This window comes from Miniopterus natalensis, chromosome 3, assembly GCF_054644295.1.
Source record: "Miniopterus natalensis isolate mMinNat1 chromosome 3, mMinNat1.hap1, whole genome shotgun sequence".
In the NCBI taxonomy this organism is placed as follows: domain Eukaryota; kingdom Metazoa; phylum Chordata; class Mammalia; order Chiroptera; family Miniopteridae; genus Miniopterus; species Miniopterus natalensis.
Genome location: NC_142083.1, coordinates 81,106,085 through 81,344,235, shown reverse-complemented (window position 1 = coordinate 81,344,235; position 238,151 = coordinate 81,106,085). Strand labels below are relative to the sequence as shown.

At 40.8% G+C, this 238,151-nt stretch overlaps 8 protein-coding genes across 19 annotated transcripts; 5 read left to right on the top strand and 3 right to left on the bottom strand.

The window, feature by feature from the left end:
• Positions 1 to 33,193: 33,193 nt before the first annotated feature.
• TMC5 (transmembrane channel like 5) lies at positions 33,194 to 70,923 on the top strand. Of its 2 annotated transcripts, XM_087815105.1 has the most exons (22): positions 33,194 to 33,367; positions 33,584 to 33,690; positions 33,778 to 34,243; positions 36,168 to 36,325; positions 38,678 to 38,764; positions 43,499 to 43,598; positions 44,574 to 44,661; positions 45,077 to 45,325; positions 47,732 to 47,883; positions 49,782 to 49,926; positions 51,022 to 51,177; positions 53,644 to 53,795; positions 57,454 to 57,532; positions 58,372 to 58,469; positions 60,038 to 60,133; positions 61,648 to 61,723; positions 61,897 to 62,030; positions 64,105 to 64,278; positions 65,344 to 65,422; positions 68,950 to 69,054; positions 70,196 to 70,238; positions 70,877 to 70,923. In XM_087815105.1, the coding sequence occupies exons 1-22, from the start codon at positions 33,240 to 33,242 to the stop codon at positions 70,921 to 70,923; spliced, it is 2,919 nt and encodes a 972-aa protein (XP_087671231.1). In that variant the 5' UTR covers positions 33,194 to 33,239. The 2 variants fall into 2 exon arrangements, with proteins under 2 accessions (XP_087671231.1, XP_087671230.1); XM_087815104.1 differs by having other exon boundaries at positions 33,194 to 34,243.
• A 5,132-nt stretch (positions 70,924 to 76,055) lies between these two features.
• Positions 76,056 to 88,416, bottom strand: GDE1 (glycerophosphodiester phosphodiesterase 1). Its single transcript, XM_016196274.2, has 6 exons — positions 88,038 to 88,416; positions 86,077 to 86,252; positions 83,737 to 83,842; positions 81,413 to 81,505; positions 78,641 to 78,852; positions 76,056 to 77,393 (listed from the first exon to the last, which is right to left on the bottom strand). Exons 1-6 carry the CDS (start codon positions 88,296 to 88,298, stop codon positions 77,246 to 77,248), a joined length of 996 nt encoding a protein of 331 aa, XP_016051760.1. The 5' UTR covers positions 88,299 to 88,416; the 3' UTR covers positions 76,056 to 77,245.
• A 1,528-nt stretch (positions 88,417 to 89,944) lies between these two features.
• Positions 89,945 to 113,332, top strand: CCP110 (centriolar coiled-coil protein 110). 4 transcript variants are annotated; one of them, XM_016196275.2, is made up of 16 exons: positions 89,945 to 90,032; positions 91,605 to 91,747; positions 93,678 to 93,833; positions 96,598 to 96,726; positions 99,171 to 100,812; positions 102,690 to 102,820; positions 103,330 to 103,507; positions 104,085 to 104,224; positions 104,498 to 104,614; positions 104,946 to 105,047; positions 105,234 to 105,350; positions 107,045 to 107,118; positions 107,684 to 107,746; positions 108,424 to 108,483; positions 108,979 to 109,064; positions 111,427 to 113,332. In XM_016196275.2, exons 3-16 carry the CDS (start codon positions 93,693 to 93,695, stop codon positions 111,477 to 111,479), a joined length of 3,033 nt encoding a protein of 1,010 aa, XP_016051761.2. In that variant the 5' UTR covers positions 89,945 to 90,032; positions 91,605 to 91,747; positions 93,678 to 93,692; the 3' UTR covers positions 111,480 to 113,332. The 4 variants fall into 4 exon arrangements, with proteins under 4 accessions (XP_016051761.2, XP_016051764.2, XP_016051763.2 ...); XM_016196277.2 differs by having other exon boundaries at positions 89,969 to 89,990; XM_016196276.2 differs by lacking the exon at positions 89,945 to 90,032 and adding an exon at positions 90,048 to 90,070.
• A 3,392-nt stretch (positions 113,333 to 116,724) lies between these two features.
• SEPTIN14 (septin 14) lies at positions 116,725 to 156,634 on the bottom strand. Its single transcript, XM_016196279.2, has 11 exons — positions 156,524 to 156,634; positions 151,476 to 151,569; positions 150,749 to 150,817; positions 135,805 to 135,925; positions 135,271 to 135,466; positions 130,294 to 130,480; positions 127,445 to 127,606; positions 124,596 to 124,692; positions 123,044 to 123,212; positions 122,693 to 122,825; positions 116,725 to 118,916 (listed from the first exon to the last, which is right to left on the bottom strand). The coding sequence occupies exons 3-11, from the start codon at positions 150,800 to 150,802 to the stop codon at positions 118,737 to 118,739; spliced, it is 1,299 nt and encodes a 432-aa protein (XP_016051765.2). The 5' UTR covers positions 150,803 to 150,817; positions 151,476 to 151,569; positions 156,524 to 156,634; the 3' UTR covers positions 116,725 to 118,736.
• A 415-nt stretch (positions 156,635 to 157,049) lies between these two features.
• ZNF713 (zinc finger protein 713) lies at positions 157,050 to 177,310 on the top strand. 3 transcript variants are annotated; one of them, XM_087815633.1, is made up of 5 exons: positions 157,050 to 157,174; positions 168,403 to 168,491; positions 170,847 to 170,973; positions 172,708 to 172,800; positions 175,865 to 177,310. In XM_087815633.1, the coding sequence occupies exons 2-5, from the start codon at positions 168,405 to 168,407 to the stop codon at positions 176,920 to 176,922; spliced, it is 1,365 nt and encodes a 454-aa protein (XP_087671759.1). In that variant the 5' UTR covers positions 157,050 to 157,174; positions 168,403 to 168,404; the 3' UTR covers positions 176,923 to 177,310. The 3 variants fall into 3 exon arrangements, with proteins under 3 accessions (XP_087671759.1, XP_087671760.1, XP_016051766.2); XM_016196280.2 differs by lacking the exon at positions 157,050 to 157,174 and adding an exon at positions 165,277 to 165,628; XM_087815634.1 differs by lacking the exon at positions 172,708 to 172,800.
• A 6,003-nt stretch (positions 177,311 to 183,313) lies between these two features.
• On the top strand, positions 183,314 to 186,112 carry MRPS17 (mitochondrial ribosomal protein S17). Its single transcript, XM_016196305.2, has 3 exons — positions 183,314 to 183,383; positions 183,959 to 184,101; positions 185,578 to 186,112. Exons 2-3 carry the CDS (start codon positions 183,979 to 183,981, stop codon positions 185,845 to 185,847), a joined length of 393 nt encoding a protein of 130 aa, XP_016051791.1. The 5' UTR covers positions 183,314 to 183,383; positions 183,959 to 183,978; the 3' UTR covers positions 185,848 to 186,112.
• A 2,198-nt stretch (positions 186,113 to 188,310) lies between these two features.
• Positions 188,311 to 211,641, top strand: NIPSNAP2 (nipsnap homolog 2). Of its 2 annotated transcripts, XM_087815631.1 has the most exons (10): positions 188,311 to 188,402; positions 195,240 to 195,379; positions 195,462 to 195,507; positions 198,397 to 198,491; positions 198,812 to 198,882; positions 199,878 to 200,018; positions 201,021 to 201,052; positions 207,614 to 207,708; positions 209,162 to 209,245; positions 210,558 to 211,641. In XM_087815631.1, exons 1-10 carry the CDS (start codon positions 188,311 to 188,313, stop codon positions 210,620 to 210,622), a joined length of 861 nt encoding a protein of 286 aa, XP_087671757.1. In that variant the 3' UTR covers positions 210,623 to 211,641. The 2 variants fall into 2 exon arrangements, with proteins under 2 accessions (XP_087671757.1, XP_087671758.1); XM_087815632.1 differs by lacking the exons at positions 195,462 to 195,507; positions 198,812 to 198,882.
• Positions 211,642 to 215,914: 4,273 nt separating this feature from the next.
• On the bottom strand, positions 215,915 to 237,534 carry PSPH (phosphoserine phosphatase). 5 transcript variants are annotated; one of them, XM_016196286.2, is made up of 7 exons: positions 237,514 to 237,534; positions 224,501 to 224,640; positions 221,835 to 221,993; positions 220,999 to 221,133; positions 220,188 to 220,333; positions 219,100 to 219,248; positions 215,915 to 216,624 (listed from the first exon to the last, which is right to left on the bottom strand). In XM_016196286.2, the coding sequence occupies exons 3-7, from the start codon at positions 221,972 to 221,974 to the stop codon at positions 216,517 to 216,519; spliced, it is 678 nt and encodes a 225-aa protein (XP_016051772.1). In that variant the 5' UTR covers positions 221,975 to 221,993; positions 224,501 to 224,640; positions 237,514 to 237,534; the 3' UTR covers positions 215,915 to 216,516. The 5 variants fall into 5 exon arrangements, with proteins under 5 accessions (XP_016051772.1, XP_016051773.1, XP_016051771.1 ...); XM_016196287.2 differs by lacking the exon at positions 237,514 to 237,534 and adding an exon at positions 236,959 to 236,981; XM_016196285.2 differs by lacking the exon at positions 237,514 to 237,534 and adding an exon at positions 232,123 to 232,321.
• Between the last annotated feature and the right edge of the window lie 617 nt (positions 237,535 to 238,151).

Sequence of the window (238,151 nt, the reverse complement as noted above, 5' to 3'; positions counted from 1 at the left end):
CTTCGAGAGAGAGCAAAAGGCGGCCGCAGCCGTGTCTTTATGGCCTAGCCCTGGAGCTCACATACTGCCAGTGGGGATTTCCTCAGTATCCCCCTTGATTACACAGATGAGCCCTACTCAGTTTGTGAGGACAATACACAGGGGTCTGAACACCGTGGGGTGAGAATAGCTGATGACCATCTTGGAGGCTGGCTACACATACCTACCCCACAGGGATGCTGGGAGAATTAAATGCATTTACAGTTAAGTGCTCATAAATGTTAGCTTTTGTTATTTATAAGGTAATAATATTTCAATCTTTAATCTAGGATGCCCCTCAAAACCACCTGTGCAGTTTTCAGTTTAATATTACCTTCTAAAGCTTTTTTAAAATTGGTTTTGTTGTTGTTGTTGTTTTTAGAGAGAGTGGAAGGAAGAGGGAGAGAGAGAAACGTCAATCGGCTGCCTCCTGTATACCCCTTACCAGGGATCCAGCCTGCAACCCTGGCATGTGCCCTGACCAGGAATCTAACAGGAGACCTTTTGGTGCACAAGACAATGCCCAGCTGAGCCACACCGACCAGGGCTTAAAACTATTTTAAACGGTTTTTGGATTTATGAAAATAATAGTGCTTGTTCAACGTTACAGGAATGTGTGTAACATATGCCTGTTTGCAATGACACAGAAAAAATTAAAAGTAACATCCTGCCCTAGCCGGTGTTGCTCAGTGGTTAGAGTGTCTGTCCACAGACTGGAGGGTATCCAGTTTGATTCCAGTCAAGGGCACCTACCTCAGTTGCAGGCTTGATCCCTGGCCCCTGGTCAGGGGGCATTCAGGAGGCAATCTCTCTCTCTCTCCCTCTCTCTCTCTCTCTCTCTCTCTCTCTCTCTCTTCCACTCTCTCTGAAAAGCAATGGTAAAAAATATCTTCAGGTGAAGATTTAAAAAAATTAAAAAGTTACATCCTTAGGCTCCTAGCCTAAGGTACTTAGCCTGGGTGAGCTCCCTTTCCTGCAACTGCACCTTCTGGAATGACTTCGGGACTTCCCACAAGGGGGCGCAGGTGAGCGGGTGTGAGGAGAGTGCAGCCCTTGGACCTGGCACAGACCTGACTAGCAGAGGCTCAGAGGCTACCTCTGCACTCATCGCAAGCATCCCTGCAGTGTGCAAACACCATCCTCTCAGGGGATGGCAGAATAAAACTGTGTCTTGGACATAATGAGTGCTCCAGGGGGTGGCAACAGCTCTGCTCTGCCTCTGGGGAACCTCCCTTCTGGTTGCTATGGAAGCTTCACAGCCACTTGGTTCCCAAAAGCACTGATTAAAACTCTTTTGTGACCAAAGCCTTAGTTTCGGCACCTTTAAAACAGATGACCTCATACTTTCCAACCCCTCCCCTTCAGGTTAGCTGAAAAAATTTGGGCAGAGTTAGGGACCACTCAAACAAGAGTAATCACAAACTGAATACATTTAAAATGTTTTAAAACAACTAATCGTGATATTCCATGTCTCATCTCATTCAGCCCTCAGAACTTACCCTATGAGGTAAGTACTAATATTTTCCGTTTGATGATTGAAGAAATGGAAACACAGAGAGGCCTAACAACTTTCCCAATGTCACACAGCCAGGGAGTGGCAGAGGCAAGTTTCAAAGTCTTGTCTGTCCAAACAGCTTGCTTGCCTAACCATTGCACACATAGCCTATCTGCTTGAGATAAAGATGCCTGGACTGGAACCAGAAGACACTGTTGAATCACAGTTCTTTAAAGCTGAAATAATTGGTCCTGCTCAAATCCTCTGCTTTTGTCTGTTTCTCCATCAAAAATTGCAATCCGAGACAGTGTGACTCTTGACTACACTAATACCCCTCTCTCGGGGGCTGTGTAGGTGTCACAGGTGATAACAGGTGTGAAAATGCCTTGTAAACTGTAAAGAGATGTACACAGCTGGGGGCAAGATGCAGGTGTAACTAGAGTGATGAGGAAGATGGCTATGGCTATGTAAGCCTGACATAAAAGAGATGAGGGATTATGTAGATTTCTGAGGGAACATTGCTCCAGGCAGAGAGAACAGCAAGTGCAACAGCCCTGAGGCAGGACTGTGCTGGGCTGTGCTGGAGTGCTCTAGAACAAGAAAGGCCAGTGTGGGGGAGCTGAGTGAGCAGGGTGGGAAATTGTGTGGGATGAAGTCAGAAGGGTGATGGAGCAGAGCACTGGACTTCACAAGCCATTGTAGGGACTTTGGCTTTTACTCTGTGTCAGGTGGGAGCCACTGAAGAGATTTGAACAGAAGAGGGGCAGGATCTGATTGTGCCTTAGCAGGATCTGACTGCTGGCTTAAGAATAAAATGCGGAGGCCCTGGCCAGTGTGGCTCAGTTAGTTGGGCTTCGTCCCGTCACCAAAAGGTTGCAGGTTTGATTCCCAGTCAGGGCACATTCCTGGGTTACAGGCTGGATCCCCAGTAGGGGGCATGCAGGAGGCAGCCTGTTGATGTTTCACTCTCACATCCATGTTTCTATCTCCCTCTCCCTTTCCCTTCCTCTCTCTCTAAAAATCATAAAAAATATTTTAAAAAATAAATATAAACTGTGGAGGAACAAGGATGGAGACTGTGAAGAGGTCAGTCAGTGAACTAATCAAGAGATGATGGTGGCCTGGACCAAGGAGGTCTCAGTGGACACAGTAAGAAGTGGTCAGATTCTGGACATAACTTAAAGGTTAGATCACCAGGATTTGCTGACAGAGCTGACGTGAGGAGTAACAATAGAAGAGACATTGATGATTTCTCCAAGGTTTCTGAACTGAGCAGCCGTCAGGAAGGATGGAGCTGCCATTACCTGAGAAGGGAGATTGTGGAAGGAACAGGGTAGAGGGGGGACCCTCAGGGATCAATATGAGCCTTTCTTGTTTGGGATGGACCCTACTTTTACCTGAGAAGATAGATTCTGGTTCTGCAAGATTGTGCTTGCAAAAGGGTATGCTTACAGGGATGGGGGAATTTGTTACCATTTTGCAATATATCATAGCATGTAAAGTGGTTAGCACAGTTGGTGGCATACAACTACATTTCATTTTCTTTAACAAGCATTTACATAGCCCTTACAGTGTGGCAGGCACTGTATATATACTATAGCTCATGGTACATGCTACCTCATTAGAGCCTTGAAACAGCCCTGCATGGTAGCTTTTGTTATTGTCCCCATTTTATAGATGAGGAAACTGAGGCCTAGAGACTCAGTAGTTTGCCCAAGATTATGAAACTAGTAAGGAGCATAGCAGAGCTGGAATTTGAACTCAAGTTGTCTGGTTCAGAATCTCTGCACTTACCATTGTGTTAATTAAGTACTTAACTATGTGGATTAATTTCAGTAAATGCTGGCTGTTGTCATCATCATCAATCTGATTTACGAAGCAAACAAGTTAGAGAGAACTGCGCAATATAAAATCAGTTCAGACTCACCATGTGCCTCGTTCCCCTGGGGTCTTTGCGCGGGCCGCTCCCTCTGCGTGTGCTGCCTGCCACCCCCCGTGTCTAACTCTGACTCTGAGCTTACCCGAAGCAGCGCTTCCTTATGGAAGCCTCCCTTGACATCCACTAAACGCCCCCAATTTTAAAACTTTACAGCACCACATACCCCTCCTTGGTTGCAATAATCACAATTCCACTTATGTCATGGTACAGTTTTTTAGGTTGTGGCAAAAAAACACATAACGTCAAATTTACCATCTGAACCATTTTTAAGTATACGGGTTAGTAGGGTTAAATATATTCACATTGTTGGGCAAGAGATCTCTGGAATGTTTTCATCTTGCAAAATTGAAACTCTACACCCACTCAGTACTAATCCCCCCGCCCCTTCCTCCCAGCCCTTTCTATTTTCTGTATCTATGATTTTGACTACTTTCCCTACTTCATATGAGTGGAATGATACATTATTTGCCTTTTTTGTGATTGGCTTATTTTGCTTAGCATAATGTCCTGGAGGTTCATCCATATTGTAACATATATCAGAGTTTCTTTCTTTTCAAAGGTTGCATAGTATTCCATTGTATGTAAACACCACATTTCCTTTATCCATTCATCTGTTGATGGACATTTAGGTTGTTTCTACCTCTTGGCTATTGTGAATGATACTGCAATAAACCTGGATGTGTGAATATCTCTTTGAGATACTGCTTTGAATTCTTTTGGGTGTATATCCAGAAGTGAGATTGCTATTTTTAATTTTTCAAGGAACTTCCATACTGTTTTCCACAATGGTTGCGCCACTTTACATGCTCACCAGCAGTACACAAGGGTTTCAATTTCTCCACATCCTCACCAACCCTTGTTATTTTCTGTTTGTTTTTTTATAGGGGCTGTCCTAATGGATATGAGGTGATATCTCATAGCGGTTTTGCTTTGCATTTCTCTTATGATTAGTGATGTTGAGCATCTTTTCATGTGTTGGCCATTTGTATATCTTCTTTAGGGAAATGTCTATTCAAGTCCTTTGACCATTTTTAAATCTGGTTGTTTGTTGTTGAGTTATAGGGGTTTTTGAATATATATTCTAGATATTAACAGCAAATATTTTCCCCATTCCTTAGATTGCCATTTCTAGTGTGGACCTGGAGAAGGAATATATCTGCCAAGAAGGACTCCTCATGGTTAACGGGGCACAGATTTATGAAACAGAGCCTAGCAGTCATTGCTGACAGAAGGCCCTCATACGCACTGCACTCCAGGGAAAAGCCACAGGCTGAGCTGCTGTGCTCCTGCCGGCGGAATGAACCCTGATGAGAAAGTTCCTGGCATCATCTTCCAAACAATGGACTGAGACCGGCTCCATCCAAGCATTTGCATCTATACTGATCAATCAGAACGACTCTTCAACAACCAATCAGAATTCAAGAATCTGGCCAGTCAGACTGCAAATTTGGATTCCTTATTTGCATAAAAATCGACCAATCTGGAACCAAGGCAGAAGCCCTCTCTATAAAAAGCAGCTTCCCACTTTTGATTTCTACCAGAAAGTACAGTTCTGTTGGCATCAGGTTGGTGGCAGTGATCTTTTGTTGACACTACTCATTACGCACTTTATTTAATAGTGCTTTCTTATCTGACATGTGTAAACCAATGGTCTCTGGTGTGAATTCAACATTAACAGGAATCCCCAATTTGGGGTGCAGCGAGGAAGAAAGCTTTATTCAGTGCAAAAAGTCCAATCATGCTATGGCCTGACTGTGAAAACAGCAGGGCTGTAGTAACACCACCCAACAGCACCACCGTTAGGAGGCCCTATGCTGGCCTGCTGTGCGCTCTGCTCTAACCTTCCATGTTTCATCTTTGGTGTTTCAGCTCCAGCCAGGGAAGCAGTTCTCAATCTTTCTGGAAAGGGAAAAGGCCCTTCCAAAGCAAGCAGGAAAGTGACTTATGTAGACAAAAGTCCCCACCTCTCCACCCAGATTGGTTTGTTCTCATGCAAATGAGGACTCCAAATCCGTGAAGTTTGATTGTTCCAAAAGGCACTGTCCTGATTGGTCAGAATGGAGCCATTCTGACTGGTCAGTGAGAAGCTGGGGGAGATAGCCCTGCAGTTCCTATTGGATGGGGAAAGCCTCAGTTCTATTGGTTGAAATAGGATTCCAGGAACTGGGTTATAAGGGGGGGGGGGGGGCGCTCAGATGCTAGGAACTCAGCCCAGGCAAGCAGGTCAGTGCAAAGGAAGGTGGTTTAGTGCAGGCTTCTCCTTGAAGTGCAGTTTGCATAAGAGACCCCTGTGTAGAGATGGCTGCTAGGCTCTGTTTTTTAAATTTGAGGGTGGTTAGTGACCAGGAGCATTTAGTGGGTATCTTCTTTCTCAGGGTCCACACTTGACAGCAATATAAGGCCATGGGCAGAATCTCTGTTTCCCCTGTGTCTAGCTGTTGGGAGAAGGAATGGAGAGGAGGTGACCTCCAGTTGACCAGAGAGCTGGACCAGGGCAATTGGAGGATCCTCACCCCCACCCCCTCCTTGGAATGTAAGTCCTGCCCACTCTTTCCATTCCAGGAGCCATTTCAAGAATGCAGCCTTGAGAGAGTAAGGTGGTGTTGAGACTGTATGGACTGTACAAGTGACTGAACCCCGTTTAGGCCTCTGTAGAAACTTCAAGGTTCTGGCCTGTGGGTTTTCACATCTACTGCTCTTATGGTGCCCAAGGCAAACCTCTAGGTAACTTCCTTGATTGTTAACACTGCCACCTACCCATCTGGAGCAGTCTGCCTCTTTTTTCCCTGTTCTCACCCTCCATGGGGGGGGGGGGGGGGGGACGGGGCAGTTTCAGATGTCACCCAGAAGCTCGAGTTTTCCAACCAACATTAGCCCCATAACTGGTGCATATTAGGTCTTCCCCAAATATTTGCTGAAGGAAGGAAGAGCCGAATAAATTCTAGAAGAACAAAGAACCAGAAAAGGAATTTGGGAACACCCTATGGGTTCCTGCCCAAGACCAACATTATCCAGTAGAAGTATAATAGATAGCACTTTAAATTGTCTAGAACTGAGAAACAGGTGAAATTTATGTTTATATTTTATTTAATAAACTATATCCAGAATATTATCATTTTAATAGGCAATCCATTTAGAACTTGCAAATGCGTTTTTTAAAATTATTTTATGGCTCTACGCCTTAAAAAAACAGTTCAGTTCATTGGAGCCACAGTTTCAAGCGCTTCACAACCACGAGTGGCTAGTGACCAACGCCTGGGCGAGCGCAGCGCCGGTCCTCGCACCCTCCGGGAGGCTGCAGCGCCGAGCCTGCGCCCCGGCCTCCGGTGGGCGCTCGGTAAGGTTTTCTGGGTAGCAGGAAAGAGTCAGTGCAGGCCCGGGGCGGGAAGATGCCAGCAGGCGTGCACGCCCAGCACGCGCAGGAGCTGGGCGCCTGTCCAAGGAGAACGCAGTCAGCCCCGCGGGCAGGAAGTCTGGCGGCGGCGCCGGGACCGCAGCCTGCGGGCGGCCCGGGCGGGGGTCGCCGACGCGCGCGGCGGGGGAGCCCACGGGAGGTGCGGCGCGTCGCCGGGGCCGGGGCCGGCGCTAGGTCAGTCTTCCCGGGTCCCCGCCGAGACGGGCTTTCGGAGCCCCCTCCCTGGCTCCGAGAGGGAGTCGAAGGAAAGCACGGGGCGCCTCGGTGGAGGGGTCCCTAACGCGTGGCTGCAGCGGGGCGGCCAGGGGTGGCAGACACGGCCCGGGAGCCGGAGCGACGGGGGGTGGGTGCGCGCCAGGGGGAGAACCCTCCCGGGGCGGGAACCGGGAGTGAGGGGTGCTCCCCGGAGGCGGCTGCAGCTCCGTCCCCAGCTCTGCAGGCGACCGCGGCAGATGCAAAACGTCGCCCCCGTCCGGCTCGCGGGGCAGCTGCGGGGGTGGGGGGTGGGGAATAATCGCACCCGTTTATCTGGGCGTTTGCCCGACGGTGCCTGACCGGGGGAGCTTCTCTCCGCGCGGTGACTTGGTTCAGAGAGCGCGCGCTGGAATCGCACGGTGTGTGTGTGTGTGTGTGTGTGTGTGTGTGTGTGTGTGTGTGTGTGTGTGTGTGTGTGTGTGTGTGTGTGTGTGTGTGTGTGTGTGTGTGTGTGTGTGTGTGTGTGTGTGTGTGTGTGTGTGTGTGTGTGTGTGTGTGTGTGTGTGTGTGTGTGTGTGTGTGTGTGTGTGTGTGTGTGTGTGTGTGTGTTTTTAAAGGCTAAGTATAGGACGTCCCTGGTAGGATTTCTGTGAGCCTTCGGTGTGCTGGGGACCCAGGAAGCACCTCCTCGAAGTTAGATGTTATTTCCCCTGGGATAATCGGGGGTGGGGTCTCCTGGGCCCATTTTACTCATGCGGAGATGAGGGCTCAGACAGGTCAAGTCACTTGACCATATCAATTAGATGGAAACAGCAGGATTCAAACCCAGGAAGTGGAACTCCAGAGCCAGTATTAACTAGTCCAGGTCCCACTATTTCCTAGGAGGATGGCAGGAGGGGACAGTAAACTGCTTCTGAGACTCCTTGTCTCTATCTGTGAAATGGGTACAAAAACAGTGCCTAGCCCCACTGGCCTCAACCTATGATGCAGGAGATCAACCTGTGACCCAGGAGATGGAGGTTCAGTCCCTGGTCAGGGCACAAGGTCTGGTTGCCTGCTCGATCCCCAGCGGTCGGGCATGTGGGAGGCAGAGGATCAATGACTCTCTCTCATCACTGATGTTTCTCTCTCTCTCCTCCTTTCCTCTCTGTGAAATTAATAAAATATATATATATTTTAAAAACAGTGCCTAACCTATGGGTTAGTGTAAGGATTAACTGAGCTAACACATAAATGCCTCCCTCCTAGAGTGTGCATGCCACAGGGGTAGGAATTTTTTTCTGTTTTGTTTGCAGATACATCCCCAGTGCCTGGCACATAATAAATGCTCAATAAGTACTTGCTGAATGAATAAGGAACACGTATTATTCTTTACCCTTTACCCTTTTCCCTTACAATAATCCCTATTGGTTCCATACTACTGATGGGGAGACTGAGGCTCAGATAGGTTAGGTAACTTGCAGGATGTTACACAGGTGGTCAGTGGAGGAATCAACATTTGAATCCAGGTCTGTTTGACTGTAAAGTCTGTGTGGTCTTGACATCCAGTCCAGGTTCCTCACATCCTGGTAGGGTGAATGTGGCAAGTTTCCTTATCTGTGTTTCAGTTTCCTTATCTGTCAAATGGGGACAATAGTGGGTTGGTTTGTTTTTTCGGTATTAAATTAAGGTGAAGACAGAGCACTCAGCACCGTGCCTGCACTTAGCAGGTACTCAATAAACACTGGTTACAAAGAGCTTTCTTACTTTCTGTAATTCACAGAACCAGGCCCTGTTTGCTCTCTAGAACATTCCTGAGAAGCTCCCCCACCCCACTCAGTGCGAAGGGAGGGGTGTCCTGCTCTCTATCTAATGTACAAGGAAGCTGTCTTGAGGACCTGCTAACCTTTTGTTGTGCAAACAGGGCACAAAGTCCTCTCCGCTTCAGTTGATTCTCTGTTGGCAGATGAGGCTTTTGGGAGGAGGATTTCGGGCGGCAGTGACAGTTATGCAGTGGTTATTCTCGCTAAACCTGGGTTCAAATATCACCTCTAAGGAATTCCCAACTCTGGGACTTTGGCAAGTTGCTTTCAGAGCCTCAGTCCCCTCATCTTTTGAATGGGCACAGGGTTGTTGGAAGGCCAATCTGAACTCACGTTTAGACAGCACTTAGCACAGTGTACGGACCATGAGCTACTTTGCTGGTGTTATTGGATGTTAGATGCTTCTTTCTTTCTATTCCTGGCTTAGGCTCTGCTGCTGTGTAGGTAAAACTCTCCAAGGAGAGAGAGGGAGAGAGAGAAGGGGGGCAGAGAGAGAAACATCAATTTGGTGTTCCACTTATTTATGCATTCATTGGTTGATTTTTTTTTAAATATATCTTTATTGATTTCAAAGAGAGGAAAGGAGAGGGAGAGAGAGAGGGAGAGAGAGAGAGGGAGAGAGAGAGAGAAACATCCATGATGAGAGAGTCATTGATCAGCCACCTCCTGCATGTCCTCGACTGGGAATCCAGCCCACAACCCAGGCATGTGCCCTGACCCGGATTCGAACCCCGGTCGCCTGGATACTAAGTCAACACTCAATTGCTGAGCCACGCCCAGCCAGGCGGTTGATTTTTTTAAATAATTTTTTTTATTTAGTATTTTACTTTATTGATTCCAGAAAGAGGAAGGGAGGGAGGGAGGTGAGGGGGGAGGGAGAGAGAGAGAGAGAGAGAGAGGCATCTATGTGAGAGAAACATTGATCTGCTGCCTCCTGCACACACCCAGACTAGGGATCGAACCCGAAACCTGGAACCTGGGCATGTGCCCTGACCAGGATGAAACCCAAAACCTTGGCGTATCACTCTAACCAACTGAGTCACCAGGTCAGGGCTCTTTCTCTCTTCATCACTTTAAAAACTTTAGGACTTCCCCAGTGACCTTGGAACTAGTTCTTCATCTTTTTTTCTTTCCTCTTCAGCTAAAACAGAAGAGATGATTTACTGTACACACTACATTCAACCACAACTGAGAGCAGAGCCAGTCCAGGGCAAAGGACCAAAAGGGACTGTTTTTTATGAGCAAGCTGGGTCTCTCAAAAGGTGGTCGTGGAGATCAGATGGCGATATATGCCCCTTATCCATTGAGAAGTTCTAGACAGCAGGCATGCAATCCAACAATTTGCACCAAGGTCCCTGGCCTCTGGCTTCCCTCATTTCTGCTCCTGTGACTTCCACGGGTGCACAGGCCAGCGGCCCACTTGGACCTCTGCCTGCGCATTCACCGCTCGCTCCACTTGGCTCTCCTGGTGCCGAGGTTTCTAAGAAAATGGTGCTAAGGCAGAGAAAGACTAGTTCTTTCCTTTAACTCTTCCTATTGTTTTATCTGATTAAAAATATAATGCATGTACAAGTTACTTTAAAAACATATGCCTTATGAAAATATTTGCATAGGATGTGAGAAACTCTGCAACTTCATCCTCTGGTGATAAACACTGTTTTGAGTTTCATGTATGTTCCTTTAGGTTTCTCTTTCTCCCCACAGATATACTAATATACATTTTTTTAAGTTGTCTTTAACAAAAATGAGATCATGTTATCCAAACTGTGTGCAATTCACAGCAGAAATTTTTCAAAATTTCATTTATTTTTTTAATGTAACACTTCAGCATGCTATAAAATCCAAAAGATGGCCAAGCAAATATTGAAAGCTCTCTGCCTCGGTGTGTGTCCCCAGCTGCCCAGTTTGTCACTCCAGAAGCTACCTCACTGGCCAATTTACACTCCACGTGCAGACAAAGGAAGAAACACATAATTACATTTCTGGAGACATTTTTGATTGTGACAACTTGTGGTAGTGATGATGGGGAGTGTCCTACTAGCATCCAATAAATAAAAGCCAGAGATGCTGCTGAACATCTAACAATATTCAGGACCGCTCCACACAACAGAGAAATGTCTGACCCAAAAGGTCAACAGTGCTGAGCTCGAGAAACCCTGACTTATACCTAGAAAAGAATTACTGATTTGTCCTTTTGCCTTGGATTCCAGTTTGACTCAGCTCCAGGCTGGTTGGCAGGCAGGACTCAAAATCCAGGTGTTTGTGAATCTCACTTCCAAGGATCATCATCTCACCCCAGGAATGAGTTCTTGTGGCAAATGAAACCATCTTCTTGGAGAACTCTCATTTTAAGATCTTTCCTTTGATTGTACGATTTATAAAACAAGTCTCTGTCTCTACCACTGGATAGAATTTCACTTTTCCTTTCCTAAGTTTGCCTTTACTGGGGGTGCTAATACAGGAAAGGTTGAGAACAGTAACTATGAGCCCCCAGTTCTTCTCAGAATTATAGAAATGGAACTTTTTTCTCTTCTGTGAAATGATACCCCCCCAGATTAAATGCCATAGAACATGAAGTTGTTTGTTCTGGCACTTGTAAAAATACGGAGCTCTTACCCAGACCTGGATCATCTACTTCCATCTTTCTTTCCAACGGAATAAAAGTCTGCTTCCCAGAGATAACCGTGCATGGAGAATTATCCATTGGCTGGTATTCTCTCTAGGAACTTGAGTTTTAGGTGGCTGTTACGAACCTGAGCTTTAGTGCAACCTTTCTCAAAGGTCAACCAATTTCACTCTTACCAACACTCCGAGGAGGTAGAGTATATTGTCTCCATTTTTCAGATGGGGGGAGTTGAAGTTCAGAAGGGTAGGTAGAGTCATCTCAGAGCCTCAGGGTGGTACAGTAGTAAGGTGCTAATCAGGATGTGATTAAGGTCAGCCTGCCTTGAAATGTGGCTGGTTCCAGGTGCCTGTCCTTTTGTTCCTGGAAGGGATGCCATCATAACTGTGAAGTTAAACAAGTAAGGTCTGAATGTTGCCCCAAGGGCTGAATCTGCAGAACAAAGTGTCCAGTGCCCGGGGGTGTCTCCTGGAGCATCGAGTTCTAGAAAAATGCTTTACTGCGTAAACGGAAGAATAGTCTCTTTCCACTCTACCTCACTCTCTGGGGCATAAAAAACAACCAGTGCCACTTCTTTATGGTATCCAAGAAATAAAATACCTTCTAAAAAGGACTTTGTTCTTTTTACTGCACTGATACCAGTGCAACATTAATGAGAGGGAGGAGCTGAGAGGTTCAGGAAGAAAGAAATGCACAATTTGGTCCCTGAGCTAGGGTTTCTTTTCCTCAAACCCAGGACACAGAGGCCATGGAACAGCCATGATGTTGGGGGTTGAGGACTGATCTGCATTTAATGGGTGAGACCCAGTTATTAATTGACTGGTAAAGGGAAACATGATAATCAGGGTGGCATAAAATGGTCAGGAGCTGGTAAACATCCCTTCCCAGGGAGCCCAGCAGTGTGACTAAGATCATACAGAGCTGTGTTTAAGGCAGAAAAAGATGAATCAGTAAAAAAAGAGGACCCACTATCTCTGCAGAGTGGAGAGGAAATGCCTGCATGGTCTCCCAGGTAAGAGAAGGTGCTTCGAAGGGGGGAGCACAGAAATGATGAGGAACCCTTGAAAATGTGTCATGGGAGGAAAACAGAAATGGGGGCTGTCCTGTAGCTAATCACCAGATGCCAGGCATAGAAAAATGCATAATAAATATTTGTTAGAGGAAAAGAATGACCATGGGGAAGTGGGAGGCAAGGGAGCGTGTGTTGGCTGTAAGAGAAAGCTCTAGAACTGCCTGCCTGAATTGGAATCTGGGCTTCCCCGAATCCTAACTGTGACACTCTGGGTGAGTTACTGTATTTTTCTGGCCTCAGTTTACTTGTCTATAGAATGGGTAGTATGCTAAGAGCACCTACCTCCACTGGTGGATATTAGGGCTAGTACTAAAATATGGTGCACTGTAAGCACTCAATATTTTCCCTTCAATTCCTTCTCATATTTCTCTTTTTCCTCTGATGATCAAAGCTTAGAGAGGCAGGGGTTTGAATCCCATTCTGCCTCTGTTTAGCTGTGTGACTTTGGACAAATTACTTAACCTCTCTGGGCCTCACTGTAATCATCATAAAGTGGGGATAGTAAATCCTCTCCATAAGGTTGCTTGAGGTTTCAATTGCTAGTGCGTGGGAAGAGCACAGCACAGTGCCTGGTGCTCAAGTAAGTTCTGGGTAAATAGTCCCGTCTTTTGCTTCTTATTACTCTGCCAGGATGCAGAGTCATCCAGTTCAAGGTTGAACACCTTTTACAAAGTTCAGTGAATCACTTGATGTTTGCCATGAGTTCCCGGAATGGAGTGGTGGGAGATAGGACTAGTTTACAGCTCAGGTTATTTCCAGCCACCTAAGGGACAATGTTAAACCAAATGCTACTCATTAGATAGGGTCATTTCTGGGAAGGACACTCCTTAATCATAGGGAAAGAAAGAAAGGACTGGGTGAGATTTCTGCATTTTTTCCAAATACCAAAACAAACAAGCTCCATTTCCTATGGCATTTGAATCTGGGTGGGTATCACTTAAGAGAAGAGGAAAAAGTCCTAGTTCTGTAATCCGTAAGAAGAACGGGAGGCCCATCGTTACTGTTCCCAACCTTTCCTGTATTAGTGTCCCCCATAAATGCAAACTAGTGGCTTTCCAAAGGGGAGGCAGAATTTTCCCCTGTGGGAGAGCAGAGACTTGTTTTGTGAATGGTACAATCAAAGGGAAGGTCCTAAAGTGAGAGGCAGTAGGCAGTGGTCTCCAGGAAGATGGTTTTATTGGCCACAAGAGCTGTCATTCCCAAGGTGGGATGACGGTACCTGGCAGCGTGAGACTCGCAGAACACCGGGATTGCGGGAGCCTGCCTGCCAGCCAGCATGGAGCTAAGCCAAACTGGAACAAAAGGACAAATCAGTAATCTTGATCAGGTCTTTATTGAAAATGTTGCTATTTGGTTCATCATGGATCTCTGCATTATTTTCTACTTCTAAAAATATTGCTTCGCCCAGGTGGCATGGCTCAGTGGTTGAGCACTGACCCGTGAACCAGGAGGTCAAGGTTTGATTCCCGGTCAGGGCAGATACCTGCGTTTCAGGCTCGATCCCCAGTGGACGCGTGCAGGAGGCAGCTGATCAGTGACTCTCTCTTATCATCGACGTTTCTCTCTCCCTCTCCCTTCCTCTCTCTGAAACCAATAAAAACATAGTTTAAAAAATATTTCTTTGAAATATTATTTATCTTGATTACTGGGATTTTTGGTATCCCTACTATTGGCCCTGATGCAAATGGCACTGAATCTAGAAACTTCCCAAGTTTAACATCATACTTACCCATCATGAGCCAAAAGATGACCAACATCAAGATGTGAATGTGAACAAATGAGTTGAAGAAGAGAGAATTCGTTTCCCTGAGAGGAAGGGGTATTTATGATACCGTATTTCAAACTCAACACCAGTGTGCTGCTTCAAAACCACTGCTCCCAGGCTGTCACTAGGGACCATGATTGCCCCAAATGCCACCAGACATTTATTTGCATGTTTAAGTCCCTATTTAACTTTTGTATTTTTTATTTGGATTTTTGGTCATCATATATTTTACTTTCAAAAAGTCATAAGATATGTATACATGTCAAAAAGTATTTCAAATGATACAAAAGGGTATCATAAGGGCTTCCTGTTCCTGTCACCTATCCCGAATCTCACACTGGTTTCGGTCCTTTCACTGGTCACCACCAGAAATCTGAATGAGTTCTTGCTTTGTCATTTGTCCACAGCGTGCGTTGACTGTGTTTCATGGAAGCTACGGAAGTTCGCTCACTTACACTTTCCTTCTGCTTTCTCTTATTCTCCTGTGCCGTCCCTTCTCTCCCAGTTTTGTCTCTTATTTATAGTTTTAAATTTGTTTCTTTCTTTGCACTATGGATATATTAGGTGGGACAATTCTTTGCCTTGGGAGCTGCCCTGGCCCTGTAGGATATTTAGCAGCATCCCTGGTCTCCACCCACTAGATGCCGGTAGCATGTACATACATATACACATCCCAGTCGTGACCACCAAAAGATTGCCTGACTTTGCCAAATGTCCCCAGGAAGCAAAATTACCCCCAGGTGCGAGCCACTGCGGGTGATGATGTACTTTGTCCATGAACTTTGGACACTATTTCCCGCTTACGATGAGGACATTAGCTTGACATTCGTTTCTAATCATTCTTCCCCCATCTATTTACCTGCTCCTAGAAAGTATGCACATGTTTACTTTTTGTGGTTTATAAACATGTATATTCTGTCTTATAAACTGCCATGATATGTTTCTTGCATTGTCTCCGAAGGGGTTGTAAAAATTAAAAATTAATACACATGGCTACAAGGTTGTAGTCATGTGCCTATTAGGGAAGGTGGATCATGGAAAAGGGCATGTAAGACTAGTCTTTTACATAAACCAGAAACATCCTCGCATATAAAGTTAAGGCAATGTATGGGTTCCTCACAGTATGACCTGCTTGAAAAAAAAATCACTACTCTGGTGCTCTCCGGGGCGCCACGGTGACCACTGCTCTATTACTACAAGCCTAAAATAACGACTGACGTATGGTACTCAAAAATATTTATGAAATAAAAAAGAGACGTGTCACTGTTACTAAATCTGAGCCCCCCAAAGAAACTGATTTTAAAATCCCGGTGCTTTGGGATTTCTTTTCATGAACTTCCTTAATTACTCGGGCAGGTCGGAGTTTAGTTAGTTCATACTCAGATCACGACTTTCTTATTCAGCTTTAGGGATATGGCTTCGCGTTTCTATGCACCTTTTATTTTTTGTCTTGTTGGCAGAAAACACATGCGACTTTGACGGTGTCTCTGCAGTCACACAGGTGTTTGAGCCCCCTGCTTTTCAGGACAGTGGCGATTTCTTTCCAATGCCTTCTTTGTCTTGCACCAGCTTAATCTCAAGCAACTTTTAAACAGAGAAGCGCGCGCGATCAACTTCCTTGCTCTTCACCCACCTGTACGTGGCTCTATTTTCGTCCTCAAACTTGCTTTTGTCGTTCGGCTGGCACAGGACCCTAGATTAAGAGTCATTTCTCCTCTGCACTCGGCGGGCTTGCAGCTGATCCCAGGAGCTGAGGGTGAGGCCCAGGGCTCTCTTTAGATGGGGTTAAGTTCTTTACTGCACCGTGTCCCTCCTAAAATCAAAGGGCGCCCTGGGGCTACGGGCAGGGAAGCAGCCTGCTTGCTGTCTGGAGATTAGATGCGCTGATTGCCGCTCAGCCCGTGCAGGCCATCGTGACACCCGGGGCCCTGAGCCGGGGACGTCCGGCCTCTGCCGGTCCTGTCCCCGTCCCCTTCCCCGTCCCCCCCCCCCCCCCCCCCGTCCCGTTCCCACCTGCGGCTCCTCCACCCACCCGGCTGCCCCATCCCCGCTCCCGCTCACATTGTGCATCTTGGAAATTCCTTATCATCTCCAGTGCAATTCCTGCCTCCCTCTCCTCTGGTTCTTCACATTATTAGGGATTTATTCCCATTTATACACCTTTTCTGTAACTTCATGGAGACTTGGGAGGGAGGAAAGGTCTGCCGGGCAGGATCAGTTTGCCATCTTGAACTAGATTGCAGTTTCTTTTGTCAGGTTCTGAATATAAGATGACATTTAGCCTTTTGTTCCTTCCCCTGAACCACTTCAAGAAGTTTGTCGTGTGATCAATCAAGGACAAGTCAAATTTGTCGTGTGGCTCAGTGAAGGCATGCAGGACGGGGGGTCCCGTGGACCTAGGTTCTGGCCCTGGGCATGGACAAGCCACCTAACTTCCTGCGAGTTACTTTATGTTTTTGGAAAGTATAAAGCACAATTATGCCAATTCTGGAATCAGTTTACCTGGTTTTATAACCAAGCTCTACTTCTTACTGGCTGTGTTTCCTGGCCAAGTTACTTAGCCTCTCTGGGCCTCAGTGTCCTTCTCAGCAAAACAAGGGTAATAATAGCACCTATTGTAAGGATCTAATGGGTTAACACCTGTCAGGTTCTTTCAACAGTGGCTGGCACATACACATTAGTTGTTCTGTGATCATTGGTTTCTGCTTTAGTTTTTCTGTCTGTAAATCACAACCGATAATACTTAGGTTGTGTTGTATAATGTTATATAAAATAAGCAGTAGAAGGACTATTATATTATGGGGATCTGAATTAGTCTGATTAAGAATTAAGCTTCTACAGACTAATGGTTGCCAGAAGTGAGGGAGGTTGGGGGGCTGGGTGGAAAAGGTGAAGAGATTAAGAAATACAAATAGGTAGTTACGGAATAGTCACAGATTTAAATTACAGCATAGGGAATATAGTCAATAATATTGCAATAACTATGTATTGGGAGACCACTCTGTAAAGCACATGATTGTCTAACCACTATGCTGTACATCTGAAACTAATACAGAATAATATTGAATGTAAACTATAATTGAAATATTTTTAAAAAATAGAACAAAATAAAATAAAATAAGCTTTTAAGCTTAAAAAAAAAAAAGAAAAAAGAATTAAGCTTCTAGTCCTAGAGATGGATCCAGAAGGAGGGAGGTCCTTTGTCTTCTAACAGAGGGAGGCCGGACATAGGCCCAGAACCACAGGGTAAGGCTCAACTTGGCTTTATTGCCTCCTGCCTTTCAGAGATCCAATGGTAAAGAAAGGTGGGAATGCCCAGCCACAGAGGGTGTTAAGGTTTATCATTTTTCCATAGCCTGCAGGTCTCCAGGAAGTGGAGTCCTTCCTTGGGTAGCAGAGGAGCCCCTCCTTCTAGCAGGTCTCAGTGGGTGCACGAGCTGTGATGTGCACCTCATGTCTCCACCTGTCCCAGAGACAGGTCCTCCTTCCCCTGGGGTGGGCTGGGACATTCCAGCCAGGCAAGAAGGCAGAGAGCTGCCAAGGCACAGGCAATCCACGAATCCGCTTTCCCCCTCCCACCTCTCCGCCTGCTCCTCGCAGCCTCCATTAACCTGCAGATCTGCAGCGCTTCTCAAACCTTGGTGCAAGGAAGAATCACCAGCAGATCCTATAAAAAGGCAAATTCCCAGGCCCAACCCCAGAGCCACTGAATCAAAACTTCTGGGAATAGGACCTGAGGTAGGGTGGTTCCCCCAGGTTCCGAGGACGTGGAACTCCCAGTGCTACAACTCAGAAAGTTCTGGCCAAACTGGCGTGTGGCTTTCGCTTGTTTTGATGCGTCACCTGATGATCCACACTGCGCACCCTGGCCCTGCCATCTCCAGCAAGCTCCCAGGTGAGTGTCACGGGCACCCAGCGTGATGCTCTCGGATGCACACCAATCAGCAAAGTTTTTTAAAATTTTTATTTGCTGATCTTATATATATGGGAGGGGGGAGAGAGAGAGGGAGAGAGAAGGAGAGAAGAGATTGAGACAAACATCAATGTGTTGTCCCATTTATTTATGCATTCAATGGTTGCTTCTTGTATGTGCCCTGACCAGGGATCGAACCCGAAACCTTGCTGACCAACAAAGTTTAAATGTTGCAGTTCCTTTGGGCTCTCTTCTTCCCTAGACTTGCCCTGTATAATATGGTAGCCCCATAGGCCACTTGTGGCTATTTGCATTAAAATCAATTAAAATGAAATAAAATTTAAAGCACCATTCCTGAGTTGCCCTAGCCACATTTTAGGTACTCAATGGGTACATATGCCTAGTGGCTGCTGTGTTGGACAGCCCGATATAGAATGATTCCATCATCAGAGACTTCTCTTGGACAGTACTGCCCTTGATGATCTCTCCTGTAGGTTAGGGTTTCTCAGCTTTGCCACTATTGGCACTTTGGGCCAGATAATTCTCTTTTGTGAGGGGCTGACCCGGGCACTGTAGGATGTTTAGCAGCGTCCCTCTACTTAATAGAAGCCAATATCACACCCCTTGCTTCAAGTTGGGACAACCAAATATGCCTCCAGACATTGTGAAATCCGCTGTCAAGAGGCAAAATTGCACTGACTGCAAGTCACTGCTCTAGACGCGTGTCTGCCACCAATCTCTTTGTAAAATAGAATGAAAGCCAACCACATGCCCTGCATTTCTAACAGGCACCAGAATGCAAACGCTGTCTTGCAATTCAGATGCATCATCTGCTTTTCCATCTAAGGCCCATGGCTTTCACCTGTTTTGATGGCAGTCTTACATACAAGAAAATAGTCCTGTTACAAGATGTCATTTGCATGGAGTGGGGTTAGGGTTATAGTAAGAGTGAGACCCCTGGGAAGAGTTTGGTCCAGGAAATTCCCATTGAGAAAGGTTACAGTAAAAGAGGAGGCACCTTAGCTAGTGTAACGAGATTTGAGGGGCTTCAAACATCCCTCTGAATAAAAGAGTCATCCCATTCTAGCTTTTTCTTGAATTTTCCTTGTGGAGATTAATTGGTAACATTTGCCAACCCTATCATCCCAAGCTTCCCAATTCTTATTTAAAAACTATATTTAGAACTCATGTAGCACGTTAGATCCTTCTCTGAATGTATTTCTGTCATGGCTGGGTGGTACCCTTCACGAGATTCAAGTTTATGTTTATTTTTCAGCCTCTGACGCTTTCTCGTGTGCTTAACAAGCTAAAATCTTATATTCCCTTTGCATTCATAAAATATGATTCCCTTTCCTTGTGAATTAAGTAAATATCTTGAAAACTTAGTAAATTCCTCGGTGAAGGGAAAACATAAAGAGAACAAGAAGACATACCCATTTTATTTTATTTTATTTAGATTTTTCTGCTCCTATTCGTAGCTTTGATGTTGGTTCTTGAACACACAGATTTTCTGAAGGGTCCAAACCTCCGGCTACGAATGTGCCTGGGCCAGAGGTAGAAACACGCTCTGGAAATCCTGTGGGCTGCGCATTGACAAGTGTTCAGTTAAGGGAGGGTTTTGTTAAATGGGTGAGTAGAGGTTATGCCCTCACATGCTTTTAAGAAACTGTTTACACTGCCTTTATTTCCTTGTTCTAAATATTATGTGTGGAAGGTAAGGGATTTAAGGCGTTTGTTTGTAGTGACATGGGAGATAAAAGTAGAGTAATCGTTAAGCTAACACGACAAACCCAAGGAGGACAACGAAGTCTTTGCCAACCAAAGCCGTGTCTCTGCTGAAGCGTGGATGTGTTTGAGTGCTGGATGGCCTGCTGCCTGGGCAACCTCTCGGGGACATGTAATGGCCTTCACCCTTTCTGTTGGAAACGTCTTTCCAAGATCAGGAGAAAGCCATAGAAGCTTCCAGAACTGTGATTATGAAAGTGTTGAAAGCGATGCCTGGGCTGAGCCATTTCTTTTGGCTCAAAAGAAAAAAATTCTTTTTCCTTCCTTTTCAGGAATTCTTAGAACCACAGATTGGTCGTGTGTGTATATGTGTGTGTATGTGTGTGTGTGTATTGGGAGAGGTGGTGAGTATGCAATTATATTATTGTATAATGCCCATTGTTTCCCCAAATTTAGTAACTTGTATTCCACCTTCATAATTTTGCCCCTCCCCACCCTTTTTTTTACCATGCATAGTAATATTTATCTATTATTTTTTTACCTAATAGATTTATTGTAAAAGGAAACTGGTGTCCTGACTGTAAATGGGAAATTTGCGCCACTTGCTTATAAATATAGTTGACTGTATATTTGTATGCATACATGCAGATAGGGAAAACCAAACCGTGTTAGTTGTAGCTAGATTATGTTGAGTGAGAGAAGCAACATTCTGTGCAATTCCATTCGTGTGACATTTTGGAAATGGCAAAACTAAAGAATGAGTGCTGAGCAAAGGGTAGGAAGAGGGGTTGGTTGTAAAGGGGTGACCCGAAGGAGTTTGGGGGAACAGAACTGCTCTGGAATCTGATTGTGGTGATAGTTACACATGTGTTCAAACTCTTAGAACTATGCATCAAAAATATTTTATTGTATGTTAATTTAAAAATGAAATAGTTAAATTCTAGTCCTAAGTTGTGGCCTCATGAAGGTTCTGAGCTTGGGGCTTTGCTCTGTCTTTGTGGATAAAGAGACTATGGCAAATCCAGAGACCTGTGCAAGATTAATTGTACCAATGGAGACTTTTACCTAGTTGTTTACTTCAAATACTGAATGGGAATTAAAAAGGAAGGAACTACCCCTGGGAGATTCTTTGTTATTTTCCACCAAGGAAATGATCCTTTCAAGAATCCCTGAACTTATCTGAAACCTTCAGTTTATAAATGGGATGGATTTATGCCAAATGTGGACCCAGGCGCGAGGAGCACAGGCCTGAGTGAACTCGCCCTTCCTCTCTCCCTCCCCCAGGTAGTCCAGCTGGTGCAACTGTAGGTTTCTTTCCCTTCCCACTGGCCGACGGTGGCCGCCAGCAAGATGCACTCCAGGTGATGGATGAGATGAATGAGAACTTTGTGGGACAACATTCATTCATTCAGTCATTCAGTCATTCATTCAACAATATTGAGTGCCTTCTACAAGTCAGGCATGGTGTTAGGTGCTGGGGATAAAGCGGGCAACATAGAGCAGCCCCTGCCCTCATAGAGCTTTTGTCTGGCAGAGGACAAGTCCTGAACAGAACATCCGCAAAGCTAGCGTATCATCGCAAACCCCAAGTCCTACGGGAAAAGGGCGGATGCTGCCCGAGGAACTTGCAAGGGGAACTACTTGAATGTGGAAGGAAAGAGGAGTCAGCCATGCCAAGAGTGGAGGGCAAAGCATTTTAGGCAGAGGGAACAGCATGTGCAAAGGCCATGACCCAGGAAAACAGCCCAGTGTGTTTAGTGCAGGGGTTGGCAAACTCTACCATGCAGTTCAAATGTGGCCTGTGAGCTGAGAATGGTGTGGTGTGGTTTATTTTTTTACTTTTTTATTGTTGACAAAAGAATAGTAATTCATGACACATGAAAATTATGACATTTACATTTTGGTGCCCATAAACTTGGAACACAGAGACGCCCATTCAATTATGTGTTCTCTCGGGCTGTCAGCTGTCTTTGTCAAGTGCAGGTGGGGTTGGAAAAGTGTTCAAGGCTGTTGGGCTTTTCATCTCCTTTTACTGCTGTGATGAATGTTATGTTTAACGTTTCAACGATGGTTTTACTGTACTTGTTTTGACGATTTAAGTAAATTGTTCAGTTCAAAAACTCAGTACGTTTTGATCACAGCAAGTTTTGAGTTATTTTAAAGCCTCCATAGCTTATTTGGGGATTGGGCTAAAAGCATTCACACAGTCAGCTTATTCTAGTTTTTTTTCTCCCCTACTTTCCCCCACGGTGCTTCAGTGTTTTACTGTTTTAAAAAACTGGTTTTTATTTTTAAGTGACTGTGAATTGGAAAACTTTTTGCCTCCTTTTTTTTTTTTTTTTTTGGTCTTTACTAACTATTCTTTTTTAAAAAATTGTGGCAAAATACACATAACATTACATTTATTACCTCAACCATTTTTTGAGTGTACTGTTCAGTAGAGTTAAGTACATTCACATTGCTATGCGACCAATCTCTAGAACTTTTTCAGCTTGCAAAACTGAAACTCTATACCCATTAAACAACTAACAACTCCTGCTTTTTATTTCTGTGAGTTTGACTGCTCTATAAAACTCATACAACTGGAGTCATACAGTATATGTCTTTATCTAACTGGCTTATTTCATTTAGCATAATGTCCTTAAGGTTTATCCATGTTGTAACCTGTGTCAGAATTTCATTCTTTTAAAAAATTTAATTTAATTTTTCCCATCACCATTTATCCCACTATACCCTCTTCCACCTCTACCCACCCCCTTCCCCCGAGAAGAATTTCATTCCTTTTTAAGATTGAATACTATTCCATTGTTGCTATGCCAGTGCTGTTCATCTATTCATCCATGGGTGAACACTTGAGTTTCTTCCACTTTTTTGGTTTTTGTAATAATGTTGCTATGGATGTGGGTGCACATATATCTCTTTGAGGCCATGCTTTTGATTCTTTTGGATATATACCCAGCAGTGAGATTACTGGATCATGTGGTAATTCTATTTTTAATTATTTGAGGAACCACCATATCGTTTCCCATTGTGGCTGCACCATTTTACACCCCCACCAACACTACACAAGGGTTGCCGTTTGTCCACATGTTTACCAACACTTGTTATTTTCTGTGTGTTTTTTAAATAGTGACCATCCTAGTGGATATGCGGTGATATCTCATTGTGGCTTAGATTTGTATTTCTTAATAAGTAGTGATGTTGAGCATCATTTCATATGCTTGTTGGTCATTTGACTGTCTTCTTTGGAGAGTGGCTATTCAAGTCCTTTGCCCTTTTTAAAATCTGATTATTTGTGGTTTTCGGTGGCTGAGTTGCAGGAGTTCTTTGTGTCTTCCGGATATTAACGCGCGGTCAGATGCAGTGACTTGCAGCTATCTTCTCCCATTCCACGTGTTGTCGTCTCACTCCTTTGATGGTGTCCTTTGATGCACAGAAGTTTCCAATTTTGATATAGTCCAATTTGTCCACTTTTACTTTTGCTGCCTGCACTTTTTTCACATCTAAGAAATCATTGCCAAATCCAATGTCATGCATGAATCTTTTCCCCTGTTTTCTTCTAAGAGTTTTATAGTTTTAGGTCTTACTTTTTTAGGTCTTTGATCCATGTTGAGTTGATTTTTGTATATAGTGTAAGGCAAGAGATCAGCTCCATCCTTCTGCATGTGCATGTGCAGTTTTCCCAGCGCCGGCTGTTGAAAAGACTGTTCTTTCTCCATTGAATGGTTTTGGCAGCCTTGTAGAACCATTTGACCCTATAGAAGAGGGTTTATTTCTGCGCCCTCTGTTCTCTCCCGTTGGTCTAGGTGTCTGTCTTTAGGCCAATTCTTTCTTCTTTTTACTCAGCCGTGTTCATTGTTTTTCTTTCTACAAAGAAGCCCAGTTTTTCTCCTGGATCAAAATTGTGTTGTTTCTAGCCCTGGCCAGCGTCGCTCAGTGGTTAGAGCGACAGCTTGCGCACTGGAGGGTCACAGGTTCTATTCCCGGGCAGGGATACGTACCTGGGGTGCAGATTTGATCCCCCGCCGCAGTTGGGGTGCGTACTGGAGGCAACCAATCGATGTGTCTCTCTCACACCACCATTTCTCTCTCTCTCTCTCTCTCTCTGTCTCTCTCCCCCTCCTAGTCTCTCTAAAAAATCAGTGGAAAAAATATCCTCTGGTGAGGATTAACCAAAAAAAATTGTGCTGTTTCTATTATCTGTCTTTAATAGGGGGGAAAAACTCAGCCCCTATTTCCCCTTCTGCTTGAGCAGCCTTCACTGATTATTCAAAAGATGCAAGTAATTAAATAAATTAATTAAAAAGTGAGGAAGTCAGTCTGTGTGGGAGATGGTCAAGTGTAGTTAAGAAACTGACATTAAAACTCTTGCCCCCCCTTACTATCTGTGAGAACTCGGAGAAGTTACCAAGTCCTTCTCAGCCTCAGTTTCCTCATCCATCTAATGGGAGCATGAAGAGTGCCTCACGCTGAATCGAGTGCAGGTTCTGGGAGATTGTGTGTGTACATTGCTCTGTTCCATGCCTGGCTCAGAGTAAGCAGTAGGATGTAAGCCTCAGAAGTACAGTTTCTTACTTTGTCCATTTCACTTCTTAACTTAGATTTCCCTTTCATCCGAAGTGTCCACCTCTTTCTCTTTAATGAGAAACTGTCCCCTCTGCTTCCCTTCCTTAGAGAGCTGGAAAAGCCCTCTTAGATCTGCCACGTTAATGTCAGTTTAACTTGGTCATTCTCAAACTCAGACGGGGGTGGGAGGAGTGGAGACTTTGTTCCCCTGATGACATTTGGTGGTGTCTGGACATATCTGGTTGTCACAACTTTAGGAAGATGCTACTGGCACCTGTAGGCAGAAGCCAGGGCTGCTGTTGAACATGCTGCGATGCACAGGAAGCCCCACAACAAAGGATTGTCTGGCCCCGAACGTCAGTAGTGCTGAGAAGGAGAAAACCTAGTTTCACCGTCTCGTTTTTCTATATTAGCATCTTGCACTTGCCTTTTTGCAAGCTGCACTCGGTACTGGGTGTAGTCCAGAGAAAAGGGGAAAATATCAATTTGGGAAATATTTCCAGTTGTCCTGGAGTTACAGTGTGAAAATGAAGAAGCTACTTACCTGTAGCTGTTAGGAATCAGTACAACTACTTGGGGCCCATCTCCAGTAGGAACTGAAAACACTGAAATTGCGAACACTGAAACCAAACAACCTGGCACAGTCACTTCCAGGTCTCTTCCTTGGGGAAGTTTTTGCATGAGCACAAGGAGGCACAGATGGGATGCACACTGATCATTTTAATAGTGAAAAAATGGGAAGTAATACTTTAAAAAGTAAAAATTAATTAAAGAAAGAAAAAATGGGAAGCAGCCTAAATGTCCATCAGTAAGAGAAAGAATAAATACTATGGTCATATAATGGAACAGTGTCCAGCCATTAAGATGAACAAACTTCTAGACTGATGTGTAAACTACTAGCTGTAGTTACTAGAACTACCAATATGGATAGATCTCAAAATCAATTTTGTGTTAAAAAGGCAAGTTGCAGAGCATATGTAGGGTATGAGATAGCCAGCCATAGATACAACTTTTATGCATGAAGCTATAGTATTATCACCTGTTGACACATATGTGTGGCTTCACTAGTTTCCTAGGGCTGCTGTAACGAGGCGCCACATGCTTGTGACTTAAACAACTGAAATTTATTGCCTCACAATTCTGGAGGCTGTAAGTCCAAACGCAAGGAGTTGACAGGGTAATGGGCCCTTTGACACCTTTAGGGGAAGGAACCTCACCTGCCTCTTCCCACTCCTGGTAGCCCCAGACTTCCCTTGTCCTCACAGGGTGTTCTCCCAGTCGGGGTCTGTTCACATATTCCTCCCTCTGTGCACATCTGTGTCCACATTTCCCTTTTCAATAAGCACATCAGTCATGTAGGATTAGGTTAAAACGACCTCCTTTTAACCTGTGTCAAGACTCAAATAAGGTCACGTTCTGAGATGCCAGGGGTTAGGACTTCAATGTATCTTTTTCTGGGGACACAACTCAGCCCCGGACAGTGGTCCAAGTACAAACAGCATGACCTGGAAAGTCTCACACCAAGTGCACGATACGTGGTGGTTCCTGGACAAGAGAAGAAAGTGGGAAGCCGAGGGGCAGAGAGAATGCCAGCTTTACCAGTAATGTTTTATTTCCTTGGTAAAATAAACACAAATCTTGAATTAGTATTTGCTAATACCTGTTCTTTTACTCTTTGTACTTTACTGTACTTTGATTTTTTTTAAGTTATTAAGAGAAATGAAAACAAAAGGGCATGTGAGCCAGCATCTCTCACTTTCGTATGCACCTGACTTCGCTGTACAGCATGAAATGAACTTTTATAGACGTCAAAGTCCTCTGTTTTTCAGGATATGTGGCTCTGCCTGCAGTCAGCAACTGGGAAAATTCAGACTTCAGACCAGTGTCAGAGATTATAACCTTTCATAAATCATCTGCCATCCAGCTCCTATCAAAAGCCAGCCCAGGAGAAGCCCCAGGCGCATCTGACACTGTGGGTGCTCACAACGTCTGCAGGCCAAGCTGGTTTGTGCAGCCTGGATCGGCTTGGAACAAAGTGAGAAAACTAAGGATAGAGGAGTAAGTTTTTATGAAGCTAAATCTATTCCATCAAATGACCTCCTTTCCTTTTGAGTTTGGAACCCTCTCCTTTTTTAAAAAATGTCCATAAAATGTTTTATGAAATAATACTGATCATTAATAATAGAAGATTGTTACCTGTCATTGCTTTTAATGTCCTTACCTAGCACAATAAAATGTTTCTTGCCTGGCTGGGTGTGGCTCAGCGGTTGAGCATCGACCTAGGATCCAGGAGATCGGGGTTCAATTCCTGGTCAGGGCCCATGTCCGAGTTGTAGGCTCGATCCCCAGTCAGGGGCGTGCAGGAGGCAGCCGATCAATGACTCTCTCATCATTGATGTTTCTGTCTCTCTCTCTCCCTCTCTCTTTCTCTCTCTGAAATCAATAAAGATATATATATATATATATATATATATTTTTTTTTTTTTTTTTTTTTTTTAAATGATTCTTACCCTCAAAAAATTTTTAAAAATTTGGTCGATCTTTTAAATCAAATGGGTGGTGGCTCATTAGAACTAGTTAAGAATTTCTATAAAATTACTGTGATCGTTTTGACTATGGATCTTAAATATGCCTGTATCTTATATCCATTTATAGGATTGGAGCTGGCATAAGCAATGATTTCATCTAGGTTGAAAGGTTTAGCTTGCCACTTGCTGACATGACAAAGTTCACCCCTTTAGAAAAAAAATTAAAAGTACACCTGAAGTTAGAATTCATGGCTCTACTTTGCCTCTTACAGGGTGTGGTGTAGCATTTGGTGATCAGGTTTGTTGTTTTATAAGCTACTGGTTTCTCTTTCCTTGTCTTTCAGGTAATAAGTGACCTCAGCAAAATTAACCTTTGCCCAGTTCACAACTGCATGGGCCTGGGGCAGGAGATGGAAAAAGGAGATTAGAGAGAACCATGGCCAGCCATCCTCTGCTGGGACATGTCCACCTAAACCATTCTTTTTTGATAATAGCATGATATTCCATTATGCATATGTGCTGACAGATTTGGCCCATCCCCTGTGGATGGGTTTTTGGGTTGGTTCCAGTTTTTTGTTATTATACACAAAGCTTGGCCTGACACCCCTCAATGACTTCATGGCCCAGTATTTCGTTAGGTCACTTTTGTAGCTTTAGAAAAGAGTTTGTGGGCGGCTTGCCTTGGCTTATGTTGGCTTAAAATTAGCAAAAGTAAGAGGCAGCAGAGATCCAGATAAATAGCCCAAATGTGACCTCATCACCATTATAAAATGTACAGTCAGTCTTCATTTAATATCATCGATAGGTTCTGTGACTTCACATGAAATTATGTGTAACAAAACCAATTTTGCCATAGGCTAATTGACAGAAACAAGAGTTAAGTTCCTACAGTATCTTATTAATGTTATAATCAAATAACATTGAACAAAACAATGTCATTTGAAGACCTGCTATAATTTAATCTTGAATATTCCTGGACTGGCTGAATGACAAATGCGAGGTTGTTATGATCACCCATTCAGACCAGGAGCCCTGCAAGATCAAACAGGGCGTCCACAGCTAACAGCCTTAGAAAGCATATGACTGCGAACCACGGAAACAGCGAAGTGGGGAGCACTAAAGGGGCCCTCCAAAGGAGCGCTCAGAATAGATGGTTCCATGACCCTCTTTAGGAAGGTGCCAGAGCAGTAAAATTTGGAGGAAAAATAAGTATAGTATCCTCTCTGTGCTTTTTCCAGGGCACAAAGCAAAATTATTGCTTTGAAAGGGCAGGATATTTGTTCTTCTAACAGTGAATAGGAAACTCTGAGGAAGGTTCTTAGAAGACCACACCCGCTGTATTTGACTGTTAACACAAGATTATTTCCTTATAGTTATTTCCTCCTCTCTCTCTTTTTAAAATCCTCACCTAAGGGTATTTTTTCCATTGCTTTTTCAGAGAGAGTGGAAGTGGGGGAGAGAGAGAGAGAGAGAAACATCGATGTGAGGGAGACACATGGGTCGGTTGCCTCCCGCACGCTGACGGGCTGGGAATCGGGCCTGCAACCGAGGTATGTGCCGTTGGCCAGAATCGAACCCGGGACCCTTCAGTCTGAGGGCTGACGCTCTAACCACTGGCCAGGGCCCTCCTCCCTCTTCTTTCCCAATTTTTTTCTGTGGGCTTAGCTTTTCGTTTGTTTAGAAATTTGTCCCAGTGCGGGTGATAGTGGTTAAAGCACCATTTGTGCTTGAACTGTGCACAGCAAAAGACTACACAAGCTCCTGTCTAATGACATTAGTAGAACAGAGAACTATGTCAATAAACTTGAAACTAATTGTTGGCTGATCACGTATAACGTCTAGCTACCCATCTATCTCCTTTCTGCTTATCTATCATCTATCTTTGTATCTATGTGTGTGCACTACATGAATATATATGTGAATAAATATATATGAATTGCCCTGCTAGCATGGCCCAGAGGTTGAGCATCAACCTAGGATCCAGGAGATTGAGGTTGGATTCCCGGTCAGGGCACATGCCCAGGTTTCGGGCTCAATCCTCAGCAGGGGGCATAAAGGAGGCAGCCGATCAATGACTCTCTTATCATTGATGTTTCTATCTCCCTCTCCCTCTCCCTCCCTCTGACTCTGAAATCAATAAATATATATATACATACATACATACATATATATATATATGAATGAATAGATTTGTGAAAGATTCTAAACAGATGATGATCTTGTGTCTGTCAAGCTAGGCTAAGCTCTGGCACATCAAGAAACAAGCTCAAAATCTCAATGGGCTTCACACATAAAAGTTTATTTTTTGCTCATAAAAGCTACTTTGGGTTCATGGAGTCGGAGGTGGGCTGTGCTCCATGTAGTCATGCAGGAACCCAGGCTGATGAGTGGGACCCTGTCTGAAATGTCACTGGTTGCCTTGGCAGGGAAAAAAGAAGGCAAAGGGTTGTGTTTTGGCTCTTAAATGCTTTGGTTTGGAAGTGTCACAGTCACTTATGCTCACAGCCCATTGGCCTGAAATAGCCATATACCAGTGCCTTACTGCAGGGTGGCTGCTTGTCTCCTCACAGTGACCTGGAGGGGACTCCAGAGCCTCCTCCCCACTCTACTCCTGCTGCTTGTCCTGAAATTGCTAGAGCTTCTGAGCTCTTTGCTGGCGACACTGAGCCCTGGCTTTGTTATGTGGTTACCTGATCCCTTTGGAAGGGTTCTTGTGATATATTCTTCTCAGAAATGTATCCTGGGAAGAGGTGTGGCCCTCTCGAAAAACTGGTATACTTCCTCTTTTACACAAGTAGTGAGTATTAGATAACCTGTCATGATTACTTTCAATTTGGGTTAATAAGCTCACAGCAAAATTTAGTTAGAACCCTCCATCAACCTAGGAATTTTGTAGAACTGCTTCTTCCTTTGCCTGATTTTAAAACATTTCCTTATGGCTTTAATCATGACCTGGTTGAGTGCATGATTTCATTGTCTACCAACCCTCTATCTCTTTTGGAAGTTTCCAGATTTACATTACACATAAATTAAAATATTGGTAAAAAAAATATCTTCCATTCAGGGAATGCTTCCTTGGTGCCAACTGCTTTATGTGCCTTTTCTCATTCATTCCTTACAACAACCCTCTGAGGTATAATTGTCAGCATTGGGTGAGTGAGGAAACAGACTCAGTGAGGCCAAGTGTCTCATCCAAGTCCACACAGCCAGCAGATGGAAATTAAACCCAGTTCTACCCAGTGCCGAGGGCTGGGTTCCTAACCGCTTTTATTTTATAGTATCACATAGACAGATGATTTAATTCAGGTGATGGGTCCTGTCCTCACCTAGCTTTTGTTTTTATTGTTCAGATTTTCTGTGATATATATATATATATATGAAAATTGGAAATGTTTGTGAGCCAAAAATCTTTCATTTTTTAAAACTGGTATAGTGGCCTCTTAGGGAAATAGAAGATTTTATATTATAGCTTTTGGTTTAGGTCTTTAAAAAAATTTTTTTAAATTAAGAAGTAATATATTTACAGAGATATACACAACTCTTAAGTGTACTTGATGAGTTTACACACACACACACACACACACACACACGCACACACATACCCCCAGGTAACAGCACCTAGATCAAAATATAGAACATTTCCAGCACCCTAGAGTCTTCCTCACATCATTTTCCATCTCCTCCCTTCCCCAAGCTAATTGCTATTCTGGCTTATATCACCATTTACTAGTTTGCCTGTTCTTGAACTTTGTGTAAACATTACACAATGTTTACTCTTTTGTGTCTGACTCTCACTTGTCATTACCTCTGTGAGATGCATCCACGTTGTTGCATGTAGCAGGAGTTCAGTCTTGGTTCCTGCTGTGTAGTATTTCGTTTTAGGATTAGCCACAATTTATTTACTAATTCTGCTGTTGAGTGACATTTGGGTTGTTTTCAATTTCTGGCACTTATGAAAAAAAGTTAACATTCTTGTTACCTTTTGGTGGATATACTAATTTCCTTTGGGCTGGTATTGTTCCACCTGTTTTTATTTTTTTTCATTTAGTAGGTATCATTTGGCTTGTTAGATTTACTAGCTCAGGGTTTTGTAGGCCGTGGAAGTACTAGACTATAAATATGTTAATATCTAGTCTTATAATAAGGAAATGAATGGGTTCAATTTCCATCTTATGAAAAATAATTAGCAACAAAGCATAGTATTTAATCTCCAGAGCACTCACAGTTTGTGTAGAAGTTTGTTTGCAAAACTTGGCATATTAGTCAGAATTCTCTTTCATTTGCAAATTACAGAAACCCAACTTAAAATAACTTAAGCCAAAAAGGGAATGTAATGAATCAAGTATTCAGTGGTCATCTGCTTTCAGGCATGGCTGAATTCAGGTGCTTAAATAATGTCATCAGCATTTGATTTCTATTTCTATATATCTCTTGGCTCTGCTCTCTTCTCTGTTGTCACCGGAGAGCTTCTCTCTTCCCAACGTGTCTGACCAAACTCCCAGAATTGAATCTTTTTGGTTATGACCCTGGCCCAGTCACTGTGGCCAGAAAGAAAATCATTCTGACTGGTTCATATGTCCACACCTGGACTGAGAGTAGGGATGTTACTCAAGGAAAAATGTTTCCATAAAAGAGAGAAATGGAAGCTGGGCAGAAACAAAATAAAGAAAAATGGACTTCCACTGTGCTGAGAAATAGGGAATTGGAAAATGAACATTCTAGGACTATAGGTGATGTCAGAAGGTTAATTGTTTTTAGCTCTGATTACTCAACAGAAAGTCTAATCATCTTCGTTTGCATAGAGATAAACTTGTAAACATCAGCTGAACTTTGAAAATGGTCTACTTCCATTTTTCAAAGGCATCACCATTCTAATGCTTGCTTGCCTGGAGATATTTTTGTCTTTTATTTTTCTTGCTTTTCACCGTTCCCATTTCGGTTCAGTCCACAGATCTTATTGATTCTTCCTTTAGATTTTCTCCCCTACTTTTTTTTTTTTTACTGTCCCTACTGACACCACATCAACAGTTCCAGGCTTACAATCTATCCCTGGAGCAACCCTAGTGACAAAAACACATCTTTCCCTGTTACTCTAGTCAAAGTCTTAGAAGACTGAATTGGGTTATGTGCCTATTCCTGAACACCATGGGGCCAAGGGCATGGGGGACACTGATGGGCCACACCTGGCTCATGTGACCATCCTGGGTATCAGGAATGCCATCAGCTCTTCCTGTATCACCTGGACCAAGAGTGGAGGAGGGGCATTTTCCCAGAAGAAAATAATGGCATTGGTGCCAAAAGCAGGGGAAATGGGTAATAGGCAAGTATTAGCAACAGATACCCAGCACACTTATAAATTAAAACTTCAACACTTCTGATTTCAAAGTATGCTGTGCCTATAGATTAGAGCTCATGGAACTCCTAAAATCATATTTTCAAACTGGAAGGGATGGTACCAATTGTCTCCTTACCCAAATCCTCTAGTTGCCATTAACCATTCTTCCTTTGGGCACTCATACTAATTTATGCTGTGTACCCTAGAACTGCTAGTGCAGTCAGAGTGCTCAAAAAGTCCCTGTTCCTTCCAATCTTTTGGTTCATTGCACCCCACCCTCCCAACCGAGAGATTACATTGGTCAAGATATAAGTTTGGCCACATGCATTGGAAACAAAAAAAACAGTGGCTTGTATAAGATAAATGTTTCTTTTTTCTTTACATAAAAGCCCAGCTGATATGTCAGCACTGATCTGTGACATCATCAATAACCCAGGCTTCTTCCTCTGTTGTGCTGCTGTCCCCGGGGGGGGGGGGCTGCCTCTGTGTCATTTCCACATTCCAGCCCACAGGAAGCAAGGACTGAGAAGGGAGGAGTGCCGCTCCCCTGCAGCAGCACAGCCTGGCAGTTGTATATGTGTCTTCTGCTCACATCCCACTGACCACACTAATGGACACACCTAGGTGCACAGGAGGCTGGGAAACACAGGCTTTACTCTGGGCAGCTGTGCACCCAACTATGAAAGACAGGAAGACAAATACTGGAATATAACCAGCAACCTCTGTAGGTAAGAAGGGAAAACATCTGACCTTTTCCTTCCTTTTTGTTTTTCAGATTTAAAAAAAGATCCCTGAGTAACACAAATGCAGGAACAGTTGAACCTCTAGGGTAAAGGATCTGTAGCAGCATGTCTGCCTACTACAGGAACAGCGGATATGAAGAAGATCCAGATTACCCGGACTACTCAAGGTCTCAGAGCTACACACGGGGGGATTTGAAAACTCAGGGCTATCCAGATTCTCTAGGTCCTCTGAACAACTCCGATGACTCCAGAACCAGGAGGAACCTATACTCTTCAGACTCCAGAACAAGTCCAGACTACCCCCGGTCTCTTGCAGAACCAGATTACCCTGGATCTTTGAGTAATCCAGATTATCCTGGCACCAGAAACAGTCTGTACTCTGCAGGCTCCAGAAGAAATCCAGACTATCCCCGGTCTCTTGCAGAACCTGATTATCCTGGGCCTCGAAGTAATTCAGACTACCCTGCCACCAGGAGCAATCCATACTCTTCAGGCTCCAGAAGAAGTTCAGGCTATCCCACGTCTCTGGCAGAGCCAGATTATCCTGGATCTCAGAGTAATCCAGACTATCGTAGCACCAGGAGCAACCCATACTCTGCAGGCTCCAGAAGGTCAGACTATTCCACACCTCTGGCAGAGCCAGATTTTATCGGATCTTGGAGCAATCCATACCATCCAGGCTCATTCAAAGAGCCAGACTACCCTGAATCTCAGCGAAACTCTGACTTTGCAGGTTCCAGAAGCAGTAGAAACTATGTGGCCTCCAGAACAAATCCTGATTACCTTGGCTCCTTGGGAGAACCAGACTACCCTGGAGCTCAGGGAAACGCTAACCATCCTAGCCCCAGAGTCAATTCCAACCATCCAGGCTCTAGAAGGAATCGAGAATATGCTGGCTCTAGAATCAAACCATACATCGACACCTTTGGAGAACCTGATTATCCAGGTGCTGAGAATCAACTTTACTCTCCAAACTTTTTAGGGAAACCAGACTATCTTGGTGCTGAAGACTATCAGAACTCTCCAAATTTTGGGGGGGAGCCTGATTACCCAAATGCTGAGGATAGTCGTGATTATGGTTCTTCTGAGACGCCGGGAATGACCAGGGGGTAAGTGCAGGCATCTCTTTCTACTGGGGGTTCGGAGGGGCTGAGTCAATGAAGCTTGGTTGCCATTGTTTGGGTAAGGGACGCATATGGTGGTTTTTGTGACCTGAAGTTGTGGTGATACTTTCATACCTACCTGTAGACCTCACCTGGGCCATGGACTCTCAGACTGAGCCTTTAAGCTTTTACCTGAACATAATCTTTCATCACCTTTTGCTTGGGTCACATCCTCCCCAGTCTCCACTTGGTATCCAATCCCTGCAAAACATTTAGATCCCCACTGTTTTGAACTGCTACTTTGCAGGTCAACGACTTGGTAGGATTAAGACTTGATAGTTATGAACCCAAATATTTTAACCAGAAGTATATCAACAGGAATACATAGCAATAAAGAAAATTTTTTGAAGATCTAACTCCATGAACTCAATTCTTCAATTGCTTACCTTTATAGCTGAGCTATAAAAAAAAGCTTTAATCTTCCATCAATTTTTGGTCATTAAATTTTACTAGGTGAAGTTCTGGGCCTTACAATGCTAGTTTGGGTGACTTAGTTCTACCAATTCTAATTTTTCCTGGGTCAAAATGTTTAATGTCCATGTTGCCAACAAGATGTGACTCTTTAGTAAGGTTTTTTAAAAAAAATCAATAACAAGCCCTAGCCGGTGTGGCTCAGTTGGTTGGAGTGTCATCCCCTACACCAAAAAGGTTGCGGTTCAGTTCTGGTCAGGACACATACCTAGGTTGCGGGTTCGAGCCTCAGTTGGGGCATGTACAGGAGGCCATTGATTGATGTTTTTCTCTCACCTCAATGTTTTTCTCTTTCTTCCTCTCTCTCTAAAAAATTAATAAAAACATATCCTCTGGTGAAAATTTTTAAAAATCAATAACAAATTTTAACCATGTGAAAGTCTAACCAGTATGAGTCTCATTTTGCATATACTGTTTCTACTAAGTAATATTTATGAAATCAACAAAAACTAATAGCTTGTATTTATCTCAGGGAACAAGGATATGGGATTTGGGTGTGTAGCAGGGTCAAAATGTCTTCAGGTTCTGAATAGTCGGGTTAACACGACCAGGTCAAAATGTCCTCCATGTCTTGCCCCGCTGCCTGATTCATCATTCCAAAATACACTTCTGACCCTGTCATTCCTTTGCTTCTTAACTTCCACAAGTCTCTACAACCTTTGGGGGAAAGCCCAAGCCTGGGGAAACATTTCAAAATGAGAATGCACTGGGCTAATTATAAGATGCCAGCCAAAGACCAGCCTAACTTGACCTCCTTTCTCTCCTATCCCTTCTGTACCTTAACCTTACAATCGAGGTCAGTGGTTCTTGAACTTGGCTGAGCCTTAGAATTACCTGATCACCTGGGGAGCTTTAAAAACAATACAGCTGACTGGGCCCAACTTTCAGAGCTTCTGATTTCATTGTCTCGGTGGGACTTGGAAATTGATAGATACATAAAAGTGAGAACCATTGTTAATTGATTTAAATGACCCAGGTTAATTGATTTTCATGCCATTCCCTTTCAGCACTTTCTGGTCTCACGCCTTTATTTCTGCTGGTCTTCATCCTAGGAATGTCCTCCTCATAACTTTTTATGTATGAATTAATCCTTCCAATACAGCTTAGATGTAGATTTTCCCCCAAACTCCTGGCCAGAATTCTTCTCTTGTTCCTCCGAACTACTCGGGCCTATAATACAAGTTGCTACTTGTATTATAATTGTTTATGGTGGTTTCTAAGACACTCTACCAGACTGTATTACAAATTCCTTGAGGGTAGACATCTCCCAGCCCATGCCTAACACATGGATGGCATTCAGTTGGCATTTGTGGAATAAATGGATGGACAGATAGATGGATTGATGACTGTCCTTACCATGCTACTGGATGGATATTAATCCATAATTTTGGAATTTCAGGGTGCTCGGCAGAACATCTTCAATCCAGCCCTCATTTCGTCATGGGGGTGTCAGTCCCTTGGGCTTGACTGCAAGGGCGAATGAAGATTACCCTGAAAACATTGAAATGAAATCCATGGAGATGGCAAGTCCATATGGCCACCCTCGCGATGGCTATGGTAAGCATTTATTAAGATGAGGATCACATCCTGGGGAGAAAGTAAAATTCAGTGGACTTAGAGCAGCAATCGCTAAAGATCTACTGTAATAGAAGAATTGGTTTATCCCTCCCCACTCAAGCCCGCACCTTACAGGGACTGAGAACTCGATGTCTAGAGAATAAGCAGTCTCATCAGCCATCAGAGCAGGCCAGGGAGGGGCTGTGCTCACCTGGGTGGCCGGCGTTCGGGTCCGATGCCTTGCAGTTACGTGGGAATGTGGGTAAAGTGTGGCCAGATCCTCAGATTTTTCTAAAGAAGTAAGAAATCTTTGTTTTTACATGAAACCCCTGATTTTTACATACTCTGAAATAATAATAGAAAAGTAAAAACACTGAGCTGGGCAAACCAAATCACTGGTGGGCTGAATTCAGTTTGTGTGCTGCCGGTGGCCAGCTTTAGTCCAGCGCATCCTAAAGGTGTCAGCCAGTCAGCACCTGCGTATTCAAAACCTGCTGGGAGGCGAGGGGAGGAAGGGGCAGCTCTGTCCTCAAGTTACTTAAAGCCTAAGTGGGTAGGTGACACAGGCACAGTAAGACTAAAGAAAATTAGCGAGCAGACTATTAATATGTGAAAAATCACATCATCTTCAGAATCTGCTGTGTGTAAAGGTTTGGCTCTGGGAGGCAAAGGAAATTCTACCCGTTTCTTATCTTGTCGGAGGAAAAAGGGACTTGTTACTGACAGAGGAAGCCAGTTTATTACACGTAAGTCAATGTTCTAGGTATTTAGAGCCCCCAGGGCCAAGAAAAGGGAGGGAGCGTTCAGCCAAGAACAGAATGAGGGACCCAAGTGCTGGTTGGAGCAGATGGAGGATTGCTCAGCCCTGAAGGGCAGATGGGGAAAGCTGGAAGCAGGCAGAGAGGAGGGGATGGGAGGCATTGCCGTGCACTAATGAACACCACCAACTGTTACACATTTGCACGGAAAACATTCATTTGGGCTATTCCCAACCTTATGCCATGCATTATCAGTGGGGCAAAATCAATCCCAAGGGATGAGATTTTATTTTTAAAGGCCAGAAAAAACTTCCTCTTTTTTATATATAAAGCACAGATACACATGCTGTCTATGAACAGATATACAGTCTAATATATAGTCTCTCCGTGGTATTAACATTTCATGGGGGAGGGCAATGGGGAAGAAATGTCTAAAAAGACACCTTATGGGTCAATAGTGAAAAAAGATATTATCTCTGTTTTGAGACTAAGATATTGAAGCTCATAGAGCTTAAGTAACTTGCCCAAGGGCACGGCACACAGCCAATAAGTAGCAAAACTGGGAACTGATCCTTGGTGAGAAGTTTCAGAGCCTCTTACAATGTAATTTTGTGCAAGTCACCAACAAAACATGCTCCATTTCCTCTGTTGAGAAGTTGAGCCTTTAATGTTTACCATGGGTTGAATAAAAAGATATTGAAATGTGACTCTGCCCGTAAGAAAAACATGTCATGTTTGAAATTCATTTATGCATTTACACATCTGAGGATCTGGCCACACATAAAATGCTAAGAAGGAACCTCTAGAAACATCTAGACTTTTTGGGGTTTTTTTGCTTAACTTTTAAAAAAACTAAGACTATTTTTTAAGTTTTAGGTTCACAGTAAAACTGAGGGGAAGGTAACAGAAATGTCCCATATATCCCCAGTCCCCACATATATAGCCTCCCCCATGATCAAGATCCCCCCCGGACTGGTACATTTGTTACAATCAATGGACCTACATTGACACACCGTTATCACCCAAAGTCCATAGTTTATATCAGCGTCCCCTCTTGGTGTTGCACATTCTATGGATTGGAACAAATGAATAATGAATGACATGTATCCACCATCATGGTATCATACAGAATATTTTCCCTAGCCTAAAACCCCTTGGGGCTCCACCTATTCATCCCTCCCTCCTAGACAAGTATTTTTCAAACTCTGGGCTGTAACCCATTAACAAGTCGTGAAATCAATTTTCAGAAATGGAATAGAAAAGAATAAGAATATATCGAGTGCTATTTATGTAGTCAAGCTAAATATAGTTTTGTGAAACTTGTTTTTTTAGTTATGCATCTGTAGGCATATCCTGGATCTCAGTGTAACAATTATTTTTAACTGTGGCTTATGGTCAAATGAAAACCATCAATCAAGGCTGTTTGTATTTAACAGCATTGTTTTTGTATTTTTGTCCTATTTTTCACCCAAGTGCTTAATCATTAGTCTGTTAGAACCCTGAGGTCAAGGTCTCAGTCTTACTGACCACTGTGTGCTCAGTAATATCTAGTGTGGTGGGATTAATGGTGATGTCTCCTGCCTCTTTGTTCCAGTGAACCCTGCTTATGTGGGTGAAAGTAGCCCGGGCCCAGCTTTTGGAAACTCACCATCTGGAAGTGATTGGCACAAGTCACCCCAAGGTAAGGTTTAAGTGAACAGTGACCAAAAATTCAACACTGGAGAAGGAACGTTCAAGCAATGCAGACATAGCCATTTCCTCTTAGCCTCTGGTGTGATACGAAGAGTACTTTCTAAATTTACCATAAAGAGGTTTTCTTTTAGACATGCAGAATTTTTTCTCTTCTGGATATCAAGGTGGCTTCATTAGGACTCTTCTGGTTGCAAGTGACAGAAACCTAAGCCACACTGGCCCAAAGTGAATTTATTGGCATGTGCGTGGGGAAGGATATGGGGGAAACAAAGAATTAAAGGTAGAATTACCTTCCAGCACCTGTACAGTGCCTGGCACATAGCCGGTGCTCAGATATTTGTTGAATTAATTTGTTGAATGAGTTACAGGAACCAGGGCCTCTGCGTCTGAAGCCACGGGTTTAGTGCCACCTGGACTCTCTTTTTCTCCATCTGTTTCTCACCTGTGCCTGACTCAGCTTCTCTTTAAGCTTCGCCTCATAGTCACACCTTCTCCACAGGCCAGAGAGCATGACCAGTGGCAGGCTTAGATACATACCCTCAGCTCAGCAACCTCATTAGAAAGTCTTCCTTCCTCCCTGGGCCTGTTAGTCAATGATGAGGAACGACTCTGCCCAGCACTCTTTGGGGCCACGTGCACACACACGGACTAATTATTTTTAGCATAGAAAAGAAGATTGGGTCCCATGTTCATCCTGTGGTGAATACGTCTGGTGGTGAGGTGGCAGTGCCTTGATCAACTTTTTTCTGAATCATCATACAGTTATTAATGATAGTGGACTGTAGAAGCAGTTGCACTGGGGAAAGACAGAAGGCTTTGAAATCAGTCAGGAAGCTTTGTAATGACCACTGTGTGTCACAATGAAAGTCTGATCAGAGGCAGAGACCAAAAAATAAAAAGGGAGCAACAGAGGAGAGAGGCCAGGGAATCCTGGAACCTAGAGGCAAATCTGTGAATAAGAACCCAACCCATGGCCTCCTCCATATAACACCGCAAACTGAGGGGCCCTATGACTCAAAGCTACAGTATCTCCCACCTTCAGGCCATCTAGCCTGTACGATAAAATTTAGCCACATTTTTGAGAACCTTCTCAAGGAGTTGTATCTTCCACGGGGTTAGCTGTTGCCACTTACGAGGGAAAGCCATGGGGACATAAATGATCTCCATTCGGTTCCCACTGGAGCAGAGAATGGCCTTAAGTATTGGGGAAAAGAAATGTCTTTAAACTTCATCAGACTGCTCTATCTTGCCAGCCTGAGGTTTGGGGCTTCTGGTAAAAGAGGCGCCCCCAGAAAACAGAGAGAAGTAAAGAAATGGAGGACTCAAAGATGAACCTGGCTTTCTCTACCATTTTGCTTTGAGTTGTTTCTGATTCTCAAATCATGTACAATTAATTGGAGAACAGCCTCCAGATAAAGGGTCATTTGATGGATTATGCTATGTACCCAAGGAAGTACCTGGCACCTAGTAGGTACACATAAATATTCACTCTTATAGATGAATGAGTGATACATCAACATCTTGTAACAGGAAGGGGCCAGGGGGACGTGATTAGAGGCCCTGCTTTGGGGACAGACAGACCTAGGTTTGCCCTGCTGCTTACTGCTTTTGTGACCTTAGTTTTCTTAGCTATAAAATGAGGTTCATTGTTGTGTCTACTTCATAGGGTGCTGAGGAAAATTAAATGATATACTCTCTTTAAAGTGCTTGTCCTGCTGTAATGGCAGGTGTTGTTACTGTCAGTTATCGTTGGCGGGCAGACTAGAGTTCTAGTCCAGTCCTGCCATTAATCAGTGTGAGGAGGAGGAGGGTCAGTTCATTTCTCTGCACCTCAGTTTCTCCGATTATTAAATAAACAGCTTGGCTGAGGCGATTTCCAAATCAGGTCAGCGAGATAGGAATTGTGTTCGGGTGCCTGGCACTGAAATTGGCCCGTGGCTTAGCAACACAGATTTATTTTCTCATGTAACAGGAAGTGAGGAAGGGAGTCCGAGTCTGCACAGCAGCTCTGCCCATATGCTCTCAAGGACTGAGGCTCCTTCTATAGGTTTTTCTCCACCATCCTTAGCCGGTGAATGTTTGTCCTCTTGTTTTCAATATGGTGGCCCCTGGTCAGGTGAAACCAGGCAAACTGTCACCTTTTAGAGGGCATTCCTGGACGCCACATGCCTCATTGGCCAATATGGGGTCACAGGTCCACCCTTGGCCACAACTGAGACGGTTGTAACCGAGCACAGACCCTGTGCAGGAAAGGAGACCCCTGCTGGCAGAATAAAAATAGAGAACAGATATTGGGAGGCAGACAAACATCAGGGTGGCCCCCAAGGCAATCAGGAGATACTAATGGTTTCACTATAAACCCACCTGGATTTATATAGGCATATAAAATTATGAAGATAAAATATAAGTTTTAGGCCAGAGACACCAAATTAAAAAGAAAACCCGGCCCTTTGATGGTGAGTCATTTAGAAGAATCTCTGCCTTCTGTTTCTAGAACCCCATTGTCTTGGATGAAGGGTTCTGTTTCCTCTTTCTTGCCCAGCTATGGAGACAGAGCTCTCTGCAGGGAAACACACCTCCTCCTAGGAGACGCAGCTAGTGTAGATGTGAGGAGTTAGTTACCTTGTGATTTGTGTGGGGCTGGCTTTGACAGTCTCATCCTGGCGTTTTAAAAAATGTGAATGGAGCATCCCTCTGTGATGTTGTCACTTTGGTGGTTCTCGCCATCGCCTCTGTGACAGCTGCGTAAGGTCTGTGGAAGCCCGTCCCAGGGCAGGATTAGGCTTGGAGGGGGCGAAAGATGCTGTCTGGTGACCAAGTGAATGAAATCATCATTGATGTTGAGAATGTTCCATCGGGGGCCCAAAGCCACCTATCCTCAAATCTGAATGTCCCGGCAAAGTTGCTGGTGAACTCGAGCTTCGGCACGGTCTCATCCAGATCCGACATCGATGTGACAGGCTCTCAGATTTTCAGCCTCCAGAATGACAAAAAGGCCAAGCAGTTGCTACACTTTGCATCGCCTTTGAATGAAGCGTTTTCTCAGACCCGTCGTAGCCCAGACAGTGTGGACATGGACACGCCTTGTGCTTCACATGAAGACATTCAAGGTAGTAAGACCCTGGGGCAAAGGAGCAAAGGCAGCCTCCAAGGGGTCCCCAGAGTTCTTTAGTTTTAAGGCATCAAGTAGGCTGAAGGTTTGTTAGATGACCTGGGGATATTAGGGACCAAGGAAGGGGTCACTTTGAGAGTATTTATCACCTAAGAAGGAGGTGACATAGAGCAGGCTGATTTCGTGTGCCTGGCTCTCGCCTTCTCATTTCCATCTGCTTGATGAGGAAACTGAGGCTCAGGCAAATGAAGTGATCTGGCAGACCTGGGGCCCAAATGCAGGTCTGTCTGATTCCCAAGCCTGATCCCTTAGCCACCCTCCGGTTCTGCTTCGGCCCGATTCCTTCCCGCCTTGGATTCGGCCGCACAGGATGCCTGTTGCTGCCAAGTGCGCCATGAGACCAGGTCCTACTGAGCTGCGACCTCCCTGCCTCTCTGCTCCAGAGGTCAAACACTGTTTGATCTTTTAGATGCTGTTTCTGTTTCAGTCCATAATACCCCAGGCATAAAGTCCAGCCTCTCTCCATGATTTCTAAGGGGGGGGAAATCCACTCACACCAAAGCATCTTGTGGCTTTAGCCCCTTAAATGAAAATTGGGGTGTCTCCTGTCAGGCTGCTGTCCCCTCAAGCCTGTTTATGTTCTCGCCCCTCCTTCTCTTCTCTTTATGTCTGAGAAAGAGACACGAATTCCTCATCCCAGTGATTGGTGACCCTCCCCTGGGAACTCACTCCACCTCGATTGCAGGAATGTCATTAAAGTGAGAGGTTCTGGCGCAAGAGCTTGACCAGGGAGCCAGCCTGCTCCCCAGGTTGTGGCCCCAGCTGGCTTCCTCGCTGTTAGGAGATGGTAACAGCACTTCCAGGCGTCATATGTGGACACAACAACATTCAGGAAAAGAAGGATGTCTTTCCTTGTGCTTTGAGTTTTGCTTTTTTGGGAAGGAAGAAACCTTTGCCAAGAAGCTCCTCCACAGGCCACCCCTCACAGGACATTGGTCAACATCTTGTCACAAGCCTGTGTCTAAATCGGTCACCTGCAAGGGGACAGGACCTTCAGGATTGGCTTGGACTCATCAGGACCTGTCCCCTGTGCCTAGAGATGGGTCCCACCCTGCAGAAGCTCAGGGCCATGGGAGAAACAAAAATCTGGATTCTATTGAAAAGGAGAGATGACTTTGGGGTAGGCCACCAACATTATCTGCCACACTGACCCAAAATGTGATCACCAGTTGTTAGGAGAAGAGATGGGGAAGTCATTTTGGGTAGGAGAGCATCTGGCGTCAGTCAGGCACTGCAAGATGCTTGGGCTTGGAATCCAGGGGGCAAGAGAAGTGATGTGGGATATTAAAGTGAGGGATATTAATGTGCAAGGTGTTGTCGTGGAAAAGGAAAGCATGGAATTGCGTGCACACTATAGTTTTCTTTGGCTTTGAGGTTTAACACAGAAGCATACGCTGTCTTGTTTTTATTTGTGTGACCTTTGGGATCCCTGAGTCCATACATTCTTTCCTTGTGCCCTTGTAAAAGCATGCTCTAACTGCAGCCCCATATTTTAATGTGCCATTATTCGGTTAGGGGGAAAAATTAAACTCCGTTTATTTTCTTCCACAGAACAAAAGTTAATTGCATCTCTGATACCTATGACATCTAGAGAGAGAATTAAAGCCATCAGGAATCAGCCAAGGACCATGGAAGAGAAAAGGAACCTTAAGTATGGAGCAAAAGCTTTTCTTCTTCTTTCCCAGATTTTACACCAATCTCAATCTTCTACTTTTGCTGCATCTCAGAAAGATAAGAGATGAACAAATGCAAGAGAAGATGGTCTCTTTGGGCTGTGTGTGCTGAGTGACCAGGAACTAGAGAGTAGAGTGTGGAAAGGGGGGGAGGTAACACTTCTTCAGCCAGAGATCAAGGTTGACATCCTCAGAGATAAGTCATGCGATCAGAAGGACATATCCCCTCTGTGGCACTCTCTCTTAAATCCTGTAACCCTAATCTAACCGGAGAAAAAAGTCAGGCAAACCCCAACTGAGGGACATTCTACAAAATACCCAACCAGTAGTGCTCAAAACTTTAAGGTCATCACAAATGAGGAAAGTCTGAGAAACTGTTACAGACTTGAGGATTCTAAAGAGACATGACAACTAACTGCAGTGTGGGTGGGGTCCTGGAATAGAAAAGTCCAGCCACCTCGGCCTCCTTGGGGTTTTGAGTGTCCCTATGCGTTGGACAGTCCCTTATCCATACTACGTCCCTCCCTCCCCTCTTTCAAGACTTAACTCAAATGTCTCGCTATTTCAAATTGTAACACAGTCCACGCCCCAGCATTCCCAATCTTTTCCCCCTGTTCCGTTGTCCTTTCTCTTCCCCATAGGACAAATTACCTTCTAATGTGCCATATAATTTACCCATTTTATCATTATATTTATTGTTTACTGTCTTTCTCTTCCAACTAGGAAGTCAGCTCCGTGAGGCAGGGAAACTTGTCTCTCTCCCCCCTTTTTTTTTTACTTGTTTTGGGATTTAATGTAGTAGTAATCGATTTTATTTTATTTTATTTTTGAAATTGATCTCTTTATCTGCACCTGGGACTGTGCCTGGCGTGTAGTAGGTGCTCAGTAAATATTTTGGGAATGAATGTATTACAGCATTTGCATCTCTCACTTTCTTCTGCCGCTTCCCATAGGAAAATGGTTGACAAAGAGAAAAGTAAGCAGCCTCGTCGTATCTTTGAGTTCAACTGCTGCACTCAGTGCTTGAACTCCATTTCACTGGTAAGCCCGCCTCTGCTGCAGTCAGAAAAATGAGCACAGGAGGCTGGGAACAGGGAGGTGGGAGAGTGGGGATGAAAGGGGGTCCGTGGGAGGAGGAACCAATTTCAGGGTATTTCACTGAAAGCCATAAAAACTGGGTGATTGTAGGTATGGGGAAACCAGGTGGGTGTGCAAAGGTCCGAGTTATCTGGGCAGTTTAGCCACTGTGAGTGTTGCCTTCAGCAGCAAACCTGGGGAAATAATAATGCACCCACTCCAGGGGCGGCCCCGCGGATTAAAGGAGATGACATTTGCAAATGCCTAGGGAGGTGCTTGGCACATTGTAATGCTCCAGAAACGGTGGCCGGTTTTGCTATTGCGGGGCCTGCTCAGGAGATACTTGCCGAGGGAATGTCAGGCCTTGTCCTAACCCCAGGAGTACCGGAGGTCCAAGAACATGCTGTCGGAGGTGCTCAGCTCCGTCAGCCTGTGGCAGAAGAGGCTCAAGGTCATCGGAGGCAAGTTCGGCACCAGCGTCCTGTCTTACTTCAACTTCCTGAGGTGGCTTTTGAAGTTCAACATTTTCTCGTTCATCGTGACCTTCAGCTTCATCATAATCCCTCAGTTTACCATGGCCGCAGCCAACACGCTGCAGTTCACCGGGCTGGAATTTTTCACTGGGGCGGTAAGTTCTTCGCTCCCCGCCTGGGCCAGCGCCTCGGGAGCCCAGGGACGCCCCTTGCTGGTCCCCGCTGCAGACCTCTCACTGTCCCTGGGAGTCAACGGATGGGGAAAGTGGGTGCTTAATGCTTCTCTTCTGCCCCCGAAAATAACATATACACATAACAACATAGTAGACTTGCTGCCTCCAGAGGTAACTGTGTTGTTGAGACTCCCCTTCTCTGCGCACACAGTAGGCATGTACATGTGCCCCCTTTTCTCTTTTTTAACAAAGGATGAATCACTCACACGCACTGCCTCTGACTTGCTTTCTTCTAATATGTGGCGAATATCTCACGTTGGTGTTCATGGATCTACCTTTTCTTTTTTTTTTTTTACAAAATATAATGCTCCTTTTGAAAAATTCCTACTACAGAGGAGAGCAAACTAAGAGAAGGGCATTGACCCTTCTTCCCTGTCTAACCCCCCAGTTCAGAGCGTATCTTTGTCCACTGTTTTTCTTCCCATACCTGCATAAAGACATACATGCATAGGTAGGTAAGTAGGCAGATAGATATACTTTTAAAAAATAAAAAAGGGATAGGGGCACTGGCCGGTGTGGCTCAGTTGGTTGGAGCAACATGCCATGCACCCAAGGGTCACAGGTTCAATTCTGGTCAGGGCCCAGACCCAGGTTTCAGGTTCAATCCCCAGTCAGGGGCATGTACAGGAGGCAACCAATTGATGTTTCTCTGTCACATCTTTCTCTCTCTCTTTCTCTCTCTCTAAAATTAATTTTTTTTTTAAATCTCAAAAAAAAGAGGATACTCCAAGTCTCGTTTTGCAACATTTTTGCTTTATTATGTATCTTGGATAGCTATATAGGTCCACATTATTCTATTTAATAGCAACCGTAATTTATTTACCCAGCTCTTCATTGAGGCACTTAGCCCCTACCTTGTGAGTTCACCTTCTAGGAGGTTGCCATAGACCATAGAGATTCTGTAGACCAGGGATCAGCAAACTACATCCTGAGAGCCAAATCTGGCCGGCCATCTGTTTTTGTACAGCCTGCAAAGTAGAGTTGGTGTCTACATTTTTAAATGCTTGAAAAAATCAAAAGGAAAGTAACATTTTGAAAAGCATGAAAATTATATGAAATTCCTATTTCAGTGCCCATAAATAAAGTTCTTTCGGAACACAGCCACACTCATTTGTTTGCGTGTCTGTGATGCTTTTCTGCTGTGTCAGTAGAGTTGAGATATTGCTGTGGATGTCATATTGGCCTGTCATTTACTATCTAGCTCTTTACAGAAAAAGTTTGCTGCCTTGGCCCAGTATGGTTCATTTGGTTGGAGCATAATCCTGTGCACCAAAAGGTTGTGGGTTGGGTTCCAATCAGGGCACATACCTAGGTTGCGGGTTTGATCCCCTGTCGGGGTGTGTGTGAGAGGCAACCGATCAATGTTTCACTCTCGCATCAATGGTTTTCTCTCTCTTTCTCTCTCTTTCTCTCCCTCTCCCTTCCTCCCTCTCTAAAATCAATAAAAGGCATGTCCTCAGGTGAGGATTTTAAAAAAAAAAGTTTGCTGATTCTTGCAGTAGAATGCTCAAAGTCATGTCCTGTCATTTGTCTTTTTTTTTTTTCCTTTTTCTGTTAAAAAAATTTTCCTGGGGTAGATGCATTTAAATGGAACTATTGTGTAATTTTAAAAAAATTTTTTAATTGATCTCGAGAGGAATGGTGAGGGAGAGAGAGATAGAAACATCAATGATGAGAGAGTCATTGATCGGCTGCCTCCTGCGCGACCCCAGACTGGGGATCAAGCTCGAAACCTGGGCCTGTGCCCTGATCAGGAATCTAACCGTGACCTCCTGGATCCTAAGTCAGCACTCAACCACTGAGCCTTGCTGGCCAGGCTGTGTATATTTTTTCTCATTACTATGTATATTTTGTGTATTTGCTTATATGAAACATTTTATTATGAAAAATTTCAAACATACAGAAAAATAAAAGGTAGTGTGATAAACACCCACAAACACACTATGTAGATTTAAATTTGTTAACATTTTGCCATATTTGCTTTGTCCTATTGTTTTGGGAGGCATTTTACAGTAGATTTCAGACATCAGGACGTTTCACTATGAACTTCTTCAACGTGCTTTCAGTTGTGCTTCGCTTGGTCGCTGGGTCCTGGTGGGAAGAACTGGGTCCCTCTATGCTGGTTTGGGATCCCTTTCCAACTCTGAAAGCTTAGTGATAAAATGTCTAGGTTCTCAGTGGCCTTGGACACTCCTCTCTTTGCAAACAAAACATCAAAGTTGACTGGTCCAAGCTTCTAGAAGACAAAAGAGGTCAAGTGTGATGACCATAGTCATTCATCGTTTTCTCAAGATACGCACCTGACCTAGGGCTTATTGTCCCTTTCAGGGTTATTTTAGTGACACAGTGATGTACTATGGCTTTTACACCAATTCCACGATCCAAAATGGGAGCGGTGGGGCGTCCTACAACATGCAGCTGGCCTACATCTTCACCATCGCGGCCTGTTTGATCACCTGCTTTTTCAGTTTGCTGTTCAGGTATGAAGTGTCTGCATTTCCTGATTCTAAGCTCTTTCTAGATTTAGGCAAAATTCAAGAGACTCAGCAGTTACCCCAGAAACAGTTTCTCTGTAATCTGCCTGATCATTACTTGTCCTGCAACATAAAATAGGAATTCAGACAGAGGAGAGAGGTTTTCATGTGCTTAAAAAAAAATTGGTCAGTGTGAACATAAGGATGCAATGACTCAAGGACATGAATGGACAACTGTCAAATGATAAATGTCAGGGAGGAAGTACAGATGTTCAACCTCTGAATTAGTTTGCTAGGTCTGGGTGGCTTAAGCAACAGGAGTTTATTTCCTCAAGTTCTGGAGGCTGGAAGTCCAGGATCAAGGTGTTGGCAGCATTGGTTTCTTCCAACACAGGACAGCCATCTGTCCTTGGTTTGCAGATGTCCGTCTTCTTTCCGTGTCCTCACACGGTCTTTCCTCTGTCCATGTCTGAGCCCTAATTTTCTCTTCTTGTAAGGATTGGGGCCCACCCTTAATTACCTCATTTTAACTTAATTACATCTGGAAGGGTCCCATTTCCAAATATAGTTGTTATCTGAGGCAGTGGGTGTTGGAACCTCAACATATGAAATTTGGGGTGGACACAAGTCAGCCCATAACAACCTCATTGCCAGCATGATAATTGAAAGCAAAATGAGATTTTTTCCTATCAAACTAAAAAAATGCTTCCTAAGCTGCTGTAACTCAGTGGTGGCACATTTTGTAAAAGGAGTATCCAGTTTACTCAGCACTTACTTATCCTGAGCCTGATGTCACTGAGTCCTCCTAACATCTCCATGACAATAGCAGCAGCCTTTATTGAGTGCTTATTGCTCTAAGCACTACATTGACCCTTGTGATTGGCTGAATAATGCCCCTCACCTCCCAAAGATGTCCACATTCTAATCCCCAGAGCCTATGAATAAACTACCTTACCTGACAAAAGGAACTTTGCAGGTGTGATTATGTTAAGGATCTTAAAATGGGAAGATTACCCTGGATTATCCAGGTGAGACCGCTGTAATCACAAGAGTTCCCAGAAGATGGAAAAAGGAAGTAGGAGAGTCAGAGAGAGAGAGAGAGGACTGGAGGATGCTATGCTGATAGATTTAAAGATGAAGGAAGGGGCCGCAGGCCAAGGAATGCAGGCAGTCTCTAGAAGCTGGAAATGGCAAGAAAACAGATTCTTCACTAGAGCCTCCAGAAGGAATATAGCCCTGCCAACATCTTGATTTTATATCCCATTTCTTTTCTTTCCTTTTTCCTTTTCAAGATTTTTTTTTATGGGTTTTTAGAGAGGGAGAAGGGGAGAGAGAAACATCGATGTGAGTGGGTAACATTGATCGCTGCCTCCTGCACGCCCGCTACTGGGGATCAAGCCTGCAACCTGGACATGTGCACTGACTAGGATTCGAACCTGCAACCCTTCAGTGCATGGGATGACACCCAACCAACTGAGCCACACTGGCCAGGACTAGGTTCATTTTGATTTTTGACTTCCAGTAAGAGAATAAATTTGTGTTGTTTTAAGCCACTAAGTTTGGGGCAATTTGTTACAGCAGCAATAGGAAACTAACACACCTCTCTCATAGTAGCTCTGTGAGGTGAGTACTATTATTATGCCCATTATATAGGTGGGGAAACAGACTTAGAGCAATTAAAATGACTAAGATCCCCGAGCTGACAATTTAGGATTGTAAGTCAGGCCTGTCAGATCCCAAAGCCAGAGCATTTAACCATTGTTTATGATCACACTGTTCCTGAAGAACTTAGAGCTAATTTTTCCATGTTACCTTTCACTATTTAAAGATAGGACTTTCTTTTGTTTTAATCCCCAATGCTTGTCCTAATAATCCTTGGGTATTTTTATTTCTGCTTTCCCTAGTATGGCCAGGTATTTCCGGAACAACTTCATTAACCCCCACATTTACTCCAGAGGGATCACTAAACTTATTTTTTGCTGGGACTTCACAATCACTCACGAAAAAGCTGTGAAGCTGAAACAGAAGAATCTTAGCACTGAGATAAGGGTAAGGCAAGTTCCCTGGCCAGTCTCCTCTCTTTCAGTATGTCTATAACTTTTTTTTTTTAATATAGCTTTATTGACTTCAGAGAGAGGAAGGGAGAGGAAGAGAGAGAGTTGAAACATCAATGATGAGAAAGTCATTGATCAGCTGCCTCCTGCACACCCCAGATTGGGGATCGAGCCCACAACCTGGGCATGTGCCCTAACCGGGAATCAAACCGTGATCTCCAGGATTCCAGGTCGATGCTCAATGGCTGAGCCATGTCCTGCCGGGCTATAACTTTTCTTAAAGTAATAGTGAATTATTTTGTATTGCTCATGAGATTGGCAAACAAGAAAACACCCCAAAATCCCAGAAAAATATTCATAATGCCCAGTGCTTGTCATGGTGTAAGGAAATGGACATTTTCACATGACACAATGGCTTTGTCATTGGTACAAACTTACTGGAGGACAGTTTAGCAATTTACAAAATGTTAAATGTAAATGCTTCTTGACCTCATAGTGCCAGGTTTAAAATTTTATCCAGTGGTTTTCAACCCTGGACAGTTTTGCCCCTCAGGGTTTTATGGCACTGTCTGGAGACTTTTTTAGTTGTTACCCAATTGGGGAGGGGGTGCTATTGGCATCTGTTGGGTAGATGCAGCTAAACATCTTGCAATGCACAGAACAGCTGCCACAACACAGAACTATCTGGCCCCAAATGTCAGTAATGCTGAGGCTGCAAAACCCTGTTCTATAAAAAAGTATTAAAAAGAGAGAGTGAGCAGAATGTATAAACAAAGGGGCTTTGTCAAGAGGGTTGCAGATGTTAACTTCTAGTTCTTCAAGTTTCATGACCTCAGTGTGCTTTCCTCAGGAGCATGGGCCCCGATCTGCTGGTCCCATCTGTCCCTCTAAGATGAAACAGGCATTTGGTGCAGTGCTGGGGGGTTTCGCCCATTTGAAATTTTTCCTCAGGGCCTCCCATGTTCACCATGAACTTTCCCTGTCTCTCACCTGGGGATAGGGGTGGATTTGTGTCTCTGGGAGTGAAGAGTATTCACCTGCCGGGGACGGGGGTTGTCTGCGGGCCAATGTGACTTCCTTGTCTTTACAGGAGAACCTGTCAGAAATCCGTCAGGAGAATATCAAGTTAACGCTCAATCAGCAGCTGACCCGCTTGTCTGTCCACCTGGCAGCCTGGGTTGTGTCTACGGGAGTGGCCGTCGCCTGCTGTGTAGCCGTTTATTACCTGGCTGAGAACAACTCCGAGGTAACTGGAGTGCCCGAAGTACCAGGGGCCAGAGCGCAGGGAGCCAGGTGCAGGGGTGCGAGGCTGGAGGGGAGAGTGGAGTCGACCCTGCTACTCAAACTGGGCCCAACGGCATCAGCTAGAAACTTGTTAAAAAATGCAGGCTCCCAGGTACCTCCTGTAGCCCATGGACTCGGAATCACATCTTAACAATGTCCCCAGATGATGTGTGTGCATGACTTAGAGTGAGACACTCTGGGCTGCAGACCTGGGATCAAGTTCTGGTTTCTTCCTTTATTATTGTATCCCTGATGCTTCCCACAGCCCCTGGCACAGTGTAGACGCTCACTAAGCATTGTGATATGATGGACTCTGGCAAGTGATTTAATCTTTCTGAGCCCCAGACTCCTCACCTGTAAAATAGGAATGATCATACCTGGCTTTGTAGGTGTGTGGTCAGGACTAGAGAAAAGTTATGTGGAGAGTCTGCCCAGTGCCTGGTACTGGGGGTGATAAAGGAATGTTAGTTTTGTTTTGTTTTTAAATGATAGGGACTCTGAGATCAATTAGCTGTGTGGCCTGGGTAAAGTACTGTCTTTCTGTAGGTTTCAGCTTTCTCCTCTGGGGCTAAATGTAGCCAGTTTGCTGACCTCTAGAATTGTGGTGCAGGTTGGTCACTTTTTTTAATGGCTTCCCATTACCCTCAATACAAAATCTGTCCTCTGTTGCATGGTTGATAGATCCTTTATGATCTGACCCCTGCCCACATCTCTAGCCTCAACATCCCACAACCACCCATATCCCACACCAGCAACATTAAATAGTGTGTCCATAGTTCCCTAACCACACCACACTTTCCCTCATCTCTAGATGAGAAACGTGAAGTCCATTCTACATCCCCCCTCACTTCCCTTCATCTTATAAACTCCTCCTTTCCCTCCTCTAGACCTCAGCATGGATATCACTTCCTCCAGGAAGCCTTCTCTCACCACCACCACCCTCACAAGGCTGAGTTAGGTGCTGCTTAACCTGCAGGCTTTCCCTGTGCACTTGTCACATGCAGCATTGAAAATACCTTTTTATGCATCTGTTTCTTTGAAAGACTGTAGCCAGAAACCTGGCCTAATACCTGGTACATAGTAGGTGCTCAACAAATGGGTGAACAAGTGAAGGAGAAGCCAGCAAGGGTACGGGTGCGGGATTACACAACCCTATGGGCTTGCCATTAACTATATTAAGGTGTGCCCTGAAAGAGGGGAAGCTGAGTCCCAGTCCTCGGAGCCTGGCGTTGCCTAGCTAGGGTGGAAGCTGCGACAGGGCAGCTGTAAATATAAAGAAGGCTTCTGAGTTTCTTCCTCACTGGGAGGATTTTCCACGCCCACCTGAAGCGAGGGAGGCAGCAGAGGAGAGGAGGCAGAAGTGGGATCATTCCCATTGTTTGAACATCTGTCCTATGCCAGGCAGGATCAGCCCCTTTCACAACTCCAGGGGGCTCATTTATTGGAAACTACAATTCATGTGAATGGTGCCCGAGCTGTGTCATTTAGGGGCCAGGCCTTGCCTTACTGGTCTCATTTAGTTCTTGCAATGTTACCTGACAATCTCCCCATTACACAGATGGGGGGAAAGAGGCTCAGACAAGCTATTTATCTGGCCCTGGCCCTTGCAGTTTATAAATATGGGGAGGGAGATGGAATTTGTTACACTGGCTCCCAAGATCCTGCCCAAAATTTGAGTGGTATTTTCAAAACCATCCAGAGGTAAATGGAGGCAGTGTCAAGCCTTGGGGTGAGGAAGGGGCATTGTGAGACATCGGATAAATCCACTGGAATCCTTTATTCCAAGGATATCCGTCAGAGAGGCAGCCCAGGCTCCACTCGGAGCCAAATGCCAGGGTATTGTGTCCATGCAAAGGAAGGGGTCGCCTCTCCCGACCTCACACAGAGGTGTGGCATGGGCTAACAGAGGCTCCCCTTCCCCCTAACTCAGCACCCAAGGCCGGGCGAAGCCTGGTGAAAATGAACCAGGCCACGCAGGAGCGGGGAGGAGATATTCCACAGGGATGGAAACCCTTGTGCTGTAGCTCAGTAGCTCAAGCTTTGGCTCCAACAGCCAGGGAGCAATTCTCATTGCAGGAAAGTCTCAGAATGACTTCTTGAGGTCAGGCTCCTAAGTCAGATAGATCCGGGCTCAAATCTGTCCCTTCCTCGCTGGGTGACACTGGGCAAGCATCTTCGCCTGTCTGCGTCTCAATTTGCCCATCAGTTAAGTCAGACGTAACCTGCTGGACTGCAGCGAGGATCAGTCAGTGCAATCATGTGGGTAATGGATGCTTGGCACAGGGCAAGTGCTCACTAACCAGTAACTTCATAGCTAACCCCAGAGGAACCACTTATGGGGGTTTTCCAGGGTGGGGGGCTCCCGAGCGAGGCAGAGAGGGGCCCAGTGCGCAGCTGGCGTGGGGATTCTCTCCCTCGTCCCCTGCAGTTCCTGCAGAGCCACAAGGACCCCGGGGCCGTGCTGCTGCTGCCCTTCGCCGTGTCCTGCGTCAACCTGGCCGTGCCTCGCCTCTACTCGGGGTTCAGGCTGGTGGAGCGCTACGAGACGCCGCGGCAGGAAGTCTACGTCCTCTTGATCCGGTGGGTGTGTTGGTCACCGCCAGCACCAGCCTCCGTTTCCACGGAGGGAGTGGAGTGGGGGCGAGAAGGGCCATGCTCAAGCGTTTTCCAGAAGGAATTTCAAACGTAGTGCGTTTGTATGGTGTGGGTTAATAGCCGTAAAATCCAAAGGGTCCAGAGAAAATACAGGCTTTTAGTTACATCTGCCTGTTGTGCAAAATAATGACATTTTCCCAGTTGCTACAGGCCTAAGGGTTAACATTGTTCTCAGTTATATGGCAGGTTGTACACTGCACAGAGGTTCCTGGCTGAGGCGTGGTCTGGGGACCGAAATCATCCAGTGTGTCCATGAGTGAAATTGTGAGCCCCGGTACCACTGCATCAGCCAGGAGGAAGAGGCTCACTTTTATAATCCGACCACCCAAATGGCAGCGGAGGGCGTGCTTGTGGCAGTTCATTGGCTTGAGGCGGGGAGCTTATTTTGACTCCCACAAAAACACTGTATGTGCTAGAGGTAACCCCAGTTTCATTGTTTGGTAAACAATAAAACTACCCAAGTTTGTTCTTGTTGCTTCTTCTTGGCCAGCTCTTGGTGTTTATGACAACAGGCCTGTACAATGCAGAGGAGGTTTCTTTCCTGATCGGTTCCAGAGCCCTTGCCTTACCATGGCTCTGAGGTCTGGCTCCCCAACCTCATTTCCTACACTTCTCCCCCTTCCTCAGCGCACCCCCAGCCTCAGTGGCAACCTATGGATTCACAAACATGCCAAACTGTGTACCCGCATCTGGACCTTTGTCCTGGCCTTTCCTTCTTCCTGGAACGCTTCTTCCTCAGAGAGCAAATCTATACTTACATAAGTGTTTATAGTTTCTTCCTACAGAACTTACACATTTTTGTTAACCTCACATTTGTAACTAGGATACTTAAACACACACACACACACACACACACACACACACACACACACACACACACATATATGTCTATGTTTTAGATCAGGAGTTAGCAAACTGCAGCGTGCAGGCCAGCCTCCTGTTTATAAATAAAGTTTTATTGGAACTCAACCACCTCCATTTGTTGACATTTTCTGCAGCTGCTTTCTTGCTACAATGGCAGAAATGAGTAGTTGCGACACAGACTATTTGGCCACAAAGCCAAAAATATGTACTATCTGGGTCTTCACAGAAAAAGTTTGTTGACCCCTTATTTAGGTCCGTGTTTAAAATTAATCTATATTTGTCTTACTTTCTTGAAGAAAGATCTTAGCAAGCCCTCACTTCTAGCCATCTCTCCGTGGTTAGAGACAATTGGGATTCTTTTATTGTGGTATATATGATGAAATTTGCCATCTTAACCATTTTTTGGTGTACAGTTCAGTGGCATTAAGTAATTTGTTTTTTTGGCGTATACATTAATAATAAGTTTCACTGGCTTCTTTGCTCACCAGTGTTTATTTAATGTATCCTACTTACAACCTCCTCTTTATATTGTAAGAAGAGAAATGATTTAGAGTAGGCCTGGGGATGGTCAATTTTCTAAATACTTCCATGTTCTAACATATCTTTATTTTGCCTTTCTACTTGCACATGGGTTTAGATGGGCCAAAGACTGTATTCTAACTAACCCCTTTGGGAGTCTACAGACATTGCTCTGAGGTTTTCTGACATCTAGTGTAGTCAAATACTCACCCAGCTGCTCTCTCCAGATCCTTTGTGTTGGCCGCCTCAAAGCTCCAGGCATCCCCAGAGCTACAGCCACCTCTGAGGCAACCCTCTGCCAAATTTGTTTTAAGCTGGGGTTTTCTCTATCTTATTTCTCCATCAACCCCTTTCATCTTTTAATCTTTCTACCCTTCATTTCTGCTTTCTATATTCCATACATTCCTCTATATTTCTACTTTTCTTGTTCTGCATTGCTTTATGAATCTTTGAGCTTCTAACTTTCTATCATTTCAATAAAACTAGGTTGAGGGTATGGTAGACATATATACTCAGTATGCCACTTTGATCTAATGCCTTTACTATTTAATTTGCATTTTTTCTGATCACTAGAGAGGTTAATTGTCTCATAATTGTATTGCTTCACAAAACATTTGACATCCCTTCTACATAAAGAGAACATGGGATAGCTCAGAAACACACTTTTTCTATGATAAGCTTTTCTTTGCTAAAAGAATATCTCTCAGGAACGGCCAGATGGAAGAGATGCATGGGGCAGGGAGTGCCCATGCCCTCTCCAGGCACATCATTCTCCCGGCAACTCCACATGTTCACCAGCCCAGAAGCTCTCCAAACCCTGTCTTTTGGGGGTTTATGGAGCTTCATTACATAGGCATGATTGATTAGGTCATTGGCCCTTGGCCATTGATCCAACTTCCAGCTCTTCTCCCTCCGCAGAAGCCAGGGTGGTGGGGCTGAAAGTTCCAACCTTCTGGGTACTTCCAAAAGTCCCTCCTTAGCAGAACAAAAGACACTTTTATTGCCCTCCTCACTGAAAAAATTCCAAGGGTTTTTAGCAGTTCTGTGCCAAAAGGGGAGCCAAAGACCAAATATGTATTTCTTATAATTCACAATATCACAGAATACTAAAGTAGATATTGAGGGTCATAGTAGGGTTTGGCAATGGGCAAGAGGTTGGGGATCTGGCATTAAGAAAGACAGATTCTGTTCCTTTCTTTCACAGTGGAGTCTAACACAATGGTTCTCAACCTTCAGTGTGCACCAGAATTACCTGGAGGGATTGCTAGGCCCCACTCCCTGAGTTTCTGATTCCATAGGTCTGGGGTGGGGCCTAAACATGTGTCCTTCTAACAAGTTTACAGATGCTGCTGATGATGCTGGTCTGAGGACCACACTTTGAAAACTACTAGTCTAGTGACACATAATTCTTGGCACACCAATCCTGAAGCCCTATTAAAACCAGCAGGTATTGATTTAAACAGCTGGGTTTAAGAACTGAGGCTATGGAATCAGATGGTCCTCAGTTTGAATCTTTGCCATGCCCCTAACAAATTGTGTGACCTTGGGCAAGTTATTTCATCTCTCTGAGCTCCAGTTCCCTCTTGGTAAGATAGACATGAAATGCCATCTACTTGATAGTAGAGATGTAAAGATTAAGAGGGATGATTTAATAAAGTGCCTAACATAGCGTACTATCTATGGTAGCAACCAATGAATAATAGGTCACTATTATTATAATGAAAAGTGAAATCAGATAATTTTGAGATGCAACAAAAGAGGCTGTGTCAGTCAGAATAAATTAGATTATGCTACAGTAACAAGCATTTCCCCTCACCCAAATCTCAGTGGCTTAAAACACAAAGGTTTATTTCTTTTTTATGCTCTGTGTCCATTGTGGATTGGCAGGGTTTTTTTGCTCATGTTACTCATGCAGATGTGCAGGCTGTCAGAGCAGCAATCATCTCAAATATTGCTGATGGCCATTCCAGAAGGAAGACAGTAAGTTCTAGGGTGGGAAGGTGTCTCACTGGCTTTTAAATGCTTCAGCCTAGAAGTGACACACATCATTTTTGCTCATTTTCCAGAACTATATGGCCCCACTCAACCACAGTGGGGCAGGAATTTCCATCCTATTTTGTGCTCAAAAGGAAATATTGGAAAATAGCACTAATATCTGCCACAAACAGTAATAATAGTTGTTTTCTCTTCTGTTATTCAGAAACTTCTTTCTGAAAATATCAATCATTGGAATTCTTTGTTACTATTGGCTCAACATCGTGGCCCTGGCTGGTGAAAAGGTGAGCTTTCCATTCTGTTCAGCCTTAACTTTTGTTTCTTAGCCTTTGACCACCAGAGAGGAAGTGAGCTTCTCAAGTTTCTCAAGAGTTTCTACTCATGATATTAGAACAAATATCATGTTATTCTTCTATCTGTCCATTCATTTATCCATTTCTCCATTTCTCCATGCATCCATCCATCCATCCATCCATCCATGAATCTATCCATTTATCCATCCATCCATCCTTCCACCCACCCACCCATCCTTGGGCTGTGCATCCAAAACTTTCCTCTCCTCATTCACCCAAATCTAAATCCATCAGCTCATAGTATTAACTTCCTGCAGAGGTACCTGGCTGCCAGTTTCATAAACTGACCAATTCAACCTTCTAGTTTGTGCTAGCTTGCTACACCTTTAGGCTACCTTCTTAAACAAGCAGATATTAATTGATTTTTCATAAGGTTAATAAACAAAAGGAGTGGAGGGATTATTAGCTATTTATGCCTCCTGCTCTCCTGAAGAAACTGATTAGCCCTGGCTGAGAAATGGGATCCAGAGGGCATAGGACAGAAATGACAAGTGTTTAAGAGAGCATGAGAAGGAAAAGTTTGGGTACATGTGGAGAGCAAGCATTAATGAAGGAAGAAGCATCACAGAAAAAGAATAAACACCCTAAAAGCAAACTTGGTTGAAAGGTGCTTTTCTGCCAAGGGTAGGTCTATTTTCTGGGCTCCCGAGGACTCCATCAGACTGAACCACCTGCCATGCCCTCATGATTCTATAGGGTGCCAGGAGTAGATAGAAATTGAGCAGAGGCAACAGCCCCTTCCCACAGCCTGACTCTTGTTTGCCTTCCAGTGTTGGGAAACCCTCATTGGCCAGGAAATCTATCGGCTCCTCCTGATGGACTTTGTGTTCTCTTTAGCTGATTCCTTCCTGGGGGAGTTCCTGAGGAGGTAAGTGTCTGTCTGCCTTGAGTGATTAGTACCTAGGGTTGTAACTGGAGCCATTGTCTTGCCTGAGTAGGAAGTATGGGTCCCTCATGCTCCCAGGAGTGCATTGTTCTAAATCTGCTATTGTCGTTTGGGATATTGTTTTCTTCTGAATGACCTGAAGTTTCACTTTGACCTAACTGTCCTGCTTTCAAAGTTCTTTTGGGTTCAGTTGGCCCTTTCAAACCTTCTTTTTAAAAAATAAAATGTTCTGGAATAAAACACAAAAGCTGAGAGCCACTTGAGATCTTACCCACCATAGATAATTTTAATATGCTAGTGTATATCCTTCCAGATTTTTCTATGCACATACTGCTTTGTATGTGTATGTGCTGTATAACTATCAAAGACAAAAATGGGGTCACACTGCACAGTTGTTGTGGAGTGTACTCTTACTAACTAATCCCAAGGCTTTGGCACCTTCCGATGCCAGTACATATAGACTTATCTCATGATTCATTTCATTGAATTTAGTTAATGCACCAATTTTTATTTTAGAACCCAGCTGTACAGAATTGAGGCAGTGTCATCATTAGCCCATGTGTAGTCCTTATTTATTTACTACTAATATGATGAACAGCTCATTCTTTATAGATATTTACATATTTCTGCAAGCTGCCGCAGTAATAAGATGGCATGACACAGTGCTGATTCTTTCTTCAGTGGGCAGGTTAAATGACAAAATTTCTCACTCAGTCTGCCCAAACTTACTTGTACTCTAACCTCTGTTTGGGGCGTAGATATAAAGGTGAGAAGTTTTGAGAGGTTTTTTTGTTTGTTTGACAGCAATTTTTATTGGCAACTCTTCTGTATGAAGAAATAAAAGTGGTCTCAAGTTTCCTCAGAATAAGTGGGGACCTTGGTTTCTTCCTTGTTGATTTGGAAGTAGGGAAACACCATTAATTCAACAGCAGTAACAAAAAATTTCAATTTATTTGGGTTGGAAGGGGCTGGTTTATTTGGTCATAAAAAAAGGCTTAATAAGTCAACAGTTTACCCGGCTGGTGTGGCTCAGTGGTTGAGCATAGACCTATGAACCAAGGGGTCATGGTTCGATTCCCGGTCAGGGCACATGCCCAGGTTGCGGGCTTGATCCCCAGTAGGGGGTGTGCAGGAGGCAGCCGATCAGTGTTTCTCTCTCACTGCTGTTTCTATCTCTCTCCCTTCTTCTTCTCTCTAAAAATCAGTAAAAACATATTTTTTAAAAATAGTCAACAGTTGTATAAACAAACAAGACAATAGGTAGGATAATTTAAATAATAAGGTAACAAAATGTAATGTTCTCTAGATTTTTTAAACCACTTTAGCTGTACCTCCCCCCACCCCCATTTGAATGCATTGCCAATTCCATTTTCCCTTAATTCCCTCAATTATTTCTTCAAAAACATGCTTATACTTGGAACTTTTCAAAAATTTGTAAGGGGAGTTATGACTTTATTCCAAATTGGTGAGGGTCTCCTTTGTTGATTGTGGGAAATCTTTTGAAGGAGGGAGTTAATGGTTTGAGTGCTAAACTCAGTATGTTTTCACAGAATCATTGGGATGCAGTTTATGACAAGTCTTGGCTTACAGGAGTTTGACATTGCCAGGAACGTCCTAGAACTGATCTACGCACAAACGCTGGTGTGGTGAGTTTTGAGAATCTTCAGTGTGCTCAGTGGTTCCTGCCGGACTGTAGACTCCCAGAATCTGTCGTTTTTTAAAGCTGCATGGGGTGGGGGTACCAAATTCAGCCTATTTGAGAACCAGGAACTTATGTACCTTTTCCTTTATGAGGACTTCAGGCAAGAATCAAAGTAGAGCAGGAATCCCAACCTGGAGGCCCCCAGGCCGTATCTAGCCTGCAGGTGTGTGTTGCTTGTCTCACACAGTGCTTTTCCTAAAAATTTGAAATAAACATCAATATTTAAAAATCAGGAGATTTCACATAAAATTTAAAATTTCTGGCTTCTTCCAAAAAAGGGAAGATGTAGCCTATCTCCCGTTATGGTAATAATTGGTTGGGTCTTGAGCTGGTCTGAGCACCTCCAGTTTGCCATGGTCCCCACGTCGCTGCTCTCTTCCCAGCATAGATTTGCCATTTCCTCCTGTTGCCCTTATGGTATTTATTTTCTTAAGGTAGAAATGTTTACTTTGCATTGATGTTTCAACAGAAGTGGGAATATAAAGAGAGGCAGGAGGGCTTCACTCACTGATGTAGTAACACCCGATGGGGCCTTTGTAGCCTTTGGGTTTTGAGACCTGTTTTAGCAACTGTGCAGGTGCATGTGTGTGTGCATATGTGCCTGTGAGTGCTCATGTGTGCTTCTAGACTAGCCAGCTAGTTGCATCAGATTTTTGACAAGCTCACCTAGAAACTCAAACCAGTAGCCAGTGACTATATTTATTTAATTTAACTTGATGTAATTAAGGCCAGAATTCTTATGGTGTATACATTCCCAGATTCCATCTATTGGAGCATTGCTAATTTGAAAGTAGGGGCTTTGGAGTTAGAAGCAGGCTCCCTCTGTATTAGTTTTTTAGGCCGCTATAACAAAGAAACTTGGATTCTGGGGCTGGCTCTGCTCCTCACTGAGGTCACTGTGCTTCTGAGCTTCAGTGTCCGCATCTGTAAAATGCACATAATAATGGTTGCCTTTGAAGTGTGTTGAGGATTAAGTCAGATGATAAATGGAAACTGCCTTGCAGTCTTCAATATGCCATACAACTGCAAAGTGTTTTATTTTCCAACTCTTTAGCCTCATACAAGCCCTGGGTGATTTAGCCATCTGCAAATAACTCAGGAATGCCAATGAATTTCTTTTTAGAGGTAGTGATGCATTTGCACACTGCCAGGTCACCCCTTGGCCACTGGGCAGCTTATAAAAGCCTTTCACCTGCATTATGTCAACTAACAGGATGCCTTTGGGCAAGTCACTTAAACTCTCTCTAAACAGCTTTCTCATTCTGTCAATGGGAGAGAAAATGTTCCTAATATTACCGGAAATTGGAGCTCGGTTCAGCACCCTTGGTACTATACTTGAGTTCTGGCTAAGAAAGAATTCAGAGCTAAGACATAACACCCCCTTTCCTCCACACCCCTATATCTGCCCCCACTCCATGTCGCCCCTGATTTCTGACACTCAGCCTTTCTCCCTCGCAGGATTGGAACCTTCTTCTGTCCTCTGCTGCCCTTTATCCAAATGATTACTCTTTTCATCATGTTTTATGCGAAAAATGTGAGTCAGTCTGAAGCTGGAGCCAGTCAGCTTGTCTCAGCCCCATGTGACCCAGTGGTGGTTGGAATTGGGAGTGGGGGTGCGGGTGGGGGAAGGGTGTTAGGGAGCCAGTGTCCTGCCAGGGGCCCCCTGGCCTGCTCGCAGCTCATAGGTGGCCGCTTCTCTCTCCTCAGTTCAGCCTGATGATGAACTTCCAGCCCCCGAGCAAAGCCTGGCGGGCCTCGCAGATGATGACCTTCTTCATCTTCTTGCTCTTTTTCCCGTCTTTCACGGGAGTCCTGTGCGCCCTGGCCGTCACCATCTGGAGGTGGGCACGGCGGCCTCAGCATGGGGTCCTAGGGCGGGGGGGGGTGTTCTAAAATGTAGGTTTCGTTAGTATTCAGGTGTGGGGAGGCCAACAGATCAGGGGTGGTTGCCACTGAAAAGATAATTTGTTATACTCACAGATCCTAGGAAGGGGGCACACCCCACCACAAAGTGCAGAGGGACACACAGGGAGGCACCAGTGTCGTTCAGGAGGCAGAAGGAGCAATGGGGAAAGGTGTGCAAGATGCCCAGCTGGTGTGGCTCAGTGGTTGAGCGGTTACAGGCCTGATCCCCAGTAGGGGGCGTGCCGGAGGAGGCCGATCGATGTTTCTCTCTTATCATTGATGTTTCTATCTCTCTCTCTCTCCCTTCCTCTCTCTGAAACCAATTATATATGTGTGTGTGTGTGTGTGTGTGTGCGTGTGTGTATATGTATATGTATATGTATATGTATATGTATATGTATATGTATATGTATATGTATATGTATATATAATTTTTTAAAAAAAAGAAAAGGTGGGCAAGAGCCTTTGTTGTGATTTCCAAAGGAAGCACGAGGCAACACAGGGTTAGGACTGGCTAGTTTGAATAATTGCAGCAGGCTCTGGGGCACCGGGGCTGTCTGGAGTTGCTGGATGCCTGGCCCTGGGATGATTAGGGCAGGAGAACAGTGACCAAGGTGTGAAAGCTTGATAGAGGAAATGGGGTGAAGGGGGATGTGAGCTCTGGATTGGTTGGTTTGCACATGAAAGACTTGCTTTGTAGGCTAGTCCTGGGAATGGCAGTCTCTCCAGGGTTAGTGAGGCCCCAGAGGCCAAGACATCAGAGTAAAGAGAAATGTATAATGCGGTGTTTAACCCCAAGTTCCCTTGCTAACCAACAGACACTACATCCAAGGGAGGGAATAAGTCTGAGTTAGGTGCCCACCGTCATGACTTGCACAGCTCCCCCGCTTTCCCCAGAATAGCCCAGTTTCTTCTTCTGCAGAACAGACGGCATCTAAATGAACTGAAAGGTCCTGTCTGATCAGGCTCCCTCCTGCTTCACCAGCCTCACCCGCATTGGCTCCATCTTCCTCTGGGCCCACAGTCCTCCCTCCATTCCTGGGACTCTGAGAGCCCCTCTCCACATGGGCAGGGTCCTCTATTGGAAGAGCTCTCCCCACTCTCTTTGCTTGAGGGCCTTCTTTCACCCTCTGGTTCTTGTCTCAAACGTCATCTCCAGGATCTGACCTTCACAACCATCTTTGTCTGCTGTCAGTCCCACCTCTACTTTTCTCCCAGGCCGGTTTCTTTTTTTCATTCCATAGTTCACAATCAGAAATGCCTTGGCTTGAATCTCTGTTTAGTTGTTTGCTCCTTGGTTGCCCAACTTTCCCACTAGAACATAAATCTGAGAGGGCAGGTACCATGTCTGTCTTGTTTACTACGGATTCTCCAGGGCTTAGTATCTAGCACAGTGCCTGGTACAAGTGCAATAAACCTAGAATGAATGAATGCAGGAATGAAGAAATGAACAAAGAAGTTGATTTTTAGGATACATGTGGAACTGGAATCATTGACAATTCTAGTGGCATCAGAGCAGGCTAGTCTGTTTCATGATGTCCTTGCTACTATTCTCTTTTGTGTCTCTCTTTAACCAGTTCCTTTTTGCCCTCTAGTTTCTGCCTGCTCATAAACTGACTGCACGTGGCCATCGCTGCCACAACTTCAGATTCCATAGATTACAGGGTCCCCTCTTCATATTTCTTAGTTCAAGTTCCCAAGAAGGAGAATCTGGTTGCCCCAGTTCATTTCTTTGAGCCAGGGTACCACAAAGGCTACTGTCTTGTCTCTGGATTGACTACCTTTGGATCAGGTGATACTCCTGTCTGAGAGCTGGTCCTCAGAGTGTGGGTCATGAGTATAAAATATTCCAGCTGAGGCTGGGAGAAGGAAGTTTCCTTTGGAAGGGGAGGTGTGGGTGGAGCAGGCAAGGACTGCTGGCTCCAGAGCCCAGAAAGGACGCCCTGACTGTAGTTCAGACTAGACTAGAGTCTCATGCTAGAGATGTTTTTCTGTCCCTTATTTTACCAGATTGAAACCGTCAGCTGACTGTGGCCCGTTTCGAGGACTGCCCATCTTCATTCACTCCATTTATAGCTGGATTGACACCCTTAGTAAAAGCCCCAGCTACCTGTGGGTGGTTTGGATCTACCAGAACCTCATCGGGAGTGTGCACTTCTTTTTCACCCTCACCCTTATTGTGTTGTAAGTGGGGCACCTTGGCCAACATTTTATTAACACAGCACGTGGACAGCCAGCCATGGGGACGTTCGACGGGAAAGCAAAGGGCTACGTCACAGCTCAGTGTTCTGGATGATCCTGATTATGCCCTTAAGTTTTTAAAAAATATATATTTAATACTATCTTAGGGTGGTTGTTTTGCCTGTTTTATGAAGAAGGCAATACCTGCTCTGCCCCTCTTAGAGGATAACATGAAAAAATAGGGGGAAAAATGGATTTGAGAATGCTTAGGACAATTATATGTGTGATTCTTTCTGAGATTGTGACATATTAAAATGGGTTGGGCATTATTGATATATAGGATAGTGTATTTTCATTTTCAAATAGGAAAAGATCAATTTCTGACTTCTTGTGAAAAAGCAGATCTGCCAAGACTGGGCCCGCATGCACACTTGGTTGGCTGACTCATGCCCCGCCCTCTTTGGAAGTGCAGCTCTGATGTGTTTGAGATCGCAGGTCCTTGTGTAGAGAGACGCCCATGTGGCTCTCAGGCCCGCCCTCCCCAACATGGGGCTGCTTGCCATTGGCCTCTTTAAAATGGAGAGTTCTCCTAGTGTCTTGATCCTTCAAGCTTCTAATTCACTGGGAAGCTTGTTGGAAAAGTGGAATCTCAGGCCCTACCCCAGTCCTATAGAATCAGCACCTGCATTTTAACAAATTCCCAGGAAATTTGTATCATGCTGAAGTTTGAATAGCACTGTCCAGATTCATAAATTCTGCCTGCACATTAGACTCATGTACATTTTCATTTCTGGCCCCACACCCAGAGAAGCTCAATTCATTGATCTGAAGAGGGGCCATGGCATGAGTCTTTCTACCAACTCTCAGGTGGTTCCATGTGCAGCGTGAGGACACCCATTAAGATAAATGTATTTAACCTGGAACTCCACCAGACACAATTTTTCAGGAACACGGTTGGGCCAAAATCCATTTTCAAGCAAATGTTCCAGTTCCTTTGCACCCAATTGTTATTCAGAGCCTGCAAAACACTGGCAAGTGCCTGCCATGCTTTCTGTTCTTCTCTTCTAGAATCATCACCTATCTTTACTGGCAGATCACAGAGGGAAGGAAGATTATGATCAGGTTGCTCCACGAACAGATCATCAATGTAAGTTCTGTTGAGCCCATCTGTTATCCACCCCCTTTGACATTTTATAATGGAAATTTTCAAACATATTCCCAAACAGAATAGTACAGTGAACCTCCGCCTGCCCACCACTCACCCCAACAATCATCAACAACTGTGTATTCTTATTTCATCTAGCCACTATCCCTTCACTGCAAATCTCTGGGTTATTTTAAAGAAAATCCTAGACTTTATACCATTTTATCTGTAAAAACTTTTATATGCCTAAGATATACAGACTTTTAAAGAAACATAACCACAATACCAATCATCACACCTAAAAGAAAACTTAATTCCTTATTATCATCCAGTACCCAGGCAATGGTCAGATTTCCCCGATGGTCCCATTGAGTATCTTTTTACAGTAGGGTTGTTCAAATCAGGATCTGAGAAAGCGCCACATGTTGCATTTGGTTGGTATGTCTTTAATGTGTCTTTCAACCTATTACAGTTCACTCTTCCTCTCTTCTGCCATTTATTGGTGAAGAAACCAAGTCATTGTCTTGTAATAGTCCCCACATTCTGGGTATATATGATTTTCAACCTGTGGTGGTATTTGGCACATTCCTTTTTACTTTTTATTTCCCATAAACTGGTGGTGGATGCTTTGTCCAGCATGCTTCACTGATGATGCTATGTCCTTCTTATGGCATTTGAGATATGAAATGTGCTTGTCTTTATTTTGTGTGATGTTAAGAGTGATCAGTGAACCCAAGCTTTGTTAGCTTGACCCATCCATCCTAAAGCTCCTATCAGCCACCTCTCTAATGGATTTAGCAGCCTTTGATGAGTATTGCCTAGAAGATCCATTTATTTCGTTAGGGATTACAAAAGAATGTTATTCTAATTTTAGAATTTCTTCTGCACTTGTTAGCTGGAATTCTATAAAAGACGAATTTTTACTCATCTTTGATTTGAATTTTTTTCACCATTTCCTTGAAATACACCTGACACAGGAAAGGCAAAGTAAATGCAAGATTCTTCCCCTTTATTCCCCAGTTTTCAAAATGCCTACTGTATTAGTTTCCTAGGGTGCCATAAATTTACCACAAACTTGATGACTTAAAAATACAGAAATTTATTGTCTCACATTTCCGGAGGCCAGAAATCCAAAATGAAGGTGTCAGCAGAATTGGTTCCTTCTGAAGCCCTGAGGGAGAATCCAGGCCTCTTCCTAGCTTCTGATGGCAGCTGGCTAATCTTGGTGTTTCTTGGTTCAGAGCTTCATAACTCCAATCCCTACCTCTGTCTTCACAAGGCCTTTCTCTCTGTATGTCTGCTTCTCCTTCTCTTCCATGGACTTGTCATTGGATTTAGGGTTCACCTTCATCCAGAATGATCTCACCTCCAAATCCTTAATTTAATTACATCTTCAAAGACCCTTTTCCAAACAAAGCCATGTTCACAAATATTGGGGTTAGGATAACTTGGACATATCTATTCAACCCACTATACCTAGTAACCTTCCAAATGTGGCCAGTGAGGATTTTTAAATTATCATTATGAATTCATGGCTTTAAGTCTATTTTGGCATTTATCAATTACAGTCATTTGTTTATACTTAAATAGCCTCCCTTTTTGCTAGTGGAAATCCTTTTGAATTAGCTCCTGGGTTCTTTTGACATGACTTCAGAGGTGGTTGGTAGCTTCCTTGCTCTCTGGTAGTTTCCAGATTCATCTTGCTCATTTCCTGTCCCAGAACAAGAATCAGCCATTTTTTTCAATTTATTCAAGGAGTCCCGGTGAAATGGTATTTAGAGTCCACAGTCTAGGCACAGGGATGCTCATTGCTACTGGGAAGGTTTCCTTCTAAATATCAGCATAACCATGACATGAGTAGTATGCCTAAGAACATGGGAAAGAAGCAGGACTACCCAGGGTTCTCCCTGCTTGAACCATTGGGGTTTCAGATCTTTTGAGTTGGTCCTTTTGGAGTGTAAAGAAAGGGCATGGGTTAGTTATGCTCTCTTCCCTGCTTGTCCCCAGAAGCATCACACATATTTTTCTGATGGAGGACTCTGAATGGTTTGGGCAAGTCCTGCGAAGATCTGAACATGGGAGGGATTTGATTCTAAAACCTCCAGTTGTAAAGGCCGTGTCGGGGTGGTGTCTCGATGGCATCATTTCAGGGAGGCGCCATAAGCATCGCCACAGGCCTGCCTGCTTGGGAGTCTAGCCCAGAGGATGGATCCCAAAGACCGGGACATTGTCTCCAAAAGAATCCAGACAAAGAAGCTAGGAACAGGCATGGCAACAACCCTTCCCAATATGATCACCTGCATCAGAACCCCTGAGTGCTTGTTAAGATGCAAACGCCTGTTACCCTTTCCTCTTCCACCCAATAATGGCAGCAGATAACATTTGTTGAGCACTTACGTGATGCCTGGCATTGTGCTAAGTGATAAACAAAAATTTGTATTAAATTTTCATTCCTTGTTCTGGGCACATACATTTCTTGAAACCGCTATTTTAAAATTAAGGAAACAGACTTACAGAGTGAAGTGATTTGCCCCCAGTCACAGGGATAGTTAAATGGTAGGATTTGAGCCAGGCAACTCCAAAATTTGTGCTCTTAACTGCAGTACAGTTTTGCCTCCCCGAGTCAAAATCTGTTGGAGAAAGCCAAAGAGTTTGCACTTTGCGAGCTCTCCAGGTAATTCTAATTCACTCTAGAATAAGGAAATGGCTGCTATATGTGAGAGATTTCAAAAAAAAAAAAAAAGTCTGCTACATCCAAGACTGCTGGGGAGCTTGTTAAAAATAAGAATTCCCAAGTTCAGCTCTTCCTTAGAGAAGAATTCCAATTAGTAACTGCAGAAAGAATGAGGGGTACAGACAATTATCACAAAGCAAATAGCACAGTAATTAGTGTTGCAAGTGAGATCCACTCGTGGGTACTAAAATTAACGGGTGAAAGTTTAAAGAAAAATTCCTGTCACCTGCAACAGATTCGCAGGAAAGCAACTCGCCCTCCCTTTGCTTTCTATATGCCTTCTTCCTTTCTTCCCCTCCCCAACTAGGGAATTATTTAGCTGAGTCTATTCCATCCGCACAGATAGCTTCGACAGATGAAATACAGTTGATGTCCTTAGACGCAGAGCTGTAAGCTTTGACATCGTCGGGGGGAGGACAGGGCAGGCCCAGGCAATGCTGGGTGCCCACGCAGGGTTCTGGGACAGAGGGAAGGCCCAAGGGGGATACAGGAAACCATTTGCCCCGGGCCTTCAGACAGTGGCATGTAAGTTGCTTCTAGCAACCAGGCTGGAGAAGACAGCTACTCAAGCCTGCTCGGGGAATTGCTTTAGAGGAGAATATTCTAATTCAGGAAGGCTTTGGGGGATAATTTGGCTTTGCTATGAAATGTTTCTTTTCTTTGATCAAGAGAAAACGTGGCAGCAGCCATCCAATGGACCCCACCCGCCTAAAAATAAACTTTTCCTTCATTTACTTCTCAACCCCACACCCTCATTAACCCCCCATGTCTTTGTTTTTATTTTTCTCCTTGGCAGGAGGGCAAGGATAAAGTGTTCCTGATAGAAAAGTTGGCTAAGCTGCAGGAGACAGAGAAGAGAGCAAACCCCAGCTCAGTCACACCGGGGAGGAGAGACTTGGAGGTGAGGCTGGAGGCTGCCTTGGGATCCCTGCGACACCTGCTTGCCTCCCTGTGAAAAGGGCATCAGGGAGCTAGAATCATATGAGGATACTTCACTTTCTATATTTAGACATTTCTGTATTTTTTATTTAAAAAATAGTACTCATTCATCCGATCCTTTCCATGCCTGGGCGTGTTCTAGGTGCTGGGTTATTGCAGTGAACACAGCAAAGGCGCTGCCCTCGTGAAGCTTGCATCCATCTTTTCTGTAACCCAATCATACAAAAGTATATCCCACCGAGATGAAAAGCGCCCTGAAATCTCACCCCACTGTATTAATGCTCCAGTGTACATTCTTCCAGATCTTTCCCCCTGGGTATCTGCAAACATACATGCATCTAACATTTTTGTTTATTTTTTACACTATACACATGTATCATAACCCTCCCCCCTTAATATCTTGGACATTGTTTCAGTCTCTACATATTTGGACATCTGAGTTGTTTCCATGTTTTTTAAGATTAAAAACAGCGTGTAATGAAACATTTTTGTTATAATTATTTTTTATGCAAGTATTTCAGCCACAGGACGCCCACATGATAATGTTAATAGATATTGCCATAGCACTCTCTTAAAAAGATGTTACCAATTTCATTCTTACCAGGAGGGTGTAAGAGATGTCTGGAACCATGATTCCAGGGCCCATGCTGGCTTCCTTGGTAGCCTGGAAAATACAGATAAACAGTCAGTCCACCTTAATTCAGATGCCACTGGTTTTGGAAGTTATGATCTTGTCAAAAGACTGCTGTGTCATCTACTATCTGTGAGATTAATACTGTCAGCACCATCAGGGGATCAAGAGGCTCAACTCTAGGTCCTATGAAGGCCGGGAGCATGTCTACAGCCTTGCAGCCCCAGGTCCCAACCTGCTACCTAGCATATTATAAATGCTCTGTGAAATGAATGGGGAAAAAATCAATGGAGTCAAGTCCCTAAAAAACACAACAAAACATGTTCGATGTTTCTGTGGTTGAGCCTTGTTCTTAATCTGTCACCGCTCGGTTTCACAATGGTGGAGGCTCACACGTCTTCCCAGCTGTGCAGCAGGACTGGGGTCTGCGTTATTTTCTGGTGGTGAGGCTGCCTGTTGTCTTCTTTTTCAGGAGCCAGGCCCTTTGCACGCCAGGGAACATGACGCTGCTCATGGTGAGTAACCGAGTTGGCACTGAAGAAGATCTAGTTTATCTAGGTGACATATCCCAGGGAGAGGATCAGAATTGCTCATGAATCAATTACTCGTTCAGTTGCAAGAACCGGCCCAAAGTGGCTTTAGCAAAAACCCAAGAATAATTCTTGCTTCAACAGCTGGAGCTCCCCATATGTCACAAGAACCCGGTTTCTTTCTGTTTAGTTTTTTTCCGTGTTAGCTCCTTTGTCAAGTAGGCTCTTCCTAATCACTGCAAGACACCTTTTTCCGCTTCTTCTGTCAATTGGCCAGATCTGAGTCACAGGCCTCATCTGTAGATACAAGTGGGACAATTATACAGACCACGGGGGCTGAGGTTGGGGAAGGGTGGCTTCCCAAAGAAAACCTGTGGCTGATGCCAGAAGGGGAATGAATGCTGGGGAGGAAACACACAAACCAATCAATTCATCTTTTGGGGAATAGCAGTTACTGACGGCATCTGGTGCCAGGCGTTCAAGGGGGAGAACTGAAGGAACTTAAAAGGAGGAGGCAAGGAGGCACTAGAAGCTGAGCGCTCTCGGAGGCCAATGTGGCCTTCCCCTTGGAGGGTGGGGCAGTGTGTGTCTGTGCTAACAACTCTTCCCTGTGTCAAACCCAGACCTGCGATTCAGGCGATCAGTTCAAGGAAATAATCCAAAGGCCTGAGGATTATTGTGGTAGCCAGACACCAATCAAATAAGGAAAGAAGATAAAGACAGAACAACTTCTTCCATGACGCCTTTCGGAGTTTCTCAGAAGAGAATTCAAGCTATTTGCCAGGAGTGGGAACTGACCACAGTGTAAATACTGGAGTAAAATTGGCCATTCCCTGCTGCTATTTTACACTTGAATTGCTGATTTTTTAAGATAAAATATTTGGGATTTTCTAATAAAGACTGTTGTAATATTTTAACTAGTTCACAGAAACCTGGGAAGAGGTAACCTGGGAATGATGTATTTTATCTTTAAGAGATGAGCATATGAATTATTGATCCTTAGAAAGCTCTCCCCTCAGACCTGGCAAAGGTTTAGAAAGTAGTGCTAAGACAAGTGGTCCAGCCTGAATAAAAATGTGATTCTCTGTCGTGAATGTGATACTTCTGAATTGTGGGACCTGCATTTGTTCATGACTTTGTGCTGAAAATGTCCCCATGTTACCCAAAGGTGAAGTAAAACCAGAAGTCTCACCTATGAACTTTATTACATGTCAAGTACATGAGTTTTTGGGGTTGGACTGGGGTGGGGAGGTGTGGACTAGGACTCTGCTCTGTGAGATTTTATACATGACCATTAAACATAAAAACAGTGGTATGTGTGGAATATGTGTGTGTAATGAATAGATATGTGTGTATATATATACATATGCATACACATATATATAGCATTCTTCTGCGGATTTGTCAAGTGATTCACAAGGCCGGGACTGTACTTAAAACTGAAGGGTCCAACAGGAAGGTACAATTACCAGACTACTCAAGGTGGGGGGAGTCTCCTCATGAGTAATCACTGTCATGGAATCTAATTGGAACTGAATTTAGGAAACATTTAAGATACACTTGGAACTCAAACACCTAATCAGTGTTCAGTCATGGATTCACTTTTTCATTCACTTATTTATTCGTTAACTCATTTCATCAACTGAATTAATTTCTTTTGGTATCATCTTTGCTAGTGGTTGCCAATACTGTTCATTCATTCATTCATTCATTCATTTCACAAATAGGTGCCAAGTGGTGACCAAGATAGTGAACAATTCGAGACACAGCCTCTGCCCTCATATGCTTACTGTCTAGCAGATTCATTTAGACAGGAACTTAATAATTAAACAACAATTATCATTGTGATAGGTCTTACGAAGGAGAAGCCGAGGGGACAATTGGGACACAACTTGTCTATGGGGTTAGTGAAGGCAGCCCGTGGAATTGATGTTTGAAGTGATTTCTTTCCCCTCTGTGACATCTTAATGCTGCTTGTGTTTCTCTGGCTTCTACATCGAAATGTGAGTTCCCTCTGAAAGCGTCATTTCTGCTGACTTGCCATATGCTAAGGGTTTATATTTCCTATTCACCACCATCCTTTCCTCCACTTCCATAAAACCCCTGCTTCTCCTGGAGGTTTAGACACAATAGAAAGATCTAGTCTGCAGGCCTCACACACACATTTGGATGTGAGGATGCTTTTAACACTTGGTCTTGAGATAGGGGATGTATTAGTTTCCTGGGGCTGTCATAACCAAATACCACAGACTGGGTTGCTTAAACAACACAAATATATTTTCTCACAGTTCTGGAGGCTAGAAGTCCAAGATCAAAGTGTTGGTCTCCATAGTCTTGGTTTCATCTGAGGCCTCTCTCCTTGGCTTGCGGATGGCCACATTCTTGCTGTACCCCCACACAGTGTTTTTCCTCTGTGTGTGCACATTCTGGTGTAACTTTGTGTGTCCAGATTTGCTCTTCTTAGAAGGATGCCAGGCAGATTGGATACGACTCACCTTAATGGCTTCCTTTTCATTTATTCACCTAAAGGCGGTATCTCCAGAAAAGGTTACATTCTGAGGTACTGGGGGTTCAGATTTCAGCATATGATTTGGGGTCAACACCGTTTGGCCCGTAACAGGGGCCAGCTGTCCCCCAGTCCCTTCATAACCTCCCTTTGGGCTTCAGGGTTCTCAGTGCTGGCTGCCCTAAGAATCACATGGCAAGCAGGCCAACAACAGCCAGCCCCAGCCCCTGCTCTAGATGAACTAAATTGGGCATACATGCTTTTTCTTTAAAGCTCCCCAAATGGCTTCAGTAGGAAGCCAGGGCTGAGAACTACTGAGCTAGGATTTAGAGCAGTCCTTCCCAAACTCACCTGACCATAAAAGCCACTGAGGCACTTAACATGCAAATGGTGAGCTCATAATATTGTATCAAAATCTTCAGAGGACATTCCCCATTCTCCTCTTTCAACCTTTATTTTAATTAGTTCACAATTATAAAAGTAACATAGGCTTTTCAACCCTCACTTGCAAGCTGATAACCCCTGGAATTTTAAGTATAGAAAAGGGATAGGCTCTTTTGAATTTCTGCAGGATCTGATCCTTCAAGTGGCCTCAGTGAATGGCCCAGTTCATTTCTTAGGAGGCTATGAGATGCTTTTGTGTGAAGTTCAATTACAAAAGGAGTGACTAAAATAGCGTAGACTGGCACGTGTTTTTCTAATCTTTGAATTGAGGCCAAGTGGTAAGAATTCAGGCCTCAATTCTAATCTTTGAATTGAGGCCAAGTGGTAAGAATTCATTAACAGGCACTGTCTCTCCGTATGTAGCACCTCACAGAACCCACCTAACTTCTCCAAGTTGAAACTTTTTCATAGCATTTCCATGTCTGATCAGCAGCGAGACAGACCATTGAGAGGAGCTCAAGTGTGGCGCGGAGGGCCCCTGCTTTGCTCCTGGCTGTACCTGCCTGATGACAGCAGTGCGGCACACCTATGTGGCGTTACTCTCCGCTCAGTGCCTCTCCACTTTAATCACCAGGCTCTTGTCACAGAGCAGATCCTAATTTGTGAGATCAGGGAGGGGGCCTGAGAGTCTGACTTTCCATCTAGTACCATGGGTCTGAGGCGCATGCCCTGAGTAGTATGGTTTTAGAGCATCCCCACATTTTTTTTCTTATTTTATCTTTATAACAATATTATTGCACTGTTAACACATTTTTCAAAAACACTTCCACTTTTATCATTGGACCCTTATAACATTATTGCTATAAGACAGTTAGTGCAAATACGATCTCCATTTGACAGATGACAACTTAGACACACACAGGTTAAGTGATTTGGCTGAGGCCTCATAGTGAGTTAGTGGCAGGATGGAGGACTTCAAGTTTTCTCTAGCTCAGTGGTTCTCAGAGTTGTGCACGTGTTAGAACTGCCTGGAGGGCTCGCTAAAACATCCTGAGCCCCACCCAGAGTTTCAGTAGTTCTGGGATGGGTTCTGAGAATTTGCATTTTTAATAAGTTCCCCCATAGCTGATGTTGAGTGTCTCAAAGGACAGCATCCGCTGTGCCTAGCTGATATCCAGCCTCTTCTTAGTACCTGGAGTTCTACAGGGACTTTGAGCACAACAGAACATACAAAGTTATTAATCCTCAGTATTTTTGATCAAATAAATCAAATAACCTTACCGTACAGTAACTTTCACTCCATGCTAAAGAAGGTATGAGTGGATGTTTGGAGCACTTCATTAACTCACACCCTTTCTTGTCCTCAAAGCTGTGGTTTACTGTCCTATGGACGCACCATATCCATGTTAGAAATGGTGGCAATTTCATTTAGAAATTTGCATCTAATACAACTAGATTACTTGTCTTGGTGAAATTCTTGTCAAAACAGGATTGTAGACACCAGTCTCCAAAGAAAAAATGAGTATTGTTTAATTTAGTGGAGTTTTTAAGCCTTTTGAGGTAGGCTTTTCGATGTTACGTCTCCAGCACCCTGAGAGCAGAGGTTCAGGCCACTAAACAGATGTGATTTTTATCTGTATTAATGTTCTTAGAAAGAATGCTGTTAGGATTTTGGATGGCCCCTTGATGCAGCTGAATCCTGAATCATTTACCTAAACTCCCAAATTTTCGTCTCACTGTATCTGCATCTCTAGCTTCCTCAAGGACGTTTCCACTGATATCCCGTAATTCATTCCTTCAACATTTATTGAACACCTATGGGACAGGCATCGTCACAGGTATGAACCAGACACAGTAAGCAAGGGTTTAGGGTGTGGGCTCTGGAATTATATCACCTGGGCCTGAATCCGTATCTTATTACTGTTGTGTGACTTTAGACAAGCTACTTAACTTCTCTGTGCTTTGGTTTCCTTCAGTATTTAATGGTACCAACCTCAGGGTGTTGTTACAGAGTAAACACATGGGAAGCATTTGAAACAGTGTCTAGTACATGGTAGACAGTAAATGTTATTAACAAGCCTTTTTCAGGCATTTTCATTTAATCACAACCACCCTCTGAGGTGCTATGAACACTGTCCTTATTTTACGGATGAATTAAGTAACTTGCCCAAAGTCATACACCTGGTAAGTTGCTGATCAGGAAATCAGATTTACTTTTCTCTGATCCCAAATCCTGTCTTTAACCCCTATACCAAGTCTTTCAAGTAAGTACTTAATGGTAGTACTTATTAACATCATCTTTCTTCATCCAAATTCTCTATTGTTCAAGGCCCAAACCATTTAGCATAGGCTCTAAATCCTTAATTGGGTATGGCAGAGCCAAGAGCAAATGGACTTGAGACAAAAGTCAAGAGACAGCGAACACAACAGAAGTGACCTTGTTAACTATACTGTCCCAAAGAGCAGTTCCCTGTCGGTTGTGCAGTCTCCGAAGGTGCAGTCTCCGAAGGTAAGTCACAGGAGGAATTCAGGCCACAGAATTTCTGGGTGGTTCTCTTTGTCACTCTAGTCATAACGTGACATGGAATTATATGCAGTTCCCTGGTATCTGTTGCATTTATTGAATTAATCTTTATCCTGATAATTTTTAAAGAAAATTTTTTGTAAATTGAAAATTGTCTCAAACCCCATCTACACGTCCCTGTCCCTGCCAACACCAACTATAGCAAGGGTTTGCTTCTCACTGCCATCTAGCTGTGTGGACTGGTGGCCTGCCTGATGCAAGTGTGAGGCTGGTGACCCACTAGGACTCAGGAGGGAAGTCATGACTAAGTTGTGGGGCCTGTGATCAAGGCTATGGGTGGGCTGTAAGAGGGGGGGGTGGGGGCAGCTAGAGAAAGACAGCTTTGCAATTTTTTAAAGACTCAACTTTATTTTAAATATTGCTATTTAAGTTCACAATAAGACCCTCCAGAAGCTCACATGGGAAGAAGCTGGGAATCAAGGGCTTTATAGACAGGCAGAGGTTGGGGGGGGGGGGAGGGGAGGGGAGGGGAGAGGAGGCGTGGTGAAGAGCAGGGGCTCTGTCAGGCCAAACTGGATTTGAATCCCAATTGCACCAAAGAAATTTGAGACCTTGAGTGACTGACTTTAACTTGGCACTGCCTGTTTCCTCATCAGTAAAAAGCAAGTACCTCTAAGATTTTTTAAGATTTAATTAAGATAATGTGTTAAACCACTAAAGTTCCTGGCAAATAGTAAAAAACAAATTTTATCTATCATAAGATCAGGCTCTGCTATGTCACCAGCAGTGTCCTTTCTGGGGAAGACCTTTCCCTTCCACAGGTTTTAGTTTTCTTTTGTAAACTGAGGATAAGCCTAGATGTCCTCGAATTGTCTCGGATCTGGTGCAGAGTAGACTGAGAGTGCAGCTCTGCCCCCTAGTGGTCTGTAGTTCTTATTTCAAGGTACCATAAACAATCCCTCAGGCAGGTGGCAAGACTTCCCTGACATTTGCGCCACACTGAAGCTGTTGCCCCTGGTCACTGGACTGCTGACAGCAGCTTCCCTAAATTCCTTATGTCCTAGGATTTGATGCTTGATACGCAGTTTTCCCTTAGTGCTCCTTTTAATGATTTTATTAGTATAGTCACAAGTTTGACGTCTACAGTACATTGATAATGTAGCGGAATAAAAATACTTTAAATAAATTATATAAGTGTGTCGGGTTTTAAAATGTCAACTTTGAGTGATCATGCATTTCCCATGCATCTGCATTTGCACCCCCACATTGCACAACTCAATCTGTGCTTATCCTCAGTGGGTCTTGGTATATGCCTCAGCGAGGTCTGGGCAGGAGCTGTTGTACCTTTTTGCAGACCCAGATTTTCAAGAGCAACGGTGTTGAACTCAGGCATTCCATGGAGCACTGTGGCAACACTGGGTTTTGCTTTGGTTCAGGTAACAATGCAACTACCCATTATTGCTTCTGTGGGCCACCTGATCCCCCATGGCTTGGGCTAGCACAAAGGGTTTTTCAATATCCCTGCATGAGGCCAGCAGGCAATCTCTGTACCCGTGGTTTCCTCCCTGGGGGAAAAGTCTAGAAGTGAGGTGTGCAGTCTTCCAACATGCTGTCGGTGATATAGCTGGAACCAAGATGGGATTCGTAGTAACTTTTTTCATCAAAGGTATTAACAGTCCAACCAACAACCTGAATGCCTTTAGCTGACCACTTCTTTAAATAGTCCCTGGAGAAAGACAAAAAAACAAATCTGTTAAGACAATGACCAGATGGCCCAGGAATATACTGATCACTGAGTATGGTACTCACTGAGTACTTACAGTGCTCAGAAAAAGCCTCTTAACTGAGACCACAAAGAGTGTTGCAAAACCCAGCGTGAGAACCTCCTCCACATTGTTCCAGCTGAAAACATTTCAGTGGCTAGCTAAAGAACACTCCCCACCCCCCACAAAAAAAAAAAATCATATTGGAGGCCGTGACTGACTTAGACCCACCTGTCTCTTTGGCCTCATCTTAAACCACACTCCCCCTTTCTTTTCTGTGCTGCAGAATATTGATTTTCTTTCAGTTCCTTGAAAGAACCAGGCTCTTTCCTGCCACGACACTTTTGTTTCTCCTTCTGACTTGCTCTCCACACCCGCCCCCCCCCACCAATTGCTACTCACCCTTTAGACCTCAGCTTAGTTGTCACTTCCTTGGGGATGTTTTCCCTATTCCCCCAGCAAGGTAAAATTATATATGCACACTGTTCTCTCCTACAAAGCATTTGTCTTAGCTGTACTTCACTGAATTTTTAGTTGATCAGCATCTCTCTCTTCCACTTGACTATCAACTCCATGAGGACCATGGCTTTTTTTACCATGAGGACCATGGCTTTTTTTTAGTTATCTTCAGATTCTTAATATAATACCTTGCAACACTGTGGACATATTTACCAAATATTTACTGAATGAAATGCATACATGCCTGAAGTAATATGAAACTTAAATTATAATCAGCTGAAACACATAGCTATAAAATTGCTAAAAGACAGATTCAGAGATTGCCAGCATGTTAGGAAACAAGAAGTTTCTTGCAAAGATGGAGCAGAGCCTGTAGTGAACGGGAGCAAGAGGAAAGATGGGAGAGGTCAATTAGGCACCCACGGGATATCTTCACTGTGGTCTGACTTGGTTCCTATGTTGGTTTCCAAAGGAAGCCAATCACAGGGAAACATAATCTCTTATCAGTTGGGCAAATTTATTTTTTCTTTAAAATGCACTTAAAACCAAAAATATTTGATCAACTTGTTTTGGAAATAATAAAACATGCCTGAACCCTTCCCACCTAAGAAGCTAGTGACACTCCCACTTAGTAAGGCACGGTGGGATCTGCAGGTAGGAACCAATCCAGTCTGTCCACCATCAACCCTTCCTTTCCAAGAAGTACATTCAGGAAATGTGTCAGGAGGAAATAAAACACCATCCAACTTACGGGGATACAAAATCCTTTTGCATGAAGAAAGCAGAAATTCCACACAGGTACCACAAGATATTATGCATGCTCCAATCGAGCAAAATGTCCAGGACTATAAATGTGGACTGTTTCCAGAACGTATCATAGCGTGGTTTCCCATCTCCCGTATAGCTAAGGCTCCAAGGTCTGTGAGTTAAAGCTGTTACCACATTCCGATCTGTTCGTCTCATCTGAAAAAGAATTTTGGAAAATGAAATAATTATTGTAAATCCAATACCTCTCACTTCTTATAAATAAGTACTCTACCATAAACACTTAGAGAAAATAATGTGATGGATGTAAAGCACTTAAGTATAAATTAGAACACTTCCTTCACAATCCTAAACGAACTGCAATCCTATCTTTAAAATGAGAAAATCGGCCCTAGCTGTTTTGGCTCAGTGGTTAGAGCGTTGGCCCACAGCCTGAAGGGTCCCTGGTTCAATTCATGCCAAGGGTTGTACCGCAGTTGCAGGCTCAATCTCAGGCCAGGCCCCAGTCAGGGCACATGCAGGAGGCAACCAATCGATGTGTCTCGCTTTCTCTCCCCCGCCATTTGCTCTTGTTCTCTCCCTTCCACTCTCTCTGAAAAGCAATGGAAAAAATATCCTCAGGTGAGGATTTAAAAAAAAAAAAGAGGAAATCATAATCTCAGGCTCAAGTTTTAATAATATTACAAGAAAAACTTTCAACTGGATATCAATTTAAATTCTGGCCAGAGATAATTAGAACTCAATGAGGATGGAACTAAGATCATTTCAAGAGGGGCTGGTTAGCTTTTGATCCTTTCTGGAGAAAATGGCTGAACAGACTGGTGGAGGTGGGGAAGTGGGATGAGAAATATGTGAGAAGAGAAAGGAAGAATGTGGGGGCAGGGGATAGGAAGAAGGCAAAGGGGAAATGGGGCGATGAGGGGAAATGGGGCAATGGGGAAATGGGGATTCTGCCAGCCTGTGCACCATGCTCCCCTGCAGACTATATCCTACATTTTAAAGGCCTCTGTGGCCAAGTAAGTTTGGGAAACACTGATCCAAATATCTGAAAGCTCTACGACCCTATTCATCTCAATGACAGCTTATGTGTCAACAGGCTACACTCCTACTGTAAAATTTTAAATGTATGCTCCGTTGGCCACTGTTGAAGAATGCTACTGGACCAATTCATTATTTTGGAAACTGGTAAATTAAGGAAAAGATTAAGCATTTTTTTGCCTATTGGGTAACTAAATAGATGAGAGTTTCTTTTTATAGAACTATTCCAGGTAATACATGGAAGAAATTTTAGAATTAAAATATTAACATTTTGCAACCCCTAGTAAATTGAGAAAGCTAGCCACTGGCATCAATAGCAGCTGCTAACAAGAGTCAGCCAGACGTTACATGCCTTCTGATGGAAAAGTACCCTGACCTGTGAAATTATCTTGCCAAGAACAACTGAACCTCATTCGATCAAGCCTTTAGCTTTCCCTGCCAATTCAAAGGAAATACACAGAGGAGAAGGATGTGCTGAACTGTGTCATGTAGCAAAATCCAGACTTGGGCAACTTCTACAGAACAACCTGGTTTTAATAAATACATCACAAAGGGGAATAAAAAGAAAGGGATCTGACAGGTTTAAGATTTAAAATTATAACAGGTAGTCTTTACTTGGGTCCTGATTCACATTAACAATCTGTAAAAAACAAAAACCATTTGTGCTATTTCTGAGACAAATGAAATGTATACATTGACTGCATATTTGATATTATAGACTTACTGTTAATGATATAAGATGAAATGATGTTATTGTGGCTATGTTTTTAAAGGAATCACGTTTTAAAGATACTTAATATGTTTGGCCAGGTGGTTCAGTTGGTTGGAGTGTTGTCTTGTACACCAAAAGGTTGCAGGTTCAATTCCCTGTCAGGGCACATACCTAGGTGGTGGGTTCAATCCCGGGTCAGGGCATGCACAAGAGGCAACAGACTGATGTTTCTCTCTCTCTTTGCCCCTTCCTCTCTCTAAACATATCCTAGGGTGACAATTTTAAAATACTTAATGCAATTTTTATGGATGAAATGATACGATGTCTGGGATTTGCTTCAAAGTAACACTGGGGAAGATAAGGGGGGTATTGATGAAACAAGCTGGATCATGGTTAGAGGGGCTCACTGGACTACTATCTACTTTTATGCATATTTTAAATTCTTGGAAATTTAGGGTTTTTTTTAAAAGCTGTATTTTCCTGTTACTCAGTGAGACATACAGCTACATAATTCTTTCTGTTCTGAGAACACTTACCAAAGTAATCCAAATGAGCCTATAAACATAAAAAAAGGAGCTAAAAAGGAATTATGGTATTTTAAAATGAAGTGTGAGTACATTCCCTTTCCTGAATTTCTCATTAATGTAAAAGAGTAATTTCCTGACTGGCCGGTGTAGCTCACTGGCTGAACATCGATCTATGAACCAGGAGGTCACAGTTTGATTCCTGGTCAGGGCACATGCCGGAGGTTGCAGGCTCGATCCCCAGTAGGGGGCGTGCAGAAGGCAGCCAATCAACAACTCTGTCATCATGGATGTTTCTGTCTCTCTCTCCCTCTCCCTTCCTCTCTCTCTGAAATCAATAAAAACATATATTTCTAATAAATAAGGAGTTTCTTAACTGATTCAGTTCAATTTAACAGGCATCTGTCTTATGCTTACTTTGCCCATTGCTATTATCACCACCAACTAATATAATATTATATACAACAAAAATACTGTATTTTACCTTATAGATAACTTCTGGCAAGAAAGAGCAGACCATACTATTATTGTATAGTTGAGGAAACTCCATATACATTTTCTTTAGAGCATCAGTAGCCTGTAAAACAAAAGACATTCAGGTATTTAAAGTCTATTAAAATGTAATAGCCTTAGGCAATAGCTATTAAATATTAATTACAACCCTATCAAATAAATGAGATGTTTACTTATATATAGGGATGTTAAAAGGAGTATTAGTAGATCCCACTACCCACTGGGGTATATTTTAAACTCACATCTGCAGTAGACAAAGAAGTTGGGATACTACTGCTTTACTGTCTTACTAACAGGCTCACCCATTTTGTCATATTTTTGGAAAGTATGGCAGACTGTAGGCCAGTGGAGGCTGGAAACAAAATTTTAAAATCTTTTCCCTATACCTTAGTTTAACCACTAGGAAAAATCCTTTTATACCCGCAACTCTATCACCCTCTGCTTTTCCTAGCTGAAGCATGAGTCACCAGCCTGGGAACTACAGAGGGTAGATGTTCTGAGTCCAAGGGATTGAGAGGAAACATCATCCACCATGAACATGAAGACAGAAGCAATGGGACAAGAGAGAAATTAGGAAGAGTTGGAAGTCTTCCAACCCTTCCCAAGGCGAGCAGAAATTTCTTTTTGTAGTCCAGCTAATAAATAAAGAAGAAATGATAGAATTAAAACATTGACGTTTTGTATCCTCTAGCGAATTAATAGATCTGGCCATTGAATATAGTGCTGCTACATCACAATTCTTGAAATACTGCTAATTTTTGGAAAGTGACATATACCTATCACCAAATATTAACAACAAAATGGATTCCAAAAAGGAAAAAAGAACGTAGAAATGCTTCCCTTTCACTAATGTGACTGAGTGTGCGCTACAGACTCATGAGGAAACTGAAGCTTATCAAGGTTAAGATTACACTGCAGTAAATCCATAATCTTGGCTCCTGTGCTCTACTATTTGCTGCCAACACTTGTTCCTTTATACAAACATTTTGGTGAACTGGATCACTATGTTCTACCCAGTCTTGCCCAAACCATCTGTTGAGCACCCAAAGAGAAAGTTTAAATAGCTGGATTAAAGATATGTTTTTTCTTCTCCCCCAACCCTCCTCACCCCCTTCATGAAGGTCACTACACCATGGGTAAAATGTAGGACCTATCAGGGTTCCCAAACATAGGCCTTATTATCAACAAAACCTGAAGTGCTCATTACAAATACATGTTCTTAGATCCCTAGATATTTTCAGAATTTCTTCTCTAGGTGGTATGGCCCAAAAATCCATATTTTTATAGGCATTCCTGGTGATTCTGATGCAGACCAACTGGAAAACCTAGAACTATCAATTTAGTAGAAAAATAAATGAACCAGAGCACCATTCTCTTTTTTCCTCAAAAACAGGAGTTTACTACAACTGGTTTATATATCCTGAGGCTTATATTTCAGATTTTAACAACTGGTTTCAACTGAATCCTGGAATTAATTTTAATAATTGACATCATCAGAATTCTAAACCAGTAGATGGCCATTACTGATTATAACTATTGCTAACTAGGGGTAAATTTAACACAAGTTGTCCAAATGCTGAAAAAAGTATTTGTACTTGAAAAGCTGGTTATAAGACAACAAATGTAATCTGAACTACATTTTCCCAATGCTTTCATTGCAATATATTTTTATGAGTAAAAGTGTATGTTCTAAGATGTAAGCAAAATTTTATTTAGGAGTCATACAGGTTTGAAAAAAATTATAGTAATTTTCTGATACAAGTATAACTACTCAAATCATAGAATAACAAAAATACACATAAGAGATAGAAATCATACAGAAGGGACAAATCTGTGTGAAGGAAAAATATCCTATTAGCTATCGGAAGCTTTAAATTTCACCCACAGCTGTCCATCTAAGATCTTTAATAGCCAGATGAAACTGGTCGTGTCCGACTCCTGAATTCCTTTTATAAGGCTGCTTGAAGTCTGTTCAAGAAGTGCCTCCTTATTGTTTATTTAATATCTTTGGCAAATGCTTTGTGCAAATAAGAGAAACCTGACTCTTCTATTTTGTGCTAGTTCTAGAATATCAGGAGTTGTTAAAAGGTTCCATCAAAGGTTAAAAAGTTTAAAAGATTCTATAATTTATGGTTTTCCTTACAGACGGGGATTTTTGTATTGTATACTTCAATTGAGCAAATATAACCTATAAAAATAATTTAAGAATAATAATAACAAACTATTTAGTTTTGGAAATGATTAACAATTAAAGATGTCTTTCTTAAAAAGTGAAGTCTATGGTATAAATTGTACCTTATTTGCATGGCCCTTGACATCAAAGAAGATTGTGAGGTTATGGTTTAGGGACTCTGTAACTGCTTCTCTCAGGGTAGGGATTTTTTCATCAGGGAAATCATTCCTGTCGGAGAGGGAAAAGGCATAGTACATTGTAGGAAAAAGAAAAAAATACAAGTTTAGTGGAACAGATATTTAACAAATGTCTCCCAAACAAAAGAAAAGATTGTTTTCCCCAACTTTCTTTCTTAACCACACTAAAGTCCAAGGACAATTTACTGTATGAACTTAACCAAAGTACAGATATTCTTGACGAAAGAACAGCAACAACAAAAAAAATCATTTAATTTTTAGGACATCACTGGATTTCCACTGGATTAGTAATATAATTAGTAATTCTACTCACTAAAGGGCAGAGTATACGCCACCTTCAGAAACTCAGAGACTTAATTTTAAGACTGTAATTGCCCTAAGAGAACCTTGCAGGAAAAATTCCTAGGAATACATAAATCTGTTGACTGTATTTTGTTGTTCATTTAAGTGCAAGTGGTTAAAATAAATAATGTTCTAATACATAATTTCCTGATTAAAAAAAGGGAAGTGCCTAATATATTAAGAAATTGGCTTTTCTCACATAATAAAATTTCACTGTATATGACTTAACTTATGCTAATTTAACTGTATTATTTCCATTAGAAGATCTTGGCTTTAAAAAAGATAAAGAGCATGGAAATAGTACAAGCAATTCTGCCAGCCATTCTATCCAATGCCTAGGCCCTGGAGTGAGAGATTAGATATATAAATTTGCTATTCCCTTGGCCAGTCTTAGCTTCCATGCCCCCTCACAGGATGACCATCTCACCACATTGTGTAATTCTAGAGAAAATAAGTATTTTTCCTACAACATGGTACCTAAACACAAGCCAATTACTTCACTTGGTGTTCAAGAAAAAAAAAAAGAAAAAAAACGCAACCTGTTCCAATTATGGAATAAAGACTAGTCATGTTAAAGACATAAAGATGGTACATTGATATCATGCCTTTTTCCCCCAAGATTTTTCAAATTCATTTTGAGAGAGAGGAAGAGAGAGGGAGAGAAATACATCAATGTGAGAGCAAAACATTGATTGATGGGCTGCCTCCTGCACGCCCCCTACTGGGCATCGAGCCTGCAATCCAGGCATATGCCCAGGCCAGGAATTGAACCAACCACCAACTGAGCCACACCCACCACCGCTGGTATCATGTTTTCATAAAGGATTTTAAGAGTGATGCTGACACTAAGCATTTTTTTCATTTTACGTGTTGACTCTGAGCCTGACATCTTATGTGTACTGTCACTGTCACATTAAAACCAGCCTTTCCCTTGCATGCAGCAGAGCTATGAAATACCTGATTACTATAGTAAAGAGTAATCCCAGCAGCCTGGACTCAGAATTTTCAAGTTATCAATATTCTTTCTAAACTAAAGCATAATTTCCTTTGGCTGATTTTTAATTTTTTTCAGATCCTAGGAAAATTAAGTCTGAATTATCTTTTAGGGAGAACTATAACTTAATCACTGGGTGCAATACTCAGTGCTCAAGGAGTATTCATCACTGTCCAGAGAAATGATACGACATGAACAACAATAAGCACACATTTTTCAGTATTACAAAGAAAACAAGAGGAGAGGGATTTAAATAACCACATTCCAAAGTATATTATTGCCCAGTATACCAATTCTAAGGTGTTTATAGCTGTTAATGGTAGGAAGGGTGTGGGTTCTATGGTTATATATATTTGAGAAACACTAAATTAAAGGTAAAAATTGACTGACATGGGCTATTTCCCAGGAGGAACATCAAGAGTACAGTGTTTGATCTTATTTGATCACAGAACCCTTTTCTTGGGGAACATCGTATAGGACTAGCACTGATATACATATATATACAGTGTCCCAAAAAAATGTATACACACACTTTGAATAATTATAAAGGGGGTGTTTATTAAAATACATTTCATTTTCAAAATTGAGCTATATCAGCTGTTAAAGTATATATACATTTTTTGGGACACCCCGTATATATATATCATTTATATGACAATACAATGTAATTGTCATGTTAGTGACTAGAAAGAGTATTGTCTTGGGAATAATTCTAAGGCCAAATTTGGCCTCAGTGGGAAAAGATGAAAAACATCCTTTTCTGTTGTTCCTGGCACCTGCTTATTACTTGGGAAACCTGTAGACAGTTCAAAATAAAACACAACAAAACAACTCTCCTGGAGCAGAAGATGTGACTTGAAGGTACCAGTGTCTGTCTATAATCTCCAACAACAAAAAAAGATATGTTTAAGTGACAATCAACAATTTACCTTAATCTGTGATTTGCTGCAGGATTAAGCTTCCTAATTTGTTCAAATGTCAAATCACACAATCGACCAGTGCCATCTGTCGTCCTATCTACTGTGTTATCGTGCATCAAGACAGGAATCCCGTCAGCCGTAAACTCAAGGTCCAACTCCACGCCTGTTGCTCCATTCTTAGCTGCCTTAACAAAAACATCAACAATATTAATGTGAAGTGTCATTTTGCAACATAAACACTCAAGGCAATCAACAGGGCTGGGTAAGTAGACAGCTACTCTTACTGATTCCTTTCACATTTAATGTATCCATTCCTCAGCTGATTGACATTTTTGTTTCTACTTTTTTTTTCATACTCACCTGAGGATATTTTTTCCATTGCTTTTCAGAGGGAGTGGAAGGGAGAGAGGGAGAGAGAGAGGAAGGGAGGGAGGGAGGCAGGGAGGGAGGGAGGGAGGGGGAGAGGGAGAGAGGGAGAGAGAGAGAGAGAGAGGGAGAGGGAGAGAGAGGGAGAGGGAGAGAGAGGGAGAGAGAGAGGGGGGAACACTGATGTGAGAGACACACCGACTGGTTGCCTCCCAAACGCACCCCAACCAGGGTCAGGGATCAAGCCTGCAACCGAGGTATGTGTCCTTGGACAAAATCGAACCCGGGACCCTTCAGTCAGCAGGCTCATGCTCTAGCCACTGAGCCAAACTAGATAGGGTACCACTTTTTTTTTTTTTAATCCTCACCCAAGGACATGCTTAGAGGAAGGGAGGGAGGAAGGGAGGATATGAGAGAGAAACACTGATCAGTTGCCCCCCATCCATGCCCTAACCAAGGATGGAACCTGCAACCCAGGTACATGCCCTGACTGGTAATCGAACCAGCAACCTTGCAGTGCTCAGCAATGTTCAACCAGTTGAGCCACTCGGCAGGGCATTGTTTCCATTTTTTGGCTATGAATAACACTATGAACATTTGTATACAATTTTTTATGTTTCAATTCTTTTGGGTATATACCCAGGAATGGGATTGCTGGATCATACAGCACTCTCTGTTTCACCTTTTGAGGAACTGCCAGGCTGTTTTCCCACCAGTAGTATATGAAAGTTCCAATTTCTCCATATCTTCACCAACACTTGTTTTTTATTATAGCCATCCTAATGGGTATGAAGCAGTATTTCATTGTGATTTTGATTTGCATTTTCCAGATAACAAATACTTATTAAGTGCATACTATGTATCAGCAGTGAGGAGAGAGTGGTGAGCAAGAAAGAATAGGATCATAGATCTTATATTTTAGTGGGGAGAAACAGACTACAATCATGTTACATACAAATAAATTATGACAGTGACAACTGTTTTGAAAAAGAAAATAGAAGGTAATGTCCTAAAGCAGCTAGGGAAGGCCTCTCTAAGAATATTGACATTTGAGCTGAGACCATAATGACAAAAGGGAGTCAACCATACAGAGATCCAGAAGAAGAGTTTTCCAAGCAGAACAAATGGCAAGTATAATACAAAGGCCACAAGGTAAGAGGGAGCCACAAAGTGACCTAATCTATAGATTCTTGGCCCAAAGCGCTTACATTTGTGGTTTTATCAGGCATTCCTTATCCCATTACCCTACTTCTTCATTGCGTTTCTCGCTCTCTTCAAGTGTCTCATTTATGTATTTACTTGCTTAAGGCCTGTCTCCTTGACTCCAATGCAAGTTTTGCGAAAGCAGGGACCCTTTTTGCCCTGTTCGTGACTGCATGCTCAGTGTCCGGCACAAAGCAAGAACGTAAGGACTTGCTGTGTTCTATAAATATTTGAAGTTGGGAGGCTTTCCAGGCTTCAAAGGGATCGAGGGCCACTTCCATGTCTTCCTGGCAGACGCACGGGGTAGAGGGAGGGCTATCGTGAGATGACTGGGGAACCTTCGGGAAGATAAGCAGAAGTCCAAGCTCCCAGGCGGCGAGCGAGGAGTCGGGGGCGCTCACCTGCCGAATGGCCGCCAGCGTGTTCTCGGGGGCGTCGTGGCCGCCGCCGCGGTGGGCGATGGCAGAAACACGGTCCCGGGGCTTGAGTACCTGCAGGGCCCTGCGGGAGGGCAAAGGCTCAAAGCTGAAGAGGCGCAGCAGGAGGTAGAGGCTGCCAGTGAGGAGGCAGGCATTGAAGGGGCTGCGTGTCACCAGCAGTAACAGCAGCAGCAGGAAGGAGAAGGGGCCCAGGAGGCCCCCCTGTTCCTCCCACAACCACATGCCAGCGCCCGCACCGGCACGGACCGGAGTCCCGAACCCGCCGGGCTCCCGGGACAGGAGAGCCAGAAGCAAGGGCAAGAGCCCAAGGCACTCACCGCACGAGCACCCTGCGAGGGGTACCGCGCCGCACAATGGCGGCCGCGGCGGCAGTCGGAGCCGGAGGGAGAGCCAGCAGCCCAGCCAATCAGGGCCGGGGATCTCCAGAGGTCGGGGGCGGAGCTATTGGGTAGCAACGGAGGCGGGCCCAAGTCCCAGGCCCGCCCAAGTTCCAGAAGTGGCTTCTGGGTCATTGCGGGTCAGGACATCAGCCCGGCTTTCGTACTCGGGAATGGGAGGGATGCAAGAGCTGTCGTACGGTTGTACGACTGCAAGGGATCTTAATGATTCCTTCATTCTGCCCTCGAGGACACTGTCCAGGGACCCTTGAAAGGGGCAGGACGCCTCTGACTATTCAATTCAATTCAAGGTGTGCCAGGCACCACCCTGGGTGCTCAGGACACAGCAGTGAACAGGACTTACGAGGTCCTTGCTGTCCCGGGGCTTACATTCTCCTGGGGGAAATAAGAGTGTTAGAGAGTACAGCTAACATTTATAGAGCACCTAGCATGTTCCAGGTTCTGTGAGAGCAAATGCTTCATGCATTATCTCATATATTCTCACAATAGCCTCAGTGGGTAGGTATTATCTCATGAGACTGAAGCCAGTCGACTTTAGAAGGATTTTTCAGATTTGGAGGGAATGAAAGAGCATAGCACAAGGAGGCATAATCAGATTATAAAGCTGGAAGGGATTTTAATGATTCCCTCATTTTATAGATGAGGAAACCGAGGCCAGGAGAGGTGAAGTGAATAGGGCAGTTAACGGCAGAATCTGGACTGATATCAAGCCACCCTAGTTTTAGGCCGGTGGCTTTTCTACCGCTGTTCTTCCTGCTAACCTTGCTTCTCCACCTGCTAAGGGCCAATATTGGGACTTATGTACCAGGCACTATGAAAGAATTATGTTGTTCCTCATAACTACCCTTGTGATAGTCACTTTTAAAACTCCTTTTACATATGTAATAATATGCACTGGAAGGAGGCAGGAGGTAAAACCGAGTTAGGAAATGAAAGAGGCCACTACATCATATTTCGGAAAGCCGGTAACACGTTTTGATAGAGAACTCTGGCAAAACATTCTGGGCTTTTCCTGCCATCATGAACCTGTTACTTTCTCAGACATTATTTTCCCACTGATTTGCAAAATGGTAAGGGATGTCTTAAATTTTAGAGTTGGCATCAAGGATTCTGCAATTTTTTTTTATTTACAGGAAAAAAAAAATTGGTGCATGTCGTATGTTTCCCAACGAGTACACATAAAAAGGGACCGTTCCCATTCTAATAAATTATAATGGTAGAGGCGCTAGCTTGCAGTGAAGACTACATTTCCCATCGTGCACCACGCTCTCATAAGTACTACGTCCTCCATCACTGGACCAGAACGCTTACCCAGGCGTGCAATGCACCTCGGGGATTGTAGTTTTCTGGTGGACCAACCGTTTCAACTGCCCTGGAAGCAACCACCGGAAGTGCCCGCCCGGAGAGGTGGAGTCGGGGCGGCGGCGGCCGTTGCCAGGAGCCCGCGCTGCTCTCTGAGACCGGTAATATGGCCGGGAGGAGGAGGAGAAGGCGGCGGCGGACCGAGTTGCTCTCTGTCAGTACCAATTGAGCCGTTTGCTTCTTGACAAAGCCAGTGGTGAGGGAACGAACGGTGACTGGGCCGTGGGAAATCGGGTGTGTACGTGCCGAGGGTGCTTGACTCGGAGCGTCCCTGCTGCGAGGCCACCGGGAGAGGCGGAATTGGCGCCCTGGGGAGCTGAGGGCGGGCTCTGTACGGAACCGGTGCGCCGGTGCTAGGCTCCGGGGCCTCGAGCCCCTGGAAAGGCGCTGGTGTGGGGAGGCGGGGGCCCGGGGCCCGGGGGCGCGGAGGAGATGTTCGGATGCTGACAGTGCCTGATGGGCCCTCGGGATGGAGCCTCATCAGAAGAGCCCAGGGAGATGGGGTGGGGCGCTGGGGTGAGAGCAGAGGGTCAGAGTAAATAAACTGTCCCGAGCCGGAGAACCACCTCCTATTGATAAAACTGTTTGGGCCTTTTTTCTTCTCTTACGGTGCTGGCGAGGGAGGAGTCCCCAAGGGTGTGCGCTGGCCATTTCTGAACGCCGGTTACCACAACCAGACGCCCTGGGAGCGCTGTTTACTCCGCCTTTGCGACTTTCTGGGGCACGAGCATGAGGATAATAAAGCAAATTCTCTTGATTGCCCCTGGTGCTGCCAGGTGGTTCCCACTCTTTGCTTCTATCTGGTTTTAATCTCACTTCCCTACCCCTAATTTAGGCAAATGGTAGGTGCTAGAGATTGATTTAATGGGGAAGGATCTGGAAACAGCGAAATGAGGAAGCCTTTTTCGCCCTTTCCATGTGTTTAAGTTAGGTTTGAATCTTACCAGGAACCAAGCACTGTCACTGCCCTCCAGGAGTTCATAATGTAGTGATAAAAATCAGCAGCAGCAGCAGGATCATATCACCTGCATAATAAAAGCAGTCCCCATTTATTGATGCTTTCTCCATGTCCTGCAGTATACTAATTGCCAGACATGTATTAGTGCATTACATCCTCACAGAATCTCTTTGAGACAAATGAGATTATCCCTATTTTACGGTTGAGGAGACCCAGGTATATAGATGGTCAGTGAATTGCCAAGAACTTAAAGCCAGCATGTTCCTGACTAAGAAACCTTTCCCTTCATTGCCTCTATAAGAAGTTTATGTCTTTGGAAGGATTGATGGGTAAACAACCAGCTAGAATCTGAAAACAAAGCAAGATCTGTTCTGTGTTACTTTTACCATTCCCTTCCGCCACATTTCTGGTAGAGCCCTGGTGAGGAGCAGTAAGCCTGGCCATGAGTCTATGGGGTTTGCGAAGAGGCTTATTTGAAGAAGGGTCATGGTATAAGTGGCATGTCTGAACTTGATGGAGCTGACAAATTACTAGTTCAAGTAGGCCAGTAATGCCTGATGGCAAAGTATGGGGCAGTAGATTTGTGGTTGGAGTGGCCTTGTAGTCAAGGCTCCCTTAAAATAAAACTCTGCTGACAGTGGTAATTGTGTTGTGAGAAAGGAAGTGCCCTCTTGCTTAATCATATAGGATATGGATGCTTTACATGGTTGCCTTTGCAGTTTAGAGGTGCCAGTTTCTTTGAAAATAGGGTCGTCCATGAAACTACCATAATAATTACCCTAATTTATTTATTCAATACTTTTTATCAAGTGCTACTGTGTGCTGACGCTGTTCTATGTAATGGGGATTCAGTGGTGAGCAAGACTGAAAGTACCTGTGCTTATGGAGCTTACGTTTTGGTGGAGGAAGACAGACAAAAACCAAGGAAATAAACAAGATAATTTCAGATAGTGGTAAGTGCTATGAAACTTGGGAAGCAGCAGTGTAATGTGGTAGTGACTGACACGGGGTTAATTTAAAGGGGCAGCCTTTCAAAGGCAGGGACAAACTGAGACTGAAGGATAAGAAGGATCCAGTCGTGCTCTTCTGGGATCATTTGGTGATTTCCATAATCATATGAGCACTTGTATTGGGACATTGAATGCATTATCATATGCCATAATTTATACTGTAATAATGTTACTGTACACCTGCAATATGTATAACATACATGTACTGTTTATGGGATGTGAATTTAACTTTCTGAAACAATGAGGCATATCTGTGTGATGTTGAAAGAAATATAAAACTATTGCCATAAAGCTATTTTATTTCCTTAAATTTCCCAAACCTTTAAAATAGAATTTCATGCTTTGCATGTGTATTCATAGGAAATATATTACATTAATTATACGAGTAATCTATTTGCATTCCCTGTAATTCTGGAAGCATGGGTTGTGTTCAAAAATATTTTGAAGTACTTTAGTAGAAATGGGGTCATTTGAATTTCTCTTACATCTTAGCTTCTGCATATTTTGTGGTTAAGACATCATAATATGGGTTGAAATCTAGACTAAAAATTGAGGTCTAACTATGGTTTTCATGCAGTAAGGTGTCAGTTTTGTTTTTTACTTTTGCTTGTTTTATGAGTATAAGTTTGGAAAATAATCTCATTCACACTCTAGAGAAACATTTCTCTGAAATCAAACTTCATTTTGCATAAGTTGAATATAGAAATAATTGGAATTGATGGGATGGTAGGAAGAAGTTATTAAGATTACCAGTTAGTCACAAGTAGTAACATATCTTTTTTTTTTCATAACCTGATCATAATTTTGAATATGCTTTTTCTTCATTTCTAATTGTGCTATATTTTGTCCCTGACACTTGAGTGTAGTGAATTTTTAAGTACCTTGTAGCTTAAGACAGTATCATAGTCTATCTTATTTCATCTTTGCATATCCTACATCATGAGTTGAATTTCCCTACCCTCTTTCTTTTTTTGTTAATTGGTGAATTGTTTTAAAACGAACACTTAAAGGATCATTATCGTATTAGTTTTTCTGTTTTCACAGCTCATTCCCTTGTTGGTTATAGACCTAATGATGTCTCCCTTTTTATTTTTCCTGTTTAAAGAAAACAATGTTGGACATAATGCTATGGAAACAGATAATCAAATATTTAACACTTGCTTGATGAATGGATATGGTGGCTAATCCTTCCTGGTTACCTTGTATTTTCATAGCCACCATCACAATTTCCAGAAATTGTGACGTTACTGGGCTGATTAAGTAGTTTGGCAATGGATCCAATTTTCAGTAGTAAAATAGAATTATTACGGGAGTCAATAGATTTTGTTTTCTACTGCTGATTGATTGGGCTAAAGATATGCAAGTAATAGACTTTGATTCCATGGTAGAAAAAGAATTTTTAAAAGTAGGCATCTTCTTTTATTTAAGTAGCCCTTATGTCTTTTTTTTTTTTTTTTTTTTTTTTTTTTGGCTAACTATAAAACTTAGTCTTCCTTGGGCTTTGTTCCTAAGTCCTGCTAAAGAAAATATATTCTATTTTATAATCTAAGTTAATAAAGTGGTAGAGAACTTTGTGTTCTTCAAGTAGGTTTCACTAGTAAAGTTCTTAATACTTTTATTAATTACTTTTAAAGATTGATTTGCATACAAATGTTAAGAAATATTTACTATATGAAGCAAGCCTTAACTGGGTAGGATCTTTACTCACTTAACTTGTACTCAAGAATTAGCTCCTGATCAGTGAAAAAATTTTGGGAAGGCCAGTTCTAGGAATAGTGAATTCTAGGAATATTTTAGTGCTCTATAAAATTTGCCAAATAATTAAGATCATTTTTTCTCAGTACATTAAAAATGACATTTTTCTCTTTTGTAGTGTGGTTGTGGGAAGATGGAGGAATATGAGAAGTTCTGTGAGGAAAGTCTTGCCAGAATCCAAAAGGCATCAATATCCACAGAGAGCTTTCTACCTGTCCAGTCTGAAAGCATTTCACTTATTCGCTTCCATGGAGTGGCTGTGCTTTCTCCACTGGTAAATGTTCTTTGATTTTAAATAACTTTTTCTATAGTGAACCACTAAGGCAGTTCATAGGAAAAATTTTAAAAAGGCTTATAAACATGGAAAAAATGTCTAACTTACTTATAATCAAAGAAATACAAATGAGTTAGCTTTTTTTTTTTTACCTACTAGATTTGCAATGATCTGAAAGGACCTAGTGTTCCTTAGGTTGTGGTGAAAAGGCACTTTTGCTGGGAGAATCAGTTGATTTTATTTTTTGGTAAATGCCCAAAGAAGCATTCATAAGGTTATAGTAGCATTGTTTAAAATAGAAAAAGACTGATGAACAACTTAAATGCCCATCAGTATTAGACTAGTTTAACTGTGGTCAGTCAGAATCTCATACATGCCATTAAAATGAGTATAGTACAGTAGACCTAAATGTGTGGGCATGGAAGGATCTCCGTGAGCTACCATAAATCACTGCACACAGCATACCCTTGGAGGCCGTGTAGAGTAGTCATTACAAAGCCCAACTCTGGTGCCTTCTGGCCTCAGTTCAAATCCATTACTCTGCCACTTAACCTGCTGTGTGAACTTGCAGGTCCATTTTCATAGGGCTGTTTTGAGGATGAAATGAACTAATACATTTAAAATGCTTAGAACACTACTCACACCATAGGAGGTACTTAATATATGTTAACTGTTTGGATTTTTAAATAAAGATATTGTATTCTTTCTCTGGAGACAGGTAAGGAAATATAGGATGAGAGGGAAGACACATTTTTCATCATAAACCCTTTAAAGTATGTGATTTTATTTCAAATCAGAAAATTAATATAATTGAAAGACAGTGAGTTTAATTTTTTTTTTGTCTAATAGGAGCTAAAAGTTCAGTATTTTCTGCCAACTTTTTGTAATAAAATTTTCAAACATACAGAAAAGTTGGAAGGATAGTACAACTATCCATATATCTATGAGTTAGAGTCAACAATTTTTAACATTTTTGCCATCTTTGCTTTATCATGTGTGATTTTGTGTGTGTGTGTGTGTGTGTGTGTATTTACCTACTCTTTTTGTCTTATTGCTGAGCCATTTGAAAATTGCAGATGTATGACACTTCTACCCCAAATAAGGGTGGGGCAAAAGTAGGTTTACAGTTTATATGGAAAATAATACAATAAATAAATAATAACACAAGAATAAACTCTGCTTCACGTACTCATAACTATAAACCCGCTTTTGCCCCACCCTGTATTTTAGTATACATATTCTAAGAATAAGGATATTCTCTTATATAAAACCTTAATACCATTATCACATCTTAAAACAATTAATAATAATTTTAATAGCATCTAATATTCTGTTCATATTCAAATTTCCCAATTTGTGCTCAAAATGTCTTTTATAACTGGTTTGTTTTTTCTAATCTGGATCCAGTCAAAATCACAAATAGCATTTGCTTATTAGGATTTTTTAGTCTTTTTTGATCTAGAATAGTTCTCTACCTCTTTAAAAAACATTTTATGATAGTGAATTTTTAAAGAGACCATTTCAGTTATCTTGTAGAATGCCTTACATTTTGGATTTGTCTAATTGTTTCCTTCATGGTGATGTTTAACTTATCCTCTAGTCCCTGTAGTTCCTATAAACTGGAAATTAAGTCTAAAAGTTTGATTAGAGTCAACTTAAACATTTTGGACAAGAGTTGTTTGGAGATGATGCCATGTACTTCATAATAAATTAAATCAGAAGTTACATAATGTTTAGATGTTTAGTTTGAATACTTGCTTTTACAGTGGTGGCTATCAGATCACTCTTTAACGGTATACATTTTCTTCCCCCTTTTTTATCAGCAAGTAAACTGTGAAATGGTTCTTTGATACCATGCAAATAAGAAAAAAATTTATAACATTTTTATCAGCTACTTGATGACATATTGCTTGATTAATTTAATATGGACCAAAATATCTGCACCTTATACCTTAAGATCTATGACTCCATCAGTTAGTTATTTATAAGCAAAATCTGATGTTTATGGACATTAATCCATGATTTTGTTATATTTGATGGATGAATATTGCAACTTTGGAATAATTTTTTATGACATGTTTTCTATTTGCATAAGTCTAAAATAAATCTTGACTCCTTAACACAGTAACTAAATTTCCCAGGACTTAATGATTAAGTTTTAAATCCACTGAAAAAGATATGTGTAGAAGCCTTCAGTCTTTTAGGTACATTATATTTTTAGTGGAGGTTACAATGAAGTGGAACCAAATATGTATTCTGGTTTTGTAGGCAAATAAAATATCATCTGTTTCTTTTATTATTAAACCTTTGGGTATTTCCTTGAGGTAGCAAACAGGTAAAATGTACTTTTATTAGATGATTAGAAATTGAAGAATCTAACTGACCTAATGAAGTAAGATATTGCCAAGTGAAAAGCTCAGCAGTGGCCCAAAGGGCTGATTTTATATCTCATTTTAGAGCACTGGATAAGTTTATTTCCTTTTAACTTTTTTTTTTTAGTTGAGAATAATTTACAGACAGTGAAATACACAGATCTTAAGCATAAAAGTTCCATGAATTTTGATATGTGACATATACTTGTATAACTCACACTCACACAGAATATTTTCATCAACACTGAAAGATCTGTCGTGCCCAATCCCAGTCGTTACCCAGGACCACTTCAGATTTCTTTCACAATAGTTTTAATCACTCTGATTCAAAACTTCCTGATTTTATTCTATTTTTACATTTATGAGAAATAATTATTTATTATGTTTTGCAGCTTAACATTGAGAAAAGAAAGGAAATGCAACAAGAAAAGCAAAAAGCACTTGATGTAGAAGCAAGAAAGCAGATTAATAGGAAGAAAGCTTTACTGACTCGTGTCCAGGAGATTCTTGAAAATGTTCAGGTGTGTAATTTAAACTCTTTTCAATTATAATTAAGAAATCATGAAGTAAGCCGTGAAGATAATTTTTCAGAAATATACTTGCACATAATAGTTAATTACCGATATACTTCACTGTTCTGTTCTGAGAAGCTTCATAATTTGTGATGTTCCATTTCAGTTACTCCAGGGAAACTTCACTTGCTTGTTAGTGACGCCCAGTGCTTGAGTCAGAGGGTCCGTACACAACGGAGCCATACACGGAATATAATCACTGCTTGTATGTGTCTTATGACTAAAAACATTGAATTCTCAGTGACAAGATGATAGAATTGGCCATTGTAGTTTGCCTCCGAACTAATCAGACTATTGACTCAATGATCTTATTCTCATTTTTCATTAAAGTAAATAACTGCCCCCCCCCCCCGTTTTTTGGGTGAAAATTCTACTCTTAGATACACAAATGCAATTTAGATTAAATAAATAGAATTGCCTAGGTGTGTCTTAGATCCAGATTAAACCATTTAAACAACACATCCATACATACCTTTTGTGATTATTTTTATTTAGCTTAATATAAATTTGTTTAAATAATTTGTTTTAAAGTCTGGATCATTTTATACTAAAAAGAAAACAAATTAGATTGAACAGATAATTTCTGAGACATGTACAATGAACCTTAGAATATTTCCCATTAACAGCTAACTACCTTCATTTCTTTGTGGGTAGTAGATTTTAATATGCAGATTATAATTGCTTCTTATATTAAGTTTAAAAAATATGTGTAGCACAATAAGGGTGAGTTTTTTAATTACTAGATATTTTTTATTATTGAAACAAAAATGGTATATTATTCTTGTTCCACTGAGGAAATATATCAGATATATTACTAAAGAGATTATTGTTGAGTCTGAAAACTTTCTCTGTTTAAGAAAGCATGTACAATGTTGAACTGTAATGAATTATGCAGGTAGAAACATTTTATATATTAAAAATAGATTTCTGCCTGGCCAGGCGTGGCTCAGTGGTTGAGCATCGACCTAGGATCCAGGCGATCAGGGTTCGATTCCAGGTCGGGGCGCATGCCTGGGTTGCGGGTTTGATCCCCGGCCGGGGGTGTGCAGGAGGTGGCCAATCGGTGACTCTCTCATCATTGATGTTTCTCTCTCTCTCCCCCCCTTTCCTCTCTCTGAAATCAATAAAGATATATTTTTTTTAAAATAATAATAGATTTCTAAGGTCTTTTGCATCTGTAAAACCTATGGTTCTATGATAAATTTTTTGTTATTTAAATCATGTAACCAAAGGCTCAAGTTAGTGGTATACAAAAACTATTAAACCTATGAATGTGTTCATGGATTTCATGAATATGTATTTCTTTTGTTTTATTTTGGTCCTGAGGTGAATGAGTACACTTGTTGTACTGTTTATTTCATAGTACCTGGAAACCATTACATGTCTTGGGATTTATAAGGTCAGACAGGTGTGCCATATGGTCTAGGAAAAAACACGTGCAAAACAACCTGAAAACCTTCCAGTAATGAGGATTCTGGAGTCTGTATTCACATAATAATATAATAATGATTTCTCCAGTTTAGTACATGCTTGTATAATCTTTAGAAACCATCCTAGTTCACTTTTAATTTTTTTGCAAAGTTGAATTATTTAAATACAAAATGTAATTTTATTTTTTCTGTTGTATCTTTTGTGTATATAATTGCTCTCATCTTAATTTATCAGATTTTTTACTTATTTCACTTGTTCTAAAACTCATTAACAGGTTCCTGTTTTAAATAACCATCAGTTAATCAAATTGAAATTTTCTTCAGTGAATGGGTTTAAAGTTGGATTTTTCCTATTTTCAAGTAATTTAAACTACATGGCTGAGCTATCATTTACTACAAATTTATCTCATCATTTAGACGGATTTTAGTTAAAATTTGGAGTAAGTATTTGGGAGGCAGGAGTTTTATCACTGAATTATTTTTTCTTAATATCCAGGGCAAGTTAGTCTTTGTAAAGGAGGGAATCAATTATGTAAAAAATTTAACTACTTGCTGTTTATCTTATATGTCATCCTTAAGTGATAGCTCTTATAGGTTGGTGACATTAATAACATAAAACCAGAAGAAAGTTAAGAAAAACGCTTCTATTCCAAGATTAAATTGCATGTGGATATATGAATATGTGTGTGTATACATATGCATATATGTTCATATTTGTATCAGAATAATTTCCTCTTTTAAAAAAAATCTTAATAAATAGACGGGGATGACAACAGATGTTATTTATAGTAATTTGACCATGTGACATAGGATACCATAGACAAGGGTAATCTTAGTTTTTGTTATTTGTGTTTTCAAATGTTAGAACTCTGAATCTTTAATTTCAGTTCTATTTTAGAAAACAATGAAATCCAAGGTTTTTGTGCAATGAGAAAATAATACTTTTTAAATTTCCTTTTTCAGGTTAGAAAAGCACCTGATGCCAGTGATTTTGATCAATGGGAGACTGAAACAGTTTACTCTAATTCAGAAGTCAGAAACTTGAATGTTCCTGCTGCCTTTCCAAATACCTTGCCAAGCTCTCCTGAACACTCTACTTTAGCAGAGTTTGAAAAGATAACTGGAATTTTGCCGTTGACTAATGAGGACCAATTTCAATCTAATGGGATAGACTTAGCTAGGGATTCAGAAGAATTTAATTCTCTGAAGCAATGTGGTAGTTTAAATATTAGCCACACAGAAAATGAAGCTTCTCTAAAGACCTCAGCAACCACACGGGAGACACTTATTTCTGACAGTCTCTTCCCAAAAAATGAGGAAGAGGACCCATCACTTTTGGAAGAAGTTACTCCAGATCCCTATGTAATGAGTCTTCAGAACCTGATGAAAAAGTCAAAGGAATATATAGAAAGAGAACAATCTAGACGCAGTCTGAGAAGTAGTGCAAAGAGAAGTGTTCATGAGAGTCATTCAGACAAAGAAAATGATGCTCTTAAACTGACTGACTGTGTAAAGGAGAAGGCCCAGTTGATGGGAAAACATTGTGGTTCAGTGATTCCTGACAAACCAAGCCTTAATAAATCAAATGTTCTTCTCCAAGGTGCTTCCGCTCAAGCAAGCAACATGAATACATCAGTTTTGGGTAGCTTTTCTAAAGCGGACATACCTATGGGGACTGGCCACCCCACTGTCTCAGATCCTGATTCTGATTTTAAAGTCATTCCCACTTTTGTTACTGAAAATAATGTTATCAAAAGTCTTACTAGTTCATATGCCAAATTACCTAGTCCAGAGCCAAGCCTGAGTCCTAAAATGCATCGAAGGCGTTCCAGACCATCATCGGCATGTAATATACTTATAAATAACCCAGTAAATGCCTGTGAATTAAGTCCTAAAGGCAAAGAACAGGCAGTAGACATAGTTGTTCAAGATACTGATGAAAAAATAAATGTACCTGAAACTGTGCCAAAGTTACCAACTGATTTAACAGGTGTTTGTTCTAGCAAGGTTTATGTCAGCAAAAATACATCTGAAGCCATACAGGAAATGGTTTTAGGTAAGTCAAATCAGTTATGTCAGTCTTCAGGAAATCAACTGGAAAAGAAAGTTATTTATGGACTCGGTATCGTGGAAGATCAGTTAACATCTGATGGGAGAGGACCGCACAAAATGGACAGTACCTGTATCACAATGCCAAGATTGCATGAGCCATATGCCACCAGTGTGTGTATAGCAAGTCAAAACTTTGGAAGCATGAGTGGACTCAAGTCAGCCAGTGCATTAGAGAAAAGTTGCAATTTACAAATGGAACTGAATAAGTCTTATGATGTAAAAAACCCATCTCCTTTACTGATGCAAAACCAGAATACCAGACAGCAGATGGACACCCCTACAGTGTCCTGTGGAAATGAACAATTTTTGGATAACAGTTTTGAGAAAGTTAAACGGAGACTTGATTTAGATATGGATAGTTTGCAAAAAGAAAACTGCCCCTGTGTCATAACTGGAATAGCTGAACAAGAAAGGCAACATTTGCCAGAAAAAAGATACCCTAAGGGATCTGTCTACATCAACAAGAATAAAATGTTAGAAAGTATTTCCAAAGGTAAGAAACTTGGAAGTATTTGATACCTGCCAAGCAGAGGACACCTTTATTTAGTACTGTTAATTGACATTTTGTAAAATAATAATCATCTTTTTCTGTTCATTAGGGTACTTAATTTCATTTATCTTAGCAGAGAGCATATAATTAGCTACAGTTTATTGCCATTTGATAGGTTTTTCTTACAGGATTTTAAAATTTAAAATATGAATTTTTCATAATCCACTTGGTATTATAGAGAATATTGTTAATGACTGGAGGAAAAAGCTCTTGCATGAAACATCACTCATAGTTGTAACCCAGTGTATTGCCATGGTGTCTTCTTTTTGGGCTGTGGTTTCTCATATTTTCATCAGTTTGTCCTTTCATTTGTGATGAGATCTTCATATAGTTGGCCCTTCAGTAAACACTTTAACATCAAATTATTAGAGAAAAATAGCACAAATAAGGCTCTGTGAGTAGTATTTAAAAATAGTATCCTTATTGATAAAAATTATTTCAAATTTATATTGCATCTGTTGTATTAACAGCTTGTTAAAACATGTCTTCTTCATTACTCCTTTGTTGTCACGGTTCATAATTCTTCATTGCTAATGTGGGAGACATATAAATCAAGTAAAGTAAGTTCTTAGACATAGACATTTCAACTCTAATGTGATATATGTCTTCCTGAAAATAACTTCATGCTCTGTAAAATTGCACTCTAAAAATAATAAGGTTTATAGGAAAAATGGGGTTAGATCAGGCCATTTAAAACCTGTGCAACTTTATAAAAATGCTAATAAAAACAACAGTTGATAACCTGGGAAGCTTACCTGGATACTCCATGTAAACCACATACCATGACTAGAAGCTGTCTCAGTGAATCCCAAAAGTACACAAAACCAACAAGTGGCCATTCTGGCAGCGGAGGCAGCCAGGTTGCTATCAAAGTGGGCAAGGAAGGCAGTTGCCCCTCTCTAGTGAGGGAGCCCCTTGTCTTGAAGCACTGGACAGAACCTCCCACGTTATTATTATTATTATTTGCAATACTTCTATTTAAAGCCTTTGTCAAAAATACAACCTTTCATGGAGTACTTTGAGAAGGGAAAAGCAAAAAGGAGAAGGGCCATGGAAATAAAGCTTACTTGTCTGCTCCACTAGGCCATGTCCAGCAGGACCTTTTTTCACATTCAATTAATTGATATATTTGAAGCTGAAAGTGCTGTCACAGGATAGGCGTTTGCTTTTGCATCTCCCACACAAATCTTGATGACAGTGGGCACAAAGCAGTCCTTCTTAATAAAGTTGACAATCAGCTTAACTCAGAACATTTTTAATAATGCACATTAAAAAAGTATTCTTACAAAGTGTTCTGCAATCCAAATATACAAAAGCTTGGAAAACCTTTAGAAAACAAAAGCCAATGTAAAAAGACAGATTAAAGTAACTAGAACAGTACAGGTTTTATATGACTCTGATTGTACAGTTTCTACTGCATCATCAATGTCAGAAATCTGTTCCTTCGGCTGGCTTCATTGCTCGGGTTTAAAGAAACACCTTTTCTTCCTGGTTTTATTTCACCTTCCAGATCCATCCAGTATTCTCTAGTATCAATTAGGAGCCAGAGGGAGCCCCTTTCTGAAGGGGAGCTCCCTCTCTAGGGATCTGTTGAATGAGCCGGTGAGGGTTGTGAGATGTGAACCTTTATTCGATAGCATGAAATAAGAGGAGCAAAAGAGAACGTGGGTCAAAGTGAGCACCTGGAATATCTTGATTATTGTATCATGTCAGATCCAGGAATACTCTCTTGTCAGAAGCATAATTTAAGTTGATAATATAAAACACCAGATACTAGATTTGTAAATTTTCTAAATCTGAGGGGATGTGTTTCTTTTCAGAAGGTGAAGAGATATTAAAAAGCAAGATGTTAGCTTTTGAAGAAGTGCGGAAGAGACTAGAAGAACAGCACGCTCAGCAATTATCACTACTCATAGCTGAGCAGGAGAGGGAACAGGAAAGACTGCAAAAGGTGAGAAATTAAAACATAGGGTGTAGGACTGGTGAGTGGAATTTAGCTGGGGATACCTAAGAATTTTAGTGATGGATAGGATACTTGTAATTGCCCTCCCCTCCCCAATATCTTAATCTAAGGGGGTCATTGATTTTGATACATGGATAATATTTTTATTACCAGAATGTGAGGTTTAATGTTTAGATTCTTATCTAAAAATAATGTAGAATTTATCAAAAGGATACTTTATTGAATCCTTGATTCAAAACTTAATATTTTTAAAGGTATTTTATAAGTAGATGCTTAAATTCTGCAAGAGCAGATTGTAAGAGGAGGACACTTGTTTTAAGATTATTATTGTTACTATATCACATTTTAAAACCAAATAAATTTGAGGGAGGAACACTTGAAATAGATAACAATTTGCTTACAAGTATACATACTTTTAGCTAGGCCTAAAATGATACTATTTTGGGATACAATTTAACAAAATATCTAGCATGTTATAATGAACTCTTAATCTATAGGAAATAGAAGAACAGGAGAAAATGTTCAAAGAGAAGAAAGTGATTACAGCAGAAGCTTCTGAATTGGATACTAACAGTGCAGTGGACTTAGAATGGAGAAAACTAAGTGACTCCGTTCTGTTAGAAACAATGCTGTCTCAAGTGGACTCACTCCATACTTCAAATTCTAATAGTTCTGGTAAATATTTAAAAATCCTTTTCCATTTGAAGAAATTATCCTATAGTAAGACATTTTATTTGGCACACTTTAAGATTATAGCTTTTTTCCTCAAGTAATTTCATACCCACCCCACTGCTGTTTGCCAGCTGCTCAGTAACTAGTGAAAAATTAAATGATAGCAGCAGATCAAAGACCAATGAGCAGGTGTTCATGAGAAAAGCCATTTTAGCAAGGAAAATATCAGGAAATTTGACGCAGAGTCCAGTCTTTGTTCATTCATGCAGCAGGTGATACGCTTCAAGTGAAAATGCTGTTTGCTATCTCCAGAGTGATCTTGAATTACTGCATCTAATTCCTGCCCCCAGTGAGTTTATCTTCACATCTTCAATTATCCTGAGATGCTGTTTGTGTCGAAAAGATCCATCTGGTACATAAGCTTAAAGTCTATAAATACTTTAAGTGGATCAGTTTCAGAAGCAGTTGTCATTCTTTTTTGTTGGTAGTGCTGTTCTTAATGAATGTCATATTTATGTGGGTGTTTTGCATATTTTTATTATCTGACATCAAGTATTATACTATTTATATATTTCTCTAGGTTTCACAAATTCTGCCCTACAACATAGCTTTGGTTCTGTAAATGAAGCACCATTCTACCTCTGGGGGTCATCAACTAGTGGCTTGTCCAAACTCTCCGTAACAAGGCCTTTTGGAAGGGCCACAACTAAATTGTCACAGGTGAGCAAACTTATGATACATGTATGTCCATCTACCTTCTATCTACTTATCTATTTTTCTTTCTGTATTTTTAAACATCTACATTATCTTAGGTTATACAAATGAGCATGGATATTTTTGTCATACATCTAATAGTTTAGCTTTTATTAGAGCTGAAACTACACAGAGCATACATATATAGAAGAATTTAGTTCATTGTAATAGATTAAGAAAAACAATCTTTAGTGTAATGCTCAAATTATTAAAACACTGTGTCTATCTTATTTCCTCTAGGTTTTCAGTCCAGAAGTACAAGCAAAATTCAGTAGAATAACTGCTGTGGCAAAAGGATTTCTTACTCGTAGGCTTATGCAGACAGATAAATTGAAGCAACTTCGACAAACTGTAAAAGTAAGATTGTTGTAAATAATTTGTATTTCACTTCTGTATCAGTTTGTGTCAGTCTTGTTACAGCTGAATTGACAAATTAGTTCATAACTTAGGCAGATCAAACCTTTTTTTAGTTACTGTAATATAGGCGATTTTAGAAATCTGATTATTAATCTCATTAGTTTACATATTTTCATCTCACTTTAAAGTGAGTGGTGTTTTGACTTCTGATAAGTAATAGTTTTGTATTCTTAAAAATTTTGGATTGACTGAGGAAAAAAACAAAAGGAAACTCCAGTGATCATGAATCTTTCTAGAAAAATAGTTTTTGAAGGAGCATTTCTTCTTTCAGGACACTATGGAATTCATAAGAAGTTTTCAGTCAGAAGCACCATTAAAGAGAGGAGTTGTTTCAGCACAGGATGCTTCTCTTCAGGAAAGGGTGCTGGCTCAGGTAAATGTACAGGTCCTGAAGGCTTTGGGAAGTAGAAATGCTTTATTTCTCTCCCTTCACTTAACCACTGAAAATGTGTTGAAATTAAAACTTAAACTTTTTCTCTAAATAAAAATTTACGTAATATTACTGAATCCTGACCTCATCTTTTTAAATGGGTACAATATTTTCTTCTTTTGAAATTAGTTGCGAGCTGCCCTGTATGGTATTCATGATATATTCTTTGTAATGGATGCAGCTGAAAGGATGTCTATTCTGCATCATGACCGAGAAGCTCGCAAAGAGAAAATGCTCAGGCAAATGGTATGTTACCTGATTTTGTAATGAATGAGTGAAAAAGAAAAACTCTTATTTCTTCTACAGTCACAAAATACTTCTGACACTAGGTGTGGGGGGATTTTTCGCTTGCACTGACCAGTTCTTTGACACCCTGGGTGTCGTACCACACAATTAAGTTCTGATAGTATCTACCTGGAGTTATCAGATACTACAAGTTAAGGAGGCAGTTGAAACTGTCCCCCCTTCTGACACCAATTGCGATACCCAAGTTGTCATTTGAGCTTCTGACTGATGGCTATAAATTGGGGCTCCCATTGCTCCCTCCTTCAGGTCAGTAATGTTCTAGAATGGCTCACAGAACTTGGGGAAACACTTAACTTACACTTACTGTTTTATTATATAATAAAGGATATAATAAATGATATAGATGAATAGCCAGATGAAGAGATGCATAGGGCAAGGTCCAGAAGGATCCTGAGAGCAGTCTGTTTCTGTAGAGTTGGGACCATCTTTCCAGCACATGTATGTGTTCACTAGCCTGGAAGCTCTCTGTACTTTAGGGATTTTTATGGAGGCTTCATCATGTAGACATGATCAGTTATTAACTCAATCTCTAGCTCCTCTCCTGTTTCCAGAGAATAAGAGATGAGGCTGAAAGCTCCAAACTTCGAATCATGCTTGGTCTTTCTGATGACTAGCCTCCTTCTAGGAGTCCACCCAGAGTCTCACCTTGTTAGAACAAAAAAATGCTCCTATCACTCAGAAAACTCCAATGAGTTTAAGAGATCTGTGTCAGGATCTGAGGTCAAAGATCAAATATTAGGCCCTGGCCAATGTGGCTCAATTGGTTGGAGCGTCATCCAATATACCAAAAGGTGGTGGGTGCGCTTCCTGGTCAGGGCACCTGGGGAGGCAACTGATCAATGTTTCTCATATTGTTCTTTCTCTCTTTCTCTCCCTCTCTCTAAAATCAGTAAAAGAAAAATATATTTATTTACTTATTAAAAAAGACCAAATATTAGAACAGAAGATGTTTCTACCACCCTTATCAGTCAGATTACAAAGGTTTTAGGAGCTTAGCTCTGTTAGGAACTTGGGTCAAAGACCAAATAGCTTGAACCAGGAGCAGAAACTATATATATATATTCTTCTGGGTTTGGAATAATTGATACTAAATATTCTCTGTTGACTTCAGCACCCTTCCTACAATTCTTAAGCACAAGTAATTCCCAGAATTACCAGCAACATTTAAATCTGTAGACAGATTTAAAAGAAACGGTGAAAGAATTGCATATTGTTTTGTGATTAGATTTTAGAGCTGAAGTTTTGAATGTTGTTTGTATGCCTGATAAACTATCACCTGCTCTTGATGGAATTTCCTTGAAACTGTCATGTGGCTTTTGCCTTTTTTGGAAATCAGAATTAAAAAACAGGCTCCAAGTTAATTTGAAATATATCAGAGTGTTGGAGATCTGTGGTTTGAATCAGTTATCTTAGTGTGGTTGGCAAAAGAAAAACAAGCAAGTTTTATATTATTTCATTGGGAAAAAATAATTTTAATTATTTTTTTTTAATTTGGACTGCTTCAATTATGAAGACTAAGTTAAAGTTCAAAATGCTAGTAAGAGACACCTGTCCGTGCCATTGAGATCACCCTGTACTATAGCATAGGGGTATCGCTGGTACCGCCAGAGCTTTGTTACTTCTATATTTTAAAGGATAAAATGAAGAGTTCACGAGTGTCTCTTTCTGCTGCAACACAGAAGTCTCTGGATAGGAAGAAGTACATGAAGTAAGTTTTTTTCATGTCACATTAATTTAATTATCAAACCAATTAGTTTTGGTTGGTCTGTTGGTGTAGTCATATTAGAAATAAAGAACAGTTCACTCTTCTGCTGATGAACTCATAGAAATCCTTTTTTTATATAAAGAGTTTTATAAAATCTGGTGGTAAAATTTGATTTCATCTTTAGATAAATATATTCATTAACTACTAAATTTGTCGGTGTTTAACTTGTATAATTGGTAGTCAATCAAACCTTGAAAATAGTTTATCCTTATATGCAATGTCACTTTCATGTCTTTTAAATATGTTCTTTTTCTAATATCCTAAAGACGTCATGGGAGGAAAAACTTAATGCAAGGAACATCCTAATAATTATCTTATTATAACTATTTTTTCTTGAAAGTAGCCTTTATGATTACTTTATGGTTGCTTTATGGTTAGGAGAGGTCTTTTGTGGTACACCAACTTTTAAATGATGATTTGTTTCTGCCACCATGTATCACATTTGTAAACATGTTTTTTCCCCTTTCTAAATACATTGTGTGTCTTTATTTTTTTTTTATTGTGTTAGAGCTGCTGAAATGGGAATGCCAAATAAGAAATTCCTGGTTAAACAAAACCCTTCTGAAACAAGGTGAGAAAAGTCACATAGTTTCAATGAGTGGCTATTTTTTTTATTTTTAAAGAAAAGAAAATGTTATAAATCCCAAACTTGCTTTTTGTTGGCTTTGTGCTACTTTATCTCAGTAGAATACTCCCTGCTGAGTTGGAGGATCCAGGGTCAGAATTCATATTAACACCTGGTCATGTACCTGGTCACATGTCAGACCAGATGTTCCTGGAGTTTTCAGTGGAAATGCTATCTTTGGTGGAAATTTGAGTCCATATGTCCTGAGTTCAGTCCATAGTCCAGGGGGTCTTTGATGTTTATTTAAAAACATTAGAAAGCTAGCTTAGTATTTCTGACATATTTTCTTCTCTTGTAAGTGATATTTTCTTCTCTCAGATGTTTGAAAGGAAAAGTTGGCTTTTGTGAAGTATATAAATAAATTGCCTAAAAGCAGAAGGATTAATACTTATGTTGGACATTTCTTTCCTGACAAAAACCTAAGGTTTGGGTTCTTGGTGAGCAAAATATAAGTACCATATTAATTTGCTTTAATAAGTTTGCTTTGCTTTGCAGTATTATATTGGCCATATCATTTCATAGATGACTTCCACCTCACTGTTATCATCATTTACCTATTGAAAGAAAGTAGGGGAAAACAGAATTTTTCCTGTTGAATTAATTTTCATTTACTTTGTCAACAGAGTCCTTCAGCCAAGCCAAGGACAGAATGCTCCTGTTCATAGGCTACTTAGTAGACAAGGGTAAGAATGCAACACATAGGTATTAAAAAATATTCAAGTCAAGATTAGCTTTGAAAGAGAAAATGATTTAGTGCTCTTTTTATATCCTTTATATAGGATAGCTATTTTTCAAATGTGATGTTTTTTAGTAGCATTAGAAAGATCTTTTAAAGTTTCCTGTTCAAAGATAACCCTTTGGTGTACTATTGTGTATTATATTTTAATTATCATCTTATGTTGGCATGTTTTTACTTTTCATTTCATACCATCTTGCTCATTAAATATTGTAAACATCCATATTGTAAGTTCAGCATCACCAAAGTGATTCTCCAACGAAGTATGTTATAGTCTCCTGCTGAAGCAAGTATAGCTTCCTTAATGAGCATGCGTGAGACTTAAATTCTTTTCAAGCTTATTTGTGCTAAGAACAGTTGATGCAGTATGGTTGCTTTCTTTGAATGTTGAACATCTAGACCTTAATGCAAGTGACTTGTTAATTTTTTTATATTCAATTAGAACCCCTAAGACATCAGTGAAGGGGGTTGTGCAAAATAGACAGAAGTCTTCACAGAGCAGAGTGCCTAACAGAGCGCCTGTTTCAGGTGTGTAGCAATGAGTTCCTGAAGCCCATTCAAAAGAAAGAAATGCACAAGCTGCCCCATAATGCAGGCCTCACGCATGGGATCTGTTGTCTCTCCTTGCCACCATAAGTCTGGCATATTCACAGTCATTCCTACTAGTGATCATTTGTGTTAGTAGTTTGTGGCAGTCAGGAGGAGATTTTAGTAAAACTGGGTCCAGTGTTGATTTCTGTAATAATTCCATGAAAACACTGTTGTTTTTTATCTAATAAATTTATAGAATTATACATTCTTAATTCAGTAACCTTTTTATAAATGGGTGAAATGCAACAATGACCTCATGCCTAAATCTATCATGTTCAGTTTTGGGGAAGTGTAGCTATCACCCAGGAAATATTTTATCTGTACAGAAAGGGAAAGAATTTCTCCCTCTGACTACAAGATCACGTGTGAATATGCCAGTTGGGAGGGGATAAGGTTTTTTTGTTTGTTTTTTCTTGTGCTCAGTAAGAAGCTTGAGTTAAATCTCTACATTCATTATTAGAGGATCCTTTAAGGGCTAAAGTAAATACTGTATTTTAAAATTCTGTGTATGGTGGCAAGAAGACAGTCAATGTTGAGCTAATGCAAAATGCTTAAGCTAATGTTTTAATATTTTTTAGTTATCTTTGTTAAGACACTTTGATAAGCTCACACAAAAAAATACATAATCCATTAAAAATACTTTCAAAATGCTTTTCTTTAACTATACCACTTTTTAAGCATTTAAAAGAAACCAAAATTATTCAGGCAGTGAAGACTAAATCTTTAATAAATTCTAATCTCATTAAAATACAGTTAGTATATTTTAGAGCTTTTATTACTAAGTGACTTTCTCCAAATTAGGAGGGAACAAGCAACATAAGAAATTTTTTCATGGCATCACCACTTGTTCACAGAAGTTCAAAAAGAACAAGAGATTGATCATAACTCGGAAATGATTGCTGATCTTTGCATGTAGAGAGAGAATTTAATTCATAATGTAGACGGTAATTTGGACGTCATCGTGAGTGACAGTCAGTGGGTTCTTTTAAGGGGGATTATGCAGTTAAAGATCCTGCTTGTTCCAGAGGTAGCCAGAATCGGCTGGTTTGAAAGATAACCTTTTGAAAGAACTCAGATCAGACACCAGACCTTTTGCTTGTGAAGTTATATAGAATTTTAAGAAATTTTCAATTTTTTCTAATGTTAGTAATATATAAATTGTGATAAATCCTAGCTAGTTGGCAAATCATTGAGGAAATAGTATTGTTTTGGTGTGAATTATCTATTTGCCACAGTGACTACTCTCCATGTTCTTTTCTCATGCATTTCATCTCACTTTTTGTCACTTGTGAACCTATAAGCAAAAAAGCAACTACTGTTTTTATTTAGTAATACTCAACAGTGTAAGTCACTGCAGTTAATAATATACAGTGAAGTTCAGTATTGAGAATTATTGTGGTTTGATTGCATCACAACATAATTATTAATACAAGTGAACTCAACCCTTGAATTAACATGTGTAATTAATATGTATGCAAGTACAGAAATTCTTTCCTATTTTTTCTAAAGATTTATTTATACATGAGTACATATTTAAATGATTTTAAAAGACTAGAGAATTTTTATCCTTCTATAGAAAATTAAAATTTGGGATATGACTGATTAAAATTCTAACTGTGAACCTCAACACAGGGATCCATAGTTGTTCTTGAAAAGATTACTCTTTCCTGTTTAGATTTTTAATGGCCTGGATTATGTTTCAAACAAATTTGAAATTATGCTTTGATTTGATCTACATGGAAAACAAACCATGTATTAAGCAATTTTAGGAAACTCATTTTTGTTAAGATGATAGAATATCATATTCTTAAGCTGAAGTAGAAATTTAAAGTGTTAAAATTGCTGCAAAGCACTTAAAGTTGTTTATAGTTTTTACAAACTAAATTGTAATATCTGATCGTGTAGGAGTTTTAAAAAATATTTGTTCATTTTATGTTTTGTGCTTAACTCAAGGGTTGATAGTGAAATTCAGAAACCACTAATTAAAGAGGAGTAGGAGACAGTAATACAAAATGGCTGAGGAATACAAGAAATCAGGCTGAACTGGGTTCTCAGAATCTCTGCCTCCGGCTCTGAGGCAGGTGACTTACTCGCCTGTGTCTCAGTTTTACTACCCATAAAGTAGAGGTATCAGCTTCTACCTCAGGATTTTATGTAAGGATTAATTTAATAATGTATACTGCTTAACTTGGTGCTTGGCCTATAGCATTATTTAATTATTATCATTATAGAAATTATATAATTATCATTATAAAAAAACTAACATTGAAAAATAATATTAGTTTTGCTCTATTTTTAGGAGTATATGCAGGAAAAATCCAAAGAAAGCGGCCAAATGTTGCGACAATTTAAGAAGACAACATTCGTTAGGATAAAAAAGAAGGAAGGGTTTTGTCCATATTATTGTCCCTCCCCAAGACTTTTACTAACCCTGGACTCTGTTTATACAGACAAAGTGATATCGAAGGGCTGAGTAATTATGTGGATAGTATGGTCAGTCTGGCTAATTCCTTCCCACACCCCCACTTTCCTCTTAATATTAGGTTTGGGTAAGACAAATTAGTATTTAGTTAATTGCCTCATCTCTATGCTTAACCTGTACAAACATAAGTTTGTTTTATGTACCCATATGTCTGCTGAAAACCTTTTTATAAACTTAAAAGGACATTTGGGTTTATTTTTATAAAATATTGAAAAGGTATGATAAAATATAGGTTCTGAAATACAAATTTCATTTATCTCTGCAAACTGCTGAATTTGATAAGTTAGATACTGTTCTATTCAAGGGGAAATTATTGCAGAGAAGTGTTTTCCCCTGGTTTTCTAAAAACTCTCAGCCTTCATATTCTCAGTCTTACAGGATAACCACATAGACGAAAACACTTGCCTGCTGATCATGGTCCACCTCCCATTTACCACAGAAGCACCTGGGGATCACCATTTTGGTCATAAGCACACATTTCTCTCAACAGCTAGTTGTTTTACAGAAATGTTAGGTTTAATGTATGTTACCCCAGTACTCTTAGAAACATTTCTACTATATTATCAAATCTTTCTGTGGAGGGTGACAACTTTGGTGAAGACAGCACAATCTTCCTGAATGTAGGGGCATGCGTTAATATTACATTCATCTCTGTAACGTAGAATGTTGCATGCAGCTTTATTTTCCATTTAGTCTGTCTGTTTTGTTTCCTAATGGTCTGCTTTTTCTAGCATGCTTGATTTAGGAGAGAATAAAGGGCTATATAATAAGAACTTCAGATTTTCAAACGGGATAGTAGTAGTATCTAGTTGAAATTATGCATTAAGAGGCACTGCCTTTTAATGTTTTTCATCACTAACATATTCATTTAAAATATGAACCAAAAAATGTTACCAAGGGACTGTGGTTTTATGAAGGAGAGAGCCACTGTTAATTTATGATACATTCCCAAAAAGGGCTTTGTGCTTCTCACATAAAATTGGGACTGTATACTTTAATCTTTCTAAAATTCTAAAAGATACTGGTATTTTGAAAATGTAGACTATATAATTCTTAATATCCTTTAAAGAATGGAGATAAAGATGGTTTTCTTTGACTTTCTGTTCTATTTAAAATCTCACTTTTACAGCCAGCTATAGACAGAAAGTGATAACCTGCTCTGGGTGTAAACTTGGTTTTCTTTATTGAGATGTATCATTTATTCAGTGAGTGAACCAGGATGTTAGAAGGCAGTAAAAATGTCTGAGTTACCAGTTTCTTTGTTTTAGGCAAGTATATCAGATTATCTTCATCATATGATAAATGATGCTTTATCATTCTGAAAACTCAGGAGACAGCCTGCTTGTATTATTGTGGGTCTTTCCAGTAAGAAAGATAGATACTAAAAGTTTTGTGTACACTAATGCAAATTAGCTAAAACAAGTAGTATGTTTTGGAGAAAGTTAAAACTAGTTTTAGATTAAGGACGAGAAACTTGAGTGTGTTTTTTTAAGATAAGAGCTTGTGTGTTTTACACATTTTTTAATGTTCACAGCTTTTCTCATAAAAGTGCCAGACATTGTTTTGTGCTTTTAATGGATTTTTATTTATATACTTTATTTTTTTTATATTTACTTTGAAGTGGAATGTCCATTAATGTGAATTGTATTTATTTTTATACTTTAATTTTTACTAGTTTTGCTTCTAGGAAAAAGTCAAAATAAACTTTTCATCTTAAAGGAAACCTAGTTTGATCTTTTTTATTTACCAAGGAAAGGACTCTTAAGAGATAGATATTAAAAAGTATCTGGTCAAAGCATCAGTACTGTAATCTGATCATTTTTTACAATTAAAAGTCCCATGAAAGGTATATCCCACTAATATGTAACCTACACCAGTGCTCATTCCGGCGTTTAATTTTGCATGAGTTGGACTTCTCAGGAGACAAAAACTTCACTAGAGATGCAAATGTCTTAGCTTATCAGGAGTTGGAAGCCTGCTAAGGAGCGAATGGGAGGAAATACTGAGGTTGAAGCTCACCGAGAAGCTGCCAGTTGCACAGCCTAGGAGTCCAGCTCTGGCTCCTGCCTGTCGTCCAATGTGAGCCCAGTAAAATGCTGCTTGTTTTCAGCTCTTCCTGAGATGCTGCGTTTGATCATCTGCAAGGAAGCGTAGGAAGGACCCTCACTTTTCCCATGGTCGCCCTTTAATCTTGTTCATTTCATATATTGGGAATAGTGGATATGACAGGAAACATCACTCACACTGAGAGGAAAGAAAGGACCCGTTCTGGGGATGAAGAGCTTTGTTTTCTGTCAGGTGTCCCTGTCCCCTGAGCAACCACAGACAATCTCTGCCCCCTCGCCATGAAAAGTAACAAAAAGAAATGAGCAAGTGGAGTTGGAGTGCTTTATCTCTAAGGGGCATAGTAGGCATAGGTGAGTATAGATTATAAACATAAGTAAAAGAAACACGAAGGGTTCTTTTAGTTGTTGAATACAGCCGACCCAACTGGAATGTGGTGCGGTGCAGCCCATCCTTGACTGGGCGCTAAAGACAGCTCGGAGGCCAAAAACCGTGTCTAACCAGAATTATACCCGACAATAAAAGATTACCTTTCCCTTGTTTATTTCATGTTTTCTTCATTTTTGGTCCTGGAGAGATGCAGGACCCCAAAGGCCCCACAACCAGTAGGGAAATGACCGTCACCACCTTTGCAACCCCAGTTTCAGATCACATTGCAGGATGGTTCCTTCATCCAGAACAATAACCAGCTGGTTTGGAAGGGATAGGACTTCACCAGCCTGGAGAGCCCAGCAGTCCGCGCGCGACCTGCTGAACTGTTTACTGCCCGTTGATGTGTCCCGGTGTCAAGCCCTATCTCTACGTCTTACACAATTGGTGTCACTTCCCTGCACCAACATAATGCTGCTCCAAAGGCAGCTGACGAGTTCTTAGAGACATCTTTTTAAAAAGTGTCCTAACTTACTTCACTACATGCATTAAGGTGTAGAGACACTTCCATTTAGTGAGACAGCACTGCCTGGACGCAGCTTGCAAGTTACGTTCTTAGAAATACCTTTATTATAAGTGCTTTTAAAGCTTCACATGTGTGTTAAAGAATGGGGATCACTTTCATTTTCTGATACATTCAGGTCTGAAGGTAGCTTACAAGTAATGTTCTTGGGGACATCCTTAGTGTGGGTAATCTTTTCTAATCCTCACCTGAGGGTATTTTTTCCATTGCTTTTCAGAGAGAGTGGAAAGGAGAGAGAAGCATCAGTGTGAGAGAGACACACTGATTGACTGCCTCCCGCACGCACCCTGACCAGGGCCCGGGAAGAACCCACAACCCAGGCACGTGCCCTGGACTGGAACTGAACCCAGACCCTTCAGTCCAAGGGCCGATGCTCTAACCACTGAGCCAAACTGACTAGGGCAGTATGGGTATCTTCAACACTTCATGCATTTCAGAATGGGGACCTCCTCCATTTAGTGATTTAACACTGTTCTGAATGCAGCTTCCAAGCAACATTCTAGAAATATATCTATTACAATGGATCTTAAGCTTGAGAGGTGCATTCTTAGAAACATCTTTACTTGCAAGCGTTCTGAAACACTACATGTGTCACAGCACAGGGGTCAATTCCATCCACTGACATCACACTGGTCTAGACACAGCCTGCAAGTAATATTCTTAATAATGTATTACAAGTGTTCTTAAACACTTTGGTGATGCATTGCAGAGTGAATTACTCTATTTAGTAATATAGTACTTGACCCAACACAGCCTGCAAGTGGCATTCTTAGAAATGTTCTAATTAGCCCTGGTTCGGTGGTTAGAATGTTGGCTCTTGCACCGAAGAGCTGCAGGTTCAATTCCTGGTCAAGGCCACGTACCTGGGTTGCAAGTTCGATCCCCGGCCCCTGTTGGAACACGTGTGGGAGGCAACCAATCGATGTGTCTCACATCAATGTTTCTTCCCCGCTCCCCCCTCCTTTTCACTCTCTGAAAATCAATGGAAAAAATATCCTCGAGTAAGGATTAACAACAAAAAAAGAAATGTTCTAATTATAAGTGTTGTTATATACTTCAACATGCATTAAAGAATCAGGACTACTTGCATTCACTGATATAACACTTATGCATACACTTGCAAGTAGCATTCTCAGAAACATCTTTACTGAAGCGTTCTGGACATAACATCCACTGATATAACTGGTCTGAATTTTTAACATATAAAATTAAAAATTTATATTTCTAGGGTTCTTATGTACTTGAGGAGATCGCAGTTACTTCACTATATTCATTACAGAACGAGTGTCACTTCATTCTTGACTATAACACTGTTCTCAGACTGCTTGCCTGTAGCGTTCTTAGAACCATCTTTACGAGTGTTCTTAAACACTTCATGAATTTCAGAAGGTGTATCACTTTCATTTACTGAAATGACAGCAGCCACATGTAGCTTGCAAGCTGTGTTATTAGAAACATCCTTAGTGAGACAGCTCTTAAGCGTTTTACTACCTGCGTTACATTTTTATTCACCCACATATATAACACTGGTTTGAATGAAGCTTGAAAGCAGCATTTTACAAATATCTCTATTAGAATTGTTTGTAATAACATCACTACCCTCACTGCACAATGGGGATCACTTTCACTGGTGAACGGGTTTGAATGTAGCTTACAATGGGCTTTCTTAGAAACATCTTCATTAGAAGTATTCCCCCTCCCCCATTTTTTGGGAGACAGAGAGAGAGACATTCATATGAGAGCAGAACATAGATCAGCTGCCTCCTGCTCGCCCCCTACTGGGAATTGAGCCCAAAACGTGGGCATGTGTCCTGATGGAAATAGAACTGGCAACCTTTCCACGTGTGGACACACCCAACCAACTGAGCCATACTGGCCAGGGCTAGAAGTGTTCCTTATCGCCACCACATTCATTACAAAGTGTACTTCCATTACTGATTAAAACCCCTCTTATTGCAGCTTGCAAATAGTGTTCTTAGGAATTCATTAAGAATTCACTGCATGCATTACAGAAGGGGTATCACTCCCTTTCATGGATACAACAGTGATCTAATTGTAGCTGGCAAGTGGCATTTTTAGAAACATTTTATTAAAAGTGCACTTAAACACTTCAATATTTGCATACAGAATGCGATCGCTTACATTGACTGGTACAACACTGGTCTCAATGCAGTTTGCCATTAGCATTCTCTATAAACATCATTACACATGTTCATAAACACTTCATTACATGTATGGTATGAGGATTACTTCCCTTCACTGATAAAACCTGGGAACAGCAGAGCCTACAAGTTGTGCTTATAGAAATAGCTTTGTTACAACCGCTCTGAAACACTACCCTACTTGCAGCACAGAATGGGGATTCCTTACAGTGGTTAATGTGACACTGGTCTGAATGCGGCATGCGAGGATCACACTGAGAACATCTCTAGTACAAGTGCTCTTAAACAAGTCACTACATGCATTACAGATGAGGGTCAGTTCCTTTTATTGATAGAACCCCGGTATGAATGCAGCCTGCAAGTAGCATTTTTAGAAACATCTTTATTACAAATGTTATCAAACACTTCCTACGTGCATTAGAGACCAGGATTACTTCTACTCACCTATATAACCCTGGTCTGAAATAAACTTCCCAATAACATTCTTAAGAAATATATTGATAAAATGTGAACTGACTTACATCGCCACACTTCTTACAGAATGGGTGTCACCTCAAGTCACTGACATAGCACAGTTCTCAATGCCACTCGCAAGTAGCATCCTCACAAACATTCTTTACCGCAAATATCCTTAAGCAGTCCACGCAGTACACAGTAGGGCCCGTTTCCACTTACTGATTTAAAACTATCCTAGTTGTTAGAAACAGCTTTATTACAAGCATTCTTAAACACATCATTACATGCATTACAAAATAGCAATTACTTTTATTCAGTAATTTAACTCGCCTGAGCATAATTTGCAAGTGGCGCTTATAGAGCTATCTTCATTACAAATGTTTTCCAAAACTTTACTATATTAGAAGGGTTCTTAAATACTTCACAGCACGCATTACAGAATGAGCATCACCTCCCCTGCCTGAAATAGCATTACACTACTGCAGCTTGCATGCAGCTTTGTTTGAAACATGCTTGTTTCAAATGTCCTTAAACCCTCCCCGAGATGTGTTACAGAATAGCTGTCCCTTCCAGTCACTGAAATACACTGTGCACAGCAGAGCTTGGGACTTTAATTGCAAAACCTAACTACACGTGCTCTTAAACTCATTGACACATGGGTTAAAGAATGTGTATCACGTCCACTCACTGAAATAACACTGTGTTCACTGCAGCTTGCAAGTGTGTTTTAGAAACATTACTGTAATTACAAGTGTTCATAACACTACACTATGTGTTATAGAACTGGTATGACTGTCATGCTGGAAGGAAATTTTTGAAATTACAAAATAATAGCCTTATTTTCTAATACTTTGATAACTCTTAACACATATCCAAAAATCCGGAAGGTGTAATATTGTCGTCAAAATGTGACTCACGGTTTCTCATTGTTCTCTGGCTCTCTCTAACCTCCGAATATTAGTTTTATAAGGACTGACATCAAAGTATAGGAGTTCTAATAAAACACTTAATCTTTTTTTATTATAGTAACTATCAAGAAATCACTATCAGTAGATTTTGATAAGGAGAATGATGCCTAACATAGCTTTTTATAACAATATTTTATGCCTATGGCTCCCCAACAAATCATCTACTTAGATTTCTTTCAAAAGCAACCATACTTGTATACCGGAGCCACAGGCAGGGCCATGCTAAAAGAACTTTTACAGCTAATAAACACTTTTTACACTGCGCCATATATTTCTTTGATTTTATTTTCATTTTAGCAAACACTTATTGAGAGCCAGCTAATCTTTGGTTTAAATGCTGAGGACATGGCAGCTAACGAGAGGGTCAAGGTGCCTGCTCTTGAGAGTTGGAGAAAATATACAATAAGGGGACAAATTTTTTAAATTAGTAGAACTTTAATCAGAGTTAAGAGCTATGAAGACAACCTCCCAGGAAGATAGGATCGAGAGAGACAGGGCGCTACAGCAGAGAAGGGAAAGAGAGGACTATTTCTTACGATCTTTTTCCTTTTTGACATTGGTGCAAGCCTGAGTCTGCAATATTTCAGAGCCAGCCTTCATTTTATAAAAATTCATTATTTCTTCTTCCAGTTGTCTTCTCTCCTCCTCAAGTTTTCTTGTCTCCTCTTGCTGGACTCTTTTAAGATGCTCAAACTTGTCCTGTAGCTGTGAAACAAAGGTGCAGTTGTAACTCAAAGCACAGCATGTGGATATCCCCAGGAACATTCTTGTCTTTTTTCCTGGTTATCAAACATACATTAATCATCAAAGTGGAGCTTGATCTTAATAACAATCTCAAAACTTTATGTTTAAAACAAACATTCAGATATAAATTTTTTTCTCAATTAAATTTTAAATGTCCCATTGAACCAAATTTAATAAAACCTACAACTATAAACAACACTCCATTTTTAAAATACTTTGTTTTCCAAATGATGTCTATTTTCTCTCTACACTTCCCTACAAATCTCTTCAAATAAAATTTGATAAATTCATGCTCATTAAAAATGCATACATTGAAATATAGCACACACTATGAAACAATTGTTGAGACTGTAAATGCTAAAGACCTTTTCTTGTTAAGTGAAATTAGCATAATTATAGAAACAAAAATCTTCAAGGACCTCATTCAGTTACTTTCTATTTACTTGTGGGGTTTTATTTAATCTGTAGGATTTAAAATAAATCGAATTGGCCATATGAAAGAGATGATATCACCTTGGAGTCCGTTAGAGTTGGGCCTAGGTCTTGAACACGACTTCACTCAACAACGTAAGGATTGCTTGTATGCATCAGAGGAGGTATGGCTTGTATGGCATAAAACTCTAAAGGACACTACAAACTCTAAATAAAACTCTACATTTATTTGCAGTATAACTTTTTGAAAAACAAACAGGCCAGGAGATTCTGCTGCCACAATCTTAATCATCTGGTGTATGTGGCTGTGAAGAACATGAACACAGTATGAAGACCAGTGGTTTTCAACCCTGGGGTCCATTAGAATTACTCAGTGAGCTTGCAAACCTCTCAGTGTCCAGGCTGCACACAGAACAATTACATCAGGCTCTCTGAAGCTGAAACCCGGGCATCAGTGCTTAAGAAAATTCCCCAGGTGATTTTATTGTGCAGCAGAGGTTGAGATCATGGTTCTGAATAAAGATTCTTTTTTTCCTTTCTTGGAGTCAGGTGTCTCTTGGAATTACATCTTCAGCCCTGAGAAGCAAATGAGCATCTAGATACAATGGCAAGAATGACTGCAAAGGCTGGGGATGTGAGAGGGTGGTGTCTGTTAGTGATGGCAAAAAACAACAACACACTGTGAAATGCTTCTCTTAAAGATGGGAAGGTGAGAGTAGAAATCAGAGAAAGCTAAACTTCACACTAATACATAAGCATTTCGAATATTAACTACTCTGATGAAAAGCCTGAAGTTTTCCCCCAAAACAGGTACAAGGCAAGGATGTCCCCTCTCTCCACTACCTTTCAACATTTACTGGAAGTCCTTGCTAATGCAATAAGACAACAGAAGGAAATAAAACATTACATATTGGAGCAGAGGACATAAAGCCGCCTTGTTCACAGGTAACATGATCATCAATGGAGAAAATGCAAAAGAACAGACAAAAAGAACCTCCTGGAACAAAGGAGACTATAGCAAGTTTGCAGGATACAAGGTTAATATCCAAAGGTTAATTGCTTTTCTAAGCAAGGATCCACAACCAAGATTACTCTACCCAGCCAAATTATCATTTAAAATTGAAGGACATGGGGGTGGGGTAGATGCGGGGTGGAGGGGATCAATGGGGGAGAAGGGGGACATCTGTAATACTTTCAACAATAAAGATAACTTTTTTTAAAAAATTGAAGAACAGATAAAGAGCTTTCTAGACAAGAAAAAGCTAATGGAGATCATCACCACCAAACAGTATTATATGAAATGTTAAAGGGTCTTCTTTAAGATGAAGATAAAAAATATGAACAATAAAATGGCAATAAATACATATCTATCAACAATTGAATCGTAATAAATAAATAAATAACTGAACAAGCAGAACAGAAACAGAATCATAGATACAGAGAATGTTTTGATGGTTGCCAGATGGGAAGGGGTTTGGGGGGATGGGCGAAAAAGGTGAAGGGCTTAAGAAGTACAAATTGGTTGTCACAGAGTAGTCACAGGGATGTAAAAGTCCAGCACAGAGAATATAGGCAATAATAGCCTAATAACTATGTATGGTGTCAGATGGGTAAGAGATTTATTGGGATGATCATTTAAGTTACAATGTCTAATCACTGGAGTATATACCTGAAACTAATATAAAATGTATGTCGACTGTAATTGAAATAAAAAATGATTAAAAATTACACTCCAAAATTTTTAAAAAGGTTAATTGCTTTTCTATATATCAGCAATGAATGGGAAGAACTTGAAATTAAAACACAATACCAATCACATTAACATCCCCCAAAATGAAATATTTTGGAATAAATCTAACAAAATATATACAAAAGCCATATGACAAAAACTACAAAACTCTGATTTTAAAAATCATTTAAGAGCCTTGGCCAGGTAGCTCCATTGGTTAGAGTCTCTCTCGATACACCAAGGTTGAGGGTTCAATCTCCAGTCAGGGCACATACAAGAAGCAACCAGTGAATTCATAAATAAATGGAAAAATTAATTGATCTTTCTCTCTCTAAAAATAAATAAATAAATAAATAATAAATAAATTTTAAATCAGATAAGAACTCGATAAATGGAGAGATATCCCATGTTCATGGATACAAAAACTACAGATTGTCAAGATGTTAATTCTTCCCCACATAATCTAGAGCTTCAATGCAATCCCACTCTAAATCCAGCAAGTTATTTTGTGGACACTGATTCTAAAGTTTATATGGCAAAAGAGAAGGCCCAGAGTAGCCAACACAGTACTAAAGGTGAACCGAATTGCAGTGCTGATGCTACTCCCTTCAAGACTGGCTACAGTATCTGACTAAAGCTACAGTAATCAAGACAATGAGATGTTGGTAAAAGAACAGAAAAATAGATCAATGCAACAAAATAGCCTAGAAATAAATGCACATATACATAGTCAGTTGATCTTCGACAAAGAAGCAAAGGCAACCACTGGAGGAAAGACAGTCTCTTCAACAAGGGGCACTGGAACAGCAGAGCACGTACATGCAAAAATATGGGTCCCTTTTTATCTAACCTAATGGAAATTCTGTGATAGCTCGGTTGTCCCTAACTGAGACATCTGGTGTGTAGCACCTAGTTACTACCTTGTTTCTATGTAAAAGGAAGTTCACACTCCAATTTACCTACTGAAACTAAATATTCTTAAGTTGAAACCACACTCACGTAAGAGAAAAATATTTATGATTCCTAATATATTCCTTTGCCAAAAACTATAAGTGGCAAATAATCAAAATTATATTAGTAACCTCTTTTTCCACTTCCTTGGAAACAGAATGGAATGAAACAAAAAAGCAACCCGGTTAACTCACCAACTAAAAGTTCCTTAGTTAATCAAGACTCGCTTTAGTCAACAATCACCCGCTTACATATAAAAGTATAGGAAGTTTTCCAAGGCAGTAGTAGTGTTAGAAAGTACATGACTTCACAGAAGTCAATAGTTTGGATTTGTTATAAATTAAACTTTATGCATGAAAATTCATCTCATAAATAAAATAAATGGGTTTTACAAATTTATCTTAGGGCTTATTAAAGAGAAAATTCTCCAAACGCTCCAGAAAAAAATTACAGGCTGTAATTCTTTTTAAAGGTGTAAATTTTGAAATCTACGTGGTAAATGGCTACTTTTTGAAAGATAGCAAGTTGTCTTCAAAAATATCAACTAAATTCTTGAGATTAAACACCCCAAATTAACAGGACACCTAAAAATGAACACAAATCATATCAAACTAGAAGTACTTGCTTCCTTTTCAGCTTCTTTAAACGCTATTTCCTTCTCCTTCACTCGCTGCATAAACTTATATTTCAAGTCTTCTTCTTCCCTCTGGCATTGGCTGTAGAACTCCTGTCTTTTGGCTTCATAGATCTCTTGAAAACTAAAAAGGAATTTTTATTCGTTTTATATAAAAATGCTAATATAAACCAACACGTAAAAATGTATATTATAAATTAAGTCCCATGTGAGAACATTTACCAATATTCTCCCATGTATAGAACTGGAAACTTCTGTATCATGAGATGTAAAACTTAGGCAGGTGCAATGCTGAATGGAAGAGCATATGGAAAACAGAGCCCTGGCAAGATCGCTACTCACCTAATTGGCTGGTTGTCTGGGCCCACATCAGTGAAGCCAATTTTCTGCAGTTTGAAGCGCCTGTACCGTTCATAGTGCAGAGTGTGGGTTTGTTCTTTCAGGTTTTCCGTATTTGTACAAAGAAGCATATCCCGGAGCTTAACAAAGTCACAGTGATTTTCATTTTCCACTGGACAGAGAAATAATAAAGCCACAACACATGATCAACCTCTGGCACTCAGTGAGTTTTATTGAATAAATGTATGCATGGAAAATGTTTAAAATAGCAGCTAAGAGATCATTCTGATGAGTAGCTAAAATTGTTTAAACCATGTAACCATGTTTATGTAGTACATACCAGTTATAGACAGGGTTTATTAATAGACCAGGAAATTTATTTTAAATTTATTAAGCAAAAAATAAATATGAAACGGTAAAATAACATTATATCATATTAATATATGGCATATGTTTTCTTCAATAATTATGTTAATATACAAACTACCCTCAAGGTTTTTACAGAATGCTAACAAAGAATTAGTATAATTTCAAAAAGTAAATAATTTCATTAAGTTAAATCCTGCTAACATAAAGATCTTTATAATTGTACATGCTTAAGCTATCATATTTTATTTATACAAGATATTTATGAGATCAAATTAGTCAATATTTAAAATAAATCAATAAATTCACATGGCTCTCTCCTGTGTTTGTTACATCCAGAAGACTGAGCACAACATATTGTGTCTTGTGTTTGATATTGTAACCAAATTTAATATTCATTAAAATATGTTCTTTTTAACTATGTTTTATAAATTTAAATTTTTCTAATACATCAATTTTAAAAACATTTGGAAACTAGTACAAGTAGAGATAATCCAATCCCTAATAATCAGTACTACAAGCATATAAACTAGACAACAAATGACTGGCTATTACAACACTCCAACTCATCATGATGCTAGACAGCAAATATGGATGTCTAGGTATAATCCAAAGGTAAATTATATTTATTTACTTATTTTTTTAATTACAATCCTTTTATCTAGTGACCACTTTAAAATGTTTTATAACTTAGGCAGTAACTAATTTATATAACATGTTTTAGGCACTATTATTTAGGCTTCAATATGTTCAAAGTTCTTTTGTGCAAAGCCCTTTCCAACATTCTGAATGTGATGGTTCCTGCGTAAGGAGATAATACGCAGGTGGAAAACGTGTAAAGGGGGAGGTTCTGTCCAGCCTCTGTGGATTTCTACCTAAAGCACCATCCAGCAAATTCCTATGAGAATATGCTGTAATCAAAGTAAGCGTTAGCCTAAATGAAACAGAATCTGTGCTCCTGATTAGTAACTGTTACTTTACTGTTTAGCAACAGTTACCAAGATTGGCTCAAGTTAAAATGATATTTTGAAACCATGATAATATTCATATACTATATATAGGATATTGATAGTATATATCATTATATATATATCATTATATATATATAATATATATATATATTATATATACACCATATGTTGTATACACATATCCAGTCCAGAGCAAGCCTGCTCACTACCACATTTACCTTGTAAAACTCCCCAAGGGTACTGCCGGCCTCTCACCATCCTTTTGCCAACTTTCACCTCATCCAGACACCCCACCACAGCGAAAGGTAAGTGTTCCTACAAAGGAAAGACAACTGTAATCATGTTTCCACTTCAAAATTACAACTAAATGATAGACCCATCTGAAGACTAGCTGGGCGGACGGCCTATAACTGAGGATATCAATAGGAACCCACGTGAGACGGGCGGGGGTGAAGGCGCAGAGCGAGCTGCCCACCCCTCCGCGTGGCAGTTGAGAACTGGGAGGATATCTCAGCGGCAGAGGTTCTGCCCTAGGAGCAAGGGGTCCCAGCCGCACACAGGGGTCCCCAGTCTAGAGTTCCAGTGCCGGGAGGAGAAGTCCCCACAGCTTCTGGCTGTGAAAACCAGCAGGGACCGTGGCTGAGTGAGACGGAGGGCTGCTGGCGTCCCAGGCCTGCCTCGGAAAGGGCGGGCGCGGACTCACTGGGGCCGCAGCTTGAAAGGCGCCAGGGACATACACACAGGGCAGAACTGAATTGTGTGGCGTTAGGGTGAGGGCTGAAGGGGTAGCTTTCTCCCAGACAGAAGTGCTGGCAGAAGCCATCGTTCCTCTGCTGAGCCTTCTGCTCACCCGCAGCCTGAAGGCGCCATATCTGAGTCTCCATCAGCCTGGCTCACCCTGTTCCCTGGCCTTGGTGAGTTCCTGAGACCTCATCCCGCCCAACTTGCCCACCCACCCAAGCCATTTACAGTGACTTTTTCATACAAATAGCCTATCTTGGCTCATGCTGCAAACTTCCTAAAATCTCTCAAATGTTTGCAAGCCCAAAACAAGCAACATTTGGCCTCAGTGTGCCCCATGCCTCTTACTAAGAAGCCCCCAAGCCTGGAACTAATGGCAGCTGGCCTCAGTTTGCAGCTTAGCCTCTCCCAGGTTCCTCTAAGCCCAGGACAAGTAATAACCATTTGCAGATCACTTTGTAGCTCATACTAAGTGGCCTTGGACAGGGCACAGGCAGTGTCCTGCCAAAAGGCCCCAAAACCAACACACCAGGTGGCCAGCTTCAGACCACCACACCAGAGCACCACCCAACGATCTCCACAAATGACACATCTAAAGGGCAGACTCAGCAGAAAACAGAGCCCCACTAAACTGAATCCTGCTCAGTGGGGTCAGCTCCTCCACTATAGTCATGGTCTGTCCTTACGGCCAATCAGCCTGAGGTTCAATCCTTCCCCTTGAGGTGTCAAAAGCAATCAAGGCTCAACCTCAACAGCAAGGCATACACAACCCCAACAGACACTCTTGGAGCACCCCACTCAGGTGACCATGGAGACTGCGCCATTCGGCTCCATAGGACACCTACTACATAAGGTCACTCTATCAAGGCTGAAAGACATAGTAACTCTTACCTAATGCATAGAAACAAGCACAGGGAGGCAGCCAAAATGAGGAGATAAGAAACATGTTCTAAACGAAAGCACAGAACAGAACTCCAGAAAAATGAAACTAAACAAAATGTAGGCAAGCAATCTACCAGATACAGAGTTCAAAACATTAGTTATAAGGATGCTGAAGAAACTCAGTGAGAACCTCAACAAAGAGATAGGAAGCATAAAAAAAGAAGATAGAAACATTAAAAAGAACCAGTCAGAAAGGAGAATACAATAACTAAAACGAAGAATACATTAGAGGGAATCGACAGTAGGTAAGATGAAATCAGCAACTTAGAAGACAGGGTAGAAAACATCCAATTGGAACAGTTAAAAAAGAAGAAGAATCCAAAAAGATAACAATAAAAAGGGGGTGGGGGGAAGCACAATTTAAAAAACGGGAGAGCCCGGCCAGGCGTGGCTCAGCAGTTGCACATCAACCTAGGATCCAGGAGATTGGGGTTAGATTCCCGGTCAGGGCACATGCCCGGGTTGTGGGCTCGATCCCCAGCAGGGGGCATGCAGGAGGCAGTCGATCAATGACTCTCATCATTGATGTTTCTCTCTCTCTCTCCTTTCCTCTCTCTGAAATTAATAAAGACCTTTTTTTTTTAATTTTTTTTAAATGGGAGAAGGATCTGAGTAAACATATCTCTTGGGAAGATATACTAATAGCCAATAAGCATATGAAAAGACCAAAATCGTACAATTCCATCCATATTATATGTCCAGATCAGAGAAACCTACAGGGAAAGAATCTGATGTGTGGTCACCTAGGGCTGGTGGAGAGGAGAGCTCACAGGCGGTGGTAGGAGAGAAGGGCTGACTGTATGAGGTTTATTTTTGAGGTGATAAAGATGTGTCCAGCATTGATTGTGGTGATGGCTGTACAAATCTGTAAACAGACTAAAAATTATTGAATTATATACTTTAATGAGTGAATCGTAGGTATGTAAACTATATCTCCATAAAGCTGTTAAAAAAACAGAGTTGATTCTCAGTGAACACTTTTCAAAATCAAAAAAATAAAACATTGCCCTGGCCAGTGTGGCTCGGTTGGTTGAGCGCTGTCCTGTGCACTGTGCACCGAAAGGTTGCCAGTTCCGGTTGAATTTCCTGTCAGGGCACCAGGGCTCGAACCCTGGTGGAGGGTGTGCAGGAGGCAGCCAATCATTGTTTCACTTTCACATTAATGTTTTTCTCTCTCTCCCTCTCCCTTTCTCTCTCTCTAAAAATCAACAAAAAAATCTTTTAAAAAAATAAATAAAACATTTCTCAGGCTGGATTTGGGGGAAATACCTTATTTATAGTCTCTTGGTCAGATACAAGTGACAGTATATTACTAATATTGTGACTTGTAGATAATATTTGATTTCCACATGTAAAACAGAATTAATATTTAATAGAAGCTTACATTCATTGAGGAGTTCGCTTGAGCAGTAGTTTTTTCATCTGTTGGGAACTGATATATCTGGATGCCATTACTAATCAATTCGTTCATTATCTTATACTTAAATGCCTGTAAATCACTTTTACAAATTGTATCTGCTTTGGCAATCAGTGGTATAACATTCACCTATTAAGAAAGAAGGAAACAAAGTCTCACCATTGAGGATTTGTTGTTAATCCTGGAACGTTTACAGTCAAAACCTCACAATATCCGACAGCAAATATCTGTTACTAGATAATCACTGACTATAATGCCTTCCTCACAATGTTGCCTTCCAAAATACTCAGTACTTTGGAAGATACATTTTTATGAGAATTCAGGTTTAGAAGTCAATTTTTGTTGTTTTCTCAAACTCTCTTCTATTTCTAACACATCAGGAGTTAGTAAAATGTAAGTGGTAAGATGATGTAATCTACTTAATTTGTTAGCAATTTGATTTCTTATTTAACTGAGTGCTAAAAAGCAGAAGAAACCTTTCATCAAAATCATAAAACAGCCCCACAGGGCGTGGCTCAGCGGTTGAGCGTCGGCCTAGGATCCAGGAGGTTGCGGTTCGATTCCCGGTCAGGGCACATGCCCGGGTTGCAGGCTCGATCCCCAGCAGGGGGCGTGCAGGAGGCGGCTGATCAGTGACTCACTCTCATCACTGATGTTTCTCTCTCTCTCTCACCCTCTCCCTTCCTCTCGATGAAATCAATAAAGATATTTTTAAAAAATCATAGAACAACTTGTCCTCTACCTGTCACTCATTCACATCACTGTCTTCATAACTTCATCTAAATCAGAGTTGCATTGGAATAGATCCTTGCTCTACCTAGATATCTTTGCAGAGAGATTTGCTTGTGTTTTCCAAAGACCACCTAAAAATAACAGACTTTTTTTTTGTTACCAGACACTAGAGGCTGAATGTGTGTGTAGGTATGTCTACAGCATCTCGCTAACAAGTATGTTTATTTGTCATTTGTAAAAAGGAATTATTTCTATACAGTATATTTGAGGTTGAAATTTATTCATAACATTTTCTTCCTAGTTCTAAAATATAATTATTCCCGTCTCCTTGTATTTATAGCTTAATAATTAAACTTTGTAGAAAATAACAATATGCTGAATTCTAAAATGTTTTATTACTGTTACAATAAGATACCTCATTAAAGCAAAACTATACACTGTCAAGTTTTGTGATATAAGTAGGAATGTGTAAAAGTCAGTTTTAAATATATTGCTCTTATTTTAGATTCTTCAAAGTACATTTTAAAAAAAAACCACAAACACCTTGTTCCAATCTAAGGCTTCAATGTTGTAACAGAGATGTTCAAAATGTCTAATTTTGGTATATTTAAACATTAGCATCCACAGTAAAAAGCAGACAGCTGCTAAGGTAGATTTAAGTCCAACATAAATGCATTGGGTTGTATTGGTGACAAAGCTGGGAAAAGATACTCTCCAGTGACAGTAAATCATTGGCACATAAAAAATGAAAAATTTATATGTTAATAATTCCTCAGGTGTCCAGATTTGAGGAATAAAAGTCACTTATTGCAAGGAAAGCTGATCAACCTGGGAGAGAAGACAATAGCCATACCCGCACTCTTGCCCACCCCTTTATGTAATGGTCCTTGCAAAAATGAGCCATTTCCTGTATCTGGAAATAGCTTGATAATTACAGATGCCCTTAAGATTAAAAACAAACTGTGTGTCCCTGCTTATTGAATATGCTACAAATTGAGAAACTAAGGCAACTCTTAATTTTAACTAAAATTATAGCTTCTTTAAACGACTTGGTGATATATGAGATTAAGTACAAAATTTCTTTCTAGTTTGAACAATACATAGTAAAAGTCAGGCCTTCTTTGATACCCCCTCCCCAGTTTTAGAACTGTTCCTCTCTACAACTGAATAAAGTTGAAAACAGTATGTTTAATCAGGGCTCAGTGCAGAAAAGAATATCATGACATACGTTTCTTTTGTATGTAATTTGACACTCTGTTGGAAAAACACATATGTTGCACTCTGCATCCTGCCTGATAGGACCAATAGCCAGAATCATGAAAACTTCATGTTTCAAAACATCAGTGGTACCAGATAAGTGTTAATTGGGTTATTTTATAATACTATAGAGTAATTTCAATTTCAAAAATATGGGCAAATAACCACAGACTGAATTACCATTTAATCACAAGAAAAGCTAAATTTATATATATTGTTTTAATTTTTTTACCAGCACCTCGTTATCTTAATGCATTTTCTAATTAAATTTCTCTAGAAAGCCAGGTAAGATTTAAATTTATTACATGTTGTCTTGGACTATGTCTCTCCTCCCCACATGCATATGCTGAAGCCCTAACCCCTAATATCTCCGAATGGACTGTGTTTGGAAATATAATCTTTAAAAGGGTGATTAAGTTAAAGTAAGGCCATTAGAATGGACCCTAATCCTATTTTACTGGTGTCCTTATAAAAAGGGGAAATTTGGACACACAAAGAAACACCAGATGTGTGCATAAAGGAAAGATCATGTGAGAACACAGCGAGAAGTCAGCCATCTGCCACGGAAGGGGAAAGGTTTCAGAAGAAACAAAATTTGGCAACACCTTGATCTTGAACTTCCAGCATTGAGAACTGTGAAAAAATTAATTTCTGTTTTGTAATAGTTTTCTTAGGAAACTAATACAAATGCTATAAAAATTTACAGAAAAAAATATGATATATGCACATATTACAAAATAAGTTCTTGTATGAGAATGCCTTCAAGATACATACTATGTCAAAATAATTATCAAATCTTGATAGGTTGATAGATTTACCAAGCACACCTTACTGTCAATGTTCTTCAAGGTTAAGAGATCAAGGGCCTTCAGAGAATGTCCTGTAGGTGAAATGAAGTAAAGGCACACGTGGATGCGAGAATCATGGTAGTCAACAAAGGAACGTTTGATTTTCAGCTCTTCTTGAAAGTAGGCCTCAAATTGAGCATCTATGTAGCCAACTATTGGTTGGTAGCTGAAAAATGATTATTTAAACATTTAGCGTAACACAGTAATAACATCTGAAGTCTACATTTTTACCATTTAATAAATAGTTAATGTGTACTCAACAGTTTGTCATATAAATAAAAATGTGCACAACACTCTTGCAAAGGTAACAGTCACAAGCCAATAAAGGCCCATGTTTTACATTGTTTATAGAGAGGCAAAATGATCTTTCAATTCAATGTAATCCCAAACAGAAACAAATTTATTTATACATATATATATATGTATGTGTGTGTGTGTGTATATACATAAAAGTATATGTGTATATATATATGTATATTGAAGGAAACCAAAGAGATATATGTTTCATATGTCGGGTCTTATTATGAGGCTGGAATAATACAGTGTCGTAGCAGCACAAGAATAGATGGACTAAAGCACCAGAGAATTTTGAATGTGATAGAACTTTTCTATGTCATAACTAAGACAGTGGATATACAGCTCTACCCAACTTAAAAACCTACATTTTAAAAAAAGTGTAAAAAAAAAACCAAAACAACAAAACCTACATTTGAAACTTGTATGGTTTTATTAACCAATGTCACACCAATAAGTTCAATTTTTTAAAAACCCACAGAAATATACACCATAAAAGTAAGTTTTACTATATGTAAAATTTCAGAAGAGTGACATCATAATCATGGCAATGAATACTTCCCCGCTTTTTAACAACTGAAAATCTGATCTATCCACTAACAAAGATACCTCTGCACTAACAAAGGTACCTCTGTGGGATTTGTGGAACCCAGCACCATATGCCAGGGAACCAGGAGGAGTTTTGCCCAACTGCACACCTGGTAATAGCCAGACCCACCTCCCTACAAGCTGTGGAACCAGCAGAAGCCAGCAAACCTGCCCCAACCCCTCTTTCATGCAGTCAGGGAGAAACTGGAGTGTGTTTACTTGAGCATACACCAACAGATAAAAGATATTTGTAGAAGTTCAGCAATCAAGATGGGAGATTCTATCGGAGCATAGAAAAAAGAATAAATTTGGATGCAGGAGAAGGTAAGAGGAACTTTGCCAGTGTCAACCTTCCCTCAAGGCAGCACAGCCTGGGACTAAAATAGCCGGCAGCAATCTCTTCCACAGGGCAAAGGGAGTAAGTGCCCAGCAACTGTAGAGAAATACATTTTTTCTCCAGTGACACCCAGAATATTGAGACAGAAACTCCATAATGGAGGGAGGGAAGAGATTAGGAAAGAGACAGATAAAAATATCAAAGTGTAAATATTAAAGGGTCATGGTCCCTGCTGACTAGGCTCAGGACTTCAGCAGGAAGCTCACTTATGAAATTCTGGGAAAAACTCTGTTTCTGATCCCCACACTGGGCCTGTAGGCACTTCCAAAGGCCAAGTGTTAAACTCACACATCTCCTCATTCTGCAGCTGGCTCTGCGTGCACACTGTCCAGTGCAGTTGCAAGAGTGAAATCTGGCAGATGAAATGTGCTCAGGAAAATCAGACCAGGGTCTGTGAACAGGGGAGAAACAACTTTCTATAAAGCATTTCTAGAGAGAAAAAAAGAGAGAAATTTCCAGCAGCCAAACATGTGAGCTGTAAGAACTAGAGAGGTAAAATCTTAAGACTTTTTCCAGAATAGTGAGAAAGAAGTGTGCAGCTGGGATATCATACAAAGTCGTAGAAAGCCCCAGACACAACAGGACCAATGAACAGTATGTTGCATCTGACTGCAACTAATAAATATTTGAGGATGTGTCTGCTACTTCAAATGTGTAAGCAGCAATGCAAAAATCCAAGGAACGTGAAGGCTCAAGGAAGCATATCACCAAAAGATAACAATTATCCTCTAGTAATTGAATCAAAGGCTCAGAATTTTGCAATCTATCTGATAAAGATTTCAAAATAACTGTTTTAATGAAACTCAATGAGATATAAGAAAACACAGAAAGATGACTCCATGAAATCAGGAAAACAATACTTGTGAAACATGAGAAATTTAATAAAGAGATAGAACTCATATAAATGATCCAAACAGAATTTCTGGAGCTTAAGAATTCAATGAATGAAATGGAAAATGTGATAGAGAGCATCTACATCAGAGGAGACCAAATGGGGGATAGAATCAGTGAGCTATAGAATAGGAACTCTGAAATAACCCACGCAGAAAGGAACAACAACAAAAAATAATGAAAAAGAGTGAAGAAAGTCAATTTGATCCAAGGAACTCCATAAAAAATACAGATGTTAGAAAAATTAGAGTTTCAGAAGGAGAAAAGAGAGAGAAGGAGGCAGAGAGTTTATTTAAAAATATAATAGCTGAGAATTTCCCAAACATGGGGAGGAATGGAAATGAAATAAAACTATAAAAAGTGGACATAACTCTATTTCACATAAATTTCATAACCATAATGACAGTGGTGAGGAAGAACTTACCAAAGTAAACAAGCCAGTATTTTAACCGACTACAGTAGGGCAAAGAACAAAAAGAACTGGATGCAAACACTGTATTCTTCTTAGTAAATTTATTTCTAACAAGGAGGTGGCCAACAGGTCTAACACTACTTAATGTGCATACTAAGGTTAAATGAACATTTGAATACATTGTAGATATGGGAATCCACAGTTCTCACTGTTGGGGAAAGAAGTTACCACCAAGGAAATGTGATACATATACACAGGGTGGGGCAAAAGTAGGTTTACAATTGTGAGAGCCTGAAACACAGAGTTTACTCTTGTATCATTATTTGTTAATTCTTGTATTATTTTCCATAGGAACAATTGTAAACATGTAAAGATAAAGGGAAGCTGGGCGAAGTGTGTACAAAAATTACCTGTTTGGGCAATGCTCCTGTAAACATTAAACTATCTCGAAGTTAAAATTTCTGGAAAAAAGGTTGGTGGGCATGTCAAAAGGGCCTGGGAATTAACTGAAAGCTCACTGAAAGAGCCCCCAATAGCCAAGACTGAAAAAATTTGAGCAACTAAATGAATATCTACAGTTTTGTATTATAACTCACAAAATAAATATCCTGAAATTTAACTTAGATAAGTAAATAATTGAAAAATAAATAAATGAGAAAAGAAAACTCTCCCTTAGAGAAGACTTCCAATTAATAAATGTAGGAGGAATTAGAAAAATACAGATTCAACATCCAAACACTACAGCAATAATTGCTATACAATGGATGCTTAAAAGAACAGGTGAAAATTTTAGGAGAAATAGGATATTTTCATAGCCTCAAAGTATCATTTCCCAAGTTGTTTATTCATTACAAAAGTGAGAATTATAACATATTATAACAGTTGAAAAACCCTGTAGATAATCTCTTAATCTTAATCCAGGTTAACAGCACTAGCAATGAGACAAATCCACAGAATGTATCCACTGTTATGATACACCAAGAAAGGCAAACCAACTCTGTGGTATTCTTGAAAAATTACACAGCCTCTCTAATCATCAGGGAACCCAACTAGAAAATCATTGTACAGCCCTGGCCGGTGTGGTTCAGTTGGTTAGGCATCATCCCGTGTGCTGAAAGGTTGCCGGGTTCGACTCTCGATCCCCAGTGTGGGGCATGCAGGAGGCAGCCAGTTGATAATGCTCTCTCACATCAGTGTTTCTCCCTTCTCCCTTCCTCTCTCTCTCTAAAAAAAAATCAGTAAATTTTTTTTAAAAGCAAGAAAGTAGATTCTTTCTCCTCTAGAGCCTCCTGATGGGGTGTGGCCCTCCCAACACCTTGATTTTGGACTTCGAGCCTCCTGAACTGTGATAGAATAAGTTTCTGTTGTTTTAAGCCTCCAAGTTTATGGTAATTTGTTAAGGCAGGCTGAGGAAATTAATACAGGAGGCACAACCTATTGTGGAGCTTATTACACAATACAACAAAATTCGGCACATTGAGCATACTGACCCTAAGCTTAATACTCTATTAAAATATATATATATACTTTCAGAAGTATTACTATTAGTACTATGGTAATATTCATTTTCTAAATGTTAATAATTATTTAAAGCAATGTTTCAGCCCTTTTACCACTGTCTATTATTTTCATAAGTTTCACAAAAAATATTTTCACGTTTAACTTAGACTTGAGCATTTGTTTAAAGGTCTGTCTTTATCCAGTGGCGTTCTGGTAAATGTTTAAAGTGTGGTTCTCTGGAAAAAAATGATTTGTAGCATTTACTGATTTCTGTGGCATGAATTCTCACACCTGGCCTATTTCAAGCTACCTGAATCGTGTTATTGAACACAGAATTGATGAAAGAGTAGTACAATATACTCTCACAAGCTTGCTGGAGCCAGTTTCAGCACACCACTGCATATAACTAACATAAGTCACACAAAACAAGTCAACATATGAAAAATATATTCACTCTTAAGTAACTAACTTTAGCTAACTGGAACAATAACATATAATAAACAATATGCATCTATTTCAAAAAGGAGTAAAAATCTAGACCTATTGATGTTCCTCTTACACAGTTTAAATCTGATATAGAAACTATAAAGTCTCATCATAATACCAGAGGAGAAATAAGGAAATAAGCTAAAACTAATAGAAACTACATCAACAAATTTTTACTATAATTTTTAAAATATTATAAGAAAATCAGACAGCTGGATACAAAATTATCAATTTCATAATAAGAGAACATTACTTAATTAGAAAGAATTAAAATCTGGGAGGAAAGGTTATAATTGCCTTAGAAGAATATTACAATGTAGTCCATGGAGAAAGAAGGCAAATTCCTTGAAATAAGAAAAACTTTTAATTAAAATAAGAACACACTAACCTGGCTTCTTTGCTCATTTGATCACCATATCCCACTGTGTTCACAACAGTTAATTTCAACTGAACATTGCTTTCCTGTAGTTGATATGTCTGAATTTTAAGTTCAACATTTGGGTGAAAATGTGAGGACATTTTTTCTTTCAAATTAGTATTAAACAGTGTGTCCATCAGTGTTGATTTTCCAAGTCCAGTTTCCCCTGTAATAAACATAGACACATCATATAGGGGCATACATGGCTGAGAAGTGACACTCTACATCCCTAGGGTGGTTTAAAGGGTCCCACATACTTCAAAGACAGTGATGTCCTTGAAAATACACATGCTACTCCTGACACCTTCAGTCATTAGCATAATATAGAAAGAAAATATACACAAAGTTGTATACGATTTGGAAGAGTATTTGAAGAAAAAGTGTTTAAGTAATATGGCTAAGAAGATACGTTCTTGAATTAACGCCAATGTTGCACTGCTGAAGATAAGTTGAAATGAACATTTGGAAAAATTAAGTAATAATTCAGAGAAGTTTAGCACTTACCCACACAGAGAATATTAAAAGAGAATCCTTGTTCAATAGATCTATTCACCAACTGATGAGGCAAACATTCAAAACCAAAATGACCAAGCATAGTTAAGCAACGGATATTATCTTCTCTTTGCTTAAAGAAAACACATGTTAAAAGATTTCAATTAGAATAGGAAATATCATTTGAAAAGATAGTTACAAAATTTCTAAGAAATTAGAATTATTATCATTTGGTTATCATACCTCAGGCAAGATGCAAATAAAGTAAATTTGGGAACAAAGAAGCTTTTGTCCAGGCACATAGATTTTGCTGTCATTTTTATAAATAGTGAATCTGTCTGTGATCACACTCAAAGAGACTGCATTTTGAAATTTAAAAATAGGAAATTTAAAAAATACCACAAGAAAGTCCATTACTCAAAAATAATAAATTATTTTTTTCATAGAAAAAATCTCATGCTTTCATTCTGTTTCAGTGTATTGATATATTTAAGAAACTCAATATATGTTAATAAGCATATGAAAACCAAAGTCAATTTGAAATTTTAAAAAAAGGAACAAAAACTTTGACATATGCCCTCTGAGAACTTGTGTTCTATTAAATTGTTAAAGGAATCCACTGCTAATAACACCAACCTAGAAAACTAGAAATTCATAAATATTATACATAAAGTTACCAATTGATTATTTTAAAATGGTGGGGGAAATTCAAGAAAGGCTTAACAATCTACATTAATTTAACCCTTGAAAAACTCTCCCAAACAACTAGAAAATTTCACAAATGTTTATGCAGAAAAGTGTTTACTGCAGCTCTCTATTTAACATTCAAATGTATGACTCCATGAAATAACACAATATCCAAATAAATGATGATATATTTATTCACACACAGGGTTTTTCTTAAGTTATTAGAGATATTTATGGAGAATGCTTTAATAAAGTGAAAAATACTTACATGAAAATATTAAGTAAAAAAGGTAAGATACAAAATTGTGCGTACATTCCTAACTTATGATAAAATCAGAGTAAACTGGTAGCATTTTACCTCTTCTCACATTAACAATTAAAACAACTGTTTGAAGGTACTGGAAGGGAACGCAAAGCAGAAAAAGCAGGAAGAAATAAAACCCTGAAAATAAGGGCAGCATAATAGGTAAAACCACATTTATGCACATATATTCTCTTGAACCTACTCCCCAGTGAATGAGGTGCTTGGGAATTAGAGCATAAGCAGAGAGTGACAATCTTGGGCTGGGAAGTCTAAGAGATTGGGGTTGCAAAATACCAGGATATTGAGAAAGAAATCCTGGAAGAGCAAGCCACAGAGTGGAGAGATCCGAATCTGCAAACTTCAGAATATGTGGCTGAACCTAAGTCTGCACGTGCAAGCATGACTGCAAGGAGGTCGGTGGCAACTGAGAGAAGAGCTGTCATTCTGAAAGAGCTGAGCTGGTATTTCAGAAGTAGTCCTGTGCAGTCCTAAGCAGACAGAGTTTGGAGCTCAAGTTTCTCCCAAGTTATATGAGTTTGATAAGCACTGGACTTTTTATTTCAACTCTTAAAAGTCCTTGCTATAAGATTAAGGACTACATTCTAAGCCAGAGGGTTACTTTCAGATCAAAGGGTATAACTAAAATAAAACCACCTTTATAAAGCATAGTACCATGACTCAGCAGGGTACAAATGACTTGCAGTAATCTGACTGCTTGCTAAAACAAAGCTCAATACTCTTTAGAGAAATATCATAATAGAATACAGACTTTCTACAATATACTAGCCACAATGCCCAATGCATAATCAAAATTACTAGATATGAAGCAGAAAAAATATATCCCATAGCCAAAGAACACAACCAATAGAAAGATCCACGCAATGAGGATACTGGAATTGGCAGATACATACTATAACTATTATGAATCTGTTTAATAATCTAGAGAGAAAGATGGATATAATGAATAAAGTGAGGAATAATTTTTTTAATCTTCACCCAAGGATATTTTTCCCATTTCTTTTCAGAGAAAGTGGAAAAGAGAGAAAGAGAAATATCAATGTGAGAGAGACACATCAATTGGTTGCCTCCTGCACCTGCCCCGACTGGGGCCGGGGATAGAGCCTGCAACTAAGGTTTGTGCCCCTGACTGGAATCGAACCCAGACCCTTCAATCCACAGGCCGACGCTCTAACCACTGAGCCAAATCAGCTAAGGCAAGGAATAATTTTTAAATAGGTATAAAATTTTCAAAAACTAATGGAAATTAGAATGGAAAAATGCAATATTTGAAATAATTATTTGAATGAGACAATTCCACTTCCAGCATCACAAATTAAGCATTCAACCTATCCACATGTTAACAACAGAAACTGAACAAACTAAATACACAATGATCAGAAGAACTGGAGAGTGAACAAAAATGGGCAGATACTGAAGGGGAGTCAAAACTGGGGAGAAGAGCCCTAGTGGGTTTGGCTTGGTGGTTAGAGCGTCAGCCCACAGACTGAAGGGTCCCGGGTGCATGCAGGAGGCAATCAATCATTGTGTCTCTCTCATATTGATGTCTCTCTCTCACTCTCCCTTCCACTCTCTGTAAAGTAATGGAAAAAGTATCCTCAGGTGAGGATTAAAAGAAAAGACAAAACTTGGAAGAAGAGATGGGGTGATGAGTTTCACTCTAGACCAATTTTAGCCCGAGTGCAGGTCAACGTCAGTGCCACATAGGACATCACCTATTCAAATAAAAATCTAGCCTTTCTTGCATGAAGGATCAAAGGGCACGGTTAAGACTAGAATCCAAGAAAAATGATAAGCAGAATGACAGGTCTCAAATTCTGTGTGCATATGATATGAAAGTTTCTGTCTGAACCCTAAAGCAGAATGTATGAAAAAAGTTACAAACAGCTCACATATAGGTGAAAGAACTTAACTGATATTTGAGCTACCACACGAAAGACAAATTTTCAGTTTGAGACCAAATAAGTTAATTGCTTGCTAAAACAAAAGTATCAACACTTTTTGAAAGAATATTACAGAATCTTGAAACCATAGGGTAATATTCAAATATCCATGTTATACTCTAAAATTACTTGATACTTGGCCTCAGAACAGTCAAAGGAAATTAACACCAAAATGATGGAAGTGTTAGATTTGCTCAGAGGGACTTTAAAGGAGCTATTATAAATGTGGTTAAGGACATAAAGGAAAGTAGTATGCATGCAATGAATAAAAGGACAAAAATCCCAGCAGAGAGAAAAAACTATAAAATCAAGATAAGAGCAGAAATCAAAGAAGTAGAGAGTACACACATATTAGAAAAAAGTAAGTAGGCCAGCCTTACCTGCTTTGAGAAATTGATAAAATTTCTAAACACCTGGCTAGACTAATAAAAATCACAAAACACAAATATCCCATGTCAGAAATCAAAGCAGGAATAACACTATAGACCAATACAGATATTAAAATAATAGTCAAACTTATAGAAGCAGAAAGTAGAATTGTGATTCTACTAGATGGTGAAAGAAATGGAGAGATGTTAATAAAAGGGTACAAAGTCTCAGTTAAGCAAAATGTGTAAGTTCTGGAAGTCAAATGCACAACATGGTGAATATAGCTAACAATACTGCACTGTATAAGTGAAATTTGCTGAGTGTATGTTTAAGTGTTCTCACCATACAAACACACACACAAAATAGTTACTACATAATGTGATAGAAATATTATCTTAACAACAGTAAATATTTCACAATGTGTATATATACATCAAAACATCAAATTATATGCCTTAAAATTTATAATTTTATTTCTCAATTATACCTCAATAAAGCTAAGTAAATAATTAATAATAACAGAATATTACAAACAACTCTTTTGTCAAAAACATTGAAACAACATTTTGCCGACAAATTTAAAAATAAATTCTTTGGGGGGAAAAAACAAATTCTAAAAATGGCAATGGGAAATAGAAATTCTGAATAGCCATAGATCTAGTAAAGAAATTGTATTGTAATCAAAAACCTTCTAACAAGGAAATTTCCAGGTCTGCCTGATTTCATTGTTGAGTTCAATCAAAGATATAAAGAAAAATTCACACAAACTTCACAAAATAAAAGAAGAATTTTTCCAACTCATGTTATGAGAGTAGAAATATTATCAGTATAAAAACCTGACAAAGATATTGCAAAAAAGAAAATTGTACATCAATATCTTTTATGAGCATAACTGCAAAAAAAATCCTTTTAAAATATTACCAATCAGAATCCAATAATATAGAAAAATCACAATAGATCCTGAAAATTGGCATTTATTCTAGGAATTCAGGGTTGGTTCAACACTCAACAATGAATAAATGTATTTCACCATATTAATAGAATAAAGGGAAAATAGGTGAAAAACTACATTTGAGAAATTCAGTGCCCACTTATGACTTTTAAAAGCCTATTAGTAAACTAAGAATTATAGAGAACTTCCTCAATCTGATAAAGAAAGTGTTACCAAAAGAATTTAAATCTAACATAATACTTAAAGGTAAACATCTGAATATTCCCCCCACAAGCATGAAAACAAGGCAGAAATGTCAGCTCTTACCACTTCCACGCAACATTGTGCACTGGAGTTTCCCGCCAGTCAATAGGGCGCAGGGGAGGCATGAATACGCAAAAGAAATGTATTTCTATATCGTAAAAAGGTAGAAAATGTGCAAAAATCTACTGAGCATCTACCAGAACCACTAAAAGAGCCTATCAAAATTACAAGCTACGGCCCTAGCTGGTGTGGCTCAGTGTCTAGTGTCAGCCTGCTCACCAAAGGGTCACAGGTTCGATTCCCAAGCACATGCCTGGGTTGCAGGTTCAATCCCCGGCCCTGGTCTGGGTGCGTGTGGGAGGCAACCAATCCATGTGTCTCTCTCACATCGATATTTCTCCATCCCACCCCCGCTCGTCCCTTCCCCTTCTACTCTCTCTAAAAATCAAAGGAAAAAATATACTTGGGTGGGGATTAACAAACAAACAGACAAACAAAATTACGAGCTACAGCCCTGGCCACGTGGCTCGGTTGATTGGAGCGTTGTTCCATACACCAAAAGGTTGTGGGTTCAATTCCCAGTCAGGGCACATACCTAGGTTGCAAGTTCGATCCCTGGTCAGGGCACAGGGCGTATACGGGAGGTAGCCAATCAGTGTTTCTCTCTCACATTAAATGTTTCTCTCTCCCTCCCTCTCTCTCTCTCCTTTCGCTTCTCTAAAATCAATCCTCGGGTGAGGATTGTTAAAAAATTACAAGTTACAAACTGAATATATAAAAATTAATTATGTTCTCTTCGTTTCTGATAAGACATGTACAGAGCTAAAAAAAATCATTACCAACATACAGTGATAAAATTATGGACAAACAGCAAGATCACAACTTTCTGTGGACTCATTCTAGTGCTGAGTTAACAGGTAAAACAACTGTCCCAGAATCTAGGGAGAAACAGGAGCCTGCAGAGAAAGACGAGATGTGAATATTGGCTTCACTCGGCAAGACATAGACACAAATAAAAAGGGTTCATCTAAGGCAAGTGTCCAATTGCTAGAGTGTGCCTTGTCAGAGAGTAAAAACCTAGGAGTCCCACATATAAGGGAGAATCTACACCTTGCACCCTATTTCTCCTCAAACACAACTGGACATTCAGTGAAAGATTGGTCGAGCTCTGAAAAAAATCTCTTGAAAGGTCACACAGCAGCAATGCAGAAGAAATAAGAAACTTTGCTCAGATCATTTCCCTCTTTTTCCCACAAAAAACAAAACACGGAATCTGAGGGGGAAGGGGTATCAAACACTCTTGCCCTTAGAGCACTGGGGAAAGAAAATTACTGCTGGAGGAAGGGAATACCAGCCATTTGAAGAGTTGCAGAAATTGATGGTGGATTCAGAGCTAAACCAGAAGAGGGCAATAAAAGGCCACAGTGCTAGACCCAGAGAGAGAGTGTTTGTCTAACACTGACACGTAATCAAATTTTAAAAAGATTCTTGACTTCTGCTCAAGATAGCAGAGTAGGTAACCCCTGTGCTTGCCTCATCACATAACCACATCAAAATTACGACTAAATTATATAACAGCCATCACTGAGAACCACCTGAAGACTAACTGAACAGAATTCCTATGACTAAGGGTATAAAGAAGAGGCCACGTTGAGACTGGTAGAAGGACAGAGATGTGGAATAGGCAGGTCCCACAACCCAGAGTGTGGTAATTAAGAATCAGAAGGGAGCCCAGCTGTTGTTGCTCAGTGGTTGAGCATCGACCTATGATACAGGAGATCTGGGTTTGATTCCCAGTCAGGGCACATTTCTAGGTTTCGGGCTCAATCCCCAGTAGGGGGTGTGCAGGAGGAAGCTAATCAATGACTCATCACTGATGTTTCTATCTCTTTCTTTGCCTCTTCCTTCCTCTCTGAAACCATTAAAGACACATTTAATTTAAAAAAATTTTTTTTTAAAGAATTAGAAGGGATATCTCACCCAACCTGGGAGCATCAAAATATGTGAAGTGACTACTATAGAAATAAATGGAGAAACTGACAAAAACACAATTATAGTAAGGGACCTAAATACCCTTTGACAGCTATGGATAGGTCTTCCAAACAAAAAAATCAATGAGAAAAATATCAGCCTTAAATATCTGTCTACATTAGGTCTAACAGACATTAATCAATATTTACAGAGGTTTTCATCCCAGAACACCAAATTATACAGTTTTCTCTAGTGCACATGGAACATTCTCAAAGATAGACCATATGTTAGGACACAAAACTAGCCTCGATAAATTGAAGAATATTGAAGTCATACTAAGCATATTCTCCAATCACAATGCTTTGAAATTAAATTTCAACTGCAAAAGGAAAGTGGGGGAAAACACAAATATGTGGAGATTAAACAACCTGCTACTAAACATGACTCGGTCAAAGAGGAAATAAAAAAAGAGATCAAAGATACATAGAGACAAATGAGAATAACAATATAACATATCAATTTTGGCAATAGAGAAAAAGCAGTAATAAGAAGGAAGTCTATATCATTAAAGGCTCTTCCTGAAAAAACAAACAAAATCTCAAATAAACAATCTAACATTTCTTCTTAAAGAACTAGAAACAGAATAACAAACAAAGCCCAAAGTCAGCAAAAGGAAGAAAATAATAAAAATTAGAACAGGATTAAACTAAATAGAGTACAAAAAAATAGAAAAAATTACTACAACAAAGAGCTTTGAAAAGATTAATAAAATTAATAACATTGACATTCCTCTGACTAGACTCACTAAGGGAAAAAGAAAAGACTCAAATAAACAAAATTAAAAATGAAAGAGGAGAAGTTACAATGGGTGACATAGAAATAAAAAGGACTATACAGAAATACTATGAAAGACTATATGCCACCAAATTCAATAACCTAGAAGAAATAAACAAGTTTGTAGAAATATGTAATCCCTTCTAAATCATGAAAAATTTGAAAATGTATATAGACCAATCAACTGTAAGGAAAATAAAACAATTTTCAAAAACTCCCAAAAAAGTAAAAGTGCAGGACCAGATGGCTTCACTAGTGAATTCTACTAAACACTCAAAGAAGATTTAATACTTAGCTCTCTCAAACTCTTCCAAAAAGTTAAAAAAGAGGCAATACTTCCTAACTCATTTTATGAAGCCAAGATTATCCTGAGACCAAAACCAGGCAAGGACAACACACATAAAAGAAAATTCCATGCCAATATCTCTGATGAATATTGATACAGAAATCCTGAACAAAATACTAGCTACTCGAATATAACAATGCATTAAAAAGACAATACATCAGCCCTTCTCAGTGGCCAGGCACCGACCCATGAACCAGGAGTTCAAGATTCGATTCCAGCCCGGCCAGGCGTGGCTCTGCGGTTGAGTGTCGACCTAGGATCCAGGTGATCAGGGTTCGATTCCTGGTCAGGGCATATGCCCAGTTGCGGGCTCAATCAATGACTCTCTCATCATTGATGTTTCTATCTCTCTCCCTCTCCTTTCTTCTCTCTGAAATCAATAAAGATATATTAAAAAAAAAAAAAAGATTTGATTCCAGGTCAGGGCACATGCCTGGGTTGTGGGCTCGATCCCCAGTAGGGGGCCATGCAGGAGGCAGCCGATCTATGATTCTCTCCCATCATTGATGTTTCTATCTCTCTCTCCCTCTCCCTTCCTCTCTCTAAAATCAATAAAAACATACTTTTAGAAAAAAAGATAATACATCACAATCAAGTGAGGCTCATCCAGGGGGCACAACGGTGGTTCAAAATATACAAATCAATCAATGTAATATACCACATTAATAAAATAAAGGATAAAAATCATATGATCATGTCAATAGATGTAGAAAAAGCACTTAACAAGATACGATATCCATTTATAATTAAAACTCTCAATAAAATGAGTATAGAAGTACCTCAACATAATAAAGGTGATATAGGTCAAACCCTCAGCTAATATCATACTTAATGGTGAAAACTGAAAGCTTTTTCTCTAAGATTAGAAACAAGAAAAGGAAGCCCATTCTCACCACTATTATTGAACACAGTACTGGAAGTACTAGCCAGAACAATCAGGCAAGAGAAAGAAATAAAAGGTATCCAAATTGGGAATGAAGAAGTAAACCTGTCACTTCCTGTAGATAATACGATTCTTTATCTAGAAAACCCTAACGACGCCACCAAATAACTATTAGAAACAATAAACAATTACAGTAAAGTTGCAGGATACAAAATCAATGTACAGAAGTCCATGATTCCTATATTCTAACAATATAATTTCAGAAAAGGAAATGGAAATAAAACAATTCCATTTGCAATTACAACAAAAAGAATAAAATACCCAGGAATAAACTTAACAAAGGGTGTGAATGACCTATACACTGTAAACTAAAAGACATTATGGAAAGAAATTGAAGAAGAAATGAAAAGATATTCCATGTTCATGGATTGGAAGAATCAGCATAGGTAAAATGGTCATATTATCCAAAGCAATATACAGATTTAATGCAATTTCAATCAAAATCCTAATGGCATTTTTCAAAGAAACAGAATTTTAAAATATCAAATATGTATGGAACCACAAAAGACCCAGAATAGCCAAAGCAATCCTGAGAAAAGAACAAAGCCAGAGGTCTCACACTCCTTGACTTCAAACAATACTAGAAAGCTACAATAATCAAAACAGTATGGTGTTGGCAAAAATACCAGACACATAGAACAATGGAAAATAATTGAGAGCCAGAACTAAACCCACATGTATATGGGCAACTAATTTTCAACAAAGGAGCCAAAAACATACAATAGAGAAAAGGAACACTCTTTAATAAATGGTGCTGGGAAAATTGGAAAGCCACATGCAAAAGAATGAAACTAGACTGCTATTTGACATCATACACAAAAAATAACTCTAAGTGGATCAAAGACCTAAATATAAGACCTGAAACAATAAAATACATAAAAGAAAACATAAGTACTAAAGTTATGTACCTTAATCTTGGAGAGGATTTGATGAATTTAACCTCAACAGCAAGGGAAGTAAAAGCAAAAATAAGTGAATAGGACTATATCAAACTAAAAAGCTTCTGCAAAGAAAAAAAAAAAAAAAAAAAATGAACAAAACAAAAAGAAAACCAACAAAAGTATATAAAGAACTCATACAAGTCAATATCAAAACAACAAGACACAATCCAATTAAAAATGGGCAGAGGACCTGAACAGACATTTTTCCTAAGAAGACATACAGATTCATGAAAAGATATTCAACTTCACTAGCTATAAGGGGAACACAAACAAAACCACAATGAGATACAACCTCAAACCTGTTAGTTAGAATGGCTTTTATCAACAAGACAAAAAGTGACAAGTGTTGGAGAGGATGTGGAGGAACAGGAACTCTCATAGGCTGCTGGTGGAAATGCAAATTGGTACAGCTACTATAAAAAACAGAATGGAAGTTCCTCAAAAAATTAAAAATAAAACTACCAGATGACCCAGCACTCCCTCTTATTGGTTTCTACCCAAAAAATTTGAAAACATTTATTCATAAAGATATATGCACTCCTATGTTCACAGCAGAGTTATTCATGGAGGCCAAGACATGGAAGAAACCTAACTGTCCTTTGATGAAGGATTAGCTAAAGAGGCTGTGGTCCATATATACAATGGAATACTACTCAGATATAAGAAATGATGAAATGTCCCCGTCTGCTACAATATGGATGAATCTTGAGAGTATCATGCTAAGCAAAATAAGTAAGATGAAAGAGGACAAGGATCATATGATTTCACTTATATGTGGGCTATAAAACAGAAAGCAACAAACAAATAAACAAAAGAAGCAAACAAAATCCCAACAACAAAGACAACAGTATGGTAGTTACTAGAGGGAAAGGAGGGTGGGGGAAGGCTGAAGAGGGTAAAGGGGGTCAAATGTATAGTAATGGAAGGAGACTTGACTTTTTAAAATATGTTTTTGTTGAATTTTAGAGAGGAAGGAAGGGAGAGGAAGAGAGAAACATTGTCTGCAACCCGGGCATGTGTCCTGATCAGGAATCGAACCAGTGACCTTTTGGTGCCTGGGAAGACGCTCAACCAACTGAGCCACACCGGCTAGGGGCAGGAGACTTGACTTTAAGTGGTGAGCACACAATATTCAGATAATGTATTGTAGACTTGTATACTTCAAAGTTGTGTAATCTTATTAACCAATGCCACCCCAATAAATTTAATAAAATAATAAAATGCCAAAGATTAAAGGCAGAGAATGTATCTTAAAAGTAACCAGGAAAAAGCAGTTAGTTACATACATGGAAGCTCCAGAAGTAACCAGAAAAAAGCAGTTAGTTACATACATGTAAGACTATCAGCTGATTTCTGAACAGAAACATTGCAGGCTAAAAGGAATTAAATATTCAAAGTAATGGCAAACAAAGACGTAGGACCAAGCAAGGCTGTCATTTAGATTGTTTAAAATAGTTTCCCAGACAAGAGAAAGCCAAAGGATTTCATCACCACTAAACCAGTATTATATTATGTGTTAAAGGGACTACTTTAAGAAGAAAAGAATAGGTCAAAAATATAAGTAAAAAATAGAAAAGAAAATATCCCTACTGACAAAGGCAAACACTTAAAAAAAGTTGTGAATCAACCAACTATAAAACTAATACAAAGATTAAAAGGCAAAAGTAGGAAGAACATATTTAATTACAATCAACTAGGAGATACACACACACACACACAAGAAGTAAAAAATAATGACAAAAACAACCATGGAGGCGGTGAGTAAAAACTGTAGTGACTTTAGAATCTGTTCTGAATTAAGGAACCATCAACTTAAAATAGACTGTATAAACATAGCTTGGTTTATATGAGGCACATGGGAACAACAAATGAAAAACCTATCAGATGTATACAAAAAATAAAGAGAAAGGACTACAAACACAACACTATAGCAGTGACCAACATACAAGAGAAGAATGCAAGAGAATTTAAAAAACAAAAACAAAAAACAGAGAATTACAAAAACAACCAGAAAACAATTAATAAAATGGCAGTAACTACATACCTATTCATAATTACTTTTAATGTCACTGGACTAAATGCTTCAGTCAGAAGACATAGGTTGGCTGAATGGATTTTTTAAAAGACCCATACATTTGCTGCTTACAAGAGACCAACTTAACATCAAAAACTCATAGAGACTAAAGTAAATACATGAAATAAGATATTTCATGCAAATGGAAATAAAAGAAAATCTGGAATAGCAATACTTATATCAGACAAAACAGACATTAAAACAAAGGTTGTAACAATAGACAAAGCAGATAGTTTAATAATGATAAAGGGATCAATCTAACAAGAGGATATAACTCTTGGAAACATGTATGCATCCAACATAGGAGTACCTAAATATACACAGCAAATATTGACCAACATAACACTATATAATATAACATAATTTAATGGATACGGTAGCTATAAGGAGACTATTTGTATTAAATTTGTAATATCGCTGTGATTAGTATAAGAATTAACTTACTCTTCTCATGTCAAAATAAGGGGTTAAGATCCAAACAGACTCTCAATAGTTGCTGGTTGAATGAACAGTGAATAATAGAGATAGGACCTGAGCCCTAGATACCAGGAATCAACCAAAGATTAATTGATAGAAATTCCATAGGGATTTCATATTTAAAGGGAGTATGTTTAACAATACCAAACTGAAAATATAATGAAATAAAAAATTTGAATTTTTTCATTCCTTGCTATTTGTGCTCTTAGAAGATAGGGTTTTATCTGTGTGGTAAATTCTGAGTTCTCTATGTATGAAAAGAACATTTTGATACACACAATCTGAAGATTATTTTAATGTAACAATAATAGATTTGGACACTCCATTGTCCTCTCTGGCCTAGACTCCCTTATAACAGCGTTTTCTCATTTTTAACTCTGTAGCTCAGGGAGGTATCAGATCAAAGTGCTTTGTGTGTCAAAATAGAGAAGAAACTATAGCCCATTGTCTTATTAAGAAAGGACCTGAAACCTTGGCCTCATTAGCACCGAGTTCTTACCACACAGCAACTAGAGCAGGCAGGGATTTCCACAGCATCATCACTATTACTTAACAAATGTCTTCTGATGGGCCAAAAGCTCTTTCTTATAGTATTTATTTTTATAAAATGCCAATACCAATGTAGAAAATAAATATTTCAGATTCTACCAATTTGGAAGCTGTGGTTATTCAAATCTTGTTCTTGAATACGCCTTTGCACCATCCACAAATAAAGGAAATTAAAAAGTAAACAAGGTAGATGTATAAAAAATACAATGTTTAACCTATGAAACTGAAATGCTAAACACAGATTATTTTAATCCCTAATAAAATACACAAGGAAAATATTTCAACATGTACATGAAAAAGTATATAGGAGGATATTCAACACAGCATTGTACAGAATAGCAAAAAGAAAAAGATGGAAAGTACCTTATAGCCACCAAAAGGGGACTGGTTATTGAAGAAAAGTACATTCATAAGAGCAAAAGTACAGAGCCATTAAAAAGAATAAGATTTATCTGGATGTGCTGATATGAAAAGTTGTCCAAAGATGGAAGAAGGAAGGAAGGAAGGAAGGAAGGAAGGAAGGAAGGAAGGAAGGAAGGAAGGAAGGAAGGAAGGAAGGAAGGAAGGAAGGAAGGAAGGAAGGGAGGGAGGGAGGGAGGGAGGGAGGGAGGGAGGGAGGGAGGGAGGGAGGGAGGGAGGGAGGGAGGGAGGGAGGGAGGGAGGGAGGGGGAGGGAAGGACCTAGGTTGAGAGGAGTGTTTTCTTTTTCTTATTGCTTAAATTTTTCTTTTAATAATGTGAAAATGTCATTTTTAATATTTAAAAGAAGTTGCCAATTGTACTAGGACTCAAAAAAAGGTTGAAAGATTACTTCCTATAGGGTTTGTAGCAAGCATTTATTTTATTTTTATTTTTTTTAAATATATCTTTATTGAATTCAGAGAGAAAAAAGAAGAGGTAGAGAGAGAGAGAGAGACAGAAACATCAGTGATGAGAGAGTCATTGATTGGCTGCCTCCAGCACATCCCCTACCGGGGACGGAGCCCACAACCCGGGCATGTGCCCTGACCGGGAATCGAACCTCGATCTCCTGGATCCTACGTCGATGCTCAACCGCTGAGCCATGCCCGGTCGGGCTGTAGCAAGCATTTATATATCAGATTAAAGTATGACTGGCCTTTGGGGTCTTCTAATTCTAAAACTTTATGATTTTTAAAAAAATATATCTTTATTGATTTCAGAGAGAGAGGAAGGGAGAAGAAGAGAGAGACAGAAAATCAATGATGAGAGAGTCATTGACGGGCTGCCTCTGCACACTCCCAACTGGGGATCAAGCCCGCAACCCGAGCATGTGCCCTGACTGGGAATCGAACCATGATTCCCTGGATCCTAGGTCGATGCTCAACTGCTGAGCCATGCCCAGCTGGGCTAAAGCTTTATGATTTTAATGTCACATAAACAAAGAAGCATATACCATGATTTAATGCAGAAGAGGAGCCAAAGATCATATGAATGGGCATAAGCCAGTGGTTCAGTCACTGAGACATGACTGATAGTAGTTTCAGAAAAGCAGTGAACATGAAAGGCAGGTCAGTGTGATTTTAAAGGTATGGCTGATAGAAAAATGAAAATTGAATAAGCCATTCACTCCAGAGGAGTAACAATGAGAAGGAAAAGAGGAAAAATAAGGTAATTTGCTGGTTAAAACTAAGATATAGAAAAACATTCATATTTGAAAAAAGAGAAAACACCAAGAAGAGGACCTTTAGTTATTAAGACATAAATGAACACTACTTAACCTAGCTCAATACTCATGTATATATTTGACATTTTGGTCCAAAAAATTCTAAAACCAAGTTTTCACCCATTGAGACACAGTATTCTCTTTTAGTGAAAATATTTATGTTAATTACTATATATTTTCCCTAGAACAGCAGCTTATCTTAAAATGGAACTTGGTTCCATCTCCCACTCTGTAAAGTAATAAATAAGTAGCCACCCAACCACTTCCTAAAATAAACTACATTTAAAAGTTATTTATTGTAAGTACAGAAAGTTCCACAAACATATGCATCAAAGCAGCACTATTCCTGTTACCTAATAGGAGGTTCTGGAGTTTTAATTTGTTATCCTTTGCTGTTAAACAGGAATAATCTCTTGCACTACTTAATAAGGTCTGCAGACTCAAGAAACATGCAATAATTATTTAAACCATCACTGATATTGAACTCCAATTAGTATAAAAGTTAATTCATGTCCAAGCCTTTATCATCTAGGTTTATCTCAGTTAAATGAGTCAACATTTTGAAACGACACAGTCTTGTTAAGTACAGAACGAAGAGTTCTATTTGAAAGATGTACTCAACTATGTCTTCACCATCCGGCGTTTGTGTGGCCGTGCAGACTGGTTTTTCTGCCATGTCAGAATGAACAAGCTGAAAACAAAGAACAAAACCCTTTTAAAAAGTTACTGGAAAAGGCAATATTCCTATAACATAATTTAGAACAATAAGGAAGTGTAATATAGACATTATCCCAGGTTTCAGCTTTCAGTCCACACTATTGATCCGTTTTAAATTGTGGCTGTTTTGCTAGACAGTCTTCTAAATAACATATAATATTCAACTTATAATGTACAACAGTACATTTCACCACAAACATGCAAACAGCATCTAACAAAAGGTAAACTCCCTTTTGAAACCAAGAGGACAAAGAACATTCTTCTGTAAAGGGCTCTCTGGGCATGAAAAGGGAAATAAGGAATTTTGCTTCAAAATGTGCTAAAATGAACCAGCGACACAATTATAAGTACTTACCTTTCCAGAGTAGGTTACCAGGGGAGGCTGGAGTGTTCAGTGTACTTACTGAAGGAGAATTGGGAAAGCAGAGCTTATAAAATCTAAACAAGTCCATTAGACGTTAAACTAAGTTCATGATAGTTGTCATTTATGAAGTATTTATTATGCACCTAGCATTGTGCTGACTGCTTATGTGCTTTGCCTCCTTTAGTCCTCACGACAGATATGAAATACATGTTTTCATTACCATATGCCGGGTGAGAAAATTCAGATTCAGAAAAACTAAATAACTTACCTGCCCAAGATTTCAGCTGTACAGCAAAGGTCTGAACCGACTCCAAAGCTGGTGTTCTTTGTATTTGTAGACCAAATCTTCGCTGGTTTTGCAACTGTTTGGAACGAGGGAGGAGAGATACAAGAGAGCATGTTGTGCTGATTTATAAGCAGAACTCCCTTTGAAGGACATGCTACCCTACTTTTGAGGAGAGCACAAAGATACTGAGAAAATGAGGCATATTTTAAAAGAAAATATTATAGAAGGGTATAGCAAATAAAAAAGCAAAGAGAATTAAAGAATGGCTCTGTGTACCATGGTTGCTTCACTAGATCTATCCTGAGGATTATTCCACTTTAGTGGAGTTCCCATAAAGCATTTAAACTGTACACAAGTGTGAAGGCTGTCTTGAGTAAAACAAGTTATGTAATTGTGAGAAATAGTAATTCCCCTTTTTTATGGAACATCAGTTTCAACTGCAAAAACAACTGACAGACACTAGTTTGTCAGGCTTTGTAACATGGAAAAAAACAACTGAAGATGTGTGTTGTAAATGATAAAATTTGAGCTTTAAAGTTTTTGGAGAACTTGTATCTACCATCATGATCTTGACAACTTTCTAATACTAACAAACTTTCCCCAAAAGATTAGTGATGATATTAACAAATAGAAGTTGTTGATAATGTATAATGAACTATGTAGGCATTAAATAGACTTGGCTTTTCCAGCTTCAGCATTATTGACATTTGGGGCTGTAGAATTCTTTGTTGTGGAGGGCCATTCCATGCATTGTAAGATGTTTAGCAGCATCTCTGGTCTCTACCTAGTAGTGATGTCAGTAGCAATCCTAACTGTGACAACCAAACCTGTTTCCAGACATTGCCAAATATTTCCTAGAGGGTAAAATCATCACCAGTAAGAAGCACTGAGTTAGATAACTCAGTACACAGATATTTTCCAGGTGCCCAATGTGTGACATTACAATAGCCATACATGAGTTCAAGATTCATTTAGACTGTAAGATACATCCACAGATTTTAATGTAATAAAACAAAAAGTATATAAATATAGTTTCAGAGTCTACATTGCAATTAATCTTGTTAAGTTTTGGAGGAGTGTCAAAGAAGAATATTCACAATTATGTGGGAGGACTATTAAAGGATTTGTTTTTCCAACTATATCTCTATATGGAACCACATTTTCATCAGAAACATCAACCAAAACAATGTATTTCAGGAAATTGAATGCAGAGGCAGATATAAGAATCCAGCTGTCTTTTTCTTTTTACTTTTTTATTGGGTTAAAATATACATAATATAAAATGACCATTTTAAGTTCAGTGGCATTCAGTACATTCACATTGTTGTCGGAGCATCACCACCATTCATCTTCAGAGCTCCTTCTGTCTCCTCTGACACTCTATACTCATCCAACAGTAACTGGCCATCCCCCTCCTGCCCTCAGCCCCAGGAAACCATATTCTGTCTGCTAATGACATTTGTCATAATAATATTATATTTGTTCTTTGAGTTTTTCTGTATAGGCCAACTGTTTCTGATTGCTGAACATGTATACGATAACTGTTAATGCTCTTTCTATGGCTTCTGTGAATGTTATATTAGATGCCAAATACAGAAAAATGAGACAGAAGGCAAACCTTGGATCATGATAATTCACAGGATAGAAAAGATCCAGAGTGGTTTTTTCACAATGAAGACCTGCCTTCTTTTTACTTACACTTCTCTTTTGGGAAAATTCAGCCTCAACTCAGATCCCGTGGTTACAGTTTTGCCCCACCCCCAATGGTCAACAAGATGACATGGGTGCTGAGACTTCCTAGGAATGAGCCTTCCTAGAGCTATGAGACCACACTATCTGACACCAAAAGTTTGGTCATCAATGTATCCTTTAAATGGATTTATGACCAAAAGAGAGAACTGTAAAAGGGGAGGGGAAAAAGAACTTGGGGTGGTGAACACACAATACAATATACAGATGATGTATTATAGAATTCTACACCTGAAACCTATATAATTTTATTACCTAACGTCACCCCTTTTTTTTTTTAAAGGATTTTATGGAAAGTAACCTCAAAGGGTGATCTGACCATAAATTCCTTACTGGAAGGTCATGGTAGGTAGTCTTGCCCCAGGCATATAACTTTTTAGTGAAAGGTTTATCTTTGCCTTAAGCAAGCCCTGTCCTTTGTTTCTGTGCTAGGTTAAAAAGCCTTTGAAATAAACTGTAATCACCCTCAACAGAGCGTATAATCTTGCTAACTATACTGTAATCCAACCCCCACATTGCTTCCTCCCACATCCATGTAATCTTTCTTAGTTCTCTTCTTAATTTCAAATGCATAAAAGAAGCTGTGAAACTGTTTAAAAAGTTTCAACTACAACAGGAGGGCACACGCAACCCACACAAAGGACACTCCTGGAGCACCAGGCTCAAGTAACCAGAAAGACAGCATCACTGGGCCCCACAGGACACCTGTTACATAAGGCCACTCTGTGAAGACCAGGAGATGTACTGGATCTACCAACTACATAAAAAACAAACACAGGGAGGCAGCAAAATGAGGAGAAAAACATGCCCCAAATGAAGAATCAGACAAAACTCCAGAAAAATAACTAAATGAAATGAGACAAGGAATCTACCAGATTCAGAGTTCAAAACCCTGGTTATAAAAATGCTCAATGAATTTAGGGGACGAATAGGTAGACTCAGTGAGAACTTCAACAAATACTTAGGAAACATAAAAATGGCAGGAGATGGAATATAGACAGCCTCTAGGAGCAAAGACTGGCTCCTGCTGACAGGAAGCAAGGAAAGGAATACTCCAGTCCTACAACCATAAAGATCTGAATTCAACCAACAACCTAAACTGTTCTGGCCACCATGGCCAGAAGAATATACCTAAGGAAACAGTAAAGGTAGAACAAGATCCCTACTGTACAGGACAAGGCCCGACAAGCTAGCCCAATAAGCCCCCACCCCTCCCGAGTTCCCATAGAAAGAACAAACCAGTCACACTCTGGCCAAGCATAACCCCATTACTCATTGTAAGACATTGTGTTTAAATCGTTCCTTTCGTATTGCTAAAGGTCCCCCCTTGTTTCCTGTACCAAAAGCTGACAGTCTGACAAATTATTGGAAACCCCTTTACTGCAGTGCCTTTGTGGTTACTGAGCATAAAGTGAGAGAAGAACTGAGGGTCAGGGCTGCAGTTCGGCTCTTACATGGGTGAGTGCTGCAACTGTAGCCGCTGGCAGCTAATAAAGGCTCCAAAATTCAAACACAAACTCTGGTGGTCATCTGTCGCCGGTCCCCCCAGAACAGAATGACACTTGAAATATATTCTTCCCCAGAGCTTCCAGAATGGAACATAGCCCTGCTGGAATCTTAATTATCACCTTGTAAGACTCTAAACAGAGGACCCCGATGAATGACTCTGTCCTTGAATTTTTGCCTTACAAAGCTACTAGTGTTAATTGTAACTGAGAAGGAACCTGCCAAACCATCTAGTTACTTTGAATCCTACAAGCAAGCTGAATACAGGCCAGATATTACCATAATTGTGTGAGAAAGCAATAGTCAGAAAAATTAGAAGTTTAAAATGAAACATCTCATCACACTGAAATTTCTTCACATCACAGATAAAAAATGAAAATAAGGTTGCAACCAAAGTAAGTTTGCTTGGCTCCTGATGAGTTAACCTATATTATGGATACTGTTCAACGTTGTTGTTTTTTCTTAAACGCGGGAGTCAATGCCAATTTTGAAGTGTCTGAAAAATTCACTTTTATGAATAGTCTGTGTACAACTTCAGGAGAGAATACTTTCAAAGAAGCTGAGAAAAACCTACTCAGTACTACATCAAGCGGAATTTGCTAAGTGGGTACTTTGTGGAAAATGTTTGAATCTACCATGGGTTATTGAACCAGTAATGTCAATGGTGAACTTAATTTGCTCTCATGGACTTATCCATTGTTAATTTCAAGAATGTATGTTAAAAATAGGAATTAAATATCTTTATGTGCCTTACCACGTAGCCAGCAGTTTGATAGATTAGAAGTGGTAAGGTGCGTGTGTTAAAGTTTCATTAAGATTTGTGTGTCAAAGTTTCATTAAGATTTGACCTCAGGGCAGAGATCTAAATTTTTCTAAATGAGAAGAACTGCCCTGGATCACTTATCAGTTACTGAAAGGCTTTGGAAATTAGCTTTTGCTTTAAATCTGATAATGTTTCTTAATGAATTCAACCTAAAATTACAAGGTAAAACAGCTTATAACATATAACTTGTAAGTACAGTCAAGTCATTTCGATGACAACTGGTAATTGTTTGAATCACAAGTGATGTCAAGTTGCTTTATATGCTTGCAGTGCTGTCAAAAGGTAAAAACAAGCCCTGCCCTGAGTGGCTCGGTGGTTAGAGCCCCGGGCTGCACTTGGAAGGGTGGCGGGTTCCATTCCCCATCCAGGGCACATCATGGGTGGCAGGGTCCCTGCCCCTGCTGGGCTGTGTGGGAGGCAACCAACTGATGTGTCCCTGTCGCATGATGTTTCTCCCTTCCACTCTCTCTAGAACCAGTGTAAAAAATATCCTCGGGTGAGAGTCACACAACAAAACAAAAAGGTAAAAACAAGACGTGAGACCCCTATCCCCTCACAAAATTAGCAAGAGGACACATTTTTCAAGGGCAAACTATTGTCCCAGGAGCATTTTCAGACCTCTGTGCAAGTGCAGAGGACATTTCCGTATTTTGAAACTCATTTAACCCTGCAGTTGAGATGCTACCCAACCTTTATGGAGGAGTGATGGATTTGACATTTAGTGACATCCTATCAAAAGAATACAACGGAATTCTAGAAGTGCCCTCCTAGCAATAAATATGTTCAGTCATACGCTTATGGATATCGGTATTTGGCAGTTATCTAGTTGAAAAGTTTTCAAAGCTGATCATAGAGAAGATTTCATTATAGACTGGCATTAACAGGTGAGCTTCCACAGTTCCCCTCGGGGATGGAGAACTCACTCCAGGCCCCATGAAGCAAAATGTTACACCCCATTAAAAGAATTCCATTCTTCTCATCAGCAGGCCTGGGCTGCCAAAACCACTGCATTCAGTCACTACCGTCACGTTTGGAGCTTCGTCAATAGAAAGCGGCAGGGGCGGGGGGAGCGGTGCTCCAGGGCCCCGGGGAGCGCGGGCTCGCGCGGTCCCCTCGCGGTCGGAGCGGCGACGCCGCGGGCAGCCGGGTGTCTCCGATGGGCAGGGGTGTGGGAGCGCCCTCTCCGCCGCCCCCTCGGCCCTTCCAGAACCCGAAATTCTGCGAGGGCCGGGGGCGAAGGCCACGACCCCCGGCTTGCCGGCCTCTAGGAAAGCAGACGCCGGAAACCGGCGGGAGTCCCGACCCCGCTGGCGGAGAGCGGCTCCCCCTGCCGCCCCCCACCCACCCCGGGCGCCGCTGCGCATGCGTATTGGGGGTCCGAGGCCGGCGCGGCGCAGCCGCCATTGCGGGGTTTTCCCCTTCGGAGCCCACCTGGCGCCGGAGGCTGGCCCAGCCCCAGGAGCCCGGGCCCCGGGAGTCATTGGCTCAGGCATCAGGACACTCATCACTCTCTCCCGCCTGGGCTTGGGCAGGAGGCGGAGGCGACGAGGAGGCGGTGTCAGGGGGCGGAGCCGGCCGCACGGCCCTTTGTCTGTGGAGTCCGGTGAGTGCGGCCCGCCGGGGACCGAGCCGCGCGCGCGCTGCGGGATGGCGGCCGGGGTCCGGGGGTGCCGCGGCCCCGGAGCCCCCCAGCAGCGCCTCAGCCTTCCCCGAGACCCTGGATAGGAAGGCCTCCCCTATCCGAAGCTTGGAAACGTGTTTTCCTCTAATACCCTCTGCAATTTATTTTTGTGTAGGCGTGGGTGGTATCATTTTTTTTCGGGGAAAGTTTTCCCCCAAGCCAAGATTATTAAAACATTCACCATTATTTTCTGCTAATACTTTTAAAGGATTAAAAAAAATCCCTTTTTTACATTTTTGCCTGTATTATTGGGTATTGATTTGGTCATGTGGATAGCAGTATGCCTTTTTCCCCAGTTGTCTGGCCATTGTAGAAGGAGCTGAGAGTCCGCAGGCTGCGCTAGAAATAAATGGTAGACATTTATTTAAGAGGCTTTGCAGCTGGAAACACAGCTAGGCAAAAACCCAGAAGTGTTCTGAAGAAAAAGAAAAGTTAAAGGTTCTTATAGAAAGCCCTGGCCGGTGTTGCTCAGTTGGTTCAGCGTCATGCGGTCACCGGCTGGATTCCCGGTGAGGGCACCCGCCTGGGGTTTGGACTCGATCCCCAGTAGGGGGCGTGCAGGAGTTAGCCGACCTTTCTCCCTCGCCCTTCCTCTTTCTCTCCCTCTCCCTTCCTCTCTCTCTAAAATCAATAAAAAAAAAACACTTTATAGAAAAAGTACGTTAGTGAGAATTTTCAGCCCTGCATCCTTACCCCTGGAATTGGTCCAGGACAAGTTATCAGTCAGATGACAGGCAGTATGACGGATGCCAGGTGGTCCAGAAGTTGGGGGCCACGAAGTCTGGTCATGTCAGATGGACTAGGTAATAGATGTTAAGTGAATGTATATATGAGTCCTTCAGAGGGTAATTAGGTGGTGTGGATAAGTGAGTTTTTCAGGGGGTAATCAAAGGGTTATCTGTATCATATACAATGCCTGATGTCTATCCAGGCATTGATGCAGGACTGGAATGTTCAAAATATTTTAAGTTCCCAGGCTAGTTAGAACAAGAATGGTCTTTCTTCATGCCTCAACATTTCTAATGCTAGTAATTTTAGTAGCTCAGTTAAAGTGATTCCATTTTGGCCCTAGCTGGTTTGGCCCAGTGGTTAGAGCATGTCAGCCCTTGAACTGAAGGGTCCCAGGATCCATTCCCGCCAAGGGCACCTATTTCAGTTGCAGGCTCCATCCCTGGCACCGGTCAGGGCAAGTGCGGGAGGCAACCAATGGTTGTGTCTCTCTCACATTGATGTTTCTCTCCCACTCCCTCTGAAAAGCAATGGAAAAAATATTCTCAGGTGAGGATTAAAATAATAATAAAAAAATAAAGTGATTCCATTTTGTATATTCTTTATCTTCACACCTTCCTTACCATCATCTATTGAATTATGTTCAATAGAACATAATTGAAATGAATTGAAATGACACATTATATTCTGCAGGCAGATAAATACTTGGACCTGTTTTTATTTTACTTTATTTTTCCCTTTTTTGTTTTTACTAGGACCTGTTTTTAGATTGTTTCTTTCACTGCTCTCACAGTTTCTGCTCTGATACCATTTTGTTTTTTGTGTGTGTTTTTTAATATATCTTTATTGATTTTAGAGAAGAAGGGAGAGGGGGAGAGAGAAAAACATCAATGATGAGAGTCATTGATTGGCTGCCTCCTGGCTCGAGCCAGAAACCTGGGCTTGTGCCCAGATCAGTAATAAACTGAGATCTCTTGGATCCTAGGTCGATGCTCAACTGCTGAGCCACACCCGGCCGGGCCATTTTGTTTTAATGTAAAATAGTTTTGATATGTGATACAGAAAATCCCCCTTAATTATACCCTTTGACATATGATCTTTGTTGATTTTTTATTTTTTAATCCTCACCTGAGGATATATTTTTTCCATTGCTTTTCAGAGAGAGTGGAAGGGGGAGAGAGAGAGAAAGAAACGGTGATATGAGAAAGACACATTGATTGGTTGCCTCCCGCACATGTCCCGACTTGATGGAGCCTGCAACTGAGGTATGGAATTGAATCCGGGACCCTTCAGTCCACAGACTGATGCTCTAACCTCTGAGCCAAACCAGCTAGGGCCATATGATCCTTTTTTTTAATGTTTTTAATCCTCACCAAGGATATGTTTATTGATTTTAGAGAGAGAGGAAGGGAGAGATGGAGGGAGGGAGAGACATCGATGTGAGAAAGAAACATTGACTTACAGGGTTGCCTCTTATAAGTGCCCTGACTGAGAATAAACCCATAACCTAGGTATGTGCCCTGACCAGGAATCGAACCCCCAACCTTTTGGTGTAGGAGATGACACTCCAACCAACTGAGCCAAACCAGCCAGGCAACATATAATCTATTTTTAACTTATAAATTGTGTGAAATATAAAATGTCCCAAAATTATATTTTTCTAAGAGACAGATTTGATCATGGCATTTAGCAGGTGCTCAGTAGATAGTTATTAAATGAGAAATCTTCGTTGAAAATCATTCTATTCTTGAAAACTTTTACATGGTTCCCTTTTGCCTTCAGGATAATGTTCTAGTTTCTTAACACTGCCCTCAAAGCCCTTTAAAGTCATAATATTGCATGCTGCTTTGCCTTCTACCCTTGCACTTTATGCTTTAGCCATCCCAAACTACTCAAACAGGACACAAAACACTCTGGGAAAACTAGTTAATTTGATTATGTCAAAATTTTAAATTTCTGTATTTGAAAAGAACAAAGGCCTAAAAATAAGAGACATGAAGAGCCCTGGCTGGTGTTACTCAGTGGTTAGAGCGTCAGCCTGTGCACCAACGGTCTCGGATTCAATTCCCAATCAAGGGCCTGTACCTGGGTTATAGGTTCAATCCCCGGCCCCGGTTGGGGCACACGCAGGAGGCAACCAATCGATGTGACTCTCTCACATCGATGTTTCTCTCTCTCACTCTCTCCCCATTCCTTCCTTTCACACTCTCTAAAAATCAGTGGAAAAACATATCCTCGGGTGAGGATTAACGAAGGGGGGGGAGACATGAAGAAAATACTTGCAACATGTGTAAGAGATAAAGGATTAGTGTTCATAATATATAAAGAACACCTGTTGACAAAAAAAAAAGAATATGCACAGCAATTTAAAGAAGAAATACCAATAAAACCTATAAAATAAACACCAGTAAAAATAAAGCTTAACCTCATAAGTAACCATAGACTGCAAATGAAGACAAAGATATTTTTCACCCACTAGACTGGCAAAATATAAATACGTTATTGTGAATCAATAAATGTGATACACCACATAAACAAAATGAAGGATAAAAATCACATTATTATATCAATAGATGCAGAAAAACATTTGATAAAATCCAGCACCCAAAAGTGGGAATAGAGAGAACATACCTCAATGTAACAAAGGCCATATATGACAAACCTACAGCCAATATCATACTCAACGGGCAAAAGCTAAAAGTGTTTCCCTTAAGATTGGGAACAAGACAGGGGTGTCCGCTTTCACCACTCTTATTCAACATAGCACTGCAAGTCCTAGACACAGCAATAAGACAAGAAGAAAAAAAAGACATCCAAATTGGGAAGGAAGAAGTAAAACTCATTATTTGCAGGTGAAATGATACTATATAGAGAGAACTCTAAAGATTCCACCAAAAAACTACTAGAACTGATAAATGAATTCAGTAAAGTAGCAGGATACAAAATAAATATTCAGAAATCTGTTGCATTTTAGAACAATAATGAACTATCAGAAGAATTAAGGGAATAATCTCCTTTACAATTGCTCCAAAAAGAATAAAATACCTCGAAATAAATTTAACCAGGGATGTGAAATACCTATACTTGAAAATTTTAAGACACTGAAGAAAGAAATTGAAGAAGATACAAATAAGTGGAAGAATATACCATGTTCCTGTACAGGAAGAATTAAGAGTAAACTGAAAATGGATTAAAGACTTAAATGTTAGACTCAAAGCCATAAAAATCCTAGAAGAAAACATATACAGTAAAATTTTGGACATTTCTTGTAGCAGTATTTTTTCTGATATATCTCCTCAGGCAAGGGAAACAGAAGGAAAAATAAACCAATGGGATTACATCAAACTAAAAAGTTTTGCACAGCAAAGGAAACCATCAACTAAATGAAAAGGCAACCTGCTGAATGGAGGAACATATTTGCCAATGAGCCAATGACACATCGATAAGGGGTTAATATCCAATATTTATAAAGAACTTACACAACTCAACGCCAAAAAAACACACCAACAAAAGACAATCCAATTTAAAAATGGGCAAAGGTCAAAAGATTTATCAACCTTTTTCAGCGGTTGAGCATCGATCTAGGATCCAGGAGATCGCAATTCGACTTGTGGCCCGGGCACATGCCTGGGTTGCGGGCTTGATCCCCAGTCGGGGGCGTGCAGGAGGCAGCTGATCAATGACGCTCATCATTGATGTTTTATCTCTCTCTCTCCTTCTCTCTGAAATCAATAATGATAAATTTTTTTTTTTAAAATGGGCAAAGGATCTGAATAGACACTTCTCTAAAGAGAACATACAGATGGCCAATAGACATATGAGAAGATGCTCAATGTCACTAATCATCAGAGAAATGCAAATTAAAACCATAGTGAGATATCACCTCACACCTGTCAGAATGGCTATCATCAATAAATCAACAAACAACAAGTGTTGGCAAGGTTGTGGAGAAAAGGAAACCCTCATGCTCTGTTGGTAGAAATGCAAATTGGTACAGCCACTGTGGAAAGCAGTATGGAGTTACCTCAAAAATTAAAAATAGAACTGCCTTATGACCCAGAGATTCCACTTCTGGAGATACATGTGAAGAAACCTAAAACACTAATTCAAAAGAATATACGCACCCCTATGTTTATTGCAGCATTATTTACAATAGCCAAAATCTGGAAGCAGTCCAAGTGTCCATTAGTAGATGAGTGGATAAAGAAAAAGCTGTGGTACATTTACACAATGGAATACTACTCGGCTTTAAAAACAAAGGAAATCTTACCTTTTGTGACAGCATGGATGGACCTAGAGAGTATTACGCTAAATAAAATAAGCTAGTCAGAGAAAGACAAATACCATATGATTGCACATATATGTGGAATCTAACGAACAAAATAAACTCACAAACAAAATAGAAACAGACTCATAGATACAGAGAACAGACTGCTGTTAGAGGGGAAGGGGTTTGGGGGACTGGGTGAAAAAAAAACCTCAAAACTCATAGACACAGACAACAGTATGGTGATTACCAGAGGGAAAGGGGGATGGGAGGGGGTAGAAGAGGGTAAAGGGGGTATAAATGGTGATGGAAGGAGACTTGACTTGGGGTTGTACAGTGTGTGGCCCTTTTAGATTGGCCTCTTCTGCTCGGTGGTGTGCATTTGGGATTCTTGCCTGTCTTTTCATGGCTTGCTGTCTCACATTTTTTAAATACCTGGGTGATGTCTTATTGTCTGGATGTACCACGGTTTGTTTGTTTTTACACCTATGGAAGGACATGGAATTGTGTTTTTGTGTATTGCCCTAATTTAGTTTGAGAATTTAGGCAGCATATACTTGGGTCCTTTTCAAAAAAATCCATTCTACTATACTTTGCTTTTTGATCGGTATGCTCTGTCCATTTACATTTAGGATGATTATTGATATATGAGGACTTAATATAGCCATTTTAGTTTTTGTTTTCTGGTGGCTCTGTATTGCCATTGTTTATTTTCCCTTATGTTTCTGTCTGTTTTAGTTTTGTGATTTTCTATGATTTTTTCCTCTGTTTCATCTTTTTTTATGTTATGTGTCTCAACTCTAGATTTTGTGTGTGTGGTTACCATTAGGTTTATGTAAGAAATGTTTCATACATACAATAGTCCTTTTCTTTTGACTGCATCATCTTCATTCTCTTGTGCAAACAGGTTCAACCCTTTCCCCTTTGCCTTTTATGTTTTTGTTGTAATAAATTATCCCATTTTATACTGTGTGTTTGTTTCCAAAGTTGCAGAAATTATAGTCTTTTTTTAAGTGCTTTCTTCCTCTAACCTTTATGTTATAACTAAATGATTCATACTCTATTCTGAAAGAGTTGTAATTTCCTTCCTTTGTGTGTTTGTAATCTTACTCAGAGTTTTGTAACTTTTTGTTTCTGGTAGAAGAGCTCTTTTCAACATTTCTTTTTTTATTTTTATTTTTTTCATTTTAGACGGAGAGGGAGAGAGACAGACAGACAGGCAGACATTGATGTGAGAGGGCAACATCAATCAGTTGCCTCCCATAAGCACCCTAACCGGGGTTTGAACCTGCAAGCTGGGTATGTGCCCTGACCAGGAATCAAATCCATGACCCTTCTGTGTATGGGATGATGTTCCAACCAACTGAGCCATACTAGCCAGAGCTCAACATTTCTTGTAATGCAGGTCTTGTGATAAATTCCTTCAATTCTTATTTGCTGGAAAAGCCTTTATTTTTCCTTCATATGTAAAGGGTAACTTTTCTGGATAAGTTTCATGGCTGGTGGTTTCTCTCTTTTAAATTTTTGAATATTTCATTCACTCTCTCCTAGCATATCAGGTTTCTGCTGAAAAATCTGATGATAACCTAATAGGGTTTCCTTTTAGGTTACTGTCTTCTTTACCCTGGCTGCCTTGAGAATTCTTTCTTTGTCCCTGAATTTTGACATCTTTAGTGTAATGTGTCTTGGAGAAGGTCTTTGTGCACTGAGATAATTAGGTATTCTGAAAGTCTCTTGAATGCAAAAGTCCAGCTCTTTGCCTGGGTTTTGGAAATTCTCATCAATTATTTGTTTGAATAGGTTCTCTGTTCTCTTCTCCCATCTTCTCCTTCTGGTATACTCATTATTCTTATATTGCTCTTTCTAATGGAGTCAGGTAGTTCTCATAGAGTTTTTTCATCTTTTTAACTCTCAGTGTTCTCTCTTCATCCACCTGAGTAATTTCTAGATTTCTATGTTAGAGCTCGCTAATTCTCTCTTTCATCTGGTCTTCTCTGTTTCCCACACTCCTCTCTGATTCATCCTTTTTTCTTTTTTTTCTTTTTTTAATATATCTTCATTGATTTCAGAGAGAGGAAAGGAGGGGGAGAGAGAGAGATAGAAACATCAGTGATGAGAGAGTCATTGATCGGCTGCAGCCCGCAACCCGGCATGTGCCCTGACCGGGAATCGAACCCTGATCGCCTGGATCCTAGGTCGATGCTCAACCGCTGAGCCACGCCCGGCCGGGCTCTGATTCATTCTTCACCTCATTTATTGAGCTCTTCAGCCCCAGAATTTCTTGTTGGTTCATTTTATAGTTTCAGTCTCTTTGATAAAGTGCTTCTTTTGTTCATTGATTTTATTCCAGAGCTCGTTTGAACTGTGTTTCTGAGTTGTCTTGTATCTCATTAAGTTTTTTCAAAACTGCAATCTTGAATTCTCTGTCATTTAAATCATAGTCATCCATGTTTTAGAGTTTGGTTTCTGGAGAGTTTTTATTTTCCTTCTGAGCTAATTTGTTACCATGGTATTCATGGTACTTGATGGATTGTTTCTTTGCCCTGGCATTTGAGGAAGTGAACTCTTCTTTTTAGGTATGGTTTATATCTTTTAAGGATTCCTTTCCTTCAACTGTGAAAGGGACAAGAATAAATTTTGGAAAGTTATAAGGAACAACAATATATAAGTGGTAGGCAGAGGAAAAGGGATTAGAGCATTGCCCACTGAGAGAGACCATGGAAGTAAAGCAAGACGCAGCTGTCAGCAATATCAGATACCTTCAACACTTAAGAAGTAATGAGGTCTATTGCATGAGCAACATAAGGGTGTTTTATATTACTAACCAGAGAAATTTCAGTTGTGTCCTGGCAGCAGAACAGAAGCAAGATTATAGAGAATTGAAAATCAGTGGGTAATGGGAAATAGTGACAAGTATTGACAATCCTTTGAAGAGTGCCGCCTTGAAAAAGAATGGATAGTAGTTGCAAAGGGGTAGGTAGCCAGTGAAGGTTTTTAATGTAGGGAGAGACATTAAATGATTTTAAATGATGATAAGAAGGAGTCAATAAAAGTGAAAGATCAAGTTGATGTATAGGAATGAGAAGATATGTGCTAGATTCAGGCCTGTAGGGAGGCTGGAGAGAATGGACTGATTCCAAGGAAGAAATACCTTTTAATGCAAATCCCTGGGCCAATATTCCCCCCTAGAACTACTATTTCATTAGGTCTGGGGTCTGCTTTCAACAAATATCATGATTCAAGTGATCTTTAGACCACACTCTGATAAGCACTTCTCTTTTTTCTGTTTTCCCGCATCTATTAACCCACTCCTATCTTCATTTCTTTTCCATACAGTCTAGAACCTCGGTCTCCTGACTCATGGTCTAGTGTTTTGTAAGGTAAGAAAGATATCAGAAGTGGTGTGGCTTCAGAAGTGGGTGACTGGAGTAGAATGATGGTGAAAATCATTGGGCTTGAGAAAGTAAATGAAAAGTTCTAATAACTGTTTGAATTCTTGCTTGCATCAAAGAAAGTTATAGGTCATTTTAAAAATATGTAGATGCCAGACTTCACCTCAACAGATTCTGATTTAGTAGCTCTTGGGTGGAGCCTGGACATATATATATATTTACATCTGTATATTTTAAAATCTGGACTGAGTCTAATGTACAGCCCAGACTGAGAACCACTACATGGGGTTTTTACATGGTCAGTAAAGTTTACTCCATTTTATGAAAGTACTTGGGGTGAAAAAGGAAAACTGGTAAGCCCGTATTCATTTGTCATCTGAATTGATTATAATTCTGGTATTCCTTAGGCAGTCAAGCGAATTAGTTACTTTCCAAGCATCATGGTTGCTTGTGGCAATCCCACAGGCTTCTCTGGAAAGTTCTTCAACTTTAGAGTCCTTCATTAAACCAGGAAACTGAGAACTAAATCAGCACTTCCAAAGTTGTGTCTATGGAACCTTAGTCTCATTAGTTGCCATAAAAATGTCTCAAATTAACTAAATTTGCATGCAATATATAATATATTTGACATGCTCTTCATCCCCTTGGTTTCACATATATGAAGGAGAAATGCTGTTCTGCCTAACTTAATTGTGGTTTTTATTGTTGTGAATGAGTGGTTTTGAGGCGATTGGGTTGAAACATCAGAGCATTCTCATAGATTGTGTCTGGCTCTTACAATAGGACTTTTTTAGAGCTTTTGCTTGGTGAATTAGTGACACAATTCTTAAAGTACTTTTAAATTACCCCTGAAAGGTCTGCTTCTTAGTGAACTGGTTGTACAATGTTAGATCTATGACATGTCTTGGGTAGTGAGTGGCTTCCTTACCTAACAGGTCCATTCTACCACTGGAACTACTACAGTTTCCTTCCTTCCTTCCTTCCTTCCTTCCTTCCTTCCTTCCTTCCTTCCTTCCTTCCTTCCTTCCTCTCTCTCTTTCTCTCTTTCTCTCTTTCTCTCTTTCTCTCTTTCTCTCTCTCTCTCTTTCTTTCTCTCTCTCTCTCTTTCTTTCTTTCTTTCTTTTAATTGCTTCTCAGAAATGGCTTTATTTTTTATTTCTATCACTAGTTTTTGAGTGAAGTTTTCCAGGCCAACTTTTGTGAACAGAAAAAGGATGTTTTCTTTCATGATTATTAGCAAATTAATGCATTTCACTCTGTTATTGGTGTTGGTGAAAGTCACTGGGAAAGGACCACATGTTTTCTATTCTACGAAGAGAGTGGGAAAGGATTATGCTAAAGTTTGTTGTAGTTGATGCATCAATACATCGCTGCTTTTCTGTGATGTGTGAATCTGAGAAATTTTCTAAAAATGCTTTTTGATTCTTTTAAAGAATTCCACATCCTACTGTTCTCTGTCTTCATGAATGAGTAGTTTGTGTCTCTTGACTGTAGGGCCATAGGTGACCGAAACGACTGGATTTCTTCTGCTTATTCTGGTGCATCTCATTGCAGGTGCTCAACCTGAAATTGTATCATACAAGATCCCTGCCAGGAGACAGATTTGAAATCATAATGAAGTCTGTACAGGGAGGATTGATGTCCTTTAGTTTTAAAAAAAGTAATAGCCACCTTGAAAAGGCAAGATTCTGAGAGTGGCTGGCTGCCTCTGGGAAGCAGAAGTCATCCTTGTGAGTTGTCCATTGACTCCTGGGACTCTCATCAGAGATGAGGCACCTTTAATACCTGGGAGTGACTGTTCCCCATAGGCACTAGAATATCAGCTTTCAGGGCCTGACAAGGATACTGAGGCTATAAGTACTGGTATATTTCCTGACTGTCCTACTAGAAGAGAACAAAGCTTTGGGGACACTACAATTTAAGAACTGCACAGTTTAGTAATACTGGTGTAGGGCTGAATCCAGGTACTCAAAAAGGAAGGTGAACATTCTGAAAAATGAGAAGAGTGAAATCTCCTTTGTATATTAGAAGGATCATCTTAAAGGAAGCAGAGGAGAGATCTCTGGAGTTTGAGTTTAGAGCTGAATTTATCACCTTAAAGGGTAAGAATAAGCCCTCAACAGAGGTTGTCTGCAGCATCTAATCTCAGCAGTTCTCATCTCCCTCTTAAAGTCGCTTAAGGACTTTAAAATATTAAGTGCTGTTGCCCGGGCCCACCCCACACCAATTTGTATAAAATTGGATTTAAACAAATCTCTGGGAATGAAGGCTGAACACTGGCCTTTTAAAAAAATTCCCCAAGTGTATAGCTAGGGCTAAAAACTATGAGCTCTCTTGAATTTCTTATATGCCACAATAAGTGGCGTTGTTCCACAGAAGAGAGAAGTCCTGCATCGAATTCCTCAGTGTAATAGAGGAACAAGAATGTCACAGTTAAGTCATCCAACCTTTAAAGTTTATGTCTTTGAGTACTTCCCTCTAAAGTGTCTGCCATCCTGCCCTGACCAGTGTGGCTCAGTTGGTTGAGTGTCGTCCTGTGCATCGTAAGGTTGCAGGTTTGACTCTCAGTCAGGGTGTATGCGAGAGTCAGCCCATTGATGTTTTTCTCTCTCTCCCTTTCCCTTCCTATCTCTCTAAAAATCAATAAAAATATTTTAAAAAAATAATTAAACTGCCATCCTAACACAAAGCAAAAGCTCCAAGTTTTAGGTTCACCCTTAATACCATGTATTGATGAGATGCTTTTTTTCGCTTTTTCCCAGTTATGCCTTCTCAGAATGCTGTACTTTTTCAGGAGGGAAACATGGAAGAGAAGGAAATGAATGATGGATCACAGATAGTCAGGTCCCAGGTAAGTTTAGTTTTACCCTCCTCTGAAATGCTATCATAGTTCTCAGAATGTGGGCACTTTTATTTTTCTGTTCTCAGAAGTGCTAAGCCTCAAGACTTCAAGCCCTTGAAACAGTTGTGACAGATGATAATCTCTATTGGATGTTTCCCATTCACCTTATATACCCCTTTATAGCTCTTTTCCCCTCCAGCATTTTTACAGATCAAGTATTCACGTCAGTGCTAGATGTTGTAAAAGAAGCAGAAGAAGCCATATACTGTCTTATAACCACCCTTCACTCTTAGAAAAAGCTTAGCTTTACATTAAAAGATGAGCCAATGAATATAGATGTATATATTTTAAATAAAGTGGTTAAGATATATTTTATGGATCTCCACTTTAACCAGCTTTTTTGCTTAACACACCAGATGTCAGTCTTAGTTGCTTCACATAGGAGGCCTTCTATTGTTCCAAATTCTATGAAATAATCATTATCTGTACATAGCAAATAAACTCATCAGAGGAGATTTTTAAAAGCCTACATCACACAATTAATATTTAATAAGTACAATGTTGGATGCTGCTATGCATGCAAAAGACAGCAAATACAAGAAGTACTCAGAAAAGGGAGAAGTCTGATTGAGACTGGAGGCAAGAGAAGACTTCACAAAGAAGGTAGAGTTTGAATTTGTGCTAATATCAGGTAGGGTTTGTAAATTAGAAAAGATTGGACCATTGCAGACAGGAAATAAAACTTGAGCAAGAGCTGGGACAATAAAGAGACAGTTATCTAGAGCTGAACATTTATTTAGTACATTAGTGTTTTGGGATCTTTCGTCTGCAAGGAATAGATTCATTCAGTTTACTCTTAATTGTAAGACCCCACATTAGAAATAAAAAGACATCGAGAATAATGTGGCATACATGCCTCTTGGCCTTCTAGCCAGTGTTTAATTTTCCAGAACCATTTATTGTGTTAAGAAAGAAGATGATTCATTCATTCAACAAATATTTTTTGAGCAGCTCCCGTGTGCCAGAAATTATGCTTGGCATCAGGTATATATCAATGAGCAAAAACAAATGTGGTCCTAAACCTGAGTGGCTTACAGTCTAACAGAGACAGATGTTCAGCAAATATACTAATAAATTGCAAATTGAGATGTGTATTATACAAAATAAGAATAAGGTGCCATGAGTGCGCATTAGGGAATCAAGGAAGAACTCTCTGGGGAAGCAAATTTTAAAGTGAGATGTGAAGGATATATAAGAGTTATAAAAGGAAGTGGAAAAGAGCATTTTAGGCACGTGCTAAACATGCCTTAGGTTTTTACACAGTAAAAACCATGGGTATATTTGAGAAATTAAAAGAAGGCCAGTGTGGTTGGAGGGGAGCGAGGTAAGCTTAGGGAAGCATGCAGGCGCTAAGTGTGCAGGGCCTTTGGCTGTGAGGTTTGGGTTTTATTCTAAGTGCAGTGAAAAGTCTTTGAGGGAATTTAAGCAGGATAGTAACGTAATAAGCAATTGAATTCCACTTAAAAGATCACCCTGGTGTGTGCTATGTAATAAGTGAACTTGTGAGAGGCAAGAATGGAAAAGGGAGAGAACCACCTAGGCAACTATTGCAGTCTTCTAGATAACAGAAAATGATAGCTTAAAACTTGAAGATGGAGAAAAATTGGTGGGTTTGAGAGCTTTGCTTTGGGAAACAGCAGAGATTAGCAAGAAGGGTAAAAGCAAAGGAAGAAAAAGGCCGATTTCAAAAAAATGTAGCCCAGGAAATGGCAGGGCAGTGGAAAATCAGATCATGTCACTCCTGCTCAAAATGTGTGGCTCCCGTTTCACTCAGAGTAAAAGCCAAAGTCTGATGATGGCCCAAGTAAGTCCTTCAGAATCTAGACTCTGGGCATTTCTGACTTTATAGTTTACTTTCCCCTTGCTTACTCCCCTCTGGCTACCATGGCCTCACTTCTCTTCTGTGAACATGCTACACACACTATTGCCTTAGGATCTTTGTACTAATAACTTTTCAAATCCTTAAATGTCACCTCTTCAGTGACATCTTTTCTATATTGTTTTTTAATTGTTTAGATAATACGAGAGTCTTTCCCCTGTTAAAAATTATAAAAGGCTCAAAAGCAAGAATTATTTTATGCATGTTTTTCTATCTGTCTTGAAAGATGATCGAAAGACATGTAGTAAATGTTATTTCAAAATTTTTGACCTAGATTACTCAGAGCCCTGAAGACTCTCAGCACAAACAGCTTAGACATCCTAATCTTTGTCTATTGCTGTACCTTTGCTACGTCCAGTAAGGGCCCCAGTAAAAAAAAAAAAAAAAAAGTTTATGGCTGAGCAAAGATGTACTTGATGTTGCAGGGGTCATTGACATTCCAGGACGTGGCTGTGGACTTCACCAGAGAGGAGTGGGACCAGCTGTACCCTGCTCAGAAGAACCTCTACCGAGATGTGATGCTAGAAAACTATAGGAATCTGGTCACGCTGGGTAAGGATGGTGTCCCTGTAAAACTGGAAACCATTCTGATGGGTTCATAGTAGTCCTCCCTTATCTGCAGGGGATGCCTGAAACCTTGGATAGTGCTGAACCCTACATACACTATGCTTTTTCCTGTTCATACATACCTATGATAAACTTCAATGCCTTTTCCATCTTAACTAAGCACTTATGCACTCTGGCTATAACATTTGCAGTTTGAGGTGCGACAGCAAAACTAGCATGAATTTTTTTCTTCACAATTTTGTGGATAGAAGACATGTTCTTACCATAGATCTAAACAACCTCAGCATATAAATTGTTTTTTATCCTTACCCAAGGATATTTTTCCATTGCTTTTTCAGAGAGAATGGAGGGGCAGGGGCAGAGAGAGAGGGAAACGTTGATGTGAGAGAGACACATCTGTTGGTTGCCTCCCACACTGCACATGCCTCAACCCCTGCAGGGGCTAGGGATCAAGCCTGCAACTGAATCGAACCCGGGACCCTTTAGTCTACAGGCCGACACTCTAACCACTGAGCCAAACTGGCTAGGGCTCAGCATATAATTTTTTCTTTCCTTATTAAGCTGAGAACTTTCACCTTTTTACTTAAAGGAATCACTTTATGGCTTCTCTTTGGCATATCTGAATTGCTAGCATCACTCCTCTTGTGCTTTGGGGCCATTATTAGGCAAAGTAAGTGTTACCAGAACACAAGCACTTAGACACCAAGACAATTGATCTGATAACCAAGAGGGCTATGAAGTGACTAACTGGCCTGGAGCATCCACAGTGTCGATAAGCATATCAACAGAGGGATGATTCACGTCCTGGGAGGGATAGAACAGGATGAATGTGCAAGATTTTATCACAATAGTCAGAACAGCCTGCAATTTAAAACTTACGAATTGTTTCTTTCTGGAATGCATTATGCTAAGTCAAATAAGCCAGTCAGAGAAAGACAAATATCATATGATTTCACTTATATGTGGAATCTAATGAATAAAATTAACTAACAAAATAGAAACAAACTCATAGCTATCAGAGTGGAGGGGGGAAAAGGGGTTGGATGAAAAACCTCATAGACAACAGTATGGTTATCATCAGAAAAGGGAGTGGGGGATGGTAGGAGAGGGTAAAGGGGGGGTTAAATGGTGATGGAAAAAGACATGACTTGGGGTGGTGAACACACAATACAATATCCAGATGATGTATTATAGAATTGTACACAATAAACCTATATAATTTTATTAACCAATGTAACGCCAATAAATTCTATTAAAAAAGAAAAAGAAAAATGCCTTTATAAATCAGTAAAAAATAAATAAAAATTTAAAAATATAATGTATGAATTGTTTGTTTCTAGAATTTTTTATTTAATATTTTTAGACCATGGTTGTTTGCTGGTAACTGAAACTGCAGGAAGCAAAACTGTGGATGAGGGGGAGTACTCTTTTTTCTCAAGTAGTGAAAACTTCCAAAGCTTTGTCAATATAGTTCAGGCCAGAACAGAAGAATGCTAATCAGTTTCATAGACAGAGACCTTTGTTTTCTGCTCTTTCTCCTCAAGTAAAAAGTCTTGACTTTCAGAGTTGGAAGTGGGTAGCTTTATTTTGCTGCCTCTGAAGCCTCCCCTTTCCAAAACCAGAGGCCCTTCAACACTAAAAACGTTGGAAATGAGTTCTGAGAGAAATGTTTTTGTTTCCAGTGTAAACTTCTGAGATACATTTCCCCCCCATGAATAGGGCATCAACTTTATAAGCCAGAGGTGATCGCTCAGTTGGAGCAAGAAGAGCAGTGGGTGACGGAAGGAGACAGCCCGCTGGACACTCATCCAGGTGAGAAGCAAGCATTTTAGCACTTGCTCCTGGGTGAACGGAAACGGTCACTTTTGACGTACTCAACTGAGTGTGCTCCAAATACCTCTCTCTGGGATCTGAAGAATACTGAAGACGAAAAATCTAGTTCACGTTTGACCTTTTCCCAAAGTGGAAATGGCTTTCTTCTTTTTTTCTGGTATATACTTATTGTTTAAAAATTGACACAGCACAGAAGTTAATTTGAAGGTATTAGTTTGAATGTCCATAAATACCCTGGTGTTGCAAATCCCCACACAGCATTTTCCATTTTTCATCACACATTCTCGCCTGGTATTCTTTAAATCTCTCTTGTCTGTATCTCTGCCATTTTCATCTACTTTTCATGTTTTCTTTTTCCTTTCATTATCAGACTCTTTAAACTTGCCTAAAACCCAGAACCCTGGTTCTTATTCTCATGATCACCTTCGCGATACACCCTGCTCGTGTTACTAAAACTGTTTTCTGGAAGATTACCAATGACTTCCTTCCAGCCAGACCCAGTGGCTAGAAATCGTAGTTACTGTCTCCTATGATCTTGTATTTGACTGTGTTGACTTTGCTTTTTAGAAATTTTCTTCCACCCTGCCTGTGAATCACACTGTTCTTGCCCCTTTCAGCCTTTCTCCTGTATCGCTACCTGCTCCTGTGTTACCTCCTCTCCCTCCTTTTTCTTCTGAAGGTGTGCATTCCTGTGGGCTTGGTACTCCATTCTGTTGTAGTGCTTATAAGTAGCCTTATATGTCAGTTTCCCCCATTTCTACATTTCTCGTCTAAGTATTTCACCCACATTCTCTTTCCAGATTTTAGATTATATTTTTATCTATGAATGTCGTACTATTTTAATTAAGTGCCATATTTCAAAACCTGGAGCTGTTGACTTTGTACTCTCTATTTATTTACTTATTTTTAAATATATCTTTATTGATTTCAGAGAGAGGAAGGGAGAGGGAGAGAGAGAGATAGAAACATCAATGATGAAAGAACCATTGATCGGCTGCAGCCCACAACCCGGACGTGTGCCCTGACTGGGAATCGAACCCTGATCGCATGTATCCTAGGTCGATGCTCAACCGCTGAGCCACGCCCGGCTGGGCTGTACTCTCTTCTTTAAAACATCCCACTAAATATGAGACTTCTTGGCCAAAAGAAAAACCTCCTTAGTTTCCTATTATTAGCATAGCACCTACAATGCTCTGCCTGGGTTATATTAGCAAATAGTTGACTGCTGCCCATATCCTATATTCCACTCTGGTTCATTCAGCCAAACTAACCTGCCCCATCTCTATGTAGTTTCCCACTCTGATTCTTTGTTCTGACACCTTGTTTCATCATTTGGACTTCGTTTTGTTTCATTTGAACTTCTGCTTTTTCTTCCTAATCCCTCATTCCTTCACTTAGCTCCTACCCTCCAAATCTTGTTAGAATGGAACTAAACAACAATAGTGAGTGAAGGAAGAGGTGAGCAGGGAAATAGTTAAGTGGGGAAGGAAGAGAATAGTCAGAGAAAAGGCTAGGATGGAGAGAGTAGAGTTGGGGAAGAGGCAGGCAGGGAGAGAGAGAGAAAAGAAAGAATATGACTCTGGTAACAGACCCAGGGGAGAGGTAAGGGATTAATTTTGGAGTTCTGACTATTACATGTGACTGGACATTTTCATTGCTGAATAGAGACTGTTTGTGACAATATAACAGGAGTGTCAGTTACTTAAGAATTAGGGGAAAAGCCCCGGGACCTGCCCAAATATTCATCTAGAAGCAGAGGAAGACCACGCCCACTAAATAAACTTTAAAGTGGTAGGAGACTGAAATGAAATTTTGTTTTTATCACAACCCATGAGTCATGCTTGTTCAAAATATGGTTCATATTTATATTTGTGTGAACATAGGAAATATCTGGCAAGGTAGGCCCCAAACTATTAACAATGATTACCTCTAAGATGGTTGGGTAACATCTGGCCCATGGGCTGAATTCAGCAGCGAAATCATTCTGGCCCTGCTAAGGCCTCACCAAAGAGAAGTAGTTCCAGCCATTAGGGGTGAGTTACGTAAATGTTTGACCAAATATAGCAGGCTAATTTTTTTTTTTTAAATATATCTTTATTGATTTCAGAGAGAGGAAAGGAGAGGGAGAGAGAGAGCTAGAAACATCAATGATGAGAGAGTCATTGATCGAGCCCACGACCCGGGCATGTGCCCTGACTGGGAATCGAACCTTGATCGTCTGGATCCTAGGTCGACGCTTAACCGCTGAGCCATGCCCGGCCAGGCGCAGGCTAATTTTTAAGTTGATAATTTTGTATGCCCTGAGAATGATGTTATAAATATTAAAATGGCCCTTGGCAGAAAAAAGGTTTCCCACCCCTCTCTAAGGAGTGGAATTCTTACAGTATGTATTTTCACATTATTATATTACCATAAGCAAGTATTAGTTTTATCATTTTAAACAAAAGATTAAAAATAATAAGAAATAATTTTTAAATAAGCAAGTGGCTGTTCTTATAGTAGAATAATCCACAGATGAGACCTGTCTTCTTTAAATACAGTCTTTCCTCTAGTATCTCCCACCTCTGAACACAGGCCTTTCTCTGATATTTCTTATTCTCCTTTCCATTTCCTTTCAACTGTGGACACTCCAGAATGATCTCTTTTTTTTCATGGTTACCACACATGTTTTAAAATTTCCTCCAGCTCACTGCTTCTTGTCATCTTTTTATAGTCTTCCTTCTTGTTACATAGCCTCATTTTAGAACTTTTCAATGCCACAAATGCCTTTTTGCATTATTGTCAGTTTCATTTGGTAATTCATTAGCAACAATATTTTTGAAAACAGAGACTGCTGCAAAATATCTGAATATTCTGATTTTTTTCTTTTGTCATTAGAAATATGCTGTAAACCCCCACTTGTTTTTTTATAAGTCTAGTGCCTCGCACCATACTTAGTTATTACAATACTATTGACTATATGCCCTATGCTGTACTTTACATCCCCATGACTGTTTTGTAACTATCAATTTGTACGTCTTAATTTGTTCTGTATTTCTTATAGATGGAAAAAATAGACCTGAAGTCAAAAAATCAACTCCAATCCAGACTATTTCTGATGAAAAGCAAACCCATGACATGATAATAGAGAGACTAACAGGAGACAGTTTCTGGTACTCCATTCTAGAAGGACTCTGGGATTTTGATTACCAGTTAGAATTTAACCAAGAAAACCAGCAGAGACATTTAGGACTAGTATCGTCTGCCCAAAAAAAGGTCACACAGGAGAGAAGCCTTGAATGTAATACAATTGGGGAAAACTATAAAATGAACTCAAATCTTATTATGCATCAGAGAATTTCTTCAATTAAAATACCCCTGAATTCAGACATACAAGGAAATAGCATCAAACATAATTCAGAATTGATTTATTACCAGGGAAACTATGTAAGAGAGAATACTTGTGAATATAATGAGTGTGGGAAAATCTTCAATCAACATATTCTTCTTACTAATCGTATTCGTTCTGAAGAGAAACCCAGTGAATGTAGGAAGGCCTTCAGCCACAACTCATCTTTGACTCAACCTCAAATAGTCCTTACAGGAGAGAAGCCCTATAAGTGTGATGAATGTGGGAAAAGATTCAGCCAGAGAATACATCTTATTCAACATCAGCGAATTCATACAGGAGAAAAACCTTTTATATGCAATGAATGTGGGAAAGCCTTTCGTCAACATTCATCCTTTACTCAGCATTTGAGGATTCATACTGGAGAGAAGCCCTACAAATGTAATCAATGTGGTAAAGCCTTTAGCCGTATCACATCCCTTACTGAACATCATAGACTTCATACTGGAGAGAAGCCTTATGAATGTAGTTTTTGTGGGAAAGCCTTTAGCCAGAGGACACATCTTAATCAGCATGAGAGGATTCATACGGGAGAGAAGCCCTATAAATGTCATGAATGTGAGAAAGCTTTTAGCCAGAGTGCACACCTTAATCAACATAGGAAAATTCATACTCGGGAGAAATTATGTGACTATAATAAATGTGAGAAAGTTTTAAGCCATGGTCCTTCAGTTACTCAGCAGCACATAACTCATGGGGGGGAAGTTATATGAATATATAAATGTAGGAAATTTTTTGTCAGACCTTTCCATACCATTCAATAACAAGTTATTCATAGTGGAGACAAAGTTTGTAAACAAACATTTAATGCATAGAAACCAAATAAATTTAGACTTTAAACTAGTAGAATATTATGTCCCCAGGAGAGGTTATAAATAGTGAAAATAATTTATAAACAAGATTATATTAGGAGTCATGTTCCAAATCTGATATAAACCTTTTTTTAATGACCAGAAATTCTGTAGGCATACCCTGTGGTTATTCACCTGTGAGTTTTATGATATAAAGTTTTTCAATTATATAAACATTGATTAATCAAGGCAATGATGTAGTGTAGTCACATAAACTTGAAATAAACAGAAAACACCAATATTTCTCATACTTCGACATTTGTATGCTTCCTTTGCAGTTTTTAGTGTTTACTTATTAAATATGAAGTAAACACCATATTTAGTGTTTACTTCATATTTTTAAAGGGGCTTAATTTTTAGCCTTTAGGAAATATTATTTATGAAAATTGGGTTTTATGTGCTAATTATATTTGTTCTAATTTCCATCAGAGTAAATATTCATTGATATATCACCTAAATCTTTTGTACCATTATTTGAGAAACAGTGTGATAAGATAGCAATACTCTGTTGCTGTTTTTTTTTGTTTTCTGGGGTTTTTGGCAATGCTTTCATTAATCTCATCAGAATCCTAGGGTCACTTTAAAAAGAGTCTTGGAGGAGATTGAGGATTATGTTGATGAAATTTGAAGTTATTCGGAAAAGTCTGCTTTTCTATCATGTTGTTCTAGTTTTAAATTTCCCTGTAACAAAACATAACTTTTAAGTTAAAATTGTTGTTTCTGCTATATTTGCAGATTTGAATAGAGAGAAGGTTTTGTTGTTGTGTTTGTTGTTGTTATTATTGTTTCTAATAATGAATGGGGGCTAAGAATTCCTCTGCCTCCCAGCCCCACTCTGGGAGACAAGAAAGTGCAGACTGTACCAGAGGGTGATCTGTGGTACATAGTTGAGGCTGAGAACCAGGGAAGAGTCGTAGTGTCTTATAGAAACAACTAAGGAAGTAATACTAATTGGCTTAATAATTCACTTTATTTATTGAGATATATTTATGTAACACCTTTTCCCAAAAAGAATTTAGGTGATTTAATTTGATTTTTATGATTACTGCCTTGTTTGACAAAAAATCACATTTTGATGTTACAAAGCATTGCAAACTATTATAAACCATAAATAGCTGTAAATGTGAGGCTGCCTGAGTTTCTTGGCTTTTCACTTTTCTCTCAGTCTTCTCAGGCATGGTGAAAGAAGCTTGAGGCCAAGGTAGGAATGCATTTTCCTTGCTTTTTCACCTTTCTTCTAACATATCTCCCAGCTCAAGACTTCCGTGATGCTCTTCCCTGTGAAGGGCTAGATTTAAGCTGAAATGATTTAAAGACTTAAAACACTAAAAGGCAAGAAATTAATTAAGTGAATTCACTTCATCATAGAAATTAAACTTTTGAAAGTGCATTTATATCCCACACATCAGCAGATGTGAAATATTTTTTAAAACCCTGAGTTACAGTAGTCAGGGAGGATGTCTAACAGTATTTTGTGTTCAAATATCATTGTAGTAGAGATCCATTTTCAGGGTAGATCAGTTCTGGAATTATCTCTTCACCAAAAGGAACTACATTTAGCATTCATTTGCCATAGGAAGTAGAGTATAGGGCACTCAGATTTCAAGAAGCAAGAGAGTAAGCCAAGGTGAAGTCTGACAGCAAAGGTATGTATTAAAGAATTAGTGCCCTAGCTGGTGTGGCTCAGTTGGTTGAGCACCAAAAGGTTGGTTTAATTCCCGGTCAGGGCACATGCCCGGGTTGTGGGCTCAATCCCTGGTAGGAGGCGTGCAGGAGGCGGCCAATCTATGTTCTGCTCTTGCATCAATGTCTTTCTCTCTCTCTCTCTCTCTCTCTCTCTCTCTGTTCCCTCCTCCCTCCCCTCTTCTCTCTCTCTCTTCCTCTCCCTCTCCTCTCCCTTCCTCTCTCTCTAAAAATCAATTTAAAAATCTTAAAAAAAAAAAGTAGTGATGAATTACAGCTGGTAAAGGATTTTATCAAGGTTTAGTTTTGCAACCAGAAAACAAAACAAAACAAAAAAAACACCCTGCATCTTCCACAAAGAGTACTAAGGGCTCCAATACAAAGCAGTTTGTCTCAGGATACATGAAAAAAACAACAACATGGGATTTTTAGAAGAGGATCAGAAAAATTTGGACAATCCCAGAAAAGAAGTGTCTGAACTAAATCAGAACAGTTGGCCAAGGATTTTCTCCAATTCTTCATACATAGGAACTATAAATTAGAAGCCTACTATATATTCCTTAGAGTCATAAATGATTATGCTCATGTTAATTATATAGGAAACCATGTTGTTCTGGTGTGAATTCATTCTCATATTGTCCTTTGATCTCTTCAAAATGTCCCAGGTTAAGGAGTGAACCCTAAATATATATTAATTACATCAAAATACTGGTGCTCAGAGTAGGGGAGCCAGAGGAGTAGTGCTCATTCAAAAACCTTTTGTTATGACTTATTTCTGTCTAGGAGGGCAGGACATTATCATTTCACATATATTAGTTCATTTGGTCCATTCAACCAGGTGTCATGGCCCTTCTTTTATAGAGAAATCCTTGCCCTGGTAGATGACGCTCAGTGGTTAGAGCATCGGCCCTCGAAGTGAAGGGTCACAGGTTCAATTCCTGGTCAAGTGCACATACCTGGGTTGCAGGTTCAATCCCCATGTGGGAGGCAATCAGTTGATGTCACATCGATGTTTCTCTCTCCCTTTCCCTTCCTCCCTTTCACTTGCTCTAAAAATCAATGGAAAAAATAGTCTCTGGTGAGGATTAAAAACAAACAAGCAAAAAAAACTTCTTGTAAGAATAAAACTTTTTTAAAAGAGAAAGATCCTTAAGTCTAGACATACTAATAAATTATTTTTCAGGGTTTCTCAGACTGAAATATCACTCGAACATGGGTCATCTTATTCCTAATCCAGTAGATACAAACTGCCTAGAACAATATTTCCCAACACTCTGAAAACATTTAATAAATATATTAAAACACTAATTTGATAAGATTTATGCACCCCTATGTTCATTGCAGCATTATTTACAATAACCGGAATATGGAAGCAACCTAAGTGCCCATCAATAGAAGATGTGGTATGTCTATACAATGGAATATTACTCTGCCGTAAAAAAAGAATGAAATCCTATCATTTGTGGCAACATGGATGGAACTAGAGAGTATTATGCTAAGTGAACTAAGCCGGACAGAGAAAGACAAATACCATATGATTTCTCTTACATATTGACTCTAAAGAACAAATAAATGAACAAACAAAACAGAAAAGACTCAGAGATAAAGAGAACAAACTGAGGGTTGCCAGATGGAAGGGGGGTTGAGGGGCTAAGTAAAATAAGTCAGACAGAAGACAAATACCATATAATTTTACTTAAATGTGGAATGTAAAAAACAAAACAGAAACAGACCCACAAATACAGAGAACAAGCTGATGCTTGCCAAAGAAGATTAAAGTAGGGAATGGATGGACAAAATGTATCATAGTGTCTAAAACATAGTAAATATTCATTTGGTGAAGATTGCCTAAATGTTTACTGTGAAACATTCAAATGATCTGTGACATACAAGTTAATTAACATTTGTTAAACACATAATCTGTATCAGTTATAATGCTGGATACTTTACAGATTTTAGTATGTGAATAATACATATTTTTTAGATGACAATCTGAAGGCAGAGAAATTAATTTACTCCAGGTCATACAGCTCAGTAAGTCTGGTTGAATAAGGTGATAATATAGCCCAGCTGGGCATGGCACAGCAGTTGAGCATTGACCTAGGATTCAGGAGATTGAGGTTCGATTCCCAGTCAGGGCACATGCCCGGGTTGCAGGCTCAATCCCCAGTAGGGGGGCATCCAGGAGGTAGCCAATCGATGTTTCACTCTCACATAGATGTTTCTCTCTCTCTCTCTCTCTTTTTCTCTTCCTCTCTCTTTCTAAAAATCAGTAAAAAAAAAAAAACTTTTAAAAAATTAATTGTAGTTAGGTGCAAAGGAGGAGTACTCATTCTTTAAGTTGAAGGTGAAGGTAGAGCTGAAGCTACAGAGCTATTACAAAAATGGGAAGATTAACAGGGTGGCAGTGTTTAGGATAGATTTTAATCAAAAGCCTGAAGGAGCTAGAACACTAAGTAAGAGTTTATTGTATTAATCTGGGTATAAGGCAGTAATTTCTTAATTTGGGAGGAACAGGACCACAGATCTCTCTGAGAGTTTAGTAAGAGCCATAGACTATGCCCCCCCTCCCCGAGACCTGTAGATATATACCAAATTTTACATGTAAAACTTTGTGGAATTCAAAAGTCCTCCCTTTATACCAAAGGATGTATAATGTCTAATTGATTTACTAATGCAAACATTAATTAGAGGTTCAAGTGGCATTATTCTGCTCTCTTTATTGTAAAGTTCCCCACTGATATTTTACTCAATGGTTTTGTTAACCATTTTTAATAGTATTCATTATTAATGATTGCAAAAAAAGTAATTTTCCAATTCTGTCATTCCTTATGCATGAATTATTTGATCATTCTGACATGTACTTTGTATTATATTTCAGGATATAGTGATTCTTTCCTTTTATTTATTGAACTATTGACTTGGTCCCCTAAGGAGCTCCAAAAGTAAGCAATGAAGTTTTGCTTTTAAGTATCATTATAAACTCATGGATTTTTATGTAGTTTATGTTAATTCATTGCAATTATTATTCTTTTTAGGCTCACATAATTTCATCTTACCCATGAGAACCCCTTCAGGTTGGCTTTTGACCTGATCCCATTTATCTTTGTTAGCTCCTTTGATGTCTGACCCAAGGAGATGTCCCAAGTTTAACTCATACACTTCTGCTCTAGACCTGAAGTCAGACATTTCTCAAGGATCCTTGGTTTCTTTTAGAGAGAAATGGTATATAGATACCACAATCTGGGTGCTTGGTATACTAATTGCTACTAGGTTGTCATTGCTTCTAGACTTTCTAGGAAAGACTTTTTTTGAGAAAAATAAATTATTCATACTGTATTTCCAATTCAAATTTAAGATTACAAGGCTTTAATTTTATTGCTCCTTTAATTTTATTGTTATGGACTGAATTGTCCACCCAAAATTCATATGTATGTTGAAGCTCTAACCCCTAACCTCTACACCTCTGGAGTGGAGGGCTATCTCTGTCCAGCTCCAGTCCCTACCACTCTTTCCCTCACCCTATATTGTCGCAGTCCCAGACTCCTGCTTATCATACTACATTCTCTCACACCCAGGCACCTCTGCACATGCTCTTCTTTAAGCCTTGAGCTTCACCCCCTACATCCCATGTCCCTCTCCTCTGGTTCCCTGGCCTGGGGCTGTGTATTGATCAATTCCCCTCTCTCTGCAAAGTTAGGCACTCCTTTCTTAAGGCTCTCATCACTCCTGCTTGTTTTATAATTGTTTCTTTACTCACCTGTCCTTACTAGACTGTGGCTATTTTGAGAGTAGGGGTCTTCTTTGATTCATTTTTTTTGTCCCCAGTGCCTAGCACAGAGTGAGAAAAAGTTTTCTAGAAATGTTTGCTAAGAAAGAAGTATGGGAGAGACTAACATATGGATGGATGATTTTCCCAGCCTTCCCTCAACAGTTACTAAGATGTTTCAGTGATCAAAAACAATTGACCATATCCATAGGTTGGCTGTCGAATTGTGCTAGTAGCCTGTTGTTTTCTGTTCCTCTTAGCAATTCCTGAACAAGAGCCTAATAATACATTCCAGATTTCCCTCTGTCTGAGAAAGCAGCATCAAGCAGCCCGCTCAGGGCCCATCTAACTCCTTCATAATTGGCGAGTATATATGTACCCACACAGGACTTCCAACCATCTCCCAGATACTGAGAAATATTACACCTAAATTCATAAAAAGCTACGGAGGTTTATCATTGTCCCAGCAGTGAAAGTGATTGGGACAGCAGGCTGTGGTGGCAGAAATGCTTAAGTAGTTAAGTCTCAACATTTAGTTGCATCCGATGTTTCAGTATTAGATGAGTTAATGAAGCTCCTCTGATTTCGGAGGCCTTGTCCAATGCTTGGGAGGGAGCTCAGCGGAAGAAGAGGAAACCAAACGGGATAAGAAAAGGCCAGAAGGCCCCGCCCCCCGCGCCCGGGCGACTCACGGCCCGGGGCGCCCTTTAAGGGGGAGTGGGCGGGGTCCTGCCTTTAACCCCGCCCAGGCTGAAGGGACCTCCGGCCAATGAGAGGGGCGGTCCGAGGCGGAGCCACCCGCGTGCGGCGTGACGCAACTACGCACCGACCGGCTCTCTGCGACTCGCGCGCTGGGTTTTAGGGTCGGGAGGTGAGTGCGGGCCACGCGCTGCCCCCGCAGGGGGTGGGATGGGGTCGGCGCTACCGGGTGGAAGCCCTCGGGGCGAGGCGAGGCTCCGGACCTCGGGACTGTCAGCCGGGGCGGAAGGGCCGGTCGCCCCCAGCCTTCCCCAAGCGGAGTGGGATGCACGTAGTATTGACTGACCGAAAGCAGCCCAAAGTCACGTCCCCTTCGCTGCGGGGACAGCCCCGCGCTCCGCCTCCGCCTCCGCCTCGGGCCGCGTGCAGGGAAATGAGAGACCCCAGTAAAGGCAGCGTCTGGTCGCGTTGAACGCCCCCGAACACCCCTGTGAATAGGCCCTGCTGTTATTCCCATTTTGCAGAGGGGGAAACTGAGGCTTAGAGCGGTTAAACTTACAGCTTTGTAAACAGTGTAAAGGTGGGAGGTTGGGGAATGAAGCAAACGTGGAGTCGTGTAAGCATCTCTCGAGGGGTGGTGCCGGAAGGCCAACAAAAGCTGTGTCTGAACTTGGGCAGTTCTAGGGACAGAATTCATTCAGCGAGTCATAACCACCGGGATATTAAACTTTGAAATTTGTTTTTCAGGTGACCCAAGCCTACCCAAAATGTCAGTAGCTCGTTCATCCGTCCATGCCAAATGGATTGTGGGGAAAGTGATTGGGACAGCAATGCAGAAAACTGCCAAAGTGAGAGTAACCAGGCTTGTTCTGGATCCGTATTTATTAAAGGTGAGAAACATCTATTTTGAGTTGGCACTGATAAGTCACCAACACATTCTGGGTTCTGAGCAGAAAAACACCTCCCTGTAACACTGCATTGGGCATCTGCTGCAAACCAGGTACTGGGGCTGGTTAACAAAGTCAGTTATTCATGCTTTATACTCGCATTGTAAGGACACACAGAGTTCATTTCAATTCAATCTGGTAAGTGCTGTCGTCTTTCTATGTGCAACATATTGTGGGAGCAGAGAGCCGCACCCTCATTCTTCCTTCCCAGGTTGCTGAAGGAGCACATCCTCTGTTAAAAGACATTTGAGCTGAACCTCAAAAAGGATTTTATCCAGAGAACCAGGTTGGGGGAAGTCATTCTGGCCATGATGAGTAATTTGTGGAAGTTCTTTTAGCCTTGAGAGAGTATGACATTTATAGGAACAGAGTTTGGCGCAGTTTGGCACTAAGGCACTGTTGAATGGGTGCAAGAACAATCAGAGCTGGACTGTGAAGGGCCTTTGATGTTGTATTTTGGGTTTCATTGTATAAGCAAAGGAAAGACAGACTTGGAGATGGGTAGGGATGCAGGTTAGAGGTAAGGAAATGGGTAAGTTGGCCATTGCAAAAGTCTAAGGTGGAAATGATAAGGACCTGAACACTCCTTGGAGCAATGGGGATGTATCGGGAAAAGTAGATTTCAGAAAGGACAGAGTCCTTGATTTGTTAGATGTATAAAGGAGGGAGGGGGAAGTGTCAAGGATGTTTTGCATTCAAGGTTAGTAGAAAGGCCAGCTGTTATCTGGGATCAAGAGCACAGAAGTAGGCTGAAAAGTGATGGCATGATCATTGACCTTAAAACCAGAAGACTTTAGTTTGAGCACTGACTCTGTTGTTTACTAGCTGTGCATGTTGATTAACCTCCTTGAGCCTGTTTTTCTCATCTGTGGGTGGGAATACCTGCTGTGGTGGGGTTGTCTTGAGGAATAGATGATCCTGGTTATCTGTAGCTTGTTTGCAATACTTTGAGCCAGGCATGTAGCTAAGTGCTATATGTACATTATAATGTTTAATTCTCTTGGTACTTTTAGAGGTGCAGATATTAGGGCCTCATTTTATGATGGAAAAAAAAAACTGAGCTAGGCGTTAAGTGATTTGTCTTAAATTACACAGCTAGTGGTGACAGTAGCATGTATATGGGCCGGAGAGAAGATGCTGCTGGAAGAATTTAAATAGTATACAGAAGGATGGTGATCGATAGAGCCAGGGTGCTGAAGATAATAGACTAGAGAGCTTGGAGAGAAGATCATCTCTGGGAAAGTCATTGCTTTTTCCAAAAATTAAGCAGCTAATTTTTGTATTGGAAGCCTCCTTAAGTACTTTATCATTTTTCCCCCAAGTCCCAGCTTATTTTCTGTGTATTACCTTTTCATACTCTGTGCTGCATTGCCAGATCACAGATGGGAACTACTGATTTGTTCCTCCTTCTCTCTACAGTATTTTAATAAACGAAAAACCTACTTTGCTCACGATGCTCTTCAGCAATGCACAGTTGGGGATATTGTGCTTCTTAAAGCTTTACCTGTTCCACGAACGAAACATGTGAAACATGAGCTGGCTGAGATCATTTTCAAAGTTGGACGAGTCATAGATCCAGTGACTGGAAAACCCTGCGCAGGAACCACCTACCTGGAGAGTCCAATTGGTTTGGAAACCACCCGTCTAACCAAAACTCTGGAAGAACACAGTATCTCATCAGAACAGTGAAGGAGGATTAGAAAAGTAAGCCAAAGGGAAAGATTTTTAAGTTTGCTAGAAGGAAAAGAAATTTTTCTAAGTTTCATTAAACACTGATCAGTTTCCTTTCCGGTATTTATGGAACAGCTAAAAGTAAATGAATAAAAGGTTTGTTACATTTTTCCAAAAAGGTTTATGGTCATGTTTCGGGGCGCGTACAGAAGGCAACCAGTCGATGCTTGTCTCTCACATTGATGTTTCTCTCTCCCTTCCTCTCTCTGAAATCAATAAACATATCTTTGGTGAGGATTTTAAAAAATGGTATAATTAGATTCACATTTCAATACAAGTGATAGCATCAATATAGGGCATGAACTGGAAAGGGAAAGATTAGAGGTGGGGAGACAGTGGCCTGTTCGAACACTGGTCCTAAGGTGTAAACTGAGTTGGGCAGGGAGGGTGAAAAGAGGCTGGACAGATGATGTTCCAAAGTAGAAGTCTCAGGGCTTGGTGCCAAGGAGGGTACATAAAAGGGAAGCGTTTGAGGCTGTCTAGGTCTCTGGCAGCTGGGGCTTTGTGGTACCAACTATCCTGGAAGGGACAGGACATCTGTCTAAGCCATCTCTAAGAGCTCAAATATTTTAAATGTTTACATATATTCTAATGTATCATTCTTACCTTTTAAGATTTTTTTTTAAATCATGGTACAAAAATTATGCTTCAGGAAGATGCCTCATATTCTGTGTTGTTGAGTTACCTAATCCACATACCTGTGAAATAAAGAGTACCTCCCCAAATAAAAAGCACTGGGTTAATGGAACTCCAAAACAAAATGATAATGGAGAAAAAATACAGAATGAGTGGCCTAATACTAAATAACACAAAAGCAAGGTCAGCAAAGAAATGTCTACCAAGTTTACATTTCAGGAAAATAGATTTGAAAGCATTTGTCTCCTGGAATAGAGCTGAGAAATTGGGCAAATGTGTGAGAAAGTTACAAGGGCATATTGATACTACCTTGAAGAGGCCCTGTCTCCTGCTGTGCAGGACTGGGACCTGTCTTTTTTGCCCTGGGGATAGCTCACTTCAACCTCCCTTGTGGGTTTATTGAGCCTCTACAGCCTCACTGAGCCTAAGTCAGTTGAGATCAGGGACTCTGAGCCACACAAACTCCAGCCTCCTGTCCCTGTGTCTCTTGACCTCCTTTCCACACTGCCTTTTAAAAGACAGATGGATCTCCCTGGGCAAATCCTTGTTGCCACTTCTCCATCCACAGGATCTACTTCTGTCCTTCTTGGTGGCTCCTTGCCATATGAAGGTGTTCAAACATTGCCCCAGTCAGAAAACTGCACCACTTGAGCCCCAATGCTTCCTTCACCTCCAATATTACCAGCTTCAGAGAACCCCTCAGTCCACAAGCCCAATTCCTGCTCCCACCCCTCCTACAGAGACCTGCCTGATAGCAGACACCTCCCAGCTACCTGGTCGTGGGGGCATTTTCCTCTCGGCCTCTGCAGATTCACACTGGCCTTGAAATGGATGGGACTTCTGCTGCTCTGTTTCTCCCCCTTTCTCTCACGGTCTAGCTCCCTTAATGCCTGCCTTGTCTTGGTTGCAGTTTTCATGGTTACATTTGTGGCTCTTTTATCTTAGGGCAGGATGCACTTTCCCCAAACAGTGCCATCCCGACCCATGCCTTTAAGTTGTTTCCCTGCTGATGGGAAATGTACTCCCTTCTTCCACTGGTCAACTTCTGCCCCCTTGGGATGCGCTGCTGTGACAGCTCCTGAGTGTCTAACCCCCACTTCACAGCCACTGCTGGTTACATGCTCTCCCCTCCATCCTCCCTTCCCATCTTGTGAACCTCTCCATTTCAACACTTGACACAGTGGATCCAATCTTTTCACAGCCTGCCCCGCTGGGCTGGGATGGAGCCAGAGCCTGCCAACCGCTGCCGAGATGAACACAACAGTGTAGTTCCGAGCCTATGAGAACCTGAGTATGTTTCCATCCAGAATGCTTTTATTAAAGCTGTATGCATGTGGGTTTTGTTTATTTATGTTTAAAAGCAATATATATTTACATAGTACAAAATTTTAAAGGTATTCGGGAGGAAGCCTGCCTCCCATCTTTGTCCTCCAGGCCCTGGAGTCCCCAGCAACGTTATTACCCTTTTCTCTCAAGCCTTGCCCGTGTTCCTCCGCGCACCCTGTTCTGGCACCAGCTCCTGCTGCCGGAGGTTACTGATTCTTGGACTCCCAGCTCCTTTCTCGCTGCTGCCGGGCCTCCCGGCGCCAGGACGCACTGCGCACCGGGTCGCCGCGGCGCGCGCCTGCGCCCCCTGGCGGCCGTGCCCCTCGCTGCAGCGGCCGCGCGCCCCCGCCCCGCCCCGCCCCGCCCGGGCCGCCGCGGGCCGAGGCGAGGGAGGGGTCGCGGAGGCGGCCGCGGCGTCAGCGGCGGCCCGAGCGGTGGGAGCCGAGGCGCCGGAGCAACATGGCGGCGCGAGTGTTGCACGCCCGCGGAGCGGCCTCGGCCGGCGACCTCCTACGGCGGGCGGCCCCCTGCAGCCTTCTGCCCGGGCTCCGGTGAGCAGCGCCGCCCTTTCGGGGAGGGGCCGCCGCAGGACGGAGGGCGCGGGGTCCCCGGCGCGGGTCTCCGCCCCGGCTCGCTCCGGCGGAGCCGTGCGGCCCGGGCTGCAGGGCGGCGGGGACGGAGGCCGGGGCGGGCTGGCGCCTCGGCGGGTACGAGCGTCTTCCCCGCGGGCTCAAGGTCACGGCGCTCGGCGCCAAGGCCACGTACGCCCGCGGCGCGGGCCGGGCCCGCGGGACCCGAGGCAGGTGCGGCCGGGCGCGGGGGGCGCGCGGGGGCCGCAGGCCCTGCGCTCGGCCCGCCGGTCCCGCCGCGCGTCCCGGGCGGCTGCCTCTGCGGATAGCGGGAGAGACGCCGCTCACGCCTTAGGTCGCTGCGGACGAGGACACAGCGCACCGTCCCGCCCGAGCCCTCCCGAACCGGCGGGCGGGGAGTGAGGAGATCTCAGTATTAGGAACAGCCTTTGACTTGCATTTGAAATTAGTGGATCAAAAAGTGTTTACAGTGATCCGCACTAGATGGGCGTTGGGTTCACGTTTTAACTTTTTTTTCTAACCTTGTTGCATTAAATTCGGTTTTCTGAATCCATCGCTTTGACATAGGCACGTCCCATTTTCCACATTAAAAACAAAGCCTGTACTAACTGACATGTCGATCTGCTTTCTCGTTTTCTTTACGTTGGGTAATTGAATGTTATCGTTTCGTTTGTTTGTTTTTAATTAAATAATGAGCCTCTAGAAAACTAGACAGCTGGCACCTAAAAATGAAAAAGCGGAGAAACCACCTGTTTCTTAAACTCTGACTGTGGGCTGGGGAGCTTTAGATAACGTGACGGATTTAATTAAATCCTAGTAGCAATCTTAAGATTGTAAGTAATAGGATCTGCATTTTAGAGATGAGACGGAACCTCGAAGGGGGTGACACACAGTTAGAAAAAGCGTTTTCTAGCCTAACCCAAGTTTGTCAGGCTTCAGGCCCAGCGCCCTTCCTAGGACTGATGCTCAACCTGTGTTTCTAAATTTGATGTTTATGTGTCCAAGTTGATTAACAGATCAACCTCCTTCTATTTTTATTCTGTTATTGAGCATCTACTCTGTGTCTTACTTTTTTCACACAGGTGATAGGAGCCCATGAAATTCATATTTTCTTCTTTCAGCTGAGACTAAAGGTGTTCACTCAACATGTTTACCTACAGTGCCCAAGGTCATAAAGCTAGGAAACTGGAGAATTGAACCTGAGTCTGCCTAGTACCCTGACTTCCTCCTGGGGCCAAAAGCTCTTGACCCTGGAATCCTTATCTCTGTTCAACCTGTTGGCTCTTGGATTGCTCTCTCAGGTCCCCTGTACCTTTTGACTACTCCTTCCTGGCCTCTCGTCTGCCCTAACTGTAGGTGTTCTTTAGGACTCACTCTATACCCAGTTAATTGTCTGATTCTATCAAATATTGAATATATATGATGTCTTTGAAGCCGTAAGGAACTGAGCATAACAGCCTTGGTCACTATCCTCAGGAAGCCAGGGCCTAGGTAAAAACCCATATAGACTTACAGATGGAAGTAGGTGCTGTGAGAGAAAATCAGGGAACCTACCACATGAGGTCATGGAAGGCTTCTCCAAGGAGATGACGTTAAGCAGAGACCTGAAGGGTCGGTGTGAATGAAATCCTGAGTGGAAAGGAGTCAGGCATACTGGAAAACCCCAGAAAAGCCTAGGAGGCTGAAGCACAGAGGTGAAGGGAAGACTGGCTAGAGGACAAGTGACAAAGAGTGGGGGCCAGATCATTCCAGGCCTTAAAAGCCATTTTAGTGAGCTTGGATTTCATTCTGGGAGCTGTGGAAAACATTTGAAGGTATAAATTCTACTGTGACATGATCTGATCCTCAGTTTTAAAAGATCAGTCTGACTTTGGAAAGGGGACAGAATCAAGGGTAATGGGCAACCGAGAGTTATTTGTTCCATAGGTATACGAGTGCCTACCATATGCCAGGCGCTACTGGAAACAGTGAATGAGGCGTGCAAGGTCCTCATCATCTTACTAGTAATTCAGAGAAGGGGGAACAGGTGTGGGGTGGGGAGCAGTACCCAGTAAAGTTTAAGATGACGGTGAGCTATTCGGATGGAAAGGCCAAGTAGGCAGTTGGCCTACTTAACATATATGACTCTTTAAAGGAGATGTCTGAGCTGCAAGAAAGATCTGGGAGTTGTCAACATATAGGAATGCTAAATGCTGATGAATGTTGATAGATACATGGGTTTCAGTGTACTGTTTTGTATTTGATTGTAATTTTTCATAATAATTTTTAAACCATAGGAATGAATGAGATTGCTTGAGAGGTTGTGGATAGAGAAGGGGCTGAGGAACAGAGCCTGGAACAGGTCAACATTTACAGGCTGGATATAGGAAGAAGAGACCAGCAAGGGAGACAGAAGGGACAGGCAATGAGGTCATTGTTATGTGACAATGCCCAGGGCAAGGAAGAATGGTCACCTGTGCCAGGTGCTGCTAAAAGGTTAAGGTGACAGGAGAAAACTGGATTTGCCAACAAGGGTATTGTGGGTGACCTCGAAAGACCGATTTCAGAGGGAAAGGAGGAAGTCTTCCTGGGACACTTATTTGCCAGCACTTCTTACTTAGCTCTGCTCAGTGCCAGTCCCAGAGTTCCATCTGCTTAGTGGACATTGCAGTAATGCCCCGCAGGTGTTTGAGATGCTTATATACCCAGAATTTAACAACTCTTTCTCTTCCAGAGCCTGCTTTCTCCTGGGTTCTCTCTCCCCAGTAATGGAACATCTTCCATTTAGTGGCTCAGGCCAGAAACCAGATGGTCTTCCCCAAGCCCATCCCTTCCTGCTCCTCCTGTCTACCTCCAATGTGTCCTCACTCTGTTTTCCCTGTCACCACTCCCCTAGCTCAACTCTCGGCAACATGCTCCCTGCCTTAATGCTGTAGTCCATCCGCCATATCACTGCCCAGGCTGCTTTTTACACATAGGATTTTTTTAAAAGCTTGCTAGCATTGCACCATGTACAGAGTAGCATCCAGCTGATGGGCCTGCATGGTGCACAAGAGCCTAACCACCCTGCCCCCCTTGTTCCCCCTGTTAGCTCATCCTTCCATGCCCTGTTCTGCCTTACTGAAATGTGCCTTTTCCAGAAATGTGCCATACAGTTTCATGGCTCCATGTCCTTGGACATGTTCTCTTTGACTAGATTCATCACCAGCCTTGTCCACCTGTCTTTCTTGTCTTCCAAGACAGAGCCAGAATGTCTCCACTGGAGTTCCTCTCACTCCTCACGGTCCTTGAGCTCCTACGTGTGTGTGTAAATCTACAGTATCCATGATCACTCTGGCTGTTTACTGATCAGTTTTTCCCTTGAGACTAAGCAGGCTAGGCATCTGGTTCATCTTTATATCCACAGAGCCTGGCACATAATACTTATTCTATTTAAAGTCTAGGGCTACCATCCAAGCACTCACCAGGCCTGACCTTGCTTAGCTTACAATATCAGACGAGATCCAGTGCGTTCAGGGTGCTATGGCCGCAGACCTCTGTAGAATGTACTTCCCCCCACCCCACCCTCTGTAAAGTGCTGTACAACATATATGTGATCTTACAAAGACAACTGATTGTGGTGTTTGTCACTGTCATTAAAGAACCCCAGCCCAACCCAGATCTTATCACCCTGACAGCTGTTAGCATAGCTGCTTCCACCCCCTTCCATGATTCAGCTTGGACAGCTAGATGACCTGGGCACATTAGGCAGCTTTGGTCATCTGACACTCGAAAGATTTCAGAGTTTCACAGTCAATTGGGGATAATGCTGGGCCAGACTGTTTTGCATTTGTCAAAGACAGTTGCTACCCAAATTCACAAGCAAACACCACTCAGGTTCTTGTGTGTATCCTATGAATTGACTATTTCTTAGACTTCTTTAGTTTACAAAACATTTCCATATCTCTGACCTCATTTTACTCATTCTGAAGTATATCCCTTTAGTATTACTAAAATCTGGAGCAGATGCTCAGTTGGGGAGATTTGTGTTTGGGAGGTATCTCTTACTAGTAAAAATATTTTGAACTTCATAGATCTAGGTTCATACTTTATTTTGCCACTTTTTATCTCAGGTCACTACCTGAGCCAATCTTTAAAATCCGATAATACCTACTTTGCTAGATTGTTCTGAGGACTGAGGCCTAAATGACGACGTAGACAAACTACCTTGTCCGGTGCCTAGCAGGAAGTGTGTACTTAACAATTTAATCCCCTTAAGTTTTAAAGAGGAGGAGAAAAATTACTTTGGGAAATTTCCTAGTGCTGATATTTTTAGAAACTTTCTTGGAACTACTTTCTTGATTGTGCATAATTGTTATTCCTAGGTTCTTACAATTTATTTAACAACAAAAAAATGTAAACACATTTTCTGTTCAGTGAACTTAAAATCTAAACGAAAAAACAAGAATTATACAAAGTCCCATTAACAAACCTTAAAACTTTCTACCTTGTAAATCACTAATTTTATATACTTTCCATTTTACTTCATGATATTATGCAAATATCCCAAAATGTGGTGTGTTTAAGACACTTTGAACAAATTGATACAATGTTTTTATTTTTATTGAAATATTTAATGTGATTTATTTGGAGAATTGCCTTCTTCAGAATTAGTTTATTTATATAATCAACGAGTGGATTAAAAACAGAAACAAACACCAGATGTTTTGGTTTTTGCTAAAGGGCTAATAGTTGTTGTATATAATTTATTTTTTTATTTTATAAATTTGTTTTATTGAAAAAGTAGTTTTAAAAGTTCAGTTTTTTAACTCCCCCTCTGTCAGGGATACAACCATTAACACTGTCTTAATTCTCTGGAATTTTAATATATGGTAAAAGCAAAATAGAAGAACTGTAAACGTCTTTTTACGAATGCCATTGAGGATTATATGTTTTTCTCCTATGCACTTATAAGGAAAGTTGCATGGCTGGTATTAACTTATTTTGCCTGTTTACTATAAGTTTGCGGCTTTTTAATCTGTGAAGGATTTGAAAAAATACTTTTATTTTTCTTGATAATTATTTATAGAAAACATTGTTAATTTTATATTTATATGTTTTAGTTTCTGTATTTGTAAGCTGACACATTCAAGGGTTTTTTTGTTTGTTTTGATCCTCCCCCAAGGATATTTTTTCCATGGCTTTCCAGAGAGAGAGAAGCATCATCAGTGTGCAAGAGACACATCAGTTAGTTGCCTCCCACATGCGGGCATGTAGCCTGCGACCGAGGGACGAGGGACGAGGGACGAGGGACGTGCCCCGAGCCGGAAGTGAGCCTGGGGCCCTTCAGTCCTCTGCCGATGCTCGAACCCCTGAGCCAGACCAGCTGCGGCTCAAAGGTCTTTTTATCTGGTTTCTAGCTATTTGTGAGAATATCCTGTGAATTAGTTTTAAATGAAGAGAATCTCTTATGGGGAGAAAATTGCCTTAATGTTTGTTCATTAAAGCAGCAAGTCCATTTTTTTTAAGTGAAAATGGAAAAAGCTGCCACGTCACTGTTAACAGTACACTGTGTGCGTGTGTCTGTGATACTGTTCAGTGCCTGCTTTTTCCACATACGGTAATTTCTCAGAGATATGTGCGTGTAAATCTCCCCCTCTTTTTAATGACTGCATTCTGCTCTGAATTGGGGTATTCCCTAATTCGTTTGACCAGTCCCCATTAATGAGTATCCAAATTGCCTGTACCGGGAACAGACTGGAAACAGGGCCGTCACGAACGCTGCTGTGCATGCAGCTTGGTGCGCTTGTCTAAATATAGCTGCCTGGAGGACAGAACTGCCAGTGCTGTTACTGGGCCAAAAGGCCTACAGTTTTAATTTTGAGAAGATAATGCTACACTGCCCTCTAGGGAGATTGCGCAAATTTATAATTCCTGCCCAGCCAGCGTGGCTCAGCTGTTGAGCATTAATTTATGATCCAGGAGATCGCGGTTCGATTCCCAGTTGGGGCACATGCCTGGGTTGCGGGGCTCGCTTCCCGGTGGGGGTCGTGCAGAAGGCAGCCGTTCGATGACTCTCCCTCATCATTTTTAAAAAAGAAAGAAAAAGTTCATGGTTAAAGTATAGTTGTTACTTCAATCAAACTTATCCTCACTTTCTGACAGCATGTATAGTAGAAATTTATAAGATGAAAATTAGCAAATTATGTTAATAAAGTTTCTATTCTTAGGTTTTTGTGACAGTTAATCTTGATTCTAAGGTTAATTTAAGGGTAAAATAAAATTTTCGAAATAAAGAATTTATTTCCCTATATATTTCTTTTCACATTGTTTTTTATTCTGGTAAAGTATAGGTAACATAAAATTTGCGATCTTAATAATTTTTAAATGTGCAGTTCAGTGGTGTCATTACACATTCATGTTTTGCAGCCGTCTCCAGAGCTTTTTCATCTTCCCAGTCTGAAGCTGTACCAGTTCTCCCCTCAGCCCCTGACAACCACCTTACTTTCTTTCTCTGTGAATTTGGCTACTCTAGATTTCCATGTATGTTTTTTCTAGGTCAAAAATTGCTCTACATAGCGGGAATTGCAAAGATAAACATGAGAACTCTGTTAGGAGAGCCACAGGTTATTTCTTTACACTTTATTCCTGCTGTTTAGAACACACACAGTGGGAAGCGGGCATTTTGTGGAATCCCAGGTTCTAGAAGAGCGTTCAAGGTATGTTTGCTGAATGGATTGGTGAATTTATGAAAACAGTGTATCACGTAACACTACCTTAAGGCACTGAAATCTTTGTACCTCCAATGAGACTCAGAGTTTTGTATTTGTTACTCTACAGGGGTTTGACATCTTCCAGTAACAGACCTCGAGAAGACAGCTGGTTAAAATCCTTATTTGTCCGGAAAGTTGATCCAAGAAAAGATGCTCACTCTAATCTCCTAGCCAAAAAGGAAACAAGCAGTCTGTACAAAATACAGTGTGAGTGAGAGGTCTGCCATCTTCACAGTTGACCTTTCTCCCTGTGTTCATAAGTTCATCGTTGCATTTTCTTTTGTTTCAGTTCACAGTGTTAAACCGGAATGCCTAGAAGCATACAACAAAATTTGGTGTGTATACCAGACTATCCTTTACTTGGCGGGAAATGATGATTTTAATATCGGTTGGTTCAGCTAACACTTGATAGCAGAGTGAGATCTTCGTTCCATTTTCTTAAAGCTGAACGTTCAGAGGCTCTGAAGTTGAACTACGTACGGGATCACCAAGGACGTTTTGATGTTAAGCACTCACACAGAAAATCAGCACCTAAGGTGTCGAACCTTAACTAGACTCTTAGGGTTGGCAGCAACCTTGCAAGGTTGTCTAGTCCATGAACTCATCTAGTGCTTGAGTCCTTTCTGCAAACCTCCCCACTGCTTATGCCGAAACACATTCATACTGTCCATCTCTGGGCAGCTTTGAGTGATAGGAATTAGAACTCATGTCCCTATGACCTCCATTGTTTCCAATGTCGTGTCTAAGTAAAACTGTCCTATTCGTAGCTGCCGTTTCTTCCCAAGTCTTCCGTTTACCAGGATTCAAGTCCCCTCAGCAGATTCTCATGATTTGAGATCCATATGCTCTTATAGAACTTGTGAACTTTTAGACTGAAGATAAAAGTGTATCACTTCTTAATTAAGTTACTAGGAATAGTATTTTAATGATGAATGTTGAGCAAATATAATTAAAAAGCTTTTTTTTTTTACTTTTAAAATTTGCTACTTTCGTAAGAAAGCAAATGATTCTGTCACCAGAATCAGCATAATTTTCAGAAGGAAAAATCTGTTTTATTTTTGGACGTGGTTTGTGAAATATAATATTAGCATAGAATGTAACATTACCACAGCACAGTTCCCTTTATTAAAAAACGCCCTAAAACAAAGCAGATACTTATTTCTAAATCTTTTGTCGTAAAATGAAATTATTTCTCTATGCTGATATTTCCTTGGGTTAACTTTCCTGTTTTTATTGCTTCATCTCCTGTCTCAGATTTCTGTCTATTCATATTTCTCTTTGGATGTCTTGCTCTTCCTTCAAACTCAACAAGTAGAATCACTTTGCTGTTTCAGCATCCCTGTGTGTCAGTCACCATGGTTTTATTCAACCCTCTCCTTAGTTTATGATGAGTTACTAAAGGCTGTGCCTTCTTCATTTGACACGTATTTTAGTCTCTTTGCTTGTTTCCTTCTCAGTCTCCCTTTCTCTGCCTGTTGAGCCCCATTTCCAAGTAGCCTGCTCCTTTCTGACTCTTTCCTAGCCTTGTAACCGCACCTGTACTTCCACCCCACGCTGCAATCCATTGCTGAGAAGTTTGTCAAATTGATCTGCTTGAGTTCAGTTTTGTCCATCCTGTTGTTTTTCTCTTTTCAATGAAATTTCAGCAACTCCTCGCTTTCGGCAACATAGAGACTTAACTCCTCCCGGTTTGTCAGAGCCCCAACAATGAGGTTCTTCCCAACCCATCCAGTTCCGGGCACTGTGTACCTTAAACCTCCATTTAGGTAAGGCCAGGGCTTCCAGGATTGGCTGCAGATCCATAGATGACTTTGTATTGGTGAAAAACCTGTGCCCCATTTTCAGTCCTCAGCCCCTTTCTGGACCCCACCTGGGTCATTTCTACAGGCTTCCTTCTTCCACATTGGCTCCAGTTCAGGGTTGTTTATTCCCTGCTCGTGTCATAGGGCAAAAAGAAGGCCCGTTTCCATTTCCCTAACAATCTTTCCCCACCCATTTCCATTAATCTCTTAGCTCTGAACATAAGTCTATATGAGCCAGTACAATGACCATCATACCATGTGTATTTTTTGAAGGGTGGCATTTACTTTTATGGGTTATTAGTTAGACGCAAGACCGTTCTGAGCCCGGCCAGTGTGCCTCAGCAGTTGAGCATCAACCCAGGATCCAGGAGATCGTGGTTCGATTCCCGGTCAGGGCACATGCTGGGGTGGGGGGCTCGATCCCCAGTCAGGGGCTGCAGGAGGCAGCCGATCAATGACTCTCTCATCATTGATGTTGTTATCTCTCTCCCTCTCCCTTCCTCTCTCTGAAATCAATAAAGACATATTTAAAAAAAAATTTTTTTTAAATACCATTCTGAGCTTTTCTCTGTTAACTATTAATATACACCCAGTCCTGGTGCCCCAACCCTAGTGGTGATCACTAGCCTAATATCACTCAGTGTCAGCAAATCATTTGAATAGTTTCCATTCCTGATCCTTGATGCCTTTTTGCATCCATTGTTGAACCTGTATTGTACTTTTTCCCGTAATTTTTCTATTCAGAAAGTATATAGGCTTTAGCTTTTCTCTTGGTATGGCATAGTTATGTCTTTTTCCTTTGCCTTATGTTGTATGTTCATTTGGATTCTGTCACACTGACCGCCTTGGGAACTATTGGAGTTGTGTCGTGTCCTAGCTCTGTCTTCTTCCTTTAAGGTCGGTTTTTCTCTGCCCGTTACTGCTTCCTGATTGTGCCCCTTCTGTTGTCTCCCCTATCTTAACCGTTACTTTCTTCCCTGTCTTATTTTTCCCATTCTCTTCTCCTACTATTTCTCTTTCCCTCATTCTTCCTGTCTTTGAAGCCAGCAAAACTTTGCTTTCATACACATCACCATTCTTAAGCACTTCTCTCTGGAATGGCAAACAGTAGACCCATAGTTCTTGACTCTTGGAACCTTTGGCTCTTTTTTTATCATTTTTATCACTATGCTCAAGTTGCTTACAAATGTTCTAGATAGTTGGGGGTATCAGAAACCTAAGCTTCTGATATGTGGGGTATCAGTAGAACAGAATTCAGCTAAAAGGTTAGTTTTGCATGTTGTTTTATTATAAATATATTCTGAGGTCAGTTATCAGAACATAGAATACATAGATGCCTTTTTTCTATTACTGATCATGTGTTGTCCACCTGGTACAATTTTGTTGGTGGTTTAATCAGTGTTGCTATCTCTTCTCTTTAAGTCAAGAGGTGTTGCCAAAGATTCACGAAGATAAGCATTACCCTTGTACCTTGGTGGGGACTTGGAACACGTGGTATGGCGAGCAGGACCAAGCTGGTAGGGAGCAGAAGCCTTTGGAATAAACACTTGTTCCTTAACCCTTTAAATAATATTTAATTTAATGCTTGTTTTATCATCAGAGCTTTCCAAGTCTCAGTCTAGTTTTATGGTTAAAGTCGTTTCTCCAGTAATGCATTGCAAAAAAATTTTTTTATTAATGTTTGAATCTATTATTGTAACATTATAGTGTAACTCATAGGCCAGCACATGGCACATTGTAGTTTTGTCCTGTGTTAATATTGTGCACATCTAGAATGTTTTCAAGGTAAAGTATCATGAAACTCTAAATGTATGTTATCTTTTAAAATATATTCCAGTCCACCTCTGGAGGTATGAAGGAGGCTATCCCGCCCTCACGGAGGTCATGAATAAACTCAGAGAAAATCAGGTAATGATTTTAAAAACATTTACATACTTACACTAATGATACAGTAGATATTAGTACAGAACTAAATGACTCTTTTGTCATCAAATACCATTAGTGAACTGTTTTTTGTAGTAAAAATTTTATTATGCAAACATAAAGTAACCAGTTATAATACTATTAAAATAACAGTTCATCAACGTGTAAGAGAAACGTCTGTCAGTTGCCTCCCGTGGTGCTCTGACTGGAAATTGAACCCACAACTTTTCAGTGCGCAGGTCGTTGTTCCTACCAACTGAGCCATACCACCAGGGCTAAAATACAGCCCTTACTGTAAAAGTCACTTGTACTTAGACACTGATAAGCTGGTATTTGAAACCGATAAGTCAGAGTTCTAGGCACTACCAGCCGTGGGTTTACTGACACGTACTTGAGGAACTTCCAGCCGCATGTTCTGTACCTCAGGATTGACTGCTCTCCTCCCCCTCCCTTCTCTAATAGGTGCACATTGGTGGGGAGAACTTTAACAGCCATACGTTATTAGGAAAGAAAACCATTTGTATGGCTTCCCAGTCCAAATATAAATGGCTTTTGAATTCTTTGATTTGTTTTTTGTTTTTTGAATTTTTATGAGTTTTATCTGAGCCAAACTGATGACATGCGAGGAAAGCAAGATCTCAAATGCTCCCGATTCTTTGATGGTTTGTAGTCTTCATGTCGCCTCTATTATTTATGCTGTCACACACTGTTGGGGGAACCTAAACAGTGGGAAATTACATTTGTTTATATTGTCATTTAAGTAGTTAGGATGGCTGTATAGCTTGTCATCTAAACCTGGACACTTGAGAGTGAAAAGGAATGCTAATAGTCATTACGCCAGTTCGATGTAAACTGAGACTGTCTCGGCAGCTGGGACCCTATTTATAATAGCATTCTATTCTAGGAGGAACATAAATGTTACTAAGCGGATTTATGTATAAATATTAGAAGATTTCATGAGCACATTTTTTCACTCAAAGGAATTTTTGGAATTCCGGAAGGCAAGAAGCAACATGCTTCTCTCTAGGAAGAATCAGCTGCTGTTAGAATTCAGTTTCTGGAATGAGCCTGTTCCCCGGTCAGGACCCAACATATATGAGCTCAGGTCTTACCAGCTTCGAGTAAGTACCGTAAAACGAATTAACTGTCCCTCATCCTTCCCCAGAGAAGCATGAGTGCCCCTTAGTGCTGGCAAGTTGAGTGTATGTTCTGCGATGCATTTGGCGTTATATCTTGATTGCCTTGTTTTCTTTCCTGTACGATTCCCTTCTGTTTTTAATCTTCTTAACTTCTCATTCCTTCTCTTCTGCTAAGGGTTCGTCTCTTATAACTGTATACATAATTCTTATTGTTTGACATTATGTAGTATTTCTGTTTTTAAGAGGAAAGACCTAAAATGCAGGACTAGGTACAATAGATAGCATCTGATGGAATTGAACTAGAGCAACTAATAAACGTGTGACTGTTGAATAAGTTGTATGGCACCGTAAGATTAAAAGGGGATAAGTAATATTTGTAAGACTTTCTAGATGTTTGCCTACTAAGTGACTACTAGCAAGAAAGCCCAGATAGCAACACTGCTCAAAGGAATACATATCAGTAGATCTCCATGGTCTAACACTCACCATTATACTGGAAAAAATAAAGTGATGTCCTTACTCAGTTTACTTAAATTGAATTTTTAAAAATTTCACAATAAAGTCTGAATGGGTACCAACAGTTTAACAATTAAGTACATCTGGAGGATGGGCCTACCCATAGTTGTGATAACCATAACTGGATGACTTATGGTGGGGCAAAAGTAGGCTTATAGGTGTTTATATAGAAAACAATACAATAATTAATAAATAATACAAAAATAAACTGTGTTTCACATACAACTGTAAACCTACTTTTGCCCCACCCTGTATGTTGTCTTATATGAAGCCATAGACTGTTATTTCCTCTGAGGGATAAGTATGAACCCAGTGAATAATAATATTTTGTTACATTTTTTTTATTTGTTACATCTCACATTATTAAAAGTTAATTTTTAAGTTAGTTTTCTCATTTGTTATATTATACTTCTATTCACTGTTTCCTCACAAAAGAACTAACAAACCAAAATCTAAATTTCTTTCCAGCCAGGAACTATGATTGAATGGGGCAATTACTGGTGAGTATATTACCAAATGGTGCATTTGTAAGTCTTACTAATAGGTTATTTTAGGCCATCATGTTAATTCTAGGAATAAATCCTGGGGATAATGCTATGATTTGATACTGGATTGTTGTGTTGTGTTGACATTTTTATTATGAAATTTTTCAAACAAAACTAGAGAGAATAATCCCGTGGATTCCCCCCTTTCCATACCTATTTCTTAGCTTCCGTAATTATCAACACATGACCAATCTTGCTTAGGTCTAACTCCCGCGACCCACATTTTTGGGAAGTAAATCCCAGACAACATACCATTTCGTCTATAAGTATTTTAGCATATCTCTCTAAGAGATAAAGACTTCTACTTTTTTTAAACAAAACCCCAGTGTTGCATGAGTTTATTTTATATTCTTCTTAGACATTATCTTTTCTGAAATGTTGCTTTTGTCACATAAACAAAGCACCAAAATGGTAGGGTTGCTACTTTTTTCTTCTTAGTTTAAGTAGCAGAATACCAGTTTCCCCCCAAACTGATGTATAGATTCAACACAACCTCAAAGTCCCAGCAGGCTTTGGAAATGCAGAGGACCCAAAATAGGTAAAAATCTTAGAAAAGAAGCACAAAGTTGGAGGACTCACTCTTCTCAATTTCAACACCGACTACAGAACTAGAGTAATCAAGACACTGTGGTACTGACATAAGGACAGGTATGCAGATCAATGGAATATAATTGAAAGTCTCTCAGAGATTTGAGCAATTAGTTTTTAATAAATGTACCAAGGCAGCTCAATGGGGACAGATAGTCTTTTCAACAAAGGATGCTAAGACAACTGGATATCTTTGCAAAAAAGATGAATTTAGACTCCTACCTCACTTTATATACAAAAATTAATGAAACATGAATTGTAGACCTAAGTATAAAACTTTTAGAAGAAGCCATAGAAGAAAATCTTTGTGACCTAGGATTAGGCAAAGAGTTCTTAGGTATGACACCAAAATCAAGATATTCAGAAGAAAAAAGTTGATAAAAAACAATTCATCGAAATTTTAAAACTTTTGTAATTAAAAGGACATCATTTTAAAAATTAAAAGACAAGTCATGAACTGAGAGAAAATTTTGCAAATCATAAAGGACTTGTATCTAAAATATATAAAGAAATCCTTCAACTCAATAATAAGACAACCCAGTTTAAAAATGGGCAAAGAACTTGAATGTGTAATTCTCCAAGGATATACAAATGGCCAAGAATCATATGAAAAGATACTCAGCATCACTAATCATAAGAGCAATGCAAATCAAAACCACAATGATATATCATTTTACACTCCTTAGGATGACTGTTAGTAAACAGAAAATAGCAAGTATTGGCAAAGATCCAGAGAATTGGTAACTTTGTGCACTGTTGGTAGGAATGTAAAATGGTGCAGCCAGTACCGAAAACAGTACAGAAGTTCCTCACATTAAAAATAGGTTTATCATATGATCCAGCAATCCCAGTACTGAATATATATTCAAAAGACCAAAGCAGCACCTCAGAAAGATACTTACGCACCCGTGTTCATTGTAGCACTATTCACAGTAGCCAAGAGGTGGAAACAACCCAAATGTCCGTCAACAGATGAATGGATAAAGGAAATATGGTGCATCCATATAAGGGAGTATTTTGAAACCTTTAAAAAGGAAACCCTGCTACATGCTACATTATGGATGAACCCCGAGGACATTATGTGAAGTAAGCCAGTCACAAAGGGCAAATAGTGTATGATTCCACGAATACAAAGTATCTAAAGTTATCAAAATCACAGAAACAGAAAATGAAAATGAAAATGTGGTTTCCAAGGGCTGCGTGGAGGGGAGTTGGTGTTCAGTGGGTATAAAGTTTCAGTTTTGCAAGATGAAAAGGTTCTGGAGATCTTTTGCACAACAGTGTAAATATGTTTGGCACTACTGAACTGTACAGTTGAAAAGAGTTGAGGTAAATTTAATGTTTTGTGTTTTTTGCCACAGTGAAAGTAAATAAATAAAACCATAAAATTAAAAAATATATATTTTAAGTGGGCAAAGGGTTTAAATAAACATTTCACCAAAGGAGATGTATGAATGCCTAATAAGCACATGAAAAAGGACTCAGCATTATTAGTTATTATGGAAATGCAAAGTAAAACCACAGTGAGATACAGTTTCACACCCACTAGGATGACTGTAACTAAAAACCCAGGTATAACGTGTTGGTGAGGTTGTGGATGAATTAGAACCCTCATAAGTTGCTGGTGAGGAAAATGAAATGGCACAGCCACTTTGGAAAAACAGCCTGCCAAGTCCTCAAAACGCTGAGCAGGGAGTTACCGTAGGACCCGGGGCATGACCAGGTACTCCTAGGTGTGCACCTAGGCAAGTCAAGCATCCATCCGTACAAACAGTCATCATAGAGAGCATTTTTCATAATCACCAAGAAGTGGAAACAAGCTAAACAAATGAATAAAGAAATGTGGTTATATCCATATAATGGAATACTATTCAGCAATAAAAAGGAATGAATATACTACTGATACATGCTACACATGTAGATGAACCTCAAAACCATGCTATAGGAAAGAGTCAGATGCGAAGGAGTACATAGTGTGTGATTCCATTGGTATGAAATGTCCAGAAAAGGTAGATCTATAGATACAGAAAGATTAGTGGTTGCCTAGGGCCAGGGGTGAGAACAGAACGTGATTGCAGATGGGCACAAGGGATCTTTTCGCACAGCTGGATGTGGCAGTGGTTGCACAAGCCTATACATTTACCTAAAAAGCATAGAATTGTACACTTACGTGAATATTAGGTAAAATAAACCTTGATAAAGCTACCAATGACTCACGTCACTAAAGAGAATTTATACACGAATCCAAGGATGACTCAAAGTGAGGAAACTGATTAACACAAAACAATCGAGGCCGGAATTAGGTGCCCAGCACACATGCTGTGGCCTCTGCAGCCCCAGCACGTCGCTTCCATGCCTTTGTTAGAGGATGTATCACGCCCAGCAGCACCTTCGGTTTCTGGTTCTACAACCGTCCGCAAGGACTGGCACATGCTGGGTGGTCAGTAAACGTGGAGTGGGTGGCAGAAACTAGTGGTCACATACGGAAAAAAAGTCAGTTGCAGTTGCCAAATTGTAAACAAGCTGTATGCGTTCGTGGAAAGGTTATGGGATAGCCACGCAGTGGAATTTTACACAGTGGTTAAAGTAAACCCGATCTGTGCCTGTTAACGGATCGACGATGAAAACCACGTTGAAGAGAAAGAGTTAAGGAATATGTACAACATGATGTCCTTTATGTAAATTTTAAAAAGAGACAGTAAACAAGATATTTAACAAGAGCTATATAAAAAGATGTAACTTGTTCATAGGTACATACGTTTGAAGCTCTTGAAAACGTAAAAACCGTTCCTAGCCCCTGAGCCATAAAAACAAGCTGCAGAGGGTGGGAGTTAGCCCAAGATCTCTAGTACTGGCCCTGATTTAAATGATAAAACTCCCCATCTCTCCATTTTAACAGCAACATTAAACTTGATGGTGAAACAAGAGAAGCATGCTCATTACCATTAAAACAAAATACTACCACTTTCACCATTATAATTTTATGTTTTTTAAAATCCTGACTATTGTAATAAGAGAAAAGATAAGGCAAAGATATAATACTATAAAATCTCAATAATTATGAGGGATACAAGAATAGATTATTGGCCATTGGCCAGCTATTGACCTTGGTTAATATTTATCTTTAAAGGAGAACCTGTGACTTTTACTTTCAACTTATATATGCTCTTCTTCTGTTACAAAATCTCTTGCGTTAGACTAGATAATTTTTAAGATCTCTTGTAGCTCCCAAGAATGGTTCTGTGATCTTTATTTCTAATGAATCATTTCTTCTTAGGCCATCAAAGGTTAAAGAATACAAGTTGGAATTTCTTTTCATTTGAAAACTAAGAAATAGATATTTGATTGTATATATGGGGGAGAGGAAAAAAATTTTTCCTCCTTCCCTTTTAAGTTCTGGCTGGACCAATAATCAGATTTGCATAAGAGAGATTAACAGGAGAAAACAATGAAATTTATTATGTATGTACATGGGGGGGTTCCATAGAATATGAGACCCAAGGACAGATCTAGCAGTTAAGGCTTCTGTGCTGCTGAGCCAGGGAGAAGGGGGGCGTTGTGGTTTGGGACTTCAGAGGGCAGGAAGGCAATTCACATGGAGATGAAAAAGCAAACGGTTGGTAAAAAGTTTGCTGGGCCATCGATTCCGTGGGACACAGAGAGGACTTGGATCACACAGGCCTTGCTAGGTCCCTCCCTGTCTGTTGCACTTGGTTCATATTACACTGCCGTTATCCATGAAAATACCTTGCTTTTTGGAGCAGGTCCTCTAAAATTATTTTAGGCAGTTAGGGGGAAGGTCAAAGGTTTTTCCAGAGTTTCATGTCTTAAAAAATAATCAGCTTAAAATAATGTCCCAAAAGGCATATTTTGGGGTGGCAAACTCCGCTTTTCCTCATATCCTGCTATTATAGGCACCATTTTATTATGGGGGCTTTTAAGGGGAGAGGGGGGCTTGTATATGTAATAATTTAGTTGTCCATAGAGTAGGATTGTTCTATTTTTTGTATGTTACTAATTAAAACTTGCCCACCATGGAATCCACAAGGAAGTACTGAGGCTGTTCTTCAGTTATTTTAAAAATTACTTGTGAAGCCAGTTCAGTGTTCAGTTTATATTTTGACACTTAGGTGACTATGGTAAGATGGTGATCTCCTCTTCAGTACATGCTTCTGATTTTTACCAGGCTGAGGCAAGTATGTCTTCTTTGCCCACTGTAACTGAATTGAAAAATTCAGAATGAATTGAATAATCCTGAATATCACTATCAATGAAAGAGTATTTTTCCCTTCTGAGTTAGAATGCACGTTAATGTGATTTGTTTGATCTCAATAATTTACCAATCAGATTTGTAATTTTTGCGAAGGTATCAATCAATTCCAAATGCAAAAGTTAAAGAATTTAATATCATTTGGGGGTACTCCATGGGGGCAATAACAAGAGATCTCTCCTTCACCAGAAGAACCTGAAAGCTTGGGTCACCCTTTTGTGTCCAGCACGTGGTGAGTGAGAGCCGAGGATTACGAAGGGCCCTTAAGGAGACTGGCTGCACCCCTCCCACCACCGGCCGCCCTTGCTCTAATGCAGTTGCTGTGAAGGTCACCTCCAGGAAGGGAATGCACTGATCAAGCCAATTCAGAACCTGTCGCTAGGGAGTTATGTCTCTCACTGTACTTATTAGGAGATTCGATGCTTGTCCATATGCCCCCAGCTCTTCACGATGAAAGAGAATGGATCCATCTTCCCAAGTCCTGCCAGCTCTGGGACCATGATGTGACAGACTTCAGGCCAAAACCTGGGCAGTGTTGATAAAAAATTTTCAACTCTGATTCTAGAAAATTGCTTTTGGAAAAATATATACATTTTAAAAACATTTAGGATTTCAAATGCCTCACTAAATATAAAAATACAGTACCTGGAACAAATATGAAAGAAGGTGTTCGAAGAGCTGATACCTTTGCAACAGGAAATCCTAAGAAAATAAGACACATGCCAATTTTTAAGCAATTTAATCACAGTTTCGTGTTATACCCATAGACACAACATGTGCACACTTCCCTCGGCACAGCACACAGTGAGTGCCGTCTGGCACTCATTTTCCTAATGGTTTGCTCTGGTAAGAAGAGAAACTAAGAGGAATCTTCAGTTTTGATCGGGATGCTCTGCTGCCAAGAAGCTCCACTCACGGTCTGTCTGCTTCCCAAGGGGTTGCAAGTTGCCTTTAGTGCAGAGAGCTCACGTGTTTCTCAGAGGTCACTGTCCCCAGCTGCTTTAAAGGTGTGCTTCCCTCGTCTCTTAAACCCCATTCTTGAGAAGTGGCCCCTGCCTCCTTGTGACATCTCTGGTGTTTTCTTATCCAGCTTTCCCTCTTTCAGCGAGCTCTTGGAAAAGCAGTTCTTAAGGTCACCGGTCCTGTCCTCTGCCAGCTTTCTTGACTTTATGTGATGAATCAGTGCAACCACATATTCTCACGTTTTTATTTTAATAGTCATTAATTATTTTCTACTCTCAAAAATGACTAGTATAGCCCGGCCAGGCATGGCTTAGCCATTGAGCATCAACCTAGAATCCAGGAGACTGAGGTTTGATTCCCTGTCAGGGCACATGCCTGGGTTGGGGGTTCGATCCCTGGTAGGGGGCGTGCAGGAGGCAGCCGATCAATGACGACTCATCACTGATGTTTCTGTCTCCCTCTCCCTTCCTCTCTCTCTGAAGTCAATAAAGATGTATTTTTTTAAAATTTGACTGGTATAGCTACTGAAGGGTACATTTACATTTTGCAGACATTAAAATAACTTGATTTTAAATCTGATAATTTTAAAACAATTTGTCTTATTCTGAAAAACTTGCTCAGAGTATGGAGAACATTTGCTGATTCTTTTGAACATTTCTCTAATTCAGTTTTTGAACATTTTTTTTTTCTTGCAGGGCTCGTGCAATACGCTTCAGACAGGATGGAGATGAAGCTGTTGGAGGATTCTTCTCTCAAATTGGGCAGTTATACATGGTGCATCATCTTTGGGGTATTTATTGTTTTTCCCTTGTTTTTGTATTACTGGGATTTCACAGTTTATTGCTAAGTAAATTGTACTAGGCAGTAAAGCATATCTCAAGTCAGTGATTTGAAACACTAGCAAATTCAAACGTCATAGATGGAAGGTAAGTTCTGGGCTGTCAAGAACGAGAGGCCAGCAGCAGAGGTGTCCATAGACTTTTGGTAAACTGATTATCCAGGAGGGCACAGTGGTGAAATCAGCAACCGTGGCAGAGGCAAGATGGTAAAGCTACTGAGGGCCCTTTGCCGAGTAGTTTTCACAGTGTTTCTGGAACACACATCCCCACCCCAGCCCTGCAAACCTTCAAGGTCTGGGGAGGAGGCCCCCGCCCTCACCCCACCAATCACGGCTTCGACCAGGTGCTCATCTCAGCTGCATGCGCAGGGCTTCCGTGGCATTTAAGAGATTGAATCCCCTGTACCAATGATAGATGCCACAGATAACTGTCAGCTCCACAAAACGTCAGGGCAGCGTTGTGCTAGGGGTTTCCACTAGCTGACATTTGACCTCATAAGTATCAGTTTTCAAATGTAGTAGGTTCGGAAACAAATCTTTAAGAAATGTGTTCTGTGTTCCTGCCTTTTAAGATTATACTAAATCTGATTTAACTTTTATGGATTTGAGGCAGGGGTGAAGTAGTTTTATTTTTTAAATAGTATATGGTCTGTCCAGAGGATATAAACTGAAGCCAGGCCTCTTCCCCTCCCTCCTGTCCTCTGAGCCTGGAGGGGCCTCAGAGGGTGGCTCCTGCACACCCTCCTGGACATAGTCCATACATGAGCGGGCACAGGGACTCGATTGATGGGTCAGGATCATCATGTGCTTTGGCTCCTGAGCGGAGGTCAAGCCATGCTCACACTCCGTTCACATCAGCGCCTACAGCCTGTCTGGATGGGGACTTCCAGGTGAAGGAGTCTGGGATTACACAGGCAGGCACTAGGGTGTGAGTGACAAAGCTCTGACAGGCTGTGGCCAACAAAGGGCAGGGCCCTTAACTCTGCCCTGTGGGGAAGACTCGAGGCTCACGGAGCAACGGTAAGGTGAGAAGGTCCACCAGGATCCTCCGCACTCAGCGATGCGGAAGCCAGGAACAGCGTGCTGTTGGCATCCGAGCGTGGCCAAAGTGCGGCACCTGTCTCCTTAGTCTGAGCCCTTCCCCACCCTCCTTTGTCCCTAGTCAGTGTCCCAGGTGTTCACTTCCCACTTCCTGCTTTACACAAAAGGTATTGAGATACACAGATGAATTCTCGCTTCCTGCCTTTCAAACTTACCCTCACTTTCCCCAAAGTTTGTACTAAATTCCCAAAGTAATCTCTGAGAAAACGTGATGAGCAGCTGGGTCGGTGCTCCCCGGGGCCCCAGTGGGGTGTAGGCGTTCTGTTCGGCTTACGTCTTGTCTCTTCTGCGTGGTTGTCTTCAGCTTACAAGGATCTGCAGACGAGGGAAGACATACGGAACGCAGCCTGGCATAAACATGGCTGGGAAGAACTGGTGTATTATACAGGTAATCTTTTCTTCTCATCTTACTGTTTTGTGACCTTACACCTTGTAGCTAATAAGTATTTTTATTTTATTTTATTTTTTAAATATATTTTTATTGATTTCAGAGAGGAAAGGAGAGAGAGAGAGAGAGATAGAAACATCAATGATGAGAGAGTCATTGATCGGCTGCCTCCTGCACGCCCCTGACTGGGGACTGAGCCTGCCACCTGGGCACGTGCCCTGACCAGGAATCGAACCCCGATCGCCTGGATCCTAGGTCGACGCTCAACCGCTGAGCCACGGCTGGCTGGGCAATAAGTATTTTTAAAAAGTAGTATGTTGCTCTAGGTGGTGAATTATAAGCTCGGAAGGAAGAGAGTCATTTTTTTCTTTAATAGTTACATGACTTTCATTCAGTAATGAAGAATATTCATTCTTTCACGTATGTAGTTGTCTGGTACAGTTTTCAGACCCTTGTATGTTGTAAATTTTACATCATTACTTTTTTTTGCACATTTCTATGTTCTCTGAAAATTTACAATCAGAGTTTTTCTTAACCAAAATTGTTCATTCACAAAAACATTACAATGTAATACAGCAATTAAAAGTAATTTTGAAAGTTAATTTGATATTTAGACTTTCCATACGTGTGTGTGTTTGTATGTACATGTATACCTATACATGCATGTATACCCACATACATGTATACTAAGAAATCGTGGCTGCTCAATTTTTATAAGAAATGCAATAGGGCTGAATTCAGCCCAGCGATACCAATGCAGGTAATAAGTACCAGCCATGTTGCATGTCAAGTACATTTAAGCCCATGTACTACCAAGAAAATCGAAGAGTAAATTGTTCTAGAAAATAAGCATCTTAGTTCCAAAAAGTCCTGTAATTATATGTGCCTCTTATTCTTACACCCTCATCAGTTTTGAGAGGCGTGTTTTACTCTGCAGTGAGTGTCACATATAGTAGGAATACAGTCAAATACAACATTACTTGATTTTATATAAATCTATTTTAGTTCAGAGAACTTTTTGAGAAAGCACTATTTTTCTCATAATATGGATTTTTCTAACTTCCCACAAACACGTCTCCTAACTTCCTCCAGACAGAATCTGTTGTAATTTTAATAACATCTTATAGGATGCTAGCTGATCTGTCATGATCTTGTGTATTTCTGACCCTCGGTCAGTCCCGTATTTTCCAGCATTCTGTTCTGTGATTTCAAGTAGCACAACTGTGATCAATCTCAGCAACCTGTTTGTGGATGTGTTTGCCGTTACCTGTTCAGAAAAGAACAAGCACAGTAATCTTGACCATGTTTTCAGTCCCACTTATTCAGGAAATGGAATCCAGAATCATGATCCCACAGAAGACCTCACCCCTCCAGTAAAGCTGCAGAATTTAGATGTGCCTACATAAATTTATGTGACAAGTATTTGTCATAAATTAATTTTAATTGTATATCAAGTGAAAAACACTGAAATGTAAACTGCTGTATATAGCTTATGAGAAACCCTTTTTCTTTAAAATTTACGTAACTCTAAGAAAGGAAACGATTACAGTTTGATTGTAACAGCACTCTGTAGTCCTCTGAAACATCCCTGTGTTTGTCGAATATACCTTGTAATACTGACCACCCCTCTCACCCTCCGGGGAAAGAGGGCCCAAATTAAAATTTGAATCATCTCTAAATAAGAATCTAGCCATGAAAAAAAAGTTAGTCATTTCTTTAAAAAAAAGCAAATCTGTCTTACAATTACAGATTTTTAGACAAATTTCTTGTATCAGGAAGAAATACAAATTTTGTCATGTTTCTCTGGCAGGTTTTTTTTGAGTCTCAAACTAGGAACAAATTATGAATAAACCCGATACCTGAATATATTTTAATTCGCTCTCATTTTCAGTCAGTTCGCATAGTAAATGAGTCGTCACTAAGCTGGCAGTGGCTGCCGAGGCGCATTGAACCTAATCCGGTCCCCACGCAGTGTTGTGGTGTCTCTGTGTGAGGGGAGATGGCTTGAACCTGTGTATCATATGTGATTTTGAAATGAACACCTTGAATAGCACTAATTTTTATTTGTAATATTTTTCTATAACAAAACAAGAAGCTCTAGAAAAAGAGGTTTTATTTTGTAAACAATCATTCATGACCCCCGACACCATAAATATTGTCGTGAGCTCACAGCAGCCCCTCCACCGTCCTGCATGAGGGGTGGCGCGGGTTGGTTTAAGTTGGCATAGCGCTGTGTACTTGTCTAGCTGTTTGATTTCCTTTTTTAATACAATGTGCCAGTTTTGTGAATGTCATCATGTGAAAGGCCTCTTGAAAAGAGAAATCATGTCTGACCTCCAAATTAAATAACTTCTGTGTAAAAAAGTGTGAATAAATCTCATCAAATTTCAAACTTTTACATGTGAATGGTTTTCTCCAAGAACATATAAAAGTCAATAAAATTCTCTGACTTTCCACATACTACATGTTTGCCATCCTTTTTCTGAACTTGCTCTAAGAGTGACCCTGTGGCTCTAGAAAAACAGCTTGTCCCGGTTCAGTGGGCACATGTGAGCCTGTAGAGTAAAATACTAAATGAGCTCGTCAGCGTCTCCCTGCGGCCATGGGGTGGGGTGTTCCGGGAACGGCCTTTGGGGACCGGCGCCAGCGCCTCGGTGTTTGGAGGACGGGGCTGCAGCAGAACAGACCCAGGTGCAGGCTCCGCTCCCTGAGGAAGTCCCTGCCCTCCGGGGTGCTGAGGTCCTTAGTCTACGAAGTGGGAGGTTGAGCACCAGGACACTGAAGATTCCTCCGGCTCGGCTCGGAGTTTCTGTGCCTGGCCCTTGGTGCCGAGGGAAGCGGGGAGAGTGGGGACTCAGGAAAGGGACAGACGAGGAGCGGGATGTCGTGAGAGCCGCGGCTAGGACGGCCACCGAGCATGAGATCCCGTGTCCGGTGCTGCTGCGAGGCTGGGTGGATGGAGCCTGGAACCTGATCGTTAACTCAGCAGCTTGCTGGCTTTTGACAGAAACATTCTGTGAAGCTGATTGATCAAATTATCACTTTATTTTAGCATTTCCTGCCCACTTTGTGGAATCCCTTTATTAAACCCACGTAGTAGAATAAATTGTATTCTTTCTTCCCACTATTAGTTTTCACTGGCAATACTCAGAATTTCCAGTCTCATTCTCCATCCGTTGGATGTGAGTCTGGGACCCTTACGTGTGTAAGCCAGCTCGTTCTTAACGGTCATTCATGTGCTGCCACCTCGCTGCCTGAAAGCTCCCGCAGACCCACCCTTCGCTCTGCTCCAGACTAGCACCTGACAGGACCTGCTGCTTCTCTCTTATTCTCACGACTGCCCGGGAAAGATCCCTTTTCATTTCTATGTCATACTTTTTCCTTAAATTTATACTTTCAGTTTCTGGCTGGGGCATAGATGCCCAGTGGTATGTTTGATGAGTCCATGGAAGGAATGAGGGAGGAAGTAAAAGAAGAGAGGGAGAAAGGGAAGGAAGACGTAGAAGGTACAGTTCTAATTAGAAAATACCTGGGACTGTCAGGAAGCAGGGCAGTGTCTTTATTCATACTATTTTTTAAATATATCTTTAATGATTTCAGAGAGAGGAAGGGAGAGGGAAAGAGAGAGAGAGAGACATCAATGATGAGAGTTATTGATCGGCTGCCTCCTGCATGCCCCCGACTGGGGATCGAGCCCGCAGCCCAGGCATGTGCCCTGACCGGGAATCGAACCCCGATTGCCTGGATCCTAGGTCGGTGTTCAACCATTGAGCCACACCGGCCGGGCTCTTCATACTATTTTTGATGCAAGCTTTAGAAATCCTCAGAACTTAATGATATGCCTAGATAAGCTCAGTAAAAATTCAAAAGGAAGATAATAAACATATATAGAAATATGTTCAGAATTGGAAACTGTGATCAGCAAAGTACTGAACAATTCTCTAACTAGTATTAAAACTTTTTCTAGAGTTCAGCGACCATAAAAGTGAAACTTGAGCCCTGGCAGTGTGGCTCCATGGTTAGAATGTCTGCCCATGCACCAAAGGGTAGCGGGTTCGATTCCCTGTCAAGGACATATACCTGGTTCAATCTCTGGCTGCAGGAGGCAACTGATCAATGAATGACATCGATATCTCTCTCTCTCTCCCTCCCTCCCTCCTACTCTAAAAATCAATAGAAAAAATATCCTCAGGTGAAGATTAACAAAAAAGAAGAAACTTTAATTTTTTGCAAAACTGGCCTTCCATCCTAGGAAAGAAAATTTCATCTACTGTATTCATATACATTAACACTTGTGATCACAATGTTATTAAGTATCAGCTTAGGGTGGAATCTCCTGGCTCCAGTCAGTGGTTGGCTCTAGTAACGCAGGTGAAGAAGGCTGTGGAATCATGGCCTGGGTTCCAGCTCTGAATGTGACCCTGTAGCAGTCATGAACTGTTATCTCCCATCTGTTAAAAAGAGGACAGTGATTTCTATACTGCTGACCTCGGGGTTGTGAGGATCATGAGGAAACATAAACACACCTTGGAAAACGTGAAAATAAGTAGTGCGACTTGTGGTCAGTTCACTCCCCAAGTTTCCTGAACCTGATCATAAAGATCCTGAGGGTCACGGAGGCAAAAGCCATCATGCGTGAGCCATCACTTACCAAGGCCGACCCCCTGAATCCCTGGCCACAGCCCCGCCCCAGGTCCAGCATCCTGCCCCCTGCCCTTGGGAGTGGCAGCCCGGTGGGCCTCCCTGGGCGTCATGGAGAAACACCTGTTTCCAAGTAGAAGAGGGAGAATAGCAGCAAACCTGAGGAGATGGGGTGGGGTGAGGGGATGAAGGCCACAGGGTTGCCTTGTTTTTTTATGCATATAAAAGTTTTGAGGGACTTGTTTCAACTTCATACCATGACAAATTTCAATTCTTTATAACTCCCACTCTTACCGTTTTTTGATTATATAAGGAGTGTTGATCATCGGCAGGAAAGACTGTCACAAGGATAGGAAACCGCGTAACACTGCCGCCCTTTCTGAGTCCCATCCTAATGGAACCACACATATTACTCCTGGGAGAGCCATTCTGTGGCTGTTCCCCATGAGTCAGAAAAGCAGGAAAGACGTGAGCGCAGTTGCTTCGTTGCAAACACCCCTCCGACACAACAAAGAAGGAATTGTGAGAGCAGCTTTTGTGCCGCTCGCTGAGCGCTGGGGAGCCTGTGGGCCAGAGGAGGGGTTGTGTCGTTGGCATAAAAGGTTTTACGTGAGTATCACGATTTCTCAGCAGATCAGACTCCTCGGAGCCAAATTCAATGTGCACCTTCAGTTCGGGCCACTGCCCTGTGGATGGCACGCTCGGGAGGGCCAACGGCTCTCGGGCCCCCGCCTACCGAGCGAAGGCTTGCTCCAGCCCGCGAACACGGGGTGGCGGCCAAGGCCGGGGCGGCTTGTAGCGCCCTTCCCGGGCCTGGCCTGCCTGGTCCTGCCCAGAGCACTGCCTAAAGCACAAATGCCGCAAAACAGCTCCTAGGAGAGCTGCCAGGGAGCTTTCACAACCAGGGAACAACCGCCTCCTTGTTGGGGATCTCATTTAAATGTTGCCAAACTTATCTCATGCCTCTCCCATAGAAATTCTGATGTTGAAGGAAATCTGATCGGTCTGATTTGGTTATTTGGCTAAATAATTACTTGATTACTTTGCCAAATTTGATTATTTCGTTAAATTGTAAATTTTTCAAATGATTTCCAATATTAAACCCTTCTAGCCTTTTCTACTTAATTATCCAACAGTACCCACGGCATACCTCCTCTTAAACCTGTGTACTTACTCATTTATTTAAAATCCTTACTCAAGGATATTTTTTCCATTGCTTTTCAGAGAGTAGAAGGGAGAGAGAAGCATCCATGTGAGAGAGACACATCGATTTGTTGCCTCTGAACACATCCCGACAGGAGCCGGGGACTGAGCCTGCAACAGAGGTACGTGCCTTTGGATGGACTCGAACCTGGGGTCCTTCAGTCCGCAGGCCGATGCTCTCACCACAGAGCAAACCAGCTGGGGCTCAACCTGTGTCTTTACCCTCCCTGATTTTCCCACCAGGGAGGGCGTATAGTTCTCACACTTTGAAGCCATGTTCTGCAGTTTCCCTTTCTTGGCACTGCCCAGAATAAACATAAACCTGGCTTCCAGGTCCTTCCAAGTCATCCATAAGAAAGAAGCAGTTCATATGTGCTCTTAGGAGTTACTTCTTAATTCATTTAGGGGAAGTGCTGACCTTCATTTGGGATGAGTAAAACTTGTTTTTAGTTCTTTTACTTGATGTGATTATCAAATGTCCATTTTAGGACTGAAACTTTTAAGACTCCATTATTTTTTTAAATATGTTTTTATTGATTTCAGAGAGAGGAAGGGAGAGGGAGAGAGAGAGAGAAACATCAATGATAAGAAACATCGATCGGCTGCCTCCTGCGCGCCCCCTACTGGGGATCGGGCCCAAAACCCAGGCATGTGCCCTGACCAGGAATCAAACCAAGACCTCCTGGTTCATAGGTCGATGCTCAACCACTGAGCCACGCCAGCCCAGCATCCATTGTTATTTTTTTTTAAAGCCTTTGTAACCATTCCCTATATGACAAATTTCAAGAGGTAATAAAAGTGCTTCCATCCTTCTGGCCCAGAGCTTCACTCAGCACAGGGGTGGGTAGGGGCCGAGTGGTGGGGACATGTGACAAGCACTCTGCCCTGTGCTCAGAGGCATCTCCATTTCCTCCCTTGGTTCCTTGCCTGTCTTGAGGTTGTTTCTACTCAAACACTTAAAGTACTTGAAATATTGGCTATAGAAATACATGACAGGCAGAAATAAAAATGCCACAAATTCATTCTGATACATGGATAAACTTTTATTTATATACCAAAGGGAAAACTAATATATTCACTTAATATTAATTTTCTAATAATTCACTGCTTAATCCATATTTTCAACAGGGAAGGTGTTTAATTGACTCTCCACCTTTAAAAAGCTTCAAATAAAATAAAGGTAGGAAAATACATAAAAAATTCAGATTATAAAACTCTTCAGGTAATTGATGGTCACAATAATACTGGAACTATAGCTTTTATAAAAAAGCAACTTTCTAAAAGCCCTAACTTGTAGCTTATTTGGAAGTGCAGATAATCAGTACCAAATTTATGCACTAAGTTGTAATAGGCAATTGTAAACAAACAGTATCAAACTGTATAACTTTTAAAAATTAATCTGAAGTGGTGAAGTCTGTAAAAATTGGTTATTCTTCCAGTTCTCCCAAAAGCTCTACAAAATCAGTGATGTACCATTTTGCGTTGTCCTTTACTTGTTGCCTGATCACATTTCCTCCAAACCCAATGAAAGCATCCTAAGAAGAAGAAAAAAAGGAGGGATAGGTTTTTAAAAAAAAAAAAAAAGATAACAGCAGCCTCAGGCAGTAAGTGCTGTTTGGAAGAATGAACTGTTGGTGCAAAGAGACCTGAGCCCAACGTCCCCTGGGTGCCTCCAGAGCTCCCCGTGAGCATCCTGGGCGCGGAATGAGCGAGGGGCACCAGTGCACATCCCGCACCCAGACACTGTGGGCTTCTAGAGAATCGAAGGCCTCTTTAAACCAGACGATTGCTTACAGAGGTAAAATCACATCAGGCGGTCAATGTCCGAGTTCTAATCTACCCAGCAATCCATCCAGTCCAGGAAATTTCAAAGAGGGCCTGGCCTCGGGACCGGGGCAGCATCTCCCTACCGTGCCCTGGGGGAGCCTGAGCAGCTCGCCCCTCGGGAGGTGTGTTGTCCGGGGCTGAAGGAGATGACAACCCCAGCAGGCTGACCGCACTCTCCTTTTCATCATTAAAATTGTTTAAAGCTATGTTGTTTCATTCATTTCTATGAAGTGATACCTTCCTTTACTCAATGATTTTTTCTAAACTAAACAACAGAAACTTCTTTCTCACAGATTGGAAGGCTGAGCGTCTGAGATCAGGCTGCCAACCTGGTCATGTGAGGGCCCTTTTCCAAGTCTTTTAAGATGGCATTTCTTCTTTTTCTGCCAGGATATAGACACAATATACACTAATTTGGAAGTACAAAATTCTCTTACTTGCCCTTTCTCTTCACTTTAATTTTCATACCACACTGGGGGGCGGAATATAACTAGATTCTCGCCTTCCAGTTAAATCCAGCCTCCTCACTGAGCTGCCCGCCTCCGTGGCAGCCCTGCCCACATGCCAGCCCCAACTGGGCTGTGCTAACACACTCCTTCCTTCTCTCTGCAGCTTTCTAGGGCTTCCCATGACCTACAGGCAGCACCCAAGCGCCTGGCGACGTGTGGGGTCTTCATCGGTTGCTGAAGAGCAAGCCCACTCCCGCCGGTCCTTGCCCCTGCCCCTGCCCAGCCCAGAGCTATGGCTCATAGCCCCACTCTGCCCGCTGCCTCCACCCGCTCGGGACCCGCTCCCCTGAGCCCCGCCAGGCCTGCCTGTGGTGGCCGCTAACCTTCCTCTACTCACAGATGCCTCTGACCGCCTCCCGGGGGCCACACGCCTGTATGCGCACCCCCTTCTCTTGGTTCGGCCAGACTATTGACAGTTTTGGAATATAATTATAAATCCTATTCTGGAAATTACACTTTGTCACATCTCGACTGGGACTGGGAGCTCCCTGAGGGAATACTGCACTTAGGCCTGTGTGCTCCCCCTTGCACCAGCCCGGAGGGCATTAGTCACGGGGGGGGGGGGGGGGGGGCCTGTAAAGCTTCTAAGCGTGTGTTATCTTGAACAAACTTGAGCAACGTTAAAAGGTTGCAAAAAGATCTCTGACCACTTTAGATTAATCATTTACAAAAGCAGTTACTATTCTGAGATCTCAGGACGTTAGGGAGTAAAAAAGTTCGCTCTATTTCTGCTTCAGTTTTTCTTGTTAGAACGAGTTGATCAAGGCAAAGTCCTAGTGAGACGGACACATTAGGACACTTGCTATATAGCATTTGTGTCCTGCTATTCCCAGAAAACAAAATTAATTCAGAAGAATAGAATGCTTTAACATAGGCATGTTATCAAACCTCCATGAACCTCAGCTCCCCAATCAGTAAAAAGGAGTTAAAACTTCACATCAGTCCTAACTGGTTTGGCTCAGTGGTTAGAGCTTCCACCTGAGGACTGAAGGGCCCTGGGTTCGACTCCAGCCAAGGGCACGTACCTCAGTCAGCAGGCTCAGTACCCAGCCTTGGCTGGGGCGCGTGCAGGAAGCAACTAATCGGTGTGTCTCTCTCCCTCCCTCCCTGTCTCTCTCGCTACCACTCTTTCTGAAAAGCAATGGAAAAAATATCCTCAAGTGAGGATTAAAAAAAAAAATTTTAGTTCCTTATTTGCAACCTTTCTTGGGTTTTCAAAAGGTCAGTTGACATATCGATATTAAATCTGTTTTATTTTATTTTTTTGGTTAATACCTCACCTGAGTATATTTTTTCCATTGATTTTTTTTTTTTCACAGAGAGTGGAAGGGAAGGAGGGAAAGAGAAAGAGAGAGAGAGAGAGAGAAGAGAGAGAGAGAGAAACATCAATGTGAGAGAGACACATAGATTGGTTGCTTCCCTCACATGCCCTGACCGGGGCCAGGGACTGAACCTGCAACCCAGGCACGTGCACTTGACTGGGAATCAAACCCGAGACCCTTCGGTGTGCAGGCCAACACTATCCATTGAGCCACACCAGCCAGGGCTATTTATTGTTTTTTATTTTATAATGATATTTAGATTATTTTGCTTAACTCTCATAAATCCCACTGAATTCTAAATCAGCTAAAACAGAAGTACAACCAGGAAAAGATTAGTACACTCCATACGTACAGCAGGAGGACAGGCTTCCATGTCTGTGGCCCCATCTCCAATCATGACTATTTTCTTAAAGTGAAATTTTTCCTTTAAAAGTTTAATAACTTTTCCTTTCCCACCAGATTCAGCTGTTGGCTGCATCTCATCAAAACCTGCATATTCACCTTAAAAGAGAAGTTAAAACAGTGTTAAAGACACACAGAATTCTATCAGTAGGGTCAGCTTTCTGCATAGTTGATAATCCTCACTTCAGTGTCACTGAGGAAGGTAAGAATGGTCCTCAGGAAAGTGACACAGCCTGGACTTCCATGCTGGTTCCTCAGAATAAACAAGCTTTGCTTTTAAATTATAAACACAAGGTTACTCCTTTAAGCTTCCAGTGTAGTCATTCTCAAAACTTGTTAAGGTAGCAGATCAGCATGAAATAGTAATATATTAAAGTTAAAATAAGTTAATACATAATTTCATCTAAGAGGAGATTCCGACTTATATTTGATCAATTATTTCCATTCTTATGCATTCTATACTTCTTTTTTTAATGATCTCTATCTATAGATGGTTTGAAAATGTTCTATTAACACATTTTAAATTGTTAATATTGTTTGGTTTTAAGACTGTCAGCCACCCTTTGACATAACTGGACACATCTTAAGATACTAGAAAACTACAGCTGTGGCTCCGTGATGGTCCTTAAAGGGGCCAGAGTCACCTCCAGAGGCAGCTACAGGGCAGTGACTTGCTACAAATGAACTCTCCTTCCTGAGTCTAAATCGGTTCAAACACATGAGAGCACTCATAAAACTGAAATATAATGCATGACAAAATAAGTCATGTGAGTCACACAGAAATTAACATTTTATTAAGTGCAGGCATTGCATACTGATAGATAGCTGTATGAATACTGAAGCTAGGAGAGATGACAATCTAAGTATATTTTGCTGAGCCAAGGACTCCAAGGTGCAAAAGACATCAGTCAAGAGAATTCTTTACCTCAGTATTTAACCCTGATGCCTCCTGGCTCAGGTTGCATTCCAAGAGACATTACTAGGATATTGAAAACTAAAACTGATAAGAAAGGGGAAATGTTACCATTCAAGTCTTACCATTAAAGTAGAATTTCAGCCTATTGGCAAATACATTGGTTGATGGGATATTAAGCTTTGAAGCAACGTGTTCGACAATGCTCCTAAAGCCGCCGGATATTAGGAAAACCTGAACGTTTCGCTCTTGTAGGCGACTTACTAGCTCCCTGCAAAAAAGAAATATAAAATACCAAACACTGATTAATACAAAAGAGAAAGCATAAAAAGGGAACTAAAGTATTTTTTTTTTCTCCTGAATGCATTTGCCCAAGGTACATCAGACAAAGTATATTACCCGGTGAATTAATGTTTTACATGTTTTTCCAAATGCACTTATAAATTAAAGGGTGAGCCTTGATTGTTTTAGGAAACCATTCTGGCAACTCTAATCTGCCCTTAGACCTAAAAACAAGATGAAGAGGAGGCTTATGTTCTCCCTGGGGAGAGAGGAGGACAGACATGGGCAGGATCACTGACATTAAGTGCCAAAAGAACCACAAAGAAGGGAGCTCTAAAGTAATGGGGGGGGGGGCTGGAAAGAAGGTGACGGGATTAGCCAAAGAACAGATATGCACAGCCCATGGACACAGACAACACTGTGGTGATGGCCAGAGGGAGGTAGTGCAGGGGCTTGGTGGAACTGGGCAAAGGGGGGGCAAGCGCGGGGCATCTATAATAGTGTCAACAGTAAAAAAAATATATTTTTTAATTAAACTTATTATATTGTCCTCATTAAAAGAATAAATATGGTAATGGTGAGATGTCCTCAGGAGGACGCACCCCAAAATGCAGGTGCTGAGAGACAATATACCCAGACCAGGGTTCCTCTTACCTTATGCCAGGGGTCAGGTGCGGGGGGTGCTCCGTTATGAGCCTCTGCACCTGCTCCCTGGAGGGCTGGATCAGTGCTAAGCGCTCTGTGAGGGCAGCTCTGAAAGGCACCGCGCCGCCCATGGCTCGCTTTGTCCTAGGAGGAAGACCCCACAGTCAGGCCAGCCAGGGCAGCTGTTCTCCAAGTTCACACGCTCAACTCTCCCCAGCTCCCACAGCATCCACCCACGAGGAAGGTGCTGCCTCGACCCCACTGCGTAACAGACAAGCTATGATGCTATGACTGTGAGGCCTGAGAACAAACTGTGGAAGGTTTGCTTGGAATCGCATTAATATTTTAGGGCCATGTCTTGTGTCAGACACAGCTGAACATGAAATCACCCATGACCTGGCGACTGCAGACAGCACTAAGGAGGGCAGGAGGGTGGGAGGGGCTCTCGTCCAGCCATCCACTGAGAGACTCTGAACCAAAACTAGCTTTCCAGCAAACCACTAAGGCCACGCTTTCTACCATGACACGAAGCGCGAAAACCCTCCCACGTCGTCTTTGGTTAGTGAAGGTCACTGTTCCCCTGACCAAGGGAAGAGAGTGTCTTATCCATATTTGTTTGTCAGATGCAACTTTTTTTTGCCCGAAGTGTTTGTATAAGTAGATGATTAGATAATGAACACTATCCAATTCAGCTCTAAGTGATGGAAGGAAAAAACCTTGTGCCCATGTTTCATAACCAGGGACTAAAATCAGAGAATTCTGGCTCTGATCCTGCATGTCATCCAAAAGTTCATCTCCTTTGCACTTCTCTATCATTCTATACAGTGAATCAATACTGTTCCTACATTTCTGACACAGCGTCCTCAACTCCACAGATTTTGGCCAACTCATCAATTCCTTCTTCTCTGATCACTGTGCTGTCAACATCGAAGCACACTGCATCAGCCGAGCAGAACAGTTTCCTCAACTCGGAGTGGGAGACCATCCTTAGAAGAAGTTTCCTCCTACAACAAAAAAAGATAAATATGTTTAAAGACATAAAATGTTAGCATACAATGGTTAATTTTGCCTGCTAATGCCAAAGTACTTTGATTTGTATCAAAAGCATGTACACATGGACTCAATTCATTTTTAACACAAATTAAGCACCTTCTAAATGTCAGGCGCTGGGGTTACAAAGATGAACAGACCCAAAAGCCTGTTCCCAGCAACTCAGTCTAGTAAAGGTAACAACTTGTAAATATATTTGATGTTCAACCAATATGCAGTTGTTTCTGACCTAATAATAGCAGCAATAAGGCAAATACTAAAATAGAAATGTACATAAGATAAGAGGGGCACATGAGGAAAATGTTTAATCTTGTCTATGAAATGGCTTCCAGGAGGCACAGGCATATATGAGCTGAATCTTGAAGGGCAAGTGGCTCTCTGAATGGGTTCCCAAAGGGCAGGGCATCAATTTGGTGTGTGCTGGGAGTAGGAAGGAGGGAGACGGAGGCAAGGAGAGAGGGTAGTGATGGTGGAGTGGGGAAAAGGCCTGGCCAAAGGTATGGAGGTGGAATAACGGATAACGTGCTGGAAACTGCCAAAAGCCTCAGTCCAGCTGCCGGGCAGTGCACAAGGAATTCAGACCAAGAGGGGCCTTGGGCCAGGCCAAGGAGTTTGGATTTTAACTTTAGGTAATGGGAAACCCTGAAAGGCTGTAATAAGCCTCAGAAGAGAGGTCAGAGCTAAACATACACATGCGTTAGTGGCAGTGTGGAGGTGGTAACTGAAGGTGTGGCCTGATCACAGTCACCAGAACGGAATGGGGGAAAAAAGGAAAAGGGCTGAGGACAGAGCCCACGGGAATGGAACCTTGAAGTCATGAGCCCGGGAAATAAAATGAAAAGGGGAGGTCACAGGAAGAAACTCTGGGAGACCACAGCACTGCAGAAGCAATGGAGGACAGTTTCAAAAAAGAATTTGGAGGTTTTTCACTTTTTAAGAAAATCATTGGGCCCAGCTGGGTGTGGCCAGCGGTTGGGTGTCGACCTAGGATCCAGTCAGTCAGGGTTTGATTCCTAGTCAGGGCACATGGCCGGGTTGTGGGCTCGATCCCTGGTAGGGGGCATGCAGGAGGCAGCTGATCAGTGAGTCTCTCATCATTGATGTTTCTCTCTCTCTCTCTCTCCTTTCCTCTCTCTGAAATCAATAAAAGATATATTTAAAAAAAAAAAAAGGAAATCATTGGACTAGAATCATGGTCATGAACAGGATCCTAGAGGCTACATAGACTAGGCTCCCCACAAAGAGTTATGAACAAGGCCACATGAATGATGTAAATAACCTATATTTAGAATAGACATCGGCTGAAAACAGACTCACTTCGAGTTGGAGCTGGCCAACTCACTTCGTAACTGATTTCTAACCAATGGACTTGGCAGAATGATCCAGTTCAAAGTTGGCGTGGAAAAAAAAAAAGGCTTTTAAGCCAGGGGTTGGCAAACTACAGCCAGCAGGCCAAATCTAGCTGGCCACCTGTGTTTATATGGCCTATGAGGAATGGTTTTCACATATTAAATAGTTGAAAACAATTGACAGAAGAATAATGTTTCATGACATGTCACCTAAAGATAAGAGGCCAAAGTTCTAGGCAACAAGCATTCGAGACCCAAAACAATAGCTATTTGAGAAGCACTGATGAAGAAAGAAACCTTAATGTTCCGATTAGAAGTCAAAGAGTATTTGTGAGAAAGGGGAGGGGAACGATTACATTAATAGAAGGAAGGAATTTCTATAGGTGCAGATAAGCTAACATATTGGCACTAATTCTAAAGAATATTTTTTAATTTTCAATTCGGTCAGTCCCTGTAGTAACATATCTGATTTCTTGTTATCTTTACAAATAGTTGTTTGGGATACAATGCTGCTTTAGGCCCAGTCCAAAGGTTATTTTGCCCAGTTTTAACATTACAAAGGCTTGAGACATAAGATGTACAAGGCAGTCCCTCTGGGATGACAGTTCCAACTCCATTTTAAAGTGATCCTGGATGGATGGATGGATGGGTGGATGGATAGATAGATAGATAGATAGATAGATAGATAGATAGATAGATAGATAGATAGATAGATAAATAGATAGATAGATAGATATACATATCTTTTTACAGATACATGAAAGTTACATGAAATTCAAAATTCAGGGTCCATAACTAAAGTTTTATTGGAATATAGCCAATATGGCAGGAGGGGCGAGTCTGTTTCAGGCCCTCTAGACAGTTGAAACAATGAACAATGGAGTCTGAGAAGCTTCTGGATCAAAGGAGAATCAAAATTATTCCCTGTAACTGGGCCTAGGGTTCCAACGTATAGTACATTTTAGAGTAATAAATAACAGCTATTCTTTGGGGAACCTGAGAATTTATGCATACCATGTAGGTTCCAGCAGACAATTTTTACAATTTACAACTGTGAGGAGCAGGCCGCTAACTGGTAGACAAACATACAGGGACCAGGGCAAAAGACAAACCTGACTCACGTTCCTCCAGCGCTGGGTTCCTAGGAGACACTCCTCTTCCTGCTTCTCTCCTCAATAAAAATGCAGCATAAGGTCCTGACTACAAATTTCTTTACCAGAGGTCCTGTGAGTTCTGCAAGAGCAAGAAGCGCCTAGAAACAAAGTACAAGGGAATGGACATCGAGGTCCAGACACTTGATTAGAAAGGGAGACTGTCTGGCTTCCCTCTCCCTCCTACCAAGGCTGGTAGAAAGAGTCGGATGCAGTTTCCCAAGACAGCTTCCTTCGGGACACACTTGACTTCTGCCTCCTTCCAGCACTAGAGAGGAATGAAACATTCTTTTCTGTGGCTTTGACTCTGCAAAAGCTTCAGGTCTGACAGGAAATTACCTACCCCTGATTAGCAGGGTACAATGGAAGGAAGAGGCAGAGAAGATCTACTGAGGGAACAAAATGCAAACAGAGAGAAGCCCTCGGCCCTGCCATCAGAAGGAGGGGACAAAGTCCACGGCTTTCAAGAACAGTCAGAGAAGAGTCCTGCTGCCAAAAGACAAGGGCACCAAGCCAATGATTGAATTACAGTCCTCATAATTAAAACTATAAATAGACGTGGATAAAGGTGCAAAATTTTTGAAGAAAACAAAGGATAAAAAGAAATGGTTAAGAACACAAGGTAAGGAAAAGCAAAGGTGAGACTGAAAATGAAGGGAGCCCGGCCGGGCGTGGCTCAGAAGTTGAGCATCGACATAGGATCCAGGAGATGGCGGTTCGATTCCCGGTCAGCGCACATGCCCGGGTTGTGGGCTCGATCCCCAGCAGGGGGCGTGCAGGAGGCAGCCGATCAATGACTCTCTCATCATTGATGTTTCTCTCTCTCCCTCTCTCCCTTTCTCTCTCTGAAATCAATAGACATGTTTTAATTAATTAAGAGAAAAACATTTTTAAAATTTTTAAAAAGAAAAAGGAAGGGAGCCAGAATGGAAATAACTCAAATATGGTCCTTACGAAACTCAAAAAGGTTCAATGTATCCATCTTCTTGAGACAGGCTAGTAAGCCCAGGGCAAGCAAATAGGGAAACTGAGGCAGATAGTTAAACTGCCAAGCAGTTTACACTCATCTAGCAAATTGCAAAAATCCTATCTTCTGTAACCAAGTACATTTAACAGTAAAACGGTCTACACTTCTCCCCAACCAAAGGGTAAATAGCTTAAAATCACTCTACTCAGAGAGAGAGCAGAAATCCAATTAGTGTCATTTGCCAACCACACCCAAGGACAGATGAAGTTAAGGGAATAAATCTCATTTTGGCACATCAGAATAAGCTGATGAATATTCTATTGAGATCCTCCCCAAGAGCTCCCTTAAACACCCAGCTTTTAAAATCCCTCAAAATGAAGGACAGGTCCCAGTGTGTGCTCTCCCTCCCAGGAGCACACCTGCACATTTCCCCACAGGCATGCATCTCTTAAACTCCAAGGGTCCCCATGAGACTTGCAACCAGGGAGCAATGGGCAGCAATAGCTCGTCTGGGCTAACCTCCTGAACCTGTATCCAAGGCCCACTTTTCTCTGACTTCTTAGTGAGCCAAAGCAGCCCAGACTAGGCTCATTTCCTCACCTAGTCCCTCTCCTGTTGCTTCTCTATCCTAGGCCCTTCCTTGTTTCACTGTCCCCAGCTTTAATAAATGTATTTTCAAAATCACCTGGACTTGTGTTGTGAAATCTTTCCTGCACGAAGTCAAGAACCTACACACTATAGGTTGCTCCCAGATGTTTGGCCCACAGAAACTGTGGGAAAACAAATGTCTGGTTTTTGTTTTGTTTTTTAAATATATCTTTATTGACTTCAGAGAAAGGAAAGGAGAGGGAGAGAGAGAGAGAAACATCAATGATGAGAGAGTCATTGATTGAGCCTGCAACCCGGGAATGTGCCCTGACCGGGAATCGAACCCCGATCGCCTGGATCCTAGCTCGACGCTCAACCGCTCGCTAAGCCACACCCGGCCGGGCAAATGTCTGTTGTTTTAAGCTGCTAGGTTTTAAGGTAATTTGTTGTACAGCAATAGATAGCTTCCAGTCAAGATGGTAGAATAGGTCAATGCTGTGCTCACCTCCTCCTGCAACAACATCAAAATTACAACTAAAATATAGAAAAATAATCATTGAGAACCACTTGAAGACTAGCTGAACAGAATTCCTATAACTAAGGCTATAAAGAAGAAGCCATGTTGAGACTGGTAGACAGAAAATGAACTGGTCCCACACCCATGGTTAAAAAATCAGAAGGGATAGCAAGGCTGAAAAGTCCCACCTAAAAAGCAAGAGCTCCCAAGCCCACTCAGGGCTCCCCAGCTCAGAGCTCCAGTGTCAGGAAGAAAAGTCCCCATAATATTTGGCTGTGAAAACTACTGGGAATTGTGGTTGAGGAATACAAAGGGCTGCTGGGGACTCAGGCATTGCAGATCTTAAAGGGACCACACAAACTCACTCACAAACTCACTCACTCTGGGCTCCAATGCTGGGGTAGCAACTCAAAAAGTGCCAGGGACATAAGGGGAGGAGCTGAATTGACTGATTTCAGGGAGAGATGTGGAGGGGCAGAGGGCAGGCCAGCTGTCTCCTGGGACAGAAGTGCTGGCAGGTGCCATTGTTTGTTTGTGAACTCTCCTCCAACCCAGCCCTGGGTCAAATGGCTTCAAAGATGAATTTTACCAAAAATTCAAAGAAGAATTAATATCTATCTTTCTCAAACTATTACAAAAAATTGAACAGGAGGGAAGGCTCTCAAACTCATTTTACAAGGCCAGTATTACCACCTACCAAAACCAGAGAAAGACACTACGAAAAAAGAAAATTAGAGGCCAATATCCCTAATGAATATAAATGCAAAAATTCTCAACAAAATATTAGCAAACTGAATTCAGCAATACATTAAAAAGATTATACACCATGATCAAGTGGGACTTATTCCTGGGATGCAAGGTTGATTCAATATCCACAAATTAATTAACATGATACACCATATAAACAAAATGAATAATAAAAATCATATGATTATATCAGTAGATGCAGAATAAGCATTTAACAAAATCCAACATCCATTTATGATAAAAACTCTCAACAAAGTGGGAATAGAGGGAAGATACCTCAGCCACAATAAAGGCTGTATGACAAACCCACAGCTAACATCATACTCAATGATGAAAAGCTAAAAGCTTTTTCTTTAAGATCAGAAACAAAAGAAGGATTCCACTTTCACCACTTTTATTCAATATAGTATTAAAAGTCCTAGCCACAGCAATCAGACAAGAAAAAGAAATAAAAGTAATCTATATTGAGAAGAAAGAAGTAAAACTGTCATTATTTACAGATGTCATGCAGAGAGCCTTAAAGATTCCACCAAACAACTATTAGAACTGATCAACGAATTCAGTAAAGTATCAGGATACAAAATAAATATTCAGAAATCAGTTGCATTTCGATACACCAAGAACAAACTAACAGAAAAAGAAATTAAGAAAAATCCCACTGACAATTGCATCAAAAAGAATAAATGTAACCAAGGAAGTAAAAGACCTGTACTTGGAAAATTATGACATCAAAGAAAAAGAAAAAAAAGATTCAAATAAACAAAAGGATATACCATGCTCATGGACAGGAAAAATTAACATCATTAAAATGTCCATATAACACAAAGCAATGCTGGAATCTACAGATTCAGTGCAATTCCTATAAAAATACCAAGATATTTTTTACAGAAGTATAGCAAATATACTAAAATTTGTATGGTACCCAAAAAGACCCCAAATAGCCAAAGTTATATTAAGAAAGAACAAAGTTGGAGGTATCACACCATCTGATATCGAACTATACTGCAAAGCAATAGTAATGAAAAGAGCATGGTATACTGGTATAAAAACAGACACATGGTACTGTTATAAAAAACAGAAGAGAATAGAGAATTCAAAAATATATCCATGTCTCTATGGTCAATTAATCCATGACAAAGGAGGCAAGAATATATAATGGGATGATGTTAACCTCTTCAATAGATGGTATTGGGAAAACTGGACAGACATATGCAAAAGAATTAAACTGGCCCAGCCAGGCGTGGCTCAGTGACTGAGCATCAGCCTAGGATCCAGGAGCTCTTGGTTTGACTCCCGGTCAGGGCACATGCCCAGGTTGTAGGCTCGATCCCCAGTTGAAGGTGTGCAGGAGGCAGCCGATCAATGACTCTCACCATTGATGTTTCAACTCTCTCCCTTCCTCTATCTGAAATCAATAAAGATATATTTTTTAAAAATATATATGAAACTGGATCACTTTCTTTTTTAAAAAACCTTTTTTTTTTTTTATGTCTTTACTGATTTCAGAAAGAAGGGAGAGGGAGAGAGAGAGCTAGAAACATCAATGATGAGGGAGTCATTGATCGGCTGCCTCCTGCACACCCCCTACTGGGGATCAAGCCCGAAACCCAGGCATGTGCCCAGACAGGAAATCACACCTTGATCTCCTGCGTCATAAGTCGATGCTCAACTGCTGAGTCATGCTGGACGGGCTGGATCACTTTCATACATCATATACAAGAATAAACTCAAAATGGATTAAAGATTTAAATGTAAGATGCCCAAACTATAAAACTAGAAGAAAACATAGGCAGCAAACTCTTTGACATCTGCTCTTATAACATTTTTTTGGATACGTCTCCTTGGGCAAGGGAAATAAAAGTAAAAATAAGCAAATGGGACTACTTCAAACTAAAGAGTTGTGCGCAGCAAAGGAAACCATCAACAAAACAAAAAGACAACCTACTGAATGGGAGAAGATATTTGTCCATGATACATCAGATAAAGGGTTAATATCCAAAATACATAAGGAACTCGTTCAACTTAACACCAATAACAACAATTTTTGACCAAAAAGTGGGCAGAGGAACTGAATAGACATTGCTCCAAAGAGGACATACAGATGGCCAATAGACATGTGAAAAGATGCTCAACATCACTAATCATCAGGAAAATGCAAATTAAAACCACAACGAGATATCACCTCCCACCTATCAGAACCAATAAATCAATAAACAAGTGTTGGTGAAGATGTGGAGCAAAGGGAACCCTTGTGCACTGTTGGTGGGATTGTAAATTGGTGCAGCCACTATGAAAAACAGTATGGAGTTACCTCAAAAAATTAAAAATAGAATTACCATCTGACCCAGCAATTCCACTTCTGGGAATAAATTTATCCAGAAAAATCCAAAACACTAACATATGCACCCCTATGTTCACTGCAGCATTATTTACAATAGCCAAGATATGGAAGCAACCTAAGTGTCCATCAATAGATGAATGGACAAAAAAGTGGTGCACATATACAATGGAATATTACTCAACTTTAAAACAGAAAGAAATCTTACCATTTGCAACACCATGGGTGGACCTAAAGGGTATTACGCTAAGTGAAGTAAGTCAGACAGAGAAATATAAATACCATATGATTTCACTTATATGTAGAATTTAAAAACAACATGAAAAAACAAACAAAACAGAAATAAACCCATAGATACAGAGAACAAATTGATGGTTGCCATTTGAGAGGGGGTTGGCAGGATGGGTGAAATAAGGGAAGGGATTAAGATGTACAAATTGCCAGTTACAAAAACGATCACAGAAATGTAAAATACAGCAGAGGGGATATAGTCAATAATAATGTAATAACTATGTATGGTGTCAGATGGGTACTAGACTTATTGGGGTGATTACTTTGTCAGTTTGTTGTACACCTGAAACAAATATAATATTGTATGTGAAGTGTAATTGAATTTTTAAAAATTATTTTAAAAAGAAAAATCAGGCAAGTCTTTAAAGGGAAAGACAGCATCATAGTCCAAGAACTACTTCATCTCTGGGCAGAAGGGAAAAGCATATACATATAAAACACCAAGAGATTTCTGAAAACACAATGTAATGCATTTGTTTCATTTTCTGATAGGAGTAAAATTCACCCTAACACTAAAAAGTATACATAAAAACAATAACTAATATAACAACCTTGAAGTAAGCAAAAATTTTTTAAACAAAACCCGAAAGCATAAACAATAAAAGAAAAAAGTGATAGCGAGGACTTCATCAAAATTAAATATGCCTGCCCTTCAAATGATACTATTATGGGGGGGAAAAAAGGAAAGGAAATGAAGGAAGGGAGGGAGGGAGGGAAGAAAGAAAAAAAAAAGGCAAGCCACAGATGGGAAAAAATATTCACAATACATACATATTTAACAAGGGGCTTGTATCCAGAATAAAGAAGTCTTACAACTCAATAATAAGACAAACAACCATTAAAAACTGAGCAAAAGATTTGAATAGACATTTCTAAAAAGAAGATATGCAAATAAACTCAAAAGAGGAATGGCTAAAATAAAAAAGTGACAATACCAAGTATTGGCGAGGACACAGAACAATTGGAACTCATACATTGCTGGCGGGGATGTAAAATAGTACAACCGCTTCGGAAAACAGTTTGGCAGTTCCTTACAAAGTTAAATATATAATTAACAAAAGACTCAGCAGCCTCACTCCTGGAGATTTACCCAAGAGAAATGAAAATATATTCGTAGCAGCTTCATTTGTGATAGGAACTATAATGCCCATCCGTCAGATAAATGGATAAACAATTTGTGTTATATCCCCACAATGGAACACTACTCAGCAATAAAAAGGAATGAATTACTGATACATGCTATAAAATCAATAAATATTTTTTAAAAAGTTATACTGACCACAAGAAGACAGACACAAAAGAGTACATACAATATGATTCCATTGATATGAAACCTTAAAAAATTCAAACAAATGCATTATACAGACAAAAGACAAAAATCACATCAGTAAGGCTAGGGATGAGGGGGCCTGAGTGCAAAGAGGCCCTAGAAAACTTTCAGGGGTAATGGAAGTGTTCTATTGTGGTGGTAACTAAGTGTGTATAAAATTGTCAAAAATTCATCAAAATGTACACTTAAAATGGGTGCATATTATTGCATGACATTATACATCAATAAAATGTTAGCTTAAAAAAGTTATTAGGCCCAGCTGACCTGGCTCAGGGGTTGAGAGTGGGCCTATGGGCCAGTAGGTCAGGGTTGGATTCCCTGTCAGGGCACATGCTGGGTTGCAGAAGGCAGCTGATCAATGACTCTCTCTCATCATTGATGTTTCTCTCTCCCCCACTCCCTTCCTCTCTCTGAAATCAATAAAAACATTTTTTTATAAGTTACTAAGCATGTGTCAAATTATTTAAAAACTTAAAACATCCCAACTATTTTGTTTCACCAACATGACAGTGACAGGGCCATGATCGTTATTATAATGAAAACCTAACAAGGCAGTTGTAATAAAATATCGAAATCTTGGATTTATTAGTTTCTTCCCTCCCTGATCCTCATTCCAATACCGGTCAAATATTTAGAGAGTAATCATAATGTGCAAGGTACATAAATAAGACAGAGTAGGTAAGTTTATGAATGAAAGAGTTATTTAATTCCCAATTTGAAGCTGTATCTGTACAACTACAACTATGTATCTGGTAAGTATTTACTTAAAATTCTAATACTAATGGTGAAGATGACAAAGTCAGACCTGCAACTCCAGATTTTGGAGATTTTCCCAATCCTGCATTGGAGACTCCCCTATGCAGGATTGCATCATTCATTCATGCTGTTCGGTAACAGGCAGCAGTGGGATGAAACTCGACCGAGCTACACAAAAGTAAATGGATGAAAAGAAAGCCCTGAAATCCCTTGAAATACTTTACCTATGCTGATTAAGAAAAATAAATGTGGGATCACAGAGGCCCTGAATGTGGACACGGGTAAATCAGAAATCTGGGCACACGAACTGATCAACACATGCCTGGACTCACCCTGGTGCCGCCGCTCCTTCCGGGGCCGCCGCCGCCTCCGGGACTCCCGCGCGGTCGCCTTCCGACTGCAGGGGGCCTGCCGCCGGCTCCCGCGCTCAGCCGCGCAGCTCCGGGGCGGGCGACCCGTGCACACCCACCGAGCTTCCCGGTATCATGCAATCATTTGAAATCTGCCGATAGGGCGGTGCTTTCTGCGGCGTTTTGCAAGTGCTTTATCTAAACTGAAGACTGCGGAGCCGGGCTGGGAAGCAGCCCTTGGCTCCGCCCCGGGGAGGGGCTCCTGAGCCCGCTCCCTCCGCCCTCCTCGGGCTCCGGCCCGCGACCCGACCTGCACTCCGCGCGCCTCCCCGCCCGCGGCCGCGCCACCTCCGCTCGGCAGAGGGGGCGCAAGGGCGCCCTACCTGCAGAGGCGCTCCCCGCGGTCCGCGCCGCTCGTACGAGGGACCAATGCGCTGTCTGTGATTAACAAAAGCCTCTTAGGGGCCTTTTTTGACATTAAGCTCTTGTAGGAATGTAGGTCCCAAGAGAACGTTTAAAACCACTTATATTCGCAACTAAAATGCAGAAAACCGTAAGTGACAAAGTGAGCCTTTGCACCCTTTTTCTTTCTTCTTTTTTTTTCCTTTTTTTCTCGTCTTGTAATAAGTAAAACTGATTGCCCCCAAACATTTACCTTTGGGTATAGCTGGCTGGAACTGGGCAGTGAGGTACCCCCCAGACCTCAGATGCTGTCAGTGACAGCTCTGCAGGCAGAGGGGATGCGATTGCAGAGCAAGGCACTTGGTCATAGGGTCCCTGCACTTTGCTACAGAACCCCTCAAAAACCACAGTTCTATTCGGAAACAAGAGTCCTGATGCTCTTTGGTTAGATGTGCCTTTTAAGTTCAATATTCTCAGATTTCATTAGTAAGAAAATGGTTGCAGGTTTGGGGCACACCAGGTATAATTTCTCCCAGATCTGCCGGAGATCATTCTGAGGAAGAATGCAGAGGAGAAATTTTGATGTTTTCAAATATGAGGTAAAAGATTATACAATTAATGGGGGGCAGGCAAAATAAAGGAGTTTAAAATAACAATCTAGTTCAGAACCTGCTTATGTTTTGAGGTAATTTAGAAACAAGTCTAATAAAGGAAACAAGATGTTAAACACCAAATATTTGTATATGCTATAAGTATAAATGGTAATTGAGAATTTATGTAAAGGAGAAAAGAAACCCAAGTACAATAAATGTGAAAGAGTTCATTTCTGTAATTATTTATATTTCATAGATGTTTAATATTAGATTTCAAATAAAATATTTACACTGAATAAAATCTGTGAACTATTCTTAGTCCCCATGCCAACCTCAAGCTCACACCTGTATTAACATTTGTGGGCACGAGGTGGCAGTGTTGTAGACACTGTTTAGATAGAGCACATATCACATTGGAAAAAAAAAAAAAGCCCAGAGGAAGCTAATGGGTGTTACACCTAACAATCAGGTACAGGCACAGGTACATGTAACAATCAGGAAGTAATCTTGCCAGACAAGGCACAAAATATAAACAGATCATAAGAAGCTTCACTGTTGTTCTGGAATAATGTTAAATAATAAATACGAACCAAATACAATACAGTATAATGAAGTCTTTATAAAAACATTAGCAAATTATTTTGCAAAGCTTTAATCATAATTGGTTAGTAAAAAGTAGTATAGAGAATACTACTGTTTCTGAAGTGTTTTCTATAGATCAGATTTTTATAAGCTAACAAGTTTTCTAATGATTAACTATGTTAGAATCAAGTACTGTTTTTCTTTAAAAAGTAAGTCAGTGCTAATAAAATAGCCTTCTAAAATGCAGTAGTAAGTTGGAACTGTTATTCTAGAAAACAATGAGGTATATTATTCAGTAACATTGAACATGTGTGTTTTCTATGACCCAGCAATTCCACCTCAAGAATACACTTGAAAGAAACTGGTACATGACTACTAGGAGTCACATATAAGAATGTTCACAGCAATACTGCATACATATAAATAATCACTGACCAAAAACTTAAAAAAGAGAACATCATTTAATATCATAAATGATAACTCACAACATAAAATCTAGGATGGTAGTTAGCTTTTGGGGCCAGGAAAGGAAATGAGACTGGGATGAGATAATATAGAGAGTTCTCTAACAGTATTGATAACATTCCTTTACTTAAGGGCAATAGGTATTTAGATTTTTGTTTTCTGCATCTGTGTGTGTATATATAAAATATTTTCTAATACACATATTTTATTTCACTATATCAAATACCAATACAATAAAATGTCAAATGTTTTAAGAGAATATAGGTAAAGAGAAAATGCAATTTAATATAAGCAATGACATTCAAAATGAGTCACACCATGGAAATATGTCCATGATATGTCATGTGAATAAAGCAAGTTGCAGAATGATAGCTATAGTTTGATTTCCATTTTGGAACAAAGAAAACTCTGGGTATGTCTATATACATGTGCAGTAGATGGTTATATACCTATCTAGATATCTTTACAAAAGGATATACACCAGACTTGATAGTAATTAATTCCGGGGAGTAGTGAATCCTGGGGAGTAAAAGAATTGAAGAATTTGCTTTTCTATTTTATTTGGTTTCATATTGATTGAAATTAGTTTAAAAACATTTATTACTTTTGTCATGATTTACAAATCAATTTAAAATAAATGCCTCAGGGTGGAAGTTAGGTAAGCAAAACAGATAAAGGTAGCCAAAAGTACAGACTGCCAGCTGTAAAATAAACAAGTTATGGGAATGTAATTATCGTGGGAAAAACTCAGTTCTTTCCTTCCTATGTAGGGAAAAACAATTCTTCTCTACTGTGTCTTCTTTACTACTCACACAAAACACTTCTGGTCACCAAATGTGTGGGAGTTTTTCCCTGCTCCACCAGCTGGGGAGCATATAATTTAACTCAATTCTGACACTATCTACCTGCAGCATCAGATCCCACAGGTTAAGGACTCAGTCCCACAAGATTGGAGATTGAACCCGCAACCTGGGTAAGTGCCCTCACTGGGAATCGAACCTAGGACCCTTCGGTGCATGGGACGACACTCCAACCAACTGAGCCACACCGGCCAGGGCGGAATTGGAAATTAGTAGTTGAAATAAAAATTTACTAGATTGGTTTAACAGCATATAGGGAACTTGCAGTTAGATCAATAATGAACAGAGAGAGAAAAAGGAAAAAACAAGAGCAAAATAAACCCAAAGCAAGCAGAAGGAAGGAAATAATAAATATTGGAGCAGGAATCAGTGAAATTGAGAACAAAAAATAGAGAAAATCTATAAAGCCAAAAGCTAGTTCATTGAAAAGATGAGTAAAATTGATAAACCTCTAGCAATATTGACAAAGAACAAACGAGAGAAGACACAAGTTTCCAAAATAGGAACGAAAAAGGCAGTATCACTGTGGACCTCACAGGCATTAAGAGGAGAGGAAGAAAATACTGTGCACACACTATGGACATAAATGCAACCTTGATGACATGGACCAATTCCTTTGAAAACCACAAACTACCAAATTCACCCAAGAGGAAAAGATAACCTGAATATTCCTATATTAATCAAATAAATTTAATCTGTAGTTTTAAAAAGAAGAACCTTCTGGGGAAAAAAATTTCCAGGCCAAGGTGGTTTCACTGGAGAATTGTATCAGACATTTAAGGAAGAATTAACATCTATTTTATACACTCTCTTCTAGAAAATACAAAAGGAGAGAACGCTTCCGGGTTCATTTTATAAAGCCAGTATTACCCTGATACCAAAACTAGACAAAAACAGTACAAAAAAGAAAACTTCAGATCAGTATCTCAGGAACTTAGGCACAAAAACCCTCTGCAAAATATCAGCAAATCACATCCAGCAATGTACAAAAATAATTGTACACCATGACCAAGTGGGATTTATTCCAGGTATGTAAGATGGGCTCAACATTTGAAAATCAATATAGCCCTCTAAATTAACAGTCTAAAGAAGGAAAACCACATGATCTTACCAACTGATGCAGAAAGAGCATCACAAAAAGATGTTCACCATCACTAACCATTGGGAAAATGCAAATCAAAACTACAATGAGATACCACCTTATACCCATTAGAATGACTACTATAAAAAACAGACAAAAACAGAAACCAGTAAGGATTGGAGAGGAGGTGGAGAAATTGCACACTGTTGGTGGGAATCTAAAATGGTACAGCCACTGTGGAAAATTTTATGTGGTTCCTCATAAAATTAACTCATTGGGCAATGACAGCAGTGGCTGGGAAAAGAGGTCAACTGGTATCCACAGAACAACTTATACTAGCCACTTATTAAATTTCTCCTCTGCTGAGGTCATCCTTTGGTGAGCATTCATCTGGGACACAAATATCTTCGCATTTTATGTCCATTCAGGTATCCCACAGATCTCTTTCCAGGCTTCCTTGTCACCAGTTTTTAAATCATGTTCCTTTCAAATCCCTGACCATCCAGCCAAACCATTACCCACAACCCCTTAATTGGCATGTAAATCACTCACCAGGTCATTTCTCCTTCCAAGCAAAATAAATAACCAGATGCACTGCTATGACGTTCTGTCCACTGGGAGGATTTCCTTTTACCATTGTCAGTTAGGGATGGGTGTCCCAGAAAGGGGCTGTAAGGCTGCAGTTGTCCACTTTTTGGTGGTTGCCTGCATAACCACCTGTAAATCAGGCCCAAATTGTCTCTTCCTCTGTCAACTCATCACAGGAATACTTTCTCTGAGGCCAGAGGTACAGGCTGGGAGAAGGTAGGATGGCATGAGTTGGCATCATGGATATTTGGGCCACTTCTTCATGTAACTTACGTGTGCCTCCCGGGCCTGCTGGGACTTTAGTCATTATAGTTCTAGAAGCAAAGAGGGGTGGAGGGCATGGATCCCAAAGAGAATCGGTGTCTTGCAAGAGAGCTGCCTCAGGGGAGACCATTACAGTTCCAAAGGGCAATGCAGGGGAAATCCTGAGACAGGGATAGAGAGGCTACTTCTACTGGCAAAGAAAACTCAACAGGACATAGGAGCTCAATGTCCCCAGCTTCACCGGGGTGTTCTCACCTGTTCCATTCCAGATTTCAGAATCCCATTCCTTCCTCATCAGTGCCCTCATTTCCATTTGCATTGCAAGTCAGCCTCTCACAGGATGAGATTCTGGATTTGGTTTTCAGCAGTCTGAGCTCTGTAGCTACAGAAGTTAAAAGTCTCTTTCAGGATGGATAGACTTAGAAGCTTTCGGGTCATTTATACAGTGCTTGAGCTGGGAATTTGAATCCCTGATGTCACCCTGGGGGTGCTGGTAGGAAAGGAGAGAGAGCAAGAAATAGAAAACCTATTTGTGAAGGTGCTACAAAAATTAAATAGCTAACTACATTATGTGAATGCAGTAGTGACAGTTAACACCTTCCATGTCTGGCACAATACAATGCATGTTACACATGCAATCTCACTTACTTTTCTCTAGGATGTCACTTACCCCTAACTTTATAGATTAGGAAATTGAGTCAGAAAAGTTAAGTAACTTGTCCAAGGTCACATACTGGTAAACATTGCAAAACTAGAATTCAAACTCAAATTGTCTGACTCTAGAATTCTAATACACCACCGTTTCATCAGGGTTCTTTCATTAAAATGTTCTTTATTGAAATCCCTTCTGAATCAAATAGCTAAACACCTGCTGCCACCTCAGTTTCCTCAAT

Coding starts and splice junctions, on each gene's coding strand:
- TMC5 (XM_087815104.1), top strand. CDS start 33,240: ATGTCTGCCTACTACAGGAACAGCGGATATGAAGAAGATCCAGATTAC. Junction 34,244..36,167: donor ACGCCGGGAATGACCAGGGG/GTAAGTGCAGGC, acceptor TTGGAATTTCAG/GGTGCTCGGCAGAACATCTT. Junction 62,031..64,104: donor CTGGCCGTCACCATCTGGAG/GTGGGCACGGCG, acceptor TTATTTTACCAG/ATTGAAACCGTCAGCTGACT.
- GDE1 (XM_016196274.2), bottom strand. CDS start 88,298: ATGTGGTTGTGGGAGGAACAGGGGGGCCTCCTGGGCCCCTTCTCCTTC. Junction 78,853..81,412: donor TGCCAGAAGTTATCTATAAG/GTAAAATACAGT, acceptor ATTCTTTTTCAG/ATGAGACGAACAGATCGGAA. Junction 77,394..78,640: donor CAAAAGGATTTTGTATCCCC/GTAAGTTGGATG, acceptor GTCTTTCTCCAG/GGACTATTTAAAGAAGTGGT.
- CCP110 (XM_016196275.2), top strand. CDS start 93,693: ATGGAGGAATATGAGAAGTTCTGTGAGGAAAGTCTTGCCAGAATCCAA. Junction 104,615..104,945: donor AACTTCGACAAACTGTAAAA/GTAAGATTGTTG, acceptor TTCTTCTTTCAG/GACACTATGGAATTCATAAG. Junction 108,484..108,978: donor AGGCTACTTAGTAGACAAGG/GTAAGAATGCAA, acceptor ATATTCAATTAG/AACCCCTAAGACATCAGTGA.
- SEPTIN14 (XM_016196279.2), bottom strand. CDS start 150,802: ATGGCAGAAAAACCAGTCTGCACGGCCACACAAACGCCGGATGGTGAA. Junction 130,481..135,270: donor CAAATGAGCAAAGAAGCCAG/GTTAGTGTGTTC, acceptor ATCATTTTTCAG/CTACCAACCAATAGTTGGCT. Junction 124,693..127,444: donor AAGCGAACTCCTCAATGAAT/GTAAGCTTCTAT, acceptor TTTCCTTTGTAG/GAACACTTACCTTTCGCTGT.
- ZNF713 (XM_087815633.1), top strand. CDS start 168,405: ATGCCTTCTCAGAATGCTGTACTTTTTCAGGAGGGAAACATGGAAGAG. Junction 170,974..172,707: donor TAGGAATCTGGTCACGCTGG/GTAAGGATGGTG, acceptor CCCCATGAATAG/GGCATCAACTTTATAAGCCA. Junction 172,801..175,864: donor CCCGCTGGACACTCATCCAG/GTGAGAAGCAAG, acceptor TATTTCTTATAG/ATGGAAAAAATAGACCTGAA.
- MRPS17 (XM_016196305.2), top strand. CDS start 183,979: ATGTCAGTAGCTCGTTCATCCGTCCATGCCAAATGGATTGTGGGGAAA. Junction 184,102..185,577: donor TGGATCCGTATTTATTAAAG/GTGAGAAACATC, acceptor TTCTCTCTACAG/TATTTTAATAAACGAAAAAC.
- NIPSNAP2 (XM_087815631.1), top strand. CDS start 188,311: ATGGCGGCGCGAGTGTTGCACGCCCGCGGAGCGGCCTCGGCCGGCGAC. Junction 195,380..195,461: donor CAGTCTGTACAAAATACAGT/GTGAGTGAGAGG, acceptor CTTTTGTTTCAG/TTCACAGTGTTAAACCGGAA. Junction 201,053..207,613: donor ATTGAATGGGGCAATTACTG/GTGAGTATATTA, acceptor TTTTTCTTGCAG/GGCTCGTGCAATACGCTTCA.
- PSPH (XM_016196286.2), bottom strand. CDS start 221,974: ATGGTCTCCCACTCCGAGTTGAGGAAACTGTTCTGCTCGGCTGATGCA. Junction 220,334..220,998: donor CACCTGACCCCTGGCATAAG/GTAAGAGGAACC, acceptor TCTTTTTTGCAG/GGAGCTAGTAAGTCGCCTAC. Junction 219,249..220,187: donor GCTGAAATTCTACTTTAATG/GTAAGACTTGAA, acceptor TTCTCTTTTAAG/GTGAATATGCAGGTTTTGAT.